General features: G+C 36.0%; 8 protein-coding genes and 1 long non-coding RNA gene across 21 annotated transcripts; 4 read left to right on the plus strand and 5 right to left on the minus strand.

Moving 5' to 3' along the window:
• Positions 1-13,425: 13,425 nt before the first annotated feature.
• Positions 13,426-41,636, minus strand: LOC123536518 (tectonic-3-like). Of its 3 annotated transcripts, none has more exons than XM_045319736.2 (14): positions 41,373-41,636; positions 40,955-41,072; positions 38,440-38,543; positions 36,687-36,719; positions 34,168-34,416; positions 33,013-33,134; positions 32,442-32,553; positions 26,047-26,225; positions 24,161-24,286; positions 23,434-23,546; positions 21,196-21,333; positions 19,665-19,884; positions 17,094-17,237; positions 13,426-13,985 (listed from the first exon to the last, which is right to left on the minus strand). In XM_045319736.2, exons 1-14 carry the CDS (start codon positions 41,617-41,619, stop codon positions 13,716-13,718), a joined length of 2,175 nt encoding a protein of 724 aa, XP_045175671.2. In that variant the 5' UTR covers positions 41,620-41,636; the 3' UTR covers positions 13,426-13,715. The 3 variants fall into 3 exon arrangements, with proteins under 3 accessions (XP_045175671.2, XP_045175669.2, XP_045175670.2); XM_045319734.2 differs by having other exon boundaries at positions 32,352-32,553; positions 41,373-41,635; XM_045319735.2 differs by lacking the exon at positions 36,687-36,719 and having other exon boundaries at positions 32,352-32,553; positions 41,373-41,635.
• Positions 41,637-46,703: 5,067 nt separating this feature from the next.
• LOC123537272 (uncharacterized) lies at positions 46,704-62,413 on the minus strand. 6 transcript variants are annotated; one of them, XR_008368203.1, is made up of 8 exons: positions 61,046-62,413; positions 60,703-60,768; positions 59,927-59,989; positions 59,456-59,685; positions 59,081-59,174; positions 58,467-58,651; positions 57,182-57,312; positions 46,704-51,699 (listed from the first exon to the last, which is right to left on the minus strand). It is a non-coding gene; the product is annotated as an uncharacterized LOC123537272 (long non-coding RNA). The 6 variants fall into 6 exon arrangements; XR_008368201.1 differs by having other exon boundaries at positions 59,456-59,989; XR_008368200.1 differs by having other exon boundaries at positions 59,456-60,768.
• A 9,233-nt stretch (positions 62,414-71,646) lies between these two features.
• Positions 71,647-92,440, minus strand: LOC123536216 (leucine-rich repeat-containing protein 72-like). 2 transcript variants are annotated; one of them, XM_045319192.2, is made up of 9 exons: positions 92,317-92,440; positions 87,198-87,271; positions 86,715-86,784; positions 85,562-85,757; positions 84,803-84,892; positions 83,658-83,804; positions 82,782-82,820; positions 75,800-75,836; positions 71,647-74,776 (listed from the first exon to the last, which is right to left on the minus strand). In XM_045319192.2, exons 1-9 carry the CDS (start codon positions 92,332-92,334, stop codon positions 74,611-74,613), a joined length of 837 nt encoding a protein of 278 aa, XP_045175127.2. In that variant the 5' UTR covers positions 92,335-92,440; the 3' UTR covers positions 71,647-74,610. The 2 variants fall into 2 exon arrangements, with proteins under 2 accessions (XP_045175127.2, XP_045175128.2); XM_045319193.2 differs by lacking the exon at positions 82,782-82,820 and having other exon boundaries at positions 92,317-92,434.
• A 95-nt stretch (positions 92,441-92,535) lies between these two features.
• Positions 92,536-112,910, plus strand: LOC123536219 (uncharacterized). Its single transcript, XM_053529024.1, has 9 exons — positions 92,536-92,590; positions 93,082-93,164; positions 94,380-94,544; positions 95,475-98,735; positions 99,826-99,979; positions 106,705-106,826; positions 107,102-108,051; positions 108,975-109,112; positions 109,877-112,910. The coding sequence occupies exons 3-9, from the start codon at positions 94,418-94,420 to the stop codon at positions 110,132-110,134; spliced, it is 5,010 nt and encodes a 1,669-aa protein (XP_053384999.1). The 5' UTR covers positions 92,536-92,590; positions 93,082-93,164; positions 94,380-94,417; the 3' UTR covers positions 110,135-112,910.
• LOC123536218 (dual specificity protein phosphatase 3-like) lies at positions 92,642-122,939 on the plus strand. Its single transcript, XM_045319194.2, has 4 exons — positions 92,642-92,818; positions 118,585-118,828; positions 119,882-120,108; positions 121,294-122,939. Exons 2-4 carry the CDS (start codon positions 118,668-118,670, stop codon positions 121,512-121,514), a joined length of 609 nt encoding a protein of 202 aa, XP_045175129.2. The 5' UTR covers positions 92,642-92,818; positions 118,585-118,667; the 3' UTR covers positions 121,515-122,939.
• A 3,342-nt stretch (positions 122,940-126,281) lies between these two features.
• Positions 126,282-128,423, minus strand: LOC128550211 (uncharacterized). Its single transcript, XM_053528747.1, has one exon. It carries the CDS (start codon positions 128,421-128,423, stop codon positions 126,282-126,284), a length of 2,142 nt encoding a protein of 713 aa, XP_053384722.1.
• Positions 128,424-130,106: 1,683 nt separating this feature from the next.
• On the plus strand, positions 130,107-152,497 carry LOC123536664 (tetraspanin-6-like). Of its 2 annotated transcripts, none has more exons than XM_053529025.1 (9): positions 130,107-130,490; positions 134,363-134,435; positions 136,891-137,106; positions 142,955-143,029; positions 144,079-144,180; positions 146,624-146,683; positions 147,337-147,483; positions 150,130-150,213; positions 151,777-152,497. In XM_053529025.1, exons 2-9 carry the CDS (start codon positions 134,373-134,375, stop codon positions 151,843-151,845), a joined length of 816 nt encoding a protein of 271 aa, XP_053385000.1. In that variant the 5' UTR covers positions 130,107-130,490; positions 134,363-134,372; the 3' UTR covers positions 151,846-152,497. The 2 variants fall into 2 exon arrangements, with proteins under 2 accessions (XP_053385000.1, XP_045175944.2); XM_045320009.2 differs by having other exon boundaries at positions 130,108-130,493; positions 134,365-134,435.
• Positions 152,498-162,683: 10,186 nt separating this feature from the next.
• Positions 162,684-173,281, minus strand: LOC123535566 (uncharacterized). The gene is made up of 2 exons (XM_045318247.2): positions 172,766-173,281; positions 162,684-165,167 (listed from the first exon to the last, which is right to left on the minus strand). The coding sequence occupies exon 2, from the start codon at positions 164,900-164,902 to the stop codon at positions 164,045-164,047; it is 858 nt and encodes a 285-aa protein (XP_045174182.2). The 5' UTR covers positions 164,903-165,167; positions 172,766-173,281; the 3' UTR covers positions 162,684-164,044.
• A 4,939-nt stretch (positions 173,282-178,220) lies between these two features.
• On the plus strand, positions 178,221-204,493 carry LOC123537233 (CD82 antigen-like). 4 transcript variants are annotated; one of them, XM_053529026.1, is made up of 11 exons: positions 178,221-178,260; positions 178,402-178,585; positions 180,240-180,423; positions 187,019-187,088; positions 191,400-191,615; positions 192,566-192,640; positions 192,911-193,009; positions 193,536-193,595; positions 194,244-194,390; positions 195,253-195,336; positions 203,978-204,493. In XM_053529026.1, the coding sequence occupies exons 4-11, from the start codon at positions 187,026-187,028 to the stop codon at positions 204,047-204,049; spliced, it is 816 nt and encodes a 271-aa protein (XP_053385001.1). In that variant the 5' UTR covers positions 178,221-178,260; positions 178,402-178,585; positions 180,240-180,423; positions 187,019-187,025; the 3' UTR covers positions 204,050-204,493. The 4 variants fall into 4 exon arrangements, with proteins under 4 accessions (XP_053385001.1, XP_045176811.2, XP_045176813.2 ...); XM_045320876.2 differs by having other exon boundaries at positions 178,225-178,239; XM_045320878.2 differs by lacking the exons at positions 178,221-178,260; positions 178,402-178,585 and adding an exon at positions 180,041-180,098.
• The last annotated feature ends 7,596 nt before the right edge of the window (positions 204,494-212,089 follow it).

Raw genomic sequence — 212,089 nt, forward strand, 5'->3', positions numbered from 1 at the left:
ATTTATTATACGAGAGGGTGTTCATTGAAAATTTACTGACCAGATAGCAAACAGTGCAGACCATGATCAGCCTGCAGGGATGTGCAGGGTGATCTTGGGTCTGCACTCGTCGCAAAGGAAAAATCATTTGCCAAGAGCAGGCTAAAGGTTAATCAGTTGAACAGTTTACCCTTACCGTGCTGGACACGATTGATTCTACCTTTGCGACCAGTGTAGATCATGATCAGCCTGCACATCCGTACAATCTGATCACTGTTTGCCATTCAGTCAGTATCTTTTTGGTAAACACCCCTTTTTAGCTCACCTGTCACAAAGTGACAAGGTGAGCTTTTGTGATCGCGCAGCGTCCGTCGTCCGTCCGTCCGTCCGTGCGTGCGTGCGTGCGTGCGTGCGTCCGTAAACTTTTGCTTGTGACCACTCTAGAGGTCACATTTTTCATGGGATCTTTATGAAAGTTGGTCAGAATGTTCACCTTGATGATATCTAGGTCAAAGTTGGAATGGTCACGTGCCATCAAAAACTAGGTCAGTAGGTCTAAAAATAGAAAAACCTTGTGACCTCTCTAGAGGCCATATATTTCACAAGATCTTCATGAAAATTGTCAGAATGTTCACCTGATGATACTAGGTTTAAGTTCGAACTGGGTCACGTGCGGTCAAAAACTAGGTCAGTAGGTCTAAAAATAGAAAAACCTTGTGACCAACTCTAGAGGCCTATTTTTTCATGAGATCTTCATGAATATTGGTCAAAAGTTCACCTTGATGATATCTAGGTCAGGTTCGAAACTGGGTCACGTGGGTCAAAAACTAGGTCCCTTAGGTCTAAAAATAGAAAAACCTTTTGACCTCTCTAGAGGCCATATTTCTCAATGGTCATAATGAAAATTGGTCAGAATGTTCACCTTGATGATATCTAGGTCAAGTTCGAAACTGGGTCACGTGGGGGTAAAAACTAGGTCAGTAGATCTAAAAATAGAAAAACGTTGTGACCTCTCTAGAGGCCATATTTTTTCATGAGATTCTTCATGAATATGGTCAAATGTTCACCTGATGATATCATTAGGTCAAGTTCAATACTGGTCATGTTGGATCAAAACTAGGTCAGTAGGTCTAAATAGAAAAACCTTGTGACCTCTCTAGAGGCCATATTTCTCAATGGACTTCATGAAAGTTGGTCAGAATGTTCACCTTGATGATATCTAGTCAAGTCGAAACTGGGTCACGTGCGGTCAAAAACTAGGTCATAGGTCTAAAAATAAAAACCTTGTGACCCTCTAGAGCCATATTTTTCAATGGATCTCAGGAAAATTGGTCAGAATGTTACCCGTTGATATCTAGATCAAGTTCAAACTGGTCACTCATGGGGTTAAAAACTAGGTCAGTAGATCTAAAAATAGAAAAAACCTTGTGACCTCTCTAGAGGCCATATTTTTCATGATATCTTTCATGAATATTGGTCAGAATGTTCACCTTGATGATATCTAGGTCAAGTTTGAAACTGGGTCACGTGGGGTCAAAAACTAGGTCAGTAGGTCTAAAAATAGAAAAACCTTTTGACCTCTCTAGAGGCCATATTTCTCAATGGATCTTCATGAAAGCTGGTGAGAATGTTCAGCTTGATGATATCTAGGTCAGGTTCGTAACTTGGTCATGTGCGGTCAAAAACTAGGTCAGTAGGTCGAAAAATAGAAAAACCTTGTGACCTCTCTTGAGGCCATATTTTTCACGAGATCTTCATGAAAATTGGTGAGAATGTTCACCTTGATGATATCTAGGTCAAGTTTAAAAGTGGGTCACGTGCCTTCAAAAACTAGGTCATTAGGTCAAATAATAGAAAAAGCTTATGACCTCTCTAGAGGCCATATTTTTCAATGGATCTTCATGAAAATTGGTCAGAATTTTTTATCTTCATGATATCTAGGTCACATGTGCTCAAAAACTAGGTCACTATGTCAAATAATAGAAATAACGATGTCATACTCAGTTCAACACTGGGTCTTGTGGGGATAGGTGAGCGATTCAGGACCATCATGGTCCTCTTGTTTACAGTAAATGGTACTGTCCAGATTTAAAGATGGACAAGTCTGTTATAGAAATTTAGCAGGGTAAGGGTTAAAAACAGTGTTAAAGTTCTGACACTAAATACATACTTTGATCTCCTCGGGTTTCTGTATGAAACCAAGATTGAATGTTGACGTACTGTAAGTTTGATGTTATTTGCATTGCTTTTGTCAAGAAATATTGTTAGTCAACAGCCCTTTTCATGCTGCCTAAAGTTGCAGTTTAGTCCTTACAGCAGAATTGTGGACCAGTTTGGGAATCAGCCACGACTATAGTAGTCCAGAATATTAGGATTTTTTATGTACTCGTTTCTATTGCCCATTAAGTTGCAATGGTACCATATTTCCATACACGGAGGCCTGAATTTCATATCTGGTGTGTGACGTAATTTAATGTGTATTGTTGCATTAATTCTTTTATTTAGTTTAGTATTGTCAGTCTTACACAGGCTATTGAACAAATTCATAATATTTATATTACATTTATATGTGTAGATACACATGTAATAAAAAGGTTATATTTTCTTTGCATTGGGAAATAAGTACATGTACTAGTTCTTTAGCGGAAGAATATTGCCAACTTTAGGAGCTGCAGAACTCAGCCTTATTTCCCGATACAAAGCTAATAACCTATAATTATAAAACCAAGGCAAATATTGTCTTACTTACAGTACAGAGAAATACCGGTATGATGATTTTAATTTTTTCACAAATCACGAAGCATTTTGAACAGAACAATTTTCTGTTACCGCTACTGTTGTCATGACATCTATTTTTGTCTCTCAATCATTGTCACATTGTAAAAATACATTTTTATTTCAAAGAATGTTAGTTTTGTTTTTGCTTTGCCCAAGTTTTAAAACAAGTAGAGTGAAATGCTGGTTGTTAAGGAAATAACTTGTCCCAGAAAGTGATTTGTCGTTGAATAAATTCATTGTTTGGAGTTCAAATGCAGAGGAATTATATTAGTAAATGTACAGCCCTGATTGATGTTATAATTTGCATCTAAACAACAGACAATAATTTCATTCGAGAGAATATCACTGTTTTAGGTAAAGATTTCGATTCCAACACGGTAAGTGTTCTTAGTTTGTCTATACTAAGTATGGTTTTTTCCACCATCAAAGCTGGAATTTCACCATATGACCTGAATTTTGTTGGTGCATTATTAAACCCAACAAAACAAAGTAGAGAAGAGCTGTCCTACTTGACCCCGAGGTCTGCGTCCTTCCGCATCTGCACCTTTGTTAAAGTTTTGATGCACTTTATTTATCTGTATTACTTGATTGATTTGTTTCAAACTTTTAATAGTTATTCCTCATCATCACCCATGTCATGTGGCTTAAGGGTTATAAATATTGCACCAATATTTCATGAATTATCCCCCGTTTTTACTTAGAATTTCAAGTTTTGGCTTACTTTCACTCTATCTCAGTTATTACTAAATGGATTTGGTTCAAACTTAAAATAGTTATTCCACATCATCACCAACATCGTATGACACAAGGTCTATAACTCTGGTGTCAATTTTTCATGAATTATGCCCCCTTTTTACTGAGAATTTAAGGTGAATTTTGATACATTTCCAATACATCTGTTATTACAGAAAGGATTTGATTCAGACTCGAAATAGTTGTTCTGCATCATTTTACCCTTTTTTACTTAGAATTTCAGGTTAAAGTTTTGGTGCACTGTCACTCTATCTTAGATATTATTAAATCAAATGGATATGAGTCAACAAAATACAAAATAGTTGTTTCACATCATCACCAACATGATTTGACACAAGGGCCATAAAGCTGGCACCAGTATTTTATAAATTATTCCCCTTTTTACATAAAATTTCAGGTTAAAGTTTTAATGCACTTCACTCTATCATTACCAAATGGATTTGATTCAAACTGAAAACGATTGTTTGACGTCATCATGCACATCATATGACACATGGGTCATAACTTTTGCACCCATATTTCATGAATTTTGCCCCCTTTTTACCTAGAATTTCAGTTTAATTTTGATACTTTTTCACTATATCTGTTAATTTTATTCATACTTGAGATTGTTGTTCCACATCATCACCCACACCATATGACGCTGGCATCAATATTTTATTTTTACGAGTTCCTGTGAAATCATTAATACATGTATTCGTGGGAGCTAATTTTCGTGGTTGAGTCAATCCACGAAATTGAATACCAATGAACAAGTAAAATTCCCATTTCATGTTAAAAAGTTGAAATCCACAAATTCATATCCCCACAAAATTGCTGTTTTGACCAAAACCAAAAAATTTCATGCCCACGAAATTAAATGATTTTACAGTATGCCCTCTTTTTTCTTGGAATTTTAGGTTCAAGTTGTGATGCACTTTGCTCTATCTTGGTTATTACTAAATAAGATTTGATCCAAACTTTGATTCAAATAGTTTCCACATTATTAGTGATTTAACACATGGTTCATCACTGCAGAAATTTTCCATAATTTATGTGACTTTTATATTTAATGTTTTGGTACACTTTATCTTTCTCTCTGAAGGTCAAAGATCATGATTACATTGTATTATCATAGTGTAAAAGTGTTGTCTCGGGGATATTGATCACCTGTATTGTTAGTACAAGTTCAGTCTGGCAATTGGCGTCATAAATTATGATATCTTTGTAGTTGTTCAATAAAACCAGCCTGGCAATCAAGACCATATAGTCTGGCAACCAGGGTTATGTTGAACTTTCTAGTTATTCATTAAAACTGGTCTAGCAACCAAGTTTGCAGATTCCCATTAAAACCAGTCTGGCAATCCAAATAACATTTTTAGCTCACCTGTCACAAAGTGACAAGGTGAGCTTTTGTGATCGCGCTGTGTCCGTCGTCCGTGCGTGCGTCCTTAAACTTTTGCTTGTGACCACTCTAGAGGTCACATTTTTAATGGGATCTTTATGAAAGTTGGTCAGAATGTTCACTTTGATGATATCTAGGTCAAGTTCAAAACTGGGTCACGTGCCACCAAAAACTAGGTCAGTAGGTCTAAAAATAGAAAAACCTTGTGACCTCTCTAGAGGCCATATTTTTCAAAAGATCTTCATGAAAGTTGGTCTGAATGTTCACCTTGATAATATCTAGGTCAAGTTCGAAACTGGGTCATATGCCGTCAAAAACTGGGTCAGTAGGTCAAATAATAGAAAAACCTTGTGACCTCTCTAGAGGCCGTACCCTTGATTTGGATCTTCATGAAAATTGGTCAGAATGTTCACCTTGATGATATCTAGGTCAAGTTTGAAATTGGGTCACGTGCCATCAAAAACTAGGTCAGTAGGTCAAATAATAAAAAAACCTTGTGACCTCTCTAGAGGCCATACTTTTCATGGGATCTGTATGAAAGTTGGTCTGAATGTTCATCTTGATGATATCTAGGTCAGGTTCGAAACTGGGTCACGTGCGGTCAAAAACTAGGTCAGTAGGTATAAAAATAGAAAAACCTTGTGACCTCTCTAAAGGCCATATTTGTGAATGGATCTTCATAACAAGAGGGCCATGATGGCCCTATATAGCTCACCTGTTATCATTGCACTTGAGGACAAGAAGGTCCTCAGAAAAAATATCGAAGTCCAAAGGACAGGAACAACAAAGGGAAGAAATTTAACCAAAAGAAAACAAAAATTCTTACAAGGTATAGATATGTCAAAATACACCTAAAAATTGGAGGTACCATCCATGCTGTACCACAGAAAAGTGGTCTCGGTTTTTCCCTACGGCCAATAATAAAAAAGTTACTAAAAATAAGTTATTTATAGTAACGTAAAAGGGAAGTAATTAAAAAGAAAATTATTGTAAGTGAACAAAAGAAGGATCTGCCAAATAAAACTGTTGACATAAATGAAATTTCAGATCAGTATCTTCATTAGTTATGGAGATAAACCCATTTTAATTTGAAATAAAGGGAGGTAATTTGATATAAAATCAGTCCATAGTTATCTACCCTGATTGACTCAGTCCAACTAATGATAATAATGAAATTTCAAATAAGTCCTATAAGTACTTACTGATATAAATCCATTTTGACTACGATCAGGGGAGATAATTAGATATAAAATAACTCTGGAACCTACGATTGGATCTGATTTGTCATGGAATCCAAGATTTATTGTTGTTGAAGATATTTTGGAAGTTTGTATCAAATAAAACCATAAATGAAGTCTCTATATGGCTGCAAAAGCCAAAATAGCCAATTCTGGACCTTCAAGGGGCCATAACTCTGGAACCAATGATGGAATCTGGCCAGTTCAAAAAAGAACCAAGATCTTGTGGTGATAAAAGTTGTGTGTAAGTTCGGTTAAAATCAAATCATAAATGAAGTTGCTATTGTGCAGACAAGGTCAAAATAGCTAATTTTGGCCCTTTCAGGGGCCATAACTCTGGAACCCATTATGGGATCTGGCCGGTTCAAAAAAGGAACTGAGATCTTATGGCAACACAAGTTTTGTGCAAGTTTGATTAAATTCAAATCATAAATGAAGCTGCTATTGTGCAGACAAGGTCAAAATAGCTAATTCTGGCCCTTTCAGGGGCCATAACTCTGGAACCCAAAACGGAATCTAGCCAGTTCAAGAAAGGAACCAAGATCTTATAGTGATACAAGTTGTGTGCAAGTCTGGTAAAAATCAAATCATAAATGAAGCTGCTATTGTGCAGACAAGGTCAAAATAGCTAATTCTGGCCCTTTCAGGGGCCATAACTCTGGAACCCATAATGGGATCTGGCCAGTTCAAGAAAGGAACCAAGATCTTATGGTGATACAAGTTGTGTGCCAGTTTGGTAAAAATCAAATCATAAATAAAGCTGCTATTGTGCAGACAAGGTCAAAATAGCTGATTCTGGCCCTTTCAGGGGCCATAACTCTGGAACCCATAATGGGATCTGGCCAGTTCAAGAAAGGAACCGAGATCTTATGGTGATACAAGTTGTGTGCAAGTTTGGTTAAAATAAAATCATAAATGAAACCACTATCGTGCAGACAAGAAATTGTTGACGGACGGACGCACGGACGACGGACGAAGGGTGATCACAAAAGCTCACCTTGTCACTATGTGACAGGTGAGCTAAAAATTGGTCAGAATGTTCCATCTTGATGATATCTAGGTCAAGTTCGAAAGTGGGTAACGTGTCTTCAAAAAGTAGGTCAGTAGGTCAAATAATAAAAAAACCTTGTGACCTCTCTAGAGGTCATATTTTTCATGGGATCTGTATGAAAGTTGGTCTGAATGTTTATCTTGATGATATATAGGTCAAGTTTGAAACTGGGTCAACTGTGATCAAAAACTAGGTCAGTAGGTCTTTAAATAGAAAAACCTTGTGACCTCTCCAGAGGCCTTACCCTTGAATGGATCTTCATGAAAATTGGTCAGAATGTTCACCTTGATGATATCTAGGTCAAGTTTGAAATTGGGTCACGTGCCTTCAAAAACTAGGTCAGTAGGTCAAATAATAAAAACAAGAGGACCATGATGGTCCTGAATCGCTCACCTCTTCCCACATGACCCAGTTTTGAGTATGACGTCGTTTTTTCTCTTATTTGACATAGTGACCTAGTTTTTGAGCTCATGTGACCCAGTTTTGAACTTGACCTAGATATTATCAAGATAAAAATTCTGACCAATTTTCATGAAGATCCATTGAAAAATATGGTCTCTAGAGAGGTCACAAGGTTTTTCTATTATTTGACCTATTGACCTAGTTTTCGAAGGTACGTGACCCTGTTTTGAACTTTACCTAGATATCATCAAGGTGAACATTCTCACAAATTTTCATGAAGATCTCATGAAAAATATGGCCTCTAGAGATGTCTCAAGGTTTTTCTATTTTTATATCTACTGGCCTAGTTTTTGATTGCACGTGATCCAGTTTTGAAATTGACCTAGATATCATTAAGGTGAACATTCAGATCAATTTTCATGAAGATCCATTGAAAAATATGGCCTCTAGAGAGGTCAAAAGATTTTAATAATTTTAGACCTACTGACCTAGTTTTTGCTCGCAGTTGACCCAGTTTCAAACTTGACCTAAATATCATCAAGATGAATATTCAGACCAACTTTCATACAGATCCCATGAAAAGTATGGCCTCTAGAGAGGTCACAAGGTTTTTTTATTATTTGACCTACTGACCTAGTTTTTTAAGGCACGTGACCTAGTTTCAAACTTGACCTAGATATCATCAAGGTGAACACTGACCAATTTTCATGAAGATCCATTCAAGGGTATGGCCTCTAGAGAGGTCACAAGTTTTTTTCTATATTTCAAGACCTACTGACCTAGTTTTTGATCGCAGTTGACCCAGTTTCAAACTTGACCTATACATCATCAAGATTAACATTCAGACCATCTTTCATACAGATCCCATGAAAAATATGGCCTCTAGAGAGGTTACAACGTTTTTTCATTATTTGATCTACTGACCTACTTTTTGAGGGCACGTGACCCACTTTCGAACTTGACCTACATATCATCAAGATGAACATTCTGACCAATTTTTATGGAGATCCATTCATAAGTATGGCCTCTAGAGAGGTCACAAGGTTTTTCTATTTTTAGACCTACTGACCTAGTTTTTAACCGCACATGACCCTGTTTCGAACTTGACCTAGATATCATCAAGATGAACATTCAAACCAACTTTCATACAGATCCCATGAAAAATATGGCCTTTAGAGAGGTCACAAGGTTTTTCTATTATTTGACCTACTGACCTAGTTTTTGATGGCACATGACCCACTTTCGAACTTGACCTAGATATCATCAAGATGAACATTCTGACCAATTTTCATACAGATCCCATGAAAAATATGGCCTCTAGAGAGGTCACAAGGTTTTTCTATTATTTGACCTACTGACCTAGTTTTTGATGGCACGTGACCCACTTTCAAACTTGACCTTAATATCATCAAGGTGAACATTCTGACCAATTTTCATGAAGATCTCATGAAATATATGGCCTCTAGAGAGGTCACAAGGTTTTTCTATTTTTAGATCTACTGACCTAGTTTTTGATGGCACGTGACCCAGTTTCCAACTTGATCTAGATATTATCAAGATGAACGTTCTGACCAATTTTCATGAAGATCTTGTGTAATATATGGCCTCTAGAGAGGTCACAAGGTTTTTCTATTTTTAGACCTATTGACCTAGTTTTTGATGGCACGTGACCCAGTTTCGAACTTGACCTAGATATCATCAAGATGAACATTCTGACCAATTTTCATGAAGATTTTATGAAATATATGGCCTCTAGAGAGGTCACAAGGTTTTTCTATTTTTAGACCTACTGACCTAGTTTTTGATGGCACGTGACCCACTGTCGTACTTGACCTAGATATTATCAAGATGAACATTCTGACCAACTTTCATAAAGATCCCACAAAAAATGTGACCTCTAGAGTGGTCACAAGCAAAAGTTTACGGACGGACTGACGCACGGACGGACGGACGCTGCGTGATCACAAAAGCTCACCTTGTCACTATGTGACAGGTGAGCTAAAAACTTGTGACCTCTCTAGAGGCCATACTTTTCATGGGATCAGTATGAAAGTTGGTCTGAATGTTCATCTTGATGATATCTAGGTCAAGTTTGAAACTGGGTCAACTGCGGTCAAAAACTAGGTCAGTAGGTCTAAAATTAGAAAAATATTTTGACCTCTCTAGAGGCCATATTTTTCAATGGATCTTCATGAAAATTAGTCAGAATTTTTATCTTGATGATATTTAGGTCAAGTTCAAAACTGGGTCACATGAGCTCAAAAACTAGGTCACTATGTCAAATAATAGAAAAAACGACGTCATACTCGAAACTGGGTCATGTGGGAACAGGTGAGCGATTCAGGACCATTATGGTCCTCTTGTTTCAGTTACTCATGAGTACCGTCTGGCAACCACAAGGTAGCTTTCCAGTTACTCAATAAAGCCAGCCTAGCAGTCAAGATCATCTGGCAGCTTTCAATTTACTAACTAAAACCAGTCCGGCAACCTTGGTAACATGACAGCTTCAGGTTGTTCGTTTAAACCAGTTTACCAGCTGGTCGGTATTGCAACCTTGGTCAAATTGCAGTTGTCTAGTTATTCATTAAAACCAGTCCGGAGCCATATCTAGGAAGTGGTTGGGAATATTTAAATAAAACTTCCAGTACATGTTCATCACTATGAGGTTATATGGCCCGTCAAGTTTCAATCAGATTGCCCGAGTAACACCAGAGTTATGGCCCTTGGAAGTTTCTTGTGTTAATTATATAGTGTACTATAAATATGGCAATTTCTGCTTCATAACTTGATATATTTGACCTAGAACTACTAAACTTAAATTGAATTTAGACCACCATAATGTGGTTGAGCACACACAATTTCGTCCGGATCTCTTTACTAACCAGAGTTATTGCCCTTTGTTTAAAAATCCACAAATTTGTACATAAAACAACTAAACGGTAGAATTTCATTAAACTTCTTTCATTCTTTACCATGAACATTTATTATAAATATGTGAAGTTGTGTACCCACACCTGGTCACCCCCTTGCCTTGGTCACACCCTCCCCTCTTCCTTTTAAGTTCAAATGTTCATGTTAAATAGCAACACTTGATGCCAAACTACTTGAAGACAATTATTTTGTTCTAGTTACACTTCAAGCTCACATTTCAAATAACTCTATTTAATTCTAAAAGCTGAGCTTATTACAGTAAACCTAATTCCATTCAAAATAATTTCATTAGTCAGGATCAACATAACATACATTTATTATGTACACTTAAAACATTTATTTTCTGTTAAAATTCGATTTTGACTTAATTAAATGAAATAATTTGCTTCTTAGTAACATCCTTAACTTTTTGCCGGATATATTTTTTTTGCCATTACTCACCACAAATCCTTTCGGCGGGGGATACCAATTCATCTAATTTGCTTGTAACTCATTAAAGCCAGTCATGCAATCAAGATCACATGGCAGCTTTCAATTTACTAATTAAAACCAGTCCGGCAACTTTGGTAACATGACAGCTTCAACTTGTTCAATTAAACCAGTTTAGCAGTTGGTCCGTATTGCAACCGTGGTCAAATTGCAGTTGTCTAGTTATTCTTTAAAACCAGTCTTGCAACTGCAGTACTGTGGCAGCATTCTAGTTACTCATTAAAGCCAGTCTTGCAATCACGATCATATGGCAGCTTTCAATTTACTCATTAAAACCAGTCTGGCAACCTTGGTAACATGACAGCTTCAAGTTGTTCATGTCAACCAGTTTAGCAGCTAGTAAGTGTTGCAACTGTGGTCAAATTGCAATTGTCCAATTATTCTTTAAATCCAGTCTTGCAACTACAATAATGTGGCAGCATTATAGTTATTCATTTACCCAGTTTGGTAATCAAGGTCACATGGCAGCTTTACAGTTATTCATTAAAACCAGTTGGGCAGCTAAGGTCACATGGCAGTTATCTCATCATTCATTACATACATTTCCGAGAGTCTTTGCCAGTCTGTGCATGACTTGGGTAGTGAGGAAAAACTTATGTCACTCCATTGTAGTTGAATGGTTGAGAAGAAAGCTGATTATTGTAGCGAATAACAATGTGTGTACTTGATACCGTCAAAATGAATTAAACACCACCTCTATATACAGACCACAATGAATCGGCTTAAATGTCGAGCAAAGGTCTGTTGTTTCTTTTATAAAAAAAGAGCTGGTTCCATTCTGTCAAAACAGCACAAAGCCTATGATAAAAACAGACTTCTGACACGTTTTGTTACATTTATTTTCTATATACATATAAAATCTATTTACAAAATCATTCACAGCCTTAAATAGTGTACAAGGAGTAGCACATAATAAATAAACATCTGGACGGAATGCTTCATCAAAACAGGCACTCATTAAATTCATCTCATTCATAAAATGGACACAACATTGGCAGTTTAAATAAACAAACATGATAAGTTAGATGTATCAATATCCAAGCATTTTTTACAAAATCACAACCATTTAAAAAAAACACAATGATTTTCAGATTTTCTCCTGGCTGATTATAAAATACAGGTTCTTTCATAGGGGAGTGATCCCACTACGGTAACATGCAGTATATCAAATGAGTGTCTGACTTCGGATTTGTTTGGAAGAATACGCTTTTTCCTTGTTTAGCCTCCACATAGCTTGTCTGAATCGCAATGTCTTGCAAATCCGTACAAATATGGGCAGTCGGATCGATTCCCAATTGAGGCAGTGCCTCATTTCATATCAATTTCAGTTTTGTACTTGGCAAAATATTGTACTTGGCACTATACTGAGGAGAAATCTGGTTTCTTTTGACACTATTGGATTTTTCTTCCAAGTCAAAGGTTCTAAACCAGTCTGAAAAACGGAAACGTTTTGATTGGCTGTTTCCGAGAACAATTTTCAACCTGACCAATGACAATACAGCCCTCTCAAACTGGTCTTCAAACTCTGGTCGATTTCTCCATTTTTGCCAACTCAGATTTCAGACTGAGCAATGAATAAATTTTAAGTCTTTTTACTTGGTTAACACAATGAACGGATGTTGAAAATTCAAATAAACATTAATTTTGCTTCTACATTTTCCATGACCTTTACTATATATACCGTATTTTCCCGAATTAAGGCCCCCCCTCTAATTAACGCCCCCCACCCGTTTTGGAGGGAAAAAAAGTCAACAAGAACAAAAAAAAATCACCTACTTCATTTTTATAAGTCCACATAATAAGTAATTTACAGTAAGTATCCAATGTATAAAGAATTAAACACACTTTTAAACAGTACATGTACCGTAAATCCAAAACGTTTATACTAAGTACGGTACGTATCCAATCTTCAAATAGAAAATTAAACGGTAAATCCATTTTTGATTTGTTTGCACACCACCCGCGCACAAGCTTCCTGTCGACTTTAAACAAATTTGCGGCAAAGTGTTAACCTTTTCTTCGGCAGTTTTAATAACTTTTAATTTAAAAGCCGGCACATAAGCAGCGTGTCAAACCACTGACATTGTGTATTGCTACCCGCATGTGCTAAGGAAAATATTATCGGAGTACACAGCTGTTTGGGTATGATGACGTAATGTGTAATGTCGCGAGCGTGTCACGGAATACATGAGGTACCGTATTTAAATGCATTATTTTAAGACACGCTGCATTAAATTGGATGCCAAATAATTATGTTTTGGGGGGATTAAACAACACAGAAACACTTTACAGTTGGTTTGAACGATGTTTTTAAGTTTTGTAAAAGTTTTTATTTTTTATTTTTTTACCTCAAATGAACGCCCCCTCTTTGGAAAATGTAACGCCCCCGGGGGCGTTTATTCGGGAAAATACGGTATCTTTTCTTTTAGAATATAACCACTGTAAAATATATTGGGATTTTGTTTGTAAATTAGACGTTTTAATTTCAAATAAACTATCAATATTTTTGCATATTGTAGATTATAAAAAAAACTGTTTTCCATATAAAGACACACAAATGAAATCAGTACCGACCAGCCTTTAAAATTGCTTCTGCATTTTCATGAAAATAAATGCTAACTTCAATGTTGCTAAATTCCTAATTTCAGTAAACTGAAGTCTTTTATGCTACAGAATATCACAATTTGCCTAGAGATTCAATGACGTAAAACTATCGCCATAGGAACTGTTTAACATTTATAAATATTGTCACGAGGGCTATAAATATCACTGGTACAACTTGTTGAGCAATGTTTGTAGATCCACTTGTGTAGTATAGGAAGGGATAGAAGAAATCATTGGGAATACGAGCTATAAAGATCGGTGCCTCCCCAGCAAACTTGGTCGCTGGCTGCGACACGTCAACGAAGGACACAGTCTGGCTCACTTCAAATGATTGTGTAAGCGTCTGAGTGGCAGGCTGGCAAAATGATCCTTCACACTGTAAGAACAGTATAAATTTAGCAAACATTATCAAAATGCTGATATAAATATAAGTCTATATAAGACCCAATTCAAGACAATTTTCTTTTTTAAGACTTTTAAAATACAGTTGAAACTCTTTATCTCTAACTTGCTTATTTAACAAGAGCTGTCCGTAAGACAGCAAATCCTCGACTATTCAAATTGTTGTCCCAGAAGCAGGAATATTACCCTAAATGTTAGAATATCTATAGAGTTTCAATCCAGTATCTGCATTTGTTTTGGAGATAGTAACTTGCATGCAAAACTTTAACCACAAGTTTTGGCCAAAATGCGTGTTAAGAGTTATGGGACTGGATGCTATAACCTAGTTTTATAACCCTGAAGACACATGTTAAGTTTCAACTGAATATGGGACTTGATGCTATAACCTAGTTTTATAACCCTGAAGACACATGTTAAGTTTCAACAAAATATTTGCATTTGATCTGGATATATAGTAACTTGCATGCAAAACTTTAACCAGGATTTTCTCAGTCCAAATAGAGGCAATATTTGCCCAAAATACATGTTAGAGTTATGGGACCTGACCCAGTGAGGTTGGTAACTGACCTAGAAAAGAAAAAAATAAGTTACAGAGCTATATGCCTTATAGTAATAGCCATATGTACTTGCATGTGAAACTTTAACCAGGATTGTCTAAGTCCGAAAGGGGGCATTATTTGGCCAAAATGCATGTCAGAGTTATGGCTCTTGATGCTATCACCTAGTTTTATGACCCTGAAGACACGTGAAGTTTCAATTCAATATCTATTTGTTTTAGAGATAGTAACTTGCATGTAAAACTTTAAACAGGATTTTCTAAGTCCAAAAGGGGGCATAATTTGGCCAAAATACATGTCAGAGTTATGGGACTTGACCCAGTGAGGTTGGTAATTGACCTAAAAGAAGAAAAAATAAGTTTCAAAGCTATATATGCCTTTAAATGATAGCCATATGTGCTTGCATGCAAAACTTTAACCAAGGTGTGATGCCGACGCCAGGGTGAGGAGAATAGCTAGACTATTCTTCGAAAAGTCAAGCTAAACATTCTGGCTATCTCGAAGACATTTTCAAGTCCCGTCCCAAAAATGCATGCACAAGATATTAAGTCGGATTTCGGCTATCTGAAAGTAAAATGCAAGATACCGAGTTTCAACTGTACAGTCGACATCGTACTTGCGACCACCTCTATTAAGCGATTTTTTTATTAAACGACCAGTCAAAATCCCTCCCAAACGTTTTCAGTACATAAATTCATTCCATTAAACGGCTTCTTTATTAAACGACTAGCGACCACATTAATGTAGCAACGGTACCAAATTCCTGCCAGGCATTACTTCACCTGTGTAATTAGCGAGTACGTTTTGATGCTGATGATGACTGATGATGATGATGATGGTGATGATTTGGTTATATAGAACAGATAAATACACAATGTACATGTATACATTTTGAAATATATATACATAATTATATGTATGTTCATAATAAATACAGTTACATTAACAGTTAAAATAACTTTTCTCTTCACCTGACTGAAATTCATTGAAATTCATTAAGAGACCACTTTTTAGCCGTCCCTTGAGTGGTCTCTTAATACAATGTCGGCTGTACTTCTTTTCATAGAATGTAGGACACTTAAAATATTTTTTTTTACAAAGATCATGTAATGCATTGTAACAGAGGATTTTGGATCAATCACTGCTTGGCCTCTACACAAGGCATAAGAAAAGCTATCTCCCTTGGAGTAGACCCAAATGACTTTGGTTAACTTTAGTCACAATCTGGCTTTAACCCTTACCATGAGAGACACAACTGATTTTGCCTTTGCAACCAGTGTAGATCATGATCAGCCTGCACATCCATGCAGTCTGATCATGATCTGCACTGTTCGCTATTCAGTCAATATATTTTTGGTAAGCAACCCTTTTAACAGTTGATGGCACTGTCCAAAATAGAAAGATGGACAAGTCCATTACAGAAATTTAGCATGGTAATATGTAAACAACAAGAGGGTCATGATGACCCTGGATCGCTCATCTGAGAAATTTGAGCTACATTGACAAGTGTTAGAGATCAGGTAAGAAATTCAAATGTAAGTAAGCATTGTGTGAACATGTTTCAAATGTTAAACTGATGCTAAAATATTAAGAAAGTAGATCAGTAGTTCACATTCATGGTCACTGATAGTCAGTTTTAAGAGCCCTGTGCGAAACTGTATGTCATCAAAATTTCAAGGCTGTATCTTAAAAAAAAAGACAGTAGGTCAAGGTCACAGTCAAGTGACCCTAATTACTTGGGGTCATCAGGTAATTATAATTAAACAGTCTAGGAAATATGATCAGATAATTTTTTAAGTATTTTCCTATATAACTCGTAAAGAACTACGTGATCACGCGGCGGGGCTTTAAATGGACCCTGGGTCATGATTTGAACAATTTTAGTAAAGGACCACTACACAATGCCACATGTAAAATATCTAAGCTGTGTGCCTCAGTTTAAGAGAAGACCATTCTTTTATGTTTTTCCTATAGTACTCTATGTAAATTCAAAGGACCACAGGCGGGGCCAATATTGGCCCTGGAATCATAACTTAATCTTGGTAAAAGTCCACTAGACAATGCCACATACCAAATATCTAAGCTCTAGATCTTCAGGTTTCAGAGAAGATTTTTGAAATTTACAATATAACCATATAGGAAAAATAAGCCCCGTCCCCTTGCAGCCATGTTTTTTACCAAAACAGAACGGCTTAAGCAATTATGGTAGAGGGTCACCTATAGATCATTTCTACAAAATATTTTTGAAATTCGGCTCACAGTTTCTGACAAGAAGATTGTTAAAGATTTTCCTTTTGGTTGCCATGGCAACCAAAGTTCTGCATGCATTTCAATTCTTTGGGCAATATTGAAAGGGGGCCACCCAAGGATCATTCCTGTGAAGTTTGGTGTAAATCTGCCCAGAAGATTTTTTTTTTAGAAATTGTTGACACACGACGGACATCGAGCGGTCACAAAAGCTCACCTTGAACCTTTGGCTCAGGTGAGCTAGAAACATTATTTATAAAAGAGTTTTCAATACTTACCCTGAATTTAACACTTTGTTCACTGTCATAAAGAAGAGCAACACCAATGATCTTGGCCTGGGGGTTTGCAAGTGCCCCGACATTGGCATACAGAACTTGTATATGTAAACCCATTCTTAGCCTGCATGTGTTGGTGCCTACAAACTGTAAAACATTCAAAATCTCATATAAAATATTTCATATCGTTTTTATAAATAAATACAGTTGAAACTCGATATCTTGAATGCCGAGGGATCGAGCGTTTTACTTCGAGATAACCAAAATTTGACTTAAAATGAGGTTTTGTGCATGTGTTTTTGGAACTGGACTTGAAAATGCCTTCGAGATGGCCTTAATTCTGAGATAAGCCAGTTCTAGATGGCCTTAATTCTGAGATAAGCCAGTTTGAGATGGCCTTAATTCTGGGATAAGCCAGTTCTAGATGGTCTGAATTCTGAGATAAGCCAGTTCTAGATGGCCTGAATTCTGAGATAAGCCAGTTCGAGATGGCCTTAATTCTGAGATAAGCCAGTTCTAGATGGCCTGAATTCTGAGATAAGCCAGTTCGAGATGGCCTTAATTCTGAGATAAGCCAGTTCGAGATGGCCTGAATTCTGAGATAAGCCAGTTCGAGATGGCCTTTATTCTGAGATAAGCCAGTTCTAGATGGCCTGAATTCTGAGATAAGCCATTTCAAGGGTTCAACACAATAAGGGTGTATCTACATATGATTATTATATGTAGATACGCCCTTATTGCGTTGAACCCTCAATTTCTAGAGGCCTGAATTCCGAGATAAGCCAGTTCTAGATGGACTGAATTCTGAGATAAGCCAGTTCGAGATGGTCTTAATTCTGAGATAAACCAGTTCTAGATGGCCTGAATTCTGAGATAAGCCAGTTCTAGATGGCCTGAATTCTGAGATCCTGAATGTAGGTGGAATTAAACTTCTGAATAGTGAATATGACCCGAGTATGTTGCAAACTGAAATAGAACAGTTGATTATATTAGAAACTTATTGTTTTAAACTCAAGACTACCTTTTTGTAATTTTCATTTATTATGGAATAAACTAAAATTCTTTCCAAAATATACATTGATAAAGATTTTAGAAGTAAATACCTACAAAAACATAAAGGCATTTCCTCTAGTGAATTAAAATGGAAAAAATATGACAAGAGCTGTCTGTTGACAGAGTGCTCAACTATTCAAAGGATTAATGTAAGTATGGCGTCAAAATATTACCAATGATTTTCAGACAAAAGAACGAAAATAGATAAGACAAACAATGTACCTGTATTTGTGGAACTGGTACACGAAACTTAACTAATTTCTATGTCAAAAAGGGCCATAACTGAGCCAAAACCATTGTCCTAGTTAAGTAGGCTTGTCAAAAATATGGAGATATGATGGTAAACAAGTGGTCAAAGTTTCAAAGCAATATGCAAACCAGTTTAGACAAAATATGGACTGGTATGAAATAGCTTAACTGATTTCCAAGTCCAAAAGGGCCGAAATTCAGCCAAATATCTTTGACATAGTTACATACCCTTGACTACAGATGAAGATCATAATGAAGAACAAGTGTTCAAAGTTTCAAAGCAACATGTCTAATAGTTTTGACAAAATGTGAACTTGTACGAAAACTGAACCAATTTCCAAGTCCATACCCTTGACTACAGATGGAGATAATAATGATGAATAAGTGTTCACAGTTTCAAAGCAACATGTCAAATAGTTTTGACAAAATGTGAACTTGTACGAAAACTGAACCAATTTCCAAGTCCAAAAAGGGCCATAATTCAGCCAAATTACTTGACAGAGTTATGTACTCTTGCCTACAGATAGAGACTGTTCTAATAAGTTATAACAGTTTCAAAGCCATATGTCAAGTAGTTTACACAAAATTTGAAATGGTAAGTAAAACTTAACCAAGATTTGTAAGTTAAAAGGGGCCATAATTCTGACAAAATCCTTGATGGAGTTATGTACTCTTGCCTAAAACAAGACCTGGTGATGGTACACATGTGTTGAAAGATTCAAAGCTATATGTCAAATTTTTGTCAAAATGTGGACTGATAGGAAAACTTAACCAAGGTGTGACGCCAATGCCCACACCAATGCCAGGTGAGCAGGATAGCTTTCCTGATTCTTCAAATTGTCGAGCTAAAAATCTAAAAGAACTATTTAACTTTCTTCCAATACAAAACGTGTTTATGGCCCTGCAGGTAAGTCAATACTATGTTCTAGAAATAAATTATGTTTTGAAATATAGTTTTACAAGACTGTTTGCCACTGGATTAGTTTGTATTCAATCGAAAAGAAGTAGAATATCTTACATAAAATCATAGGGGGCAAAAAGTAATAGCCAAATATGGTTTATATTGCAATTGCTATGTAGAGTCCAGTCTAACACTTTAACCCAATAATTTAATTGCAAAAAAAAACAAACTAACTTCAAACATCATAGTTTCAAATTATCTAACAAAAAAATTTTTGCAGCCATAAAAACATAATGTATTTCCTCTCTGGAAAGTACCAAACTTTCATGTATCGCCATTTTTTAAAGTGACCAAAATTTAGTAGTACATACCTCAGCATCTGTAGGTAAAGGTCTATCGCTTGCTATGACCTTGACCCAGTCACCGACCTTTAACCTTCCAGTGTTGCCAAATGTAGCAACGTAACGATTGTTCTCCACCCAAGCTGTCTCGTCCTGGTTTAAGCTTGGAACATTCGGACCTTCTAAAGTTTCCACAATGGTTCTCTGTATATTTCGGCAAGTAGCAGTGTCTATTGTATTAAGATTCAATCTATCAAAAGAAATATTATCATTTAAAATGCAACATAGTTCAAAACCAGTACTCTATAAGATAAAGTAATAGAAAAAAATTCTGTTCTTTAATTTTTACAATAACCTTTTGTTTATTTTATAAGATAATGTCTATTAAATGATACAAAGTATATTTGAAAGTTTGCCCCTATTAAAACATTTACAATAGCCTTTTGTTTATTTTATAATTTCTATGAAATGGTACAAAGTATATTTGAAAGTTTGCCCCTATTAAAACATTTACAATAGCCTTTTGTTTACTTTATTTCTATGAAATGGTACAAAGTATATTTGAAAGTTTGCCACACAGATGAAGCCAAGGAGCACTATCAGACACTGATGTTCAGCTAACAATTATTTTTTTTGGTTGGGTTTAATTCGCACCGACACCTTTAAGGTCAAATGGCAACTTTCCAGCTTTCATGGTGGAAGAAGATCTCAGATGCCCCTTCATACATTATTTCGTCACTGGCAGGCACCTGGGTAGAACCACCGACCTTCCATAAGCCGGCTGGATGGCTTCCTCACTTGAAGCTAACACACATCATCAGACACTGATGAAACTAACAAGCACCTTCAGACACTGATGAAACTAACAAGCGCCTTCAGACACTGATGAAACTAACAAGCACCTTCAGACACTGATGAAGAGACCCTGGTGAAGTTAATATGCACCATTAGACACTGATGAAGCTAACATGCATTATCAGATACTAATGAAGCTTTCATACAATAGGGTTCTTATAACAGTACTGGGGATTCTGCTTGAGTGGACTTTTCTAGACCTGGATCAAAATCAATGTGGGCCCAATGTATGACTGCAGATCCATGCTAATATGACTCTTTACCTATTCCTAGTGAAATAGTAGCTACATTGTACAAATGACAGTAATTTAAGCAAATTAATACCAAAAACTTGTTGAAATGGTAAATTTTTGACGCATGGATTGTCAAAAGACCATCATTTCTGACATCATGCCTAAATCAACTAGTCCCATCATTGGTTATTTTTCCATATTTGATGGGAACTGAATACAAGGTTTTCATGTTTATTTTATTTCAGACATAAGGTTCATAGGAATATAATAAATTTAATGAACAGCATACAGTGTTTGTCTGTTGAATAAGTGGATTTGTTTTACATGTTTCCTGTATGACTTACAATCCTATTTAAAAGCACATACTTTCTTCATCATGGGCTTAAAATTGCCTCTTAGAATAATCACAAAATATCATTAAATATGCAAAAGCTCTGTTGCAGATGCACAAAGTATCAAGAGATGGTACGTACGTAATAAGGCATCCAGTGCGCATATTCTCTCCAAACTTTACAGGAGTTCTCGAGTTGGTAGGAGCACAAAACCCCGTTGCTGAAGATCGGACCACTGTCAAACCTAGGCTAGGCTCAGTGGCAATAATAATCTCCTGGGTATGAATAGTTAAGGAAAATTATCACACTATTACAAATTACGTGACTGACCTTTTATAAATTACCAGTCCATATTTTGTGCTACTGACTGGTCTATAGATCAATACTAAATTTTGCTGGAAAAAACATTTGTTAAAGTTAACATGTAATAAAACACTTATTGAATGACTTCCCAGTCGACAGTCAAAAATAATAGCCCTCAGTCCTTCGGAATACTGACTGAAAAGCCATTCAATAAGTATATACTATTTAAGGATCTATCTTATAAAACATATTAGATCGAACTGCTTTCAAAAGCCAATGTATGTGCCCTTAAAAGAAATTGGGGGGAAAAAAAGGACAAAGAGGCAGCAGGTCTGTATCATAACACTTTGATCTCTTATGATGCTTAACCTTTAGCCTGCTGGCGGCAAGTGATCCTGCCTTTGCAACCAGTGCAGACCAAGATCAGCCTGATTGTGGTCTGCACTGTTCGCTATTCAGTCGGTAAATTTTCAGTGAACACCCCTTCAAATAATAAATGGTATTGCCTAAATTGAATGGGCAAGTCCATTTAAGAAATTTAGCAGGCTAAGGGTTAATGAGATAGCACCACAGCAAAAAATTACTAAATTCAATAAGAGCTATAACTTTGGAAAATAGCAGAACATGAGTTATGGGACCTGTGTATTTAATTACATAACATCACAGTGAAAATGAAAGTGAAATTTAAAACTATTCCCACAAAATGTTTTCTAAGATACAAGTTTAACATATAAATTTTCTAAGTCAAGATGGGGCATAATTTTGTAAAGAAAAGTGTGTGTGTGTTCGGGTTTAACGTCTTTTTGAACAATTGTTCAGTCATAAAAACGACAGTTGTAAAGAAAAAAGGAAGGTAGAGTTATGGTACCTCAAGTCAGATCATCACAGTGATTAAGTATGTTCAGTTTTAATCCATTCCCATAGGTGGTTTCTGAGAAACCAGCTTACATATAAAAGCTTAACCAAAAATTGCTCTTTCAAAAACGGGCATAATTTTGTAAAACTAACCAGCAGATGAGGTAACCTTAGTGAACTAGTGTGTGAAGTTTTAATCAATTCCCACTAGTGATTTCTAAGATTCTGATTATTACAAAATGTATCAATTAAACAGTTACCCCATGTATTCATGTATTCTTGAAACAAAAAGTTTTTTACTTCACTTAACACAAGCTTACATACAAAACTTTTCCAGATCAGGATGCCGATATCAACAAAAGGGAGAATGCAAAAGTCTACATTTCTAAGAACAGTCTAGCTAAAAACTTGCGACAAATAATGTAAGATAGATCTTGTGTAATCTACCTGAAAATGGAAAAAAAATGAAAATGTGAACCTCTGATATCTCTCCTGACCAACTTAACTTACATATTCAAATTCCATTTATTTAGTTAGCTAAACAACAACTTTAAGTAGGCCTAATAGAGCAGAATTGCATTTTATTTGTCTTCAGGGTATGATTCAATAGTATTGCGGCAGATATATTATCATTATTATACTAAAAGTTTACGGACAATGGACAACGGACGCCGGACGGTGACTGATCAGAATAGCTCACCCCGAGCCTTTGGCTCTGGTAAGCTAAAAAGTATATGAACACTACATACTAAATAAGGGATATCTCATAATCATATGTGAAAACAACCTATGGTTTTTTCCCTAAATCTCAAAAGGGAAAATGGAAACTAACTATTTGTAAAGTAAAATCACCATATTTTGACTTCCGATATGACAACAAATACCATCATTCTCATTTTGAAGAAATGAAAACCCATTGTAAGGGAAAACCCATAATGAGTATGGGAAAACCCAATGGGTGTGCAAGAAAACCCAGAGAGTGCTGCAAAAACCCATATGGAGTAAGGGAAAACCAATAGGGAGTGGAGGAAAACCTATAGATTTATTTCCTAAACTGGAAAACATATAGATTTATTTCCTATACAGGGAAACATATAGATTTATTTCCTAAACAGGAAAACATATAGATTTATTTCCTAAACCAGGAAAACATATAGATTTTTTTCCTAAACCAAGAAGTTTCTCCTAACTACAAATGGTTAAACAGGAAAGAAAGGATATGTTTCGACGTTTGTTGGTGATGTTGTAACATTGAGTGTGCCATACAACAATGGTTTTCCAATCAGATATCCAGGGTTTCCACTTCTAGCAAATGTTTCATTACTGTCTGTCAACTAAACAACAAAATACATTCAAAATAAAACACTTAATACAGTGAAATCATTAGTATTAATTGGGGGAGGTGGGGACTAAGTTTTGTGGATTTTGCAGCTGAGTAAGTCCACAAAGTTAAATCCCAAATAAAGATCCCATCTATATTGTATTCTAATACGCTTGTTTATGTTAAAACACATTTACACTTAAATGGCATCACACCGACAGGCAAATATATGTTCATGTTTTTGTTGCAACCAAGAAAGAGCTCTAATATATTTTATCTTCTGTTTTAGATTTAAAAGGGTATATTTGAATCAAAATAATGTTTAGAAAACTTCAGTAACACATTTAAAATACACAGTTAAAATCAGTTACACATCGCTAGAATAATTCACTCAGGCTACACCGTCATGAGATTATTCCGCAAACATATAACCTCTTTTTCAATTAATAACATTAATTTGAAATCCTCTAATTCATATCCCCAAGAAATAGCCATTTTGTCAAATCGGTTTTGTGATTACCTTTGCAGATATATTTAAAACAATTCACCTAATTCCGATTTGTACAGAGTATTGACAAAATAAAAGCATGTTTTATGAAACTGTTATTAAAGTAATCATGGACTTACAGAATTATAGGAGACACTGAACCTTTGTGCGTAAGTATTGTCTGCCGCTGTGATATTTCTAAAGACAAACTGAACTCCCATTTCAGCAATCCCATTTGTTCCGTCAGTTGTTATGAAGTAGCGTACCTGAAAAACACATAACATTTTACATTGTAATATGACTAGGCAATACTTAAATTGTCACAACGATATTATATTGACGTCACATCAACGTGATATTTTGCATCGAGAAAGAGCGCTTTAAAATTTGATCAAAGTTTTTACTTAAAAAAAATGTTTAAAATGAAATGCAACACAGCACAACTGTCTTGATTAATTTGCACACAACTAGAGCTGGTTATTTTCTGTGCAGGATAATTTGAATTCATTTGCACTCTTACTGAAATATTCCGCAAGACGTATTACCATTTCCGGTCCAGGAGTGTATAAACAAAGGAGCATGGCGATCTGGCGCCATACATGCGCTAAGAAACAGTTCTATCATATCTGATCTTAATTTAAAATCAAACACGTGTTAGAATCGAAATAATTACAGCAAAACTGTGTTTGAGCACTATTTATACACTCCAGAGCGTATACGTCATAAAAAATAATTTCACTTGGGCTCTACCCTTGTGAAATTATTGCGTTCAACGTGTAACCGCTTGCTGTGTATAAATAGTGGTTTGAAACATGGTTTTGCTATAAATTTATTTTTAATCTATAAAAATAAAAAATTCAGGAAGTTAGCCTAGAGCATACTTTCAATAGTAGGGCCTGTCTTTTAAGATAAATCTCATAGTAAATAATAATGAATCAGAAATATAATTTACTTGTTTAAACATTTAGCTTGCCGGCAGCAAGTCACTTTGCCTTTGCAACCAGTGCAGACTAAGATCAGCCTACACATGCGTGCAGGCTGAACATGGTCTGCACTGTTCTCTATTCAGTCAGCAAATTTTCAGTGAACACCCCTTTGAATAATAAGTAGTGCTGACCAAATTGAATGATGAACCAGTCCATTTTAGAAATTTAGCAGGCTAAAGTAGTAGACCTTTAATGGCACTAGGCAATTTTTGTATGATTATGTACTTCTATTTTGCAATTGGACATTTATGAACATAAAAATTAATGAAGCTAACACTTACATAGCTTGCCATGAAAAATGGAGAATGCCGATATGGCAAGCAGAGAAAACATGTATGTTATTTTACCAGTTGTAATAACAGTCTGCAAAATTAACTGCTACCGCGCTAAATTTCTATAATGGACTTGTCTATCTTCCAATTTGGACAGTACCACTAACTGTTAAAAGGGGTGCTTACCTAAATAATACTGGTTGAACAGTGAACAGTGCAGATCATGATCAGACTGCACAGATGTGCAGGCTGATCATGATCTACAGTGGTCGCAAAGGCGAATTTAATCATGTCCAGCATGATAAAGGTTAAAGTCGCACTAAAAATGGTAAATGGTTTCTGGTCTACTTGCAGCAGTGAACTTCATAGTTCTGCCTCAATGGAATATCACCATGTAGACATGTGGCATAACACAACACCCAGTCACATTATACTGATGTCGGATTGACCAGTCCTAAAACTTATGCAGCCAGGGAGCAAACCCATGACCTCTTGCACACAAACTGGGAGCTCTACCAGTAGGCTACTGAGGTAGTGGCCCAACACACTAAACAGTGCATCATTGCTTCCCTGTAAATCCCAGGTCAATGCCAAATTTTCATCTTTAATGATAGAGGAAAACCGTAGGAGCTCCTCTATGAAAATACTGAAGACATAGACTGGTACTTGGGTGGGAGGGGTTGAACTACTAACCTTTTACAAGAAGAATGGCAAACAATTTTTTGCAACACTTAAAGTGAAAAAAATATGTTAAAAAACTATACAAACCTCCTGAACAACATTTGAACAAGTCCCAGCATTAAAAGTTGCATCTGGTACATTAGCGAATGTGCAATCATCAAGTGAGCCGTTTGTTTGAACACACAAATGGGGCAAAGCCGTGGTGTTTATTTCTAGCGTATATGGGTTGTTGTACAATGTCTGTATGAGACTTGGATCAACAGTTGCTACAAAATTTAATAAGACTGGTTAAAGATGTACTATGCTCACCTTTTACTAAAATGTTATCTTAAATCTAGAAAATCAATATGGAATATATTCAATTTAGTTAAATCTATAAACTAAATGTGTGTGCACAGCAGCAATCACAAATAAATGTATATATTGTTCTTTAATGGCATTACCTATTTATACTGTGTTTATTTATACATTTATTAATGAATAAAATTTCAAACCTAACACAAAGTACTGTGTATACACACAAATATGTTTATTCTTTGTTCACATAAATTCTGTTTTTGAAATTGTTCATATTTTCAAATATGTGATTTGGACCATTACATGTCTTAGAATGTATATACAACTATTATCAATATATTGTATGATACATTGCTAAAAATTACAGGTCTAACATTCAATTAAGTTGATTAAACAACCCATTAAAACATATTTAATGCACCATTTAATATGCTGCACTAAAATCACATCTTATATTTGTGTTTAAATTGTAAATCCTTTTCTTAATGGATTTGTTCATTCCTTGGCAATATACAATGAACAAAACTGCCTTTCATCATATATAATACAATTAATTAAAAAGAATAATTTAGAACACCCTGTTAACTTTAACAAGAGGGTCATGATGACCCTGGATTGCTCACCTGAGTAATATGAGCTACATGTTTCAAATGTCAAACTGATGCTAAAATATTAAGAAAGTCAGTAGGTCACATTCATGGTCAATGAAATTCAGTTTTACGATCAGTGTGCAAACTGTGTATGTCATCAAAATTTCAAGGCTGTATCTTAAAAAAACAAGAAAGTAGGTCAGCAGGTCAAGGTCTAACAGGGTGTTAGCAGGGATAATTTGAACAATCTTGGTAGAGGACCACTAGATGATGCTACATACCAAATATCAAAGCCCTAGGCCTTGTGGTTTTGTACAAGAACATTTTTAAAGTTTTCCCTATATAAGTCTATACAAACCATGCGCCCCCAGTGGCAGGGCCATATTTGACCCTAGGGGGATAATTTAAACAATCTTGGTAGAGGACCACTAGATGATGCTACATACCAAATATCAAAGCCCTAGGCCGTGTGGTTTTGTACAAGAAGATTTTCAAAGTTTTCCCTATATAAGTCTATATAAACCATGCGCCCCCAGAGGCAGGGCCATATTTGACCCTAGGGGGATAATTTAAACAATCTTGGTAGAGGACCACTAGATGATGCTACATACCAGATATCAAAGACCCAGACCCTGTGATTTTGGATAAGAAGATTTTGAAAGTTTTTCCTTTTGTTTGCCATGGCAACCAGAGTTCTGCATGGAATTCAATTCTTTGAGCAATTTTGAAAGGGGGCCATCCAAGGATCATTCCCGTGAAGTTTGGTGTTATTCGGGCCAGTGGTTTTTCAGAAGATTTTTTTAAGAAAATGTTGACGGACACACGACACACGACGGACATTGAGCGGTCACAAAAGCTCACCATGAGCCTAATTAGAGAGCTAAAAAGCCTATAAAACAACACAATAAGTGCTACTGATAATCTGTTATATACTGTATACAGCCAAACCTGTCTGTTAAAATCACCTTTGGGAAATGAAAAAGTGGCCTTTGTTGACAGGTAGTCCCTCAACAAAGGTTAACGATCAAATGGGAGAAAAGTGGCCTTTATAACTAGGTTAAATAGTACATGTAGTAGTATTTATTTGGAAATACATGTAGTCTTTCTAAAGCAAAAGTTTGGCTGTATTTGCTGAAATTCTGTACATACAATTATGTTGCAATGTATATAAGATACAAAATATGTTCATTTACTTTATATGGTGCCAAAGTATATCAAATCAATATTCTATTCAAAATGAATAAGAGTTAAAAAAAGGAAAAACTGATAAACACATATCATTGGTGTGTAGAATAATTAGAGCAGTAAATGTTTACAAATTTAATGAAACACAAGAGGAATATAATGGCCCTATATTGCTCACCAGAGCTTCACAGCTCAAACTGGTATAACAAGAAACATTTCTGCCAAAATACTTTGAAATCTGGCCTGCAGATTATGAGAAGAAAATTTCTTGTTTTTAATACAGCCTCATAGGGAAAACAAGATGCTACCCCACCATGGCAGCCATGTTTGTTTTTAGAAATCAAGATGGCTTTTAACAATTTTTGTAGAGGGTACCCCAAGAAACGATTCTGTGAAATTATTACAAAATCAGACCAATGGATTAATTGATACCAGTTGAAGATTTTTCTATTTTCAGCTCTGATGGCCAAACTTTTTGACAAAATCTGTTTATTTGACTGGGTTTAGAATCACAGTTACACAATTTAGTCTAAAGATAATTATTTTATAAAATGCTTTAAAGTAAAATGTAACAAACTACAGTGACAGTTTAATGCCGAATAATAAAATACCAGTATCAATTATGTCTCTTTGAAACGAACAACGTCAAAATTATGACGCTTTATATTGACGCTGAATCATTACTATAGTAAAGTCATACACTAATGAGCAGATCATTCCGAAAGTAGTTAGTACTTTTTGTAAATAAACCCTGATTGAGAGGCATGTGAAGTTGTTCTTTTTATTTATGGACTTCATTGTTTGAGAATGGGACAAGCAGTTAAGAGGTTGATAACCTTTAAATAAAAACTCTGAGTGACACAGAAAGAGAACCACTCAAGGAACATTAATGCCAAGTTTCACCAACTTCCAATAATAGGTTTCAGAGACATTGTTTAAAGAAATTTTTGACTCCGATGGACGGACAACAGTGAGTGTTCACAATAGCTCACACTGAGTACGTTGTGCTAAGGTGTTCTAAAACTGCACACCCTTGGAAAAACTACCAACTGAAAGAGCATTCAACTGAAATTACTGCAACACTGAGTAAAACAGGAAAACCCAAATGCAGAACAATATAAACAACAAGAGATCACAGAGTGATCTTGGCGCCCACCAATGTGCCATTTTTGAGTGTTCCAAATTTCAAGACTTATTGACTAGCTCAAGGTCAAATTTCATTTCCGTACACAACACAAATCTATGCATGTGGTCCAAATTTGAATCCTGTACCTTCAAAAATGTGAAAGTAGGTCACTAGGTCAATGTCAAGGTCAAAGTTTGTTTCCGTACACAAAACTATGCATGTGGTCCTAAATTTGAAGCCTGTAGCTACAGAAATGTGAAAGTAGGTCACTAGGTCAATCTTAAGGTCAAAGTTCATTTCAGTACACAAAACTATGCAAGTGGTCCAAATTTGAAGGCTGTAGCTTGAGAAATGTAAAAGTAGGTCACTAGGGCAAAATCAAGGTCAAATTTTATTTCCGAATACAAAACTATGCATGTGGTCCAAATTTGAAGCCTGTACCTTAGAAATGTGAAAGTAGGTCACTAGGTCAATGTAAAGGTCAAAGGTCATTTCAGTACACAAAACTATGCAAGTGGTCCAAATTTGAAGGCTGTAGCTTGAGAAATGTAAAAGTAGGTCACTAGGTCAAAATCAAGGTCAAATTTTATTTCAGAATACAAAACTATGCATGTGGTCAAAATTTGAAGCCTGTACCTTCAAAAATGTGAAAGTAGGTCACTAGGTCAATGTCAAGGTCAAAGTTTTTTTCGGTACACAAAACTATGCATGTAGTCCAAATTTGAAGGCTGTAGCTTGAGAGATGTTAAAGTAGGTCACTAGGTCAAAATCAATGTCAAATTTCATTTTGAAACACGAAACTATGCATATGGTCCAAATTCGATGCCTGTACCTTCAAAAATGTGAAAGTAGGTCACGAGGTCAAAATAAAGGTCAAAGTTTTTTCCAGTGCACAAAATTATGCATGTGGTCCAAATTTGAAGGCTGTAGCTACAGAAATGTGAAAGTAGGTCACTAGGTCAAAATCAAGGTCAACTTAAGTCAAGGTTCATCTTGCTACTCAAAAATATACATGTGGTCCAAGTTTGAATGTTGTAGTTACTGACAAGAACATTTTATAAGCTTTTCCCTATATAAGTCTTTATGAACCATGTGACCCCCGGGGCGGGGCCATATTTAACCCTAGGAGATTAATTTGGACATACTTGGTAGAGAACCACTAGGTGATGCTTCATTACAAGTATCAAAGCCCTAGGCTTTGTGGTTTGGACAAGAAGATTTTCAAAGTTTTTCCCTATATAAGTCTATGTAAACCATATGACCCCCAGGGCGGGGCCATATTTGACCCTAAGGCTATAATTTGAACAATCTTAGTTGAAGACCACTAGATGATATCACATACAAAATATCAAAGCCCTAGGCCCTGTGGTTTTGGACAAGAGGTTATTCAAAGTTTTTCCCTATATAAGTCTATATAAACCATGTGACCCCCAGGGCGGGGCCATATTTGACCCCAGAGAAATAATTTGAATCATCTTGGTAGAGGACCACTAGATGATGCTTCATACCAAATATCAAAGCCCTAGGCTCTGTGGTTTTGGACAAGAAGGTTTTCAAAGTTTTTCCCTATATAAATCTATATAAATTATAGAAATAAACAAAGGGCCATAACTCACTCATAAATTGTTGAACCAGTCTGATTTTCAGGGGGACACAACTAGGGTATCAATACATCATTCCGACAAAGTTTGGTCAAAATCCCCCCAGTAGTTTCTGAGGAGATGCGATAACGAGAAATTGTTAACGGACGGACGGACGGACGGAATGACGGACGGACCGACCACGGACGCAGAGTGATTTTAATAGCCCACCATCTGATGATGGTGGGCTAAAAATAAAAACTACGAAACCAAGTAAAGTCCAGGCAAGGTGCTAATACAGCCTACCTACCATCACTGCTTCAATCATCTATGTTTGGTTGCTTGGATGACTAAATAATACTTTAGTCACATGACATTCTTAATTCAAGCAGTTCAAACTCAAGTCATCTAACATAATATGATTGTTTGTTGCTTACAGTTATGTTTACTTTTTTCTGTACAGTATAGTGATACCAGTACCTTTTGACTTGTACAATACTTCAGATAAGACAGTTGCTCAACTATTTCGAGGTTTGAAAGTGAAATTGGTCATATCTAAGGAAACTGGAGCTATCACAATTGTGATTAATACCCCCTGATGTGGATGATGATGTAAGAGTCAAACCCATGAAGTGATAACAAAGATAGTGTGGAAGTACACAAAATATCTAATTCACAGTAAAAAGGGGCATAATTCATGAACTATCTGAGTTGGAGTTATGGACCTTGTGTCATGTGATGTGGGTGATGATGTAAAACAACTACTTTAAGTTTGAATCAAATCCATTTAGTAATATGTAATACCAGAGATAGAATGAAAGTGCATGAAAACTTTAAATTGAAATTCCATGTAAAAAAGTGGGAATAATTCATGAAATATTGATGAAGAGTTATGGACTGCATGTCATACTATGTGGATGATGATGTGGTCAACTAAAGTCTGAATCAAAACCATTCTGTAAAAACAAAGACTCAGTGAAAGTGCATCAAAACTTGAACCTGAAAATTTCAGTAAAAAGGGGGCATTATTCATGACATGTTAATGCAAGAGTTATGGCCCTTAGGTCATATGATGTGGGCGTTGATAAAGAACAGCTACGTTAAGTGTGAAGCAAATCCATCAAGTAATATCAGAGATACAGTGAAAGTGAAACAAAACTTTAATCATGGCGTGGATGTGGATACTTGGGCAAGTAGGGCAGCTCTCTGTCTTCTTTGTGTAGTCGAGTGTTATAATGCTCCTAGCAACACTTATGCTACCTGTGTAATAGCTATCAGGCATTATTGTAGGTTTTCAACAGAAGTTATGTTATGCCGTCACTTAAGACATACAGAACTAGCTTAATATAACAACAAAAGAAGTTAACATCTTATATTTTCTCAGAGTTGCTTACATTACAATACCTAATCAGATTGAAAGCTTTAGTTTATTGATTCACTGTGAAAGATGTTTTGCACCACATGAACGCTAATTAAAATTCAAGAAGACAGCTTGCACTTTATTTTATGAATACTGTTTAATTGTTATCATTTTTGTAATTTTTGTTCCTTTTACATTTCAAATAAATCTCATGAAAAAGTTCCCCCATCCCTAATTTCCTATGAAACACCTACTTGGTAGAGCAGTGGTGGTAGGAGCAGGTGTTGTGGAAGTTGTTGTTGACGTTGTTGCGGCAACAGTGGTACTGTTGTCGGTTGTATTACTTGCTGGTGTTGTTGGTGGATTGGTGCCCGGAGTCGTTGTGGGTGGAGGCTGGGTTGTTGTGGATATACCAATAAATGTTCCATTCACAACATAACCAAACAGACCAGAGGTCTAAAAGTAAATACAACACAGATAGCAAGTTAAACTTTAAGCAACTTAAATATTTTATTTTGTTTGTGGCTGAAATATTAATCAATAAATATGTAAAGAAATGCATAAATTCCCTTAAAAATAATTTTATATTTCATATTTGAAATATGCCAATTTATATGGCTACAAAATAGGTGCTTGGCAAAAACTATAACAATCTATGAAACAAAACAACAGTGTATCAATTTTTTTAACGTATACAAATTTTCAAGAGTCAAGCTCGAAACAATTCTAACAATTTTATTATTGGCGACTTTGTTTTTCAAGATGCTGATCTGAATTTTTGTGAGTATTCATAACAAGCACACTTTGAGGTAACTAATCTTCTGCACAACAGTTGTTTTTTAATGAGAAAATCACTTCCGCACTCCTCATTAAACGTAGTACTGACAATTTAACAGTATTTAGTGTTTACGTTACCTTTACAACTCTGAAGTTCTGGTAGTAAGAGCTGGCAGATAGTGCTGCTGTGGTTGTACAAGTATTACTATCTAAGGTGGTTAAAGTTCTTGTGCACTCGGTGTTTATTTCATTCAGATATCCTAATAAAGAAAAGGAAGAGCAATTAATTTTTGTACATCAATGCTAATATTTTCTAATTTAATCTTTAGCTTGCTGACAGCAAGTGATTTTACCTTTGCGACCAGTACAGACAAAGATCAACCTGCATATCTGTGCAGGCTGTTCATGGTCTGCAATGTTTGCTATTCAGTCAGTAAATTTTCAGTGAATACCCTTTTGAAACAAGTGGTACTTCCTAAATTGAAAGATGGACCAGCCCATTATAGAAACATAGCAGGGTAAAGTTTAAATAAGATTTATCTCAAATGCTCTGTTTATGGAAACCCTAGCAAACGGTCTATCTCTCGAATGAGAGATCTATTCCTTGATGACAATATAAAATCTGTCAATGATTGCTGTTGACAGAATATTTTCATTTTTTTCATCAAGATATCTAAGTTTACAGATTTTACAGAAAAAAAAAAACAACAAAAAAAAACTACATTAAACACCATGTGTATAATAGTTTGATTAAGATCAAATTAATTTCAATTTCTTTTAATTTTGACTAAATCAAGGGGCATAATTCTCATGATATTGGTCCAATCTAGTCATAGACATTACAGTGATGGGTTAAATTTTTGAACTCTGGCACTTTAGTTTAATACAACATACAAAAATATGAGTCAGAAGACTTATAATATATGAGCCATGCCATGGGAAAACCAACATAGTGGCTTTGCATCCAGCATGGATCCAGACCAGCCTGCACATACGCGCAGTCTGGTCAGGATCCATGCTGTTTGCTTTCAAAGTCCATTGGAATTAGAGAAACCGACAGCAAACAGCATGGATGCACAGGTTGGTCTGGATCCATGCTGGTCGCAAACGCACTATGTTGGTTTTCCCATGGCACAGCTCAATTATCTACTTTCATATTGAGGCTTTGTGTTGCACTTTGAGGATTGCATGGAAATACTGCCATAAATAAAGGAGAAGCTGTGACTGTTTTTCGTCTGGCCCTCCAAATTTAAGTATTGAATAACAATGAGAAATAACCTCAAAGTAACTCACCGATAGTGTTCTGATCGTTGCACTGATTTGATACAGATGGTGCCGGCAGAACAAATGTCCCTCGTGCTTCATTTGGGTACACAATATATACTGTATCCCCTTTTCTGTAGAAACTGTTGAGATCGAAGACTGGTTCATCAAATCTGACTGGTGCTTGCAGACCTGGGTTGGCGTATGTGTTCACATAATTATTGAATGATGGAATGTCTAGGATGAAGTCAGGATCCAAGTAGTAGTTTCTCTCTTTGTCTGTAAGATTATTTTGAAATAAAATAATTCAATTTTACCAATAATCATGCAAAACACATATAATTCAATATAAGCAATAATACTGTGCTATTCTGAAAAACTTCACATGCATGTTTTATAACTAAACTAAACTAATACACAATGCTATAACCAGTTTTAAATTGGTGTAAAGAATAATCATATAAATTCAAAATGTTAAAATGGCATTGTTAAAACAAATTATATAGATTTACTACTGTAGAGTGTACAACATGTACATATCAGCCTCTTATCCACGAAGATCTTTATTCAGAAAGACACTGACCTAATTATAGCTGAGAGAAAAACAAGAAAAATGCTTAGTTGGATAGATTTGCTTTGTTTTTGTTGGGTAAAACGCCACACTGACTCAATTAGAGATCATTTTTTGGCAACTCTCCAGCTTTTAACAGTGGTGGAAGATGGATAGAGGAAGTGAAGTTTACAGCATTAGAACTGCGGCCCAAAATTACACTTCCTCCCTTTTGGTTTTTTAAACTGAACACTTCATAGCATCTCTTCTATACCTAATATCAGGAGAATAATATGAAATAACGCACTGCCTCAATCGGGAAACGTTACAGTCAATCAGCTTGCCCAGAAATATGCATTTGTATTAATTCAAAGATAGATTTTAGAACAAACAAGAGTGCCAGAATGTCACAATATACGCCCGTCACAGCAAATTTCTTTACTCTAGCACCTGTATTTGCAAATGGAATTTTAATTTTGTGGTTGTTTAGTAATCATTGTAAGTCTTTTGTTTTTCTAAGTCCACAAAAAAACTCCTTACCAGGTAGAGATACCTTAAAATACACCTAAAATTTGAAAGTAACATCTATGTTGTACCACAGAAAAGTGGTCTTGTTTTTTCCCTACGGTCAATTATAAAAAAGTTACAATATAAGTTATTTATAGTAACAACTAAGGGAAGGTAATCTTAAAAAAAAAAAAAAAAATCCAAAAAAAATTTGTAAGTCCACACAAAAATCTTTACCAGGTAGAGATTGGTCAAAATACACCTCATAATTGGATGTAGCATGCATGTTGTACTACAGAAAAGTGGTCTCGATTTTTCCCTACGACTAGTAATGAAAAAGTTACAATGTAAGCTATTTATAGTAACAACAAAGGGAAGTAATTCTAAAAAGGGAACTGCGCATGACACTTCCTCTCATGATGGTGTATAATTGTGCCAAGTTACATCAAAATCCCTCTATGCATGAAGAAGAAATGCTTCGGACAAAGTCATTCTTGTATCTGACCTTTGGCCTCTAAGTGTGACCTTGACCTTAGACCTAGGGACCTGGTTCTTGCGCATGACACTCCACCTCGTTGTGGTGAACATTTGTGCCAAGTTATATCAAAATCCCTCTATGCATGAAGAAGATATGCTCCGGACAAAGTTTTCTTTCTTGTGTCCTTTGACCTCTAAGTGTGACCTTGACCTTAGACCTAGGGACCTGGTTCTTGCACATGACACTCCGTCTCATGATGATGAACAACTGTGCCAACTTTCATCAAAATCCCTCCATGCATGAAGAAGATATGCTCCGGACAAAGTCATTCTTGAATTTGACCTTTGACCTCTAAGTGTGACCTTGACCTTAGACCTAGGGACCTGGTTCTTGCGCATGACACTCCGTCTCATGATGGTGAACAACTGTGCCAAGTTTCATCAAAATCCCTCCATGCATGTAGAAGATATGCTCCGGACAAAGTCTGTGGACGCCGCCCGCCCGCCCGCCCGCCAGGGGCGTTCCCATAATACGTCCCGTTTTTCAAACGGGCGTATAAAAACCAATACCGCTCGCATTTGTACTAATGCGCAAGACCTTGTGGGTCGGTCAAGTTATGTGGACACTAAAAATTACGCACAAGGAAAAAGCGTACTCTTTCAAAAAATCCAAAGTCAGATGCTCTGTGCACATGCCAGAAGGACACATTTTTTTATTTGATAGTATATCTCATTCGGTATATATAGCATGTTACCGTAGAGGGATAAATCCTAATTTTTGTCACTTTGCGACGAAAATCGGTAGGATCAATTCCCTTTTAAGAATTTAAGTTTATATCTAAATATGTAATTTGTGATTTATAATCAATAGGTTCACTTGCTGTAATCACAGATTTACTATGTTAGTATGTTTCATAAACAATAGAAAAAATCAAGTCAACTGAAAATGCAACTGAAGGAACAAACATTAAACAATCAACAAACAGAAAGTAACAAAAGATTTAAACTGTCATACTGTACAATCTTTTATCCACATATGAATAGATATCTGTGAAAAGCAGAAGTACATAGTTTCTGAAGTAAGTTAACAAATATATAATATGCCTTCAAAAGATCTGTTTTAATACAACTTGATTTATAAATGTGTTTTGCTGAGTCAAACTAGAGCTATCACTAAAGGTGATGAATGTACCCCTCACATGCACTGACACAGTACATTGCAATTTGACGCACACAAGATTGCATAATTATGTGGACTGTATGTATATAGACTGTATGTATACAGTATAGTAACAAAAAACAAAGTCCCATAACTATGCAGAATATTTATCTAAAAGAATGTAACATGCACCATGCACAACTAGGGTTGGTACTGATCACTTGTGTGAAGTTTCATTAAATTGTGTGTAAGGGTTTGGTAGATTAGGCACGCACAAGATTGCATATGCAGACTGTATGTACATAGTATGTTAACAAGAAACCAAATCCCATAACTCTGCAATTTTTGTTGCTGAAAGAACCTGACATGCCCCATGCACAACTACTGTTGTTACTGATCACTTGTGTGAAGTTTCATTAAATTGTGTCAAGGGGATGAGGAGAGATGGTGCGCACAAGATTGTGTCTATGTATATAGTATAGTTACAAAAAAACAAAGTCCCATAACTCTTTTTTTTCTGAAAGAACCTTACATGCCCCATGCACAACTACTGTTGTTACTGATCACTTGGGTGAAGTTTCATTAAATTGTGTCAAGGGGATGAGGAGAGATGGTGCGCACAAGATTGTGTCTATGTATATAGTATAGTAACAAAAAAGCAAAGTCCCATAACTCTGCAAATTTTTTTTCTAAAAGAACCTAACATGCCCCATGCACAACTACTGTTGGTACTGATCACTTGTGTGAAGTTTCATTAAATTCTGTCAAGGGGATAAGGAGAGATGGTGCGCACAAGATTGCGTCTACGGACAGACGGGCAGACAGACAGACAACCTGAAACCAGTATACCCCCCCCCTACAACTTTGTTGTCGGGGGGTACAATTAACACAGTTTATGTAATATGGCAGCTTCCTTGCTTTTATGATGAAGGAAAACCAGAGCTGCTCACCTGCTTCAACCACTGAATTTGTAATTGTTTCTTACTAAAAGTATCCAGTGAAATTAAAAGAAGTATCATAGTATATCCATTGTGGCATGGTACTGTTTTACTGTGAGAAGAGTGGTGGTCTTATGGTAAAAGTGTGGACTACTCACACTGTGTTTGAAACCCACTAGGGTCACAAACCCACCTTCTCAATAAGTTTTCATAGGACACTAGAACTAAATTTTCCAGAAAATGGACTCAAGAATGATTCAGATAAGATTAACCCTTACCCTGCTAAACTTCTATACTGAACGTGTCCATCTTTCAATTACAGTACCATTAACTGTTTAAAGGGGTGCTTACCAAAAAGACACTGACTGAATTGCAAACAGTGTAGATCATGATCAGACTGCATGGATGTGCAGGCTGATCATGATCTACTATGGCCGCAAATGCAGAATCAATCATGTTCATTATGCTAAGGGTCAAATTTTTCATCACAATCAAACTAAAGTTTCAACTTTTCGTCTCAAAGCGCAATTTTGTTTTTCCTTTACTAGAGAATAATTTTCTTACAGTTAATGGCTAAAATGTACTGCTTCTAGCCTTTATCAAAAAGCAGGTCTTTTTAAGGTTATACTTTCAAAATAATAATTAAAAACAGAAAAGCATAACCAACTTACAGTTGTCATAGTAAATACAGAAGAGCCCTCCATCTGTTGTTGTTGTAGCAGGGGAGTTTGAAAACGGAAACACCGTGTCCTGGAAACATAACTTGTCATCAATGCTGAAAAATATGGGAAGAAAAATTTATAGTTCTAATAATTATGGTTGTAAAGATTTATGCTTGTTTTGTAGATTTTCATGATGAAAACGAGATAAAATCTAAACTCTATCTGTCCATGATTTTCATGGAAAAGTACCATGGTACTGGAACTTCATCTCTCAAAAGAAGCATTTCTCAGTACACCTTTCTGTTCGTATTCTTTTATACAGACTCAAATCAAAGAGCTTTGAATTGGTAACTTTAACTAACTTATAGAATAGACTTCACTGTTTATTAACAATTCTAACACGACCTGCAAATAACCTATATACACATCAATCAACGGTTATTTTGCGATAACCCATGCGCATGGCAAGTAGTGACGTCATCCTCTATGTGTAGAATGATCCAGTTGCGTAGCATGAAGCATAGTCCAAGTAAAAAGTAGTTACCATTTTTTCTAACACTGTTGATACAATGACACTATCTGCCTTGATGAATTTTTGATGTATAACTCAATGAACAGATCAAAGAAATCAGTAGAATTTATGGAATTTTTAAACCTAAAGAGTTAGACTAGAACAAACACAATAAAGTTTTAATTCTTTATTTGTTAGATTCAACCAAAGAACATAAACATGAACTTGGCACAGTTTCAAAACTATTCTATAAATAGTAACATGTGTTACATCATATGTTCCTAGGTTACAAATATTCCATGAGATTGTTTAATAAATCTGAGGGCTATTTCTATAAGACCAATTTTATGATTTATTTACAATATTACTGCAAATCAGACGGCTTCAAACAGCCATGTACACAATGTCATTTCTCAAGGCTGGCTTCATGACGATCGGTACTAATAATGTCAAAAGATTTTTTGTAAATTCATAAGTTGGAGTGCAGGTCCGCGGACCCATTATTTTGTATAGTTATTAGTTTTGCTTCGCGTTAACAATACACGCTGTCAGTTAGTGTGTTACCGTGGTGAGGTGACACGACGGGGTGTTATTGGGTCTACACACGTGTCCGTGATTGGATTATTACGCAGAACAATCAGCATGTTTTTTTTGGCATGTCTTTAGTCAATGGAAGTTTAAGCTATACCAGCCGCAAAGATCTAAGGTATTAACTTATAAAATATAGAAAATAATTATATGTTTTTATTAATGAAAGAGGTAAGTGTTAAGATTTATCACACCGCTAAGTGTAAGGAATTATTACATAATTGGTTTACTCAAAAATGATATTTCAAACAAATAAGAATGAATGTAAATGAATGATAATTGTTCAATACATTAATACAAAAAAAAAAAAATACATGCATTCTTTGTATTGCGTTATACATTATTAATTAAAAGAGTTTTTAAACTTTATTTTGCTTATAGTCATGTAAATAGTAAGAAAATACTGGAGACTTGAGATGCGATTCAGTACCTTAAATGCACCAGAACTGCCATTTATGATCCTGTTTTAAACAAATTTCAGGGGGATGTCCCCTACCCCCGTCGGGAGGGGGTGCCCACTCCCGTACCTACCCCACCCCCCCCCGCGGCCCAATTCAAACACTTCCGACGCCCTGCCATGTTACACATAATGTCATTTCTCATAGGCTGGTCTTTCATGACGTAATCGGTACTAATAAATGTCTAATTACCTAGGCTATTTAAAGGCAACTTTATACAAACTGCAACACAAACAAGAGCTGTCCGTAAGACAGCATGCTCGAGACAACTTTTCTCAGTGCTTGACTCTGAATTACAGGCTTGCCAGTAAAAACTTGATAAAACTTTAACCAAAAAATTCAAAGTAAAAACAGGGCATAACTCTGCCAAAATTCAAATCAGAGTTATCGGGATTCTTTCTCCTGGTGCAGACTTTGATAGTTTCAAGTCAAAAGCTTTGATAGTAACAGAGATATCTGACTTTATCAAAAACTTTAATCAACGGCAATGCTGACACCAGGTCGAATATGTCGCTTTATGTACCAGACACTTTATGTACCAGCACTTTATGTACCACTTTGGACACTTTATGTACCACATATATGATATATATTGGATGATCATTTTTGTTTTGATTTGATGAAAATGTTATATTTTATGTTACTTGAAATGTTTTTTTTACTAAATTTAAATGTTAATTGTCATGATTAAAAGGTAAAATTAAATGCACATAGAAATGTTAACAACATTTTATGGACTTAAGCTGATTAAATCAAAGTTGTTTTCACAGGTAATTATCACATATTGACAGTGCTACACAATGAGATACAATTACTACATAATATACAGGTGGTACACTAAGTGTCAAAGTGGTACATAAAGTGACTGGTACATAACTTCATAAGTCATAAGGTGTCGCACCCCACCGGGGCGAGTGCAATAGCTCTACTTTTTCTTTGAAAAGTCGAGCTAAAAATGAGTACATACGTAATAGATCTTCGGTCACATCGGAATGCAAATGTATCAGTATCTGTACAATCTTCATCACAGCAACAATTGACATCGCACTCATTTCCTGTCAGATCACAGAGACACTGACCAATATCTGAAAATATAATGTGCATTTTGCTATTATATAAAGTATAAGCTTGACTGTGAATCGGATGGCTTTGTACTGCCTATCAACTCCTGTACACATTCTATTCATTATCGGGAATATACCCTGGATTATGATTCATGATTTTAGCAACTGATATTTTGGGAAAACATTAATGTGTCTCAATTTCTACTTCGTTCTTTTAAACACCGATATCAAATAAATGCAACTGAAGCTTTTAAGCTGTCGGAAGCATTGTGTGAAGTATTTTCCATTCTTGACATTTTGAAACCAATCACTAAATTGTACCGGTATCGCCTATAACAGTTCTTGGTTCATCCGGAGCGATAGTTGTCGTTGGAGGCAGAGTTGTTGTAGTCGTTGGGTCAGGCGTTGTGGTTGGTGGGTCTGTAGTTGCATTAGTTACAAGTGTAGTCGGTGGTTGGGTTGCTGACTGAACGTAAGAAACATTAGTTAATGCGATCAAATACCAAAGAACCGAAAAAATCATTATGCGTTTGGACAAGCACCAACATAGTTTCATTTTCGCCGCCATGATGTACACAAATATGGAATTGTGGGAACTTGATAAAACCAGTGCCGATTCCGGTATCATACCGGATATCTTTCAGGCTAAACACCACTAAATCTGGCTGTTCTTCATTTCACATATCCAGCATATCAGCTTTTTAGAGACTTATGTTCCCATATATCGCTGCTTTATTTACAAGTATTTTTCATATAAGAAAACTACAGTTTCTTAAATACAACCCACTGAATTTAATTCTTTTCGAGACATTAAATGCTTATGCTAACATGCAAAAAGGAACATGCCGATTTCAATAGAATGCTAAATCATATATATACTAAAATGCGGTTGGGTAAAAGAAAACAGGATGCTATTGAGAAAGGGTACGAGGAAAGGGAGAAAGATGTGACTAGACATGCAGAGGCTTAGTGATCTGCCTTCAAGCCGATAGGAAATGCTTATAGCCTATTTGCCATTTTAACATTTGCTTATAAAACTGGATGAAAAAAAAATGTCGATCAGAGAGACCAATCACTCTTTATATTGCAAGGTGTCAAGGATGGCGGATGGGGAGGGGGTTGGATTGAAGTAACTCTGGATGTAAAATGACTCCTTTATTTTGCAAATGGCGACAAGGGGGCTAGGGGAAGTAACTCTAGATGAAGAAAACGGAGTCTGTTAGAGTGACCTCCCCTTCATATTGCAAATGGCGTCAAGGTGGTTAGGGGAAGTAACTCTGGATGAAAAAAAAAGTAGTCGGTTAGAGTGACTTCCCCTGAATATTGCAAATGGCGTCAAGGGGGCTAGGGGAAGTAACTCTAGATGAAGAAAACGGAGTCTGTTAGAGTGACCTCCCCTTTATATTGCAAATGGCGTCAAGGTGGTTAGGGGAAGTACTTGGATGAAAAGTAGGAGTGACCTCCCTTTTATGCAATGCGTCAAGGGCTAGGAAGTAACTCTGGATTAAAAATGGTCGGGTAGAGTGACCTCCCCTTTATATTGCAAATGGCGTCAAGGGGGCTAGGGGAAGTAACTCTGAAGGGAAAAAACTGGGTCGGTTAGGGTGACCTCCCCTGAATATTGCAAATGGTGTCAAGGGGGGTAGGGGAAGTAGCTCTGGATGAAAATAAAATTTTGGTTAGAGTGACCTCCACTTTTATTGCAAATGGCGTCAAAAGGGTTAGGGGAAGAAACTCTGGATGAAAAAATGTGGTCGGTTAGAGTGACCTCCCCGTTATATTGCAAATGGTGTCAAGGGGGCTAGGGGAAGTAACTCTGGAAGAAGAAAACGGGGTAGGTTAGAGTGACGTTTCCTTTATATTGCAAATGGCGTCAAGGGGGCTAGGTGAAGTAACTCTGGATGAAAAAAGGTGGTCGGTTAGAGTGACCTCCCCGTTATATTGCAAATGGCGTCAAGGGGGCTAGGGGAAGTAACTCTGGATGAAGAAAACGGGGTCGGTTAGAGTGACCTCCCATTTATATTGCAAATGGCGTCAAGGGGGCTAGGTGAAGTATCTTTGGATGAAAAAAGGTGGTCGGTTAGAGTGACCTCCCCGTTATATTGCAAATGGCGTCAAAGGGCTAGGGGAAGTAACTCTGGATGAAGAAAACGGGGTCGGTTAGAGTGACTTTTCATTTTTATTGCAAATGGCGTCAAGGGGGTTAGGGGAAGTAACTCTGGATGAAAAAAGGTGGTCGGTTATAGTGACCTCCCATTTATATTGCAAATGGCGTCAAGGGGGCTAGGTGAAGTAACTCTGGATGAAAAAAGGTAGTCGGTTAGAGTGACCTCCCCTTTCTATTGCAAATGGCGTCAAGGGGAAGTAACTCTGGATGAAGAAAACGGGGTCGGGTAGAGTGACGTTTCCTTTATATTGCAAATGGCGTCAAGGGGGCTAGGGGAAGTAACTCTAGATGAAAAAAGGTGGTCGGTTAGAGTGACCTCCCCGTTATATTGCAGATGGCGTCAAGGGGGCTAGGGGAAGTAACTCTGGATGAAGAAAACGGGGTCGGTTAGAGTGACGTTTCCTTTTTATTGCAAATGGCGTCAAGGGGGTTAGGGGAAGTAACTCTGGATGACAAAAGGTGGTCGGTTAGAGTGACCTCCCCTTTATATTGCAAATGGCGTCAAGGGGGCTAGGGGAAGTAACTCTGGATGAAAAAAGGTGGTCAGTTAGAGTGACCTCCCCTTTATATTGCAAATGGCGTCAAGGGGGCTAGGGGAAGTAACTCTGGATGAAAAAAGTGGTCGGTTAGAGTGACCTCCCCTGAATATTGCAAATGGCGTCAAGGGGCTAGGGGAAGTAACTCTGGATGAAAAACGTGGTCGGTTAGAGTGACCTCCCTTAATATTGCAAATGGCGTCAAGGGGCTAGGGGAAGTAACTCTGGATGAAAAAAAGGGTCGGTTAGGTGACCTCCCTTTATAATGCAAATGGCGTCAAGGGGGCTAGGGGAAGTAACTCTGGATGAATAAAAAGTGGTCGGTTAGAGTGACCTCCCCTTTATATGGCAAATGACGTCAAGGGGGCTAGGGGAAGTAACTCTGGATGAATAAAAAGTAGTCGGTTAGAGTGACCTCCCCTTTATATTGCAAATGGCGTCAAGGGGGCTAGGGGAAGTAACTCTGGATGAAGAAAACGGGGTTGGTTAGGGTGACCTCCCCTGAATATTGCAAATGGCGTCAAGGGGGTTAGGGGAAGTAACTCTGGGTGAAAAAAGGTGGTCGGTTAAAGTGACCTCCCATTTATATTGCAAATGGCGTCAAGGGGGCTAGGGGAAGTAACTCTGGATGAAAAAAGTTGTCGGTTAGAGTGACCTCCCCTGAATATTGCAAATGGCGTCAAGGGTGCTAGGGGAAGTAACTCTGGATGAAGAAAACGGGGTCGGTTAGGATGACCTCCCCTTAATATTGCAAATGGCGTCAAGGGGGCTAGGGGAAGTAACTCTGGATGAATAAAAAGTGGTCGGTTAGAGTGACCTCCCCTTTATATTGCAAATGGCGTCAAGGGGGCTAGGGGAAGTAACTCTGGATGAAAAAAAGTTGTCGGTTAGAGTGACCTCCCCTGAATATTGCAAATGGCGTCAAGGGGGCTAGGGGAAGTAACTCTGGATGAAGAAAACGGGGTCGGTTAGGGTGACCTCCCCTTTATATTGCAAATGGCGTCAAGGGGGCTAGGGGAAGTAACTCTGGATGAATAAAAAGTGGTCGGTTAGAGTGACCTCCCCTTTATATTGCAAATGGCGTCAAGGGGGCTAGGGGAAGTAACTCTGGATGAATAAAAAGTGGTCGGTTAGAGTGACCTCCCCTTTATATTGCAAATGGCGTCAAGGGGGCTAGGGGAAGTAACTCTGGATGAATAAAAAGTGGTCGGTTAGAGTGACCTCCCCTTTATATTGCAAATGGCGTCAAGGGGGCTAGGGGAAGTAACTCTGGATGAATAAAAGGGGTCGGTTAGAGGTGACTCCCCTTATATGGCAAATGGCGTCAAGTGGCTAGGGAAGTAATTGGGAAAAGTGGTCGGTTAGAGTGACCTCCTTTATATTGCATAATGCGTCGGGCTAGGAAGTATTGATGAAGAAAGGGGTCGGTTAGGTGACCTCCCCTTATATTGCAAATGGCGTCAAGGGGGTAGGGGAAGTAACTCTGGATGAATAAAAAGTGGTCGGTTAGAGTGACCTCCCCTTTATATTGCAAATGGCGTCAAGGGGGCTAGGGGAAGTAACTCTGGATGAATAAAAAGTAGTCGGTTAGAGTGACCTCCCCTTTATATTGCAAATGGCGTCAAGGGGGCTAGGGGAAGTAACTCTGGATGAAGAAAACGGGGTCGGTTAGGGTGACCTCCCCATAATATTGCAAATGGCGTCAAGGGGGTAGTGGAAGTAACTCTGGATGAATAAAAGGTGGTCGGTTAGAGTGACCTCCCATTTATATTGCAAATGGTGTCAAGGGGGCTAGGAGAAGTAACTCTGGATGAAAAAAGGTTGGTTAGAGTGACATCCCCTTCATATTGCATTTGGCGTCAAGGGGGCTAGGGGAAGTAACTCTGGATGAATAAAAAGTGGTCGGTTAGTGTGACCTCCCCTTTATATAGTAAATGGCGTCAAAGGGGCTATGGGAAGTAACTCTGGATGAATAAAAAGTGGTCGGTTAGTGACCTCCCCTTTATATTGCAAATGGCGTCAAGGGGGCTAGGGGAAGTAACTCTGGATGAAAAAAAGTGGTCGGTTAGTGACCTCCCCTTTATATTGCAAATGGCGTCAAGGGGGGCTAGGGGTAGTAACTCTGGATGAAAAAAAACTGGTCGGTTAGTGATCTCCCCTTAATATTGCAAATGGCGTCAAGGGGGTTAGGGGAAGTAACTCTGAAGAAAACGGGGTCGGTTAGGGTGACCTACCGTTAATATTGCAAATGGCGTCAAGGGGTCTAGGGGAATTAACTCTGATGAAGTGATCGGTTGGGGTGACCTACCCTTTATATTGCAAATGGTCAAGGGGGCTAGGGGAAGTAACTCTGGATGAAAAAAATGTAGTCTGTTAGAGTGACCTCCCCTTTATATTGCAAATGGCGTCAAGGGGGCTAGGGGAAGTAACTCTGGATGAAAAGTGGTCAGTTAGAGTGACCTCCCCTTTATATTGCAAATGGCGTTAGGGGAAGTAAATCTGGATGGAAAAGGTCGTCGGTTAGTAAACTCCCCTTTATATTGTAAATGGCGTGATGGGGGCTTGGGGAAGTAACTCTGGATGAGCGTTAGTGGTTTAAGAATTACTTTAGATGGAGAAAGTAGTCAGTAAGAGTAATATCTCCCTTGGTTTTGGTTATGGCGTCAAGTGGGGAAGTAACTTTGGATGGGAAAAAGGTCTGTCAAGGTTACTTGTTCTTTATTTTGCAAATGGCGTCTAGGAGGGAAGAGGAAGTAACTTTAGATGGAAGAATCAGTCGATTTGAGTAAGCTCGCCTTTACTTTTGAGTGACAAAGTACAAGTGGGTAGGAGTAAAGTCCCCTGTATTTTGTCAATGGTGTCAATGAACGGAGAGAAACATTTAATGTCGATTAGATTTCCAAAATATCAATAATCAATTTTAGTTTATTGTAAAGAAAATAATCAACACAACTGTATAGCGTTTTATTCAATTTCCAAGCAGAATATATAGCACAAATAACCGCTAGTGACATTGCTATAAAGTACAATTATAGTGTTATAACTATGATACGTTAAGCTTACGAATATATTTAAAGTTCTGACTGTCATTGAGAAGCTTGAACAATATACATTACTATAATACAAAGTAAAAAAAAAACTTACATGTACAGATAAAAGATCTGTAAGACAGATATGGTTAGATAAGAGCACAAAAAACACGATAATTTTTTAAATGTGAAAATGTACTTTTCTTTGGATTATAAAATCAAAAATATCTAAAAGCACTTACAGTATATAGATAGTGAATTTTGATTGTTATTTCAAAATAGTAAATATTCAAATGTGAAAAGAAACTCTTTTTGTAATCATAAAACAAAAAATCTAGATCTCACAACAGTTATACTGATAATGAAATTTGACTTTTATTCAGTAGTTTATGTATTTGGGTATGTCAACATATTTTAGCCTATTTTTCCTCAAACTATTGATGCTTGTGACCTACATCCGCTGCAATAAAAAAAAAAGATATAGAAAGGGGACATTTGTTTGTTTCAATATAAGATCGAGATAACTTTCACCAAGTTGTTCCAGAGTAAATGATAATTCAGTATTACAAGTCCTTTTTACTTCTGAAGCTTTCTAAATAATAATCTTAAAGGTTCATAATGCATTTGTTTAAAAGTTGGTTGCCACATTTTCCGTTATGAACATAAAATATATTATCTTCTTGTTAAATCCTATTTCCAATAATTGTTTTCTCTGATATTTGTCATTTGTTTTTTAAATATTGATGAACATTGTAGAAAGTTATATTAAATTCTTTTTTTATTACCTCCCTTTATGGTTCATGTGCAGTATTAAAAGTAGTGTTGTTTTTTTAAAACTGTAATGATGCATAACATCTATTTGAGCAACTGTTTCATTTGTTTTTAACATTAAAATTTAAAGCCTTAAATGACTTATGGAATTTTAACCAAATTGTACACATCAGTCGGTTAAAAATTTCAATCAGAGCTTATGTTGTATTGGTTTTTGTCTTGTCTGGTTAAAATAAATTTATCTCATCTTATGTTATTTTATTTAGTGTCACGCTATTTGTCATGACGCCACAATGTATATGTTGGGAAAAAGTGAAACAGGTCTATGAGAGGTATATGTTTTTTTTTACATTAGTTTAAACAATATTTATTTCCAAATACATGTATGCATTACATACAAACATATCAATGTAGAAGGATTGAGAAGCAAGCTATAAGATTGTATTAAAACAACTTTCCTGTTAACATATGTTTTATATTTTAATGTTTTTGGCGTGTATTCTAGCATATTTTAGCGTATTTTTTGTAAGCTTTACCATATATCTTTGTATTTTTGAAACACACTTTTAGTTTCCGTTCGCGTTCAAGTGTAGTTCTGTATTAGTGAAAAATCATATTTGGATTTCTCTCCATTTGAAACAATGAGTTTATCATGTTATAGTCTTACGTTATATTCCAGTAATCCTTTAAAAGTGCGGACTGAAAACCGAAAAGTTTGTCCATAATTCTTCTAAACATCTGATCATCACATTTTTTACCCATCATTCTTAAAGATATACCACTCTTAAAGTTTAAAACATTGTTCCTATAAAACTCAAAGTTGCTTTAAAAGTCATTTTAGCCCCAAGGGTTAATGTTAGTGCTCGGATTTAGTGCCGGTTAAGTTATGCCAAACAGTGTAACATTCAGTGTACAAGAAATAAGGCCAATATGACTTTTAAAAGCTACACTTAGAGAACCCTGACAAATGACGGTAGAATATTTGTTACATTTCGTAGTTATTACAGCATAAAATTTCATGTCAAGCTTTCAAAGTAACGATACATTATACCTTGATAAACCCAGTTTCAGACAGTGGGAAATCCAAAAACAATTTTTCACTTGCACGCAACATCAATTTTAGCTCAAAAAATAAATTACAAACAATTGGATAGTTTCTAACTTAAAAAACAAGAACATTAGAAATTAATTTTTTAAAGTGTAAATAAATCAATCTCGTAGAACTATATAACTTTTTTAAAACATATATATTGCCATAAGAGTAAACGTTACGTTTCGTATTGCGTGTGACGTTACACTGGTAAAATACTAGTATGGTACAAATTTTTTTCACAAATATTTAAATGCATAAAACAAAATTTATATGTAAAATCGAAATGTTTTTCCCGAATGAACTCTAGAGTTTACATGTTCGCGAGTTGCAACTAGAATGATTCGATATTTCGGTCTTACGCTGTAACAAACAAATATCAGAGTTTATCACCCGTCCCAAAATTTATTCGTTATTATTTGTGAAAGTGTTGGGGTTTTTTTTGTACATAAATACAGGCGTAATTTTTGAAAACTATATCGGTTCAGTTTAAAAACAAAAACATATTATGAAGTTTTGAGATGCTTTTGGAATAATGAACCAAGTCAGTATTCTGTGTGGATTTTTATAAATATTAACTGTCTCTGATATTTCATTTATCAAAGTCATATTATGTGCATTTTGTGTTAAGAAAAATATTTTTTTCTTCAAAAGTAAAAAGTTAAAATAAAGGTGCATAATTTATGACGCTAAAAATATACGTTGCGTCTAAAAGTAGTCCGACTGAATCAGTGTTCCGAAAAAAACACCTCGTTCTAACTCCAGATATTTATCATAAAAGTTAGAAAAAAAACATGGTAAATAATGGATACAAACAAGCAAATGTTACACATTTAGGACACTTTAACAAGATCAACTAGAGCTATCACTGAAGGTGATTAAAACCCCCAGCCACCGCTTTGATAACTGTTATGTTGGGGGGGGGGGGGGGTGGGGGAGGGGGGCGGGGAGGTGAGTGACGAAATAAAGAATACTAAAGATCATATAAACATATAAGATACAAGAAATAAAATGCAATTAAGTGTATGAACAAGAACTGTCACAGGAGACAGAACGCTCGACAACGTATTGCATTATAGCTTGAGTCTGTGTCAAAAAGTAATAAGAGGGGTAAAGATTAAGTATATCAAAACACTATGTAAGTATATTCTAAGCAAAAAGGGGACATTATTCATTAAATACTGGGTCAAGAGTTACGCATCTTGTGTCATATGATGTGGGTGATAATGTGGAACAAATACTTCAAATTTGAATCAAATGCATTTCATAATAACTGAGATATAGTGAAAATGCATCAAAATTAACCTTAAATTCTAAGCAAAATCGGGCATAATTCATGAAACATTGGTGCCAGAGTTATGCACCTTGTGTCATATGATGTGGGTGATGATGTTTAACAATTATTTTAAGTTTGAATAAAATCCATTCAGTAATAACAGAGGTAGAGTGAAAATGCATCAAAATTAACCTGAAATTCTAAGCAAAATCGGGCATAATTAATGAAACATTGGTGCCAGAGTTATGCACCTTGTGTCATATGGTGTGGGTGATAATGCTGAACAACTATTTTAAGTTTGAAACAAATCCATTTAGTAATAACAGAGGTAGAGTGAAAGTGCATCAAAACTTTAACCTGAAATTCTAAGTAAAAAGGGGAAATAATTCATGAAAAATTGGTGCCATAGTTGTGCACTTGTGTCACATGGTGTGGGTGATGATGATGAACAACTATTTAAGTTTGAATTAAATTCATTCAGTAATAACAGTGATAGAGTGAAAGTGCACCAAAACTTTAGCCTGAAAATCTAAGTGAAAAGGGGGGATAAGGGGGAAATATTGGTGCAAGAGTTATGACCCTTATGTCAGATGATGTGGTTGATGATGAGGAATAACTATTTCAAGTTTAAATCAAATCCTTTAAGTAATTACAGAGACAATTTGAAAAAAAGAGAAAGTGTAAAAAAACTTTAACCAAGGTGGGGACGCGGAAAGACGCCGACGCCGGGTCGAGTAGGATAGCTCTCCTTATACTTCGTATAGTCGAGCTAAAAATGTTTATTGGGCGAGAGGTGGTAAAGTGGAGTTGGGTGGGCGGTAGGTGAAGGCGGGGGGGGGGGGGGGGGGGGGGGGGAAGAGAGGGAGAGAATACGGGAATCAAAGAAAATATGAGATATTAATTTGTGTGAGGAGTATTATTAGGTAGGTATGTGGTTGGGGGAGAGAAAGTGCGTAGGGCTTAAAAATGTGGGGTATGAGGGAAACCAGTGCTAAGAAACATTATAAGCCAAAATGAGAAGAGTGCCATAACACATTAACCAATACTGTTACAAAAGCTGACCCCGGTGACCTTCTTGACCTTTCATCTACCTGACCCTCATGAAACCAAAAACATTCTGCCTCTCTCCAAGATCAATCCTTACGCGAGGTGTGCTGATAATATCTTGTCATAAAACTTTAACCTGCACTTTTACAATATTTGACCCCAGTGACTTTGACCTTTAGGTTGCCTGACCCTAAGCTAACAGATGTCCGTCCCTTACCAAGATTAACCCTTATGTGAAGTTTGATGTTTATAGGGGCAGTAGTTTAACCTGAATGGCAACGGTGACAGCCATGCCGACGCCAGAGCAAGTACAATAACCATCCTTATTCTTCGAATAGTCGAGCTAAATATCTTCCAAGCTTTTAACTTTTTGGCCATTGACCTCCAAAAGAATTCTTGACTGTGGACCACGTGATTTGGGCTGTGTGCCCTGCAAATCGTATTGACGTGTATCAGGCCAGTTTTATGAAAATCTTCCTGGGGGACATAATGGACGGACGGACGAATGGACCGGCAGACATGCGTGACTCCAATATAGCCCTATATACATTGTACATGGGGTTATAATTATATATATATTAGCTTATGTCTAATTTGTTTAACTAAAACTGTGTCATGGCGACTTTGGTGGTGTTAAATTGTTCTTATATGCTTGTGCCAGGTCTGTCTTGGATTCATCATAGTTATTACTTCCTTCTGCAGATATTTCTAACATCTGCGTATGAAATCAATCTGAAAATGAGGCAAGAAATAATAAAATCAGATAAAACTAAATCTAGTTTCTTTTCTTTGCAGAATAATCAGTGAACCCTTACATGGCAGGCGAAAAAAACAACAACAACAAAAACCGGGAAATGGAAATATTAAACAAAAGGCAGAATATTAGCAACAGGAAATAATTTTTACTGCATGTGTCTTTGCCGACCTTCTTACAACATTTACAGGAAATCATGTTAAAATAGTCTGGGCTACAAAATACAGCACTGGGAAAAAGTGGGCCTGAACAAAACTTTTAATCAAGAAAAAAAAAATAAGTACCAAATGGGCCATAATTCTGACTAAATGTTTATCAACGTTATTGTTTCTTGGCCTATGTAGTCACCTAATGATGATTAACAAGTGTGCAAAATTTCAAAGCTATAGCTGTTATAGTTTTATAGAAAAGGTGGACCTAAACAAAATTTGAACCAAAGCAAACGGGACATAACTCACGAAAATAAAAATCATACATTAAAATATCGATCATAATTATGCACCTACTCGCTTCATGTTGATAATGTATACCAAATTTCATTTGAATCGATATATACAAGGTGCAGATGCAGTTGTAACATATATATTGTGAAAGGAGCAAAACTAAAACATAACAAGAGCTGTCAGTGGACAGCGCGCTCGACTATTCTCAGTGCTTGATAGTATATAATATAAGCAATGAGTAAAACTTTAACAAAACAATAAGCATATTCTAAGTCGAAAAGGGGCCATAATTCAGTCAAAATGCTTGATAGAGCTGCCTCCTCCTTTTTACAGACTGGGTTCATGATGGTAAGCAAATATGCAAAATATGAAAGCAATATCTCAATGGACTTCGAAAATATTCGGGGTGGTACGCAAACTTTAACATTTATTCTAAGTCGAAAAGGGGCCATAATTCAGTCAAAATGCTTGATAGAGTTGCCTCCTCCTTTTCACAGAGTGGGGCCATGATGGTTAACAAGTATGCAAAATATGAAAGCAATATCTCAATGGACTTTGAAAATAATTGGGGTGGTACGCAAACTTTTACATTTATTCAAAGTCGAAAAGGGGCCATAATTCAGTCAAAATGCTTGATAGAGTTGCCTCCTCCTTTTTACAGACTGGGGTCATGATGGTTAACAAGTATGCAAAATATGAAAGCAATATCTCAATGGTCTTTGAAAATATTTGGGGAGGTACGCAAACTTTAACATTTATTCTAAGTCGAAAAGGAGCCATAGTTCAGTCAAAGTGCTTGATAGAGTTGCCTCCTCCTTTTTACAGAGTGGGGCCATGATGGTAAACAAGTATGCAAAATACGAAAGCAATATCTCAATGGTCTTTGAAAATATTTGGGGTGGTACGCAAACTTTAACATTTGTGTGCCGCTCACGCTCACGCTAACGCTCACGCCGACGCCGGGGCGAGTAAGATAGCTCCCCTATTCTTCGAATAGTCGAGCTAAAAACTAATAAGCGTACATTAAAATTCTGACAATACAAACCCCTTAACCAAAATATTGAATATTAGGAAAACAGACCCAAGACGTTTGAAACATATCCGAAACAAATGCTTCCCAGTAAGTATGAGCTACCCAGTTCATGACAGAACTATATACTCTTGCCTACAGATAGAGACTGTTAGAAAAGTTTCAAAGCCATATGTCAAACAGTTTATACAAAATATGAACTGGTACAAACAACTTAACCAAGATTTGTAAGTTAAAAGGGGCCATAATTCTGCCACAATCCTTGATGGAGTTGTGTACTTTTGCCTAAAACTGGACATGGTGATGATACACAAGTGTTGAAAGTTTCAAAGCTTTATCTCAAAAGGTTTTGTCAAAATGTGGACGGGGTATGAAAAACTTAACCAAGGTGTGACGCCGAAGATACACCAAGGTGCATGATTCTGTCAAGAACACAAATTAGAGTTATTGGGATTGTTACCACACATGCATATGATGATGGTAAAGATATATTTTAAGGTTCAAGTCATTATCTTATATAGTACCAAAGTTATGCTCGGGAAACGAAGTTTGTCAAAATATTTAAGCATGAAAGGGACATAATTTGGTCAAAATACAAATCAGAGTTATGAGAATTGTTACCACACATGCAGATGATGATGATAAAGATTCACTTAAGTTTCAAGTCTTTATCTCATATTGTACTAAAGTTATATCCAGAAAGCGAAGATTGCCAAAAACATTAATTATACAAGAGGACCATGATGGCCCTATATCGCTCACCTGTTATCATTGCACTTGAGGACAAGAAGGTCCTCAGAAAAAATATCTAAGTCCAAAGGACAGTAACAACAAAGGGAAGAAATTTAACCAAAAAGAAAAAAAAATTCTTACAAGGTACAGATATGTCAAAATACACCTAAAAACTGGAGGTGCCATCCATGCTGTACCACAGAAAAGTGATCTCAGTTTTTCCCTACGGCCAATAATAAAAAAGTTACTAAAAATAAGCTATTTATAGTAACGTAAAAGGGAAGTAATTTAAAAAAAATTATTGTAAGTGAACAAAAGAAGTATCTGCCAAATAAATCTGTTGACATAAATGAAATTTCAGATCAGTATCTTCATTAGTTACGGAGATATACCCATTTTGATTTGAAATAAAGGGAGGTAATTTGACATAAAATCAGTCCATAGTTATCTACCCTGAATCGCTCAGTCCAACTAATGACAATAATGAAATTTCAAATAAGTCCTATAAGTATTTACTGATATAAATCCATTTTGATTACAATCAGGGGAGGTAATCAGATATAAAATAACTCTGAACCTAAGCTTGGATCTGATTTGTCATGGAATCCAAGAATTATTGTTGTTGAAGTTATTTTGGAAGTTTGTATCAAATAAAACCATAAATGAAGTCTCTTATATGGCTGCAAAAGCCAAAATAGCCAATTCTGGACCTTTAAGGGGCCATAACTCTGGAACCCATGATGAAATCTGGCCAGTTCAAGAAAGGAACCAAGATCTTGTGGTGATACAAGTTGTATGCAAGCTTGGTTAAAATCAAATCATAAATGAAGCTGCTATTGTGCATACAAGGTCAAAATAGCTAATTTTGGCCCTTTCAGGGGGGGCCATAACTCTGGAACCCATTATGGGATCTGGCCGGTTCAACTAAGGAATCAAGATCTTATGGTGATACAAGTTTTGTGCAAGTTTGATTAAATTCAAATCATAAATGAAGCTGCTATTGTGCAGACAAGGTCAAAATAGCTAATTCTGGCCCTTTCAGGGGCCATAACTCTGGAACCCATAATGGAATCTGGCCAGTTCAAGAAAGGAACCAAGATCTTATGGTGATACAAGTTGTATGCAAGTTTGGTTAAAATCAAATCATAAATGAAGCTGCTATTGTGCAGACAAGGTCAATATAGCTAATTCTGGCCTTTTCAGGGGCCATTACTCTGGAACCCATAAAGGAATCTGACCAGTTCAAGAAAGGAACCAAGACCTTATGGTGATACAAGTTGTGTGCCAGTTTGGTAAAAATCAAATCCTAAATAAAGCTGCTATTGTGCAGACAAGGTCAAAATAGCTAATTTTGGCCCTTTCCGGGGCCATAACTCTAGAACCCATAACGGGATCTGGCCAGTTCAAGAAAGGAACCGAGATCTTATGGTGATACAAGTTGTGTGCAAGTTTGGTTAAAATAAAATCATAAATGAAACCTCTATCGTGCAGACAAGAAATTGTTGACGGACGCACGGACGGACTGACGACGGACGAAGGGTGATCACAAAAGCTTACCTTGTCACTATGTGACAGGTGAGCTAAAAAGGGGCATAATTTTGTCAAAAATACGGTAATGTTATGGGGATTGTTACCACACATGCAGATGATGATTATAAAGAAATACTTTTTAATTTCAAGTCATTATGTTTTAAAGTACCAAAGATATGTCTATAGACAAAGCTTTCAAAAAAAATTTAAAATGAAAATAGTTCCAAGTATAACAACTTTGTGACCTTGACCTAAAGTATAATGGACCCAGCCCCTGCACACACTTTGTTTGTATGCTGGACAATGTTTATGTGAACTTACAGTAAGATACAAACAATAGTAACAAAGATATGACAGAAAAACAATGGCTGCTGAAAAACTTTAACCTTAAAAATAACCCAAGTATAACACCTTGGTGACGTTGACCTTGGGTATAATGAACCCAGCCCCTGCACATACTTTGTTTGTATACTGAACAATGTTTATGTGAACTTACAGTAAGATATACGCAATAGTAACAAAGGTATGACAGAAAAAACAAAGGTTGCCGAAAAACTTTAACCAAGAAAGCTCACGCCGACGCCGAACCGACACCGACGCCGACACCGACGCTGAAGCGGGTAGAATAGTCCCCCTCCCCCTATTCTCCGAATAGTAGAGCTAAAAAGTTTAGCAAAGAATCTAGAATGGCCACAGATGCGGACGCCAACGCAATGATGAGTAGGATAGCTCTCTACATAATTTGTATAGTCGTACTTAAAACATACTACTGCAGAATAAATCTCATAGATTTTTTTTAATAACAAGAACACCGCAATGCAGAGCAATATACGCCTAAAAGTATGGCATTTGACCCCTAAGTGTGCCCTTGGCCTTGTAGCTAGCCATTCTGAACACGCACTCTGCACATCATGTCGATGTGGTGAACGTTTGTGTCAAGTTTCTTTGAAATCCTCCAAGGGGTTCAAGAGTTACAGAGCGGACATGAAATTACTAACGGACGGACAGATGGACACCGAAGATATAACATAATATTATATACCCTTCTCTAATGCGCTCATTTGCATACCTTGACTCCTAAGTGTGACCTTAATCTTGAAGCGAGACCTCCAGAACATGCGCTCTGCACGTCGTCATTATGTGGCGAACATTTGTGCCAAGTTTCTTTATAATCCTTCAAGCAGTTCAAGAGTTACAGAGCGGACACGAAACACACTCATATGACTATTGACCTCTAAGTGTCACCTTGACCTTAAAGAGAACCATCCAGAACATGCGCTCTGCACGTCGTCTCGATGTGGCGAACATTTGTATCGTTTCTTTGAAATCCTTCAAGGGGTTCAAGAGTTTCAGAGCGGACACGAAATTGCTAACGGACGGACAGACGGACACCAAGGATATAACATAATATTATACCCTTCTCAAATGCGCTCATTTGATTGGTCGAAATGAGTGCACGCGCGGGTCCGCAAAAACCGATATTGACCTGCAAAAGTGAAAATGACTCCTGTGATATCACTTTTTCTTATATGTATGAAATATTGGCCATTCAAATGAATGCATTTGAGAAGGGCATATAATATAACAATTAATTTCGGCCAATATGTGTTTTTACTGACCTGTTTAAACACATATTGACCTCAACATAAGTCAATAACTGTACGATACGTCCCTTCGAGCGTATAATAAATCGCTTACAGATAGAGTTAATATTAAAGATATTACCTGGCATGCATCAGACTGTCAGCTGTCAGATATAACAAGCACAGGACGGCATGATGACATTTGTTTTCTGTAACGGATTGTTTTCCAAGTCTTCCAATAATGTCAAACACTGTTTTCTTGCCTTTTTAAACCTGAAATTAATTCATACTTTATAAACCTGAAGCTAAAATAACCAGCAAAATCCATGAAATGCAATGAAATTATTCTAGGTATTGCTTAATGATTGGCAATCGATTGTCAGACGTGTCTTTTCACAGTAATTCTCCAGATAACTTTCGAGTATAATATATATGTTGTTACGGTCTTTGAGTTCGAGAGATTTATACACGCCTGCTGTGTTCGAGCCTCTCTCGTGGTCGTTGAATTCTTTCTCTTGAAGGTTTTGCTGAAGGTTGGTGTTCAATATTTAAACTTAATGACATGAGCAATAATCAGGGAATTTAATGGAATGCTTACTTTGGAATGACTTACTAGTATTCTAACTGACCAATCAGAGAGCTGCATTATAAGTACTGTCTTTTTCCACACGAGTTAATTAAACGCAGCGTTTTACAATGATCATTTAGAAATTCGCAGTAATTTAGAATTCAAATTCTACATGTACTAGCGGATGCAAAAACTAAAACACTTTAAAGTTTCATTCGAATACTATATTGATTTAATACTTTGGTTTTAAAGTAAGGTCTAGGGTTTAAAACATGGAGTCTGTGATAAAGTCCGAGTAAAGTGTAGCATGAAATAAGTACCATTTCGCAATGTTTCGGTCATATTAAAAGTATGAACTACTAGTATTGGCGCCAAACTATGCCTTGTGCTAAAAACTTGTTGCCCAAAAACTTTAACCTTAAAATAATCTAAGTATAACACCTTGGTGACCTTGACCTTGGTTATAATGGACCCAGCACCTGCACATACTTTGTTTACATGCTGAACAATGTTAATGTGAAGTTACAAAAAGATATGAGCAATAGTAACAAAGAAAAACAAAGGTTGCCGAAAGGTCGCGGGGGGAATGGGGTAGAATAGCACCCCTATTTTCCGAATAGTGGAGCTAAAAATGCACATGTCTGCTTCAAAATGATAATGTTTACCATTTGAATTGTAGGACTTGAGTACACAATGTTCTGATGCACTTGTCATATTTCGACGCAAGATACTTAACCAGAAGAATTTAATTCTCAAACAAGCACACAGCTAAGTTATAAACCATAAGTGCATGCAATACAAGTTCTTGCTCGACCTCGCGCCGCGTAAATGGCAATTGTTTAGTAATTTAGTAGCCTACCTTGTTGAAAACAGTTGATTACTATGTTGACATAAGGAGTCCGGCGCACCTCATATGACCGGCATCGGTTGGGTACTAGTGCGTCTCTGGTGACCGGCATCAATTGGGTACTGGCGTGTCTCTGGTGACTGGCATCGATAGAGTACCAGTGTACCTCTTTATGGTACCAGCTGTACTTTTTCTTCCTGCTAATACAATTTATATATAATAGCCACATTTTTTCCTGGGTTTCTCACCAATATTTACTTACACCAAATTCACGCATGGAAAACTGAGTTTTTTTCTTAAAGTTTCTGTAAAAATGACAAGATACTTCTATTCCTGTTTATATTTTAATGACAAACTTTTGAGTAAAATTTCGTATTAAAATATTACGGTTTGAGAAATCGCATCTCAGACTCACACACCGATGATCACGGATTCGAATCACACCTTAGGCTGATCTGGTAGCAAACACCTGCCTTATTTAGACCAAACCGCTGCATTGAGCCCAATAAAGTTTTCTTGGCGTAAAATTACTCCAATCATGAAAATCTTTGACACTTCATAGTGTAACTAAACTGAATTTTTGATTTGTATTCAAAGTGAGATGTAAATTATAAGCAAGTCCTTACGTGTATGGTCCAGGAAACTGCTGCTCGGTGGATAGTCCGGGGCTGTGAGTTTCTCGTCCGATACCTGGGGTTTTACTTCCACCAAAGCCAGAAACTGTATGGACATTTCAAAACTCTTGAATAACACCAGGAGAAAAATCGACATTTGCTATATAAAATGTTTAAGTTATGTACTGCTGACTAAGTACTGGTAGTCATCATTTAATAATTTACAATAAAAAGGAATAAAACAATGTAGGCTTACATGATAACCAGAAATAATTTTGTAGAAAACTTATTAAAATGAAAATGAATATGCATACCTTGGTTGAAAACTGCACGCATGATACAAATCTAGCCAAAGAAATAAACTTACTGTACAGAAAAATTACATACCTCATTGCGCCCGAGAAAACCGTTCACTAAACCATTGTGAAATCCTTGCACTTGTATGGTCAACATCAGCCACCATAGCTGCACCGTCCGTAACAACATCACATCCGTGCATACGCTTGTAGTCAGGATCAAGTACCACAGTTGCACCATCTACTTAACCATTGTTTTATCTATAACATGCTACATTCACACGTGCACGTAGTCAACATCAGCCACCATTTTGGAAAAATCTGCAGAGAAATACATGCAAAGTAGGGTAATATAAGTAGCAATATACACACCTGTTCATAATAAGGAGAAACGCATTTATTTGGTCTGTATCTCTACATCCGTCCGCGTCTTTATTCTTCAAGCCGTCTGCGTCTTTATTTTCCAAGTGGATCTACCCCCAACTTTCTAGTAAAAAAGAGCAGCAATACAAAGCTAAACGAATAAAAAGCAGAAATAAAATGAACAATTGCGCGCGCTTACCCAGATGTCGTCTTCACCTTATGTCTGTCGTCTGCATATTTCATGGTATATCTTTCCAGCTATCTAAAAGTGATTTTAAAAAAGACATTTGTACAAGTAAAATAATTAAAACATACCCCAATATCCAACTTATTCTAATAACTGTTTACATAAATAAATATAGTAAGAATACACTGCTAATTACAAAAAGAAAAACACCTTGTAATGGAACGAAAGACAAACAACCCAATGCAACAAACAATTCGCACCAACTAAAACCCCGACAAAACAACACAAACCATGACGTATACAACCGAACAGACCACATTGAAGACACCACAAACACCATCACAAATACTGAAACACCGCCACAAACTCAGAACACAACAAACACAGTCACAACACCACCAATTAGCCACTCACCGTAACCAAATCCCTGACAAAACAGCAAACACCGAACACAAAGTTTTACGAAACAAAAACATACAAGGTAGATTGGATTCTCAATAACAAATCTATATTATCCAGAGTTTTGTTTAATTTCAAGTTTTGCCTGAATTCATTTACAGGTCTTCGAAACGCTTAAGACTATTTAAAGCAAAGCGTTTATCACGTGATCGGTTGCAGAATTTCTGTCATAGCTGTTTGTATACTTGGACGTCTGTCATCCATTAATACCATTGCTCAAATGTAGATGTAAGTATCCATGGTAACCCTGTTGAGTGAAAGACATGTGGAAAAATAAAAACAAATATATCAATGTGTTGCTACAAAAAAGAACTAGTAAACATACACACCCTATGCGCTCCTAAATCTGCAGTATGACCATTGCTCAGATGTTGAGGTACGTTTCCATGGTAATCCTGTTTTAGAGTAAAGATACAGAAAAGCATGTTTAAAAAGAGAAACGTTGCCAAAAGAAAGAAAAAGTCAACATACTCACCATATATGCTCCAAAATCAGCTGTATTACTTTGTACATCTGGAGGTCGGTCATCCGTTTATATCATTGCTTAGATGTAGATATTAGTTTCCATGGTAACACTGTTGAGTGTATAGATACAGAAAGGCATGTGGAAAAATGGAAACAAATACTAGTATATCAAATTATTGCAACAAAAAGTATTGTAAACATACACACCCTATTTGTTCGGAATCTGCTGTATGACTTTGTACATCTGAACGCCGGTCATCAATTTATACCATTGCTTAGATGAGGTACGTTTCCATGGTAACCCTGTTGAATGTGTAGATACAGAAAGGCATATTTAGAAAGAGAAACAAATGCACCAAAGTGTTGCCAAAAGATAGAAAAAGTCAATATACACACCCTATATGCTCCTTGTTCTACTGTATGTGTACATCTGAACGTCAGTCATACATTTATACCATTGCCCAGATGTAGATGAAAGTTTCCATGGTAACCCTGTTGAGTGTATAGATTCAGAAATGCATGTGGAAGAATAGAAACAAATATATCAAAGTATTGCAACAAAAAAGAACTTGTAAACATACACACCCGATTTGTTCCAAAATCTGCTGTATGGCTTTGTACATCTGAACGCTGGTCATCCATGTATACCATTGCCTAGATGTAGAGGTACGTTTCCATGGTAACCCTGTTGAGTGTAAAGATACAGACAGGCATATGTAAAATGAGAAACAAATGTATCAAAGAGTTGCCAAAAGAAAGAACTAGTAAACATACACACCCTATATGCTCCTAGTTCTGTTGTATAACTTTGTATATCTGGACGCCGATCATCCATTGATACCATTGCCTAGATGTTTCCATGGTAACCCTGTTGAGTGTATAGATACAGGAAAAAAGGCATGTGTAAAATGAGAAATAAATGTATCAAAGAGTTGCCACAAGAAAGAACTAGTAAACATACACATCCTATATGCTCCAAAATCTGCTTTACAACTTTGTACATCTGAACGCCGATCATCCATTTCTACCATTGCCTAGATGTAGATGTATGTTTCCATGGTAACCCTGTTGAGTGTATAGATGCAGAGAGTCATGCGTAAAAAGAGAAACAAACATATCAAAGTGTTGCCACAAGTACATACACACACTATATGATCCAAAATCTGCTGTATAACTCTGTACATCTGAACGTCGGTCATCCATTATACCATTGCCTAGATGTAGAGGTACGCTTCCGTGGTAACCCTGCTGAGGTTGAGTGTATAGATACAGAAAGGCATGTGTAAAACAGGAAGAAACATATATTAGTGTTTACACAGGAAAGGAATAAGTAAACATACACACCCTATATGCTCCAAATCTGGTGTATAACTTTGTAGATCTGAGGGTCGGTCATCCATTTATATCATTGCCTAGATGTAGATGTACGTTTCCATGGCCACCCTGTTGGATGTATTGAAACAGAAAAGTATATGCAAAAAACAACAACACAGAACACAAACAAATCATAGTGTTGCCTCATGAAAGGAAACGTAAACATACACACCTTTTACGTTCCAAAATCTGCTGTGTAACATTGTAGGCATAGGAAAAAGAGATCAATATAATTGCACCTTTACTAATCCTACCAGGTGTTCTGTATACAAAAGTGCTTCTATTGTGACACTTCGATACAAGCAAAACTGTATTATCTGCACTATAAAATACTTACTGGTATTTCATTTTATTATCGGCTTGTTAAAAGTTAATTTTTACCATAAGTAAGTTGACAAAATCATAGGAACCAGTGGTTCAGGGGTAAATCAAACACATATTAATAAATCCTAAACGATTTTGTCGTGCAAAAATGTATAATATTGTGTCTTAAACCGTTTTCGTTTTCTACTCTATTGTGTAATTGCAAGGGAAGTAAACTAATAGATATATCTGCTTTAAAGTACTAGCCCAAGGCAAGAGTTGACATTCTTTGCGGATCACAACTTTGAATTAAATCTTAAAATTTCTGTTATTGATATTAGCAAAATTATCATACACTGGACATTTGTGAAATCATTTTTGTTAATTTCAAGGACTTGGAAATCAATTTCTATACTTTATTTAACGTATTTCTATCAATGAAAATGTTAGGGTCTATCTCTAAACATTGTACATCTGAACGTCGTTCGTCCACTGGTTACCATGGAAACATACATTTTCATCTAGGCAATGGCCTAGATGAAAATGTGTTTCCATGGTAACCATGTTGAGTGTTTAAGACACAGGAAGGCATGTGTAAGAACAGAAACTAATATTAATTCTAGTGGTACCTTAGAAATTCCAGACAAAGAAAATATGAAACACTTATGTTCCAGATCTGACAACACCTTCGTCCGTGATCCTAGTGTTTGTTATTCATCTTTGGCACTAAAACACAACATAAAATGCATGAAAAAAGAAAACATGATTTTGTTTAACGTAAATGTCACTAGCCAATAAAATAATTTTACAAAACATGATCACCTGCATGAGACAAATGACTCAAAATCAGTGAAGGCGATCCATGAACAATATTACAGCCAAGCTTCTGAACCTCGATTATCCATCTAGCAGATGAAGATTTACGTTTTCATGGTGATCAAATTGAGTATACACAAGAGCTGTCCATAAGACAGCGTGCTCGACTAGTCGACAACTTAAGTCGAACAAGAGCTTATAACTTGCCAAGACTTACATCACTGAGTCATTTCATTATAATTTATTACAAATTAAAATTTTACTATGGCAACAACTAGCAGTGAAATAATGAACATAATTTGAATTAATTTCACCCAAGAGTTTTTTAACTTTGTTTAGAAGTTGCAGTTTCAATTGTTACCGATATACAGCTAGATACGCGAAACTTTTTAAGTCGAAAATGGGCCATAACTTAAGTTCAATTCAACCGAGAGTTATCTAACTCTAGCATTTTGTGAAGTTTCAGTCAAATAAATGTAGTTGTTACTGAAATACCGCTTGATAAATGCATGCAAAACTTAACCGAATTTTCTAAGTTGAAAAAGGGTGATACTTTGAATTTAGTTCAAGCAAGAGTAATCTAACATGGTTATTGCGCTAGGCTTGGTGACTGAGAAGCATTGTGTGAAGTTCCAACCCAATACATATAGATGTTACTTAGATACAGCTTGGGTTACTTGCATACAGACTTTAAACCAATTTTCTAAATACAAAATGGCATACGTTGTATTAAATTCGACCAAGAGTTGTCCAACTTATACAGTACAGTAATTTTGATGATACGGAAGCATTGTGTGAAGGTTCAATCCGATATGAAGTTGTTAGTGAGATACAGCCTGATAGTTAATAGACAGAAAAAGGACCATAATGTGTATAAAAATCTACCAAGAGTTATCTAGCATAATTATTTTAGTAGGTTTGATGTCTGGAAAGCGTTGTGTAAAGTTTCAGCCCAAAACATGCAATGGTTACTAAGATATGACCTTGGACATGAAATTTTAACCAAAGTGTGACGCCGATGCCCAGGTGAGTTTAATAGCTCTCCATTTTCTTCGAAAATTCGAACTAAAATGCATTCAGGCTAGTGTAAGAGCACAAACAAATGTTAATACTAGTGTTACCTTTATATATTCATGACAAAAACGGGAAAAGAAAACATACACACCCGATATGCTCCAAATCTAAAAACATGTCCGTCTGTCCAACTCGTGGTGTAATTATCACTTTCACTTCATTTCAGTCTGATATCTGTGGACGGACCGTCAGGGGAGTAAACTAGACTCACAGATTGAGACTAGATCTGTATGTGCCATTACATCATGTTTTGATCGTTGCCAATAAGACACAAGCTAAAATGCAAGGAATAAAAAAACATGATTTTGATTAGCTTTTCATTAAAACTGTCAAAGCATAAAAAACAATTTCCACGGCAACTTCACTTGTATGAGACAAACGAATCAAAATCAATGGAGGCGATTCATGAACTATATTACAGAGAAGTTACTGAACGTCGACAATACATGTCTATCATTATGTAGATGTAGATGTAGGAGGCGATCCATGAACAATATTACAGAGAAGTTACTTAACGTCGACAATCATTATATATGTAGATGTAGCTGTATATACATTTCCGTGGTCATCGTGTTAAGTGTATAAAATACAGAAAGATATGTATAAAACTGAAACAAACATATATCGTTGTGTTGCCTTTAGACATTTTAGACAAAAAGGAAAAGGAAAACATACACAACCTATATGCTCCAAATCTGAAAACATATCTGTCAATGTTCTGTATGTATTGTCTTCCATCTATGTCACCATGGCAACTTTGAAAACTGCAAAATTAAAACATGTTTTGTTAAAAGTAAATGTCTTACTTGCAGATAAAGCTATATAAAAGCTGTAAAAGCAATTTTGAAACATTTGTTTTCGTGGCAACATCACTTTTATGATACTTGGACGATAGAATCTGTGTAAAACTTAATTTTCAACCAAGATTTTCGGGCCTAACCGTTTTCATTTCCAGGATAAGTGTAACCTTAATAGCTGACCCTAAAATAAATTAATTTAGTGTTACTTGCCTATCGTGGCTTGACAACATATGGTGTAAAGGTATAAGAGAAACAGAAAAGTATCAGACTTGATTTTAAGTTGATGGCAGACCGGAAGTCTGAACACATTTTTTCATGGATGCCATGATGTTGGCACGATCAATTCAATGAGACTTAAACATTCTCCCATTAACAAAACATAATTTTATTGTTTCTATAACAAACGATAATTCCATCATACCTATCCAGTTCGGGCATAATCATGGCATCGGTTCCTAAACGGATAAAAAAATCTCCAAAACAGACTGACTTTTCAGTCCTAGTAAAATACATTAAAAGCTATGAATATTCTTTGGTATTATTCCTTATTATCAGTCCAAAGAAAACAGAGGCACTAGAAATAGTTTCTTGCATTTGCAGCAATTTGAATGATAATCGCAGGTAAAAAATGGTTGTGAAACACAAAATAATTCATTTATAAGCCAAACTGAAGAGATTAAGAAAGAAAGAACGACAGAAATAGAAAGAAAATAGAAAAGAAAGCAGAGGAAGAAAAAAAAACACATACCATTTTTGTGCGCGCCTCTCTGAAAACCTACGCCAGCACTAACAATAACAAAATGTAGTCATGAAAGTCACGTGCTAAGTTGCTAACTGAACTGAGCATAAACAGTGCCCCGGGAAAGTCTAGTTGATTAATTCACAAAGGGTGAGTGAACTGTGTAAGATCGCGTCAAACATGTTATACGAGATTACATCTACATCTTTTCATGTTACATCATTTTGGAGAAATACCCCTAACCTGCTAAATTTCTATAATGAACTTGTCCATCTTTCAATTTGGACAGCACCGTTAACTGTTAAAGGGGAGCATACGAAAAAGTTACTGACTGAATAGCGAACAGTGCAGATCATTATCAGACTGAACGGATGTGCAGGCTGATCATGATCTTCACTGGTCGCAAAGGCAGAAACAGTTGTTTTCAGTTTGATAAGGATTAAACTCGATGGCTGATAGACTTTGACAAGTAGTTGGACATTGGACTAAGTTGTTGTATCTCTATGGTGATACCTGTAACATGTAACAAAAAGTTGCTAAACTGCACTTTTTATGCTTTAAACATGGTCAGTGATGTTAGAAATCAACTTACTGATGTTCTTAAGCATAACTCCCTTATTTGTACATTTTTGACACAAAAATAATTTCCGAAAAGTCTCACTTAATAATAATAATAATTATAATAATAATAAAAAGATCCAACCTACCTACCCCAATTTCTTTGGGCATGTTAACCAGAAGTTTTTAAGTTCAAAAGGGGTTATAATTTTGGAAAATACATGTCAAAGTTAAGGGACCTGACATTATGTCCTAATTCTATTACCCCGAGAAAAGTATGAAGTTTCGACTGAATATTTGCATTATATTTAGAGATAGTATCCTGCATGCAAAACTTTAGTCAGGATTTTCCAAGTCCAAAAGGATTGCATATTTTGGCCAGAATAAATGTCAGAGTTATGGGACTTGATGCTATCACCTAGTTATATTTAACCCCGAAGAAGACACATGTGAAGTTTTAAATCAATATCTGCAAAAGATTTTTTGAGATAGTAACTTGCGAAATTTTAATTAGGAATTTTTAAGTCCAAAAGGGGGCATAATTTGCAAAATAAACATTTTAGAGCTATGAGACCTGATTCTGTGAGGTTGGTTATTGACCTAGAGAAAGACAAAGTAAGTTTCAAAGTTATATGCCTTTGAATTTTAACTATATATACTTGCAAACAAAACTTTAACCAGGATTTACAAAGTTCAAAAGGGGGCATTATTTGATTAAAATGCATGTCAGAGTTATGGGACTTGGCCCAGTGATTTGCTAATTGATCTAGAAAATGAAAAAAAAAAGTTAGCTTTACGTACTTGCATGTAAAACTTTATCCAAGGTGTGACGCCGACACCGACACCAGGGTGAGTAGAATAGCTCGGACTATTCTTCGTATAGTCGAGCTAAAATCAAGAACAAAAAAAAATGAAGAAGAAAAAACAACACTTGGATGAGGGCGTAAAATGTATACAACTTTATAATTGCATAATTCGATTTTGTTTTTAATTTCAACGTAATTTTGACAATAAATGGTGCTAACTATTAGTATTGTAATTTTCTAAAATATGCTTTTGACAATCTTAAAATCATTGGCAAAATATCAAGTTTATGTTAAATGATTTGTTATGTATATCTTTAGTTAAAGCGGAAACATGCGCATTTGTTTGATTTACATGTAAGATCGATCCGTAAAAAGTGATTAGCTTGATTATATTCGTCAATAGAATAAATAAAAGAACAGTTCAATACTGATAGTATTTCAAAATGGCTGATCGGAATGGACGTTTTTCAATCAATGTTCTGATTACACTATGTTTAAATTATTCATAACGTGATGAAGCTCTTTATTCCAATGTAAGATAAATCAGACATGCTTGTGTTAGTCACTTGAAATATCAATATTTAAAGAGGAAGTATGTTGTAATCAAGTTATTAGACATTTTAAAGAAGCATGGGGCACAATGTTTCCTCAACTAAAGTTGTTGTTCAGCCTAAGACTTCCGGTTTTCTGGATATCAAACAGAACGAAAGTGAAATTAACAATTCTGCGTCAGTCACAAAATCAGGTGTACCCGTCGGAAACATTTCATCTGTGAAGACCTTTAAAAGGACAAAGGAATATAATGTTAAAGTGGTTGGAGATAGCAGAATATGTGATATAACTGGATGTTGTATTTTGGCAGATGGTTGTCTAGTACTATCAGATTTTACAAATAAACGACTGAAAAAACTTAGCTCTAATAATGAAGTAAGCTTCATTGACCTTCCTGACCAGCCGTCTGACGTGTGTTACCTGGGTAAAAATGAACAGAAAGTTGTTGTTTGCGGCGGAAACAGGCTGCATTTTGTAAGCGTTAAAGGAAAATTGAAATTGTCTAGATCTGTGACATTGACTCATACCTGTAACGGAATCACGTGCCATGGTGACCATTTATACATAGTGGATGACTCTTCAGTAATGAAGTACAAAAACAACGGTGAGAAGCGGGAAATTCTGTATACAGGAAGTACTTCCGCGTCTGTGTTCTGTCATATTACTGCCAGTGCCAACGGAACCAAACTTTATATCACTGATGAACATTCAGGGTTGTTAACTATAGACAACGCTGGTAAAATTCTTGCCACTCTAACGGACCGGGATCTCAAGGAAGCACAAGGAGTTTGTGTAGATTCTGACGGTAATGTTTTAGTAAGTGGATTTGAGTCGGATACAGTCATAAAAGTAGACAGTAGTGGAAAAAAGAAGTTCGGGACAGTTATACAAGACGGCGGGGATGTAAGTGATCCCAAGTGTTTGTGCACGGACAATCACAATTCAAAGTTGTACGTAGGTCAGTGGAATGATAAACTGACGGAGTTTGATACGAAATGAAAGGATGTGTTGTTATATATATATTTTTTTAGCTTACTTAAATTTCAGTCAGCACGGAATATTTCACATACTGAAAATCGAACAGGAATAATCGAACAGGAAATTAAGTACTTTATATTTATTAAATAAATTACTATGTACGAAATATTACGACTGTTACAAATTAACAATATTTTTACTACTTGATATGCATTATTTTGAAGTATTGTGTTTTTCAGTTGCTTGTCTACATAAAATGTTATCGATTTGACTAGCTTTTTTCCCATATAATTTAGTACAGAGGGATTTAAACCTTTTCAGTCTTACGAAAGAGAATTGTATGCGCATGACAGACTTCTACAGACGGCTGTTTTCAAAAGCGATCGATTTCATCACACTCATTAACTTGTACAAGAAGTAACACTGTGACAGCTATCCAAGACCTACGAAGATTTTTTGGATTAATATTTCCCCTTCCATTTAGGAAAAGACTTAGTTCATATTTTCCTTTGATCTGATAATGTTAAAACATTCAGAAAGTGCTATAAAGATTTTTACAAAATTACAAAATTACAAAATTACGTCATTTTAAATGACTTGCGACGACTGATACAAGAGTGAGTATGTTGCATTAGTCCACAAAAAAATAATATTTTAAGTAATTTTTACACTTGTCCCGACTTTTCACAAACAACTGCCAGATGTCATTTAACAGCTCTTCATGGTATCTAAAAAACTGCATATTTCAACAGTTTGTCTTGCAAATAATTAGCATGCTGAGAATGTGGAAATTACCAGTGAAACTGAAACTTTTCTCTAGGGTTTATAGCCATACCGACACAATTTTGGTCATACGGCGACCTTTCAAGCTTTTTTTTGATGGAGGAAGACCTCATGTGACACTCGTGCATTATTCTGGTATAAGTGATCACGTGTAGAACAAGAGCTGTCGGAGGACAGCAACGCTCGACTATTCAACAGCCTTGTCGATTGAATGAATACGAAAGTCGAAAATGGAGCATAATTTAGTAAAAAAGCAAAATAGGGTTATGGAACCTGCATAGTGCTTATCAGCTCATGACAGTGGACAAGTGTGTGAAGTTTCAATCCATTCCCATAAGTGGGTACTGAGATACCAGCTTACATATAAGAATTTAACCCAAAACTCCTAAGTTGAAAAAGGGGCATAATTTTGTAAAAAGCGAAGTTGAGTTATTGACCCTTTGCACTGCATGTCATATCATGTCAGTGAACAAGTGTGTGAAGTTTCAATCCTTTCCCATTAGTGGAAACTGAGATACCATCTTACATACAAAAACTTAACCAAAAATTTCTATGTTGCAAAAGGGGCATAATTTTGTAAACAAGAGCACCGCCTTGCGGGTGCTGACGCTCATCTGATTTTTCTTTTGTATAATAGAAAAATTGTCCTACCCATGATTTTCTAAGTCCAAAAAGGGCCATAATTCTTGCAAAAAGCAGGATGAGTTATGTTTCTTGATGTACATAGTCAGCTTTTGATGGTGAACAACTGCTGCAAGTTTTAAAGCAATAGCTTTGATAGTTTATGAGAAAAGCTGACTTAAACATATTACTCAATCAAGAAAACTGATTTTCTAAGTCCAAAAGGGGCAATAATTCTTGAAAAAAGCAGGATGGAGTTATGTTTCTTGCTGTACAGGGTCAGCGTATGATGGAGAACAAGTGTTGCAAGTTTTAAAGCAATAGCTTTGATAGTTTAGGAGAAAATCTGACCTAAACATAAAACTTAACCAAGAAAACTGATTTTCTAAGTCCAAAAGGGGCAATAATTTTTGCAAAAAGCAGGATGGAGTTATGTTTCTTGATGTACAGGGTCAGCTTATGATGGTGAACAAGTGTTGCAGTTTAAAAGCAATAGCTTTGATAGTTTAGGAGAAAAGTTGACCTAAACATAAAACATAACCAAGAAATCTGATGTTTTCTAAGTACAAAAGGGGCCATAAATCTTGCAAAAAGCAGGATGGAGTTATGTTTCTTGCTGTACAGGATCAGCTTATGACGGTGAACAAGTGTTGCAATTTTCAAAGCAATAGCTTTGATAGTTTAGCTAAGAGAAAAGCTGACCTAAACATAAAACTTAAGCAGGCAACGCCGACGCCGATCAAGTGATGACAATAACTCGTCATTTTTTTCAAAAAATCAGATGAGCTAAAAAGCAAAATAAAGTTATGGGACCTGCTTTGTGCATGTCAGATCATGACAGTGAACAAGTGTGTGAAGTTTCAATCCATTCCAATTAGTGAGTACTGAGATACCAGCTTACATACAAAACCTGAACCAAAAAATTCTAAGTCGAAAAAGGGGCATAATTTCGTAAAAAAGCAAAATAGAGTTATGGAACCTGTGAAATGTAAGTCAGTTTATCACAGTGAAAAAGTGTGTGAAGTTTCAATCCATTCCCACAATTGGTTGCTGAGATACCAGCTTACATACAAAAACATAACCAAATCGGGACGCGGACGCGGATGCCGACGCATGGGCGAGTCCAATAGCTCTACTATTCTATGAATAGTCGAGTTAAAAAACCAATCTTCCGCACGCCAGATGGTGAGCTTCCTCGTATGAAAGAATGTACGCCCCAAGCGAGGTTTCGACCCCACATAGGCGAATGATAACTACAGCCACTCATAGATTAAGTCGTCTGCTCTGTGTAAGATGCACGTGCATGACACTGACCTGAAGTAGCTTATTATCAGCTAAAAGCTTAATATGGTTCATCCCTTCAGATAGGGTGAATTGCATTGGTATAAAATAAAACAGAGACTATTAAGAGTTTGCAAAAAGAAACAAGTAATTTATTGTAATAATGAAAAGGTAAGAATCTATCACAGACCAATTATAATACTATAATATCTTATCAATGAACTGTAACAAGTATATATTCAAAGGACAGGCACAACTCATATGGTTAGTTAAAACCAAAGAGATGACAACCTGAATAAACAGGACTCAGTTCAATATTTTATGTTTGATAAATGGTAAAAAAAATGAAAACATTCATCAAAAAGCTATTTTTTGTCAGTGGTTGTTAGCAACTTATTAATAAATGGATCTGTATTCTGAAAAAAGTAAAATCTGCTGCATACAGTAAGTATAAAATCATATCGAAACCATTAAAAGCTCTCACCACATTATTCTATAACATACAATGCATATTAAGAAATTTTTGCTTGTTTAATGCATTATAATAAAAACTGGTGTCACTAAATAAAACAATTCTTAAATAGAAAACACACATAAATTCAATATGAAAAGGAATTTTTTTTCTCTACACCCAGCCCATGAATAAATCAAAATCCTAAAAAATTTAAGGTATAATGCTGCTTTTCCAAAAATACAAGATATCTGAAACTCCTGTTACCACTCCTGAAGTTCTTTAGAATGACATACTTGTCAATGAATAGAATTTTTATATATTTAAAAAAAAGAAGGAACCAAAGAAAACTCATTTTAAGCAAAAGGCAGATCACCTAAAACCAATGGCACATTGTTTCTATTGTATCTCACAAAAATATGATCTACCTAAAGCAAAATGAAGGTTTTTAAAAGCTGACTGAAATGATCCAAGAAAGAATGAAAAAAAAATCTTTTAGTAGAAGAGACATTATGGAGCCAACTATTCTCAAACATATTTTAAAAGAAACATTGTTATCAATCGTACAAAGCTTATTTAAAACAAGAGCTGTCACTAATGGTGACAAATGCCCCTGCAGCACCTTGACCTTTGACCTGGTGACCCAAACGTCAGCAGGGGTCGTGTACTCAATAAGTACTATCAGCATGTGAAGTTTGAAGGTCCTGGGTGCAGTGGTTCGTGAGTAAAGTGCCTTCATGCAAAAAGTTAACGTTGTGACGAACGAACGAACAGATGGACAGTTGAAAACTAATATGCCTCCCTTTGGGGGCATTAAAAATGCATACTACCTAAAACAAAATATTTAACCTTGTAAGCACTAATACTTAACTGATCATAGCACTAAAGATTAAATTTCTGATACATAATACTTTCATTAGAAGACAAAAATATCAGTCAAATACTGTTTGTTTAAAATACTTATTTTATCAAACTCCCACGAAAAAATGTATATCCAATACTTTTTTATAATAATGCTAATTAATTATGTAAAATGTAATTATGGTACACATTGTGAAGAAAAGAAGAAATCCTGCACCTATAGAAAACAATGTACAACATGTATAGTTTCAGATTCCTACATAGTTGTCTCCCCTTACAGCAAATAGACGTCTGCCATCACTAACACATTTTCATCAAGATTTTGATAAATCTTTTAGTTAGATTTTAGTTACTGAAATTATTTAAGAAATTTAATGCTAAAATGGGTGAAAAAATGATAAAATCAAAAATAAATAAATAATATTTAAATATCTTTTCAATGGCCATGTGATTTTTAAGGTCACATGGTATTTTTGAAGCACTAGGGGAGACAATCACTGCTGGAAATTTGGTAAAGTGTAAGCAAACTAGCTTTTACAATCATACTTATTTCTGATACAACCACTAGACAAAGAATTATGGATGTAGCGATGCTCTCATAAAACAAAATAATATTTTTTTCTTAGACAAAAAAAAAAATCCAGTGGAATTTAGTTATGAGAAACCATACAGACCTGAGAAAAATGATAGGAAATTTGTAGTTTTTTCGTCAAAATTCGATTTTCCCTCTTTCTCATGATTAGACACATCTCTTTACTCTCACCAACACATTACAGATATTTAACACCTTCTGTGTTATACAATAACAGTTTAGACAAAAAGCCAAACATTTAAACCATGGTAAAATACAAAATGTCATATCAATATCTAAGGCACCAGACAGAATTAAATACTTTTTCAAAAATGCTTTCTTTCTATATATAATATACATCTATGTACTGTCTTTATTTTTCAGTAACATTAAATTTTGAATAAAGTTGGGAAAACAACAGAACAACTTAGAAAGGCTTTCAGACTGTGGTAATCATACACCAGTAGTCAATCAGATTTGCTTAAAATATCTCATGTTGTAAACCTAGTTAATTCTGTCTTGTCAAGTTTTATGTTGCACTCTCACAAATTAGGTAATATTGTGACTTTCCAAAATTTAACAGAGAAGAAGACCCCAGGTGCCCCTCCCAACAATATTTCTGGCATAGGCAGGCACCAGGGTAGAACAGCTGACCATGTGCAAGTCACCGGGAAAGCCTTGACACATGACAACCCAAAATTGGCTTTGCACGACAATCTTCAAAAGTCTAAAAAGTTTAATGTCAGAGCACATATTATCTACCCTAGAGAAAACATTATTCTTTTCGGACTGTAATGACTGAATAACATTTTTCAGGATTGATTGGTTGAATGTTACAAAACAGAGTTGCCAAGATGTGGTGATCTCCTATAGGAGACAAACATGTTATTTCTTTGCAGTTATTCGCGTTTTTACTTTTCTGACTGAACCAACAGCATATTTCTATAGCTATTACACTACTTCTAATATTGTGCTGTGGTTATCTTTCACCAGTTTAATAGCAACAGTTGGTAGCGTAGAGATTACTGGTTATATTTTTACCATTTTTGTTATACTGCATAAAGCATGAAAAAACTGGAGCCAGTCTAAATATTTTTAACAACGCTAACATGTTAAATTATTCAATCAAAACATACATTTTTACACTGATACCTCTGTGAATATATAACAATTCTTAACAAAAATGCATAACATAAATGCCATTTTATCTGTAAACATGAGTAATAATTTCTGGCGAGTCAAACACGGTATCTGCCTGTCGTCGTTCTTCTATTCTAGGTATTTTGGACCAATCAAATGTTGTATAGAGGGTGACAGATTTCTTCAATCTACGTGCATTGCTAGCGTCCTCTTCACTTGCATATAGTGGACTGAAAGACAAAGAAAGTCAAATGCAAGAGAAAGTTTAAAATTTATTGTAATTAGCAGCCAATTAAATTAAATTATAGCATCACTGATATTTTTCTAATAGAAAATAAGAATACTGAAAGTGTGACATTATTGTAGGGATAACGCATGTTTTTTTCGTGTTATAAACATCTGCAGAATACCAACGATTCCCGAGGGAATCTGAAGATGTTATAACACAAAAAGAACATGCGCTAACATTATTCTAACAGAAAGCGCGTAAAAAAACAGGTGAATTAATATATATTGTCCCTCAACGTCACTGAATTTCCAGGAAATGCGCGGTAAAGTCTACATTTTTTGTCACGTCAACGTCATTTCATTTTGAATTATCCGTTTTGGGGCCGTAATGCGTTTACGCTTTGCCACGGAACATGCATATATAAAAAGGTGTTATAACAGCACGTGAGCGCGGGAATCTCTCTGTTAACACACGTTTTCTCTCCTGTTAAAACACCCCCGAAAAGTGACAATAACAGCAGTTTCATGCTAGAATACGCAATAAAAATTAAATCATTGTTAATAATATGTATAGTATATGTATCACCTCTTAGAATTTTTCCGGCAATTTATGAATGAAAAACAAACTTGTAACACCTGTACTTTGTCAGATTTTTTCTGTCAGATCTTGTGTGAATCGTGTGAGAAACGGTGAAAAATGAACAAAAAAATAATCGTTTGTCGTTCAGACATTGCATTATATCACAGGCATACTTGTTTTATTTCTATGCATATGAATTTTTTATAATGACTGTATTAAAAGATAAAATCATTACTTGAGATAAAACTATTATAAACTTTAAAAGCACTTCAGACTGAGACACAATATTGATCATTCTCAACCAGATTTGCATAATTCTGTTTTGTTTAGTAAGTTGATATGAAATAAACAGGAAAACATCCTTCATATCTAAATGCAGCTTCTGTAACGAGGAAATTTATGGCTTGTTTGCACAAAGAAAGAAATAAAAAGCAAATATACAAACCTGTCTCTCAAGAAGCTGTTTCCAAGATCTCTTGTATCTAAAACAAGAAAAAACAAGAGGACCATGATGGTCCTGAATCGCTCACCTCTTCCCACATGACCCAGTTTTGAGTATGACATCGTTTTTGACCAACTTTCATGAAGATCCCATGAAAAATGTGACCTCTAGAGTGGTCACAATGTTTTTCTATTTTTAGACCTACTGACCTAGTTTTTGAAGGCACGTGACCCAGTTTCGAACTTGACCTAGATATCATCAAGATGAACATTCTGACCAACTTTCATAAAGATCCCATGAAAAATGTGACCTCTAGAGTGGTCACAAGGTTTTTCTATTTTTAGACCTACTGACCTAGTTTTTGACCGCACGTGACCCAGTTTCGAACTTGACCCAGATATCATCAAGATGAACATTCTGACCAACTTTCATGAAGATCCCATGAAAAATGTGACCTCTAGAGTGGTCACAAGGTTTTTCTATTTTTAGACCTACTGACCTAGTTTTTGAAGGCACGTGACCAAGTTTCGAACTTGACCTAGATATCATCAAGATGAACATTCTGACCAACTTCCATAAAGATCCCATGAAAAATGTGACCTCTAGAGTGGTCACAAGGTTTTTCTATTTTTAGACCTACTGACCTAGTTTTTGACCGCACGTAACCCAGATATCATCAAGATGAACATTCTGACTAACTTTCATGAAGATCCCATGAAAAATGTGACCTCTAGAGTGGTCATAAGGTTTTTCTATTTTTAGACCTACTGACCTAGTTTTTGACCGCACGTGACCCAGTTTCGAACTTGACCTAGATATCATCAAGATGAACATTCTGACCAACTTTCATGAAGATCCCATGAAAAATGTGACCTCTAGAGTGGTCATAAGGTTTTTCTATTTTTAGACCTACTGACTAGTTTTTGACCGCACGTAACCCAGTTTCGAACTTGACCTAGATATCATCAAGATGAACATTCTGAGCAACTTTCATGAAGATCCCATGAAAAATGTGACCTCTAGAGTGGTCACAAGGTTTTTCTATTTTTAGACCTACTGACCTAGTTTTTGAAGGCACGTGACCCAGTTTCGAATCTGACCTAGATATCATCAAGATGAACATTCTGACCAACTTTCATAAAGATCCCATGAAAAATGTGACCTCTAGAGTGGTCACAATGTTTTTCTATTTTTAGACCTACTGACCTAGTTTTTGACTCCACGTGTCCCAGTTTCGAACTTGACCTAGATATCATCAAGATGAACATTCTGACCAACTTTCATGAAGATCCCATGAAAAATGTGACCTCTAGAGTGGTCACAAGGTTTTTCTATTTTTAGACCTACTGACCTAGTTTTTGACCGCACGTGACCCAGTTTAAAACTTGACCTAGATATCATTAAGATGAACAATCTGACCAACTTTCATGAAGATCCCATGAAAAATGTGACCTCTAGAGTGGTCACAAGGTTTTTCTATTTTTAGACCTACTAACCTAGTTTTTAAACGCACGTGACCCAGTTTCGAACTTGACCTAGATATCATCAAGATGAACATTCTGACCAACTTTCATGAAGATCCCATGAAAAATGTGACCTCTAGAGTGGTCACAAGGTTTTTTTATTTTTAGACCTACTGACCTATTTTTTGACCGCACGTGACCCAGTTTCGAACTTGACCTAGATATCATCAAGATGAACATTCTGACCAACTTTCATGAAGATCACATGAAAAATGTGACCTCTAGAGTGGTCACAAGGTTTTTCTATTTTTAGACCTACTGACCTAGCTTTTGACCGCACGTGACCCAGTTTTGAACTTGACCTAGATATCATCAAGATGAACATTCTGACCAATTTTCATAAAGATCCCATGAAAAATGTGACCTCTAGAGTGGTCACAAGCAAAAAGTTTACGGACGGACGCACGGACAGACGACGGACGACGGACACTGCGCGATCACAAAAGCTCACCTTGTCACTTTGTGACAGGTGAGCTAAAAATCACTCAAAGCTGCCAATGACTGAATTATGAAATTCACAAACTGCTAAAATTATCAGTTATTTTTATCTATCTCTTAAATAAAGGCATATTAAAAATAAACAGATTGTCTATTTTTCACATGACTGTTTAATGTTATAAAACTTACTTATGTCTGTTTAAGTTGTTTTACAGTTTGTTAAAGTGATGGTTTTAATACAGGGAAGGCAGGCGCTCAGTTTTAGGCTGTTAAAATATAAACACAAATATTAGTGATCCTTCTCAAATAATAAAAATAGTGCTAAATGACTTGGCATGCAGAAACAATTATCAAACTTTGATGGTGAGGAGACAATATCTTTCATCAGAAATCAGGGCAAGTAAGTTACAAGGATATCCTCTCTAAATCTGCTTAAATATAGTATTTTAATAGGTTTTCACTAAAAAAACAAACAAGAGGGCCTGTATCTCTCACCTCACCTATTGACCTAAGGATCATCAAGATTAACATTCTGACCAAGTTTCATTAAGATATGGTCATAAATGTTGTCTCTAAAGTGTTAACTAGCTTTTCCTTTGATTTGACCCAGTGAACTAGTTTTTGACCCAACATGACCCAGATTCAAACTTGACCTAAAGATCATTAAGATTAACATTCTGACTTAGTTTCATGAAGATACAGTCATAAATGTGGTCTCTAGAGTATTAGCAAGCTTTTCCTTTGATCTGACGTAGTGACCTAGTTTTTGACCCCACCTGACCCAGATTTAAACTTGACCACAGATCATCAAGATTAGCATTCTGACTTAGTTTCATTAAGATATGGCCATAAATGTGGCCTCTACAGTGTTATCTAGCTTTTCCTTTGATTTGACCTGGTGACCTAGTTTTTGATCCTACATGACCCAGATTCAAACTGCACCTTGAGACCATCAAGATTAACATTCTGACCAAGATTCATGAAGCTTTTCCTTTGATTTGACCAGGTGACCTAGTTTTTTAATCAAGATGACCAAATATCTAATTCATCCAATATTTTATTGACGGTAACATTCTGACAAAGTTTCATTAAGATTGGGCCAAAATTGTGACCTCTAGAGTGTTATCAAGCTTTTCTTTTGATTTGACCTGGTGACCTAGTTTTTGATCCAAGATGACCCAACGTCGAACTCTTCCAAGATTTTATTGAGGGTAACACTCTGACCAAGTTTCATTAAGTTTGGGCCAAAATTGTGACCTCTAGAGTGTTAAGAAGCTTTTCTTTTGAATTGACCTGGTGACTTAGTTTCTGATACAAGATGATCCAATATCGAACTCATCCAAGATTTTACTGAGAGTAACATTTTGTCCAAGTTTCATTAAGATTGGGCCAAAATTGTGACCTCTAGAGTGTTAACAAATTTTTCCTTTGATTTGACCTGGTGACCTAGTTTTAGACCCAATATCAAACTCGTCCAAGATTTTATTGAGGGTAACATTCTGACCAAGTTTCAGTAAGTTTGGGCCAAAATTGTGACCTCTAGAGTGTTAAGAAGCTTTTCCTTTGAATGACCTGGTGACCTAGTTTCTGATCCAAGATGACCCAATATCAAACTCATCAAAGATTTTATTGAGGGTAACATTCTGACCAAGTTTCATTAAGATTGGGCCAAAATTGTGACCTCTAGAGTGTTAACAGTCAAATTGTTGATGACGGAAGACAGACGGACGACGAACACAGGCGATCACAAAAGCTCACCTTTGAGCACTTCGTGCTCAGGTGAGCTAAAATAAAGAAGTGAAGAGTAACTGGAAAATCATAAAAAAGGAAAGAAAACATAATAACTTAAACTAAGAAAAACGAAATAAAAATAAAAATTAAAATATCTAAAGAATAATATATATAAATTGAAAAAAAAGTAACTACGAAAATAAAAAGGAACAAAAACAGGCATCTTAAAGTTTGTGAAAAAGGTTGTAGGTCCATGAAAAAATGCCTGTGATTAACCTAATACATGTAGTTTCAACATGGTACCCTATACTTCAGAAATGATAGAAGATATTCAAGGAATCATACCTATACGCCTAGCAACAAGGAAGAATACATTCCATAACAGGATCAGTGTTACACTGAACAATTTGATATACTAGTATTAAATGGTACAATTATGACCTTTTACAATACTGTAAAATTGTTTCATTTCATTCGCACAAAACTTCATGACTTGTGAGAAAATGACTATATCTTACAGGGATATGAATTCATGTTTTCTTTTTGAATTCTGAATATGAACTAATGGGAATTTTACTTGATTACTGAGATTTAAATTTGAAAATAAGTCCCCCATGAATATTAATTATTTTGCAGTATTTGCAATCTTTTATTAAAGAAGAAGGAATTCATAACCATAAAGTTAATTGTGCTTAAAGATGTCATTATCACTAAAGAATTACTTACGCAAAAATCCTTTCGATTAGGTTCATTTCTATAGTTTCTCCATTTTTAAGATGTAAGAAGTAACAAGTTTTTTTCATTCTAGGGGGAAATAGTACAGAAATCAATTTTCAAGAAAATTACTGATTAAATTTTATGCTGGAGGGGTACGTTGAAGATCAGACTTGTAACCTCTGATTTCACAATCATATCTCCCACCTATAAGATCACTGCGCCTGTATTAAATATTGCACACAACCAAGGAAGAGTTATGAAAAATGACAACAAAGTATCACAGAATTTTTAAGGCCAGAGATTCATACTCCAGACAGAGTAATGACAAAAAAAGATTTTCAACAAGAGCTGTGGCAAGGACAGCCAGCACGACTATTCAAAACTTGAAAGAATATAAATTGAGACTGAGAACCTTGCGATAAAATGTTAACCTGAAAGCAGAGGCAGTGCTAGGGAGAGTACAATACCCCTCCCAATTCTTCAAATAGTTAAGCTTTAAATGCTATTTTGTCAGCGTATTTCCCACATTTAACACAAATACAATAGTTAACCTAACCAGCATTTTCTAGGATACCTTTTTCAATTATTAAAGTAAATCACAGTCCTATACAGGCTTTTAATTCTTCTGAAGTACCTTATAATGTATGTTGAAAGGAAACATAACAATAAAAAAATATCCTTCTTCATGGCTTAAGTAAGTTTAAACACAATGCCACAACACGACACCACCACGGACACAAAAATGTTAGATTAAATCTGTCCTCTCCTGTTAAATTTCACTCAGCAGTCCTTGCTAAAATATATATATCTAAATTAAAAAATATACATAAACTAGTAAAAAAAGCAAAAGAAATAAAAAATAATCTAATTAGCAAACCAACAGGCAAACCTTACTCCAGTCTCAATTAAAATGAATGAATATCTTTCAAAGATGGCCTGTTGATGGCAAGTGGGTAATACATGTAATTTTGTAGGCTATTAACTTGCCCTTTGACCTAAAAAACAACAGGGGTCATCTTCTGATTTAAGGCAACCATCCTACAAAGATTTAAGCCAAAGCATTCATAGAAACCTTTTTTTTGGTCTCAAGGTCAGTGACCTTGACCTCTGACCTGCTGATCCCAAAACGATTGGTGTTATCTGCTGACCACAGTCAATCACCCGAAGTATTCTTTAATAACTGAATGGAAACTATTTTTTTTTTATCTCATGGCCATTGTGACCTTGACCTTTGACCTACTGACTAACACAATACCATGGGCAATATCATAGGCAATTAAGTGTGATGCTTAGCATTCTTTAGTCATTAAGAGTCTACAGGTAACTTAAACCTTGACCTTAGCCAAATCTGGTCCTAAAAACAGTAGTCATCTACTGACCACAAACAGTCATATGATCAAGTTTGATGACTATAGACTGAAGCTTTCTTGAGTAATTAACAGAAATTATTTAGAATTTAGAGATCACTGTGAGCTTGAATTTTTATCTATCAACTCTCTTAACAATTCGAGTCATCTACTGACCATATTTACTCATCCTATGAAATTTAAGAACTGTATGCCAATATGTTCTTTGGTCACTGAGTGGAAAACATTTTCAGTGTCAAGGTCACTTTGACCTTTGACTTACTGACATACAAAACAGTAGAGGTCATCTACTGATTACAGGCAAACATCCTAAAATGTTTGACCAATGTGAGTTTCCACAGTAAATTTCAGATTTCCCCACATTTCTGTTACATAAAAAAACACAACAAGAGCTGTTTGTAAAACATATATGGCCCTCAATGATGACCTGTCAAAGGCAACTGGTTATAGAATTTTGTATGTTGTGACCTTGACCTTTGCCAAAATGAACTCAAATACAACAGAGATCATCCTATGCAGCCATAGACTCAAGCTTTCTCCAGTACTTGTGCAAAAACCTTTTCAATCTAAAGGTAATTGTGACCTTAACCCGACCCGAAAACAATAGGAGTCATCTTCTGACCACAGTCGAGTCATCTATGAAATTTAAAAGCCCATAAATGTTTTCAATACTGCTAGTTTCAAGGCCAGTGACACTAACAGTTGAATGCAACATACTGACCCCTAAAACATAAGGGGTCAAGTGTTGACCATAGGCAATAATTTTATGAAGTTAGAAGGCATTAGGCATAGGAGTTTTTAGTTGTTGAGTGCAAACAGTTTAGAGGTCACTGTGACATTAAATTTTATCTTATGAATAAGGGTCATCTACTGACCACAGGAAATCATCCTGTAAAAGTTGGCTACTGTACAACAAAATGTGTTTTTACTTACTATGCGGAAATTGTTTTTTTGTATAAAGATCATTGTTACTTTGACCTGCTGAACCCCAAAACAATAAGGTTCATCTTTTGACCACAGGCAATGATTATAATTATGAAGTTTGATGGTCTACCAATACATCAACAGACTGACAGACAATGAGCAAAATAATTAACCACCTCTTCTTTGAAGGGAGGTAAAAAAAAGTTAGAAATCACTCCATATCAATTAATAAATATCAAAATCAACACAAACAAAATTCTCCGGGATGAAAACCCAACCACTCACTCTTGTTTGGCTTTATATATCTCCTTGGCAACTGCAACTCTGTATTATATTATATATTGGATTAAATGAAGATACTGGCATAATTTATTTGCAAAATTAATACTAATAACACCGACAAGTTTGAAACTTTCAGATGAAGGAGTTACCATTTCTCTATGTTGAATTTCTAGTTATTAGAAATATTTTCTTCATATAAGTTTTGTATATCATAATAAAACTGAAAATGTGAGGAAAAACTATTTACAGAAAAGGTAAACCTTTGTCAGTCATGATGTGTAACTGAGACTTAAGTGATACTGTGACTTAAGTGTAACTGAGACTTATGTTACTGAGACTACATCATGCAGTAGTCACTTTACACAATAAAGTTATATGAACATTCACATTCTGGCATTATGTGTACAATGAACCAGTACGTAACCATAGCAAAACATACCATATAGCAGTGAAGAAACCAGCTGGCTAATTTTGGAACCATCAAAATACTGAATTAGTTATTGTAAGTACAAGGTATGTTTTAGCTGGACAGAAAAAAAAGTCAGTATTACTAACAAGCTGTTTGAAAGATTTTGTTATATGAAAAGTGATAACTTTGATTCATGGAAACCATAAATGAGCCACACCATGAGAAAACCAACACAGTGCGTTTGTGACCAGCATCTATCCAGACCAGCCTGCGCATCCCCACAGACTGGTCAGGAACCATGCTGTTCGCATGGCGCAGCTCAAATGATTAATATCTATATCTTAAACTACTCATTGCAAAAAAAACCCCTTAAACATTTTTTATATGTAGTCCCCATTTTACCTTGAAAAACTTTAGATCTATATCTTGGGAAAATTAATAAATATTAGTTTATTTTCCAATACACCTACCAAATTTTGTGAGTTGTTGCTCTTTACCCGGGTAAAACAGGTTGGGTGGCCCCTCAGATCTACGTCCAAATGCCACAGTCTCCCTGATTTTCTCCTGTTCCTGATCATAAATTTTCTTTGAAGCTTCTTTCTCACCTTTTAGCACCTCTAGAATATAAGACAGTACATAGTTTTCTTAAGCTCCTATTTATTGGATTTTAAAGACCTACAGAGTCGTTAAGCTTCTGTACAGAAAAAGCTATATTCAAATGGCAATTTCTTTGTTAAATTAAACAGTACAATAGAGTTATTATAATAGTAGCTTGATCTGGGATGATGTATTCGGCTCAAGTTAATTTTGCCAGGTTGAATAACATGAGCTTCAGCTCCCAGTGTTATCTGACATGGCAAAATCCATGACAGCCGAATACAAAAACTCAGATTTTATCAGGACTCTTTGTCTCATCACAACCTACCTTCATCCCATGTCTGAAGTCAATACCTTGAATTGTTAATAAGTTATGCTCCGGAAACTAAATATGACAGACAGATTTGACCTTTGAGCTCAAATTGTGACCTTGACCTTAAACCTACAGACCAGGTTCATATTCTCTGCACATCGTCTCATCACTACCTACCTACATGCCAAGTTTGAAATCAGTTCCTTGAATGGTTAATAAGTTATGCTCCAAACACGAAATAAGATGGACAGGTTTGACATTTGAGCTCAATTTGTGACCTTGACCTTTGACCTACAGACCCAGTTCATGTGCTCTGCACATCGTATTATTGCCATCTACCTATATGCTGAGTTTAAAGTCAATGCCTTTAAAAATGGTTATAAAGTTGTGCTCCAGACACAAATTATGGACGGACGGACGGACAAGCAGATAGATGCACATGACATGTCTGTTTTTTTCAAAATGGTTGTATAAAAACAGTACAGATGTCATATGAGAAAGGTGTGGTTGGGATCACAATGGAGCCTGAACCCATAAACTCGGTTAAAAGCTGACACCTTGTCTGCTAGATCACTGGTCTCCGTAATATATTTTAATAAACAATGAGTTTGCTTAATAGAAAACAGTAAATCTTTCGTTTTGGAGTACTTGTTAGTACACTGTACAAACACTTGAATTTGAATTGCATAATTCTAAGCCACTTACCTTGCCTGTCCAGTAATTCAATTGATGGAACAGAATGAATAACATATAATCTGTAGTCAGGCTCCTGAGCAACAGGATTGTTAAACAAATCTGCAATGAAAAGGACAAAATAATGAACAAAATTGAATAAAAAAATAAAACTAAAAACAAACTGTAATAAAAAAAAATATGTACAGACTGTAATCAAAAAATAAAAGTATGAACAAATTCTAATCATGCAGCAGTATAAAATAACAAATTATGAGCGAAGGAATCAGGAAAAAGTTGCTTAGCAACAGGATTGTTGTACAAAACTGTTTGAAATAAAACTGAATGGTAACATGAATGCTAAACATGCCTATAAGAACAGAAGTAATAACAATACCACTGTGGCTGCCCGAGCATTCAGTTACTGTTCAAATTGGTACAGAACCAGCTAAATTACTAATATTCTGTATAGAATAGAATAATGACAAAACAAGTGTAGTCAGGCTTCTGGAATATTGCTCTGTGTATTTTGGTCCATTTAATAAATCTCTAAACTGACAAATGTCATCCGCTCATATAGTCCAAGACAATAATAATAAAACTTCCATTTGATCCCTCAAAAAACCCTGGATAAGGTGCACATTTTAGTTAGTCAATTGGAATCTCGAGCCATCAGTGTGTTGCTGTATGACAGAATTTTACATCAAAATAAAAGTAACTTCCTTTCATCAGTTCCTCAGTTCCACTTAGCAGAAATTACATAATTATGTACTCAAAACTACATTTACATACTAAGTGTTCTAAGGCACTGCATCTTGTTAAACTCTTTTACAACTTTGTCCAGTTTTGTAAGCTGATTGTTATGTAACATAAGCACTTGAAGGCTTGTAAGATGTTGTAAGGCACCATATATATCTGTCAGTTGATTGTTCTGCAGGTATAGTTCCGCTAACTGGAAGTTGTTGTCTAGACATGTTATCTCACGCAACTGGAGAGGATAAAGTAACTCGTTTGTATTTCATGTGATACTATCAATTATTGAAATATACTGTGAAATCATTAATATTCGTGGGGGACTAATTTTCGTGGATTTTGTGGTTGAGTCAATCCACAAAATTTAATCCCAATGAACAAGTAAAATTCCCATTCGTTTTATGTTGAAAAATTGAAATCCACGAACTCATATCCCAACGAAATTGCCGTTTTGACCAAAACCACGAAATTTCATGCCCACGAAATTAAATGATTTCACAGTAATTGTTACGATATAGCTTATAATCATAAAACAGAGACAAAGGTTTTGCTGGTATGAAACTACAATCAAATGTTGAAAATTACAAATTCTAAATGAAACGGAAACTACTTGAAAAGAAATAACACAATATAACAGCATGATATCTTTTCAATTTTATAGAGATTTTAGTTCATTATAAAGTTTTCATAAACACTGCTTGAGCTGTTACAGCAATATAGTCACACCTGTATTGTGCAGCCAGTCAATGCAGTGATTTAAAGTGGCTTCTTAAAGCAAGTGGCTGCTTAAAAAATTCCACTGATTTAAGGTGACTGCTTGAGACAGGCAACTGCTTTTAAAACCAATTCAATGATTTATAATGGCTGCTTTATTCGGGTAGAAATTAGAACAAACCCTCAATTCAGTAAGTTCACTGACTGATTGCTTAAAGCAAGTGTCTGCCTAATAGTTAACCTGGCTGGCGACAAGTGATTATTCCTTTGCGACCAGTGCAGATGAAGATCAGCCTGCATGTCCATGTAGGGTGATCATGGTCTGCGCTGTTTGCTATTCAGTCAGTAAGTTTTTCGTGAACAACCCTTTCATAAACAAGTGGTACTGCCTAAATTGAATGACGGACCAATCCATTTTTGAAATTCAGCAAGATATGACTGCTAACACAGGTTCAACTCTGTATTTTAAAGTTCTCACCTTGTTTTTATTCAGCCAGAGGCATCTCAGGTATTTAAATCTTGTTAACTCTACACATTCTGATAGATTTCTGGAAATAAATCAATGACATAAAAACATAATTCTAGTAGTTTTAACTAACTGGTGGAATAATTTGAAACAAAAAAAGCAAATTTATTTTACAATCTGGCAGGGTCTTAACAACCACTGGCATTTGCTGCCAGCATGACCAGAGTACTTAAAAGTGAAAGAATTAAATTTTTCTATAATTTTAGCTTAATAACAAAGCCACTAGTATTTTCTAACAAAAATTCATACACAAATCTTTGAATGATTCAAAATTAATGCAAAAACATAAAATGGTTAAATTTTGTGATGAATCATTTTTTGTTTGTGTTCGTCTTACTGGTACATATCACTGTAACCAGTAAAAAAATATTTCAAAATCATAGTAGACAGAAGGTTTGGTTCTGCTTTAAGTGTAAAAGTGAATTGGAAACATACTGTTTCGCCAGGTACAATTCTACCACATCTTTATCTTTTTTAATGCCTCTGTCCTTCAGGTGGGCCTCAATTACCTGAAACAGAAAAGCAGATTAACAGTGATTTTATATGGTATTGCTGACATAGTCTTTTACAGCGACAAAAGTTTTTTTTACTTCTAACATGTTCAATGTACATTTGTATTTTCATAATTGCTATTATGGAATAACATATTGAGAGGACTGAAGGAGTACTGAGATGTTTAACTAGTTTTGCACCAGGTCTTAAACTTTAACTCCACAAAGAGGCCGAGACTTAGTCCTTAACATTACCAGCTCTTGCTTACTGATGCAGAAGAGGTGATAGTATAAGATGTTTTAAAGTGTAACATGTCTTGATGACATTCCATATGAATGATTGTTTACAATTTCTGAATTTATTTAGTAACTGTTCATTATCTCACTATGAAATATCTCAAGATTGGCAGAATATCACCAGATTTAGTCCCAAAAAGATGACTTTTTTGTGAAGGTAATAAATAAAAACTGTTAAGTACTCAAAAGCGGACGATAATATTTTAACGTATGACTAAGGATTTATCAAAACAAACTAGTTGCTGTTTAACCTCAGGTATGTGGTACTCGTCATGTTAGTGTTATAAGCGATGTTATATTTTAAACCTCAGGTGAGCTGAAGTGAGTTCCATATAATTCTTACAGTAAAAAAAAATAACAAGTGGCACAGGGTGAGAATAATGATCAATCAGTTTGAGGCTTGAACTCGATCCCCATGCTTTCAGGATGAGTGCTCTACCTACTGAGCTAACTTGCTTCCTGACACATGTTCTCACCTAACGTGACCAGATCGGTACCATGACATACACTCTCATTTTTTTAATTCATCCTTAAGGAGGTACATGATATTGTGAGCATCGTAAGGCCGACAAGCAAGAATGCCATGGCCCCACGCTGGGCACCAATTGTCACGATGTGAGTAAAATGTGCAATCAATTGCAGGGCTCTAGTCCAACAAATTTGATGCAATCCTAGGAAATATTGAGTTATCTTTCTTATGGGCAATATCTCCACTCACGTCAAATGCTTGAAAGACCAAAATAGTGGAGGAAATTTCCGATCAAATTGTCATCATTGCCGATTTGGGTTTAAATGCTGATTTTGTTGCGAATATGAGATAAATTCAAATGAAACTTATATGTATCATTATTAAAAGGGGATTCAATTCCTCATTGATTTATGTAAAAATTATCAAATATTTTCCAAAATTAACATTTTCTGGTGATTTAAACCTATGTATGTACCGGTATCCTATTTCGACGCACATAACAGGCAACATGGCTGTGCTTTAACATTCAGTAAGGTACGTGACTGTATATGATTTATGCATTGAAGCCTACCGGGTCAACAGCTTATTCTAAACAACTATAGCTGTCAGAAATCAAAAGTAAACAACAACTAGTGTGGTTGGCCATATTTTTTTCTTACACACCTAGGTCGATGAATCTTACATGATACTTGTTACAAAGCATTTGATAGGCGTAAATATTTGTGTAATCACTGTAAGTCATGTGCTACACCATAAATGTCATGGATGCTGCAATAAAACTTGAAACAGCAGCAGGTGCAAGTAGATAATCAATATTTAGGCCAAATGATAAATAAATCTGAAAACATTGAAACATTCATGAACATAAATAATCACTCGGCTTTTTTTTATTAAACACTGTCTGATTTTTTTTGTTTCTCTCTTCTGGACAGCAGTGTTTACAGAGATATTTGTTACATTTATTTGGTACACGGACCCATTGTTTGCAGCCTACTTGGCAAGTGATAATGCATACACCTTCCAAAACAGTGCATAAAATAGTATGACTATACATGTTACATGGCAAGTATGTGACTTTGAAAGCACCGGAAGTGGACTGAAGATGTACAACAAAATTTCCATCATTTTTTAAATCTAAGCATCCAACGGGATGTTTTTATAATAGATGAAAATATGCATTAGTAAAAGCCTTAAAAATCATGTACATGGTAAAATAAAGTTGATAAACATCTTCAAATCCCGAACTTTTGAGCTTGTTTACAGAATTTACCGGTGAAATGAACCGTGATGTTTTTTGTCAAATCACCATGTAACTATGTCATCGGAAATGCAAATAAACTGAAAATGAGGTCAAAACAAAAATGGCGTTGAAATAGGTTTGTTTAAAATAACTGGGTAAGACGATACGTACTGTACACAAGGCAGAGTCTACAAGGCAACATGCGCAAGTGATAAAACCAATATGTATTGTGATTTATCCTCCATTATTTTGGTCCTTCGAAGTTTTGATAGAAAGAATGCCCGTCCAGGGCTCACACTGGCCTCCAAAAAATAATAGCCAACTTTTTAACCTGTGAAAAATTAATAGCCAAAATTGATGCGGATCTTTGCGTGCAATTTTTATAAAAATAAAAATGATAAATTTCAACATATATATCTTCTTAATTACTTTAAAAAGTAGCAGGCCCCAACATGGGGTGTGGGAATTGAGGATTCAGGGAAATTACCTCCTAATATTGGTGGTGGGGTTCCACTATAACAGTTTAAAATGCTATATTCTGATGGATTTTGAAGGCATTTACAGGACACATAGTTAGTTTGTGTAAGGAAGCTGAAATTGTTGATATTGACTGACATTATGGACTGGGCAATGGCTCAATTAGCCCCATTCATGCACATACAATAAGGACACAGTTGCACACAATGGAAAGTTTACCAAGTCTTTGAGTATCATTCATGTTTATACTTTTTCTTTATACAAAAGTGTTTTCATGATTCTTTTGACCATAACTGCACTTTAATTGCTTGAAAAGTACAAAACAATCAAGTCGCGAAAAATACATGATATTTGGCATCTATGCACACTAGCTATTGAATTACAGCTTTTTGTCAACAAGTTTTTGATGCTTTATTCAGTGAATATACTAATTTTTAAGTGTTTTAGAATGTTTTTACTTACGCTAATTACAGTATGCAAGCACATTTATATGTTGTTTTTTAGTTTGCCCGTATCGGCCATGTTTCTAAAAATAGAAACAGGACTGGGTTTTCCGATATTTTTTTAATTAATGTGCAAATCAAAAAACATTTATTATGCCAGAATTGTCGTGGTAAAAAAAAATAGACTATTAAAAATATCTGGCCTGTAATATTTCAACAAATTCGCGTTCTTTACAAATTCTGAAAATTCGAAAAAAAATATTTTTTTCGCTTGGAACAATTTCATTTTAGATTAAAAACACATATCTAACCTAGATCCTGATTAAAGTCATTTTGAAACCGTCGACAGTTAGGTCAGTTTATAATATGTTTTTAAAGATAATTAAATTAACGGTAACTATAGATGGCAATTTAATTTTTCATCAGGAAACTGCCCGTACAAATTGGTTTAATTGTCGTCTGCCGAATATAGAGTTGAAGAAAATTTGCGCTGGCGTTTTAAAATGTTCCAAAAAAGTAGCCTGCCAGTTCAATCTGATTGATAGCTAGATAAGTAAGATTAACTTCCAGTTATAATCGGTTTAATTGTCGTCTGCATCATACCGCCTTGGGCAATGTTATCGGCATAGTTGACACGTGTTTGGAATACACGAGGTAATCAACAGTCCGCTCTATTGATTTTCTACACTAGCAGACCGCGGGTTACTGTCTCACTTGGCATAATTATTTATGTAGCTATTAAATAAAATAATCGCCAGTTCCTGTCGCCAAAATGAAAAAATATTCGCCATTTAAATAAAATAATCGCAAATGGCGATAATGGCGACTGACAGCGTGAGCCCTGCCCGTCACAAATATAAAACAATCTGACCGTCAAATTATTTTGACTATCAGCAAAGAGCTATAAAAATAAATAGATCAGCAACTTGAAAGGCATATAGAGCAAATCTCGCCGACATCACATGGGCACTGAATGAGATCTCATTTTATCGGAGTATGAAACAGACAGCAGAAGGATAAAACTTTGTGTCGTGAAAAACTTTCTATCAGATCGTTTGTTTATAATGATAATGGTGTTTGTTAATGTTATTAGTATTTTCTACACGGGGAAGGGAAGAATTTATTATTGGAAGTCTGAGAAATCAACAGTTGTCGTTTTGGTTCATTACGTGCCGGTCGTATCGCCAGTGTCATACTTTAATAAGCGTCTGTTGATTTGATCATGAGTGATCAAGTCAACAAACGCTTCAATAAGATAACGCAGTGACACGAGCTTACGCGAGATTATCTCGTGTTGCCATTCTGTGTATTTTATACTTCTTTGCTATCAGGGCTCGAATCCGGGACCCTCGCTTACTGGGCAAATTGGGCAATTGCTCTACTGACTGAACTAGACGGCTGTCAGACACATATATTCTCCCCTAATGAGATCAATTCCATATCGTGACACAAAAAATGCTTAAAGTTTACGGTGATTTTTTTTTATGCTAAAGAAAATAAGAGTGCCAGACTCTCACAAAATACGCCCCTCTAAATATTCAGTTACGTATAATAAAGGTAATAATGTTGATGTTGTATGCTTTGTTAACCCCAAAAAAGAGTAAGAAGGAATCAAGGTATTTGTGAGCTAGGTTCCATGTGGGATGAAATGCATTGACAATCGGATCAAAACTGTTTGAATGGACAAGGCTAATTTCGCAGATTTCGAGTAATTCAAGCGCCATAATCCAAGAGTTCCTGGGGTGATTTGGGCGGTTATCGAACTTGGTCGAGATTTTATGCCCCCACAAACATTGTCGGCAAGTTTGGTGAAGATCGGATAAAAACTGTTTGACTTAGAGAGCGGACAACTAAATTCACAGTTTTTTAAGTAATTCAAGGGGCTTAATCTAAGAGTGCCTGGGGCGATTTGGCTGGTTATCGAACTTGGCCGAGAAATTTTGCCCACAAACATAATTTGTCAGTCAGCAAGTTTGGTGAAGATCGGATGAAAATTGTTCGACTTAAACTTAAAGAGCGGGCATGCTAAATGATGCTTTTGGACGCCGACCGTGGCCCATCCGCCCGCCACGGGTGTTCACATAATACGCCCCGCTCTTTCAGAGACGGGCGTATAAAAACGCTGAAAAATATTCACCTGCACAGAGGCCGCCATCTTCGTTGTTGCCACAATAAATCGTCCAGAACCAGCATAATTTTAGATTCGTATCATGTATATATTAATAAAAAATTAAAACTACAGTATATTCTTGAGTAAATTAACCAACAATTTATATCAGTTGATACTTTCCTTAATTTTTTACTAAATGGACTTGTCTCACAATGTCACTAGATATCAACATTTGTCCTAATTAATTTCGTATTTAGTTCGTACTACATATTTTCAACCCCATGGCATTCATTCCAGCTGGGTAAGGAGTTTAATAGTTATACCATTTCTAGTTTAAGTTTATATGGAAGTAGTCAAAAGGCTAGTATTAACGATAAATTAGTATGCAATTTTTTTTGCAGAGGCAAAAACAAATGATCTAAGTCTCACATAAGAAAATATTAACAGATTTAGATATTCTAATCATATTAGGAGTTTAAATTACGGATAACCATGGGATGAAATCAATGAAACTGGCCGACATAAACAGGTAATAATGATTTCTATAATTGATCCGGAGTTAAACAATGCATCGTAAGTGTTACTCACTCATCCCGAAGGTCAAGGTTCAATGTTTGTTTTACTTTCATTTTCGATTTTCAGAAAATGGAATGTATCGATAAGTAGCCAATAGAGTCTACTATACGTTATAACTTATATTAATGCCAAATTGTGAACCTTAAAGAATAATGTGTTTTCTGTGTGTAAGACTGTTCATTCTCGGTTTAACGACGGTCTACATTCCCTTCTTAGTGGGATTTCCCCCAAGAAGTTGATGTCGGAAATTCCGTAGCTAACGTTGGCATACTTAGCTGCGAAAGGACAACCCTTGACAGGTAAGATATCTGTATTTCATTAACAAATAAACCTTTATGGTTACGAAAGTTGTAACATTCCTTACATATTCTGCATTCACTACAGCACACGCATAAGCCACATTGACAACATACCATGGTCTACTTCCGTTTTGAATTAGTGGTTTGTCAGTGCTATGTTTATTTTCTTTTCGTTATATATCATAGTGATGCTGTTAAAATTTCACCCCCTCATCCAAAGTTAGGGGGTTCAATGGTGAATCACAACTTGGAGATAAAATATATTTGGTCTCTAAACATGGGCCCAAAAACCCATGCGCTTAATGTTTTTTTCGCAGAATTGGTAGGTATATTTTTCATTAGGTCGATGTATACCTCTACTACATCTTTGGAAATTTTATGTAGGCCTATTTTAAATCTCTTAATACATAAAACAAAATTGATCATATATAGCTTATGACCACTAATCTGGGGAGGGCCCTAGATAATGTTGGAATAACTTTTTTTCCAACCCATTTGTATGTATTTAATTTAATGCTTGTATTAAATGTGATGTATACATGTGTGAATATATATATACAATAACATATGATTAAACTAAATTAAAGGGAATAAAATTTCTCACTGTGGGTCCACGTACCTGCCGCAAAAATACTGTTTTCTGTGTCATCGTCTTTTGTTAGAAAAAAAGACGAAGGTATCACGGCAGAATATGCTACGCTGCATCACAGGCGTTTGAAGCTCTATTTATAAATATATAAACATTATCATATCCCATCCACTTAACATAATATTGCTTAATATACTTAAAAATTCTAACCTGCATATGAGCCGCACCATGAGAAAACCAACATAGCGGGTTTGCGACCAGCATGGATCCAGACCAGACTGCGCGTCAGGCTCCATGCTGTCCGCTTTTAAAGCCTATTGGAATTGGAGAAACTGTTAGCGAACAGCATGGATCCTGACCAGATGCGCAGGCTGGTCTGGATCCATACTGGTCGCAAACCTACTATGTTGGTTTTCCCATGGCACGTCTCATATGTATTTTATTGATTGAGCTTCAAACACCTGTGGCTGCATACACCATCAGCAGGTCCCAGAATGTCATAAGGACCTGATTTGTTTTGCAATTTGGTGGGTGGGGGATTGCTTTTATGTTCAGCTCCAGGATCATTTTAAAAATGGTTGACAGAACTCATTTCAGTGCATTTTATGTGTAGATCATTTTTGCAGGCCTTTAATCCTGTATACTCTAGTGATTAGTGGACAAGATGTCTTACATCCCTCTTGAATGTAACGTCTGCTGCAAGAAATTCTCTGGACCAATTTCTGCACGTGACCACTTCAGTAGTCGTGATCACAATAAAAAGATGGACGCCAGGAAACAAGATCGTCCAGGTAATTATAAAATTCATTGAACATTTTGTAATTAGTATACAAGGCAGAGTATTTCTTTTTGTTTAGTTTGGAGCCTTCTTTATACTTAATACATATTATAATTCTTTACGTTCACACGGTAATGTCAACGATTCCAACTTAATATGCGAATGAATACAAAAAAACAACTTTTATACCTTAAACGTAATTTTATGAATGCATGTGCACACCCAAGACGTCTAGCTACTAATGCCAATAACAGTTCTCGTAAAACTAAGTTTTGATATTCAAGTTTCTCTTCTGAATTTTAAATGAAAAGTATTTCCGATCCAAACAATGTTTGATGATCATAATATGTTGATCTACACATCTTATTTTCAGGTGTCAGTTGCCAGTTTTATCATAACAAATGAAAACGGTAACAGCAGACATAATGTTGTATTGCGTTTGTAATATTGTAACATGCTTTTTCTGAACAGTTATCTTCATTTTATGCGGTACTCGTCACGTTAGTGTTATAAGCGGTGTTATATTTTTAGATGTTGCATTTCACAGAAAACAAAATTCGCAGGAACATGCATTGTATTTTCAAGTGTTACTAACATAAGCCTGATCGTATTCTCAGGTGTTAAAAGAATCCCCAAGTTATTCATCTTATTTTCAGGTGTGACTCATCACGTGTGCTAATTAGACGGTGTTTAATTTTCAGGTGCTGCTTGTCAGTGGAGCATAATCTGCAACATGTATATATAGTTCTACTTGTCATGTATGTAACATAAACCCTCATGCTTGTGTTACCACATATAACTACAAAAATGAAAGTGCATGTGTCTTTTTTTTCTAGGTGCTATTTGACAGGTTTATAACATGCAATGTAGAATTTTTCTTTTTTCAGGTGTTACTTATACCGTTGGCAAATTTAAATTCGATGTGCATATAACTTATTTTCAGGTTTTGCTTGTGACGTTTGTAACATAACTTGCGATACCCGTAGAATACTAGAGCAGCATTTCCAGTCACCTCGACATAATGCAATGGCAGAAAAGCAACGGAACTTTCATCACTATGGAAATGAAATACTCACAGACAGTAATTATGCTGAATTGGCCGATGGCCGAGGTGATGCATACTGGTTTAGTTCGTCAAGCAATCAAGGGAAATGCAACCTATGTAATGTTGTGTTCAATTCTAGTAGTCATGCCCAAAGTCATTTAAGCGGGAAAGCACACAAGAAGAAAAATGCCCAGTTTGAGGCTATGAAAGGTTCAAACGTTAGGTACTATGATCAACCAAGGGTTGTTCAAACTACTTATCAGTCACAAGGTAGTCATAACGAGTTTCCTCGCAGTCAGTTACATACCTTACCACCAGACCATACTGGAGACCATAGCGCTGTTAGAGCCTCTAATCATGATAGCAACAACATGAATTGTTGTGATATTTGCGGTGTATCATTTTCAGGTCATTTAAATGCACAACAGCATTACGCCAGCGATAAACATAAAAAGAAAGCTAATCAAGGTCTTGGAAATAAACCGGAATATTCTTGTTCATTATGTAATGTGACATTTACTGGCCCCGAAAATGAAGAATGTCACAAGCTGAGTCAGAAGCACAAGAAGAATGTTATACTGATGGAGAAGAAAGCAAAAGGGGAGGAGCTGCCTTTGTCTTGTAACGCATGCAATTGCACCTTTACAGGTCAAGAAAATGCAGAGGCTCATTTTCAAAGTAAAAAACATAGACGAAATATGGAAAATAGGAACATACAGTCAAAAGCCATGCATAGAGAAAACGATAATTTTGTTAGGGCGAACTCAACAGGTCCTCCTCCAGTACTTACATCAGAGATTCAAGTTGTAACTAATGAAAAAGAAATGCCTCGTTTAATCAAACCCTTGGCAAAAAGACCAGATGAAGCACCAGTGCACACAAATATTGCATTTACACAATATATAAGGGATACAAATGACAGTTCTAAAGACGGTGTAAACCTATACCATAGTAATCAATATATCAAAAGTGAAAATGATGATGAAGAGGAAAGTGATGACGAGCTTCTAGCTAAACCAGTCGAGGAAGAAAACACTAATATGAGAAAGATTTCTTTAGAGGAAGATCTGGTAGTTAAGCCAATTGAAAACGATGAAGACAGTCTAGTTATCAAACCAGTTGATACTGATTATGGTGCACAGTATAGAGAGAATGATGCTGAATCATTAGATAACGAATCAACTGAGACAGATCCAACACCGTTTGATTCTATGAGATCTGAAGCAAAAATAAAAGCGGAAATATACACAAGCCTTGAACAGTCACTTGACACTTTGAGCTTGAGCACTGGAGATTTCTCATCTAGAGATACAGAGCCAGTAAAGTATGTGAAGAATGATCTTAGAAGTTCCCTAACACCATTCGGACGTGGGCGAGGTATTTTCACGATGTTAAAACAACAGGATGAAAAACTGCCAGGAAAGGTTGTGAACACAAACAAGTTAAACAACGTGAATCCAGAAGACATAGATGTGCCTGATGAAAGTGAAACTTGGAGAAAATCCGTTTGGTCAGGTACGAGGGCGGCACCAAAGTCGGAATTCCTTCCGAATGGAGATGATATTGAAGAAAGTGGCCGACATCAGTACAATATTCCCCTGCAGTCCGCTGAAGGAAATGTTAATTCAAGGGTTTCGAATTCCCCACCACAAGTAATTTACCAGAGACATGATGTATCTAGACCATTGTCAAGAGAATCTGATGGTCAATATGAGATGGAGGAGTATGTTTTTGACCCAGTTACAGGGCGAGGAAAATGTTACATATGTGACATTGATTTTACATCCAGTAAACATAAGAGCCAGCATATTTTAGGCAAAAATCATCTCAAAGCAAGAGAAGTTCATAAAGAAATGTCGACTCAAAGAGGATTAGCGAATAACTCTTTATTTTGTGAAATATGTTCAGTTACGTTCTCTGGACCTGAAGCAAAGGAACAACATATGAAAAGTGAGAAGCACAAAAAGAAAGAGAGAAGACATCTGACAGGCGAGGATAACGATTACTTCTGCGAAATATGCAAAATATCTTGCACTGGACCGGAAAGCTTTACACAACACCAAATGGGCGCCCAACACAGAAAATTGGCAGGCATATCACCCACGGATGAGTCGGGCTTGCCCAGTCCAATTTATGACCGAACGAAATGGTACCAGTGTGAAGTTTGTAAGTGCAGTATGAATACATATGAACAGCTGAAATTCCACGAAAGGTCGCCTAAACATATGAAACAGTTAGAAAAACAGCAGTTGTCCGGTGGTACGTCAACGAACGATCGCACAGTTTGGTATCCATGTCACATCTGTAACTGCAAGATGAACACACAAGAACAGCTTCGTAAACATGAAGCTTCACCAGCTCACATGTCTAAACTGAGACAATCCGGTGGCATTACACAAACTGATCCGTCTTTTAAACAATTTAACCAGATGCCAGGACACAAAGTGTCGTCTGGTTCAGCAACGCCGTTAGAAAGTTTTCTGTCAGAAGAACTCTTTCCTGAAGAGTTTTTACCACCGTCTGATTCTACAAGCACTAAACATGAAAACACACCATTGGTTAACGATTTTCAGGAACAATTAGTTATGACTGACAAACCACTTTACTTGCCTCCGCGTTTTGCAATAATTACCGAGGATCAGCCCGGAAACGAGGCGTCGGCAAACGCCCCAGGAACTGGTGGAACAAAACGCGGTCAGGGTAGTGAATTAGCTTACGCAACCAGAAACCGAGGTGAAAAAGTTAGTCATAGCAATACAGGGTCGTCAGCCAATTCAGCAGCAGAAGACTATGCATCACAAGGCGCAAAGCCCAAGCAGGGAGCTAGTCTTGCAACTGGGGACAGCCCCAGCTCAAGTTTATTTGCAAATCTTTCGAACAAAAATCCTACTATGGATAATCCGTATGCAGCCACACATCCGTATTACTGCCACACTTGTAAATCACCAATGAACACAAGAGAGTCATACGAAAATCATTTAAGAGGGAAACGCCATATGCAAAAAGTTTGCACAGAGCCAGCGCCACCTAGGGTACACCATATGCCGCTGAGGTTGCCAGATGATTACTTGCCATTCACACATACAAGTCCAAGAAACTATCAACAAGAGCTTTATAAGAAAGCCATGGACGATAACACGCTGTGTTTCTTACCTACAGGTAAAAATCCGAAATATTTCACACACACAGAAACATTCATACAAATTTAGTTCATATTTATTTTTAAATAAATGACAATAGTACTCGTACGTATATTTGTACATGCAACGCCGTTTTTTAAAAGTAAGCATTGAATCTTCGTTGTTCGTAACAAAATTATCACAGTAATTTCAATTAATACATTTAACTTTTAATTTCTTAATCAATACTGTTTCAGAAATACGATATCTGCAACAGTTACTTAATTCAAAGGGCTATAAAAATAAATATACTTCATTGCTTAATTGATGCTAAATAAAATCATCATTTGGAGTTCAGATGCGAATGAATAAATTCACGAGGGCGCAGCCTGAATGATATAATAAAACGCATCTGAACAATTAACAATGGTTTTATTCAAGAGCAAATCACTGTTTGAGATATATCATTTCGATTCTAATACGTTATCAGGGATTAATATCTGTATCTTTGAAGATCAGGGCGGCCAACCCATGTGACTTTTCGGTATCGTACATCTCGGGAAATTGCTCGATTCGTGCTACAGTAACATTTTTGTTTGTAACTTTCTTGTTACTTGACGGATAATTGTAATGAAATAAAAAAACCTCGAAGACAGAAAAAAAAACACAAGCGTTTTCCTCGGTACAAAACGTCTGCCAGACTTTGTCAATACTTTCTCCAAACACTTCGCCGAAGTTTCATTGTGCACGTTACCTATAAATTTGGTACGTGAAAAAAACCAAAACATTTTGTGGAAGTGTTTGAGAAAAGTAGAATGTATGGCAGACGCTTTGTGCCGAGGATAGTACCCTGAATCGAGCGATCTTCCCTGTGTGTACGATACCTAGAAGTCACGTGGGTCAGCCACCCTGAAGATATTCACCCAATATTTTCCTGTTTTTTTGGGTGGTTTTCTTTACCGGGGCGCCGTTATGACATATGACGTTGTTACGTAATAATTGTGACGTACAAATAGTGCATCATTTGCACACCATTCCAGTAGTTTTTGTTTAATAGGGAAAATAAATTGCTTCATGTTAGAATTAGATTCTTAGCACATCAGTACATACTTATTACCATCATAATTTAGGTACTGGTAAGACGCTGGTTGCTGTGATGACGATAAGCGCCATGTTGGACAAGTGTCGATCAAAGAACGTGTTGTTTCTAGTAGACAAGGTTCTACTTGTAATACAACAATCAAAATATATACGTACAGAACTTGGAGATAGAGAGTTTAATCGGTATGTAATATTTCTCTTTAACAGGTACACGTTATGTTCATTTATGTTTTTACGGCCTAAGGCGTAAAAAAATTGTTTCCGGTATCCCGACCAACCCTAACTTTTTGGCCCGACACTAAATGTTTTTACGGCCTTTGAGAATTTTTTTCAACTGTTACAAAAAGTTGCAAAACTGCACTTTTTATGCTTTAAACATGGTCAGAGATGTTAGAAATAGAGGGTATTTGTTTGTTTCAGTGAAATATCAATTTTATTTCACAAGTGAGCATCAAAAACTGATATTTTCACGAGTTGCGTAGCCTTTTAATGCTCACGAGTGAAATGAAAATGATATTTCACTGAAACAAACAAATTTTCTTTTTATTTTATGTGTAAAACTCTATTTTTGTTGCGTGATTTATCAAAATGTCGAAAATCGCGGGAAAGATTAACAGAAAGCATAACACAAATGACGTCAATTTAACGACGTCATCGTCATTATGGTCCCCGGTATTCATAACGCCCGGTATACAATTTGACTTCAGTTGCAACGGAGGACCGGAACAAGTTCGGCAAAAACAGTGAAAAAAAAACACGATAATCTTCTGTTTCAAAACTGTGGATTATCACTTCTATTTCACTGAGAAAACTCTATAATTCACTGGAAAACATAAAATAAATCAACTTACTGCTGCCCTAAAGGCATTATCCCCCTTATTTGTATTCATTTTTTGACACAAAAATAATTTCCGAAAAGTCCCACTTAATAAAAAAAATTACCGACCTACCTACCAAAATTTTTAGCCCACCATCATCAGATGGTGGGCTATTCAAATCACTCTGCGTCCGTGGTCCGTCGTCATTCCGTCCGTCCTTCCGTCCGTTAACATTTTCTCGTTATCGCATCTCCTCAGAAACTACCAGGAGGATTTTGACCAAACTTTGTCAGAATGATGTATTGGAACCTTAGTTGTGGCCTTCTGAAAATCAGACTGGTTCAACAATGTTTTATTGAGTTATGGCCCTTTGTTTATTTCTATAATTTACATAGATTTATATAGGGAAAAACTTTGAAAATCTTCTTGTCCAAAACCTCAGAGCCTAGGGCTTTGATATTTGGTTTGAAGCATCATCTAGTGGTCCTCTACCAAGATGATTCAAATTATTTCCCTGGGGTCTAATATGGCCCCGCCCCGGGGGTCACATGGTTTATATAGACTTATATAGGGAAAAACTTTGAAAAACCTCTTGTTCAAAACCACAGGGCCTAGGGCTTTGATATTTTGTATGTGACATCATCTAGTGGTCTTCTACTAAGATTGTTCAAATTATCCCCCTAGGGTCAAATATGTCCCTGCCCCGGGGGTCACATGGTTTACATAGACTTATATAGGGAAAAACTTTGAAAATCTTCTTGTCCAAACCACAAACTCTAGGGCTTTGGCATTTGTAATGTAGCATCATCTAGTGGTTCTCTACCAAGTTTGTTCAAACTATCCCCCTGGGGTCAAAAATGGCCCCGCCCTGGGGATCACATGGTTCATATAGACTTATATTGGGAAAAGCTTTTAAAATTTCTTGTCAATAACCTAAAACATTCAAATTTGGACCACATGTATGGTTTTGAGTGGCAAGATGAACCTTGACATGAGTTGACCTTGATTTTGACCTAGTGACCTACTTTCACATTTCTGTAGCTACAGCCTTCAAATTTGGACCACATGCATAGTTTTGTGCACTGAAAAAAACTTTGACCTTGACATTGACCTAGTGACCTACATTCACATTTGTGAAGGTACAAGCTTCAAATTTTGACCACATGCATAGTTTCGTGTTCCGAAATGAAATTTGACCTTGATTTTGACCTAGTGACCTACTTTCCATTTCTCTAGCTACAGCCTTCAAATTTGGACCACATGCGTAGTTTTGTGTACCGAAACAAACTTTGACCTTTACATTCACCTAGTGACCTACTTTCACATTTTTGAAGGTACAGGCTTCAAATTTGGACCACATGCATAGTTCTGTGTTCCGAAATAAAATTTGACCGTGATTTTGACCTGATGACCTACTTTCACATTTCTCGAGCTACATCCTTCAAATTTGGACCACTTGCATAGTTTTGTGTACCGAAATGAACTTAGACCTTAAGATTGACCTAGTGACCTACTTTCACATTTCTGTAGCTACAGGCTTCAAATTTAGACCACATCCGTAGGATTGTGTACCGAAACAAACTTTGACCTTGACATTGACCTAGTGACCTACTTTCACATTTTTGAATGTACAGGCTTTAAACTTGGACCAAATGCATATATTTGTGTTCGGAAGTGTAATTTGACCTAGTGACCTACTTTCACATTTTTGAATGTACAGGCTTTAAATTTGGACCACATGCATATATTTGTGTTCGGAAGTGTAATTTGACCTAGTGACCTACTTTCACATTTCTCAAGCTACAGCCTTCAAATTTGGACCACTTGCATAGTTTTGAGTACCGAAATAAACTTTGACCTTAAAATTGACCTAGTGACCTACTTTAAAATTTCTCAAACTACAGCCTTCAAACTTGATGCATATGCATAGTTTTGTGTACAAAGAACTTTGTCCTTGAAATTGATCTAGTGACGTACTTTCACATTTCTCAAGCTACAGCTTTCGAATATGGACCACATGCACAGTGTTGTGTATGTAAATGAAATTTGACCTTGAGCTAGTCAGTAAGTCTTGAAATTTGGAACACTCAAAAATGGCACATTGGTGGGCGCCAAGATCACTCTGTGATCTCTTGTTTGAGCATGTTACCGGAAACAATTTTTTACGCCTTATTGTTTTGTATTTTCTGGTTCTTCTGTATGATAGAACTAGACGTGATTGATACTTTAAATTTCATTATTTGACATAAATAGACTAAATCAGAGTCTGATGTAATTATTTTGCTTGGTAATGATCTTTGCTTCCAGTCGAGCTTCTGTAATTATACCACCATTTCGTCCGTCCGTCCATCCGTCGTGTCTGCTCCATTTCTTCTTGACAGGACAGATGGATTCATCAGTTATTAATCTGGTCAAAACGATGTTCACACTGCTTAACCAAGGTCACTAGGTCCAAGGTCAAGGTTACACTTCGAGGTAAAGTTCAGAAAGCTTAGCTTCTTATCCGCTCCATATCGTCAAAACTGCTTGGGAGATTTTCATAAATCTGGCATCAATTGTTAATCTCAGCACAGGGCCTAGGGCCCAGGTCAAGGTGACATTTAGAGGCCAAAGGTCAAATAGCTTGATTTCGTGTCAACTCCATATCTTCTGGACGATTAAAATGAATCTCGTAAAATTAACATCAGTTTTAACCTCATCCAGACCATTTGCAGAATGTACAACCTAGGACACTTAGCCCAAGATCAAGGTCACACTTTAAGGTCAAAGATCAAATAGCTCAAGCTTGTTTACTCTCTGTATCTTATTAATCGCTGGATGGATTATATAGGGCAAACACCAATTTTTAACCTCACCAAGACGAAATGCATGTGCAAAACCAAGGTCACAAGGCCATAGTTCTAGGTCATATTTAAAGGTCACAGTTCATGACCACAACATTTTATTTTCCTTGTATCAAAGCAGCGTGTGTAGGTTTTAATCGGTTTCAATGATAGCTCTAGTTTTATCAACTATCACAACAGCAGACTTTTAGTGACATGTGTCTCCGCGTAATATTATGCCCCCCTTCAAAGAAGGAGGGGTATATTGTTTTGCAGATGTTGGTCGGTATGTCGGTCGGTATGTAGACAAATCCGTTTCCGGATGATAACTCAAGAATGCTTGGGCATAGGATTATGAAAGTTGATAGGGAGGTTGATCATAACCAGCAGATGACCCCTATTGATTTTAAGGTCAGTAGGTCAAAGTGACCCAGAACAGATAAACGGTTTCCGGATGATAACTCAAGAACGCTTGGGCCTAGGATCATGAAAGTTAATAGGGAGGTTAGTCATGACCAGCAGATGACCCCTATTGATTTTGAGATTAGTAGGTCAAAGGTCAAGGTCACAGTGACATGGAACAGTTAAACGGTTTCCGGATGATAACTCAAGAATACTTGGGCCTAGGATCATGAAAGTTGATAGGGAGGTTAGTCATGACCAGCAGATGACCCCTATTGATTTTGAGGTCAGTAGGTTAAAGGTCAAGGTCACAGTGATCCGGAACCGTTAAATGGTTTCCGGATGATAACTCAAGAACGCTTGGGCCTAGGATCACGAAAGTTAATAGGGAAGTTTATCATGACCAGCAAATGTTGATTTTGAGGTTTTTGCGGTCAGTAGGTCAAAGGTCAAGGTCACAGTGACCTGGAACAGTTAAACCGTTTCTTGACGATAACTTGAGAACGCTTGGGCCTAGGATCACAAAACTTGATAGTTAAGTTGATCATGATCAGCAGAGGACCCCTATTGATTTTGAGGTCAGTGGGTCAAAGGTCAAGGTCACAGTGACCCAGAACAATTAAACGGTTTCCAGACGATAACTCAGGAACGCGTTTCGTGTTCTACGAGCTCTTGTTATATTTTGTATTTAGGAGCCAGTTTAATGTATCTGTTACATAGAATTCCACTTAAGCAAGTGCTAGGGTTGGGGTGCGATGGGTTCGAGGGGTTGCATATTTCATTACCCCTCATGAACAGACTCAATAAAACATAGGCTGCTATTGTTTTGTGTGGTTATGTTCTTTGCTTCCAAAGGATCTACTTGAAAGAGCTTTGCCAGTGTTCCATTTTTAGCTCACCTGTCACATAGTGACAAGGTGAGCTTTTGTGATCACCCTTCGTCCGTCGTCAGTCCGCCCGTGCGTCCGTCAACTATTTCTTGTCTGCACGATAGTGGTTTCAGTTATGATTTTATTTTAACCAAACTTGCACACAACTTGTATCACCATAAGATCTTGGTTCCTTTCTTGAACTGGCCAGATCCCGTTATGGGTTCCAGAGTTATGGCCCCTGAAAGGGCCAGAATTAGCTATTTCGACATTGTCTGCACAATAGCAGCTTCATTTAAGATTTTATTTTAACCAAACTTGCACACAACTTGTATCACCATAAGATCTTGGTTCTTTTCTTGAACTGGTCAGATTCCATTATGGGTTCCAGAGTGATGGCCCCTGAAAGGGCCAGAATTAGCTATGTTGACCTTGTCTGCACAATAGCAGCTTCATTTATGATTTGAATTTAATCAAACTTGCACAAAACTTGTGTCACCATAAGATCTCGGTTCCTTCCTTGAACCGGCCAGATCCCATCATGTGTTCCAGAGTTGTGGCCCCGAAAAGGTCCAAAATTAGCTATTTTGGCTTTTGCAGCCATATAGAGACTTCATTTATGGTTTGATTTGATACAAACTTGCAAAACATCTTCAGCAACAATAATCTTGGATTCCATGATGAATCTGTCAGATCCAAATATAGGTTCTGGAGTTATTTATATCTGATTACCTCCCCTGATTTTAATCAAAATGGATTTATATCAGTAAGTACCTATAGGACTCATTTGAAATCTCATTATTGTCATGAGTTGGACTCAGACAATCAGGGTAGATAACTATTGACTGATTTTATGTCAAATTACCTCCCTTTACTTCAAATTAAAATGGGTATATCTCCGTCACTAATGAAGGTACTGATCTGAAATTCCATTTATGCCATCAGATGGACTTGGACAATCAGTGAAGGTACATATTGACTGAATTTATGACAAATTACCTCCCTTTATTTTTTATGTAAATGAATGTACCTAGCAGCTTCTAATGAGATTGGTTTGATACATTATTTATGTCTTCCGTGGTAAGAAATTTCTACTTTTACTTACTTTTCTAATATATTGTTGTAAAGGCCTGTACTCTGTATCTTCTACATGCACATACCAATGCATGAATACCTCCCCTGATTTTAATAAAAATGGATTTATCTCAGTAAGTATTTATAGGACTCATTTGAAATTTCATTATTGTCATTAGTTGGACTGAGACAATCAGGGTAGATAAGTATGGACTGATTTTATGTCAAATTACCTCCCTTTGTTTCAAATTAAAATGGGTGTATCTCAGTAACCAATGAAGATACTTATTTGAAATGTCATATATGCCATCAGATGGACTCGGACAATCAGGGTAGATAACTTTTGACTGAATTTATGACATATTACCTCCCTTTATTTTATGTAAATGAATATACCTCAGCAGCATCTATTATAAATGAGATTGGTTTTAAATGTTATTTAAGTCTTCCAAGGTAAGGAATAGTCATGCTAGTACAAAAATGCAGCTTTTGAGTCAAGGACCCTCAAACTTGGTATGGAGATTGGCTATGACTAGTACGTGACTCATAGGTCAAAAGGGATTGTTACAAGGAAATATTTATCCTGATAATATTTTAAAGTGTATGCCTATGTGATCTTTGTCAAAACTTGATCTTATCATTAAGAGCAATGGTACTCAGGTGAGCGATATAGGGCCATCATGGCCCTCTTGTTCTATGATACTTTTAAGACAATAATCTTAAGTGTACAGTAGATTGTCATTTTCCATGTTATATCTTTGTAGAGGTTCTGTTAGGTTTCTTACAGAAGTACTGAATAAAGTTTAGAAAACTGTCATGAAATGCATGGTGTAAAATATGAGAAGCAAAATTAAAATATCTTGCATACATAAATAACAATCTTGTTTTGATGTGAAATTCTCACTTTAAGTGTATGATTTCAGCTTCAATCCAGACAGCGATACCTTACAGAGAAGAACGCTACGTATAGCTGCTGTGTGTATGGGTCAGCAGACGACAAACGGAATACCATTATGGAAACACGATATTGTCGTTGTAACGGCAGGTACTATTTCTGTAGTCATCATTTGTCTCCCTTGACAGTCCAGTCCTAGTGCAGATGTCTTCCACGGACTTAAAATAATCCGTCATCTGTTATATCATGTTCAAGTTAAACTGTTCATATTTATTTGTTTTAATGAGGAAATATTTGAAATATTTCAAACATATATTAAATTTAGATTGAACGTGAAACTTAACAGTTACGCATTGAATTATCACAAAATACTATTCATGATATGAGTGACGAGAACTAATTTTATTATTCTATGTAAATTCCAGCATTTTGTCAGAATCTACTTGATAAACAAATCCTTCGATGGGAAGATTTCAGTCTGGTTGTCTTTGATGAAGCCCATCATTGCGAGAAAGGGCATCCATTCAATGCGCTGCTTTCTAATTACCACAGACGCACGCCCACTGAAAATAAACCAAAGATTCTTGGACTAACCGCATCACCTGCTGGCAAAGCAGACGTTCCAAAAACGTTACAGATGCTTCAAGGACTAGTAAGTAATATGGGCGATGTGCGTATGACAATTGTTGAAGAGCATGAAAATGTTGACACTTTGAATGAGTACCAGTCTAACGCTGACATGATCATACGCCCACAGCTGGCTCCTAGCGGTCTAATGGAGAGTACCCTTAAACATGTTATGAATGAATACATCATGCATTGTATATTGAAACTGAGTCAGATTTCAAACATAAATTATTACATTGACTTCGAAAGAAGATTTAATACCAACATGCCTGACGAAGAAGTGAGGAGAGTTGCAGACGACTTTGTTGATAGCAATATTGACATGATACAGTCCAGTCTGAATATGATAGAGAACGTAAATGAGAGCATTGGCAAAGTCCAGTTTTCTAACTTATGCATGCATATTCAGTCAGTTTGTATGGCATTGAATTGTCTAGAAGAAGGAGGTATACTGATCGCTTTGCAAGAAATGGAAGACATTGAGACGGAAGGACACAACTTCAAATTTGCTAGAGAATTCGGTTTGCCCACAGCACATCTTCAGCAGATCATTGCCCGTCAAGGTCAATGCCTTGATGGCCAGTTAGGTGGATCGAATGGCAACGCTTCGGGCGATTTGCATATGAAGCGATTGATTGACGAATTGACAGACGGTGGGTCTTTGAGGAATGATTCTGACAGGAGAAGCATATCGTTGGTACTAGTTAAGCAGAGGTGTACTGCCCATCTTATAACTAAAATGTTACAAGTAAGAATAATATTGTTTTAAACGTAGTTAAATTAGCTACTAGTACAAGACTCATTAATATATATTAAATTTAACTGCATGCGACTTTGATATACCATAAGCATAATACCTGTTTGCAAGCAAAATTATAATTGCAATTACCTACAGCAAGTACTTTGAAGATGAGAGTGGTGGGGTGGTAGGGGAGAGGTAGTAGGGGCTCTGAAAATTAAGAAGCTCAAAAACTGTGGGTAAGAAGTGGTGATTGGGGGATGACGGAGAAAGAGAGGGTTAGAAGAATAAAAAGTAAAATTCCATGGTCAGAGTTGAATAACTGGGAGGTGGGAATGCACTGCGGATGAGGGATACAAGAAACTGAATGAAAGTAAAACAGAAAAATTACAGGGGTAGAGAGGTGGGGCGGGGATGCGGGATGTGGGTAATAAATATTAAAAGCTGATCTGAAATTAAAAGAAATATATACAGGGGCGGCACGGGTGGTATGTTGTATGCGGATGAGAGATAATAAGATAGATACAGTGTCAAGAAACTGAAATGAAAGTAAAACTATTGGGTCGGGGTAATCCCTATGACCTTGACCTGGAAATCGTAGATCCCAAAATCAATGGGGATCGGCCTCCAATGATATTTAGTCAGTGTGTTAAGTTTCAAAATCATATCTTTTATATTTGTATTGTTTGTAATTCGTGTGTGAATTCTGGGTTTGTAATTTGTAAAGTTGTAAGTAATTCATATGTGAAAATTGTGTTTCTATTTATCTGTGATAGTTGATTTTGTAAATTGCTTGTGAAAACTGTTGAAAGTTGTGTCTGTACTTTTATATGTGAAATTTGTGTTTGTGAGGTATACGTAAAAACTGTGATTGTATTTTACATGTGAAAATAATGTTTGTAATATTAGATTACATCATTTGAACATTGTAGAAATCCGAGAGAATGAGACAGTTAGGATTGAACACCACTTGTGTTGTTGGTCATGGTGGAAGTGGCGCGGCTGACAAGGGAATGAATGTCAACCAGCAGAAGCGCGTGCTGGAGGAGATCAAACAATATAAATATCAGGTGATTTATTGGTTATATGGTAACTGAGATAAAAGGCATTTTTAGCTCGCTTGAACTGTGTTCAGGATGACCTGTTGGTAAAAGTAGGTGGTACATCTTCTGTTGTCATACGTACTGCGTCAATCGTCCTGCGTCTGCATTTTACTTGAGCATCACCTTTGAAACTGCTGGTCAGAACTATACTTAACTTGGTCTGTCATGGGCATCTTCCGCTTGACCCCCTTTATGGGCCAGCTAGATCTAAAAATAGGAAAACTTCAAACGAATTCTTCTCATGAATCTGTTGATGTATCTGCATAATATCATAGTCTGTAGCATACTCGGATGATGAAAATGGGTGCCTCTTTAGTTTAACTTGGCCCCTGAACCTGATGACGGCTCTTTACCAAACTTTGTAGCATCCTATACATGAATATCTCGTACATTTGTTCAAATAGTTGTGTTTGACCCTTTAAACGGCTTTTTAGGAAGCAGTTTAAACAAAAGATACATAGTGTAGTGACATATATATTTAAGGGAAAAATGTTAAGGTGAGGTGAGTGTCTTTTTGGGTCATTAAGTCGCTCTTGTTTGTTCAAAGATAGTTGAAGAATTATGTACATTAACTGTACACTCATTTATGATCCTACTGAAGAATTAAGGTTATAAATTTGAAATGGTTTAGAAACATACCTGCAATGGAATATTTCATCTTAAACAGTTTTGCAGACTGTAATATAACATTGAATATATTGTAATCGGTCGTAAAATTTTCTGTTTATTAGGTGATTGTTGCTACGTCAGTTGCAGAGGAAGGCGTTGATTGGCCAGAATGTGAGCGCGTGATCAGTTTGTACCCGCCGTCTACAGTTACCGCACTTGTACAAATGCGTGGTAGAGCCAGAAGAAAGAACAGCAAATTTATTGTGTTGTGCGGAAGTCAGGAGGAAGAAGGAAAGCTCTATGACATAATGCAGAGAGAAAAGAATATGATTGCAGCTACACGTCTTTTGATAGAGCAGAACAGAAATACAGAGTACTAGATTTATCGTGTTTGACCAGTTAAAGAAATCAGTTTGTCATTTGCAAGTGTTAATTGATTGGACTAGTACTTTTTCAGAACCCATAAGTTATAAATTTTGAATATCTTCTTGTTTTTATGTAAACGGTAAGCTGTTAGTCGCATCTCTGTTCGTTGTAAATTATTCACCAGAATATTCAGCAGTTACATTGCTATTTAGTTTGACAAACTACGGTTACGAGACTCAAAAGTCACTATCTGATGCTTTTACCATTATAAAGGAAATGCTGATATTTTGTTTACTTAGTATATTACAGTTGTGTTGAAAGTATTTCAAATTTATCTTGTCTGATCAATCCGCCTTGCCTATACCATACTAATTTATCATTTTGTGCTATAAGTTATTTTGTTTGTTGCATGTTTACGACACCTTGTTTATGAGCGATGGCTGTTAATACGAATTAATGCATGTACTCCAGATTAAAGTTTGGCGCGTATTACGCATGGCTGTCGATGGGTATTGGACTTTCAGTAGTAGTTATGTCTCCCACCACATAGTGGTGTGGGAGATATATGGATTTACTGCTTTCTGTGCGTCCGTGTGTGTGTGTGTCCATGTGTCCGTCTGTCACAAATTTTGTCCGCGCTGTAAGTTGAACAGTTCTCATCCGATCTTGACCAAATTTTAACAAAATGTGTTTACCAATAAGTCCTCGGCCAAGTTCGATAACGAGCCAAATCGCCCTAGGCACTTCAGAATTATGGTCATTGAATTACCGAAAATCGCTCTGTACACACGTGTCGGCACTAAGTCGAACATTTCTCATCCGATCTTCATCAAACTTGAACAAAATGTGTTTGCCAATAAGTCCTCGGCCAAGTTCGATAACTACCCAAATCGGCTCAGGCACTTCAGAATTATGGCCATTGAATTACCGAAAATCGCTCTGTACACACTTGCCTGCACTTTAAGTCGAACATTTCTCATCGAATCTTCACTAAACTTGAACTAAATGTGTTTGCCAATAAGTTCTCGGCCAAGTTCGATAACTAGCCAAATCGGCTCAGGCACTTCAGAATTATGGCCCTTGAATTACCGAAAATCACTCTGTACTCAGATGCCAGTGATACATGTATTGGTGCATGGTTGACTCAGATACATAACTATTCAGATGATTAGGCAGTTGTGGGAGACATGCGCTTTTCTCAAAAGCAGCTCTAGTTTATTTTTTATTTGTTTTTGATTTTAGCCTACATGTATGTCCGCTGATAAATATTTTTTATTTTATGTTCACATTATATACGAAAGTGGTATATATGTATCATTTGCATCTCACTCTCATTGAGTATGTCATCCCCTGGCTGAAAAAAGTTTCTAGAGAAGCTTACTTGTTTTTAGCTTACTTGAATTTTGTTCAGAGTATAGCTGTAGGTGGATGTATTGGCGTCCGTCGTCCTGCTTCAACATTTGTTTTCTCAAACATGTTTTCTTCTGGAACTCTGGTGTTCAGAATTACACCAAATATGGTCTGTAGCCCCCTGACACGGGCTCTTAGATTTGTTAAAATGGTTCCATTTGTTCCCTTTTAGGGGCCGCCCAAGCTGTAGGTAAAAAAAACCCAACTTTTGAACGTCTTCTCATGAACCACTTACGGTATTTGATTGTTGCCAAAATTGGTCTGTATCATTCTTGTAAGGTCCCCTTCAAGTTTTGTTCAAATGGGTCGGCTCGCCAGAGCTAAAACAAGAAGTAGCTAACGAATTCTTCTCATAAACATCTTGATGGATCTTCATCAAACTTGGTTTGTAATATCCTAGTGTAGGCCTGTCACAGGTTATCATATGGTTTCGCTTGGCCCCTGCCGCCATGGCTAAAAATAGATAAACCTTTTACCATCTTCTCATCGAAATCTTGAAAGATCTTAGCTAAATTTGGTCTTTAACATCCTTGGATGAACCTTTCTCAATTTTATTCATATGGTTCAAGTTGACTTCAGGTATGGCCTGTCTGAGATAAATTTAAAAAAAAATTCTTTAAGCAACTTTTTTCATTTGAACCGCTTTATGGAGGAAGGTTGATCTGCAAAACCTTTACATTGTAGTTTGACCCTACCAAAGTTAATTTAAATGGTTAACGAACACACTTTGGCGCAATCACATCAAAAATAGATACGATTTCGAATGACTTGTTTGAACTGTTTAATGGATGTTCACCAAACTTGGTCAGAAGCAGGGTCAAAGGATCAGTGTCCTCATCAGGCGAGCGACTTAGGCCTTTTACGGCATCTTGTCCTGTAATAACTTGTAGCTAAATTTTTAAAATTAAGTAGAATTTGCTAGTTTAAAACACTGTGTATATAAATCAGCTTTTAAAGAATATACAGTACTAAGGCTAATTGATCTAGAAAAACATACATGGAGAGCGGTATTTCATTTAAAAATTAAGTTACCGGATGATACTCTTGAATTGTCATTGCATTTTGCGTGTGAAGATTGGCTGTGTTTTTTTTCTGGAATGAAAGTTCTTGAAATGTATGCAGATGATACACTAAGAAAACACATAGATTACAAATCAACACAATTATATACAATAGTTTTGTAAATCTTAATATCGGAGGTGTTCAAATTTTCATGTAATTCGAGGTTCGTATATGTTTGTTTTGTTTTGCTATCACGTTAAAGACGGGACTTTGGTTTAATCGTTGCGTTGTGGTTTTGTTTTATATTCCAAATAAATTTTAAGTTCTGTTAATGTGTTTGCCTTACTGCCAGTTAATAAATTATTCTGAAAGAATCAAGGTTCGTGTTGATATATTTTCTGTCTTTGTATGTACATTAACCGTGGGTACTGTCAATCTCAGAAACATTATAATAGCTTAAAATGTTCCGAAAGACGGCAGACAGACAGACAGGCAGGGGTACTGAAAAAAGAATCAGTACATTTTTTGCTCAGCTGTACTAGACGTTCAGGGTGAACTGTTAGTGAAGTAGATGATGCGGCGTTCGCAAGCGGTACACCTGCAACTAGAGATAGCAATTTGGTCCAATCTTAATGACACTGACTAAAAAGTCTTGTCGTAATAAAATCTTGGGTTAGATCAAGTTCGAAATTGGGTCATCTGGGTCAAAGAAGGTCACTAGGTCAAATCATGGAAAATCCTTGTTAAAATTCTGGTCAGAATGGTTTCCTTCGTAAGATTTAGGCCAAGGTGGGTTATCTTGAATTAAAATAAAACATCTATAGATCACTATGTCGGATGATGAAAAGTTACAAATACGTACACTGGATCTTGTCCTAATAAAATAAAACCGGATGGGACCTTCATGGCTGAGTGACCGAAACCTTGCTTGGGTTGTAGGATTCTATGAAGAAACTATCCAGCTGACTCGGACGGTGGATGGTTCTCTCCAGCTGCCCACCTGAGCGGCATATAAGGCTTGGTGGGAGTAGCACATGGTGTCTACCTGCTTTCGAAAAAGCTGCAACGTCGCTATATTTAATTTTGACGATGTGCCGTTAAATTCAACAGAAAAGTAAAAAGTTAAAAAATAGGTCAGAAACGTTCTTTAGTCTGTCTCGTTCAAAGTTGGGTGACCATCTGCTAAAATTAGTACACTGGGCCGAGTCATATAAAACATTTTTGTCCATCACAAGGCCGTTTTTTCCTACATGTTTTGTATGAAATTTTTTTGAAAAAAGTTTGAAATTGTGTCATATGAAATCAAAAAATTGGCTACCAGGTCAAATTAAAGAAAAAAAGTAAAACACTCGAGAGTTCATATTTTGTGCTTTACCCATATTAAATCTGACCAGAATTTTGTCTTCAGTATGATTTTTAGGTCAAGGTCGAACTTTGTAAGCTGGGATAAAAAGGTAGGTAAATGGGTCTTATAATAGAAACAAGCAAATTCAATGAATTGGTATCCCCCGCCGAAAGGGCTTGTGGTGAGGAATGGCAAAAATATACCCGGCAAAAAGTTGAGAATGTTACTAAGAAGCAAATAATTTCATTTGTCAAAATCATTTTAAACAAAAAATGAATGCTTTTTTTTGGGTGGGTGGGGGGCAGCGGGGGTGACCGGGTGAGGGTACAAAACTTCACATGTTGATTATAAATATTGATGGAAAATGGGGGAGGGGGGGGGGGCGGATGCATGATCGGGGTGGTTGGCATGACTTAGTGGAGAGTGAGATGGGGGAACGATACAACTTTGCATGTTGATGAAATATTCATGGAAGATTTGAAAAAAAATAATAAAAAGGAATGATATATATATATATATATATATATATATATATATATATATATTGGGCGGGGGGTGTGACTAAGGCAAGGTGGTGACCAGGTGTGGGTATACAACTTCACATGTTTATAATAAATGTTCAAGGAAAAGAATGAAAGAAGTTTAATGAAATACTACCAATTGGTTGGTTTGTTATGTACAAATATGTGGATTTTTTTTAACAATTACTCTAAGGGAAACTGAATCAAAAAAAAAAATGACGGGCATCATCGCAGTATGCTGGTTCATGTTTATTTCAAGTTTTATGAAATTCTTTCTGATAGTTACTGAGAAATGGCTGCAGACGGACATTTTTGGGCATTTTTCATTAAATCAAGGGCAATAACTCTTAAGGGAAATTGGCCAATCCCAAAAAAAAATTGTCGGGCATCATCGCAGTATGTTGGTTCATCTTTATTTCAAATTTCATGAAATTCTACTTGCTAGTTACTGAGAAATGGCTGCGAACGGACATTTTTGGGCATTTTCAGTAAATAAAGGGCAATAACTCTAAGGGAAATTGACCAATCCAAAAAAAAAAACAAAACAAAAAACTGACGGGCATCATCGCAGTGTTGGTTCATCTTTATTTCAACCTGCTAGTTACTGAGAAATGGCTGCGGACGCACGCACGCACGGATGCACTGACGGACGGACAACGCCATTTCAATACCCTCTCCCGATTTCATCGGCGGGGGATAAAAAACTGTGTTAAAACTCTTGACGTCTTATCTTCTACTTGAAAATGTATGAAACTTGGACAGACTGTTAGTCCCTGTGAATTATTTGCTAAGATTCAATTTGGACATCTGGGTTAAAAACTTTGGTTATTATGTCGAAGCGTGACTAGGCCATATTTTCTACTTGATCTCTTTAAAACATGGTCAGAATAATAAACTAGGATCATCTGGGGTCAAAAGTTGGAAACTGGTCGTAAATGTTTGTCTTTCTGAAATGAAGGTTAAGGTCGAAACAAGGTCTTCTGAGATAAAAAAAAAAAGATAGGTCAGAAGACCAAATCATAGAAAACCTTTAAAACACACCAAAGATCATATTTTCTACCTGAATTAAATATGAAATTTGGTCAGACTAACCGTATTTATGAAGGCTACGTCCGATCGAAAGGTGGGTTATCTGGGTTCAGAAAGTAAGTCGCTAGGTCATAATATAGAAAACATCTTATTAACACTAGAGGCCGTATTTTCTACCTTGTCTATATGAAACCTGGTGAAAATGAGTGTCTATAAAACACATTGGCCTAAATAAAACTGGATGGGGCATTCCTGGCCGAGTGGTCAAGGCTGCTGATTTCGAATCATGTACCCCTTGTCGCTTTGGATTCGAAACCTTGCATGGATTGAAGAATGAGGAAGCTGGCTTACAGAGGATTGGTGTTTCTATTCGGATGCTTTCATGTGCCTGAAATAATGCACGAAGGTCCACATTAAAGCTAGAAATTTACCATTTGACATATAACTGTGTCAGTGTGAAAAAGTTAATAAATTAAATGTAAAACTTTAATAGTTCGTCGTTTGAACCAATTTCTCTGTAACATCGACGTATGTGACAAATGTAACAATTCTAGAAAACTCCAAAGGTGGTAATAGGTCCTTTCTATATCAGTTTCAGTTGCGACTTTGTTTGTTGAATGATTCTTATAAAATTTTGAGTATATAAAAGAGCAAGATAGCATAAAAAAGAATATTTCCATGTAATTTTTATCGAACGTGAGCCATAAAACTGACTGTTCAATGTATGTTCGTGAGTGCGCTAGTCCGATTTTGTCCGATAAATAATGGCAATCAGTTCTTTGTTCGGCACTAATGTTTACCTCAATAAGACGAAGTGTCGCATAGAAAGCACAGGTCTCTATCTTGTCAATGTTACACTTAGGTCGAAGATCATTTTAAAATTGTCAAGGCTTTAAATGCATGGAACAGTCGTATTGTTTGGCCAAATCATTCTAATAGCCTGATTGAATATCAAGTGCACAACTGCTGGTCCCTACTTTAGAGGTCAATGTCACACTTATGGGTCAAAAGTAAGTTTTAAGATTTCCCGTTCTGGATTGTTATATGGATAGATAAATTTCTTTTTTGTTCGGCAGAAATATTTGCCTCAATGAGACAGAATGTTGAAGTGCAAATCGCATGTCCCTAGCTTAAAGGTCAAGTCATACTATCTTGTCTGGACCATAACTGTGACGCTCAGCGAGTTTTTATTTGGCAGAAAATATTGCCCTCCTTGTAGTATTGCTACATGACACAGGTCCTTATCTCAAAAGTCAAGGTCTGTCTAAGGGATCAAAGGACAAATCAGATCTTGTAATTTGTGACCTACACGGGGTAGGTTTATTTTTAATTTTTTGAAATGTTTGAGACTGTTCACAAATAACTGTCTACACAACTTGTAATATTTTGAAAAACAAGTAAAAATGTTTCATTGGCAAAGGGAAAAGTAGAATTTGGCCATGAATTGACGAATTGATTCAAAATTATACAAATGGTGGATCTTGGAGTTTTGTTTTTAGTCCCTTTCTGGTTGAAAACCAGTTTCGGGGACTATAGGAATGCAATTTTCCGTCTATTATTCCGTCCGTCCGCAATTTCGTGTCCGGTCCATAACTGTCATTCATTAATGGACTTTTTCTTGGCACAAATGTCCCCATGATGAGACAACATGTCATGCGCAAAACCCGGAACCCTGGCTCAAAGGTCAGTGTCACAATTGGAGGTCAAAGGTCAACAGGGCTTTTTCCCCGTCCGACCCATGAAAGGCTTTTAATATTACTTAGCACAAATTACCTCATGATAAGACGATTTGTCGTGTACAACTTCCAGACCCCTAGCTCAAAGGTCAAGGTCACACTTGGCAGTCCAATGTTAACATTGCATGAACAGAGTAGCGTTAATTGGAGATGTACTTTAGTCAGATTGATATCAGTTCATTATATTATACTGCAGTAGGGAAAATAAGCTGCCCTGCAGTAGGGGACTTTGTATTGCATGACAATATTTCATTAACTTGTTTGTTTAAAGTTTCAAGAGTTACCTTGTTGGCATCAGGTGGTGTATTGTATAAATAGTTGTCCTAAATCAGCCCCATCCTCAAGGTCGCTGACTTTTATTAAGTCGTTTTCTTTAATCTAAGTCAACTGTCAACTGGATTTCAACAGAATTATGCTGGAACTGGAAGCATCCCCTTGTGTAAGGAATTAAAATTGTACAGATGATGGTCATGCCACTCAGCCTAGCCTGCGGTGGGACTTGGGTGTTTAAAAGTCATTCCTATAAATAAAAAAAAAACTTTCCTGGAAGCAATTTCTACTGGAAATAATTCAATTTTTTTCAAATGATAATCATAAACCCTCGTCTGCCAGTCGGTTGGACAATTAATTTGTTTAGATCTACTGTTCTACGGTCTTCTGTAAGACCATGGCGTCGCAACTTTAAACATTTGAGCCGCGCCATGAGAAACCCAACATATTGCGTTTGCGACCAGCATGGATCCAGACCAGCCTGCGTATCCGCGCAGTCTGGTCAAGATCCATGCTGTTCGCTTTCAAAGCGAGCATTGAGAGAAACCATTAGCGAACAGCATGGATCCTGATTAGGCTGGGCGGGTCTGGATCCATGTTGGTCGCAAACGCACTATGTTGGGTTTTTCATGGCGCGGCTCAGTTGTAGATCATTAGCTGGTGGGTAAGAAGGCTAAGAACTACAATTCTTTTTGTTGCATATCGCCAAATGTCAAGTATGTACATTTTAACGTTGACATATGCAGACGGTGCTATTGTTTGGCTTCCAATCATCCGCACCAAACCGCTTTGGGTGTTCGAATTGCAACTTTTCAAGTAGAATTATTTCATTTCGGAAGCTGTTCAGCTGGCTTACGAGAGGTTGGTGGTTCTTTACAGGTGACAGATGAACCCCTGTGCCCGAAATCCGGAGTATTCTCAGCCACTGATGGTTGTTGTCAGCCACAAAGGTAGACACCTGGTTTGCAAGAAATGTGTCCGGGTGGAAACCTGTTTCCTCCAGCATCAAAGCTGGAAAGTCGCCATTTGACCTATACGCTGACAGTGTAATGTAAAAATTAATCGAAACACAACAGGCCAACTGGAACACTTTTAAATAACGATCTTTAAACCGAAAATATAAAGCATATATATATTTTACATTTTTTCAGAATATGACGGAAATGGAATTCATTCGCAAGTTTGGAAATTTTTAGAAAAAAAAATAATCCTCTGTGTCTGAGACGACCTACACATGGCTACGAAGGATGGTATTGATGTGGACATTTCAGATGATGACCGACCATATACACCTGATGACCTTTTGAAAATAATAAATGCGCCCTCTGGCGGATTGTCAATGCTGCCATCTGACGCATACAATGAGGTTTACCCGAATATACTTCTCGGAGAAGAGTAAGTTTGATTTGAGTAATGAATTTTTTGTTCTTTTATATATGATCCGCGCCATGGGAAAACCAACATAGTGGCTTTGCGACCAGCATGGATCCAGACCAGCCTGCGCATATGCATGCAGTCTGGTCAGGATCCATGCTGTTCGCTTTCAAAGCCTATTGCAATTAGAGAAACCGTTAACGAACAGCATGGATCCTGACCAGACTGCGCGGATGCGCAGACTGGTCTGGATCCATGCTGGTCGCAAATGCACCATGTTGGTTTTCTCATGGCGCGGCTCATATAAAGATTAGGCTTTTATTATGTGTACTGTAGAAATGAAGTACACGTACCACAAAAATATCTTGTGTAACATAAGGTATTCTTCTGTTCACTTTTCGTCCCGGGACTATATCGAACCATAGCCTGGTTCCCGGTGTGTATTAAGGTACTACTGCGTAGCAGTTAAGGGACAGTTAATCAAAAATGGATGATAAAAAGTAGCGCAAGCGTTTCATTTAAAAAAATGTTATAAATGTTTCTGAAAATTATTGTTGCATGATAATCAAGGATATACATTCTACTAAAACGTAATTATTTGTTTAAATACATTTTGTGAATATAGAAACACAGTACATTTTATATGTTTAATGAAAAAGTTATAGATCACAATAAACACTGACCTTTCATATCTACGAGACAGTTAGAACAATGTCGGATACAAGCTCATTAGTCTTTTCTTATCTTATCTTTATCTTTATCTTTATCCTTATCCTTATCCTTATCCTTACCTTACCTTACCTTACCTTACCTTACCTTATCTTATCTTATCTTATCTTATCTTATCTTATCTTATCTTACCTTATCTTATCTTATCTTATCTTATCTTATCTTATCTTATCTTATCTTATCTTATCTTTATCTTTATCTTTATCTTTATCTTATCTTATATAACAGCGACAAATTTCGCCCTTTACCTACTTGTAAAGGTTTTGACTCGATAATATTTATTGTCTTGGTACACTATTAATTATGCAGTAGATGAAAAAATAATGATTTCTTTTTTCTTCTAAGAGCTATCGCTAAGCAACGTGTGCAGCTACAGAAACTTGGTGTGACACACGTTCTCAATACTGCCGAAGGTAAAGACGATGGATATCACGTGCACACTAATCACGTGATGTATCGCCGGGTTGGTATGGAATACTTAGGAATACCAGCCACAGATATAATGAGCTTTGATTTGTCTAAGTATTTCCAAAAGTCTGCAGATTTCATTGAGGATGCATTAGCCGGCGGAGGTGACTTTATTTTCTTTGAAATTATAACATTAACAGTTGATTAGAAATAATAAATAAATGATTTATATATCATAATATCTTCTGTCATGACTTTTTCCCATAATTTTGCTTTTTATGTTAAAGTATTTATAAGATTCATATTACAGGTATTTTGGAGTGTAGGAAATTTTAAATATGAAAATATATTTTTGAAGGTTTGTGGATGGGGATAATTTCATGGCTAAACGTATTAGAAAATGATGTACGTTTTTAATCTTTACCTTGCTGAATTACTAAAATGGACTTGTCCATAATTCAATTTTGGTAGTACCACAAACTTCTCAAAGGGATGTTCACTGAAAATGTACGGACTGAATATCGAACAGTGCAGACCATGTGCAGGCTGATCTTGGTCTGCACTGGTCGCAAAGGCAGAATCACTTGCCGCCAGCAGGCTAAAGATTAATTTCATCACTGATCTTTATATGGTTTCCAGACGCATTTGTTCGAAGGTCTGCAGTTCTTGCATGCCATACAGGATGTTCCCGTATTTTGCCGGTGCTAGAAAAACTCGCCTTGCACCCAGGGGTGTAAGATGACTCACATACTGTGATTTATGAATGAAAACTTAAATTCATACGCTACCGTAATGAAATAGTGCTTAAGAGAAAGGCGTCCGTTTTGCTTTATTTCCTCTATTAATTGAAGAATACGGCCTGCAAGAAAAAGAATCTGACGCCAGTTGAAGGTGTGGATGAAAATATCTGGCTCTTGGGTAACTGTTTAGGCGGCTGCCAAGTTACCGCTTAACAGTTACCCGAGAGCCAGAAGTTTCCGCCCTACTTCAACTTATATTCTTATATTCTTCAAACTTACTGTTTCGCGCCCGCCGAAATAATGTCAAAAATGCGTACATTATTCATCTAGCTATGATTAAAGCTAGAGTGTCACCATATGATCCTAACTGTTATCGTTTAGACTCGTAATGATAATCGGGAAATTACGTATCCTCATGCGATTTCGGCATTCTCCAGTTTTTACGTCAAGACATTGAGCTACATTTTAGTCTGAAGAATGCCGAATTGCCTAACGAGATTACGGAATCACACGGAAACTACCGAGTGTCGTTACGATACTCAACAACCAAAAAACAAAATCAGATTGTTTCATGATCGTATTTTAAATTTCTCTTGTTCTTTTCTGCAGGTAAGATACTTGTTAATTGCAAGGTGGGAGCCAGTCGTTCGGCAACAATTGTTTTAGCGTTCCTGATGTTGAAGCGCCACCTACCTGTCCAGGATGCAGTGCGTCTTGTAAGAGAGAAGCGGGAAATCTGTCCAAACGATGGGTTCTTGCAGCAGCTGTGTGATTTGAATGAACGTTTAAAAAAGAGAGGACATTTTCTACGGAAAAATGAGAAAGATTAATTTTGACTGTCAATAGTGTTCAAAATATTGTTGTGTTTGAAATATTGGTAAAAATTTCATATCACGGGTTTCATTGACACCGCTATGTAGTTTTTAGGGTTATAAGTATTGTTCTTTGTTAAGTTGGAAGACGTTATTATTCTCTGTTCATTTAATGTAATTTTAGTAGAACTCATTTGCGAGAAGCAGTAACTTGTCAGATTCATTACTAACTAGAAGAAGCGTTTGTGTACTAAAACAGAATTGTTGTTGTCACCGCTGCACTGGTAGATAAATTGTAAAAGTTATGAGTCGTTTTAGTAACACAACAGTAAATGGTCATTAATTTATCCCCGCTTCGAAGACGCGGTGGTATATTGCTTTGCGCCTGTCGGTCGCGGTCGTTATGTCAGTTGGTGGGTCCGTGTGTCCGCTTAATAACTTGAGAATCACTGATTGGGCTTATACAGTAGATGACCCCTATTGTTTAAAGGTCGGTAGGTCAACGGTCACGGTCAAAAGGGGCTTCAACCTTGAAAACGATTTCCGCTTAATTTGAGGACCACACGACCCAGAACTTTCAAACTTAACATGATTGCGCTTAATGAAGTAGATGACCCATATTGCTATCGGGGTCAGTAGATCAAAGGTCAAGATCACAGGGACCTGAACATTTAACACTATTTCTGTACTGTAACTTGAGAATCACTTGAATCACAAGAACCTTCAACTTTATTAGCTTAATTGGGGTTGCGAAGTAGATGACCTTGTAGTTTTTAAGAGTCAGTAGGTCAAAGGTAAAGGTCTCAGGAGCCTGAAACCGATTGTTTTTGGGATCAATAGGTCAAAGGTCAAGGCCATATGGACCTGGATCTTGAAAACTATTTCCGCTTAATAACTTCAGAACCACTCAACCCAGAACCTTCTAACTTTTTAGCATGTTTGAGCTTAATGAAGTAGATGACCCCGTTTATTTTCCGGGGGATCAATAGGTTAAATACCAAGTTCATAGTGATAACGGCACTGAAAATGGGACTAGCCATCATGAGGGCATGCGTGTTTTAATAATAATAATAATAATAATAATAATAACTTTATTTTCTGAAGGTGACATACTAAGTGTACAAATACAGATATTTTACAACTTATTTCCAGTATGGCCTTCAACTGATATACATTCACACATACACACAATCATACAGTCAATTTATAATTTAACATTTATACAAAAAAACACATATCAGAATTACTTAAATTTTCTCGACAAACACGTCTCAAATTAAAGAAGGCTTAAATAAACGTAATGTAACAATAACTATGTTTTAAAAGAATTATCATGCGTCACAAAGATTATACATGACAATTAAGATACATACAAAAAAAGAAAGTCTGTCCCATAAGATAATAAATTGTTCCAGATTTGAATAATAAGATAGTATGAATATTATTATTATTGGAATAGAATACAGTAACATCAATTCAACAAAATTCTTGTAATTACAAGTAATTAATTGTTAAAAACTATTTTAACAAGAGAAAATTCTTTAAATTATGCTTGAAAGTAGTTATATTATTATTATGAAGTTTAATGTAAGAAGGAAGTGAATTCCATATGTGTGCAGCTTTGTAGCTAAATGTTTGTTTCAGGTAGTTCGTTTTAGGTTTAACAATAGAAAGATCCATGTTTTCGATTGAGCGCAGACTGTAATGATCATTATGAACAAAATGTAGTAAATCTGAAATGTATATAGGACAATCTCCTCTTTTACTTTTGTACACTAATAATGAAATATGGTATTTGCACCTGTTCTCAAAAGATAGAAGTTTTGAATTTCTTAATATTTCATCAAAGTTGCTACACTTTGATTTTGTAATTATTTTTATAGCGCGTCTCTGCAAAGATGTAATTTTATCAGTGTCCGATTTGTGACAAAGTCCCCAGACATTGCAACAATACTCCATGGTTGACATAATATATGCATTGTAATACAATAGTTTCATCTCATCTGTTAAGAAAAATGCAATTCTTCTAAGTAGAGCAATTTTTGAGTTAAGTTTATTGGCCATGATACTAACGTGGGATTGCCAAGACAGAGTTTCATCGATATATACACCTAGAACTTTCTGACACTTCACATTTTCAATGACCGAACCGTCTAAAATTAACTCCAGTTTTTTAGTATGTTTTATTTTGACTCTAGTGCTCAATACCATACATTTTGTTTTTGAAGGATGAAGTGACATGTTATTTATTTTACACCAATTATGGACACTATTTAGGCTATACTGAAGTTCAGAGTGAATTTTTGTAATACTGTCGGCGGATTTATGTAGGGTGGAGTCGTCGGCATATAGATCAATGTTGGTAGTATTTGAAATTAACGCCATGTCATTGATATATATCAGGAAAAGAAGGGGACCTAGTATGGATCCTTGCGGGACACCTGATTGTACTGTCATTCTTTTGGAATGCAGCTTCTTTACTTCTAGAGTCTGTGTTCGATTAGCTAAATAAGATTTAAATATATCCAATGTTCTGTCTGTAAAATGGTAAAGTTTCAGTTTATAAATCAGTATTTCATGATCCACCATATCAAAAGCTTTCCTTAAGTCAAGAAATATAGCCCCTATATACTTCCCATTGTCAATGTCTTTTAGCCACGTTTCTATTAGATATGTTAAAGCAGTCTGACAGGAGTGGTTAGGTCTGAATCCTGATTGATTTTTGTGTATTATATCTGTTCGTTTAAAGAAGTCCTGTAACTGTGTAGCAATGTGACGTTCAAATATTTTAGATATTGTATTAAGTACGGAAATAGGTCTATAGTTTCCTGGGTCTTGTTTGTTACCTGACTTGAATTTAGGAATAACCCTTGCTTCTTTTAATTTATCAGGAAAAGTACCATTGTATATACTATTATTTATAATAGATGCAATTGCAGAAGTAATATGATCTCCACAATATCTCAACAATCTTGGTCCGATACCGTCAAGACCAGTAGATTTTGATAAGTCAAGTTTGTCAATGATATTTTTTACATCTAATGGAGTTATGTATTCAATATTAAACTGTACATGGCGCAATTTCGCATCTAAGTATTTTTGAAGTTTTGTGAAATTTGTATCAACTAAAGGTATTTTTGTAATTATATGGGATACATTTACAAAATGGTAATTAAGGGCATTTAATATTTCCAACTCATCAGTTACGACATTATCATCAATTATGAGTTTATTAGGAATATTAAGTTGTTGGTTTTCTTTGTCATTATTGGTAATATTCTTTAGATTTTTCCACAGATGTTTAGGGGATTTATTATCTTTTACAGCGTTGTTATAAAAAGTTTTCTTACTTTTCCGTATCATAGAAGATAACTTATTTCTAGTTTTCTTGAAATTTTCAAAGTCTTTATGCTTGTAATAGTAGTCTCGGAGATAAATTGCTTGTCGAATATCTTCTGTAAACCAAGCTGGTTGACAAACCTGTTTAATTCTTTTCTGTTTAACCTTTGTGTGTTTGGCTAGAACACTGTTGATGATATCATAAAACATATCTAGCGCCAGATTTGGGTTAGATACAGTTTCGATACCATTTAGATGTGAATTTGCTAAGTCAGTTCTAAAAAGGTCTACATTAAAGTTTTTGAAACACCTGTAAACTATTGTTTCATGACTATTTATATTGTTTTTCATTGTTTTCTTTTTTGTAGATCTTGTAATAGTGACAGGTAAATGATCGCTTATAGCGTAGTCATATACAGCGATATCAGATATGAGATCCCTTCTTGTGGTATAAATGTGAGCTATAATAGAAGTACCCGTTTTATGTATTCTTGTAGGTGTTTCAATTAATTGTGAAAGACCATATTTTGCAAGGAATATCTCCCATCGTTTGTTTTTGAATTTATCATTTTTTGCAGTTGGGAAATAATTTATATTGAAATCACCCAGAACATGTATTTCATAATGTTGATACTCTAATTTACTAAACTGACTGTCATATAAATCTATCCATGACTGCTTAGAATCAGGGGGTCTATATACAAAGTTAACAAGGAAAGGTTTATTTCTGGTTAAACTGATTTGAATCCAAACTGATTCTAACGCATCTAATTCTAAATCATAGCGCCTTATATATGATATTTTATTTGATATATATACAATTAAACCGCCACCTCGTTTACAAACACGATCTTTTCTCTCAAAATTGTAGCCTGGGATTACTAATTCATTATCGTGTACATCTTGTGTTAAAAACGTTTCGCATATTCCAATAATATCAATATGTAAAGACTGCATTAAATGAAATTTTAATTCATCGCGTTTATTAAGAATATGTTGAATATTTAAGTTAAAAATGCGCAAACCTTTACTTTTACTTTTTGGCTGAATATTAATTGCATTTCGTGAGGTATCCAATAAATGCCTATTGATAAATGATGGGAATAGCGGTAGGTCTTCCAGGCTGACATTAATTCTTAAGCTGTCCGAATTACAATCATTTTGTAAAGTAATACATGTAAATGCCGTGTATTTTATCAAATCAAATAATTTGTAAAAGTTTGTATACAGCTGCAATATTTGCACAGGCTTAATTGAAACTGTACTATTGTTTACGTTCGAGCCAATTACACGTCTACTGGCATTTTTATCAGTTGAACAATGGTCTTTATGACGTAAACTTTTAAAGTAACACTTACATTTGATTGAGTTGCAGCTTGTGCAGAAGTTATTTAGATTTTCGAAAAAGTTAGTATTTTTGTGATGAGAGTGCTTGTCGTCTGATTCCTAGTGATATCGTCTGAATGAATCGGGAGAACGTCTATGATATCCCGTATTGTGTCTTCCGGTTTGCGCAAACTCTGCATCCTGCCAATTTCTATTTCCTTCCCTGCGCGTTCCGCAGTCAACAGTATTATGGTTTGTCATTCTACAGTTTGTACACCACTTCCGTTGTCTATTCGAATTCCAACTTTGCCTATTTTGGTAGGTATTATACTCTAATTCACCAGAGTAACGCCGTTCTCGTCTGCCGCCTCGATGTTCCTCCGAATGTCCATATCTGTCCCTCCTAGGAGTAGATTGTGATGACACGTTTGCATCAAAGCGGTCTTTTCGATTACCAGAAGATTTTCGCACTATCCTGATCGATTTGTCAATAGTCTTTACTAAGATGCTCGTTCCTTTTTTATTCAAGTGAATTCCATCTGGGTGGTAGTAATCTTGAATTGTTGAACCGTCCCCGTATACAAATTTGTCATAACTTTGAATTAAGTTAACATCTGTATTTTCACTTAGCTTGACTAGTAATTTATTTAACTCACGCACATTACAGTCTGTACGCGGACATACGGTACAAATGTATATTTCACAGTAGGGGTTGTCACGTCGAACTGCTTCAATTCCTTCTTCCAGCTGCCGATACAACGAATCTTCCTTCTCGTCACTAGCTACATCATTTCCGCCTATATATATAACCACACTTCCTAAGTCAGCGACTAGCCATTGTCTCAACCTTGCATTTACCTGCCTTACTTTTCCCCCGGAAATTGTTCGGATCTCGGTATTTTCGCTAAGACCTTTAGCTTGTATATCCCTGAAGATTGAGTCACCTAGTAGCAATGTTTTCCCAGGAGATTCATCATGGTCGAATGTTCTTTGAGGTTGATCTGACATCTCTACGTTTTGTGGCTTACTAGGTAATGGCTGCTGATTTTTTGTTGTCGTTTGTCTTGATTTGATTATGTCCATTACTGCCTGCAGTCGCCTTTGTAATGAGTCACTATACTTCTTTAGGTCCAGATTGGCGATATGTACATCCTGCTGGACTGTTTCAATTCTGCTGTCTGTGGAACTTGCTCTTTGTGACACCTGTTTCTTTATACTGACAATTTCATCGCATAGTCTACCAAAATTTGAATGTGTGCTTTCAATGTGACTTAATAACAAATTTTTAAGTTCACTGACCTCCGACTGTAATGCTTTAAGAATAGTGATTGCTTCAGTTCCAACTTCCTTACTAGAGTGATTTTTATCCTCGTCACTCAAGTAGTCCGTTTCTACTGACTGGAATTCATCTTCTGTTGTTTCTTCCAGTTCTCTGTCCTCAGAATTACTGTCCTTTTCTTCAGATATTTCACCCGTTGATTCGTCTTCTGTATTTCCGGTTGTATCAGTGTCAGATACCTCTGTCACATTTACTTGGTCATGTACGTGACTAGAATTTGGCTTTTCTGATAAACTAGATATAATCAACTTCTTGATTTGCTTATTGAAATTATTAACGGAACAGTCATTTTCTGCAATATTCCTTTCTAGACTAGATAATATTTCAGTTACGTCTGTATTCAGAAATTGATTAACCCCTTTACCATTTACTAACACGGAGCTCGTTGTATGGTACAAATTGAGTGTATAATGTGATAACTTTCCTGTAGATATTTTATATCTAGTTTCAACATTATTTTGCTTTTTGTCTATAACATTTGTAGGAATAGTTTTCTTTACCATAGCCTCCGACGTGTAATAATTTTGAGCGGCATACTTGAACAGTTCATACATACCCGCATTCATTTGTAATTTGACTCCTCCTCCTGTATGAATTATTGATAATTCTTCATAATTTGAGGCTGCGAGCTTTTTTCGTAAAGCCTTTTCCCTGTTTAATTCATACTGTTTGTTTTCCGTTTCTTCTGTGACATCATTTTGCACTTCCGATTTGAAGACCTCAAGTTCACTTCCTTTTAGCTGAGACTTTTCATTGATTTTTGATTGCACTGTCTTATTAGTGTTGTCTCTCTCTTTTTGTTTCAACATTTTCCGTAATGTTCTTGCCTCATCTAAATCAAACATTCCATTTTTAGTAACTGTCTTCTGTTTTGACTCCACTTCCGGCTGCTCCGACTCTGTCGTGATAGATATATTATTCATTTTTCAGCTTTTGCTGAACTTTTTGGCAAAATTTTTACACCAGAAAGTGTAGAAAATTAAGAGGTTTCATTTCCGATGAATTTTCTTCCATTTACTTTAAATATGTCGTTTAAATGTTACTTTATGTATTTTTTCGACGTTAACGTTTAAAAAGTTGTTATGCCGGACGTGACGTCACCTTCTCTTTTTTTTCTCTATTTACAAACAGTTCTTGTTTTTATATGTACTTTATACTTGTACTTATGTGTCGCTTTGTTCACTTTTTGATATGTATTCCATAAGTATGCTTATGCATATATATTTTGTTTTCTTATGTATGCATATATATATGAACGATGGATATGCGCCTGTTAGTATTTTAATTGTCCATCTCCAACAAAGTCATGTTACATAATTTATGGAAGTACTGGTTGTAACTGAACTCTACGTACTTAAAATTGTATAGTCACTAATGAAGGTAACCTGTTGATCGCCCTAGTTTGTTTACCCTCAACTTTGTTGAATGTGAGTCAGCTTTAAAACATTGCATACCAGTATTGGAGACCATTTTGACTTTGTATCTACATATATGTGGTTCAAGCCTCCTTCCGATGATAAATTCTGTTCTGAAAAGGTATAAGAAAACTAGTGAAAATATAATTATATAAAAATAAATGTACGTTTTTTTTCTTTTTTCGTCTTTCCTTGCGACTGGGAGGTGGAGCTTCCTCACTGAAAATGTAATCAGTACAATCTTTCAGTTTATCACTATAACAGCTCGTTTATTTTGTTTGTTTGTTTTAGGTTAAACCCCATTTTTTCAACGTTAATTCAGTTATGTATTACGACGGACAGATAATTCAACTAGTTTTCCTGGATTCTGTACGAGTAAAGCCTTTTCTGCTCAAGTATCTGCCAACTTCTCCATATAAATCAGAGGTAGAAGACGCATGATTTTATACACATTGGCTTTTATCAAATCGTTACTGAGAAAATTCGCCATGCCCGGGGGATCGAACTCACGATACCGTAATCCGTAGATCTGAGCTTTCACTACTGAGTTAAGCGGGCGGACACAGCCCATTTATACAAGACGGTACGTAGTATTCAAAACTGATTATTTAACCCTTACCATGCTGCACACGATTGGTTCTGCCTTTGCGACCAGTGTAAATCATGATTAGCACTGTCCGTGCAGTCTGATCATGATCCCCTATATTCGCTATTCAGCCAGTATCTTTTTAGTGAGTACCCATTTTAACAGTTAATGGTACTGTCCAAATTGAAAGATTGACAAGTTCATTATAGGAACGTATCAGGGTATGGGTTAACGCAACGGTTTGGACATGCATGTTTCTGAACGTAAGTAAATCAGACCATAGACCAACAATTTTAAAATCTTGTCGTTAGTAAACCTGATCCTGACCGAGTTCTTTACCAAAACGGTAGTTCTGAAACAAATTATTATTGATAAACTGGTCTTATTTGTAGAATGAAGAAAGAACAAAAAAATGTTGTTTGTTCTTTTGACATACGAACAATTAAACTTTTTATATATATATACGGAATGAGAGGTAAAACTTATCTTTACTGCGTTGTTTATTGATTGCAAACACTTGATTTCATAATCGTATCAGTCAGTGTTATCTGTCATGTAAGTATACCCATGAAGCTGATAAGCAGTTTATCAGACTGAGAGTATGTGATAACTAGTCATACCTAAACGATGTATAAATTACGAAATACAAAATTCTGAATTTGATATTATTTTAGTTGATTTTTTGGTTATATTTGAATGTTGAATTAATTTTATTGCTTCCACTGATATTTGGTGAACAGTATTCTTGAATTCTATTTTTGGAATAGTCCAAAAGTTTTGCAAGTCTAATGAAGAATATATGTCCAGTATTATACGAAGGCTATGTAACACCGTATGTGATAGATACCATAATCTGTAAACAAAGGGGGCGTTTCGACTAGTCATATCTGACCTAGTTGATAATACAACTGCATCGAAAAGTTTGAAACTTTGTGAGGATATTGGACGCTAACTAGTGATAATTAACTTGAAGATCAGAAATAAGGAAAAGGGTAAGTGTTTTCTATAATTATGGTTTTGTTAGTTTTTAGAATAATTATGGATAAAAAGGATTTGAATTATTGTATTACCCTCGCATGAGCTTACGCGGGACTATAGTGGAGTTTTTACACTTAATTTTTGCTGTACCTGGACTGGTGTAAAAGTTGAATGTAAACTGTTTAGTCCCTGTGGTGCCTATAGCCTGTACTGTGTTGGTGTGCCGTAAATAAATCTACTTCCGTTGATTTTAGTATAAATTCTCCTTTTTAGTCTTGTTTAAAATCTAAGTGATAACTTCAGCTATCAAATAAAGACCAGAGTTATGAAAGCCCTGGACAATTGACTTCCGTACTTCCCACTTTTGACTTCCCACTTTTAAGAAGTTAGATGTAAGAAGTAGGAAGTCAAGAAGTTGGAAGTGAGAAGTGCAAAAGTTAGAAGTCAGAAGTGGGAAGTACTGACGGATATCAATTGTCCCTCCGGGGCTTCCGTAGAAGACCCAACGATTTATTTATTGTTTATTTTGGGTTTAACTCCGTTTTTCAACTATTCCAGTTAAATAACTGCGGGCATGCAGTTAACCTAAACAGTGTTCCTAAATCCAGTACCAGTACAAACCGCAAGTAACTGCCAACTTGCCCACATGAATCAGAGGTGGAGGACGGACGATTTCATAGTTTCGAGATTTCGACTTTTGCGGTATGGCGTTCAGAAATGAAAAGCGCGATGGTCTAACCGCAAAGCCGTATACTACATGTAGTATTCATGGCAATATTAAGGTTTAGGAGTATATCACCAAAACACAGAAATGTTTTACAAACGAATAACATCGTTACCAATATTTTACTTAACCATTACATGTTCTGCCGTACTGTCCCGTACTGAAAATATTCTGGAAAAGTTGTCCCCCTTTGAAAATGAATGCCATTTGTAAAGAAATAAAAATAAACAATTGCTGAAAACTGTGTTCCACTTAATTATGTAAAATTTCAACACTCGCATGCGATTGCAAATGAATCAAAACTAACATGTGTAACAGTTCTTTGAAAATGGTGAGTTTTTGAAGGCGTTTGACTGCCCGGAAGTGGGTCCCATTTAGGAAGTCTTTTTTTCGGTATTCAATGTTTATTTTAGTATACTGACACTTGTTTTGTTGTTTTTGTAATGATAGCGTGTATATTACTTATATTACTCTACAAAACAAGTGTCAGTATACTGATATAATCATTGAATTCCGAAAAAAGAACTGTTTAAACATGCCCCACTTTCAGACAGTCAAGCGCTTTTAAAAACTCACCATTTTCAAGGAACTTTTACACATGTTTGTTTTGATGCATTTGTAATAGCGTGCGAGTGTTGAAATTTCACATAACTAGGTGGAACACAGTTTTCAGCGATTGTTTATTTTTATTTCTTTACAAATGGCATTCATTTTCAAAGGGGGACAACTTTTTCAGAACATTTTCAGTACGGGACAGTACGGCAGAACATGTAATGGTCAGGTAAAATATTGGTAACGATGTTGTTCGTTTATAAAATATTTCTGTGTTTTGGTGATATACTCCTAAACCTTAAGCGTTCTTGTTAGATTTTGTTCCGAGTTTGCCATATACGTTATCATAAAAATGCAAAGTCTTACTACGTCATTTTCTGGAAACTTGATGAATTCAGGCCGTTTTTGTTTGTATATGTGTATTATATATTCCGACAGGAACCTAAACACATGATAAATTATCGAGACGGCTACTTCACGATATCAGCTACTCTTAAAACCATGCGAATTCTGATAATCCGCTAATCTGCGCTGATACGCGGTGCTCATTCTAGAAAAAAAGTCTCTTACTGGTTAAAGATGAGGTATACGATAACTTTTGATTATTGTCAGCTACATCTAAATTGAGCTAGACATTATTTTTTAGCGCTTGGTACGGCATAAGCATTACGTTTTTTCTATGTATTAGAGGCTTCTAAATTCTATACACACATAGGGGGAGAGTGTGTCAGGGGGAATCCCTCTTCGACAAGCAGGGGTAAGGGGAAGCTCCCCCGAAATGGTCCGAAATATCGACATCAAATGATGCACTCTGTCCGCTTTTTTTATGGGTATGATAAGATTTTGCGGTACTAGATGAGCAGGTCAAATCATAGAAAAATAACCCACATATATTTCCCTAGCGTACACAATGCTTCATTTTTAATGGGTTTTCATGAACCTTAGTGGGTATGTTGGTATTGATGATATCATGGTTCCTTCAGATATTGAGTCATATGGGACCATAAACTAGGTCACCATTATAATCATTAACACTATTGGTTGTTAATTATTGACTCTTGCTGGACCTACCGGTTTTCCACTTACGAAGATAATGACAGCCATTCAGTTTACCTGAAAATTATCAGGACGAAATTGTATAGGTATTTTTAAGATAGAAATATATGTGTTATTATGGCAAAAGTATAACATGACATCACAGGCGCTTGAAGCTCTATCAATAAATATATGCATTTTCATATCCCACCCACTTAATATACTCTTTAGGAGACCTAACCTGCATATATATTTTATTGATTAAGCTCCAAACACCTGTGATGTAATTCACATAGTTCTTCGTTTGGCGTCAAACGTAATTACGTACCCGTAAAGAGCACTTCCGCTGTGTTTGATTAGCTATCATTTTTAAATAAGTCGACTCGCATATCACATGGGTGCTTTCTAAAAAAAAAGCTAAATGTTGCCTTATGCTCGCTCGTAGTTGAAATTTTTTAGCCACAAGTAGTAACTGTAGTAAAATGGCTTTTGCTGATATTCCAAAAAAAAAAAAAAAAAACTTTGCCGTTTGCTTTTCTTTCCTTTTGTTATTTTTTTCTGAGTAATTGTAGATAAGGAGTTAAATGAAAAGGGACCCAAGGAAAATACTTTACCCGAAAGAACTTATATGGGAGCTTTTGATAAATAAATGAATAAAATACAGCAAAAGAGAGAACGTGTTTTATGTTATAATCAGACCAAGAATTTTGACACGTTTGATATTGGTTATTCTCAAAAGATAATATTATTGCCGCCTATCGACCCAGCACTTAGAGAAAGTGAAATAAAAAACACATAAAACAGCCATTGTTGTCGTTTGTTTTTGTTCGTACTCGCGTTAGAAAAATGTTTTCAAATCAAATCGCTGTCCAACGATTGGTGCTGGCGGAAAATTAAATATCCTTAAGATATGAATTTTGACCAGTATCTGCTGCAGTTGTTCTTTTTCAGAAAAAAAGACGTATTTAAACTCTTGAAAAATATACTACTTTACCAGCTGCTTAACCCTTACCCAGCTAAATTTCTATAATGAACTTGGCCATTTTTCAATTTGAACATTACCATTAACTGTTTAAAAGGGTGCATACCAAAAGGATACTGACTGAATGGTGAACAGTGCAGGTCATGATCAGACTGCACGGATGTGCAGGCTGATCATGATCTGCACTGGCCGCAAAGGCAGAATCAATCGTGTCCAGCATGACAAGGGTAAGCGCTGAAACAAACAAACACGTCTTTACATAAAATGAGTACCCTGAAAGTGACTAGTGGTACAACCTTATTGACATAAGATTTTCGCAAGATATTCTAAAACTAACCAAAAACTGTTGCACAGAAGGTAGTAAATTTTACGTTGCATTAGTTTTGAAATAATGCTGGTAATTTACATTTTTCTTGCATTTTTATCAATATTCATCTTTTATTTTCACTAACTTTGTCAGTTTTCAGTGCCACGTATGCATTTAATGCGAAACTTAGTGGAAATGAAATGCTGAAAAAAATTCACCCAAACTGCGGGCGAGTATCTTTAAATGTGTCTTATCTTATATAACACTGGTTTTCTTTTTTTCTAGGTTTAACCATGGGAAGCTGTGGTGAATGCTTTGCCAAGTTTGGACTCATCACTTTCAATATTATATTTTTGGTAAGTACAATGTACACGACAGCAAATGTATAACAAATCATTCGATTTTTGTTATCTCAAGCCAAAACTATTTTCAATGTGTACCTCATTAGAGATAACAGAGTGATAGATAGTACAAATAATCTAACAATAAGGAAGAGTTTTCGTGAAGGGGCAATACAAAATTGATAAATCAATATACGCTGGGCAGTCTAAGTCCTACAAGAGTAGCTGCTTCACTGCTTTTCGTGGAGAAGAAACCCATGTGTCTACCTGGTTATTGTTTCAAGCATAGAAAGGTACCTTGAAAGAACCGTCGGCCCGCTATACACCAACTGAAATAACATCCTCACATGAAAGAATTATGGGACTGTCGTGACTCTTCAAAATCTTTATGGTCTGAAGTGCGACACTTGCACTATTCTGATAATTCTAAATCTATCAGGTCTGGCCCACGACGGGTTCACTATCGTGACTCCTCATAATCTATCAGGTCTGACCCACGACGGGTTCACTATCGTGACTCCTCATAATCTATCAGGTCTGAACCACGAGGTGTTCACTATCGTGACTTCTCATAATCTATCAGGTCTGAACCACGAAGTGTTCACTATCGTGACTTCTCATAATCTATCAGGTCTGACCCACGACGGGTTCACTATCGTGACTCCTCATAATCTATCAGGTCTGAACCACGAGGTGTTCACTATCGTGACTCCTCATAATCTATCAGGTTTGAACCACGAGGTGTTCACTATCGTGACTCCTCATAATCTACCAGGTCTGAACCACGACGGGTTCACTATCGTGACTCCTCATAATATACCAGGTATGAACCACGAGGTGTTCACTCTCTTGACTCCTCATAATCTATCAGTTCTGAACCACGAGGTGGTCACTATCGTGACTCCACACTAATCTACCATGATAGAACCAAGAGGTGTTCACTATCGTGACTCCTCAGGTCTATATCATGAGGTGTTGACTATCGTGTCTCCTCATAATCTATCAGGTCTGAACCACGAGGTGTTCACTATTGTGACTCCTTATAATTTATCATGTTTGAACAACGACGTGTTCACTATCGTGAATTCTCATAATTTATCAAGTCCTATCAGATCTGAACCACGTCGTGTGCACTATCGTGACTCCTAATAATCTATCAGGTTTAAAACGTGACTACTCATAATCTATCAGGTCTGAACCACGAGGTGTTCACTATCGTGACTCCTCATAATCTATCAGGTCTGACCCACGACGTGTTCAGTATCGTTAATCATCAAAATCTGTCAGGTCAGAACCATGTCGTGTGCACTATCGTGGTACTTCAGAATCAACCAGGACTAATATAACCCATGCCATGTTCACTATTGTGAAACCTCGTTATCTATTAAGTCTGAACTACGTCGTGTTCACTGTCGTTACTCCTCATAATCTCTCAGGTCTGAACCATGACGTGTTCACTGTAGTGACTCCCCATGATATATCAGTTCTTAATCACGACGTGTTTACTATCGTAACTCCTCATAATTTATCAGTTCTGAATCACGACGTACGTGTTCACTGTCGTTACTCCTCATAATTTATCAGGTCTGACCCACGACGTGATCACTGTCGTGACTCCTCATAATATATCAGTTCTTAACCACGACGTGTTTACTATCGTAACTCCTCATAATTTATCAGTTCCGAATCACGACGTACGTGTTCACTGTCGTTACTCCTCATAATTTATCAGGTCTGACCCACGACGTGATCACTGTCGTGACTCCTCATAATATATCAGATCTGAACTACGACGTGTTTACTATCGTAACTCCTCATAATTTATCAGTTCCGAATCACGACGTACGTGCTCCTAATAATATATCAGATCTGAACTACGACGTGTTTACTATCGTAACTCCTCATAATTTATCAGTTCCGAATCACGACGTACGTGTTCACTGTCGTGACTCCTAATAATATATCAGATCTGAACTACGACGTGTTTACTGTCTTGACTCCACATAATATATCAGGCCTGAACCACGACGTTTTCTCTATAGTGACTCTTCAAAATCTTCCAGAACTTATCCACGACGTGTTCATTTTGTCGTGACTCCTGATAATTTTTAAGTTCTGAACCACAACGTGTGCACTATCGTGACTCCGCATAATAAATCAGGTCTTAACCACGCCCTGTGCGGTAGTGTGACCCCTTGTCCAGTAGCGTTATTCCTGATAACATATCAGTTCTAGTCTGAAACAAGAAGCTATAGTAAAAATTATTAATATACTTAAGGAAGTATTCGTCAACAGTGCATCATGTTGTAAACATTTTGAATGGTTTTAAATCGAACCTCTGGATTTATAAATTAAAATTCACTTCTTCAAATTTAATAATGTAAACTGGAAAATACTGATATGTTTGTTTTTGCTTTCTAACAATATTATGCCATCCTAATTTTATTGTTGTTGTTTTTTACTCTCAAAGCTTTCAGGTATAGCTGTGCTTGCAGTTGGGATATGGGTCAGGGTGGACAAAAATGTTGTGAACATGCAGAACTTGGTCGAGTTCGACTCCGATGACAAGTCCCTTTCCACAGCGGCATATGTTCTCATAGGTTTTGGCAGTTTTGTTCTCATTGTCAGTGCGTTTGGATTCCTGGCAGCTTGTTGTGCTAGCAAAACCAAATTCTTCATTGTTGGAGTAAGTTGGTTTTATATTTGTTTCCGTGGGTTTTAAGTCATGACAACACAGTTGACTTTCTAGCTTTTGACGGTGTATAAAGACTACAGGTACCGTACAAATCAGTAATTTATTCCGGGTACGGGGGTTGGGGGCGGTAGGAGTTAGAATCATCGATCTTCCGTAAGCTAGTTGAAAAGCTTACTTACGTGAAAGAATTTGAAACTTCAGACGACATTTCGAACCCACAGCGGTAGAGGTAAGTGGTTTAAAATCAACGGCCGTGACACCTCGATAGCGGAGGCCACTACAATTTGTCTTAATGACACGTATCAAATTTAGGCCGTTGAGCATAATGTTTGAATTCTGGCGCTGAATTTGATGAATAGTAATTCTCTCTTCTGTCCCTTACGCCCCCACGCGCCCGTTATGTCCAACCCTACAATAAAGCTTAGGGTAAAGGTGTGTATATTTCGTATTTGTCTTCAGGACATTATAACATGCAATTTAAGTAATATATATTAGAGAGGATTTTACATGGTTGTCTTTTCGTGTTGAATTTATTAAAGGAGTTGAAAAGCGAGGCTCTGTCGAGCATTTTATCAACTTTATTCAGTCAATTTGGAATGATCAACAATTCGGTAAAATTTGCCACCTTATCGGTAGAATTATCCCCCTTGAAATCACCTGGCTGGGCGATATCGATTTATATCAGGTTGATATTTTCTAATAGAAACGAAGAAGGAAAAAAGTTTGAACAACTATTGTTTTTATTAGAATGAACACACACTATTTATTATCCTATTGAAGTGTTCGTGATTCTTTTCTCTTTACAAAGATATAAAAAATATATATCTGAAAAGAAGAATTAATGCTTCCCTTGGCGATTAAAAAACACCACTATCAGTCTCAATTTACAGCATATACTTACTGAATAAAATAAGAAAAAACCTGCGATACGTATCTTATTCTTTCCCCTGTAGCCACTTCATTCATAATTTGAGAATATTTATTATCCTATTGAAGTATTCTACAGACAATAAATTTTTTATATATGTTTTTATTTTGAAATTATTTTAATGTCTTCTTGCTTCCCTGGACGTTTAAAAGTTGGTGATTTTTATAAAATTTCATTATTGCTCGTGTCCGTGGTATTTCCGAACGCGCGCGGAAACTCAAAAACTCGACCGAAGTAGGACCACATTCGTAACAGATCGCATTTGTAACAGGTGTTACAAATGCGATCGCATATGTAACACGTGTTACAAATGAGATCGCATACGTAACAGAAATCAAGCACATATGTAACAATTTTTGTGACGAATGTGATCGATGCCGATTTTTGATGTGACATCTGATCACATTTGTCACATGTCATTTTCAATCGGAAAAATGAACAAAAAAGTGCATTTTTACATCTGAAACACATACGTAACATGTTTTAGCTTACTTGTACGAAGTGACAAAGTAAGCTATTGCGATCATCCGTCCGTTCACATTTTTCTTGCGAATATGACAGAGACAACATTTATCATTTGATTTTGACAAAACTTGCACAGAACTTATTATAGATCTATATCTCGGTTCCTTTCGAAAACCAGCCATATCACCTTATTCGTATAGGAGTTATGGCCCCTGGAATGGCAATAATTACTGATTTTAGCCTTGTGAACCCGATTAAGACCACATATTTTTGTTATTTTGACTCAGTATGCATACAACTTATATATCTATAAGATCTCGGTTCCTTTCAAAGACAACCGTATTGCACCATTTATTTGACTTCGAGTTACGGCTCCTGAATTGGTAAAAAATGCAGCTTGTGAACACAATGGAGACTACATTTATTATTTGATTTTCATTAAACTTATATAGGATCTCACTTCCTTTTAAAACAGCCATATCGCGCCACTTATCTCAAAGTTATGGCTGAAATGGCAAAATTTGCTTATTTTAGTCTTGTGAACACAATAGAGGCCATATTTATTATTTCATTTTGACCAAACTTGTATAGAAGTTATATATCTATAACATCTCGGTTCCTTACGAAAACCAGCTATATAGCAACATTTGTGCTGGAGTTATAGCCCCTTAAATGACAAAATTTGCTGATTTTAGCATTGTGAACATGACAGAGATCACATTTATGATTTGATTTTGACCAGGCTTGCATAGAAATTATATATCATAGAAATTATATATTATTTTTCCTCGAAGAGTAGCCATATCACGTTATTTGTCTTAATAATTATGACCCCTAAAATGGCCAAATCGCACATTTAATAACATGTATAGTGTAGTATTACTCATGTGACGGCCCTCTTGTTGATTAAAGGGATAATTCCGGTTAGGTTAATATCTTGGTACTGGGTCCAGTTGTTCGAAACTTTAACAGTTGATTAAGCTAACAGTCGATTAACTTTTAAAGTAATATTTAAACATTTTAGAAAACTTAGAAAAACAAATGTATGACTTAAGGATTATGAACACTAAAACGTCTTTACGGCAAAATTAAAACATCGTACTAGTGTTTCCTACCAATACTAGTATTTTGAATCAAAATTTAATGGGCGATTAGTTTAACAGTCTGTTAAAGTTTCGAACAACTGGGCTCCGGTTATCTGGCAATTAAACTTGGCAAAAATACCGAACGGTTATTATCATGACTGGTCTGTTCATAGTACTTCATGTACATGTCACTTATAAATTTCCCAAATGAATACATGTATATGAATATGTATGATTAAAGGGGAAGATACACCGCATGCAATCCCTGTTCAACTTTTATAACCGGCAATTCGCTGGTTGTATCGCTTCAACAACAAATAAAGTGCACTCGAAAATCAAGATCAAGGCAGTCTCAACTAACATAGAAAGTCTTGTTAAAGCTGAACATTGGGTATACATCTATGTATACTTAAAGATAGTGACTAGCTTGACTATTCGAGGACTGCTAATGGCTATATTGTTCTGATCCTGATGTCGTCGGTGTCCGCGGGTTCGCTGCAAGATAGGTTTTTCGTTTTCGTTTTGTTTATCTTTGTCAATTCACATTGCTTTAAACATAAAAATACTTAAACTGACGACAAATGAAATATGTCCAACTTAAAACCCTGACGTGAACTTTATTGGATTATATTTACTATGAGAGTTTTCTTGCCAGGCCTGGTGTCTGCATTCGTATGGAAACACTCTTATTTTGTATCTCTATAGGAGCGGCACGAGTAACTCCATCGGTGAGGCTGGTGCAGTGGATAGTTTTGCAGATTACGAAACCGGAGGAGCGGGTTGAATTCCTAGTCAGGCCCGGAATTTCCAGAGATATTGTGTCTCTCATCCACCCAGTTAATACCTTACGTGTATCGGTGCGTTTTACCAGACCCGTAAACGAACATATAAGTGTAAACTCGTATATTAGCCAGGGTATAATTTCAATTGAAATTAATGGGAAGGAACTTACCATCGACTAGAGTCTCGAGGGACACACGTTCGAGGCCGGGTGAACACTATATATATTCGTATCTGTTGCTATTTTCGCCACTCAGTGCTGTTTCAAGCTGGGACGTTGTCGGTTACTAACATAAAGATATTGTTGTACAGATTTTGATATTACTGACATTTTATCATTATTATCATCATCATCATAATAATAATGATCATCATCATCTTGGACTGGTCCGTTCTAGGATCAATGGTAAGATTAACTGCCCGAAACTGTATTACCTAAATACTGTTGAAAACAGGCGCTCTGAATCCAATAAACAAACATAATATTCATCAAAACCATTCTACAGGATCCCAAAATTTGCAGTAATAGGTGTAATGTGATCACTACAGATTGTCAATAAATGGTGGTTATTTGTACCAAAGCATTTGGAAATCTGACTAAAGCGGGTTATGATCCGGGCACAAACATATATATTACAACAAAATAACATAACAAATCTAAGTTCAAAGCTGTGAACTTGATCTTGGATATATACATGTAGCAACAAGGGTCATGATCTTAACACACCTTCTATCCATGCTGATCATTTGTACCAAATAATTTGAAAATCTGACTATCTGGCAAGTTATACCAAGGACATGAACTTATATATATAACTGCACGAACGCACAGACTCCGCTATTTCACGGCGGGATTATAATAAAAGAAGGCCTATTACATGTACCTCACAGACGGACTCAGTGGGATGAGGGTAATTAGAAAATAAGGTGCATTTTCTTAAAATCCCGTAGACATTAGCTCGCAGCACAAGGTCGGGCCCTCCTAGACTTAAGGCTAACGACTCGTCCATGACAAGTCGTATATAATTTGTCCCGTTACATAGCAGCTGCCTGTTTGTCAACCAGCTTGAAACAGCTCTGGATGACGAAAGATAGCTACAAATGTATGTCGCCACCGGGTTCGAACCAGTGACCTGAGCATGTGGGTCTACATTTCAGCAAGTCGAGGTAACAGTAGAAGTAGCTGAAGTTGTAATCATATTAAAGTGGTAGTGGCAGTGGATGCAGAAATGATTATAAAAATTGAGCCACGTCACGGAAAAATTGGCATTCGGATATTTTCGTGAATTTCCGGAAAGTCTATATTTAGGCTGACCTGTGCATTTATGCATCTGAATTAGAGTCAGAAAATTTCATATTCAGGTAGAATAAGCCTTCTTTGAAATAACAGCGAACGGTGTGGGCCATGATCAGACTGCGCGGATGCGCAGGCTGATCTGGGCCCACACTGGTTGCAAAGCCTCGAAGATTCCCGAAGGCCCATTTTCTCATGATGCGGCTCAAATAATTTTATGATGTCATTGACCTCGACGACGACGACGCTAACTTGTGATGTGCTTATGGCAGTCATTTAATGATGTTGCGATGACAACCAACTCATTGAACATTTGCAGTATAAAACTCAACATGATACATATGTGCTTCTCATGTCAACCCCCATGTTGGACAAACACATTCGTAACACATTTTACCTGTTACGAATGCGATCGCATACGTACGAAATCTGTTACAAATGCGATCTGTTACAAATGTGGTCCTACAAAGCTGTCTTTGATACAGAGAGCTGGTGGTTACTAAAGAGTATTATAGGTGTTCAGTCTGTTATATCTATTATATAGCCTGCAGTTACTGACATGTATCCTTGACGAAATAAGGAAATATTGTATTGTATTGTGGTATTGGTAATTCTTACTGCATGCTTCAATATAAAGGGAAAAAGAAAGAAAGGTAGAGAGAGAGAAGAAAGGAAAGTCATAACAATTTCATGAGAGAAATTTACACAATTAGAAAAGAAGCTAGAGTATATAAATGATCTATATTTTACTGCTTGCTAAAAATTCAAAAGACGATATGCACTTTGCAACTATATATATTTCTTTCTAAAAAGAATATAGCCACTGTCTCGTATTTTAAAGATCCGCATAATTATATTTATAACAGTCAGTTTAAGTTTTAACCACATATATGTTATAAAGAATTTATATAATGCAACATTTTGAGTGAATTGATTTCGGAGCCTCTGAAACAGCCATATCAAAGCACTTTTTGATAGTTGTTGAAAGGCAAAAATGTAACATTCTTTTTATTACGTGTGATTTTTTCATGTTGAAACATCAAAGTTTGTTTCTTCTTTATTTATCCATTTAAGACCATGCAAGTTTATTCGACCAACGTCTTCACAGGACGTTGACGTCAACGTCGAAGCTTTACTATACTACGGTAACACCAAAATTATTAAATGGCTTTATTTCGCACCAACGATGTCAAACATGTGGTAAGAACTACTTGTCTTAAACACAAACCATCATGATTTTTATACCTACAGGAAATAGATTTAGACCTGATTTACGTTTATTTCCAGTACATTGCATTCCTGGTCATTATATTCATTGGAGAATTCGCCGGTGGTATTACAGCAGCAGTATTCAAGGGCAAGGTATGGACATCTTGTATAATATATTTGATTACAAGTCCGTTCTCTATCAAACACATCTTTGAACTATGGAAGCCCTGGAGAGACAATTGATCTCCGTACTTCCCACTTCTGACTTCTTATTTTTGCACTTCTCATTTCCAACTGCTTGACTTCCTACTTCCTACTTCTAAGTTCCGCACTTATGACTTCTAACTTCCGCACTTCCGACTTCCAACTTCCCGACTTTCGACTTCTGATTTCCAACTTCCACACTTCTTACTTCCGACTTCTTACTTCCTTCTTCTAACTTTCGCACCTTTGACTTCTAACTTCCGAACTTCTGACTTCCAACTTCCTGATATTTGACTTCTGATTTCAAATTTCCACACTTCTTACTTCCGACTTGCAAAGAGGGAAAGTTGAAAGTCAGAAATTTTGAAGCTGGAAGTTGGAAGTCAGGAAGTTAGAAGTCAGAAGTGCGGAACTTAGAAGAGGGAAGTAAGAAGTCAAGAAGTCGGAAGTAAGAAGTTTGGAAGTTGGAAATCAGAAGTCAAAAGTCAGGAAGTTGGAAATCAGAAGTGCGGAAGTTAGAAGTCAAAAGTGCGGAAGTTAGAAGTCAGAAGTGCGGAAGTTTGAAGAAGGAAGTACGAAGTCAAGAAGCCGGAAGTAAGAAGTGTGGAAGTTGGAAATCAGAAGTCGAAGGTCTGAAAGTTGGAAGTCAGAAATGTGGAAGTTAAAAGTCAGAAGTTAGAAGTAGGAAGTAGAAGTCAAGAAGTTGGAAGTGAGAAGTGCAAAAGTTAGAAGTCAAAAGTGGGAAGTACGGAAGTCAGTTGTCCCACCAGAGCTTCCTTATTGAACAGATCTTTATAAAATTATACAGTTTTAGGAATGGACGTTACACGGAGAAAATAAACTGATTTTATTCAAACTAATAAATCTCATTCGATATAATATTTTCCAATAATTATTCAATTTTGGTCCATATTTCCGCGAATAGTTTGATACCAAGATTTCAGACCAGTATTGTTACGTGATTTGCCGTAGTAAATTATTAATCACTGATACTGTAGATTGACGATAATTTACCAGATGTGCTATCGGACTCATTTAAGAAATACGAACCTGGTAAAGGACATCTTCTAGCAAAAGCCTGGGATTACATGCAGACATGGGTGAGTTTTGATATTTTCAATTTATCCAACAGTTGCATTATTATAATTTCTCTTATAGGCTCTAACTCTTTGCTTAGCATGTGACTGCCACATCTGTTGTGAACTTGAAATATGCCCATTTTTTGTTGATTCCTATTTTCACATACATTTGCCAGAAGCTTGACTACTGATTAACGTAGCAGAGAATCCATTGTTTAAATTATCATGATTTATTGGATGAATATCTCCCTTATTGTCCTAACTGATATCTAAGGTTACACTAAAATACCTTTCTTGTTTTTAGCTCACCTGTCACGTATTGACTAGGTGAGCCTTTTGTGATCGCCCTTCGTCGTCTGTCCGTTCGTCGTCCGTTCACAATTTCTTGTGAACACGATAGAGAACACATTTTGCAATGGATTTAAATCAAACTTACACACAATTTGTATTGGCATAATATCTCGGTTTCTTTCGAAAACTGGCCAGATCCCATCATGTGTTCCAAAGTTATGGACACTAAAAGGGCCAAAACTTGCTATTGTTGAAAAACGTAGATTCGGGGTGAGGGTTTATACTCCATAGATAAAATAACACTTCAATTCTAATTTTCAATGTTAGTTTATTATGAGAGTTTGTCTAAGTGATGGAAATAAAGTCATCAAAATTATAATTCTCTCATTCCTCTGGTCTAAAGTCACTTATTTCATTATAATTGTGAAATATAACATTTCTTGTTTCTAGATCCTATGATTTGTATTTTCAAAGTCCGAGCCAAAAGTAAAGAATTCCCCTCCCAAGCTCTGACCTAGGTTTATATACAAAAGCATGTACCCTCCCATATTTGGAGTGTATCATAGTAATGAAAGACAAAGAATAACCCTAATGTTTATGAGGATAACCGTTGACTGATGGTACCATCCCAATACGGAGCCACCTCTAACTCTAACAAACCAGACATGTTTACGATGGTACATGATGACAACATACCCAGATAAAATGATACAAAGTGATACACACTCCAGTCCCAAGCAATTTATGAGGGTAACTGGTGAATGACAACTCAAGTAGCAGAGGCCAAAGTTTCTCATCAGTAGATCAATTAATAAATCAGCTTTAATAAGACTGCTAAATTTACAACACTATGTAGGTGCGTGAACACGATGGAGACCACATTTTGCAATGAATTATATCAAACTTGCATACAACTTGTATTGGCACTATATCTCAGTTCCTGTCGAAAAGTAGCTTGATTCAATGATGGGTTCTAGAGTTATTGCCCCTTAAAGGGGCAAAATTTGCTATTTTGGCTTTTGCAGCCACATAGAGACTTCATTTATGGCTTGATTTGACACAAACTTGCATATTATATTTAACAATGATAGATCTTTGATTCCATGATTAATCCCTCAAATCCAATCGTAAGTTCCTATGTTACGGCCCCTGATTGACACCTGAAAGAGCCAAAGTTTATTAATTTTTAACTTGTGAACACGATAGAAGTGACAATTTACATTCGATATTAACCACACTTACACGCAACTTTAATCACAATAAGATCTCGGTTCCTTTCGAAAATCGGCTAGATTCCGTTTTTGGTTACTGCCCCTGAAAGGGGCAAACTTCTAATTTTGCCATTTCTGTCATATAGAGGTTTCATTTATGCTTTGATTTGACACAAACTTGCACAGAATATTTATCTTGATGATCTCTAGGCCAAGTTCGAAACTGATTTATGTGGGAACAAAAACTAGGTCACCCGGTCAAATCAAAGGAAAATCTCGCTAACACCCTTGAGGCCACATTTATGACCATATCTCCATGAAACTTAGTTTATCTTGATGATTTCTAGTCCAAGTTGGAAACTGAGTTATATGGGATAAAAAACTAGGTCACCCGGTCAAATCAAAAGAAAAGCTTGTTTACACTACATAACTGAGGTCACATTTATGATCCTGTCTTCTTGAAACTTGGTCAGAATGTTTATCTTGATGAAGTTTGAAACTAGGTCATGGTGGGTAAAAAAAACAACAACAAAAAAAAAACTAGGTCACCCGCTCAAATAAAAAAAAGTGTTAACCCTCTAGAAGCAATATTTATGACCTGTCTTCATGACACTTTGTAAGACTGTTCATCTTGATGATCCCTATGTCAAATTTGAATCTGGGTCATGTGGGGTCAAAAACTAGGTCACCACTCAAATCAAAGGAAAAGCTTGTGAACACTCTAGAGGCTACATTTATGACCCTATCTTCATGAAACGTGGTAAGAATGTGTATCATGATGATTCCTAGGCTAAGTTTAACAGATGAGCGATATAGGGTCATCATGACTCTCTTGTTTGTAAATAATTGTGATCTTTGGACATAAACTCTTTTACCAAATGATCCAATTCAACAGCTATGCTGTTAAGATATAGTTCAGGACATTTTTGTTTAAATCATATATCTTTGTTGTTTTTCTTCAGTTGCATTGCTGCGGCTCAGGTGGACCAAAAGATTATAAGAACGTCAACTTTACATCCTTGGTAATTTTCTTTCATGAAATTGTATTTACCTGTTCCTCCACATTGTATTAGAGAAAATGTTTTAAATCGATAAAGACAAACACCGTCCACTTGACAAAACGCTGGATAACAACGTTAGCTTTCTGAAAGGCCTGCCCTGTTAGCTCAGATAGTATAGCACAAAATACGAGTGAGATCGCGACACGAGGTGTTCTCTGTAACATTTTGACAGAATACGTTATTGTTATGTATAAGCTTATTTATAGTCGCCACCGGTAATTCATATGGGCGATTCCTACAAAGACCGTTATAGTAATGTTAGTGGGAGGAAAGTGCTACTAGATAGAGATGACACTTTAATTCCAGAAGCTTCTTTGGTTCTTTAGCGTGCCAGGTGTAAAGCAAATATACACCGGACTTTTATCCCAATTTTAGTGTTTTTCAGTGGGACGAGCGAGGGCTTGATCTCAGGGTGTGTAGCATTGTAAATTATGCTAGGGAAGTTGTAACAACTGAAATATTGTTGAAACTCGACGCTAACGTCTATAACCCCCACCCCACCTCTCCTCCCCACTCCCCCACATAGATAAAGAAGATAAGTTTTATTTCTTGTTATGGGATGACTTCATGTGGTTGTTTACCATAATTATTTTTAACTTCATATTTATTTTAAGACTCAGCACGTTCCGAAAACATGTTGTAAATTGTCAAATAGTGACCCCGAGGATGCAAAACCAGAAAACGCAGCAGCTTGTCAAATAGAGGCCTTGTGGTTCCAAAATGACACTCAAGGGAAGACATACAGCAACGTCCAAACAAAGGTATGGTAGTGCTATTTGCTGATGGATGTTCCCAAAGGTAGAGAGACAGTGATTTGTTCTACAAAGAATTATATGACAGATGATTAATTAATTAATTAATTATTAATAATTAAAGACCATTTTAGCGGAAAAAGGTTTTCTTTATTAAGTCTTGAGACAATTTCCGATTTCTAAATCAGTGTTGCTAAGCCAGACTGTGTGGCGTCTGTCCTCATGACAAATCATCTACTCTGTTACTCGTATCAATTCAATAAGCATAAAAGGTATTTCAAGACACTGATAATTGTTACCAACGCATTTTAATGTAAAAACACAACCAGTGAAAATCTGACTTGTATTAAGTATTAAGTGAACATAAACTTTAAAAGTAACTATAAATGATCAGATGTTAATGTTTCGAACAAATCTATTTCTCGACCAAAACCTTTAGGTACTTATTTCGTAAAAAACGGGCAAAAAAAAAAAGTTATTTACCTGCACTGACGTAAGAAGTTTCATAGTTTATTGGAAGTCAGTGCCGGTATGGGCATCTGATATTAACATATTTCATACAACACACATGGCATATTAAACAAGATATAGAGAATAATAGGTTAGTGCCGTAGATGAGAAAGTTTATATGGCGAGGTGGAGAAGGTTATCGGGTGAGCCGAAGGTGAACCTGATAACATCCGGAGCCGAGCCAGATAAACTTTCTCCATCTTAGGCACTAACCTTTTATTCTATTTATCTTGTCATTACTTCATTTTCCGATATTTGGCAATTTATTTTACAAAAATAAGTGTGCGGCAACCGTTTTAATGACGTCATATTCGTAATGACGTCACGTATATTATAACGTAATCACCGACACAGTAATGTGGTTACAATTAAAAATCGCAATAACTTCGACGTTTTTGAATAATTATTTGACCACTCATTTTCTTAGTTCGGACATTTCCAACACAATGGTGATGGTTTCAATGTAAAATTTCTTATGACAACAATATCGATCTTAAGGTCACATGATCAACTGACCGTATATCACTGGTCACGTGTCAACTGACGGTATATCAAGAAAGATATATGGCACCCTGATATCGTGTCGAAAATACTGCAAGTGACAGGATAAATATTATTCTAACATGGCTCGATTTGATTTCCAGTTAAAGAAAGAAGGAAATCACGTTTTGTATATTCTGCGGTAAACAACTGTTGACGCGCGGACCGGTTAAAGAGCATTATGACGTCAATTATGACGTCAAATTGCCGCATGACGTCCGATACATCACTCCTCAGGTAAATGAAGTCCAGCATGATATTTATTGCAATATGTCAATGAGCATGTCAGAATGAAAACAATCAATGCCTTCTTGTGATTTGTCATCTAATTTACCACGGTTCATCGTTCAGATGCTTCAGTATTTAACCACTCGGGCTAACGCCCTCGTGGTTCAATCCATACGCATTTGAACTCTGAACCGTTGTAAACTAGACGATAAACCACTCGAATGTCTTGATTATTTGTTAATTCTTTATGGTTTACAACGTACGAGGAGTATAAGAAATATTATTAAGGCAGTGGACCCGCAATAACAATCGGCGAAACTACGCACCCTCCACATTCGATCACAACACTCCCCGGTTTTAACGGAAATGCATGTGAGCAGTAAGCAACTTCTACATCCAGAGAGTGGCGAGACGCCCAATGAGAAACTCACTCGGATATTGCCAAGTGTGATTACGGGTCCGTCACCCCAACAACTTGCAAATTATTTAAACTAAACCTTATATCTTTACAAAGACAGTCAAATTAAGTAAAGCCGTTCATTTTTTAAAAAATACTTGATAGCATTAGGATGATTAAAGTAATATTCGTCTATATATTTTTCTAACATTATTAAGGACGTATGCTAGAATTTGGTGCGAAAATTTTCCCAATAACAGAATTTCTTTAAACTTTGGATATTTGAAGGACAATCATTTAAGAAACAAAAAAAATGCAATAAAAATCATAGGTCACCGGTATCGAAAAAGAGTTATCTGCCATTGAAAACCGCATTTTCCCCCAAAAATGCCCTTTTTCATGGGCAGATAACTCTTTTTCGATACCGGTGACCTATGATTTTTATTGCATATTTTTGTTTCTTAGATGATTGTCCTTCAATATCCAAAGTTTAAAGAAATTCTGTTATTGGGAAAATTTTCGCCCATCTCATATACAGGGAATTCTAGCGTACGCCTTTAAAGGAAGTACAAATGAAGAAAAAAGGAAATTCACCACCTAACAGGTTTTTGTTACATAATTGACAGGTTCTTTGTTTCCTAGCAATATTATAAAATTTCCTTTTTTTCTACAGGTAATTTATGATTCATGCCCCTGAAGTTGCATAGTACGACAGCAAGATCGAGTGAACTGCAAATTCTTGCTTATACCTTCTGTAATTGAAACATTTACTAGAATTTTTAGCAATACCGTTAGAATCATGATTAGGATGCACGTTTTCCTCCTCCTCCAAAAAATGAAGAGTATTAACCAAAAATTTAAAATGTTGATACCTTTTGTTTACATAAGATTGAGATTTTTGATACCCTTTTTACGTCCAAAGTTGTTTATATTTTATTTTTTGAAGATATTTTACCGTTTCTTTTTTTTTTAATTTTCAGGGATGCTATAGTAGCTTGGAAGACAAAATTAAATCACACATCGGTGTCATAATTGGAGTTGCAGTAGGCATCGCAATGTTTCAGGTATATTCTGCAATTATATAGATTTCTCTTATACATCAAGCACATGAAAAACTAGAATCTTGATAGCGTTATTGTCATTTCTGTCAGCCCATAATACCAGTTAAATTGATTTATGATTATCCAACGACTGAAGTTATTTTTTACAGAATCGTTTAGTCATCAAGAACATACAGATGTTTTTTGCTAGGTTTAACTGTTACGGTCGCATCCACACAATTTAGGAAATATGGCGACTTTCCAGGAAGACCCTAGGTGCCCTTCCGTACATTATTTCACCACGGGCGGTCACCTGTTTGGAACCTCCGACCTTCCGTAAGACTGCTGGATGGCTTCCTCACATGAAGAATTCAACACCCAGAGTGCGATGATTCGAACCCAAATCGGTGAGGGGGAATTGATTTGAAGTCAGCGACCGTAACCACTTGGCCGCGTATGCCCCAAATTACAATTGAAAGCAGTAATATTTAGAGTGAGGCGGGAGGGGCCTTTTAAGACATTCAGTTCTCCTCGTCCGATAAAATATTTCATCATTATGTATTAACTTTAAATGTTAAACTAATACATGATATAGCTGCATTTAAAATGTCGTGCTACTTTTTTTGTTTAAATACTACCAGTGTTTGTACATGTGTAGTCATATTGTGGTTCGTTTACTGTATTACATAAAATGCAGTACTGCTCCCACGCGCGCGCACGAACACACGCTTAGGTTTAATTTCATGTTTGCGTAGGTACTGTGTAGTAAATTTTAATTTTTCAAAAAATAAAATTTGCGTGTTATATGCCTTTTGATTTGTTTCAGTTCTGATAAACCATTTTCTTTGAAGTTCATGTACAGCAAACTAGATTAAACTTCTTATACTATAAATCCAGATCTAGGACTAGTTGCAGTGCATTTTGTCTTGTTAATAAATATGCCATATTTACAGAACACGTCATGCCATATACAAAGTAGAAGGTATTTAATGTACAAAACCTTATTTTTTGTACAAAAATTGAATGTTAGCGACATATTTGTTTTGTTTAACCTTATGCCAGCTGGCAACAAGTGATTTTGCCTTTGCGTTCAGTGCAGACCAAGATTGATCTGCACGTCCGTGCAGGCTGATAATGGTCTGCACTTTTCGCTATTCCGTCAGTAAATTCTCAGTGAACACCACTTTGAATAATAAGTGGCACTTCCATATTAAATGATTAAATGATAGACGTGTCCATTTTAGAAATTTAGTAGGGTAAATGTTAATGACTGATCAGTGACTTCAATTACAGTTGCCTATTTTGCTTCTGATTTGTCCACTTTGAGTTTGATTTCGTTTGCGGTTGTCCACAGTTTGATTTCGTTTGCAGTTATCCAGTATGATCTTAAATTCAACACTTTAGCTGTTTCAGTATCGGTTAAAAATAAAACAGACATACCTACCTGTATAAGAATCTTTGTAACATCAGATACATTTGAGGAAAACAAATGTTTATTTTGGCATGATCTGATTTTGTTTTCTTTTCATCGTTAGTTCTTGTCTCTGTTGAATGTTTCATATACATATATATATTTCTTTTTTTCAGTTGCTTGGAATAGTGATGTCCATTTGTATTTGTAAAAGAGATAGAGATGATGGCAACAGTGTCTATTGATAAGGCGTCGGACGCTTTGAATAATTAGATATGAACACTTCAAAATTGTGAACTGTATATACATGTTTTAATGATATGAATGTGTTTTGAAATGCGCGTGAGACAGCTGTTACTTTTACGAAAGATTTATTATTTGAAATCATCGTTACTATTGTAAAAGCACACACATCATTTTCGTTCGACTAACACTTTTCTACTTTCAGATTTTGGGTAACCAATGGATTTTTCAAAACTTAAGCAAATGTGCGAGTTTACTGCGTTCGTTATAGACGTGTTTGATTTTCTCTGGGAATATTTTTATGATCTGATTTTCCTATTCTGGTTGCCCGACCAAGATAGCGTTATTTTACCATAAGTATAAATCCAGTAAACATTTTTGCGGAATCAATACTATGAGCATATGAACTATTACATCAAATTTGTCAGTTATTTTCAGTTTCAAGTCTCTTTTTTTTGTCAAAATTCGTTAGAAATCCAAGTTAATAAAGTTATTTTACATCCCTTTGCCTATCTCTGGAAGCAACAAAGATATGTTAAAATAAATGAATTCCGACGCTATACACTGTTTTCAAAAATGCCGTTTAAATATCTTCGTATTTTATCAACAGTGAATGTAAAAGTAGAAATTAAATTAAAATCAAAAGAAATAGTCCGCTGTTTTAAATGTTCTATATCAAAGAGGTAATTACAAAATTTTATAGAAGTAATCGGCATTTTTTGTCCCTTAAATAAATCTCAAAGAACATACATAAAAACTGAAAAATGTCACAAAATGATGCTTAAATGGCATTAAAACGCCCGCTGATTTTACTTGAAAAAACATTACCAGACCATTATAGAAGCACATGTATATTTACAATACAAAATAGACATTAATTAAATGTTTATTACTTAAGAAATAATATATAGCAGACATGTTTTAACTTATCGAAAATATACCACGAGGTAAACGCTTGCAAAAGACGGCGTGTAACCGATTCGTTTTGTTGAGATATGTTAAACATGGTTCTGCTGTTGTTTTTCTATGTGGCATATTTCTGCCAACCACATATCCACTTATTTTCCTCGAAATATTTCATGAAAATGTCACTTATTCAGTTATTATCTGACAAGTGGCGAAACTGTGTGTTATCCACATAAGTATCTTAACAGAAGAAAACTGCCTGTTGGTGCCCATGACTGCCATCCGCATATTCACTTACGTTAACTGTGTATCTTGATTTTTTCACTTAATCAGTTATGATTGGCAATATCCCGTAATCGTCCCCTATCATTACGGAATGAATGAAATTACATAAATGGACATACACGCATTCATTCCGTAGAGGGAACGAAAAGTCTCACCGTTTTTAGTCTTCAACTTGGGTACGAATATTTACTGGATATCAAGGAAACTTTCACAATAACCATTTATTTATATGAATATGTGGATGGCAGAAGTGGGCACTAACAGGCAGTTTTGTCCTGTTAACATAATTATCTGGATAACACGCAATTTTGCCACTTGCCAGATAATAACTGGATATGTACCATTTTAAAACTGTCTACATAAATTAGTGGATATGTGGTTGGCAGAAATATGCCACCATAGTTTTCCAATGTATGTTTTTTCTTTTATTTATAAGTCAGTTATGTAAGTAATTTTGAAATCATGAACATAAAGAACACACGTCCAGCCTGTAACATACTGTCTCGAAGATCTCGATATATCATTACCATAAATGAAATTATTTAACGGTTCTTTAAATATTATGTAAGTCTGTAAACGGTTCTCTTGTAAATTGTGTTTTGTCCAAGAACACCGTTCTTTGTGTTAACTTTATTAACGGTGCCCCTTTGATAGTATATATAACAGCATCCAATATAATTCAATACTTTTCCATCAAGTTCTTTTTACACCTCACTTTGGGGTGTAATTTTCATACTACTCTAAAAGTCACTCTGGTCTGTGAGTGTCTAAGAAATAATCAAGATAATTTTCTCTTACCTTTGTATTTTTTTATTTTACAAACTATTTTAAAGGGAGGAATATTCCTCCCTTTCGACAGCATGATTTTTTTTTACAAATACTGTGTATAATCTATTATATTAAATGAAATGAGTGGAACGTTCCTCCCTTCTGTAAAATTTGAGAATTCATGTCGATTCTGTTTTACATTAAAAGGGAGGAATATTCTTCCCTTTTAACAATGCATGATTTTACGAAGTCTGCCTGTAATGAAAACGGCGGAACATTCCTCCATTTCACAAACAAATTCATGTCAAATTTGTTTCCATAAAAAACACTGTCAATAAGTTGACATGTTTAACTAAAACAGTAAACTAATAAAAGGGTGAAATGTTCCTCCCTTTCTTGAAAATTCATGCCTACGTAACTAATTTAGAAGGTGGAATATTCCTCCCTTTCAACAACACAATTTTTCTTAAAATGTATACCAATGAAAAGGGTGGAACGTTCCTCCCTTCAGCAAAACTAAAGAATTCTTGTGAATTCTGTCAACATACTAAACACTGAAAGGGATGAATATTCTTCCCTTTCAACAATACACGTTTTGTAACAAATAAAGTCTATAGTTTAATAATGGTAAGGGTGGAACGTTCCTCCCTTTTGCGAAAATTGCAAATTCTTGCCTACGTTACACTGTATTTTCATTCCGCAACTATTTCACACGTCGTCTTTACAATTCAAGGTTTATAGTCTAAATGAAAAGGTTGGAAAAGGTTAAAAATAAGTTTGACATGATTAAACACAATTGAAATAAATGTGTTTTTTTATTTCACATTTTTTGACGGGAAGAATATTCCTCCCTTTCAACGATACACGTTTTTTTTTAAAAAAAGAGAAAGTATTCACCAATGTAAAGGGTGGAACGTTCCTCCCTTCTGCAAGACTCAAGACTCCATGTTAATTATGTAAACTATACATAAAATTCGCTGAAAAGTGTGGGACCTTCCTCCCTTTCTTGAAAATTTAAAGTTGATGCCAACGTTATTTTTTTCACAACTTTTTCGGTGGGGAGGGATATTACTCCCTTTCAACAATAAACGTTATTGAAGTATACTGTATACAAATAAAAAGGGTGGAACGCTCCTCCCTTTCCCAAAAATTCATGCCTACGTTATTTTTATTCCACAATTATTTTGGAATAGTCCTCTCTTTAAACATCAAGGTTTCTTTACAAATAAAACTGTATAGTTTTGACAAGGGTGGAACGTTCCTCCCTACACATTCATGTCATTTTTTTAAATACAAAAAAAAAAAAACAGACAAAAAAAAAAAACACTGAAAGTTTTTTTTTTTACAAATAAAGAGTACTAATGAAAAGGGTGGAACGTTCCTCCCTTTGTCGAAAATATTTCTCCCTTTCAACAATACATGTTTATCAAAATTATAGTATATACACAAATGGAAAGGCAGTAACGTTTCTCTCTATATTGCAAAACTCGAGAATCCGTGTAAGTTCTGTTTACATAAAAACCGCTGAACATGGTGGAACATTCGTCCCTTTGTCGAAAATTCATGAATACGTAATATTTATTTCACAACTTTTTTGAAAAAGAGAACTATTTCTCCCTTTCAACAATACTAGCTATTTAAAATGTAGAGTATGCGGATGAAATGGGTGGAACGTTCCTCCCTTCTGCAATACTCAAGAATCTATGTCAATCCTGTCTACATTAAATACTAGTATACTAAACAGGGGAGGAATATTCCACCCTTTCGACAATTTAGTGTTTAATCTACTTATGTGAACGAAAAGGGAGGAATGTTCTATCTTCTAGGCAACTTGAGAATTCATGTAAATTTTGTGTCCATAAAAACCGCTGAAAAGAGAGGAATATCTCTTCTTTTCAATAACACATGTATTGTTAAAAAAAGCGTATAGTTTACTCATGCAAAGTGTGGAACGTTCCTCCCGTTTGTGAAATTTGAAAATTTATACTTAAGTTATCTTTATTTCGGTTTTGAGTTTGGTAGAGAGTAACCACAAACAGTGACATGTCCAATTCTAACAACCAGATTAAAGTTTCAAGGGAAGTAATAAAAATGTAACTTCACAAAAAGAAAATCTGTGTCCTGTGGCAGTACTGTTCATTGAAGTAATTAGCTTTCCTTTAGGCATGAAGGAGAAATGCTCATTACTGTATCTGACCTTTAACCTCTAAGTGTAACCTTGATTAGACCTTGGGACCTGGTTTTTGCACATGACACTTCGTCTCATGGTGGTGAAATATTCTGCAAAGTTACATGAAAATTCCTCTATACATGAGAAAGAAATGCCCCAGACAATTGTTCTTGAATTTGACCTTTGGCCTCTAAGTGTGACCATGACCTTAGATGTAGGGACGTCCTTTTTGCGCCTGACATTCCATCTCATGGTAGTGAACACGTGTGTCAACTTACATCAAAATCCCTCTATGCATGAAGAAGAAATGCTCTTGAAAGTCATTCTTGTAACTGACATTTGGTCTCTAAGACTGACCTTGAACTTTGACCGAGGGACGTGTTTCTTGGGCATGACACTATGTATTATGATGGTGAATAGTTGTGCCAAGTGTCAGCAAAATCCCTCCATGCATGTGAAAGAAATGCTCCGTACAAAGTCATTCTTGAATTGACATTTGACCTCTAAGTGTGACCTTGAACTTAGACCTAGGGACCTGGTTCTTGGTCATGCAATCTATTCATGATAGCGAACATTTGTGCCAAATTACATCAAAATCCCTTCATACATGAAAAAAAAAATGGTTTGGATAGTTTGTGGACACCGTCCGCCCACAAAGGGCATTCCCATAATACGTCCTCTTTCAGACAGGCGTATAAAAAACAGCAAAAACTCCTTAGTTACTAAAATATGTCATGACTATCCATTGATGGATTTGATTGTTATGTAAGCATTTATGGGTTACAAAATGATTAATGGGCAACAACTCTAGCAATTGAAGTGATCATGATGAAACTACATGTGCGCCAACGCCACATAGTGATCTAAAGTTTACATATGTGCTTTACCGAGCCAAGGGAGATAATACACCATGTGAGCAAAAGTCATGTGCCAATAAGTAAGTATGCAAGATTCAGAACCTTGTACTTTCTGCTGATATTTGTATTTTTTCCAGGAAAATTCAAAAGTTAAAAATGTTCTCGACAAAAATAAAAATAAAATAAATTTTGTGAATATCCATCTTTAAAGCATGAAAGAAAGAAATCATAGAAAGAAATCTTTTTTGTTTCATATTCAATACCAAATAGCATTCGGTATTAACTAAATACAAACACATTCAAACAAGATTTAAGGCAAAATTAGGCATACAACCTAACAAATGAAATTTGATGTATGTAGTTCCATTGAAAGGACAGTAAAGTTGTAGCTATATACAATGTTCTAACAATAATCTAAAAGTATGACAGTTTACAGCAAATTACATTTCTGATTTTTCCTGTACTGAATATGCATATGAAAGGTGGTTAATAAGACTTTGGTCAACAAGCATATCTGTTCTTAACTTAGCAAAATGATCATTTACACTTAGTTATGTTCACCGAGTCCTTAATACACGTAAGGTTTTCACTGGAAGTGTTCTTAAAACTTGATTTTTCTATCCCGATTGCCAAAACTAAGGTAGTATTATTTTGGCATAAATATAAACTAAGTAAACAAATTTTGCGTAAGAAATGATATAAATATAAGCACCGCTGTATTAAAGTTGTTAAAATTTGCATTGACAAGTATGAATTTTGCCAAAAAATGATTAGAAATGCAAGTTTATTAAATAATTATTACCTCCCTTTGTACCATGCACAACCAAAGTAAGTTAAAAATAGATGAATTCCTAAGCTGCATGTTATTTTAAAACGTTTCTTTTGTTTTAGGTTGTTGAAATATCCCTATATTTATCAAATGACAATGTAAAACAAGCATTAAAACTAAAAAGAAATGGCCAAAGTTTTAAAACCTTTCCTGTTGAAGGGAGGTTATTACAAAATTTCCTAAAAAGTAATTAAATACGCATATCAAATAGGGAACTTACTCTATGTAATCGGTATTTCTGTTCCTTAAATGAAAATACATTGTATATGAAAACTGATGAAATGTTGCTCAAATGTGATTGACCACCTTTAATTCAAGCTACTCACTTATTATGTATCTAAACACAAGTGACATACAGGAAATTTTCATACACATTAAGATTTTATAAATCCATTAGGTAAAATAGAATCCGCATCTATTCATGAAGGAAACCTTTACTGTTTTCCTTAATATTAAAACATATTCATCGAATTTACAGAAATAAAATCAAATGACTCGCACACTTCTAGGTAAACAAAAAAAATTCTTACAACATTTGTACAATTTGAATTTTTTATAAAAAATGTGACCATTAACTTATTGATATCTGGTCTAATAGCGCAAAAACATGTTTTGAAAAAGAGAATGTTATCTCATAACCAATTTGCAAAATCATTAATAAAGTCAACACTAGATTTTGTATAATTGGGTAAATTTTATCTTGTCTGAAGTTTAAAAAGCATTTACAAAATCGTCACCCTATGAAGTGTAGTTTTAAAGTAACTAAATCAAATGATTCACTAATCACCTCTGACAGAAATGTTGATAGTAAACTTGCAAGAAATCTTTAAAATTACAGGTCAAAATGTATTAAAATCTTGTTGAATTGCCTTACATTTTTTTTATAATAAATCTATTGAACAAAGTAAGCATTTCTATCTTTAAGCATCTGTAACATCGAAATATCTTGTCCACACATCAAGTAATCACTCTTGGTATAGGTTATACTGTGCTGTCTATGTAACATGCTGCAAAATAGCTATACATTTACATAGTGTGAAATAACAATGAATTTCAATCTGAAATCTTTCATAAATTACAAGATGTACAACTATACAATGCAATTTTTAGCACAAAACATCTTATATCAGTCTTTAGCGTTGAGCACCTTCACTCTGGAAGCTTTCACTCTCTGTTTGACATTGTCCCATTACTTCACAAGGTAATCACCTGAAAATGTACGCATGTTGACATAAGAAAAGCATAATGTTCAACAGAAAATAAAATATAGATTATCGACTAGAACAGAGTATGGAAAATTTAACATATTTGATATAGAAATTAGTTTTGATATAACATTATTTTCTTTATACCATCATTACCTAGACCAACGGCTGCAGAATGTGAGAAAAAAATCCCAATAACAATCAAAATAATTTAATAAGACCCCAAAGAAGATAAAGCCACTTTGTTAAAAATAAATTATATAAGAATTGTTTGTTAAAGAAACTGGTGCAACTTGTTTTGTTAACTTGCTACTTGCATTTTTCACATTATATAGGCCATCATAACTTAATTAATAGATTATATTTCAATTTGTCTTCAAAAGTGAGAGGGAAAAATATTTTACATTATTTTTTATTTCAGTAAGTTTTACATTATCTTGCTAAAATTAAAACAAGGTTTTACAATAGAGATAAGTATGTTTTAATTAAATTAACTGAGAATAAATTGCAGAAATTTAACTGAAAAACTCGTTCATTACGCCTTTTAGTATGCCCACTTAGCCCAACAAGGACAGAACAAATCGTGAGTTTGATCAGAGGGGCGAGGCATATGTGCTTGGTGATGATTTAACAAAATACATTGTGTCTGAAATAGTTTCTTTCTTCACCTCTGATTCATGCGGGCAAATTGGCAGTTACTTGTGGAGAACAGGTTGTACACTAGTTAGGTTAATGCGAGAAAGCCATTCAGCTGGCTTAAGGCAGGTCGGTGGATCTGCGCAAATGCTCTGGATGTAATAATGCAAGGAGGGGCAACTTGGATCTTCCAAAGCTGAAAAGTTACCCTAAGACCTATAATTGTGTTGATGTTATGTTAAAACTAACAAAATAAAATTCATAAATGCCTGCCATTACATAACTGAAATTCTGTTGAAAAATAGAGTTACATCCAAATAAAAAAAAACCACCAAATATTCATGCCTTCTGCGATATCAGCTTTATTCAAGTTTGCAAATGCAGTAAGCTTAAACTTGACTTACCGTTTGTGTAGTTCTTTTCAACCTTGGTATCATTCCACTCTTCCCCATTCTTATCGACCCAAAGGGCAAACACACTGTCATCAACACTAAACGATACAGCCTATTAAGAAGAAAATAGAGATTGCATAATGTAAATAAAATTTCAAGCCATTTTAATGATAAACATATCTTAAGTTGCAAAAAAAAATTATAGATAAAAGTTTTTTTTTCTAGAAAGTAATACAAGTCACTACATTCATCAAATGGAGGTGACTCTTGCTCAACATGTCTCCTTTGTAGAAATTATCTTCTGTCACCTGCCTCTTCTTAGTTGACACTGTGCTGGTATGCTCTTCCTAAATGATAAAGTTAAAACACATAGTTTAATTATATTCAGGAATAAATCTTATGGAGACATGTTAATTCTAGAGTTTCAAATCATCATAGAGGCACCTTTCAACAGTAAATTAGGGGGAAAAAAAGATAAACTAGAAAAGACATCTCAATAGTTAAAGGGCTTTCTTGAACGGTATTTTATGTTTCACTTTTCATTTCCTATGATGACGGCTTTGACAAGAATCTTAAATCAGTTAGGTTGAATTAAATGACAGACAAGCAAAAGAATAACATTTTGCTGTAAGTATATTTCACAGAACGTTTGCCGGTCAATAGTCAAAACTACCGATGATTTCCCAATTTCTGAAGGTTTTATTACATGACAAAAGCAATAAATTCTCATATTGTTTTCTTTAAGTCTTGACTTTTAAAGTCAAATAGGGGAACAAAATTTAGTGTTGAACTATGCTACAGTCAATATCACAAACAAAGGACTGCCAGTTTATATAAGGAGTCAGATAACATTAAAAATATTCATCCTAATGAAATAAGTAGATCTAATAGATACTTAATCTTTCAAGTTTTATTTTATCCTTTTGGTTCTCTTTAAGCCTTTTTATCCGTCCCTCAGAGCAATATTCTCTGCCTGAAAAAAGTAGTATCTTTCAGCTGGAATCTTCAGCACAACATATCAGTACTCAATACATATGTCTAATCTATATACTATATATCTTAGAATCAATCATATCTATAAGAGTTCAATTTAAATGTAACATCAGATTGTAACATCTGTATTATAATATTTGATACATGTTCATTGGATTACCTTGTCTATAGCAAAATGATAACATATGCAATTGTTGTTATTAATTAATTTGGAATTTGGAGCTCTTAATAAATCAGTGAAAGTAAAATTCACGTGACAGAGAAAAATAAATCACATACAATACTTTCTTTACAAAAAAAAACAACAAAAAAAAAACAAAACAAAACAAAACAAACTCTGCCACATTGAATGGTCCCACGAATCGGATGTAACAAATAAAACTGTAAATGTACGTTTTTCATTCTGATGAGTGATTGGAGATAAAGAGGTATATGTATAAAGGAGGAAAAGCGTTAGAATAAATTGTTGTGTTGTGGTTAAAAATACAAAGATTTAAGTGCAAAGTATGATATTGATTTAATGATGTATAAAAGATAAAAGAGGTCACAAGGTTTGTAAATTAGTGATTAATATTGAATTTAAAGTTATGATAATTGCGAATATTTCTTACATAAAGAGTAGTTTATATTGCCCAGTACCTGGATTATTTCATGTTCATGCTCTAGCTTAAGTCCATGCTGTGTGCTAATGCTCTGCTCTAGCTTGTTCTAGATTCAAGATGAGGTCAGCCTCCTTTGGATCTGCTGCGTCATCTTTTGTAACCTGCTGGAAATGACAGCATAATGACATGATACTAAAACGATTCCATCCGTCACCCTTTTACCTATTGACAAATCTAATCATCAGAGGAATCTCATCATGTAGTAATAAGCCTATAAGTTTTAGACAGATACTAGAGTACAATTGAAAAGCGACAGAGTCTTTTATTACATGACTGTATACTATTGTTTCTCTGATTGGCTGAAAACTATGGAAGGGAATCTCCGCCAGGACATGCATGCTGCTAAATGACATTGCTATGTTATTTACTTACATATGCGTTCTGCAACATTGCAACTGCATTTTAGGGGATTTCCGCAAGGACGTGCATGCTGCTAAATGACAAATGCATGTTGCCTTGTGTTATTCGTTTTAAACTAAATGCAACATCCATGCGTCTTTGTGTTACCTTCCATCCGTTAGTGGCACATACCTTGCATCTTTCGTCACTGCATGTATGTAAAACACATATTCTTGCGTGTAAATGGCAAATGCATCCATTGTGTGGCATATTAAAATGTTTATGTGAACAAGTTCTAAGTGTTTTGTACGTTTTACTTTCTGAAATTGATTAAATCGTTCCTCCATTATATAAAACTAACACATGCATGTTAACATTTAGTTGTTGCCCGTTGTAGATCTTTTCTGTGTAGTTCCCTACTTTAAATTCATGGATTCTTAGTATTGCAATGATTGAAATTTATGTAAGGCGAAAACAGTGCTAACTAAGCACTAAGCAGCACGAAGTTAATCAAATGCGACTTTAACCTTAGGCTGATTATTCATATGATTATTTCATTGTAGAAATCAGGGGTGCTTAGGGTAGCCGTGTATATTTATATGGAACGAGTTTGTATACAATGCAGTATCAAAGTGTACCAGGCTCTAGTAAGACCGGCTCGAACCACAGCTGGGGAATAGATCTTTATGTAAAATTCTAATATGGATGATCGTATGTGGTAGAACTGATTTATAATTCTATATGGCCGATATATTTCTCTATTCTACAATAAAGACAAGAGTCAACAACTTAGTGCTACAATTTTATTTATAGTATTAATCTATTCAAATCTATATTTATTCAGAATTTATATAAATTTAAATAAACAAAGAAACTTCAAGAATGAAAGTAGAATTTTAATTATTAATCTAAAGTGAAGAAGAGGAATAATTCAATGTTTTAATTTTAGAGATTTGCTTTCAAGCAAGTATTATGTGAGAATGATTTCTATTAAACAACTGAAGCTCTTAGGCTTGCGCAATTGACGTTACGCGAGAGCAACTATTCAGGGTAGAATGTACGCCAATGAGGCATACTATAAGATTCTTTCACTGGTTATAGGTGCAGATGGGAATATCCGGCCTCGAGGGTAACTGTTTAGGCGGTAACGAGGCTCCTTGCCGAGTTACCGCCTAAACAGTTACCCGAGAGCCGGATATTTCCATCTGCACCTATAACCAGTGACAGAATCTTTTTCTTGCATACCGAATTCAAGAAATAATAATAAAAATAAAATCAATCGAACGGCTTTCTTTTTAGAACTATTTCATATGGCAGTGTATTGAAACAAAGCGCGGGAAACCAACGTCCGTAAACAGGAAAGACGTCATGACGTTTCAAAATAAATAACAATGTTTAGTTCCGGTTTTGTTTTATCAATTGCAGCGTAACGTTATGAATTTTTGATAAAATAACGATTTGAATCGAGAAATATACTATCAGGAACCAATAGGAACTGTCAAGGTATTGAATTTTTATTCCGTTTTTTAAATAAAATATATATAACTACATAAATCTTCTACATATATGTAGTTCGTAATACGTCATTTACAGCACGAGAGTCATCTTACACCCCGGGGTGTAAGATGGATTTTTCCAGCACCGGTAAAGATACCGGAAATCCCCGTCTGGTATGCAAGAAATTGAATCTCTGAGATTGTTCAAGACGATTGATGGTGAAATCAACGTGAAAGCGGGCATGTTTCACAGTCAACGAAAGAACGACGCTCCGCATGTGATCAACATTTCGCTGAATGAGAACACAATCACAGAAGGTCACTGCACTTGCAAGGCAGGGTATGAAACTTAATAAGTCAATTCTAAATAATGCTAGATAAATTTCATTGGTTTTATATCAGGCGAGTTTTAAGTAGAATCTAGTTTCGTGCCGCCACATGTTTACTTCCGGATCCCCCACCCACCTCGCGCATCCGACGATTCTAACTCTTTTGAACTTTTGCACTAGGCATATATGATTTGTATCAGCCTACTAGATAGTGATATACAGTTACTGCATTCACTAGATGACTCTCCACTAAGTTATTTGGCATGCACACCCTTCCAGACAGTTGTCACAGACCATGGCCCACAGAATGTTGGCAGTACACTGGCACAGCAGGTTAGTTCTTTTCAGTTATCAACTGGGGCATGAATCCAGTTAAAAAGCAGCAGCAAAACCAAATCTGATTTATGCATGGGAAAAGTGTCAGGTCAATTCTGTTGTCAACTATCTTAAACTTCTTTGCTCTGCTAATAGCTCTCTCAACCTGAACTCGGTGGGCAGCAATCTTCCTTGTTAATGCTACATCACCTGGAGACAACTGTCCTGAGCCAGGAGCAAATGGTGAAATGTGAAGTTTAAGTCCAAGTTTTTCAATTTCATCTTTTATTAAAAAACCCTTATCCACCATGACACCGTCTCCACGTTTAAGTCGACCGCGATCGAGCAGCTGTTGAAACATTTCCAAAAGTCCACTTGCTGATGTGATCTCTTTATCAGATATAGATCCTGAAAACAGCATAGAAATAAATGTAAAAGACCCTCTTGGGTCTACACCTACAAGACCTTTCAGTGTTGTTGAGGACTTATAATCGGAGTAACATTGACTCTGTGTTCTTAATGCTGATTGCCGGTGGAGTTTGATTTCTGTGCCGTCCAGTATTATCATGGTATCCGGGAATTCTTCTCTGAATGTTTTTGGCATTATTTCCTGAATAAGTTCTCTACCTGACCACAGCGGTACTGACCCAAAGCGATAGAACATGTAGTTTATCCATTCTCGGAAAAGAGCTCCGGCATCTTGCGAGGATATGCCAAATAAATGTCCCAAATGCTTAAACTGCAGGTTAAGTCTTACTTTGATCATTGTAAGCAGAAACTGGTCCTGGAGTTTCATGTTCTTCACGCTTGATATAGTTCTAGAGAACTGAATAGGTATTGCAAATTTGTTCGGTACAAGAAAGTTGAAAATGCACATGAACCGCAAATAAACAAATCCAGTATAGTATTTGAAATTGTCCCTTATTGGACTGTCTCTTACAGTTTCTACAGTGAAAACAGCACTTTTTTTAAGTGTAACACTAGTATTTGAGGGTTGAGCATTTTATTCAATGTGCTATTTTCTCTTCTAAGCTCTTCATTATGTAGAATCTGTTGTGATAACTGTTGTCTTGCAATGTCAAGCTGTCTTTGGAGGGTCTGGTTATCAGCAGCTAAAGCCAGCATGTCTAGTGGTGATACCTCTGAAAACACAGATAAACAAATATATATACTTAATTATCTGCTTGCAGTTTGATCAATATTATATGTCTAAATATAAGAGATTAAAGTTCTTACAGTGAGGCACCTTTTCCTGTTGTACGGCTCATACTTATATTTACATAAATTTACAAGATACACATACTCTAAAAAAATTTTTAATTGCAGTTACAATTGATCCAACCAATGGAAGGACCGGCGGCAAAAACAGTGCCCTGTGGAAATCTGCAGTTCCCCTTTACGCCAACATTAACAAACATTGATATAACTAATGATTACCGTGAACAATTCAAATGTGTTTCTATAACAAAAGACGAAGCAATTGCAATGGAGATAAATACAAGAGAGCAGTCTGAAAGTGAAAGCTGGTTTTCAGAAAGAAAAAAGAGAATAACTGCTTCAGACTTTGGAAGACTAATGCTGAGAAAGTCAGCAGTTACAAAGAAATTAATTGACAGAATTCAAAATCCCAAGAAATTTACGTCAGCATCTACCAGCTATGGTTCGGCAAACGAAAGAGTTGCAAAGAATTTATACCGAAAACAGACAGAAAATCACGTGCATGTGTGCGGATTTATTGTGAATCCAAACTTTCCATGTGTTGGAGCAACACCGGACGGTAAAATATGTGACAATGGTACATCGGGTATTTTGGAAGTGAAATGTCCATTTTCCATTAGAGACAGTAAATTCTGGACATTGTTAATTCTGAAGTGCCACGTCCAGATTTCTTTTTAGAATACAATGGATGTAATATAAATATTAAAAAAAAACCCATGCATATTGGTTTCAAGTTCAAGGGCAGTTGCTTGTGACAGGAGCAAAATTTTGTGACTGTCACTTATACACGCCAGGACCTGCACATATTACGGGTAGAGCGTAATTATTATAAAGCGTGGGGGTTGAGTTCAAGCCCAGATTACGGCCATAATTTTACTCTAGTATAGTAGTCGCAACTTGACCGCGATGGTTGACCTTAGGCAGATTATTCATATCGGTTATTTCATTGTAGAAATATGAGGTGCTTAGTGTATTTGTCAGTTTTAAATTTATGAATGCAAAGAGCTGAAGCGTTTTACGTACACCACTTTTCTATAATAAGTTGTATCTAATTATGTATTATAATACAAAGGTCAACCATCGGGGTCAAGTTGCGTCCACTATATACATAATTTTTATTTTATTATAGTCAAGAATCTTTGAAAACTCTTTCTAAAAACCATTATATATATTTTAATAATAATGTTTGACTTATTTTTTTCATTGTTTCTATATTTTTGATATATTTTGCTACTTTTATTTCAATTAAATTCATGTCACATAATTTCAACTTCACTTGCTGTGTTTGTTGACGACCCTTCATCTGTGTCAGTCTCTGAGTCAAATGATGTATCGGAATCAGGGTTAAGCTCGATGATCACCGGTGCTGGAAGATCGCCCATAGCAATATCTAACTCCCATTATTTCTGCTCAACTGACAGTACATGGTCAATGCACCTAGACCAATCTGAATCTCTAAACTCTCTCTTCGATAATTTGCCTCTGGATTTATCTGAAAAATTACAATTATTTAATTCTATGGTCATGCCTATTCTTAACTATGGATCTGAAGTCTAGGGTCTTCGTAATTAACCAGATATTGAACGTGTTCACAAAAAGTTTCTAAAACAACTACTAGGTGTAAGACAACAAACATCAAATGCTGCTATATATGGAGAATTTGGAAGAGTACCTTTATTGGTGTTAGGTAAAGTACGCATAATCAAGTACTGGTATCGAATTGTTAAGCAACCAGACTCATTGTTATATAATTTGCTGATGATGAAAGACAGAAATAGTCATTTTGTTAATAAATGGTCTATTGATGTAAACTATCTATTGCAAACATTAGGGTTTCCAAATGTTTTTTGATAAACCAAATGAAATTGATCTTAACAGTGTTATTCAACGCATCTATGATCAGTACTATCAACGATGGTTTTTCTGTTACCACATAAAATTAGCATAAATTCTTTATAATACGTTTTTTTGTGGTATTGTGAATATAATTATGTTTAATACATGTATTAAATATATAATTAGTTAGTTATAATAAAATACTGTTGTATTTGTACAGATTATTTATTATACTTTCTTTATTGTATTTTTCTCATGTGCAAATTATACCGCCATTTTAGTTTGTGGCGACGGACATTGTTTAATGTTTATGCCTTAATAATAAATCTTGAAATCTTCAAATGTTAAAATTGTTTACACACCCTCCGTAATAAGGTCTTTCACATGCGCAATCTTAAACGTCAAGTTCTTACAATTTTTCTCGTGCAATGTTTATTGAAACAAACGGTAAATAAACTAAAAAAAACTTAATAAGGCTCGAGCTCCGAAAAGCAAGTTTGTTGAGCCAATGCCATATCCTTTGAGTCATGCATTCGATTACAGTCATCGAGAGCTTATACCGCTTTACTATGTACTACATATATATAATTGAGCCGTGCCATGGGAAAACCAACATAGTGGGTATGCGACCAGCATGGATCCAGACCAGCCTGCGCATCCGTGCAGTCTGGTCAGGATCCATGCTGTTCGCTAATAGTTTCTCCAATTCCAATAGGCTTTAAAAGCGAACAGCATGGAGCCTGACCAGACTGCGCGGATGCGCAGGCTGGTCTGGATCCATGCTGGTCGCATACCCACTATGTTGGTTTTCTCATGGCACGGCTCATATGTTCTCCTACCCTGTTTTGGCGAATCAACTATCCTGCATAAATTAGTCACGGCTCAAAAAGCGTGTCGACCTATACCGATTGTTTAATGAACGAATACTTTATTGAATATATTGATATATTGTCGTTGCACTTATGTGATCTTTTTAATTGTAATTTAAACTCGGGGCATTTCCCAGATAAATGGACGGATGGTGTTATTATACCTTTACATAAAAAAGGCTCAGTTAATGATGTAAATAATTATAGAGGAATAACTTTAGTCAGCTGTTTTTCAAAGCTTTTTACCAGTAAACAGAATAAGCGAATTGAACTGTTTTGTGAAAACAGCAATATAATCTCCGATGCTCAATTCGGATTTCGTAAAGGTCGTTCCACTATCGATGCATTATATATTCTTATGTCAATTGTCCAGAAATATATAAATGAAAATAAGAGATTATATGTTATATAAGTCGACATGTGTTGTGATAGTATTTATCGCAATGCGTTGTGGTTAAAGATGTAAATTCAGGGTAAGGTGTAGAGGATAATAAAAGATATGTACCAAAACGTTAATCTTGTGTAAAGTCATGCTCATCATATTCCGATTACTTCAGTTACGCTATCGGCTTACGTCAAGGGGAAGTAATGTCGCCTTTATTGTTTTCATTGTTTGTAGAAGATTTAGAGTTATTTTTACAAGATAGTATGAATTCTAGCTGGACTGCATATTGATGAAATTGTTTTCTAGATAAATCGCCCTAGGAAATCAAAAAGCATTTAGACAACCTTTATTTATACTGCAGTGCCTGGGGTTTAAAAGTTAATACAACAGAAACAAAAATAATGGTCTTTCGAAAACGGGGGAGAATACACCATGATGAAAAATGGTCCTACAATGGCCAAAGTATTGAAGTTGTAGATAATTTTAATTATGTAAGTACTGTTTTTAATTATACAGGTAATTTTACATTGAATCAGAAGCATTTAGTCGGTAAAGCCATTAAGTCGATGAACACACTATTATTTAAATGTAAACAATTTGATATAAAACCAAACATATTATGCCTGTTATTTGACGCTTTTGTAGTATCGATATTGAATTATACTTCGGAGATATGGGGTTATACAAAATCTAAAGAAATAGAACGTTTACATTTAAAGTTTACAAGTCAAAGTAAATACGTGTAATGCTGCAGTGTATGGAGAATTAGATAGATACCCTCTGTATATTGATTGATATGTAAGACTTATTAAATATTGGTTTAAACTTGTATATAGTAATAACATTATTCTTAAAACAATATACAATATGACATTAGACGAATGTAATAGTGGTTGTGTAAACTGGGTATCAAGTGTTAAAAAATTACTAAATGATTATGGATTTTCATGTGTTTGATAGTCCTGATACTATTCATATTGATAAATTCAGACACGATTTACGATTGAGAATAATTAAAACATATAAACAGGAATGGGACAATGTTATGATAGAAGACCAGTACAGGATATGTATAGACTATTTAAAACAAGACATGACTGCGAATGCTATTTAGACATATTACCTTGAAGTCTTAGATTTTATTTTGTTATTATTGCAAAAATCTTAGTAACTGGTATATTCAGTTTTGTAAATTAACATCGATTCAATTAGATAAGAGTTATAAAAAATCTTACAGATTTTAATTTTTTGATAAACTTTGACGTTAAATAGAAGCAAGAAGCTTCTATACGGAATCCTGCTGGGGCCATTTATAATGTCGCCGTAGCGTTTGTGGGGTCGACACACGACAACGCGAAGTGATATAGCGACATTACGAAGTGACACCCGACAATCGCAAACGACGGCGACAATCCCAAACGACAATGTCGCGATATCCACTTTGAAATGTCGCTTTCAAAAGCACGATATATCGCGATGTCACTTCGCGCTGTCGATCGTCATATCGCATTGACGCTATGTCACTTCGTAATGTCGCGATGTCACTTCGCGTTGTCGTGTGCCGACCCTGCAAACGCGACGGCGACATTATCAAACGACATGCGATAATCACCAACGACGCTCGACAATGCGAAGAGACATTTTCCAGGATACCGTACTTTTACCCTATTACAATTATAAATACACAATCAAATTGTTCATAAAATTAAGAACACATACATATGTGCTAATAAGTTATCATGTTCGTTAAAATTCGATTTATTTGCCTCTACAGTAGAAGAAATTGAAAACTTCAGTGATTTAATTATCCTCAACATGAGAGATGCTGATACTTTTAAAACAAAATTGGTAGCAAAATGATGTCCAGTTAGAATTTTTTTTTCACATCATGTGAAGAGGAGAAATTGAAGTATATTCTCATATCTGCTAAAATATTCACAAATTAAAAGACATGTTTAATCATTGAAAATAGTTTTCCTATATAATCTATTGCTCAAAGTTTTATCAGCAGGGATCCGATAATTTTCAAGGTGGATAACCTACTATGATATGCGAGTTAAATATAATAACAAGAGGGCCATGATGGCCCTATATCGCTCACCTGTTATCATTGCACTTAAGGACAAGTTTTCAAGGTCAAAAGATCATAATAGAAATCAATCAAAAGAATTATGAGAAAATATAGTTGAAATTTTCTTTAAGTAACTTTAAAAACAAGATTTGAAAACTTTTTGTAGAGGTCCACTAGGCAATGCTACATGTCAAATATCTAAGCTCTTCTGGTTTATTTTTAGAAAATTTTGAAGATTTTTCTATGTACAATCAAGTAACCCCATGGGGCAGGGTCAATTTGACCCCAGGGGTCATGATTTGAATAAACTTTGTAAAAGTCTAATAGGCAATGCTACATGTCAAATATCTAAGATCTAGGCCTTCTGGTTTATTTTTAGAATTTTTTTTAAGATTTTCCTATGTAAAATCAAGTGACCCCAAGGGCGGAGTCAATTTTGACCCCGGGGGACAAGGTTTGAACAAATTTTGTAGAGGTCCACTAGGCAATGCTACATGTCAAATATCTAGTCTCTAGGCCTTCTAGTTTATTTTTAGAAAATTTTTGAAGATTTTCCTCTGTAAAATCAAGTGACCCCTGGGGCGGGGTCAATTTTGTCCCAGGGGGTCATGATATGAACAAATTTTGTAGAGGTCCGCTAGGTAATGCTACATGTGAAATATCTAAGCTCTAGGCCTTCTGGTTTGTTTTTAGAAAACTTTTGAAGATTTTCCTATGTAAAGTCAAGTGACCCCTAGGGCGGAGTAAATTTTGACCCCCGGGTCATAATTTGAACAACTTTAGTAGAGGTCAACTAGGCAATGCTACATGTCAAATATCTAAGCTCTAGGGCTTCTGGTTTTTGAGAAGAAGATTTTTAAAATATTTTCCTATGTAAAATCAAGTGACCCCTGGGGCGGGGTCAATTTTGACCCCGGGGGCCATGATTTGAACAACTTTTGTAGAGGTCCACTAGGCAATGCTACATGTGAAATATCTAAGCTTTAGGCCTTCTGGTTTATTTTTAGAAATTTTTTGAAGATTTTCCTATGTAAAATCAAGTGCCCCCTGGGGCGGGGTCAATTTTGACCCCCGGGGTCATGATTTGAACAATTTTAGTAGAGGTCCACTAGGCAATGCTACATGTCAAATATCTAAGCTCTAAGGCTTCTGGTTTTTGAGAAGAAGATTTTTTAAGATTTTCTTATGTAAAATCAAGTGACCCCTGGGGCGGGGTCAATTTCGACCCCGGGGTCATGATTTGAACAAACTTGGTAGAGGTCCACTAGGCAATGCACACCAAATATCTAAGCTCTAGGGCTTCTGGTTTTTGAGAAGAAGATTTTTAAAGTTTTTCCTTTCGGTTGCCATGGCAACCAGTGTTCTGCATAGAATTCAATTCTTTGAACAATTTTGAAAGGGGGCCATCCAAGGAACATCCCTGTGAAGTTTCATCAAAATTGGCCTGTTGGTTTAGGAGGAGATGTTGTTTAAAGGAAAGTGTGGACGGACGGACGGACGGACGGACGGACGCCGGACGGTGAGCGATCACAATACCTCACCCTGAGCACTTTGTGCTCAGGTGAGCTAAAAACTGGGGATGAAGATTCAAGAGTGAGCTTCCCCACTGAAGATACAATCAGTATAAAATTCTAGTTTATCTATATAACAGCCCGTTAAATTTGTTTGTTTTGGATTTGACCCCGTTTTTCAATAGTATTTCGATTATGTAACATAACCGGTGTTTCTGTATTCTGCACCACCTGTACGAAATTTTACAGCTGTAAAAGACCTGTATTTTTGTTCAAAATAACAGTCATGCTTATTTCAAATTTACACCTGTATATTTTTTTATAACAATATAAATTTTACAGCTGTAGATTTCAACTTACAGCTGTCAAACGACTGTAAAACAGTTCGAAATATGCAAATGAGCTACACCTGTAAAAAAAGTCACAGCTGTAAAAATGAAAAATGTTACAGCTGTAAAAATGCCCAAAAAATACAGCTGTAGAAATATTATAGGTATTGAAAAAGAGGACATTATTTTAAGGGACGAAAGTAGAGGTGCAAAAAGTTTTAAGATGAATTGCAATTCTCTAGATAAGGTAGCAATTACTATGAAAATGGCAAAATAAATAGTACGTAAAGTATATGTGGTATGATAACAGTACAGCAACAGCAAAATTCAAGAGTAGGATAAAAGTAGAACATATGCAGATCTTGTTAATAAAACTTTCTTTGTCAGTCATGAAAACATATGACAATCTTGTAATTATTTCTTTTAAACTTATCGGCTTCCAGTAAAGAGTAAATAGTTAATGTATGTACTTATACATGTCCTTTTACAACTATAATAGATGATTAAACATCTGTACTTACTCTATACCGCATTAACTTCCAAACATTTACAAGATGTGATGTCTGTGTGAATTTCAGTTATATCCCGCCAAAACGCATTAAAGATGGCTGACAATACTCATGTTTCTCTCCAAAAATGTTACAGCTGTAATTTTGAGACATGACCATTTTACAGCTGTAACTTTCGACAGTAAAAATTTTATAGCATACGTTTTACAGCTGTAAAACAGGTTCTTTTTTCGTACAGGTAATAAAACCTGATCTAACTGTAATAACTGCGAACTCCCCCTACAATGTTTTTTCTCAAATCGTCACGGAAAACATGCGCTTCGCCCGGGGATCGAAGTCGCTACCCCGCAATCCGTAGATCTGTGCTTTCCCTATTGAGCTAAGAGGACGGGCACAGCTAATGTATACAAGACGGTACGTAGTATTTACTAAAACTGATTATTTAAAGCAACGGTTTCAACATGTATGATACTTGACCTAAGTAAATCTGACCTAAGTTAATCTGACTCTAGAGCAACAATTATAACTTGCATGTTTCTTGTCGTTAGTTAACCTGTCCCTGGCCGAGATCTTTACCAAAATGATAAACACTTGATCTGGTAATCGTATCTGTGCGTGTTATCTGCCATGTAAGTATACCCATGAAGCTGATAGCGTATTCAATGGCATGTGAAAACTAGTCATACCAAAAGGAGATCGTTTAAATCTGCATTAAGAAAGAAAAACAAATTTATAAAGTTGATATCATTTTAGTTAATTTTTGTTAATACGAGGGTCCTGCAAAAAGTTTTGTCACTATAGGGCTTCCGCAGTTTTATCCCAGGTATTTTTTAAAACGCTTCATTGCACTTGAATGGTGCATTCAATAGCTAACCATATCTGTTTATTTCGTGCAAATTGCTTTTTAAGGCCTAACTAAACTAAAGGAACCAGCGTGGGAGCCATCTGGTCTAGTCGCGTAATGGCTGCCAGGTATTTGAACACTAATTTTTCACTTGGCATGGCAACAGAGGTCTAAATTGAGGCTAGTTTTTGTTTAAATTTCATTGTGGATGTATTGTTGACATTTTGGTAGGAAAAATGGGAGAGCAGATTGTATTTGGTGAAGTCAAGCTCAATTTTAGTATGAGTAGTACTTCCAGGTCACAGCAGTGTGATTTTGATGTCAGTTTACAGTAAGTAAATGTGACCAGAGAAATCTCTCTTAGAAGATACATGACCCCTACTTTTCTCTTCATTTTATATCAGTTTTATCATAACTCTTTAAAATGAGGTAAGGATTTGTTCTCTGAAATGGGTCTAGCTATGTTTGGTAGCTCTTTGAAAAAGGTCAGTTTTATATAGAATATATAAGGAAAACTATTTAGGCTATTGTGACCTATAAATGACAGAGTTATTTCAAATTGAAATACATGCAGTCATATACACTGACCAATTTACTTTTCACATAGTAAAATGGACGAAAAGAAATTCTGCCGCATTAGGCTTGATATAGATTTAAAGCAGATATTTGATGAATTTCGTTCTGGTAGGCCTAAAACCTATGTTTCCAAGGCAAACATCGCTGCTGTTAAAGCTGTGGGCAAACAGGATGCGCGATTGTCGTTGAAAGATATAGCCAGTTGTAGAGCGGGTGTGGGTATTTCCGAACAGTTAAGCAATAATGTTGAATGTTCGAAAATACCCACTTATATTGCCATTTAAAAACAACTTGTTTATAGAGTGATTCCAGCTGATTTAGCGTGTATAATTCCGAACTATATAAGTATACAGATATTGTCAGTATAGTGTATTGAAGATATTACCTATTGGACGTGTATTTCCGAACAGAGGGGGTAATTCCGAACAACAGGGGGGCTAATTCCGAACAGTTCCAACTTCTTAAAAACAGAATGTTTGTTTGTTTACAATGATAAACAAAGACATTCTTTACGGTATTACTTGCATTTTTAACAAAGAAACTTTATAAAACAAAACATATAACTGGAATTTACAGAGCATCTGTATCTAAACCTAAATTTGCAGAAGCACAGCACAACATCTGTGACAACTTTCTACATGATTAATGTCCGAAACATTTAATATGGTATTAACACCCTTATACATGATGGAGTGTGCAGTGTTAAAAATGTCTTAGAATCTGTGTTTAAATTAACAGTATTTGCATTCAAACGGAAGTTCGTCTGTATAGCCCAATAATTCATCTGCCACACATTTAGGGTGAAATCTGCATCCACAATTGGTGCATGTAGGGTTTTTTCACATGCATAGCAGTAACGTGGACCTTGTCGTGCAGGGTTGTCTTGACACCCAAAATTTGCTTGCATCTCTTGACAAGCTCATGCTATTGCTACATGAGTTGCCGCCTCCTCTACCAGAGTCGGATCATATTGCACATGTTTAAAACAAGCCAATATGAATGAAAGGAAGTTGAACTCATTTTACAAAGTAGTAGATTTATTTATTTTTATTTTATGTTTTTCGGTGGTTTATCGAAATATAACGGTGAATTATATCCTGATAAACTCACTGGCCACTCAGTGAAAATTATCAAATCTGATACCCGGATTAACGTCAAAAAGTTTACCGAGCGTACTGAAAGCCGGAAAGAATATGACGATGACGTCGTTAAAGTGACGTCATCTTTGCGATGCTTCCTGATAAAGTTTCCCGCAAATTTCGACATTTTATTGAAATAAACACAACAAAAGTAGAGTTTTAGACATAAAATAAACAGAAAAATTGTTGGTATCGATGTAATATCACGGTAATTTCACTCGTGAACACCAAAAGTTGTTATTTTCACTCGTGGCTGCGCCACTCGTGAAAATATCACTTTTGGTGCCCACTCGGTGAAATTATAACGTGATATTACACCGAAACCAACAATTATCCTCTATGTTACTGTATCATTTTTATATTATATATTTATTTATCAACTTATTTATTTATTTATAATCTAGCTCTAGTTATTTGCTTCAAATATAGTATAAGTCTTTATATATACTTATTTTGGATAAACTGTTCCTCATACATTGATTGTTTGGAATTAGCCTTACATTAATTAAAAAGTGTGTCTAATTCCGAACGGCTTCTTTGATCTTTCAACGTTTTCCATAATGAGAAATGCAGTTAACTCCCTTCCCACGGGACACTTGTGATGTAAGAATTCCATCAAAACATTGTCAGCGGTAAAAACCAATACTTTTAGATCCTTACATACTACTTACATCAAAATACGAAAACAGGTAAGAACGACATGCATGCAAGCTGTCGTATAAATTCTAGTCTGTTATTTTGAAAAGGTGCACGACAAAACTTTGCATTCATTGCAATATGATATGGAATTCGTTGTTATCATGTATGTGACGCCGTGGATTAGATTGGTGCCTTTCAAGAATACGAAAATGTCATTGGAAAAATGTGTTCGGAATTACCCCCCTGTTCGGGATTACCCACACCCGCTCTACTGGCATATGAGAAGGCAATGTGCAAACCATTCTGAAAAAGGCTTTTGGACCTGAGAAAGGTTTGCGCTAAGTTGGTACCTCGCCTTAAATGTGCCCGGGAACTTTTGAAAACATACAAAGGTTGTGATAGTTAGGTTATTTCTTACTAGTTGACGAAACCTGGGTGCACATGTCTGAGCCACAGAAAAGGTCTGGCAATAAGCAATGGAAGTGAAAAGATCAAAAACGTCCCTGTATTGTCAAAAGAACCATAAGTTCGAAAAAGATGTTGTACGCAATTTTCTTCAATTCTAGTGGGTCAGTCGTTCAAGTGCCTTGTCCATCTGGATGATTCTACAAGAACTCTTTACTGAATGAAGTGAAAAAGTTTTACAATGAGAAACGTCCAAGCGAAGGATGGTTCGGAGTCCATTTATACACGACAACGCCTCATCTCACAAATGCGTTGTTGTTATGTCTTTTTTTGCTTCTGAAAAGGTGAAAGTTGTAATCCATCCGCCTTTTTCATCCGACCGGAGTCCCTGTGACTGTCTTTTATTTTATGCTTTTCAATGAAATACTGAAATTTATCGGTGAAATAAAACTGATATTTTCACTGTTTCAAACAGTGAAAATATCATTTTTATTTTTCACTGGTACGGAACTACACTTGAATGCGAAAGAATATGAATTATAAATTATGAAAAATTTCATGAAAAGTATACGCCAGTAAAGACATAGATAGGCTATACATTAATATTTACAGGATCATGAAGATATACGTTTCATAAAGAAGTCTGGAAACGGCATAGGACTATTTGACAGTTATACGCTATAGATATCGTGACGTCATAAAATTATGACGTCATGATGCGATGCACGTGACGCTGCGCGGACATAATTTGTTTCAATGGTAGATTGAAAGATATTTCACTCGTGAACACAATAATTTACATTTTCACTCGTGGCTGCGCCACTCGTGAAAATATTTAATTATAGTGTTCACTCGGGTTACACTGAAACAAACAAATATCCTCTATTTATTTCCAAGGCTTACGAAAACGCTTTCTGGAAAGAAAAATAATTCCAGAAGTTCTTTTGGCAGCGTCATTTATCAGTGTCTTAAATAGATATCAAAAGAAGACTATTTATCTGCTTTTCGTGATCGGGTAAAAAAGTTACAAAAATGTTTTTCGGTAAAGGGTGAATACTTTGAAGATTTGTTATAAAATAGTTTCGACGTAGCACTAAATTATCCGAACCCAATGACAGAACTTTTTGCAGGACCCTCGTATTTGAATAATGCTGTCACATCTTGATATTCGCATTTTCATTATCTGTTCCATGACTTTCAATTTAATGATTTCACTCTCGTAGTTTCCACTTTCATCGTCGCAGTTTCAACTTTTATTATAGATGCCTTTCGTCATCGTGGGTTCGGCGTTCGTCATCATAATTTTGTGTTATCAACTTCTTCGGTATGGGATCCAGAAATAAAGAGCGCGATGGTCAAATTAGAAAATCATATCTATGGCAGATTGAAGCGTTGATGTTAGATTTTGTTCAAGGTTTTCTAAAACATGCAAAGACTTATTACGTCACTTTTGCGAAACTTTGAAGCATTATTTTGATAAATTCCAGTCATTTTCATTCGTTTGTGTGTATTATATTCTGACATAAAACTGTATGATGATAAATCATCGAGACGGTTCATAGGCGTAACCAGAATTTCTCAGAGGGAGGTGCGATTACGAGTCGTGAAACGACGAATGGGGCTAAGTGAGGGAGGGGGTTGCCCCCTCACGCAGGTGGGGTGTGGGGGCCTCCCCCAGAAATTTTTTTAAATTAGGAATTCATTTCGTGCGATTTAGTGTGTATTTGAAAGCTTACTGATGGGTAGATATGTGACTCATTTTATCGCTTTTTCTGTGAATAGTACATAACGTCCATTTATTTGTAATCAGTAAGTTAAAATAATGATAATAATACAAAAGTAGTATCAAGAAAGACACACTATTTTTAACAAATACTTGACAGGTGAATTGTGCATAGAATAAGGTCATTGTTGTTTATAAAACAAAGTTTACATTGTACCATTTATTAGAAATCTTTAACTGTCATTTTTATATAATTATTTCGTTCCACTATTGTGAAAAGGAATATATAGCTATACATAATCATTCGATTTCGAAATTTCAGCTTTCCGTTGGTTTTGTATAAGTGTTATGTGATGGTTAGCATAATCTGTAAACAAAGGGGGCGTTTCCACTAATCATACGAGACTTAGTCGATAAGACAACTGTATCAAAAAGTTTGAATTTTGGGAGGATATACTGGACGCTAACTGGTGATAATCAACTTGAACATCATATATTAGCAAAAGGTAAATATTCTTTTTATTCTTAAGTCAGATGTAATGGTTGATATCAACTTAAAACATTTAACAGATTGTTAGCTTGACAGAAGTGTTATAATTATGTTATGTAAAAGACTTGGTTGATCAGTTTAGGTCAATATGTGTATTAAAAGAATTGGAACTATTATTTTACCATCGAAAGAGCTTAACGGGCGATGGATAGATTTGAACACTTATTTTAACTGTACCTGTTTCCATATTTCAATGTAAAAGAGATGTTTAGTCTCTCTGGCGCAATTTAACCTGTTCTGTGTTGGTGCACCGTGAAACATTAATAAATGATCTTAGTTTAAATGTCTTCTCTTTACTCTGGTTGAAAATTTAATTGATTACGGCTCTCAATTTTGCGTTTTCAGAATCGTGGTTTCGACTTTCACCATGGTCGTTTCGACTTTCGACTCTCGTCTTTTCATCGTCCTATATTTGACGTTCAACTCTCATGTTTTCGCCATCATAGTCTAGACTTTCATTAGCGTAGATTCATCTTTCATCCTCAAGGTTTCGACTTTCATCATTGTAATGACGACTTTCATCATCGTATTTTCCAATATCACAATCGTGGATTCCACTTCTATAATTGCAGTTTCAACTTTCATTACCGAGGTTTCGACTTTCATCATTATACTTTCCATTTTCATCTTCGTAGTTTTGTTTTTCATTATCGAGATTTAGATTTCGACTTTTATAATTGTAGCTTCGACATCATCGTCATGGTTTCGACTTTTACCATTGTGGTTTAGACTTTCGCCTTTTCATTATCTGTTCCATGACTTTCAATTTAATGATTTCACTCTCGTAGTTTCCACTTTCATCGTCGCAGTTTCAACTTTTATTATAGATGCCTTTCGTCATCGTGGGTTCGGCGTTCGTCATCATAATTTTGTGTTATCAACTTCTTCGGTATGGATCCAGAAATAAAGAGCGCGATGGTCAAATTAGAAAATCATATCTATGGCAGATTGAAGCGTTGATGTTAGATTTTGTTCAAGGTTTTCTAAAACATGCAAAGACTTATTACGTTACTTTTGCGAAACTTTGAAGCATTATTTTGATAAATTCCAGTCATTTTCATTCGTTTGTGTGTATTATATTCTGACATAAAACTGTATGATGATAAATCATCGAGACGGTTCATAGGCGTAACCAGAATTTCTCAGAGGGAGGTGCGATTACGAGTCGTGAAACGACGAATGGGGCTAAGTGAGGGAGGGGGTTGCCCCCTCACGCAGGTGGGGGTGTGGGGGCCTCCCCCAGAATTTTTTTTAAATTAGGAATTCATTTCGTGCGATTTAGAGTGTATTTGAAAGCTTACTGATGGGTAGATATGTGACTCATTTTATCGCTTTTTCTGTGAATAGTACATAACGTCCATTTATTTGTAATCAGTAAGTTAAGATAATGATAATAATACAAAAGTAGTATCAAGAAAGACACACTATTTTTAACAAATACTTGACAGGTGAATTGTGCATAGAATAAGGTCATTGTTGTTTATAAAACAAAGTTTACATTGTACCATTTATTAGAAAACTTAAACTGTCATTTTTATATAATTATTTCGTTCCACTATTGTGAAAAGGTATATATAGCTATACATAATCATTCGATTTCGAAATTTCAGCTTTCCGTTGGTTTTGTATAAGTGTTATGTGATGGTTAGCATAATCTGTAAACAAAGGGGGCGTTTCCACTAATCATACGAGACTTAGTCGATAAGACAACTGTATCAAAAAGTTTGAATTTTGGGAGGATATACTGGACGCTAACTGGTGATAATCAACTTGAACATCATATATTAGCAAAAGGTAAATATTCTTTTTATTCTTAAGTCAGATGTAATGGTTGATATCAACTTAAAACATTTAACAGATTGTTAGCTTGACAGAAGTGTTATAATTATGTTATGTAAAAGACTTGGTTGATCAGTTTAGGTCAATATGTGTATTAAAAGAATTGGAACTATTATTTTACCATCGAAAGAGCTTAACGGGCGATGGATAAATTTGAACACTTATTTTAGCTGTACCTGTTTCCATATTTCAATGTAAAAGAGGTGTTTAGTCCCTCTGACGCAGTTTAACCTGTTCTGTGTTGGTGCACCGTGAAACATTAATTAATGATCTTAGTTTAAATGTCTTCTCTTTACTCTGGTTGAAAATTTAATTGATTACGGCTCTCAATTTTGCGTTTTCAGAATCGTGGTTTCGACTTTCACCATGGTCGTTTCGACTTTCGACTCTCGTCTTTTCATCGTCCTATATTTGACGTTCAACTCTCATGTTTTCGCCATCATAGTCTAGACTTTCATTAGCGTAGATTCATCTTTCATCCTCAAGGTTTCGACTTTCATCATTGTAATGACGACTTTCATCATCGTATTTTCCAATATCACAATCGTGGATTCCACTTCTATAATTGCAGTTTCAACTTTCATTACCGAGGTTTCGACTTTCATCATTATACTTTCCATTTTCATCTTCGTAGTTTTGTTTTTCATTATCGAGATTTAGATTTCGACTTTTATAATTGTAGCTTCGACATCATCGTCATGGTTTCGACTTTTACCATTGTGGTTTAGACTTTCGCCTTTTCATTATCTGTTCCATGACTTTCAATTTAATGATTTCACTCTCGTAGTTTCCACTTTCATCGTCGCAGTTTCAACTTTTATTATAGATGCCTTTCGTCATCATGGGTTCGGCGTTCGTCATCATAACTTTGTGTTATCAACTTCTTCGGTATGGGATCCAGAAATAAAGAGCGCGATGGTCAAATTAGAAAATCATATCTATGGCAGATTGAAGCGTTGATGTTAGATTTTGTTCAAGGTTTTCTAAAACATGCAAAGACTTATTACGTCACTTTTGCGAAACTTTGAAGCATTATTTTGATAAATTCCAGTCATTTTCATTCGTTTGTGTGTATTATATTCTGACATAAAACTGTATGATGATAAATCATCGAGACGGTTCATAGGCGTAACCAGAATTTCTCAGAGGGAGGTGCGATTACGAGTCGTGAAACGACGAGTGGGGCTAAGTGAGGGAGGGGGTTGCCCCCTCACGCAGGTGGGGGTGTGGGGGCCTCCCCCAGAATTTTTTTTAAATTAGGAATTCATTTCGTGCGATTTAGAGTGTATTTGAAAGCTTACTGATGGGTAGATATGTGACTCATTTTATCGCTTTTTCTGTGAATAGTACATAACGTCCATTTATTTGTAATCAGTAAGTTAAGATAATGATAATAATACAAAAGTAGTATCAAGAAAGACACACTATTTTTAACAAATACTTGACAGGTGAATTGTGCATAGAATAAGGTCATTGTTGTTTATAAAACAAAGCTAACATTGTACCATTTATTAGAAAACTTAAACTGTCATTTTTATATAATTATTTCGTTCCACTATTGTGAAAAGGTATATATAGCTATACATAATCATTTTCGCATAAAAGTAATGCTCTGAGCTTTCTAAAAATCATATTCTATGATACAAAGAATAATTACATGTATATGTACACAGGTGGGTATATTTGGCAAGTAATGCCTAGTTCACATTTGGCCTGCGATGCATCCGCGTAGCCCGCGGACTGTCCGTATCCTCTTTTCCATGCAGGAGGCGGCAGTGCGATTTTCGTACGGATTCAAGGGCTCTGCAGCCGCTACGATTTTGTTTAGTGAAAAGTTATACAAATTAGAAAAACCGAAAGCCCGTAGCTCGTAGACATGTCGCAGATGGCATTGCACAATCCCCGTACGGGCATCTTATGAAAACCTTGCGCTGAACGTGCAGCCAACACACGATTTTACGTGGACATGATGCCCAAAAGAAATCGTACGGAGCTTGTAGCCTCATGGGACCTTCCCACGGGCCTCGCACAACTGCCGCAAGGTTGCCGCATACTGCCCGTGCGGTACCCGTGATAACACACGGATATTAAGCAAAATTCGCGCGGCAGCCCTACAACGGTTGCATCATTGCTGCGAACATTTTTCAGATGGTTATATTATAAGATTCTTTCACTGGTTATAGGTGCAGATGGAAATTTCCGGCCTCGAGGGTAACTGTTTAGGCGGTAACGAGGTTCCTACCGAGTTACCGCCTAAACAGTTACCCGAGAGCCGGATATTCCCATCTGCACCTATAACCAGTGACAGAATCTTTACCTTGCATACCGATATCAAGATATAATAATAAAAATAAAATCAGTCTAACGGCTTTCTTTTCAGAACTATTTCTTATAGCAGCGTATTTAAACAAAGCGCGGGAAGCGCAACGTCCGTAAACAGGAAAGACGTCATGACGTTTCAAAGACAAATAACTATGTTTAGTTCCGGTTTTGTTTTATCAGTTCCAGTGTAACGTTATGAATTTTTGATAAAATAACGTGTTTTGAATCGAGAAATATACTATCAGGAAGAAAGAGGAACTGTCAAGGTATTGGATTTTTATTCCGTTTTTCGAATTTGAATATAAATAACTACATAAATCTTCTACATATATGTAGTTCGTAATACGTCATTTAAAGCACGAGAGTCATCCCGGGGTGTAAGATGGATTTTTCCAGCACCGGTAAAAATACCGGAAATCCCCGTCTGGTATGCAAGAAATATTGGTCATGCCCAACATGTTTTCAATATGTGTCTCTTCGGAGAAATGATAGTACAACTAAGACTCAGAGCGGCATACCCAAAGGGGTCCGGCACATGAGTGGATTAAGTTTAATGACTTATTTTTGAGTCCTAGAGCCATAATTATATAAGAAATCATACTGATATAACTACTCCCTAGTCTAGGGAGTAGTTATATTGGTATGAATTTTTTCATAATTATGTCACTAGGACTCAAAAATAATTCATTAAACTTAATCCACTCATGTGCCGGACCCCTTTGGGCATACCTGCGTTTGCAGTTGAGGCAAGTCAGGAGAAGAGAGCAGATGATTACGAGCCTGGTCGTCCTCGATGAGAAGCAGTTCTGACAGAGGCACAGGAAGAGGACGGTGTGCGTGAAGCCCTTGCTGCTGAGACGGGTCAACTACGACACCCTGATGCAGAAGTTGATGCGGGAATCCCATGGGGACTTCTAAGCTTACCTCAGAATCGAACCAACAATGTTTCGGGAGGTGGTGAACAGACTGACCCCCAGAATTTCTAAGCACCTAGACTGCCGTCAAGGCTTGTACCGTCACTGTATCTTCTCCGCGCAGCCTCTGCATGCACGGAAACAGTACGGGCGTCGTACGATATCTGTGGGAAGCTTGCAGAGACTGCACGGCAACTGCACTGAAATTGCACGATTTCCATCTGGGAATAAGAAAGAATTATATCATTGCTCCAGTTTCCATATAATCCCTGCTCAGCGTCCGTACGGATTTCTCCCGGCCTTCCCCGAGAGCCTGTACAATAAAAAAAAATGGCACGATGCCCGTATATAATGTGAACACATACGCCGTAGCCCTTAGCCATCTACGATACCCCAAAAGCCGCAAGAAATTATCGCACGGCGCCCGGGTCAAATGTGAATTAGGCATCAGTTATAGAAAGAAAAGAAATGGGGGGGGGGGGGGGGGTTAAATACGCTTTCTGGTCAATTTAAATCTAATATAAATTCACGAAAGCACTGGAAAATCTATGTCTATGAACGGAAATGTCGCCGTGGCGTTTAAAAAACGCACGACAAAATGAAGTTTCTTTTTTCAACAGCTGTAGCGTGACACTGTATTATTCTTACAATCTATCTATATTTAAAAATATACTGAAAGGAAAAAGATACAGCTATTTCATATGCAGTTCATGTAAAAAATACAGAATTACATATGTTAGATTAATTCCTCATAAGGTCAGATCTAATACTCGTACAAAGTCCATAATAAAAACAAACACTTATAGTGTAATGCATTTGTCATATCAGCACCTAATCCATATGTACTATTCTTTTCGCACTTTCAGTAAATACGACTTTTGAGCTCGAGTACGTGTTGGCAAATCTGTCAATTATGGCTGACCAATCAAAATATATGATAGATGTAATAACAGTCCTCTGTATTGATAGATACATTAAAACTTCTGTAAAATTGCACGTTAGGTAAAAATCTGTAAAAACGCTGCCGGGGCTCAGTCCATTGATCTTTGAGATATAGACGGTCATCAACAGACTTTGTACAAATGTTACATCGTCAATAGTAGTAAATATAAGTAAGTTGGCGAGCGTAGCGAGCCGAAAAAATCAAAGAATGGACATTCAAGGGTATTTGGTGTAATGAAAGATGCAAGCTTTGCCGAAAAAGGGGGTGGGGGTGCGATCGCACCCATCGCACCTCCCCCCGGTTACGCCCTTGCGGTTGCTTCGCGATATCAACCGTTCTCGAAACAATGCGAATTCGCGGTACTGATTATCCGCGAAATCGCGATGATCCGTGGTGTTCATTTTTGAAAATAAGTCGCCAAATCTTACTGATTATAAAAGGTTGGATATCTTTTGATTATCAGCTTCATCTAAATTGAGCTAGACATTATTTTACAGCTTGGTAGGTATAAGTATTACTTTATTTTATATGTATCACAGGCTTCCAGAATATATAAGCACTTACGGGTAAAGTGTGGGAGGGGGTATCGCTCGAAAGTTTCTGAAATATCGACCTCAAATGATGCTGTCCGGCCGCTTTTTTGGGTATGGTTAAGTATTACGGCACTAGATGAATTGGTCAAATCAGAGAAAAAACATATTCATTTTCCTGTTATACACAATGCTTTGTTTTCTAATGGGTTTACATCAGACTTAATCGGTAGGTTGGTACTGATGAGACCATGATTCCTTTAGAATTGAGCCGACCATAAACTAGGCAACGAGTGTAATTATACACAATATTGGTTGTTAACTCTTGACTCTTGATGGCATTGCCAGGTTGTGTCGATTCTATTCCACGTAAAAAATTATGAAAGTGATACAGTTACCTGAAAGCTTCTAGTTCGTAGTTGTACCGTTATTTCTGAGGTTAAAAATAGAAATGTAATTGACAAAATAGTGTTAGGTGACATGCAGATATTTCTTTGTCAAACACTGACGTCAGTGTTTATTTCAAACGTAATTACGTACCCATAAAGAGTACTTCCAGTGTGTTAGATTAACGTGTCTTTGTCAATAAGTTGATTTACATCACATGTGTACTTTTTAAAATTGTGCTCGTTCGTAGTTGAAAAATTTGAGCTACGTAAGTAGTTACTACCAGAAGCGCTGATGCTGGATTTTTAGAAAACATGGTCGTTTGTTTTTCTTTCCTTCTATTGTTCTTCTCTGAGTAATTGTTCAGTGTATACAATGTAGTTAAGATAAACGGCCTGTTTTACGCCTAATGTAAATTTATCGAACCTTAAAGTGGAATTATGCGCATTTTTCAAGTAAAACTCCAGCTGAAATAGATGTAAGTGTTAAAAGGTTGGAGGAAATTATAGCTTTTAACCCAATATACCAAATTCTTCCTATCACCAGTACGAAATAATAAGTTTCCAAATATGACTTTTCTTATTTTGACTGGGGCAGTCTTTTTAAGAAAAGTCAAACTGCACGCAGGAATTGCTTCCCTTCAACTTCAGAAATCTCACGCCTATTGGTAAGGGAGATCATTGCGTAGAAGATTGAAGAAAAGAACTATCATTTTATTAAGCCGATATCTTTATTTCTAAAGCATCAACTTCAAATACTTATGCAGCATTATCGTTACTTTAACACATTTAAATGTACAGCAACAAAAATTGCTTTTATAAAACATTCACCAAAGCATACTATGTGCAGTAAGATGCGCATTATGTCATTTTAACTGAGTTCAATAAAAATGTACCAAAGCAAACACTTTACTCGAACGTGCTTGCATGTGAATTTCTAAAGAAGACGTTCTGCGATTAAATACATAAACTACAGCAAAAGAGAGGACGGTTTTTATGCAACAACGACCAAACATTTTGTCAGCGTGTAAGACATAATTAAAGCTTCTCGCCCGCAGTTGGCTTTGACTTTTTTTGTGAAAATAATTTCTTTTAATAGTCCATAAAAAGTGAGTGCTCTGAGAGTGACTAGTGGTACACACTTATTGACATAAGATTTTTGCAAGATATTCTAAAAAAATAACCAGAAATGTTGTGCAGAATGTAGTAAAACGTTGCAACGCTTTTGAAATACTGCAGAAAACTTACATTCTTCTTGCGTTTTTTTTCCAATATCTAACTTTAATTTTCATCCACTTTATCATTTTCAGTGCCATATAATTATGCATTTCATGCCAAACTTGGTGGAAATGAAAATGTTGAAAAAAAAATCACTAAAACTGTGGGCGAGTAGCTTTAGTTGTGTCTTATCATATATAATGCTTGTTCAAAAATGGTTTTCTTGTTTTCTTCCAGGTTAATCATGGGTAGATGTGCTGAATACTTAGCCAAGTTTGGACTCATCTTTTTCAATATCATATTTATTGTAAGTACAACACAACAAACTTAGAATTGGTAAGTCACACTTGACTGAGCAACTGACCTCATAAACTGTTGTCATTACAAGCTGGCAAATCAAACTTCGTGACCTTAGAAATAACCCATGACGTTAAAATTATTCTTTCTTAATTGAGGCGAATCTCTGGCTCCGCGTATTAAATATTACTAAACCCTAGGATGGAAAAGTAGCGTTGTTGAAACATGCCAAACATCTTATTTGTCACAAAGGTTTACATACGTTATTACATTCGAATGCATGGTCAATATGTGAAAACAAACCCCATTGCGACCATCTCATTGTGCGCAACAATTTCATGCATCTAATGCCCATTGTGAAACTCACGAGATTTAGGACAGATACTACTAAATTACAGCCATTAATTACTTGATCAGTGACCACTAAGTTTGTTGTGTGCGAGGACATAGACTGTTAGCGCATCAAATCACTACAGTAGGATGTTACACAGAAAAAATAAAGCGAATGTATGTCAATAAGATAGTGGCAAGGGTTTCATCAAGCTGATATCTAGACAACCGCCTCAATAACTCAGTAGTAGATTATCCGTTTTGAGTGCGAAAATTTAACTTTTCAAACAGATAGTTAAGTGCCGGTCCATTGCACAACTAGGACGCAGGAGCTAAAAATATGTTTTAACTGAAAACTTAAAAGACTTCTTGTCTGAAACCACAAGGCCTGGGGCTTTGATATTTGGTATGTAGCATTGCTTAGATGTCCTCTACCAAGTTTGTTCAAATTATGCCTCTGGGCTGAAAAGAGGCCATGCCCGGGGTTTCCTAGTTTTACATAGACTTGTATAGGAATAAACTTTAAAAATACTCGGCAATGCTTAGGCCTAGGACTCTCCAACTAATAGGGAGGTTGGACCTGAAGAGTAGATGACCTTGAAGTCAAAGATCAAAGTCACTGTAACCTTTGGTACCACAAAAGCTTATACCTCTGCAGTGATTATGTTAGGACCCGCAAACTTAGTAGGGAAGTTGGTCCTGACCAATAGATGACACTTAGGGCAAAGATCATGGTCAAGGTCACCGTGACCTTTAGTACCAAAATGCTTGATAACTCGGCAATGCTTGGAGCTAGGACCTTCAAATTTAGTAGAAAGGTTGTTCCTGACCAGTACATGACCCTGCTGGCAAAAGTCAAAATTACTGTGACCTTTAGTATCAAAACCTTATAACTCTGCATAGCTTGGGTCTAGGACTCACAAATTTAGTAGGAAGGTTCTTCAATTGAGTCTGACATTCACCGACCTTTACCATGACCAGCTGACTTACTTTCTGTATTTGAACCTACAGCAATGGAATTCGGACCACTTATACTCTTTTTTTGCATGATAAGAAACAAATTCCAAAAATCCCCTTGGCCCGACCTGGATTCGAACCCTTGAAATCAAAGCAAAACTTATTATGTCTTAGAGACATATCTATTGCAGTCATTAAAATGTCTTCATACTTTGTGTCCTACATATCCTGGACATAACATTTTGTGCCCCAACCACTCGGTATTAAATTTGGTATTGTCCTCGAGTCCGATCCTGGGGTTCCATACTCGGATGACCAATATTTAAAACCGACATTGCAACCGAAATTTTACAAGATGATCAATGTATATTTATATAAATGTGCCCTAGAAGGAAGTTTTGCTATGCTTTAAACTGTGTATAACAAATAAATCGATTTTTGTTATATCAAGCCAAAACTAGTTTCAATGTGTACCTTATTAGAGATAATAGAGTGATAGATAGTGCAAATAGTCTAACGATAAGGAAGAGGGGGTGGGGCAACACAAAATTAATAAATCAAAACTGACTTAAGTTTAAGTAACGGTGCAACAATATTCTAAGTTCTACACGAGTAGCTGCTTCATCGCTTTTCATGGAGAAGAAAAAAAACCAATCTGTCTACCTCGGAATTGTTTCAGGCTCGGGAAGGCACTGTAGAACAACGGTCGACCCGCTACACACTAAATGAAATGATAACATCCTCACATGAAATAATTATGGGACTATCACGACTCCTCATAATCTTTAAGATCTGAAGTGCGACACTTGCACTATCCTGATACCTCATAATCTATCACGTCTGAAGTGCCACATGTACCCTATCATGACACCTCATAATCTGTAAGGTCTGATCCACGACGTGTTTACTATCGTGAAGTGAATCTTCATAATCTGTCAGGTCTGAACCACGAGGTGTTTACTATCGTGACTCCTTATAATTTATCAGGTCTGAACAACGACGTGTTCACTATCATGAATCCTCATAATCGGTCAGGTCCAACCCCGAGGTGTTCACTATCATGAATCCTCATAATTGGTCAGGTCCCAACCACGACGTGTTCACTATCATGAATCCTCATAATCGGTCAGGTCCCAACCACGAGGTGTTCACTATCGTGACTCCTTATAATATATCAGGTCTGAACCACGACGTGTTTACTCTCATGAATCCTCATAATCGGTCAGGTCCCAACCACGAGGTGTTCACTATCGTGACTCCTCATAATCTATCAGGTCTGAACCACGAGGTGTTTACTATCGTGACTCCTTATAATTTATCAGGTCTGAACAACGACGTGTTCACTATCATGAATCCTCATAATCGGTCAGGTCCCAACCACGAGGTGTTCACTATCATGAATCCTCATAATTGGTCAGGTCCCAACCACGACGTGTTCACTATCATGAATCCTCATAATCGGCCAGGTCCCAACCACGAGATGTTCACTATCGTGACTCCTTATAATATATCAGGTCTGAACCACGACGTGTTTACTATCATGAATCCTCATAATCGGTCAGGTCCCAACCACGAGGTGTTCACTATCGTGACTCCTCATAATCTATCAGGTCTGAACCACGACGTGTTTACTATCGTGACTCCTTATAATTTATCAGGTCTGAACAACGACGTGTTCACTATCATGACTCCTCATAATCGGTCAGGTCCCAACCACGAGGTGTTCACTATCATGACTCCTCATAATCTGTCAGGTCTGAACCACGACGTGTTTACTATCGTGACTCCTTATAATCGGTCCGGTCCCAACCACGAGGTGTTCACTATCATGACTCCTAATAATCGGTCAGGTCCCAACCACGACGTGTTCACTATCATGAATCCTCATAATCGGTCAGGTCCCAACCACGAGGTGTTCACTATCGTGACTCCTCATAATCTATCAGGTCTGAACCACGACGTGTTTACTATCGTGACTCCTTATAATTTATCAGGTCTGAACAACGACGTGTTCACTATCATGAATCCTCATAACCGGTCAGGTCCCAACCACGAGGTGTTCACTATCGTGACTCCTCATAATCTATCAGATCTGAACCACGTTGTGTTCACTATCGTAACTCCACATAATATATCTGATCTGAACCACGACGTGTTAACTGTCGGAAGTCCTCATAATATATCAGATCTGAACCACGACGTGCTAACTGTCGTAAGTCCCCATAATATATCAGATCTGAACCACGACGTGCTAACTGTCGTAAGTCCCCATAATATATCAGATCTGAACCACGACGTGCTAACTGTCTTAAGTCCCCATAATATATCAGATCTGAACCACGACGTCTTAACTTTCTTAAACCCTCATAATATATCAGATCTGAACCACGACGTGCTAACTGTCGTAAGTCCTCATAATATATCAGATCTGAACCACGACGTGTTAACTTTCTTAAACCCTCATAATATATCAGATCTGAACCACGACGTGTTAATTTTCTTAAACCCTCATAATATATCTGATCTGAACCACGACGTGTTAACTTTCTTAAACCCTCATAATATATCAGATCTGAACCACGACGTGTTAACTTTCTTAAACCCTCATAATATATTAGATCTGAACCACGACGTGTTCACTATCGTGACTCTTCAAAACCTTCAGGGACTGATCCACGACGTTCATTGTCGTGACTGATAATTTACGTTTTGAACTACGACGTGTGCACTATCGCGAATCCGCATAATAAATCAGGTCTGAACCACGTCCTGTGCAGTATCGTGACCCCTTGTGCAGTAGCGTAACTCCTAGTTATATATCAGTTCTAGTCTGAAACACGAAACTAGTAATATTTATTGAAATTCTAAAAGAAATTATCGTCGACAGTGCACCACATTTTGAATGGTAATAAATCTAACCTCTGGATTTAAAATGCGCATTTTCAAATTGAAAATGTAAATTGGCAAATACTGTTATGACTGGTTTGTTTTCTAATAATATTATGCTAAACTATTTTTTTTCTCTCTCTCAAAGCTTTCAGGAATAGCTGTGCTTGGTGTTGGGATATGGGTCGTAGTGGACAACAATGTTGTGAACATGCAGAACTTGGTCGAGTTCGACTCCAATGACAAGTCACTCTTCACAGCGGCATGTATTCTCATTGGTTTTGGCAGTTTCGTTCTCAATGTCAGTGTGTTTGGGTTCCTGGCAGCTTGTTGTGCTAGCAAAAGCAAATTCTTCATTGTTGGAGTAAGCTGGTGTTATATATGTTTTCGTTGGTTTTAAGTCACACCAACACAGTCGGCTTTCTAGCTTTTAGCGGTGTATAAAGACCACAGTTACCGTACCGATCAGTGTAATATTCCGGTTACGGGGATGGGGGTACCTGGTTAGAATCACCGACCTTCGGTAAGCTAGTTGGAAAGCTTTCTTACGTGAAATAATTTTAACTTCATAGTTACGATATTCGCACCAACAACGATGAGAGGTAAGTGGTTCAAAGTCAGCGGCCTTAATCTATTCGACCACGGAAGCCACTACAATTTGACTTGATGACTCATATCAAACTGAGGTAGCTGAGTAGGGTTTGAATTCTGTTGCCGAGTATAATAAACAATAATTCCATCCTCCCCCTTATGTCCAACCCTACAATAAGGCTTAGGGTAAAGGTGTGTATATTTCGTATTTGTCTTCAGGCAATCATAATATGCAATTTAAGTAATGTATATTAGAGAGGATTTTACATGGTTGTCTTTTCGTGTTGAATTTATTAATCGAGTTGAATAGAATAATAAAATGCGAGACTCTGTCGAGCATTTTATCAACTTTATTTAGCGAGTTTAAAATGGTCAAAAAATCAATGTGGAAAGGCACAAATGTAACTAGTATTCTTTTTATCACATGTTAGTTTTTTTATGCTGAAACATTAAAGTTTCATCTTTGTTTACTCAATATAGATCAACTATATACGACCGACGTCTTTTTTGTTTAAAATGACATTGACGTCAGCGTCGAAGAATTATTAAACAAGTGCAACATCAAAATATGTAATGGCTTTATTTCGCTCCAATGACATCAAACATATGGTAAAAAGACTTTTTGAACAGCTAATGGTTACAGCCACTTGCGTTAAACACAAACCTTCATGTTTTTTATGCCTACAGAAAATAGACTGAGACCTGAGTTACATTTATTTCCAGTACCTTGTATTCCTGGTCATTATATTTATTGGAGAATTCGCCGGCGGTATAACTGCAGCAGTGTCCAAGGGCAAGGTATGGGCATTTGGTATAATATATTTGATTTTAAGTATGGCTTCTTCTCTATCAAACACATCTTTTAACAAACATTTATAAAACGATGCTCTTTTAAGAATAGATGTTGAATAGGGAGAAAATAAATAAATTTCATTCAAAATACTGAATCTCATTCAATTTAATGCTTTTCAATAATTATTTGTCCGAATTTTTGCTAATAATTTAATACCGAGACCAAAAACAGTCACGTGGTTTGTCGTAGTAAAGTGTTATTCATTGATATTGTAGATTGGCGATAATTTACAAGGTGTGCTATCGAAATCATTTGAGAAATACAATCCTGGTAACGAACTTCTACCAAAAGCCTGGGATTACATGCAGACATGGGTGAGTTTTAATGTTTTCAATTATTCAAACAGTTGCACCTCTCTCTTAAAGGCTCATAATGCCTTTACATTTATCATTTACTGTAACAATAATGCAAGTTGTGTGTGACTGCAACATTTTTGTTATGAACATGAAATATACCTATTTCTTGTTAAATCCTATTCTTAATAATCATGTTTATTTACATTTGCCAAAGGCTCGAATATAGATAAATACAGTTAAAAAAATTCTAGAATCCATTTTTTATAATTACCCCCTCCCCCCTGATATGACTCGTATTACTGGAAAAGAAAGTTCAAATGTCCCACGAAATAACTAAAAATTCTTCGAAAACAACAAACCACAAAAATAAAAGCCAGTCATATTTTACTTTGGTCAAAATCAGAGGGATATTTTCCGCTGATATCTAAGGTTACACTAAAAGAGTACCTTTGTTGTTTTTATAAATAATTGTGAGTTATTTTGGACATCACTTTCAAAAATTCATTACCAAATGACCCAATTCTATAATAGTTGTTTTCTTCAGTTGCAATGCTGTGGCTCGGAAGGACCAAAAGATTATACAAACATAACCTTTACACCCACGGTAATTTTCTTTCATTAAATTGTATTTACCTGTATCTCCGCATTTTAACGGGAAAAAACCGGTTTAAATAGATAAAGGCAAACAATTCTCATTTGACAATAAGCTGGATAGAAATTGTAGCTATTTCAAAGGTATAACCTGCTATCTTCGGTAGTAAAGCACATAATACGACTAGTGTGATCGCGGGTTTGATCCCCGGCCGAAGTGTTTTCCGTAACAATTTGAAGGAATATTAAGCTTATTTATAGTCGCCAGCTGTAAGACCTCCAGAAGACTGTTAGTAATGTTAGTGGGAGGATAGTGCAAAATACAGAAGACGCTCCAATTCCAGAATCTCACCTGTCTGGTTCTTTAGCGTGTCAGGTGTATAGCAGCTACACACCAGACTTTTATCCCAATGTCAGTAAGTTTTAGTTTGAGGAGCGAGGACTTGAACTCACGCTGTGTAGATTTGTAATTTATGCTAGAGTAGTGCCACTTGAAATATTGTTGAAACTCGACGCTTACCTTACCTCTTCCATATTTACTACCCAACCGCTCCTTCCCTACACCTAGATAAAGAAGAATATATAGTATATTTTTTCGTTATGGTATAATTGAATAATGTGGTTTATCATACATTATTTTTAACTTCGTATTTATTCTAAGACTCAGTACGTTCCGAAAACTTGTTGTATATTGTCAAAAAAAGACCCCGAGCATCCAAAACCAGTAGACGGGACTGCTTGTCAAGAACAGGCCTTACAGATCCAAATGGGAAATGCACCAATAGGAGAAACATTTGTGCAAACACAGGTATGCTAAAGCCATTTACTCATGGATGGTCCCGGAGGTAGAGGGACAGTGATTTGTCCTATAAAAATTATATGACAGATAGTTTATACCAAAAGCCATTTTAGCAGAAAAGTGTTTTGTTAAGTCTTTGGACAATTTTAGATTTCCAGTCTCAATGCCGACTGTTTTCATGAAAAATCTTCTACGCTGTTACTTGTATCATGTTAATAAGCAAATAAAAGGTATTTCAAGACAGTGGTAAGTGCTCCCAACGCCATTCACTGTAAGCGTTTTATATTGCGGGTTAAGAAATTTTAATTTTAAAAACAGCATCAGTGAAAATCTGACTTGTATTCACCTTTACCCTTCTAAATCTTTAAAATGGAATGACAGTTCCATCATTAAGTTTTTGCAGTACCACTTTCTATTAAAAGTGGTGTTCACTATTTACTGACTAAATATCAAACAATGCAGACTATGATCAGTGTAGGCTGGTATTGGTCTGCAAAGGCAAAATCACTGCTACCAGCAAGCTGAAGGTTAATTACTAAGTCAACACAGTAAGTATAAATGATCAGATGTTAAAGTTTTGAACAAATCTGTCAATGGACTAAAATCTGATTCAACAAGTTTAGGGTACTAATTTCGTTAAAACCGGACACAAGAAAAATGGTATTTACCTAAAATGACGTACAGGAAACATAATTAGGATATATGATTTCTACCGCCACTAATAAAGAGTATTAAACGAAAATTTAAAATGTTGATCAATACCCTTTGTGTGTATAAAATTGAGGTATTATTTTGGCCACCACATTTAAGTCCAAAGTTGTATATATTCATTTTTTTAAAGATATTTTTACAGTTCTTATTTTATTTACAGGGATGCTATAACAGTTTGGAAGACAAAATTAAATCACATTTCGGTGTTATAATTGGAGTTGCAGTTGGCATCGCAATAATTCAGGTATAATATGCAATACTTAGTATTTATGCAGATCACTGTTATACATCAACAGTCATTATGTCATGTCTGCCAGACCATTATGCGAGGGCAGTGGATGAAGATTGATTTCGATCATCTAACAACTAAAGTTATTTTACGCAGATTTATTTTTGGTCATCACCAAATTACAATTGATAGCAATAATATTAAAAGGTTTAAATATATCTATTTCTAGTCGTTCACTAATTGTTGAAATCAGCATCAAATGTATTTAACTTAGCTGTATTAATTGTGCTTGTCCGAGTATATATCCATTTTCAACTATTTATCTCGATACTGTTGTTTAATTAATAAACTACCATTGCAGTTATAAAGTGTATACTATCTTTAAGAGTGTACGGGCGTTTTCTTTCTGGATATCCACGCTTTTGAAAAATGTTTCTTCGAGTTTTTCTTTCTAACAAAACTTTTACCAAAACTTGATGCTAAATAATTAAAAGACGGCTAATTATGTACCATTTAAACAAATGATTCTACTTGTTGCAAAAAAAAAATAATGTTTTCACCCTTATTTTGACTGGCGTTGCCAAAAAATTGATATAAAATGTACAATGGGGTAGGTCATTTCAAATATCTATTAAAGTAGATCAGGTTTGGTTCTGATCAACAATTGAAATAAAAAGTTGTCAACATAGCACATCAGATCTTAACGGCAGATTTTTTTTGTAGACTAAAATATACGTTTTTTCTGGAGCTTTGAAAATAAAGTGGGTGGGGTAATTATGTCAGTGATATTTATGCTTATATATAATACTGATATCACCTTGTATTCATAGTAACCTGTAAGACCTTAAATACCTATATATTAAGTGGGATATTATTTTACAAAATTGCAGAAATGCTTAAACAGCGGAGGAAGAAAATGTCCTTTAAAATCAAAACGAATTCGGTGACCTTTGCTTTTTCTGCTCTTGTTTGCCTTACAAAACTAATGTTCTTCAAGCTCACAGAGTATGAAAATATCTTGACGGTAGTAAAACAAGAGCTGTCCGTAAGACAGAGAATGCTCGACTATTCGAATTGTTGTCCAAGAAGTAAGAATATTACCTTAAATGTTAAAATATCTATAGAGTATCAATCCAGTATCTACATTAGTTTTAGAGATAGTAACTTGCGTTCAAAGCTTTAACCAGAAGTTTTTAAGTTCAAAAGGGGACATAATTTTGCAAAATTACATGTCAAAGTTATGGGACTTGATGCTATCACCTAGTTTCAAATTAATATGTGCATTTTGGAGTAACAATAGTGAACACGCCGTGGTTCAAATATATCAGGAGTCAATATAGTGAAGTATTGTCAGGATATGAACTATATGACCCAGGGAAGTGCCTACGCCTTTTGTATCTTGAACAATGAAATGGGTCCAATCGCTAAGGTGACTATGTCTTAGACTAGCTGACAAACGAAATAGAATGTCCTTTGCTGGTATAGCTGGTAAGACCAAATATCTCCTACATAAATTTTCCACTGGCTACGTGGCCTAAATGATTCGTGTACCAATGATTCGTAAATGATTCCAGTTAAGAGGTATTTAATTTCAGGGATCAGGCAAAAATCACTTAATGTTTCAACAATCAACCTTTAACTCAAAATCAACTCAAACTCCTATATGCTGGAGATATGTCAGTAGATTACCAAAACTTATGTCTCTGTCTCAGCTTTCCGATGTTCAGCCTATATTGGCTATCGTCTATATCATTTAACTACCCTAAGGTAAAACTCCTATGCGCTGGCCCTACAGCTCGAAACTTGTTGAAATTCTGCAACTCTTCTTTAGTCTATGAACTTCAAACGTCTTCCTTTTAATAATTTATCCGCCCTGACAGTGTAGTTGCAATACCTTCCTTATCAAGGTACTGGGATAAATTATTAGTTGAATCCTAGATGTGTCTTCTCCAATCGCTATATACAGAATGATCTCTCCGTCATTCATCTACATATTTATACCTTAGAAGATGTGAGCTTTGATTAGTGCTATTTATAGAACTTGTTTCTGATTGGTTTAAATTAGAACATAGTATTTTACAACGAATACTTGCTCTAACAAATAGTTGGTTCCCCTGTTCTACTGTATATAGCATAATGTGTGTTGCTGGGATCCAGCTAACACTGTAATTAATTCAAATCGTCCATAAATGACCCAAATCCTATTATTAACAGCAATTCAAAGATAATTATAGCAATGGTAACATGGAAAGGGAGTTATGCACTATCTTGGCTTATGTGTAACGTTATCAATATATCAAATATACAAATTATTCTGAAAATAGCCCCCCTCCTCAAGAAAATACTTTCAGTTTTTCAAAAACTTAAGGAATGATTTGCATACAAAATTTCTTTTTCTTTTTACTATTTCTTAAATTTTAAAAGTCATGAACAAAATGTACCATTGCTATAAATAACATACATTCAGTCATATACTGTTTAAATTAGTATCTAAGATCAAAAAATTCTAAAAGACTCAACATAAAGTATATGATTTCAAAAATATCATACAACGTTCACCTCCTTACCTTTCTATTTTACTATCATCATGAATAATATTCATTTGTTCGTCTCACCGCAAGAGTACTTGTCATCAATTCTGACATAATATTTGTTATCACCGAATCCTCTTTTACATGATAACTCCTGTCAGACCTACGCATAAATCCTTTACCGAGATCATCTCTTATGCCATTTAGTCTCCATTACTTTTCTTATGCTCAGATATATTTAAACCACGGTATTTATAACCTCTGACATCTCGTCTGTAAATATCTCTATCTATACCCTTTCTGTTATGACAACGTGATCCTCTGTTCATGTACTTAATAGATGACCCCTCATGATTTCGGTTCCATCCTCTGTCATCACAATTGTGTGACTCTGGTCTGACATCAGATTGTCTCCAGTTTCTTTCTGTTCTATCTGGATGTCTATATTCTTGCGAATCATTTCTAATGTTATTACGTTTCGATGCCGAGTCAGTCTTAACATTCTGGCATTCATCACATGACCGTCAAAACCTTGTTACTTCATTTGTTATACCAGGCCGGTGAAAACTTATTCGTATATCATCAACTGTCTTTTTGGCTGATTAGTGTCCCCTGACTATTGACTTATGAACTAATGTCATAACACTTCTCCTGAAAGGTGTTGGGACTACTATCTGTTTAACAACTCTGCCCTTGTTCTCCTCGAAGATTCTATATAATACGTTTTTCCCCACTTCATACTGAAACTTGAAACCTCTTTTAATTTTCAGTTTCGTTCTATCTGAAGCATAAATCCAAAGTTTCTTTATCGTCTCATCATCTTTCTGAGCATTTTTCATTTGCTCAACATTAAATATTTGCTTTCTGACTTTGCAAACCTCATACGGTTCCGTAGTTTCTACATGTTTTGCATGCTGGGTTTTCGTCATCCCGGTTGCAACAACATCTTCGCCGGATGAACACTGTCTTTCATCTCGAGTTTTCCAGTTTATATTTGGCCTATCTGAAACTCCTTTTATATTACCGATTATCAAACCGCATATCATGTTTGGCACGACCATTGCCTCAATTTCAGCTGTAAAATATGGTGTATCAACCTGTATCTTTGCTGCAGGAACGGTCCTTGAACGTCCATCTGTCGCAACCATAAGATACCTCTTTTCTGACATTTGATTCTCTGATACGAGATCTTTCTTGACAGCTACCAACTCACACCCTGTATCTCTCAAAACCTGAACATCTTTATCGCCTATATATTCTTTCTTCAACACCACTTTCTTGACAGCTGCCAACTCACACCCTGTATCTCTCAAAACCTGAACTTCTTTATCACCTATATATCCTTTTTTCAACACCAAGTTCCTTTCACCGGTTGTTGTATCAATGGAACAAGTGCTTGCTATAAAGGAAATTGATTTTCCACCTGCTAACATAAGCCATTCAATTCTATGTTGTCTTTTAACCGTTCATCATCTAATGATACTTCTATAACTGAGGCTGAAACTTTCCTGTCATCAGACTGTCTGTCTTTCTGCGCTTTGCCTTCCTCTCTCCTGTCTTTAGGTGTAGAGTCTTGCGTTTCATATCTTTCTCACTCTCTATCGTTATATATTCCTCTTCTAGCCAAAGTAGCACCGCTTATTTTTCTCTTGTTAAGGTCTCTGCATTCTCTAGCTATATGACCTTCCTTATTACATATGAAACATGTGGGCCTTTTCAAAGCTGGCCTTTCTCTTTGCGTAGGCTGATACACTGGCTGAACCTCGGTCGAAGGCTGTGGCTCCTTGCTGCATGACAAATTTCTTCTGTTCATGTGGTTAGAAGTGATAGTTCCGCCATGAGCTTCAATATATTGTTCTGCAAAATGTGTAATCTTAGCTCTCGATTTTGCAACTCTTTCCTTCAAGAACAAAGCAAGGTCTGTGGAAACGGTTTGGATGATCTGTTCTGTAATCATAAGATATTTCAACATTTCAAACGTATTGTCAATTTCTGCCATCTCTATCCATCGACTGAAATACCTGTCCAGCCTTGCCATGAACCGAAAAACAGTTTCACTTTGCTCTGGCTAGCATTCCCTAAACTTCAACCTTAAACCTTCCTCTGTTAACTGATAAAGCTTCAGAACCTCTTTCTTCAATGCAGTATAGTCATTAGCTTGGTCTGGAGGCATGCTTGTATATACGTCCAGGCCTTTTCCTGTAAGTAATGAACTGAGGCTCACAGCCCATGTCTCTTCTTTCCATCCCTGGCTTTTTGCAAACCGTTCAAATCGTTCGAGATATGCATCCATATCCTCTTTACTTCTTCGAACTTCGAGTCTCGGCCGTAGTGTCTTACTACTCAGATGCTCTGTGCTGTTACCAGTTCCCAAAGCGCCGGCATCAGCCTTTATCTTAAGTATTTCCAACTCATGCTCTTTCACAATCCGTTCTTTTTCTAAACGTTCCATCTCAAGCAATCTTTTCTTTTCTGCCTGTTGTTCCTCATAATGCCGTAACTTCTCGGCCTGTTCAAGCTCAAAAAGTCGTTTCTTCTCAGCTTCTTGAGCCTCAAACCTATGTTGTTCATCATCATGACGCCGCCTTTCCTCATCTCGTCTCAACATACGCTCTTCGCGTTTGGTGTACTCCTTTTCTTTTCTATCCACATAATCGCTCAGCTTTGTACCCGAAAAGCCTATTTGTTCGCCCATCGCTACCCATTTATCGTAGTTCATCTTAAACCCTTAAGCTGGAACTTTCATCTGAAACTATGTTCAAAGTAGCTTAGACCACCTTCAGTCACGGCGCCTTCTGGTACACCAACAGAACGTTAAAATCACTAGTCTCTGTACCTCCTTGGATATGAATCCCGAACGAGACCCCAAAATTGTCAGGATACGAATTATATGACCAAGGGAAGTGCCTACGCCTTTAGTGTCTTGAACAATGAAATGGGTCCAATCGCTAAGATGACTATGTCTTAGACTAGCTGACAAATGAAATAGAATGTCCTTTGTTAAAACGCATAGCTGGTGAGACCAAATATCTCCTACATAAATTTTCCTCTGGCTACCTTGCCTAAATGATTTGTTTACCAATGATTCGTTTATGATTCCAGTTAAGAGCTAGTTAATTTCAGGGATTAGGCAAAAAGCACTTAATGTTTCAACTATCAACATTCAACACAAAATCAGCTCAAACTCCTATAGGCTGGAGATACTATACTTGACAGGTCTTTTTGTCGAAGTTCCCGTCAGACAATGTCTTTGAATCAACAAGAGGGCCAAGATGGTCCTAGGTCGCTCACCTGAGAAACACACCATAACAGTGCAAACATGTTTGACCAAGGGATTTCATTGAAACATATACTCTGGCCAATTTTCATTAGAATTGGACCAAAAATGTGGTCTCTTGAATTTAAAACAAGTATTTTATTTTATATGACCTAGTGACCTAGTTTTTAACACCAGATGACCCGTGTTCAAATTTGACTTAGATTTCATCAAGGCAATCATTCTGACCAAATGTTATGAAGATCAACTGAAAAATACAGCTTCTATCAAATATACAAGGTTTTATTTGAGTTGACCTAGTGACCTAATTTTTGACCGCAGATGACCCATATTCAAACTTGACCTAGATTTCATCAACGCAATCTTACTGACCGAATTTCATGAAGATCAATTGAAAAATACAGCCTCTTTCGCATACACAAGGTTTTTCTTAGATTTGACCTAGTAACCTAGTTTTTGACCCCAGATGACCCATCATCTAACTTGACCTAGATTTCATCAATGCAATTATTCTGACCGAATTTCATGAAGATCAATTGAAAAATACAGCTTCTATCACATATACAAGATTTTTCCTTGATTTGACCTAGTGACCTAGTTTTTGACCCCAGATGACCCATATTCCAACCTTTTTTAGATTTTATCAATGCAATTATTCTGAACAAAATTCATGAAGATCAATTGAAAAATACAGCCTCTATCGCATACACAATGACCAGATGACCCTTTTTCAAACTGGCCTAGATTTCATCAAGGTCATCATTATGACCAAAATTCATGAAGATCAATTGCAAAAATACAGCCTCTATCGCATACACAAGGTTTTTCCTTGATTTGACCTAGTGACCTAGTTTTTGACGGACGACAGACGACGGACGCCGGACATCGAGCGATCAGAAAAACTCACCTGAGCATTGCTCAGGTGAGCTATCAACATACGAGTGCTATCGCATAGATGCTGAGCCTACGCCTTCTTAATTAAAGCTGTAGCTCAATAAGACTGCCCTGACTCGTGGATGCTCAACGCCCTAATGATATCTCATGTAGCATTCAACTACCATATAGGTATAACCCCGATGCCTCGGCTGTACTTTGCCAATAACGCTGAACCTCGTCTATAAGCTGGAACTCTCCTACTATGTCAGTAGATTACCAAAACTTATGTTTCTGTCTCAGCTTTCCGATGCTCAGCCTATATTTACTATCGTCTATAGCATTCAACTACCCTTAAGGTAACACTCCTATGCACTGGCCCGATAGCTCGAAGCGCTGTTGCACTTCTGCAACTCTTCTTTAGTCTATGAACTTCAAACGTCTTCTTTTTAATAATTAATCCGTCCTGACAGTGTAGTTGCAATAACTTCCTTATTAAGGTACTGGGATAAATTATTAGTTGAATCCTCGATGTGTCTTCTTCGATCGCTGGATACAGAATGATCTCTCTGTCATCCATCTACCTATTTATACCTAAGCAGATGTGAGCTTTGATTGGTTCTATTTATGGAACTTGTTTCGGACTGGTTCAAATTCGAACATAGTATTTTACACAGAGTATTTTACACCGATTACTTCCCTTTTTCTATTGTACATGTATATAGCATAATGTGTGTTGCTGGGATCAAGCTAACACTGTAATTAACCCAAATTGTCCATAAATGACCCAAATTCTATTATTAACAGCAATTCAACAATACTTATGGCAATGGTAGCATGAAAAGGGAGTCATGCACTATCTGTGCTTATGTGTAACGTTATCAATATATCAAATATACAAATTATTCTGACAAGTATATTTCATGCAAAACTTTAACCAGGATTTTCTAAGGCCAAAAGAGGGCAGAATTTGGCAAAAATACATGTAAGAAGTATCGGACTTGACCTACTAAGGTTGGTAATTAGAAAATATACAATAAGTTTCAAAGCTATATGCCTTAGACTATATATACATGCATGCAAAATTTAAACCAGTCTCCTTGACGATTTGACAGAAGACATTGTGGTTGACATCATTCGTCCTCCACCTCTGATTCATGTAGGGAAGTTAGCAGTTACTTGAGGAGAACAGGTTTGTACTGGTACAGAATCCAGTACCACTGGTTAGGTTAATATATCAAAATTTTATTAGTATTAGATTAACCAAAGATATGATTTTATTCATTCTACTACCAAAGCCCATTTTTAAAAAGTCACAAAAATACTCGTGAAAGATGTGTTTTTAGAAAATGAATATATACAACTTATTCATAACTATTTTCGCTAGTTTGTAAATTTTAGATGTTTTTAGTGACTTTTCAAAGATGGATTGAAGTGGTAAAATGAGCAGATAATTTGATTTTGTTGTTCTAAGAGTAGACTTGATTTCAAAATTGTACGTTCAGTAATTTTTTAATTACTTGCAAAAGAACTAATAACGGGTTAGCTGTTTAGTTTAGTATATTCCAAATTATTGCAATACGTCATGTCCAAACACTAAATCAAAAGGTTTTCAATGTACAACGCTTGTATTTTTCGTACAAAACTGTAGGTTAGCGACATATTTGTTTTGTTTAAGGATTGATCCATGTGATACTGATTTAAATCACAGTTGCCCATTTTGCTTCTGATTTGTCCACTTTGAGTTTGATTTCAGTGATTGCAGTTTTCCAGTTTGATCTCAAATTCAACACTTTAACGATTTCAGTTATGAATATAAAAGACATACCTGCCTGTATAAAAATCTTTGTAACATCAGATAAATTTAAGGAAAACAAATGTTTATATTCTCATATTTTGATTTTGCTTCCTTTTCATCTTACTTTTTCATCTTACTTTTTATCTTGTTTCATATACATATTTCTTTTTTTTCCAGATTTTTGGAATAGTATTGTCGATTTGCATTTGTAGAGGGCGGCGAACAAGTGGTGGCAACGGCGTCTTTTGATTAGACGTCGGACGCTGTGAATATTTACATAAAAACACTTCAAAGTCATGAATTGTATATAGATGTTTGAATGACAAGAACATGTTTTGAAAATCATGCGAGAGTGCAGATGTTTGTTTTTGAAAGATTTATAATTTGAACTAGTCTTCACTATTGTAAAGGCACGCACATCATTTTCATACGTCTGCAAAGACGGGTGGTAATTTTACACGACGCCATCAAAAAGCCAATAAGAGTGCTAGCGCCGTTTTAGGCAGGCGAATTCGTCCGCCAGACTATTATTACCACAAATTGAAAGTCACAAAGATCAACCGAGTGCTGAGACTGACAACATAAATCATTCCATGTGCAATTCAAATAGTTCCGTCATGTATATCAGTTTTAACACGGATTTGTTTAAAGATTGTTAAACTCGTCTGTTCAATAAAAACTTTTTTTCAACCATTTTGTTTGATTCTGTAAATGATTATGTCATGCATCTCTCTGTTATCCTTTTAGATAACATTAGAAAATATTACATAATGAAGGTAAATTAATTCGCCCCCTATGAATGAAATGTCCGTATGAATGGAACTTTTTCGTCTTTGGTTGTGTAAAACTCAATGACATAATACACACACTGTGTAATACGCACAGATAAAGCTGATAAATCATGCGAAATGTAAAACGTATTTAACAAAAATATACAACATATCGAATTAAAATGTTATCGAAACACTATGTTATTGTTTATGTTATTTAAATGGAAACGGAATTCCAGCGACCACTTCGTTATATATTATGACCTCGGTCTATAAATAGCTCATTAAACAAACTGGTTCCGAGCACAGTTTCATTCATAACGGATGTCGATATGTGAGTTATATTGCGCATTATTGATTAAATGTTTAACAAAAGTATTGCTTTTTACTTGGTATGATTTTGCATATAATACAAAAAATAATTAAGCACAACATATGTATAATGTGAAAGGGAAGCATAAATTTTAAAAATCAATTCTTCCAGATGAGTTGCTATAGGTTCCACGGGACGTAATCGCTGCGTGGAATTGCCACGGTAACGTGAGAAGAACAAATGACAAGATTCTACGATTTGTATACCGAGACAGCGTACATGTTATGCTTTGCTACAGAAATAATGTCTACATTTACAATCAAAACACTGAGAGGACTGATGTGGGCAGCGGTTGACAGCTTCTGGTAATGAGCATGAACAGTTAGCTTAAGTTTGGTGATTCTAGTTAAACTACTTTTGAGTGATAAGCATTTTCAACCTTTCTTTTACCAAAGTCAAAGGGGATAAAATAATATATGAGCAAAGCTCATGTGCTTACTGAAAATTGTGTGAGGTTTGGTTAATTTTGCTCAAATTGTTTTTTGAATTATAAGCATTTTCTTAACAAATCAATGGGAAACACTCTGCTTTTACTGGAACTAGGGGAACATGTGAAATAACAGTAAATGTCAGCAAAGGTCATGGACTTATTGATAATTATGTGATGTTTGGAGATTGTAGTTATAACAAGAGCTTGTAGAACGATTGCATGAATTAACTGACAAGGAACAGAAATTATTTGGTCACAGCCTACTGGACATTTAACGTATTGATCTTAAATCAATAATCATGGGTCATTTACCAGTCTGAAATGACCTCCGTTTCAAATGTGATCTTAGACCAAAGCATAATCTATTTTTCTGGCAAAAAAGTTCTATTGTAATGTAATACTAGTATTGACATTTGACCTACTGAACTCAAAACCAATAGGGGTCATTTGACAAATCTCCCGATCTCATGATCCTAGGCCCAAGCGTTCTCCAGTTATCATCCGGAAACTGATTTGTCTACAGAATGACCGACATCAATCATCAAACATTAATATTTACAATATACCCCTCCTCCTTCGAATGAGGGCAATGAAATTCAAATTAGTAGATGCCCATATCTCCCTAGTCCCCCAATGCAAAGTCGTAATGGGCAAGAAGTCAATAGAGGATAGGAGCGAAAGACAAAGAGACACTTATGTTTGGCTGCAATAGTGATCATCTACTTGGCATGTCCAATCACCTTATGAAGTTACAAAATTCTGTCTCAAGTGGTTCTCAAGTAAACCGTGTTCCATATTCAGGCCCTGTGACCTTGATCTTTGATCGAGTGAGTCCAAAATCAACAGGGATCATCTACTCTGCATGTTCAATCATCCTATAAAGTTTCAACATTCTGGGTCAAGTGATTCTCAAGTTATTGATCCAGAAAGAGTTTTTCCATCTTCATGCCTTGTGACCTTTCCCTTAAGTCAAGTGACCCCAGAACATTAAGGGTCATCGACTTTGTAATTCCTATCATCGTGATTGAAGGTTCTGATTCTAAAGTTATTGGTTGGAAACTGTTTTCAAAGTTCTGGTTCCTGTGACCTTAACTTTTGCTCAAGTGATTCAAAAATCAATAGGGGTCATCTACTCTACATGTCCAATCATCCTATGAAGTTTCAACATTCTGGGTCAAGTGGTCCTCAAGTTATTGATCAGAAACGGGTTTCCATGTTCAGGCCCCTGTGACATTGACAGGCGATTTTTCTTTCTTTTTTATTTATTTATTTATTTTTCGAATGAGATCTCATCTTGGTAAAAGCAGGCAATGACTATACTATACATGAATTACATAGATAAAAGACACTCCAGAACAGTTCTTAAACTAAAAGCAACCATAAAAGAATATTTACAATGAAATTAAATGTTTCATTCAATTTTAAAACAACCAAAACAACTACTACTATCTCTAATATCTGCACACATCATGATCTTCGGGTTGCATTCGGTCATTTTTCAGCTGTAGATTAATATAATATGCCTCATAATCATGACAATATGCATGTTTTAGTGTTGTTATATTTTCTGGTACTTTGGAATCATGGAGTCCATTCAACATATATGTGTAATCGAGTTCTGCTTAAGCCGGTGCTAGGGGGCGTAAGAGGTGTTGCACATTTCATTACCTCTCATGAACAGACTCAATCAAAGCGAGTCTGCTATTATTCCTTTTGGCTACATTCTATGCTTCCATAGATATTTTTACGAATTTTATTGTTCAAATTCAAATACTGAAAACTGAAATTTTTCTAAATTAGGTTGGATGATCTCAAATGATTTCATTGCAGTCATCCGAATCCCGCTATTGTATAATTATCCGAGAAGAAATCGTACGCCAGAACGTGAGTACTTTGGGACGTAAACACCGCAGATCTACCGGCGATAAAAAGGCAAATTTGTTAAAATTATGTTTCTTTCGAATTAATTATACCCTTAAATGACATGTCAATCACAAACACCAGCTAGAATGTAATGTTAAATCAAACTGAAGTGCATACGTTCGTATTTCCGGGAAACAGGTACGCATTTTTCGCGCCCCTCCGTTACAGCTTAACTATGATAAAGCCTAAAGGAGATCCAGTTATTTCCTTTTCATTCAGAAGTTATTGTGTTTGTAAAATATGTTAGTAAATTTGAGTAAAAAATAAAAATGTTTTTAACTGTTAGGGCGTCCGGGATCTGCAGAATAACTAAATCCAAGGGAAATAAATAAATATGTTATTTACATAGTAACGTTGGCTTAACCTCCCTTTCACATAATAAAAGTTCGTTTCAGCTGATGTTCTTAAATGCATTTCCTTGAACAAATCTATTCTGAAGGTTAGCATGTCTTTGAAATATATGTTTTTAATAAATGATACAAATACATTTATATTCTAGGTGTCTTTGGGGTGTTTTGGGGTGTCTTTGGGTGTCTTGGGGTGAAAAAGACCTTCCGCTAGTTATGTAGGTTATTTATAGTTTATTTTGGTCACGTGATGAAGAATTGTTTTGGTCATGTGATCAAAGCAAGCATGCTCATTTTCATACGCGTTGTTTTTGTTATAAAAGATAAAGATAAATTTCTATCAAAGTAGTGCATTTTTTTGATAAAGTTTAATCTCAGAAGCTTTCTGAAAGTTAAACAGACTTGAAATACGTAAAATTTATGGAGGACATGAAACTACATGTTCTTCGGTTTCGAATAAACATTTTGACCGTAAATTTATGGTATGGTAATTTGTGGTCACGCTTCGCTGCCCACAATAAAAACTATATTATTTGATTTAACGGCAGTTTATTTATTTGTCTGTTTGTTTTTTGTTGTTGTTTTTTTTTTTTTGTTTTCAGTTGTATTTCAGGTTATATTAAGATAGTTAATCCGTAATGGTAACGTTTAATAATTGCATTATTTCGCACTGTGTTGCATTTTCAAACAACTTTTACCGTGTCGTTTTTTTTTTTCGTTTTTTTTGGTTGCGGGTTTATCCCGCTACCAAAGTTACAAGTGTATTTCTGACAATCATCTTTATTTTATTCCGAATCACATCCAAATGATGTTCATGTGCTACACAAAATAGTCCCATTCATGAACAATGCGGATGAATTATCAATGAACAAGCAGTTCTGATTCAACCTGTATCCACTCACACCGACCATTTGATTATATAAGATCTATCAATGATAAGGTATTCCTGCCCATGGTTACATCACAAGCTAGGTCAGGCAGAGTTCATCTTAGATATGAGGCACATTAGATTTGTATTTGTTTCTCATTCAGGTATATTCATACACTCGCATTTAAACAGAAAATAAATCTACCAAAAAACCCGCAACCATCAGACATTTCAAGGCTTTGATCTTTTAATTTTGTATAGTTTATGTTATTTTCTCAAGACAAATTTCAAAGGGATAACCACTGCACAAAACGATCGCAGATAATTCATTATACCAAATATTTTGCTAAAAGGAACATCAAAGTATTGTGTTACAATTATAAAACTGTCGATAACAAATTTTTCTGGGGAGCCTCAAATAAAAGGATTTTGATCAAACAGAAATTAAGCTCAAACACTGAAAAATTATGGCCTTGCTCTCTCCATTCAAAAAGAATCATAGGGTAGAAGTAAAACCTACTTACATTTCTTCTTAAATTTGTAAACTAAAGAATAAATGCGAAATCAATAACTTTTAAAACATGTAACTAAGTATTTTCAAAGATGTCTAAACATTCACCCTTCTGTATCAGAAGTTCAATTCACTTTAAACAGCAAGAAATGGCTAATCAGATGGGGAAAAAATCCGCTTTTGTACAAAAAATCAATGAGAATAAGTCTTGAAAAAAACAGTTTAACTTACTAGATAAAAGAAATATAATGAAAAAAAAAAGTTGGTCCTAGTTGGGCTTGAACCTACGCCCTCCTGAAAAATCAGTTAAAGTAGTCTTATGGTAGGAATTGAATACTCTCCAAAAAAGGAGGTACACTATTCCGGGTCCGTCAATTTTCCTAGCCATCGTATTAGGGAAGGAACAGGACTAGACCATAATCATTAACAGTACGGTTTGAAGCGGGGTTCGAGTTCAAATTTTCCCTCATACCGACAAGAAAATGACCCCATCACTTCTTCAGTGCTTTGATCTTGAAGTACTTTAAAACTCTGACAGACATTAAAACGATGTCATTTTATATCCCTTTTTTCAAGTAATGGAGTTTTATTCAGGCATCTATTTTTAGATTTCCTAAGATTATTTAGGTTTTTCTTTGTCCTATTTTAGGCTATTTGTGACTCATGATAAAAATCATACCGCACGTACCTTTCCCTATCTTACTGTGCTATGTCTATGTAGAACATTATTAAAAATGCAAGTCTTTTCAACATGATTAATGTTCATACATGATTTGGGGGATGCATATCGAAGTATGGATGTTGTTTTGCTACCTTTATATGTTATCTGATATTATGTCCCTCAATGTTTTTTTTCCAGAAATTAAATCATCGTTATATTATCGCTTCTTTATAAACATATATTAACGTTGACTGTCAAAATATGCGAAACTGTTACCAAAAGTTCAAGAGTAAAAGCCGATAGTTTATTCATAAAGTTTTAATTTGGCAACGTAGGGTATTTTTCACATTTTTTACTTCTTCTTCCTTTTTAGTTACTCCATTTCTTGTAATTGTTCTTTATAATACCTCAATTTTGTTTGCAATGTTTCTAACCAGAAGAAAGTCTTGTTTTGCTCTTGTTTGTACCCTTTTAAACTTACACATTGAATCAACTTCAAGTTGGCTTTTTAGTGTTAACTTTGAAACCATGGTTGGGCCAATGATAAGGTTACAAACGTAGCATAAACCAGTATTAATTAACCTGTGACCTGTTTGCAACTGACATTTACATGACGATGTCCGACTGTGTTCCTATCATTTTTCATTTTGCCCTCGTTTGTCTATAATTTTTACTTCATTTATATTTTCAAGATATGTTTTTGTGTATAAATCAATACATACACTGTTACGGGGTTGTGATTTGATTGGATTGCGTTCTCGGAACCTGACTTATTTTTAGAAATTAATCTCTCGTCTTTCAGATTCCCAAGTGAGAATTATGTGCTGTTTTTCTCACTAATTATGTTATCCCCAATGGAGCAAACACAATGAATTATTTTCACCATCTATAGTCTGTAATATCCTTACACTACCTTCTCAAGTTAATCAAGATGATCATCAAAACAGTACTCTATGCTCGCCTTACTTTGATATGGAAAAAAAATAATATCTTAGATTTTGCAAACATCTTTCCCTCACAGTTTTCATCCAGTGTTTTGTGGTAGCCAGCCTTTCAGTACTTTCAGTACTTTGATTTCCCTTGCAAAACAATACATGACAGGACTATTTCAGAAACATATGTAGATTTACAATACAATATAAATATTAATATCATGTTTATTAATTATGATAATTATTAATCACTATTATATTTTTTTTCATTTAGTCATTCAATCATACAGATGTGAATTTAATGGAAGCCTCCAGGCTGTTGTTGCCCATTGTCCATTGTTCGTTCATTTATAAGAATAATAATGTAAATAATTTTGAACTCGTGCAGCACATAGAACACATGACTAGTCTGTAACATAACTAAAAGAACTGTCTGCGGCAGTTGTGATGTTGATAAAAAGAAAAGTATGAATTTGATTGTTTCTTATTCCGCTGACGCCAATATAATGTAGACTTTTTAAAAAGGCATTACTTTTGTAGTTAAAATGCTATTTTGAAGTATAACTTTTTGATGAACCGATATATAACACCAGAAATAATAAATTGGTCTTTGAAACAATCTTCAATCTTCAATGATAGATTCGGCTATTGTGGATTTTGCCAGGCCAGATCACACGTTGCGCAAGCGCAAGTACCTCGTGCGAATCAGGCCCGGGCTGAAGATATATCCTTCCGCGAACATGTCATAAATATATACGAAATGATGTCATGTATGCAACAAGGATCTAGTATTCTGTGAACTGTACTTTAGCATTGTAAAGGACGACGACTTTGCATGACAGATAACATACTGAGTAGTTTTACATTGAATCAGTAATAGCTTCAACGTTTTATCCTCCCTTTTAAACTAATATATTGTTTTTATTTTTAAATCGGTTTTCGAATGTAAGTCATAAAAAAATCGATGCAGTGGATGAAATAAATACAGTGTTCTCGTAGACTTCTGTACGGAAAAATCATTGTCTTTCATTAATTTTGATAATAGTAGAATGTTCCATAAAACAGAAGTTTTGATAAAATATCTTGAATGATTTCGTTCAACATTTTGTCTAAACATACAGAAAGTTCTCATACATGTATTTTTCACCCCCGTCGAAATAATTACCATAACTTAGCGTATTAACTAATCTGATACCAGAGTTTTGAATCAAAGCTCTAAGATGTCTGGTGGTTGCGGGTTTTGGTAGATTTATTTTCTGTTTAAATGCCAATCTATAACTATACATGAATGAGAAACAAATATACAAATGTGCCTCATATCTAAGATGAACTCTGCCTGACCTAGCTTGTGATGTAACCATGGGCTGGAAAACCTTATCACTGATAGATCTTATGTATTTCAAATGGTCAGTGTGAATGGATACAGGTTGAATCAGAACTGCTTGATCATTGATAATTCATCCGCATTGTTCAT

This window comes from Mercenaria mercenaria, chromosome 17, assembly GCF_021730395.1.
Source record: "Mercenaria mercenaria strain notata chromosome 17, MADL_Memer_1, whole genome shotgun sequence".
Taxonomy (NCBI): Eukaryota; Metazoa; Mollusca; class Bivalvia; order Venerida; family Veneridae; genus Mercenaria; species Mercenaria mercenaria.

Bases quoted from the DNA above. Each gene is read 5' to 3' on its own strand.
- LOC123536518 (XM_045319734.2), bottom strand. From the start codon at position 41,619: ATGGCGGCGAAAATGAAACTATGTTGGTGCTTGTCCAAACGCATAATG. The intron at 19,885-21,195 runs GTACGTACCATC...TTCTTTTGATAG, and splicing joins CGCACTGGATGCCTTATTAC to ATTGAATCTTAATACAATAG. The intron at 13,986-17,093 runs GTAAGTATTGAA...CTGTTCTTACAG, and splicing joins AACAAAGTGTTAAATTCAGG to TGTGAAGGATCATTTTGCCA.
- LOC123536216 (XM_045319192.2), bottom strand. The intron at 82,821-83,657 runs GTAGGTGTATTG...AATATAATACAG, and splicing joins GCAACAACTCACAAAATTTG to AGTTGCAGTTGCCAAGGAGA. The intron at 74,777-75,799 runs GTTTGTATATTT...TTTGTCTTTCAG, and splicing joins AACAGCTTCTTGAGAGACAG to TCCACTATATGCAAGTGAAG.
- LOC123536219 (XM_053529024.1), top strand. From the start codon at position 94,418: ATGTCTTACATCCCTCTTGAATGTAACGTCTGCTGCAAGAAATTCTCT. The intron at 106,827-107,101 runs GTACTATTTCTG...TGTAAATTCCAG, and splicing joins TATTGTCGTTGTAACGGCAG to CATTTTGTCAGAATCTACTT. The intron at 108,052-108,974 runs GTAAGAATAATA...TGAACATTGTAG, and splicing joins TTATAACTAAAATGTTACAA to AAATCCGAGAGAATGAGACA.
- LOC123536218 (XM_045319194.2), top strand. From the start codon at position 118,668: ATGGCTACGAAGGATGGTATTGATGTGGACATTTCAGATGATGACCGA. The intron at 118,829-119,881 runs GTAAGTTTGATT...TTTTCTTCTAAG, and splicing joins AATATACTTCTCGGAGAAGA to AGCTATCGCTAAGCAACGTG. The intron at 120,109-121,293 runs GTGACTTTATTT...TCTTTTCTGCAG, and splicing joins GGATGCATTAGCCGGCGGAG to GTAAGATACTTGTTAATTGC.
- LOC128550211 (XM_053528747.1), bottom strand. From the start codon at position 128,423: ATGAATAATATATCTATCACGACAGAGTCGGAGCAGCCGGAAGTGGAG.
- LOC123536664 (XM_053529025.1), top strand. From the start codon at position 134,373: ATGGGAAGCTGTGGTGAATGCTTTGCCAAGTTTGGACTCATCACTTTC. The intron at 146,684-147,336 runs GTAATTTTCTTT...ATTTATTTTAAG, and splicing joins ACGTCAACTTTACATCCTTG to ACTCAGCACGTTCCGAAAAC. The intron at 147,484-150,129 runs GTATGGTAGTGC...TTTAATTTTCAG, and splicing joins ACAGCAACGTCCAAACAAAG to GGATGCTATAGTAGCTTGGA.
- LOC123535566 (XM_045318247.2), bottom strand. From the start codon at position 164,902: ATGTGCATTTTCAACTTTCTTGTACCGAACAAATTTGCAATACCTATT.
- LOC123537233 (XM_053529026.1), top strand. From the start codon at position 187,026: ATGGGTAGATGTGCTGAATACTTAGCCAAGTTTGGACTCATCTTTTTC. The intron at 193,596-194,243 runs GTAATTTTCTTT...ATTTATTCTAAG, and splicing joins ACATAACCTTTACACCCACG to ACTCAGTACGTTCCGAAAAC. The intron at 195,337-203,977 runs GTATAATATGCA...TTTTTTTTCCAG, and splicing joins TTGGCATCGCAATAATTCAG to ATTTTTGGAATAGTATTGTC.